Raw genomic sequence first — 222,671 nt, 5'->3', positions numbered from 1 at the left:
CTGAAAGAAAACCAATCATCTCAAGTTAGTGAATTTAGTGCTTTTCTTGATATGAGACGAGGCAAGAGTCTGGGCTTATTGAAATCAACCCTTTGATGTGCACCTTAACTATTGAGGGCCAGTATCCTATTTTTCCCCATCCTGAATCCCCTCAAGGTGGGCAGTGGCTGATGATTTGATGGCTGCAACATCCTTCCTTTACTGATACAGCAGGTAACATTCTTTGTCCACAGGATAAACACCACCTAAGTAAGAATGCTAGTTAATACCATTTGCAATGCTCTGGACTGGGGAATTTCTCAGTTCCTTCCAAGTTTAAGATCATATTATAACATCAGAGGCTCTTTCATCCACTGTTTATTGAGAACCTACTTGGTGTCTATCAAAGTGAGGGGGCCTAGAACACAGTAATGAGTGAAACAGAGGTTTCCAATCCTGTGGAATCTACAGTCTCTTGGCTGTTTATTCAGTAAGTTGCAGCCCGTTCGTTGTGAGATCAATTTGGTGAGTCTCAACTAGCACTATGTTTAAAAAAAAAGAAAAACTAGAATAGCATACTACAGCATCTACCTGGGCCCAAATCCAAGTTATTCATTTATTAACCATGTGATGTTCAGCAACATGGATTTTGAAGTGAGATTAGCCTGGATTATCCGGATGTGCCCTAGATGCGATCACAAGTGTCTTTATAAGACAGAGGCAGAGAGAGACTTGGTCACAGAAGGCCACTTACCACTGAAGCATCTCTCTAGAGACTTGAAGATGCTATGTGGCTGGATTGGAAAGTGGAGAAGGGCCATGAACCAAAGAATGCAGGGACTGTAGCTTCAGAAGCTAGAAAGGCAAGGAAACCCCATTCTAGAGTCCCTAGAGTTTACAGAGAGAATGAGTCTCTGCAGACACCTTGGTTTCAGCTCGTTTTGGACCTCTGGCTTCCAGAACTCTAGGTTTTGAATACATTCCTGCAGTTTGAAGACACTAAATTACAGTAATTTGTTAGAACAGCAACAGGAATAGACAGTAGTCTATTCATGTAGAAGCAAATACTTACCTGTACATACAAATTGTTGCCTCCCCCCGCCAAAATTTTTTTAACCCAGTTGCGCATACTGCCGAGTTCTGCATTCTCAAGCCTTACTCATATGAAAGAAATGTGAGGCAGACATGTACGGACTAAACTTAAACAACATTGGTATAAAAGGGGCTTTTTCAGGAAAGTAAATGCTTTTGCTTATGTCAGATGAACTCAGCTGACATTTTAAAAAATGTCAAAGCTGAGGTTGATATGATTTTAATGGTTAAAAACTACCTTCTTTGGGGAGTGCTGAATGTTTGTATCCCCCATACCCCCAAAAAAATCCATGTTACCCAGCCCCCTCATGTGATGGCATTTGGAGGTGGGGCCTTTGGGAGGATAATTAGGTCAAGAGGGTGGGTCCCTCATTAATGGGATTGAAAGTGTGAAAGTGTTAGTCACTCAGTCAATCAGTCCAACTGAGTCCAACTCTTTGCAACCCCATAGACTGTAGCCCGCCAGGCTCCTCTGTCCATGGAATTCTCCAGGTGAGAATACTGGAGAGGATTGCCATTCCCTTCTCCAGGGGATCTTCCCGACCTAAGGATTGAACCTAGATCTCCTGCATTGCAGGTAGATTCTTTACCGCTGAGCCACCAGAGAAGCCCATGAATGGAATTAGAGTCTTTGTAAAAGGGACTCTATAGAGATGCCTCAACCAACCCTCTGTTATGTGAAGACACAGCAGGTAGAACCAAGAAAGTGCTGGGGTTTTTTGGCTGCACCACACAGCTTGTGGGATTTTAGTTCTGTGACCAGGGATTGAACCCAGAACCTGGGCAGATGAGTGTCAAGTCCTAACCACTGGACCACCAGGAAATTTCCAAGGTACTTTGACCTTGGACTTCCCAATTCCAGAGTTGTGAGAAATTAGTTTATTGTTTAAGCCACCCAATCTGTGGTGTCAGCAGCCCAAACTAAGAAAAAATTTTAAATTCCATACAAGAGTAAGAATATCAGAATAGAGTAAAATTTCCCACTGACCTAAATCAAACACAATATGAAAATTGGTTGCTTTCAAAAACCTACACAGCTATGCATCTTGACTTCCATGGACTATCTCTCAGAGATCCTTTAGTGCTGTACATGAAAAATTTCATCACATTATTTTACTGTTTCCTAACATTATATTGTGTTGTCATTCATGTAGCCAATCTCCTACTGGTGGACACTGAGGTTGTTGCCAAACTTCCTGCTATTATCAATATTTACAATGAATAACTTGTACATAAGTCATTTTGCACATATGTACGTATATCGTAAATTCCTGGCAGTAGAATTGTGGAATCAAAAATATACACGTGGCTTGTGTGATCATAGTCCCCTGACCAGGGATTGAACCCGCCCGCTACAGTAGAAGCACAGAGTCTTAACCACCGGACCGCCAGGGAAGTCTCCATCTGTTTTTATTTTTGGTAGAAATTGCCCCCACTTTCTCCACAGAAGTTGTACCAATCTATATTCTATAGCAGTGGAGGAGAGATGCTGTTCACCTATAATTGATGTTGGCTGCCATGGTCAGTGACTAATATCTCAGAGCAATGTTTTTCTCGTGTTGTAAGTATGGGTATCATTTTACATTTATAAAAGCCAATTGTGTGTGTGTGTGTATACGTACCCTCTATTTATATCTTCTGCCCCTATTTCTATTCTATTTCTTTTCATTGTTCTTTCAGTACTGAAGAAATCAGTCCTTTGTAATATGTCTCAAATGTTTTTCTGTCTGCTGTCTTTTACATTGCTTCTGATGATTTTGTGTTGTGCAGTTTTAAAAAGGAAATTTACATAGCCAAAACTTATAGAACTTTCTCTTAGGCTCCTAGAATTTATGTTCATCTAAGAAAGATCATCTCCATTGTTGGCTTATTTTTTATAAATACCTTTTCTTCAGTTCTTCTAGCGTCTTCATGTTTTATTCATGGTTTCCAATCTTTGATCTGTTTGGGATTTATTTTGGTGAAAGATGTGAGAGATGAATACAACTTATTTTCCCCCTGTTGGGTACCCAGTTGTCCCAAAACTATTTGTTGAATAAGATACCTTTCTTTCCCACTACAGTTTGAAGTACTACTTTTATTACATGTTAAACTTCTGTATGTGTTTTGGTCCACTGATAGAATTGCTAGTTTAGTCCTATTGATCTCTTGTCCATTTCTGCACTGGTACCAATTATTTTAGCTTTATAATATAAAGATCTGAGGTTAGTTCTCTCAACTCTTCAATAAGTTAACATTTATAACTTGATGATGTTGAATTTTCCTCTCAAAGATCTAGTAAATCTTCCCTTTAGCTCCAAGTCTTCTTGTCTGCTTTCATAGGGTTGTCTTCAAGGAGCTCTTATAAATTTTTCCCCCCTGTTTTATTATTGTTGTTATTGGAAGATAGATTTTATCTATCTCATAACAGGTCACATATATATATATTACATTGATATCAAAAAACTATATTGATGTGTACATATTAACTTTTTTTTTTCTGGCTGTGCCACAGAGCATGTGAGATCTTCATTCTCTGACCAAGGATCGAACCCGTGCTCCCCGTAGTCCAAGTGTGGAGTCTTAACTACTGGACCACCAGGGAAGTCCCCATGTTAACTTTCTGTTGAATTTATCGCGTTTAGGCCATTCATACTGTTCATCTGGCCACAAGCTCTACCGCCGCCCCCCCACAACAGTTTTAAACAACTTGTCTTTTTCCTGATGGAATGTATATTGATAGCCTGGCTTAGCTTCAGAAACAAACAGAAAATAATTGGAAGGAAAATATGGGACAATATGCAATCAAGGGCTTGTCAGTTACAGTGGTGCCTTTACTACAACACAAAGCTCCCCGAGCATGCAGTTAGTGCCCAGTCACGTGCTCCCCCTCCATACGGAATGGAAGCGTTTGGTTGTCCAAGGGTCCAGGAAGAATTCAGCATGAGCCTGGTGAAGTCGGAGTGCGTGGTCCTCACAGAGATGCTGAAGCTGGGTTGGGCTGACATGTCATCGGGCAGTGCTGGGACCAGCAGGATGCAGTGGGAAATCCTGCCAAGCAGAGCACCCTCCTGTATCCACAGAGGGAAGTCACGGGAATCCCAGCAAGGGGATTCTTAGAGTGATGGAGAGGCCAAGATCGGGGCAGAAAACCCAGTTTCTGGAGCCCACACTCTCTATAGTCCCACAGGCTGATTCATTCAAACTTAGTTTTACTTCCCGTTCTTCTTCTTCCTTCCAGCAGCACCTTGGGCAGATAAGTCAACCTTTCTGTTCTTCATTTAGCTGTCTGCCGTCTGCCCGTAGATGCCAGACAGCAAAGGAACCGAAGAGACAGGCTCTGTCTTTTCCACAAAAGGGTGCTTGCCTTGGACCAATTATGGGCTCTGCATTATTGGGTGTTTTCATAGGGTCCCTCTGGGAAGGTGCCTTGCTGAGCCTGAGGAGGTGTAGAAAGAACCAGGCCTGGGGAGTTTGGATTTCAAAGATGGGTTCCTCTATATCCATTGAATAAACCAATAAATGACTTGAGCTGGTCTTTTCCAGGTGAAAAGAAGAAAACAGTATCGAGTGGATGAAACAACATATGTAAGAAATGCAGCAGATGAGAAATCCCGAGTGGTTGGAGGAGATAGGAGAGAGAGCTAAGGCCTTCAGGAGGCTAGAAACCCCATCAGGCATCAAGAGTCATTACTTTAAAACAAATTTTTTTTTTTCAATGTGGGCCATTTTTCAACTCATTATTGAATTTGTTACAATATTGCTTCTGTTTTATGTTTTTGTGTTTTTTTGGCCACAAGGCGTGTGGGATATCAGCTTCCCAACAGGGCCTGAACCTCCACGCCCTGTAGTAGAAGGCAAAGTCTTATCTATTAGGCCACCAGAGAAGTCCCAACAATCATTATTACAATTTCAATTTAGGGTAAAACGTGAAGCAACTTCTTTTTCTAAAGCTGAAACACTGAAGGGCAAGTTTGTTCTTATTATTCCCCCTCACACCTGCTTCTGGTTGACTCTGGGTTGGGGAAACTCGGGCTGGTACAAATGCTTGTTCACCAGATAAGGTGGGGCCCGGGCTATCGCCCCTGCTCTCACTTTAAATTCACAGTATTTTAAAATTTTTATTGTGGTATTAGATACAAAGCATAACATTGATCATTTTAGCCCTTGGGTGGACAATCCAGCAACATTAATTACATTCACGTTGTTATGCAACCGTCAATAGCATCTATCTCCAGGACTTGCTCAACCCTAACTGAAATTTTGTGCCCATTGAACACTAACTCCTCAGTCCTTTCTCCTCCAGCCCGTGGCAACCACCATTCTGCTTCCTTTTTCTATGAATTTGACTAGTTCAGGTAGCTCATGTACGTGGAATCATATTTGTCCTTTTGTGACTGGTTTATTTAACTTAGTATCATGGGCTCAAGGTTCATCCATGTTGTAGCTCGTGTCCGAATTTCACTCCTTTTTAAGGCTGAATAATCTTCCACTGTATGTCCATACTACATTTATCCATGCATCCACTGATGGACATGCAGGTTATTTCCACCTCAGCTGTTGTGGATAATGCTGCCACGGATGTGGGTGTACAAGTATCTGTGCGTGATGCTGCTTTCAGTTTTTACTGGAATTGCTGGATCACAGGGTAATTCTATCTTAAATTCTTTAAGGGACTCTCTTCCTAGACCCGATTTTAAAGTCCATTTCCCCCTTGGCTTGAAGGTAGGCATACTGATTTAGATAGAGTACCACTTGGAAAGAGCTACCAGTTTAGGATGAAAAGTAACCAGACAAGCTTCAGCCTTGCGGGCTTCTTCCTTGTTTCCATAACAGCCATCATCTCTGTGAACTCATTGCTCTGCAAACTAGTGTTTCTCCAAGAGTGGTCCAGGAAGCACTGGCATCAAAAATAACTTATAATACAGACTCCCCTGTGGTTCAGTGGATAGGAGTCTGCCTGCCAGTGCAGGGGTCCCTGGTTCAATCACTGGTCTAAGAAGATTCCACATGCTGTGGAGCATCTAAACCCGTGCACCACGACTCCTGAGCCTGTGTGCTGCAAATACTGAAGCCCATGTGCCTAGAGCCCGTGCTCTGCAACGAGAAGCCCCTGCAGTGAGAAGCCCTCACAGCGCAACTAGAGAGGAGCCCCCGATGGCCAAGATACCACGGTAGTGATTGTCACAACGTGCAGTTGGCCCTTGGTGTAGAATGGACTCCTTTGCTGGTCCAGGTCCACATGACCAGTCTCTCCTTTGATGGTGCTGCTTGTCCATGTTTGTGGGTTCATGTAGTCGAAGCTATGGTTTTTCTAGTAGTCATGTACAGATGTGAGAGTTGGACCATAAAGAAAAGCTGAGCACTGAAGAATTGATGCTTTTGAATTGTGATGCTAGAGAAAACTCTTGGAAGAATCCCTTGGACAGCAAGGAGATCAAGCTAGTCAATCCTAAAGGAAATCAACACTGAATGTTCATTGCAAGGACTGATGCTGAAGCTCCAGTACTTTGGTCACCTGACTCAAAGAGCTGACTCATTGGAAAAGAACTTGGTGCTGGGAAAGACTGAAGGCAGAGGAGGGGCAGGGGACGACAGAGGACGAGATGGTTGGATGGTATCACTGGCTCAATGGACATGAATTTGAGCCAACTCCAGGAGATAGTGAAGGACAGGGAAGCCTGGGATGCTGCAGTCCAGTGGGTCGCAAAGAGTTGGATACGACTTAGTGACTGAACAATTAAACTGCAAATAATACCTAGAAGGCATTGTCTTACATGAGAATTTTATTCCAAGGACCAGATTCTGTCTGGTCTCCCAGGTTTTTGTTCAAAGCTTTTAATTACAGGCTTCATCAACTGTCTGGACCTATCCAGCTCCTTCTAATTTTGCTGGGCATACACACATACTGGGAAATAAGGCTTGTTCTCCTTTAAGACACTCCTCATCACACCTTGGGAGCCACCCGCTGTGCCGTGACCCTAGGGTGGCCAGGTTTGGCAGGAAGCCCACTGGGCAGGGTGCCCTCAGAAGTGCTCTTCCATACCTCGCCACGCAGCAGCAGCCCTCCTGGGGTTTTCCTGTTGAACTCTTCTTGGCACTGGGCTTGAGTACATAGTGCTCTAGACCAAGACGAACATAGGCTCTGTTGACTTTGTAGAATTGGGTAACACTGCTTACCTCCTCCGCAGCTTAGGAAACAACCCAGATGACACAGTGCCACGCCCAGCCCTTGGAAAGCACCCCAGTGGTAACGACCGTGTCATTCCCATACATATGGGCTCTGTTCTCACCACACCCCCTGCAGCTGCATGTGTTCCAAACCCTGCTTCCTTAGAACAGGGGTTCCAGCTCACTGCTTGCCCCCAGAGCAGTGGCACTTTGGTCCTTGGGCTGGACATCTGGTTTACCTTCTAGGAGGAACTGAGTCAGAACAGTCATCTTCAAAATGGGGTGGAGAAGAGCCTCCATGAGGAAGGAAAAAAAAACAAAACTGGTAGTTTTGTTTTTCCTCATACTTAAACAAAAACAACAAATGCGGGGACTTCCCTGGCTGCCCAGGGATTAAGTTCCTATTCTTCCACTTCAGGGGCCACAGGTTTGATCCTTGGTTGGGGAGCTAAGATCCTACATACCGCATGATGTGGCCAAAAAAAAAAATCTCCATTTTCTCTTTTATAAAATACACAATCTATGTGGATACTCAGGTCAATTAATGCAACACATAGGCTTGTGGATACTGAGAGTGAGCACAAGCTTTGCTTTCGCTGGTGGGGGCTTCCCAGGTGGCACAGTGGTGAAGAATCCACTTGCCAGTGCAGGAGATGCAAGAGATGTGGGTTCGATCCCTGGGACAGGAAGATCCCTGGAGTAGGAAATGGCAACCCACTCCAGTATTCTTGCCTGGAAAATTCCATGAACAGAGGAGCCTGGAGGGCTACAGGCCATGGAGCTGCAGAGAGTCAGATATGACTGAGCGCACACACACGCATGATTAAAACTATACAGACCACTGAAGCAACATGGGATGAGTCCAGAGATTGTCATACTTAGTGAAGTCAGATAAAGACATCATATGATATTGCTTATATGTGGTATAAAAAAAAAGATACAAAGGAACTTATAAAACAGAAACAGACTCATAGACTTATGAGAACAAACTTATGGTTACAGGTAGGTGCAAGGGTGGGGGTTGGGGGGAGGTATAGTTAGGGAGTTTGGGGTTGACATATACACCCTGGTATATTTAAAATGGATAATCAACAAGGATCTACTGTGTAGCATGTGGAACTCTGCTCAATATTATGCAACAACCTAAATGGGAAAAGAATTGGAGAGAGAATAGATACATGTATAACTGAATCACTTTGCTATACACCTGAAATTAACACAACATTGTTAATAGTATGCTCCAATATAAAATAAAAAGTCAAAAAAATAAGACACAAAAGATCCCCAAAAAAAGTGAAAAAAAAAAAAAATATAGATCACCGAGGGAACACAGAGAGGATTAGTTCCTACAACTCTGAGGGGTAATTACCATTGATAATTCCACTTTGTAGTTGAGAAGACTGAGGCACAAAGTATATGGTTAGTCTAGCATGTGGGTAAAACTGAGTCCTCAAACTCATGTCCATCGAGTCAGTGATGCCATCCAACCATCTCATCTTCTGTTGTCCCCTTCTCCTTCTGCCTTCCATCTTTCCCAACATCAGGGTCTTTTCCAATGAGTTGCTTTTCACATCAGGTGGCCAAAGTATTGGAGCTTCAGCCATCACATTTACAAGACTTCTTTTTTACTGTTTTATGCTACACAGAGATGTATTATTAAATCCCTTTAAGATTTCTACTTAATAAAAAAGGATTAAATTACATATGGTATTGAGTTGTTTTAGACACTGGAGAGAAAAAAAAAGGAAAAAACAAAATTTGTAAATCTAAGTACAGATACAAGAACTATCTTTCATAGCATAATAGCTACTGGTGATATAAATAAGCTCTTAGATTTGTTGTCAATTTTGGGGGATGCTGTACCATGTGGCATGCGAGATCTTAGTTCCTCCACCAGGAATCCAAACTGGGATTCTTGCATTGGGAACACCGAGTCTTCACTGCTGGACCAACAGGGAAGTCCCTGCATGTAATTTTTAACACATATTTGTATGAATACCCATATATGTGATGGTGCTTTTCGACTCTTTTAGCACCCCACTCCAGTACTCTTGCCTGGAAAATCCCATGGACGGAGGAGCCTGGAAGGCTGCAGTCCATGGGGTTGCTAAGAGTCGGGCACGACAGAGTGACTTCACTTTCACTTTTCACTTTCATGAATTGGAGAAAGAAATGGCAACCCACTCCAGTGTTCTTGCCTGGAGAATCCCAGGGACGGGGGAGCCTGGTGGGCTGCCGTCTATGGGGTCGCACAGAGTCGGACACAACTGAAGCGACTTAGCAGCAGCAGCAGGGAACCAAGTGGTTCTGTGTTCCCCACATCCGCTCTGGGGGCCAGTGACACAAACTGCTTCTGCCCTGCTCACAGACTCATACATGGTAGGATGTTACAAGAAACGAAACCAATAGTGTTTGTCAAGTCCCCAGACACCCTTGTCTGTAAGAAAGGATGTATCTGAGAGCCCAGATCAGAGCAGTCAGCATTGTCTGACCTGGAAAGTGATGTCATGGAATGCCCTGGTGGCTGAAAAGGGAACATGAGACGGGCAGGTCTGGGAGGCAAGCCCGGAGCACAGGCAGAGAGCGTGCAGGACGGGTGCCAAGTAGACTCTAAATAGGGAAGCTGGTGTAAGACAAAGAGGCTTGAAAAGAGTGAGACGGCATGCTGCCAGCCCCAAGGAGTCTGTGCCGAGGAACCTAGGAATTATTTTCACGAACAGTGATGTCTGCAGAGGTTCAGAGTTCCCAGAGAAGACAGAGGAATAAGAAGAGTCCAGAGTGAATTTCCCGACAGTAGTTTCAGGCATTAAAGCCTCTGTGACCATGATGATTGATTTATGTCAAGTGGAAAGTGCTGGTCAGGCACATTGCAGTGTATAACTGAGGTGACAGCTGTCGGAGGGTTGAAAACGGTGTATTTCTTACCCAGCAGAAGGTGCGAACGCGTGATTTTAATGCGGCAAGAGTTAAAATACACTGAGATTGTCTTCACGCTCACACCTCTGCTGAATAGTCAAAGGTAACGGGCTATTACTATTTTCAGAAAATAATGTATTTTCATTTTAAAATGTGGTACCAAAATAAACATTTAAAGGGACACATGTATGAAAGGTTAAAAATAATATTCAACAAGTTAAAAATGTTGAGAGAGATGTACTGACACATCTGCAACAAAAAAAACCCAACTTTTCAATCTCTTCATGGTTTACTTTATATTACAAATTTTGTGCCACCATTAGATGATATATTCATTTCACTTCTTTACATACATTGAGGAAGAAACACAAAATCAGACCTAAATATATTACAAGGCATTTCAGGGAGGTGTGTTTTGTTGGCCACCAAAAAAAAAAAAAAAAAGATCTGAAATTTACTTTCAAAATTGAGATAGACTTGTTTAGAACCACTATCCTGGCTCCTTTTCCGTTTTCAGTATATCCTGGCTTTTCTCAAGGTCTCAGTAAATGGCTTACAGAAATTCTCCGGTCCAAGGTTAACATTCCAGATGTTCCAAAAAGTCATGTTCAACACATTCTTCCAGTTGTTTCAAGACCCTTGGGTTATCTGCGACAGGAAACTCCATGAGTGGAGGAGGGCCTTGGGTGTCAGTGGACAGTCGACTCTGGGTTTTAAAAGCACAGTTTAGAGTCTCAAAGAAGGGCATCAGTTGCCTAATGCTGGAAAGAGAATGCTGGTGCAGCAGAGGGAACTCGCTCTTCAAGGCGATCTCATCTGAGCTGCTGATTTCCTGCAAAAAACCAACGACGACATGCTAAGGATTAGAGAGGCCCATGCAGGCGGTGAAAGCTAAGACATGAGTCCTCTAGGAAAACTCCCTGTCCGCCCTGACGGCTGCAGTATCAACTCGAATCCCACGTTCCCACTGCCATCTTCCACCAGATTTCGCTGTGAGTCATCCCGCTGGGGCCCCTGCCACCCCTCCTGCAGGCCCTTCCTTTGAGTCACAGAGGGACTCTGCAGGCACGTCTCCTTCTACAGCAGGGGTCCCCAACCTGTGGTCTATTCAGGAACCGGGCTGCAAAGCAGAAGGTGAGTGGTTGAACAAGATGAGATTACAGAGTAGACTGGACATTAGCAACACACTTCGGGTGTCCCTGTCTCCCATGACTCCCAGCTGGGACCATTAGGTTGCAGGAAAACAAGCTCAGGGCTCCCAGTGATGCTGCATTATGGTGAGTTGAATTATTATTTCATTATCACAATGTAATGATAAAAGAAATAAAGTGCACAATAAAGGTAATGAAACCACCCTGAAACCACGCCCCCAACCCATCCCAGCTCCCTGGTCGGTGGAAAAAGTGCCTTCCACAAAACCGCCTCCTGATGCCGAGGAGGTTGGGGACCGCTGTTCTGTAGGACTGTGTCCACCCAGGAGGCTTTGCCTCTTAGCATCCAGGATGAGAAAGTGACATACATACGCTAAGACAAAGATGAAATGTATAACCCTCTCCAAGTCTGAACACTTAAGAGGCAATTTGAACACCGTTCAAAGTCATTGAAATCAAATGGCATATGAAGTACTTCACTCACCCCCTGAGCCCATCCCCCTCCACCACAGATATAAATTTTGTAAAAAGGAAAACAATTACCCCATATTTTAATTTTAGAAGTTCAAGAATCCTGACAGTGTGGGGCTTGCATTCTTGGTGATCCTCCTCTAAATCTGAGGAGAAGGCAGGGCTTTCTGTGTCCACTTCAGGAACAAATGCCCACCTGTAACTGGAGGAAGAGAATCTGAGGTCAGGCACATGGGCTCAGAGCCCACCCAGAGGTTTTCAAATAGCTTCTCTGAGATGTAATTCACGTACTACACAGTTCACTCATTTAAAGTGTACTATTCAGGACTCTCTGGTGGTTCAGTGGCTAAGAGTCCACGCTCTCAGTGTAGGGAATGTGGGTTCAATGCCCGGTCGGGGAACTAGATCCCACATGCCGCAACTTAAGAGTTCACTCGTTGCAACTAAACACTTCGCATGCTGCAACTAAGACCCAAGACAGCCCAAAATACAATAAAAAATAGATTGCACCATTCCATAGCTTTTGGTATATTCACAGAATTGTACGTCCATCACCATCCATCGTGATCAATTTTAGGGTATTTTAAAACCCCAAATAGAATTGCTGCTCCCTTTATGCTCACCCCTCAATCCACTCCAATCATCCCTCAATCTCATCCCTCAATCCACTCCTCAATCAAGGCCACCACTAAACTACTGTCTGTCTGTACAGGTCTTTTTTATTCTGGTCATTTCATATAAATTAGAATCATGGTTGTACATGATTACATTCCAACCATGTACTACATGGCTGTTTGTACCTGGCTTCTCTCAGCCTACTATCGTCAAGGCTCGCCCATGCTGTACCACATGCCGACACTTCCATCTCTTTGTGTTGTAGGCTACTGCATTGTCTGGACACACCATATGTTATTTATCTGCTTGTCAATGGATGGACATTTAGGTTTTCTCTACTTTTTGCCTATTATGATTAGTGCTGCTATGCATATTCACGTACATTGGAACTCACTTAAAGAAGAAAAAAAAAACTTTCTTTTTTAGAGCAGTTTTAGGTTCATCCAAAATTGAGCAGCAAGTATGGAGGTTTCCCATTTGCCCCCTGCCCCTTCTCTACTAGGCTGAGCCTCCCTGTCAACACTCCCTCTGGAAGGGTACATGTTACAATCGATGAACCGACACTGGCTCACCACCATCACCCCAAGTCCAGAGTTAAGCTTAGGGTTCACTCTTGGAGCTGCATCTTCCATCGGCTTGGACAAGTGTGTAATGACATGTGTCCACAGTATAGTAGACACACAATCGCACACAGTCATCTCACTGCCCTGAAAATCCTGTGCCCCGCCTCCCTCTCCACTCCTGGGACACACTCATCTGTTTACTGCCTTTACAGTTTTGTCCTTTACAGATCATCATATAGTTGAAAACATATGGTATGTAGCCGTTTCAGACTGGCTTCTTTCATTCTGTGTTTCTAACCACAAACATTTCTACACAATTCCTCTCTTTAGGGCGACAGGACAGAGAGAAGTGGCATCTGGGGCCAGGCATGAAATGAAACATACGAGCGGCCGTGTTAAGCCCACAGGAATGTGAGCCAACAGGGGCAGAGTGAACTGGAGACAGCGTGTTCCATTTAGTTAATTAAAAACAAAGAGACCAAAAAAAGAAAATACGTAAATGCAGTGAGGATCACCAGCGGGGGACTCTGTTTTATAACCACCCAATAGCAAAACCCTCTGAAACACACACACGAACAGAAACCCATCTGTAAATACTACTGTGAGCCAAATTCACCAAACCACAGATGTTGCGAGTAATCTGAAACTCGGTACTCTGAGCAGGCTCCTCGGCCACTGGTAACCCACATGCTGTACAGGAAAGAACAAGTGAAAGTGCTGACAAGTAAAGAAAGTCATCTCCTTCAAAGAGGACACGTGGTCCCCTGTGACTTACATCTGAAATAGTGGCATCTTGTCAGGTGGAAAGGAAAGTGCTGTGTCTAGGAATTTGCAAGCTGATAAATAGAGGACCAGCTCGCTCTGGGGTATCTCCCCCACCAACGGCCCGTTTCCATCAGAGGCTGCAACTTTCATTCTGTTGATTTTGTTGCTGTTTCTATAAATTGGCAAAGAAACTCTTGTTAGAAATTCATTCACATCCACTGTAGTCCTTTTGCCTATGAAATGTCCATAAGAAGGTTTTTTCCTTTTGAAAAATGGTCAGAATAGCTGTAACTACTTCAAGAAAATGGTGTTTAGGATGAGCTAACCCTACATCATAAATTGATGTCCACAGTCTGGATCTAAAAAAAAAAAAAAAAATCAAAACAAAAAAAATACAGGGATGTCCATTAACCTTCACATATGTGCACAGACTCATACACTACTTACCTCAATGATTCATTGTCCTTTTTCAGCTCTTCTTCAAGCTGTATGAATGCCTGAATCTTAAAAAAAGAAAGTGAATTCAAGTTACTATTTGAGAGAGGTTAAATCTAGCTTAATGTTTAAAACTTCTATGTCCATAAAAATTAGCAAATAAAACAAAAGGAATCAAAAATATGAAAAGACAATCTATGAAATGGGAAAAAAAAATGCAAACCAAATACGATAAGGGATAACATCCAAAATACATAAAGAACTCATACAACTCAATCACGAAAAAGCAAATAATCAAATAAAAAATGGGCAGAGGACTTGAATTGACATTTTCCCAAAGCTATAGGAATGGCCAACAGGCACATGAAAAGATGCTCAACATCACTAATCATCAAGGAAACGCAAATCAAAACCACGATGAGACATCACCTCACACCCGTTAGAACCGCTGTCACCCAACGGGCGAGATTACAGATGTCGGTGAGGATGTGGAGAAAAGGGAGCCCTCGTGCACTGCTGGTGGGATTATAAACTGGTATAGTCACTACGGAAAACAGTATAACCGCTCCTCAAAAAGTTAAAAATAGAACTACCGTATGATCCACGAAACCTACTTCTGGGACTATACTCCAAGGAAATGAAAATATTCTCAAAGAGATATGTGCACCCCCATATTCAAGGCAGCATTATTTACTAGGCTGGCCAAAAAGTTTGTTCAGGTTTTTCTGTGACGTGGGAAGAACCTGAATGAACCTTTTGGTCAACCCAATACAGTAGCCAAGACATGGAAACATTCTAAGTGTCTATCAACAAATAAATGGATTAAGAAAGTTTCATATATATATATATATGAATATATACATATATATACACACGCACATATATGTGTGTATGTACACACATGCATGCATATGTATATGTTTACACACATACACATATGTATATGCATATGTGTGTATACACACATACATGCATATGTATGTATATGAGAATACACACACACAGTAGAATGTTATTCAGCATGAAAAGGAGGAATCTTGCCATTGGCACATCTGTAGTACTTTGGAAGGACTCGGAGGGCATTACAATATGTAAAATAAGTCAGGAGAGAAAAGACAAATACTGTATAATCTCACTTATAAGGGGAACCTAAGAAACAAAACAAAGCAAAACCAAACCAAACTCATAGAAGAGATCAGAGGCAGGGGGTGGGAGGAGGGAAGATTGAATGAAGGTGGTCAAAAGGTACAAGCGTTGATTTATAAGACATATGTTATTACTAGGGATAATGCAGGATGTGAAAACTGCAATCAAAGCTGCTGTAAGTCACAGGTGAAAGTAAAGACAGTAAATCCTGAGTTGTCATCACAAGGAAGAAAATTCTTTTCTTTTGGATCTGTATGAGATGATGGGTGTTAACTGAATGTGATAAGAGTCTCATGATATATTTCAGTCAAATCATTATGTGGTGCACTTTAAACTTTTATGCCGCTGCATGACACTTATGTCTCATTAAAAGTGGGAAAAGGCCAGTTTAAAAAATAGCAAACAGGGCGCTCTATGGCGGTCCAGTGGTTAAGACTCAATGCTTTCACTGCTGGCTTCAATCTTTGGCTGGGGAAGTCAGATCCCAAAAGTCACATGGGGTGGCCAAAAAAAAAAAAAGGCAAATAATATCAAATTAATTTAAATAACTACAATTGAGAGGTCAACTATGATTAGAGGATAAAATATCACTACTTAACCAAGAGCTGACCATGCACTACCAACTTGATTGAAAATTTTACAGATCAAATTAGATATACACAAAAGGATACATTATTGCTGAAACCGCATTTTAAAAAGCTCCAATTTTACCTCAAGAATAAAGTACTTGCACTTACCAATTCAGAGACCATTATTGGCCACAGTGAAGTCAAATGTTGGGGAGATATTCTTAGCAGCAAAACTCTGAAAAAAAGAAACATCTGAGCAGCAACTGAGGATGTCTGTCCCACTCTGAGATTGTCTGTCAGGCGTTCTAAGGAAAGAAGATTTTCGAGATGTCACACAAATGAGGAGTTTGGAGCTTTTCACTAGACAAAGAGGAAAAACACAACTGCAATCGCTCTGACATTCGACAACAACTGTACGTGAGCTGGGTGTTGGGAGAATGGTACTGCCCTTCATGTTTGCCCACAGCCCTCTTCTTTGTGAGGCACAGCAGTTCCTGGCCTTTGCTAAAGAAGTGAGCCAAGGGCCTCTTATTCCCCTGCTACAGTTGAGTAGGGAGGAGGGCATCAACTTCCGGCTCAAGCCAGAAATCCACTGCATCATCAATGAGCATGTAAATGATGGTGGGTTTTTTTAATTCTCAATTTTTGGTCATGCTGTCTAGCTTGCAGGATCTTAGTTCCCTGACCCGGGGTCAAACCTGTGCCCCCTGCAGAAGCATGGAGTCCTAACCGCTGGACCTCCAGGGAAGTCCTGTAAATGTTCTTCTAAGAATATCAAGTACAAGACATCAAACTATAAGATCACATAGGTTGGTTGGCAGATGACACTGTATTTTGGGGGTGAGGAGTGACAAGTGAAGTGAGTGAATACAAGAATTATTCAGTTAAGTTTAGATTTGATGACTACAACAAAAACTTCAATTCCTGCAGGAAAAAAAAAGTTGAGTGAAACTCTCTAGCCCCTAAGTCTTCCCCATTTCTCCACTGAAATAATTGCTTATAGAATGTGATTCTTCTCATAATTTAAGGTTTCTGAGGAATATGACAAATTGCCATGGCAAACAGCTGAACTATGGTCATGCTGGTTAAGATTCACTGGAATACATTAGTAATAAACTTCTCTTAAAATCATACAATATTCTTTCTTCCTCAGTAGTTAACCTATGCTGGACAGTAAAAGCAAAAACTTTTATCTCTATCTCTTATGGTTCCAATATGAAAAGGTAGTATTTTCAGACACCTATACCACATGGGAGAACAGAAGAGCATCCCAAATGATGTAAAATGTTGATACAAGTATATACATTCTATGTTCACTGGAATCCCTATAGCCACCACTGCAAAAACTTTAAAAAGAGACACATCCCCAAACCCACTTTAAATAAATCAAAATGTAATGCTGAAAAAATGTTCAAGTAACCTCAGGAAAATAGAAAAAAGGCAAACAAAGGAATTAAAAACAAGGAACAAACAGAAAATAAATAAAAAGGCATAATATATCCTGACATGCCAGTAATTACATTAAAGATAAACTGTCTAAATCCACCAGTTAAAAGAACGAGATTGGTTGAATGGATTAAAGAAATGATGCACTTGTATGTTGCTGCCGCTGCCAAGCCGCTTCAGTCGTGTCCGACTCTAGCGACCCCATGGACTGCAGCCCACCAGGCTCCTCTGTCCATGGGATTTTCCAGGCAAAAGTACTGGAGTGGGGTGCCATTGCCTTCTCCGGAAAGAAGAAGTATGCTATCTTATACAAAACTTGTATGCTATCTTACACAAAACTCACTTCAAATATAATTATATAAGTAGGTTAAAGGTAAACAGATGGGAAAAGACACACCATGCAAACATTTTAAGAAAGCTGGAGTGGCACTATTAACACGGAATGGATTTCAGAGCAGAGCAGAGCACCAGGGTCAAAGGGGGACACTGCAGAGCGAAAGGTCAGTTCAGCAGGAAGATGTAACATCCTAAATGCCTATGTACCAAACAACAGCGGTCTAAATTACAAGAAGAAAGAACTACCAGAACTCAAAGAAGAATAACTTCTGACAACTGTAGCTGAGGTTCACCATCCCTACCCCATGACGGATAGAAGCCCTAGGGAAAAAAACAGTCAAGTAAGGATATACAAGAACCGAGCAATACCACCAGCCTGCAGGATCTAAACAACACTTGCAGAACACTCTGCTCAACACAGCAGAATTCATCTCATTAACTGCTCGTGGAACATTCACCAAGACTGCTTAATGACCCATGACAAAATCTAACTTCAACAAACTTAAATTCTACAAAGAATGTTCTCTGACCACGTGTGTGTGCTTAGTCGCGCTCAGTCGTGTCTGACTCTTTGTGACCCCATGGACTGTAGCCCACCAGATTTCTCTGTCCATGAGGATTCTCCAGGCAAGATTCTCCAGGGTTGCCATGCCCTCCTCCGGGGGGTCTTCCCAACCCAGGGATCAAACCCAGGTCTCCCGCATTGCAGGGGGATTCTTTATCGTCTGAGCCATGAGGGAAGCCCACTCTGACCATAATGGACTCAAACTGGAAATTAATTACAGAAGAACAACTGAAAACACTTGGAAACTAACAAACTTCTATTAATAAATAAGATATGGGCTGAGGAAGCATCAAAGCAAATAAAAGATATAAAGCAATGAATGAAAATTAAAAGGTTATCAGATTTTGTGGGATATAGTTAAAGTAACGAGAGGGAAATGTATAGCACTAAGTGCTTACATTATAAAAGAAGAAAGCACTCAATTCTATAAATTAAGCCTCTGTCTTATGAGACTTGGAGAAGGAAATGGCAACCCACTCCAGTATTCTTGCCTGGACAATCCCATGGATAGAGAAGCCTGGCAGGCTACAGTCCATGGGGTTGCAAGAGTTGGACATGACTTAGCGACTAAACCATCACCACCACCACCACCTTACGAGACTAGAAAAAGAACAGACTAAACCCAAAACAAGGATAAAGAAGGGCATGATAAAGAGCAGAAAGAAATGAAATTACAAACAAAACAAAAATAATACACACAAAAAATCAAACTAAAGTTTGGTAATTTGAAAAGAACAATAAAACCGATAAACTTCTAGTCCCAAAAAAGAGAAGGTAAATTACCAATATCAAGAATGAAACAAAGGTTATCTCTATAGGCATCAAAAAGGATAATGACGCTTGAAATTACTGTTTAACTGAGGATGCAAAATGGTACATCCACTCTGAAAAACAGTTTGGCAATTTCATAGAGAGTTTCTTAAGAGTTTCTTAGAGAGTTAGATGACAAAGGTCCGTCTAGTCAAAGCTATGGTTTTTCCAGTAGTCATGTTTGGATGTGAGAGTTGGACCATAAAGAAAGCTGAGCACCGAAGAATCGATGCTTTTGAACTATGGGGTTGGAGAAGACTCTTGGACTGCAAGGAGATCAAACCAGTCTATCCTAAAGGAAATCAGTCCTGAATATTCATTGGAAGGTCTGACGCTGAAGCTGAAACTCCAATACTTTGGCCACCTGATTCAAAGAACTGACTCATTGGAAAAGACCCTGATGCTGGGAAAGATTGAAGGCGGGAGAAGGGGACGACAGAGGATGAGATGGTTGGATGGCATCACCAACTTGATGGACATGAGTTTGAGTAAGCTCCAGGAGTTGGTGAGGGACAGGGAAGCCTGACGTGCTATAGTCCATGGGGTTGCAAAGAGTCAAACACGACTGAGTGACTGAACTGAACTAGAGAGTTAAACAAATTTATCACAGGACCCTGTAATCAAACCCTTGTGTAGAGAAATGATAATTTACAACCACACAAAAATGGTACATGCATGCATCATAGAGGCTTTATTTCTAATAACCCCAAACTGGAACAACACAAATGTCCTCCAGTTAAATGGATAAATGAACTGTGAAACATCCATAAAATGGAGTATTATTACTCATTAAAAAAGAGCAAACTCTTGATACACCCATGAACCTACTTGCCTCTGGATGGATCTCAGAGGCATTGTACTGAATGAAAAAGCTATTCTCAAACGGTGACATGCTGCATGATTCCATTTATACAATATTCTCAAAGTGACAAATGAAAGTCATGGAGAACAGGTGAGCGGTTTCCAAGGGTTAGGCCTGGGTAGAGGGTGTGACTCTATAAAGAAGTGAGTGGCTTGATGCTGGGAAAGATTGAAGGCAGGAGGAGAAACGGACCACAGAGGATGAGATGGTTGGATGGCATCACGACTCAGTGGACATGAGTTTGGGTAAACTCCAGGAGTTGGTGAGAGACAGGGAGGCCTGGCATGCTGCAGTTCGTGGGGTTGCAAAGAGTCAGACACGACTGAGCGACTGAACTGAAATGAGTAGCTTGAGGGCATTGCTTAGTGGTGAGGGAAGAGTTCTATGTCCTGGTTGTGGTGCTGTCCACAGAATTTGTAGGAGATTCATTCACAGAACTGGACACACACACAAACATACACAAGAATGCATTGTAGAAACTGGTGAGCTCTGAACAAGTCTCTAGTTGAGTTGCCGTAACATTCCCATGTCAATTTTCGGTCTTGATGAGGGACTGTGCTTATGTGAGACGTTACCACGGGGAAAGCTGAACAAATGGTACCCAGGAACACTAGGTACTACTGGTGCAACTTCTTGTGAGTCTTAATCTACTTCAAGAAAAAACAGATTTAAAAAAAGTGGTTTGTACACATAGGGCATATTTCGTATTGATACTTCAAATCAAAACTAAACTCATGAGATTATTCTTCAGTCAAGATGATCTATTTTAGAATCTCTAATATGCCTTTCTTAGCTGAGTGATAAACCTCACAGGCTTAAGGAGTCCTTGTGAGCAGACAGAGGAGACAGCCCTGAGCCAGAACCATGCACCACGGCCAAGGTTGCGGAATATCGTTTTAGGCTGGCCAGGTAATCTCGCCGAGCCGCTTCCTATCTGTGAAACTCACCTGCCTCAAAGGGTGCCGCCTGAAGACCACAGCCTACTGCTGGGAGCCAGAGAGCTCGGGCTTCAGTCCAGGTTTTGCCAGGTAGTGGCAATGCAACTTTACAGAGGTGCTAATCCCTCTGAGCATCGGTATCCTGATGTAAAAAATGGAGCTAACACAGGACAACGAGGCAGACTTAAAAGATGGGAGGGACTTCAGGAGACCGAGAAGGAGCCGCCCTCATCAATTAAAGGGCATGGAGTGTTGCGTCAGGGTTGCCTTTCTGATCCCTTCGTCAGGAGCCTTTGTAGGGGGTGATGACTGTCTTCCTTTAATTCTAGACAAGCAGCATTTGATCATCCTTCCCATTAAAAAATAATAATAATAATTGCTTTGAGCTCATTTATAGATTCTTTTGAGATCAATGTAAAATTTATGTCATGAGGAGCCAAGATATACAGCGTTATTTAGCTCCACACTCCACTCACAATGATCACCCTTCACTCAGGGCTGCTTGATGGTGGTGGTCAGTCAGGGGGAAAGGACCCCAGAGGGGACCCCAGAGGAGAAATACCAGGCCTTCCCTATTCCTACCTCTTCTGATCAGGCCTTGACTATCCACCATGGTGTACAATTATTTAGACCCTTCTGGATTGTCTACTCCCTTGACCTCATGGCTCCAGAGGCCACTCAGTGACCCAAGACTGTCAGAGAACACTCAGAAACCCACCACTCCAGCACCACCAGGGAGTTCCACTCTATTTTTTCAAACAGGTAGAATTAAAAAAACAAAAACAAAACCAAAAACAAACCACCCTTGAGTTATCCAAAGTGGAGGGTATTTATTTGGAGAAATTCCTCTTTCTCCAAGGGCTCCCAAACATTTCCTACTTAAAGTCAGCATGAAGGTGACCTCCATATACATATAAGAAAGTAAAAGTGAAGTTGCTCAGTCGTGTCAGACTTTGCGACCCCATGGACTGCAGCCTACCAGGCTCCTCCATCCATGGGATTTTCCAGGCAAGAGTACCGGAGTGGGTTGCCATTTCCTTCTCCAGGGGCATCTTCCCGACCCAGGGATTGAACTCAGGTCTCCCACATTGCAGGCAGACGCTTTACCCTCTGAGCCACCAGGGAAGCCCCCATATACATATATGCCATATATAAAAGTACCATATATAATGTATATACTATTCTGTGGCCCCCTACTTCCCTTCCCATTTCATGATCTCTCAGAAATTGAATGTTTACATCCTGCCGTGGTCAGACCCTCCACGCCGCTGGTTAAGGAAGGCCACTGTCTGTGTTCTTCTTGCTCTGCACACTGAACAGTGTCTCTTCAGCCCTCTGGGGCTCACCCCAGGGTTTAGGAGAGCGTCTGATGGGCGAGAAGGTGGACTGCCCGGTGCACTGGCCACCGGCTTCTGGGACAGGGGGCTTGACGCTGCCCTTTCAGGCCCCTGTCCCGGGGCCAGGTGCGTAAAGCACCGTCCCAGATGCTGCCCAGGAACCACAGGAAATGTGGTTCCTGTCGCTCTTCCTCCCTCCCAAATCCTGTAAGGATGCCACGAAATTCAGCTCTGACTCTGCTCTGAGCTGAAGGCTTTGGGGGGCTGCCGCTGTCTTCATGGGCATTCCTGGTCACCCTTTGATCTTATCAGCCTGTTAATACTTCGAGTAAGGATCTGTCCTATCTGAACATTCGCTTTCACACCTCGTAGGCATTCAGGATGTTATGGCATGAACATCTCCATGATGCGCTTGCCGTTGTGGAAGTTAAGTCAGCTGAAGTATAAAATGGTATTTTTTATTATTGCCAACGTAAAACACTATCATAATTAATACCTGGGAAAGATGTTAGTGTTTTGGCCTAAAATCATTAAGACCTTTCAATGGTTAATCAAGTAGGGACGTGGGCTGAGAACTAGTAGTACTAATATTTAGGAAAAGCATATACTTCGTGAACTGACAGATATCTATATGAAAATTTTTAGGAGGGCAGCATTAAGAGATCTATTGCATAATTCTACGTGGAACAATCTGAATGCCCTTCCACTGGTGACCGGGCACACAACTCACAGAATGGAACACTGTAGATAAACAAAAAGGAGTAACTCCGGGTAAGTACAAGAGCATGAAGCCAGGCTCAAGGGCTCTATGCTGTCTAATCACATTCACATTTATAAGAGATTCTGGAAAAAATGAAACTACGTGAGCAGAAAGCAGATTTAGCGGTTGATGGGGTCAGGGGAGGAGATGACTTCTGAGGGGCAGGAGCGAACCTTCAGGGGTGATGGAAATGTTCTGTATCTTGACTGCAGTGGTGGTTATGTGACTGTGTTTATCAAAACTCGCAGAACTGCACACCAGAAGGCTGCCTGCTACTGTACCTAAGGTGTCAGTCACTCAGCTGTTCTGACTCTGAGCGACCCCATAGACTGGAGCCCACCAGGCTCCCCCGTCCCTGGGATTCTCCAGACAAGAACACTGGAGTGGGTTGCCACTTCCTTCTCCAATGCATGAAAGTGAAAAGTGAAAGTGAAGTCGCTCAGTCGTGTCCGACTCTTAGCGACCCCGTGGACTGCAGCCCACCAGGCTCCTCCGTCCATGGGATTTTCCAGGCAAGAGTACTGGAGTGGGGTGCCGTTGCCTTCTCCGTCTGAGCCACTAGGGGAAGTCATCTTTACTGTATGTAAATTATACCTTAATAAACCTGACCCTCCCCCAAAATGACTGACATCATCATGATTCTAGTATTTATAAAACTGTTTTTACACTAGTACTCATGATATTTAACATGATCTTGAAAGATTTTTTTTTTTTACTTCATTATATCTTGTTTAGGCTATGAGTAAAACACATTTCTATTTGAGAATTCTTTCATATCTTGGAGGAGGGTGAATTAGAATGTTCATCTTAACATTTCATGAGGAGGGGAAAAAACCCTCCAAAGTCATGTGTAATATCCACATTCATTTTTTTAAAAAGGATTTTTGATGTTGAACAGTTTTTAAAGTCTTTATTGAATCTCTTGGGCTTCCCAGGTGGCTCAGTAGGTAAAGAACCTGCCTGCAATGCAGGAGACGCCGGAGATGTGGGATTAATTCCTGGGTCAGGAAGATTTCCTGGAGGAGGGCATGGCAACCCACTCCAGTATTCTTGCCTGAAGAATCCCCGTGGACAGAGGAGCCTGGTGGGCTGCAGTCCACGGGGTCACAAAGAGTCGGACATGACTGAAGCAATTGAGCATAGCACAGCACTGAATTTGTTACAGTATTGCTTCTGCTTTATGTTTCGTTTTTTTGGCCCAGAGAGAAGTGGGATCTTAGTTCCCCAACCAGGGACTGAACCCCCAACCCCTGCTCACCACTGGACCACAAGGGAAGCCCCAGTCATTCATTTTTGAGGCAGATAAGGGATAATAATAGGGTGAAGGAGAGGAAAAAAACTGCTAAGGAATAAAGGCACTCCTCCACAGTCTTGCTCACTAGCCTCCGTTAGGACTGCACCCTCCAAGTATCTGAACTGCAGGAGGGATCTAGCAGGAGACAGTGCTGAAGAAGTATGGCCAGACTTTAAAAAATGACCTAATAGACTGACAGCATTATAGTAATAGATTTTTAAAACAAAGTTCCCGATTTACCAGAGTTCTTCTACGATCGCCCCTGTGGAACGCTCATCTAACACTGGCCCATTTTGCCGGAATGTGCTGTGGGCCCCCCTGGTCTCCAGCCGTTCTGGCCACTCTGGGCCTGTCTGTTCGGGGAGGGGGCTTGGGGGGGAGGGTGGGCCTTCTTACCTTGGATTAGAGGAAGGTAAAGGTGGTACTGATCAAGTTCTCCACTGAAGACAGCAAAAGCCTGGCGCTTTAGCAGCATGGCTTTCTGCTCAAAACTGGAGAACAGTTTTAAAGAACTGCTCTGCATGCCTGGAATAAATACAGCAAATAAGTTTCACTTAGTGAGAAACCTACAATGAGAGGTAAGTGATGAGAAATTCACACAAGTGTTCATTCCTATCTTCCCTGGTGGAATATGGTCTTGATTAAAGGCATGCAGCTATTATCCAAATATTTAAAATTTATGGAAATATTTATTTCTTGAGTGATGCTTAACTATAGGGTATTTGAAGACGATATGCAGTATAGAAAAGTACTCCTAACAAATTACGGTCACTTTATCATTGCTTTCAAAAGTATTATCTCCATTATAAAAATGCAAAATGGTGGTGAAAGGCATTCTTGTCAACTGACTGGAACTAGAAAGGTTCATTCACAGAGTCCCGGCAAATCCTATGCATCACAGTACAGTTTGTGGCTGAAACTGCACCATAAAAAGTTTGAGCCACGTTCTGAAATACATGGTAAAAGCTCATTATGACCAAAAGGCATCGGTCCTTTAAAGTATGACTTATGTGCAGATTAACACAGAAAAACTTACTCATTAGATCTTTAAACATAGTTTTCTCATGAGTCAGAAGATGGTCAATAATGGACTTCCAACTGGATATTAAAAAAAAAAAAAGCAAGGTTAAATATGCAAAGGGTGACAGCCCAGTCAAAAATATCAAGGAAAAATAACATGTCCCTTTAAGATTAAAGACTGCTTTCTGAAAAGTTAGTGAAAGGGATGAATAAGGAGAAACTAAGCAGAAGCTCTTCATTTATAACCTTAATATAGGGAATAAATAACAGGGAGTAATGAATAATTCCCAGACCACCATAAAAGAAAGCATTTGTGTCAAAGTCCTTTGGCTTCTGCAAAAAAAAAAAAAAAAAAAAATGTTAGTCACTCCATTGTATCTGACTCTTTGCGACCCCATGGATCGTAGCCCATCAGGCTCCTCTGTCCATGGGATTCTCTAGGCAAGAAAACTGGAGTGGGTTGCCATTCCCTTCTCTGGGGATCTTTCCAACCCAGGGATTGAACCCGGGTCTCCTGCATTGCAGGCGGAATCCTTTACCATCTGAATCAAAGGGCTTTTGCAAGGGTTGCCCTTAAATGTGTTTGCACAGATGATGTCCATACACTTGTGTCGAGGAAGGGCAGTTGGGGCCCTGAAGACAAATATCACTAGTTTTCATCAGACTCTCCCACGGTGCAACAGGATTACAGGGTGAAAGTGAAGTGAAAGTGAAAGTCGCTCAGTCGTGTCCGACTCTTTGCGACCCCATGAACTATACAGTCCACAGAATTCTCCAGGCCAGAATCCTAGAGTGGGTAGCCTATCCCCTCTCCAGTGGATCTGCCCAACCCAGGACTCAAACTGGGGTCTCCCCCATTGCAGGCAGATTCTTTACCAACTGAGCCACCAGGGAAGCCCAGCAACACTGGAGTGGGTAGCCTGTCCGTTTTCCAATGGATCTGACCAACCCAGGGTGAAAGCTGTGGTCAGAGAAGCTGACCAGTGTCTACCCTCGACCCCTGCTGTTAATAAAGACATGTTCAGCCAAGCCACGGGCAGAGTTATGAGTGGTTCTGCTGACCTCTGAGTAGAAAGTGCAGTCAGTTCATCCTGATTCTACGCATCTCTGCTGCCCGCGCAGAGGCAGGTGGCTGCACGGTCTCAGAGACGACTCGTGGAGTGTAAGCCCAGAAGTGGGGGGAAGGACCCAGGAGGGCCACCACAGAGCCCTGACGTCTCAGTGCTGGTCCATCATCTTGTGATTACAAGACAGAGCAGCACTAGGTCAAGTACAGCTGGAACCCCTTGTTATGCTCTTTAGGAATAATAACAATTCTTCTCTTGATTATTAAAAAAAAAAAAAAAGGGCACCTGTGTCGTTTTCAGAAGACTTCAATTCCTTCCCCGGAAATACACCGTTAACCTGCGAGGGATGTCCTAAGATTTGGGATGATAATACCTAGCTCTGCTCACCATTTCAGGAATGGGAACTAATTATAGAAACCCACACACTTTGCTACTTGACGGTTCCCGGCCTGTTTTTTTAAATCAGGATGGCGTTTCTTACTGCACACAAGCCGTGTCCATCTGGAAGAAGGCCGGATCCAAGAATAACTCCAGGGCTTCTTTCTTCCAGGCCCGTTTGGTATAGGCGTAACCGCTCAGGGAACTCAGCAGCTGGGTGCCCGCCCGGAAGCTGGGGGCGTTGTAGGCACTGCAAGGGGGTGGGAAGGGCAAAGGGTCAAGGTCAGAGGCCGTGAGAGGAGCCCTGTTGGATGCGTTTCCCATTAGCCATCTTCCCACACCTGGGCAGGAGTGGGCAGGTTTGGGGGGTTACAGAGAGGCGGCGGCAGCCGTACCTGTGATTGCGTAGGTAAGGGAAAACATAGTGGAGCAAACGTGAGATCAAGGGCACCGCTTTCTCCTTCTCGTCACTTCGGTAAACCATGTCCAGGAGCGACGCCAGGACCTAGGAGAACAGGAGTTGGAACACAGGACTCTCCTAAAGGAAGTGGCAATGTGGGGCACAGACAGCCTAGCAGGGCAACCCCATGAGGCAGCCGGAGGCCCAGGCTGGCTTACTGGCTCAGCCGGGACGGTGCAGCCGGAGCCCCCAGCCTCTAAGAATGGACGCGCCCCCGTGAAGCCTCATTCCCCCAGTGGGGATGACGAGGCAGACATGTACTTACCTCTGCCAGGAGGGACAAGGCCTGCACGCTGTACACTGAGGGTGCAGAGGCGGACACCATCGCTGAGGCGGCAGCGGCAGCATCTGCTGAGAGAGGCATTTGTGTTTTAACCGTGACGGATGGGGGATGTGCCCATTTGCCCAGTGGTTAGGACGCTGCGATCTCACTGCTGGGGCTGGGGGTCACTCCCTAGTTAGGGAGCTAAGATCTCGCAGGCTGAACAGCCAAAAAAAAAACCAAACTCAAGATGGATTGGTCACCATCCATCCATTTTATGCCCCCAAAGCCTCACGTGAACGTGAGTTCACAAGTCTCCACCTTTCACTCTGATTACGTGTGCAAGTATGTGTCACATATTCTTCTCTTCTCACGTGTTCAGTTTCAGCAACTGAAAACCTTTGCTTAGCACCAGCTCACCATCTTCCTCCCTGCTTCTCTTCCCATCATCATTCTTGCAACTTCAACATCCCCTTGGGTGGTGCCTGTCACCCTGGCCTCTGAGCTGCGCAAGTCTTTTCAGCGATCTTTTTATTTTGCTCCAGCTCAGCCAGCCACTGTCACCGTCACACACGTGGCTGTGCCAGCTTCCTAAATCTCCATCTCTGGCCTCCTGTCGTGACCGTGTCTTATTTCACCTGCTCGCTTATTCCTGGAACGCTGCTATGACAGCTTCCTCCAGCCCCTGCAATTCCCCACCTTAACTAGCCATCAACCCCCCAAGTCTTCGCGTCTCTTCCTCCCCACCCATACCTGTGGTCCATCAGCCACCTTGAGAGCATCCTTCATTTTCTCCTCTCTCCCTCCTGAAGCACTCACTCAGAGGCATGCAAAGCTTGGCTAAACCCAGCGATTGCCTAGTTCCACACAGCAAAATGCTCTGGAGAAATCAAACCACTATGAACTAGATCTCACTCTATTTCATGACCATGAACCTCAAAAGACACGTGATGCTACTATATACCTTCCCCGTGAATCTCAGCGCTATGCTGGCTTCCTCACGCTCCAACCTAATCCACCTCCTCCCTCCAGAGCCACCACCGTGTGCACCTTCTCAGCTGGCAGCCTCACTTCATATCTCATTCAGAAAATGAATGTAAACAAATGGGAACTCCCTTGGTTTGGCCCCACGCATTATTAATCTAGAACGTTGATATCCGTGTTCTCTGCCTTGTCTGTTTGATAGACATGTTCCTGGCTCTTGTCAAAGAACAGTAATTCCATTTACCATGTTAACCCTGGCCCTTTGGCTGTCAAGAGCTGATGCTGGGAAAGACTGAAGGCGGGAGGAGAAGGGGACGACAGAGGATGAGATGGTTGGATGGCATCACCGACTCCATGGACATGAGTTTGAGTAAACTCCGAGAGTTAGTGATGGACCGGGAGGCCTGGTGTGCTGCGGTTCATGGGGTCTCAAAGAGTCGGACATGACCGAGCGACTGGACGGATGGCCGTGAAAAACGTCGCTTTCTAACTATCCTTTTACCTTCTGGTCTTGATTCCTACCACTCTGCTGCACTGTTCCATTACCATACAAATATGCTTCGACGAACTCCAACTGAAAAATAAGCCAAATAAACGATATTCTTTGGTCCTTAGTACTACTTCATTAGGGCTTCCCTGATGGCTCAAGTGGTACGGAATCTGCCTGCAGTGCAGGGAACGCAGGTTTGATCCCTGGGTCAGGATGATCCCTGGAGGAGGAAATGGCAACCCACTCCAGTATTCTTGCCTGGAGACTCCTGTGGACAGAGGAGCCTCTTGGAGAATTACGTTGGCAAGTGGGGAAGGCAGCATAGCACCAAGGGACATTGGAGGGGGTGGGGGCAGTTCTCTATGGGGCTTTCCTTGTAGCTCAGTTGGTAAAGAATCTGCCTGCGATGCAGGAGACCCGGGTTCGATTCCCGGGTTGGGAAGATCCCCTGGAGAAGGAAATGGCAACCCACTCCAGTATCCTTGCCTGGAGAATCCCCTGGACAGAGGAGCCTGGTGGACTATAGTCCATGGGGTCACAAAGGGTCAGACATGACTTAGCAACTAAACGACCACCACCGCTCTATAGGAGGGTTAGCGTATGGGCTGCAGTCCATAGGGTCTCAAAGAGCCGGACACCACTGAGCATGCATTCACTACTTCATTCCTGTCTCGCTGATGATTAAGCCTCAGTGGATTATTGACACCCAATGCCAGGTCCTTCTCATCTCAGTCCTTTATGCCTCCTGACCCCAGCGTGCCATGACCCCCAGCCTGGTCCAGAGAGCCTGTGTCCTTAGCTCACACTGCTTCTCAGCAGCCTTCTCACCAACCACGCATGCGCCTCCTCCCTCCTTCTGGAAACACTCTCCTTCATAGTTTCCATGACTTAAAGTTTTCTCAGTTTCTCAACCTACCCCAGTGACCTTTCCCGACTGTTTCCCAGACCATCTCAAGATTTAATATGGCCATGCACACCCAGGCTCCATTTCCCGCTCCCCAGATGTTCCTGCAAAACCCGCAGTCGCCCTTGAGTGCCTTTCGGTGACTCCCGCGTCCCAGTCCATCAGCGGGTCCCGGGGACCCCGCCCTCCCACCAGCCCACTGCATTCTAGCGCCCGTGCCTCTGATTCAGTGTCAGCTGCGCCGGAAGCACCATGAGAGCCTTCTGTCTGAACCTCTAGTTTCTGTTCTGGGTTGCTGCGGCCCATGTTGCTCCCAGCCGCCACACTGATGTTTTCTGAAATCTCAGTCTGATCCTGTCACTGCTCCAAAGGCTTGAATGGCTTCCTGCAGCAAGCGGGCAGACGGCCAAGCCCCGAGGCGAGCTCAGCCTCGAGCCCCATGGCCCTCCTCCCCCGCGCTCTCTCGGACCTCGCCTGACTGCTCGGTAGGCTCCCAGCGGGCTGGTCTTGAGGTTTCTTGGTCTCAGCCCACTCCCAGCCCAAGGGTTTGCCATCCCTGCCCCCCCACCAGGAAGCGCCTTCTTAGGTCTCTGCATGCTCGCCTTCTTATCTTTTATTTTTGGCTGTGCTGGGTCTTTGCTGCTGTGCACGGATTTTCTCTAGCTGCAGCAACTGGGGGTTCCTCTCTGTTGTGGTGGGCTTCCCTGGTGGCTCACATGATCCAACTGCCTGCCAGGGAGGAGACCTCGGTTCAATCCCTGGGTTGGGAAGATCCCCTGGAGGAGGGCATGGCAACCCACTCCAGTGTTCTTGCCTGGAGAAATCCATGGACAGAGGAGCCTGGCGGGCTACAGCCCATGCGGTCACAAAGGGTCAGACGTGACTGAGACATTAACACTTCAGGCTTCGGCCGTTGTGGTGCACAGGCTTAGTTGTCCTGAGGCAGGTGGGCTCTTAAGCTCCCTGACCAGGGATGGAATCCCTGCCCCCTGCACTGGCAGATGGACATGCAACCACTGGACCACCAAGGAAGTCCCCGCCCACCCCACTTTATCTTTCCTTTCTCCGCACAACTGTCAGTTCCTTGGGGGACATGTTCTGTAACATCTAAAGTGAACCCTGCCCCACTCCCATTAAAAAGAAAAAACAAAAATATATATATATATATATAAATTTGGAATGACTTTGCATTTCCAGAAGAACTTAAAGATACCTTTGTTAATTTACTCTGGACCATCACCTTCCATGTCACCCCCACAACAGCAGAGACCCTGTTCATTCTGTTTGCTGCTGGAGCACCAGCGTCCAGAACACAGTGCGTGGCACACACCAGACTCAAATATACACGGAAGACCCTGCATGTCTGCTGCATGCATAAAGACTCCAAGCCGAAAAAAGCACATCATTTGAAGCCTCATTCTGTTTCATGCTTGATATGGCCAGCATCCTTAGTTTGTTCAAGACTGAAATAAAAAATAGTTATGATCCAGAGACTCTCTTGATACTCTACAGTTTGCTAATTATAATTAGTTCAGTTCAGTCGCTCTGTCGTGTCCGACTCTTTGCGACCCCATGGACTGCAGCACGTCAGGCCTCCCTGTCCATCACCAACTCCCGGAGTTTACCCAAATTGCTCATTAAGAAGCCTCCGAGTCATTTCCGCTTTGAAATTCTATGTTTTTTTTTTCTTTTTATGTTGCACTATAGGGTCTTGGTTGCCCAACCAGGCACCAGACCCATGCATCCTGCATTGGGAGCACTGAGTCTTAACCACTGAACCAACGGGAAGTCCTACGATTTCTTTTCTTACATAAAAAAATCAGATAATTATTTTACTACATTACTGTCTTGAGGTTAAATCTAACGACGGCACAAAAGTCAGGCCCAGTAACATTTGACACAGTTCAGCTGAGCTGTTGGTGGCTGTTCAGTCGCTCAGTCATGTCTGACTCTCTGCAGCCCCACGGACTGCAGCACGCCAGGATTAAAGAGGCAGTTTAACCCTTACACCACAAACTACGGAAGAGTAACTGAGGGCAAAGGAGTCAAGGAGAGGCACAGACTCTCCTTCCCTGGAACCACACCTATAATCAGAGCCACAGCCTGAGAAAACATAATTGTTGGTTTACGTTAGCAAATGATAGTACACTAGCTACAGGATCTTCAATACAGAGTAAAGTGTAATTATTTTTCTTACGTAAACCACAAAGCTAGCTGTCAAATAAATACGGTGGAAGTGATGGAACAGGGCACCACGGTTTAAATGTCTGTCCAACACCATCCCTTCTCCTCCTGGGAAGAGATGCCCCTCTTGGGTGGGAGACCGTTTCTCGGGGCTCCAGGGCACGAGCCCTTCCTGCCCGCTACTGGGCCAGCTGCAGACCAGGAAGAACCAACCAGAATGCCCGCACAAGATTTGATGAACTGCATCTGAACACCTGGTTCCAACTCTGCTCTCAAAACCAGACACGGAGAGCACGTGTGGGCATTTCATGCGTGTGAGCTGGAACTCCCTGTGCTGCTGCGCTTCTGTCCTCCTGAAGTGGGTTTCTGCTACTTGCAAGAGAAAAGAGCCCAGATTTCTTGACACGCCGTCCTTTGTACATTAAAACCCACGGATTCAGTTTTGTTTCTGCTGCTATAACAACTGCTAATGATAATGATCGAGGTCACATCAAAATAGGAGGGAAAGAAAAGGTGAAAGTGAAGTGAAAGGTGCTCAGTCGTGTCCAGCTCTTTGCGACCCCATGACTATTCAGCCCAAGGAATTCTCCAGCCCGGAATACTGGAGTGGGTAGCCTTTCCCTTCTCCAGGGGATCCTCCCAACCCAGGGATCGAACCCAGGTCTCCCACATTGCAGGGGGATTCTTTACCAGCTGAGCCACCAGGGAAGCCCAAGAATACTGGAGTGGGTAGCCTATCCCTCCTCCAGCGGATCTTCCTGACCCAGGAATCGAACTGGGGTCTCCTGCATTGCAGGCGGATTCTTTGCCAGCTGAGCTCTCAGGGGAGCCCAATTTTCTTGTCTAGTGCTGAGCAATGTTGGGACTGGGCGTAGTGTCTGTGTGTTAAATAATACTGAGAACTTGCAACAGTACTTATTAATACTTGCTCCAAGATATGCCTAATCCTGAAAGAAAGACTAAACCAACTAAAGCGGCTTACTTATCAAAACAAGCAGCGTGTTCATGAAGATTCACTTATGGGCCCCTGCCTAGCACTGTGCACACCAGTGCAGAGGTATCTGATCACTAACTCCACCCAGTACCCACCTTGAAACATCTGCTACAGACAACTCGACCTAAGACCTACAGCCCCCAACCATCTTCCCCAAGTGTCCCCTGCTGAGACACCCCTCTGACTCAGCCAAGCGTCTCCCTTGCTGCAGCAGATCTAATAACCTGAGATGTGCCTGACTGATAGATTCATCTGGTGGTCTTTAGGGCACCAGCAACTGACAGTCCACACTGTGGCATTTAATTCAGACCCCTCGGGGGTTTCTGGCTGGTCAGTGGTCCTCCAAATAAACAGATGAGTCTCCTTTGAGAGTCTCCCGACCATTTGCCTAGGAAGTTATAACTAATAATAAGGCTGGGGTGTGCCTACTGTGTGTGACTGCCGTGATAAAATCTTAATGACCTGGGCAATGACCAAATACAAGGATTTCTGGAAGGCAGGCCAGAAATGAAATACATCAACTGCTTGACAATGGTGAGCTGGTTTACTAAGTTTTCTTTCCACGGCTCCATAAAACAAAGAAACAACAAAAAAAACCCCACAGGCATTCTCCCTATTCTTTACCTCATAAAGATTTCTACCACTGAGTCCATGCAAATTATCTTGGGAAGTTATCTCCCAGGACCCTCATCTAGGCTCATGGAAGGCTGAACACGGTAGCATGGGTCGCTTGGGATGCTTCCAGTGGAACTCTACTGTTCATTTTACTACAACTTATGTTTATGGTACTACAACTTATTTTGTAAGAAGCAAAGCCAGATGACTTTTAATGCAGAGAGAGACCCGCAACCTGGCAGCAGGCATTACTTTCTGAGCCATATACACCCACCGTGCAAATCTTCCTCAGCGTCGGATTCTTCTAGAGAGATCTGAGGCTGGGCCTTCACTTCCAAGTTCCTGCTCAGCCAGCTGGTTTGTTCTAAGGAAGACCCAGCAATGTTCCCAACAGCTTCCAGAATTTTTTGAGTGACTTCCTGAGAGGAACCGAGAGAAAAGAGGAAAGGAAGTTAAGAGAGTCTTAAGTGCCTAAGGTAGCACCATCCGACAGAAATATAATGCAAATCACGGCTATGAAGCATACAGGTAATGAACTCTTCGAGTAACTACCTTAAAAGAAGAAACAAGTTCACAGTGTGTAACTCGATACATCCAAAGTAGTCTCAACATATAACCGATATAAAATTATTAGTGAGATTCGGCATGCTTCTTTGGTCTAAGTCTTTTAAACCTGATGTGTGTTTTATGCTTACGGCACGTTCAGTTCAGGCAAGCCACGTTACAAGGGCTCAGCAGCCATACGTTGAGCTGTGGCTGCCCTACGGTCAGTAGGTAAAATGGATACACAGGAAGTCACGGTGGCACAACGCATTTGGCAGGTTGGATTTCTGGTTTCTTTAGGACCACGGTTCTTACTAGAAATGCACCTTCGACAAACATGGCCAGAAACAAAACTGAGTAAGTTCAAACTGACTTGAGGGTGAAGAGCATAGGAGTGCTCTCAGTACAGAATCTGGTCAAGAAGCCAGGACACAAGTGGAGACACGGAGCGGGTATTATGGGGTATCGTCAGCTAAGAGGGGCTACACGTCCCTGACACGTGAGCAGTCCTGGCTTCTGCTGTGAGTGCAGCAGGTGTATTCGGGCACGAAGCAAGAGCGGGAGGGACGGGGGCAGCACACCCGAGGGAACCGTCCACGGTGCACCCAGGCAGAGGGGCAGGCATGGACGCTGGCAGCAAGGGAGATCGTGGAAGGAGGGATGGATCTGGGGATGATCGCGCTAAGCAAAGCCAGGCAGAGAAAGACACACGTCAGATGATAACACTGACATGTGGAAGCTATGATACGACACAACGGAACCTACCTAGGAAACAGAAAGCAGACTCACAGACACACAGGACAGACTTGTGGCTGCTAAGGGGGAAGGGGAGCAGGAGGGATAGAGCAGGAGGCTGGGATCAGCAGATGCAAACTATTATATACATAGGATGGAGAGACGACGAGGCTCTACTGTAGAGCAGAGGGGAGCTGTATTCAATATCCTGTGATGAACCATAATGGAAACTAAGAGGAGAAAGAATGCACATACGTGCAAACTGAGTCACTCTGCTGTACAGCAGACGTTAACACGGCACTGCTTACGCTTCAATAAAATAAATACGAAAAAAACATCAAGACAAGGGGTTGAGCACTTAAGAGAAGCTGCCATTTCGAGGGCGGTGAGCAGATGGGGAAGTCAGGGTGCCTGGAAGCAGTAGGAAGGGGTCAGTGTCTGGAGGGCTGGGACCCTCTGGGGTGGACGCAAGGGCCCATCAAGCTCCTCCAGCCGCCTTACTGGCCACAGCCAAAGCTCGGCCTGGAGGACTGGAGGGGGCGGGGCCGCGGCAGGCCACTGGCCGCATGAGATGGAGGGCTTTCAGCTTGGCGTAGGAACTGCTGACCGCGGGCTGGGCTGCAGCACATGCGCTGGGATGGAGCTTTCCCCCTCCACCAGGGGAGCCAAAGGAGTCACTGGGCTTTACGCAGAGCTCCAGAGCTTCAGGGTCTCACAAACACCAGGGGTCACAACAGGGAGCGGCAGTATCTCCAAGGCCGTGAGATACACAGCACGGTTTAATGACCTTGACTCAAGGGAAGGAAATGCAGGGGACATATGTAAACGTGCAGCTGAATTCACCATGCTCTACAGCAGAAACTAACTCGATATGGTGAGGCAACCACACTTCAACAACAAAAATATATGAATAAAAGACACTGAAAAAGAAGTTAAGGCCTTGACTCGAAAAGCTCCTCACTCGATGATTATAAAGGTTGTAACATACTGATTTTTCTCACTCCATCCTACTTATTGGCTGGGTTTCTACTCAAAGGAGATTTTCCTTCTCTGGTGGCTGAGCTTTACTTTTGCTTTTCTGTGTTTTTGAAGTTTCCCATGAGTCTGAATTGCTTTAAAAAGAAGGGGGGGGAAGGTTCTAAGGAAGGGAATCTGTGTATAAAGACAGATTTACTGCTGCAGCCATGCTGAAGAGTGAGCCTGCACACATCGGGGTCCAGGAGGAAGCTAGCAGGCGCCTTGAAAATTGCAAGGTGGAAGGCTCAAGGCTGACATGAGAACCGTCATCTGGAGACTCTATCAAGTCCTCTGAAGAGAGTGATGCAGGGAGTCAGATGTGGGAACACGTGCAAACCTAAGATCTGGTTCTGCCCCATGTTTACTGTTTATCATCTCCAGTGAGACTGTCTGAAGGCGGGGGCAGGGGGCCATGCTCTCCTGGGAGAGGAACCATCCTACTGGACGCGCACATACAGACCTGCAGGTCTTTTTGGTCCTTCTTGCTCTCCAGGTTTGGAGTTCTTGTCACAAAGTCATTCAGCATGCTGTTGAGAGACAATCAGCTTCAGAATGAGAATGCTAGCAGAAATGAAAACATATATGTTCCTGGAGAAAAAAAAACAACGCGGTAACGTTGAGTGGCTGGGAACACGGTACCTGAGAAGCAGAAAGTAACCAGGGGGAGCCAGATTCAACTGCACGGACTCCTTCAACACACCCAACAGTGAAGGGAAGTTCTCTTGCAAGGCTGTTGCTGGGAGCCTATTAATAAAAACAAACAGACAACAACAAAAAAACATAGGAGGGAAAAAAAACATCCAGCCATGAACAGGTCTAATGAAAATGTTTTCTTATAAGCACATTTTAGGCGCAGGCGGTTAGAAGGCACAGGACGATGCCTTATCTGCCTGACCTGTTTTGTTCTTCTTAAATTAAAATACATGTGCGTTAAATTGTGGTATTTTGGCAAGAACTTGGAGGTTTGGATACCAGCCATCTGTCTATAAAGTGAAAGCCTTGAACTGGATGACGGATCTCTGGGCCTGTCTGGATCCATTTAGCATTTGGCCTCCCTAACATCACTGGAAATGCAGAGTGAGCCATCAGGAGGTCGCAGAGAATGAGGCCAGGGGTCACCCAGCAGGAGGCTGATCTTCAGTAGCTCTCAGGTCAGGCCTCATGGGCAATGAGGACTCGGGGTTGTTGCCGTGGGGTGATGCTGCACTGCACAGGGAGGCAGCTGGGGCGCAGCCAGAGGGTCCCAGGGCCGAGTGCTGGTCCCTGACTCGCGGCATCCTGAGGGTCCTGGGTGGGGCCTCCTCCCTGAAAGGAGGCGGCCTCCCTGCGGCCGCTGGACGATGTCACTCAGGCCACTGCCGCAGGCGCTTGCTGGGATTATGACACGTATGAGTGAGCACTAGGAAGCACATGGGGAAAAGTGGAAGCAGTGATGGACTTTATTTTCTTGGGCTCCAAAATCACTGAGGATGGTGACTGCAGCCATGAAATTAAAAAGATGCCTGCTTCTTGCAAGAAAAGCTATGACCAACCTAGACAATGTATTAAAAAGCTGAGACATTACTTGAACAACAAAGGTTCACAGAGTCAAAGCTATGGTTTTTCTAGTAGTCATGTATGGATGTGAGAGTTGGACCATTAAAGAGGGCTGAGCGCCGAAGGATTGATGCTTTTGAACTGTGGTGTTGGAGAAGACTCTTGAGAGTCCCTTGGACATCACACCAGTCAATCCTAAAGGAGATCAATCCTGAATATTCATTGGAAGGACTGATGCTAAAGCTGAAGCTCCAATACTTTGGTCACCTGATGTGAAGAACTGACTCATTTGAAAAGATCCTGATGCTGGGAAAGATTGAAGGCAGGAGAGAAGGGGACAACGGAGGATGAGATGGCTGGATGGCATCACCGACTCAATGGACATGAGTTTGAGTAAACTCTGGGCGATAGTGAAGGACAGGGAGGCCTGGTGTGCTGCAGTCCATGGGGTCTCAAAGAGTTGGACATGACTGAGCGACTGAACAACAGCAAAGGACCAGCTCATCTTCCCCTCCTGGAGCAAAGCAGAGCAGTGATGCTCGTGTTGGAGGGTGAATGGCTGGCCTGAACTCAATCCTGGGCCAGGGGACTCCTGGGACTAGGACCCTCCATCTACCTTCCTATAACCCTAGGGTGTCATGGGTCAGAATAACCATGGAATGTGAACTTGTTAGCCAGGGAGTTTGGTCAAATTTACTAAAGGTGAATCCCCTGAGACACGTGAGGCTATTGAGGCATCCGTGAGATAGGGCTACACCCCCTTCACTCCCGTTACTGCAGCTCTAACCTCCCCGCACAGTGGACGCATCTGGGAGCTGTAACCAGGACCTGCCGTAAGAGCCGCAGGAGGCCAGCAAAGCGTCCTCTCTCCCTGTAGAGAGCCACCTGGGGAACCACTGCAGCTGAGACCCCTGCAGATGGGTGTTCAGCTCAGTAAACCCACACAGAAACCTCAGTTCAGTTCAGTCGCTCAGTCGTGTCTCTTTGCAACCCCATGGACTGCAGCACGCCAGGCTTCCCTGTCCATCACCAACCCCCGGAGCTTGCTCAAACTCTAGTCCATCGACATGAAGCTGCCCAGCAGAAAACACGGCAAAGCACTGAGGAGAGCATCCAAAACAGTCACTTCTTTTCCTAAAAGAAGTTCTTAAAATTCCCCTCCTTTTTTTTGGTTATCAAGGTAATACAAACTGTTTCTTCTGAAGTTTACCAGGTCTCACACAAAGCTGTGCTGACGAAGTGTTCAAGATACAGCACATAGACTTGAAGATGTCAGATTAGCTCTCTACAGAAGGAAAAAGTAAGACTGTCGGGGTGTTCCAATGGCTTGAGAGGGAATTAGGACACCTCTCAGATCCCCAGGTTGGCAAGATCCCCTGGAGGAGGAAAATGGCAACCCACTCCAGTATTCTTGCCTGGAGAATCCCACGGACAGAGGTGGCTGGCGGGCTACAGTCCATGGGGTCACACAGAGTCAGACACGGCTGGGTTAGTAACACACAGATACTTTCTGAACTAAGGCTCTCCAGTAATCAAGAAACACATGGGTGGAGGCAGGGAGGGATAAATGTGGAGTTGGGATTCACACAGACACACTACTGTATACAAAACAGGTAAACAATAAGGACCTACTGTAAAGCACAGGGAACTATACGCAACATCTTATAACTTGTAATGAAAAAGCATTTGAAAAGGCATACACACACACACACAGACACACACACACACACCTATATCAAACTGAGTCACTGTGCCGTACACCTGAAACTAACACAACACTGTAAATCAACAGCACTTCAGTTAAAAGAAAAAAATGAGGACAATCCAGAGTAGTTACTTATAATCACTGCAACAGCATCTATAATTGAGAAATGCCTTTGAGGGGGCTGCGTTACCTTTGGATGAACGCATAGCAAAACTGCAACACGGGGACATCCACCAGGGGCGATTTCTGAAAATTAAAGCACAGCTAATTACTCCCAAGTGGGAGGAAATAAGGCTAAGACAAGAATTCAAATACAGAAACGAAACAGGTTCTATCTGCTAACAAAGCAAAGGTTTCCAGCTCCGGGAGTCTTCTGAATATAATAATATAAAGGATCTCAGTGAAATAAAAGCAAACGTACCCTGTGACGGCCCACATCCTTAGGTCCCTGTTCATCAGACTCCCAGTCCTTTCCCACATTTACCTACTTCCCACCCCAGACTTTTAGCAAGTATTTAAGCAATAGTTGGCATAACGACTGAACCTCCTCAGACATGAAGCTGGTGGCCTCAGGAGCCCGTGTCGAGCTACAGACAACGCCAAATGCGAATTCTTAGCTCCGGGAATTTCCCCCAGACAGCTCAGACAACTTCCCTACGTCCCAAATGGCTGGAATTACTTGGAAATAGGTTTTCAAAACACATATTTTTCCCTCTTCTATTTGTCAGTTATAGAAGTTAAGCCAATTAAACTAACCACAAAAGCAACTTTGTTATTCGAAAAGTCAAAAGCCGGTTGGCCAGATGATGTCTTTTGGATTTTTATTTTTAAGTCCAGGATTTGCAGACGCTTGTAGATCAAGTACTGAAGGAACAAAGCGGGAAAGCACCTGCACTCTGCACGAAGCTGTCTGTCGCAGGGCCAGCTCCCCCATGGCTGTAGCCGGGATATCATTCGGAGGGACTGACCAGCCGTGGGGAAGGCCAGTCTCCGGCCACCTCAACCTGCTTGGAGTTATAAATGCCAATCCAAGGTCTGTTATGTGAACATTCATGTTCAAGAGTAAAAGGCAGGACCTTCCTGCCAGCCATGCAGTGGTTAGGAACCCGCCTTCTAAGGCAAGGGACGCAGGTTCCGTCCCTGCTCAGGGAACCAAGATCCCATGTGCTGCAGGGTGCCAACGCCTCAGTGCTGCACCCAAGGTGCCTGTGTGCTGCAACGAAAGATCCCGCATGCCGCAACTGAGACCCGATGCCCACAGGAAATGAATAAATACTTTTTAGAAAAGGGTAAGAGGCAACCAGTGCTGTGCGTGCTAAGTCGCTTTGGTTGTGTCCGACTCTTTGCGACCCCGTGGACTGTAGCCCGCCTGGCTCCTCTGTCACAGGGATTTTCCAGGCAAGAATACTGGAGTGGGTTGCCGTGCCCTCCTCCAGGGGAATCTTTCCGAACCAGGGACCGAACCTGGGTCTCCTGTCTCTTGCATCGGCAGGCAGGCTCTTTACCACTAGCACCACCTGGGAAGCCCTAATGCAACAAGAGTCCTAGGCCATGAAGAGATCTGAGGGCAGATGCCATGAAGCCTCCCGTGGCCATTTTACATCTGATTCCTTAAGCCGGTTCCATGATCTGGCCTCACGGGGTTAAGCTGTAGGCTGCCTCATCTTCTTCCCCCAACTAGAATACAGGCTGACTGTGGGCGGGGGCAGTGTCACTCTTCAGGGTTCCCCACTGTGGACGCACATACTTGATGTTCAATGAACACATGGAATGAAGGAAGGCGACCAGGGCCGAGAGTGTAACTGACTGGTTAGAGGCCCCTGGAGGCCTTCCTCCCAGCGTGGACATTCCTGCAGAGGGCGACCCTGAGCCACGGGTCCTTTCAGAGGAGGCGCCCCGAGTGGAGGGGTCTCCTGCAAGGCAGGCGGAGCTGTAAACACTGCTAAAGGTATTCCTGGTCAGTCTTCTCACTCTGCGGGGAAAATGGGTGAACGCTTCTCTGATTTCAAGGTTTAGCTTTTGTTCACCATCCTTTGTGCTATGACCTTAATATCTAAGAGCAAGATTTATTTGTTATAAAATTTTGGTAAAATGTATTTGACAAAATTTACCGCGTAAAACATGTTTAAGGGTACAGGACAAGGGCATTCAGGACATTCACAGCTACTGTTGGGCAACTATGATCACCATTCATCAGCACTATTTCATCTTCACAGAGTGAAACTCAGTCCCCATTACACACCAAGCCCATTCCCTCCTCCCCCAGCTTCTAGTAACTATCTCTTTTCTATCTCTGTGGACTGGACCACTCCTGGGTACCCCATATAAGTGGAATCATGCAATACTGTCCTTTTGGACTGACTTATTCCCCTTAGCATAATGCTGTTAAGGTTCATCCATGGTATAGCATGTGTCAGAATTTCCTTCCTTTTCAAGGCTGAGTCATAATCCACTGCATGTGTATAGACCTCACTGTGCTTATCCATTCATCTGCTGACGGGTTAGTTCTACTTTTTGGCTGCTGCTGCTGCTAACTCACTTCAGTTGTGTCCGACTCTGTGAGACTCCATAGATGGCAGCCCACCAGGCTGCCCCATCCCTGGGATTCTCCAGGCAAGAACACTCGAGTGGGTTGCCATTTCCTTCTCCAATGCATGAAAGTGAAAAGTGAAAGTGAAGTCGCTCAGTCATGTCTGATTCTTAGTGACCCCATGGACTGCAGCCTACCAGGCTCCTCCGTCCATGGGATTTTCCAGGCAAGAGCACTGGAGTAGGGTGCCATTGCCTTCTCCAACTGGCTCTGGTATACAAATATCAGTTTGAATTAAAACTATTTTTTAGTGATCGCTTGGCCCACTCCATTAATTTTCATTTAGGGAATTATTCTTAAGAGTGTTTCTGACGATATCATCTGAAATTACCTGAGAGAGGACAATTATTTCAAGGTCAGAACAAACCCCTGGTTTCTATCAAATTCATTCAGAACAACATAGCTCCAACACTTTCAATGAAGAGGTCTGCTTTGGTGGAATCAAAGACCTCTCAGGTGTAAAACCATAGAGTCTGTTCTATTGCAAAACCACTGTGTGTAAATGAAAAGATGTCTGAGCAGTAGAAAAGCTCCCTCAACTGCTATGCAGAAATTGGGCAGAAAAACTATAGGAGCTTTGTGGTTCAGTCACGTCACCCTTCAAAGACCACTGACCTCCCTGCAGCCAGATGAGAGCTCTGCTTTCTCAGAATCTCCAGCATGAGTTAAGTCCTCTGGTGTGAATTTTGTACTTTGACAAAAATTATGCAAACTTTTAACTTGCCCATGGACAAAGATGCTCTCCTTGACCTAGTCTAGTCAGGCCCCTCTGCTTTTTGTATTTTTAAAATATTTGTTTGTTTGGCTGCTCCAGGTCTTAGTTCTGGCATGGGGAAGCTTTCGTTGCATCCTACGGGATCTAGTTCTGTTACTGCTGTTGTTCAGTGGCTAAGTCACGTCTAACTCTTGGTGACCCCAAGGACTACAGCACGCCAGCTTTCCCTATCTCCTGGAGTTTGCCCAGGCTCATGTTGAATTCAGCTCCCTGACTAGGGATCAAACTCGGGTGCCCTGCATTGGACAGCAGGGAGTCTTAAGCTGGAGAAGTCTCTGGGTTTGTTTTTTTTTCAGCCACACAGCACGGCTTGTGAGACCTTAGTTCCCCAACCAGGCACTGAACTGGGACCCTCAGCAGTGAAGTGGAGAGTCCTAAGCACTGGACTGCCAGGGAAGTCCTTAGCCAGGCTCCTCTGGAACTTCATCTTGACCAAGCCTCAACCTTCATCTACAAGGTTGTACCTTCGGCACAAACGATTCCATCCACACCACACGCTAAGACTTGAGCAAACACGGCTACGGTTCCCAGCAGCTCAAGGCTGTGTCCTCGGGAGATGACCTCGACCCCCTTAAAATGAGAAAGCTCGCGGCCTCAGAAGGAATCTGCTGTGTGTTCGGCCAAGTCCTGATACGTTCCTGAAGACCCCTCCTTCGAGCATTTATTAGGAAAAGCTTATGGTTACAAATCCTTCCTCTGTCCCTCTGGGATGTGAATGCCTCTTCTCCAACCCAGGAATGTCTTTCCCAAGGACCTGGTAGCCATCCCTTTAAAATATCATCAAGAAAGATGGGGCCCCTATCTCCCAGTCTCCTGGGGAGCATAGGAACCAACCTTTCACAACACGGTCTGTAACTATGGTCTAATTACACTCACCAAGCCCTTTCCCGCTTGTTTGTAGCTTTCCACTCCCCTGACTCTGCTGAAGCCCTGCTCCTTCACCCTTTCTATTCATCCTCCCCATAAAATACCTACTCACCTCTGCACAAGCTGGAACTGATCACACCTCTTCCCCCTACTGCTGGAGCTACTGAATGAAGTCGGTCTTTTCCACCTTTAACCAGCGTCTGGCTTTGCTTATCTTTGATGCTTTTTAGGCTGCAAGTTCCTGCAAGCCAAGTGCCATTTCCTCTTTCTAGATTTATTTGATTTGGTGCACAGCAGGCCCTTGATAAGAACCACTACCAGGGATTTCACTGGTGGTCCAGTAGTTGAGAATGCAAGAGACGTGGGTTCAATCCCTGGTCTGGGGAACTAAGATCCCACCTGCCTCGGAGCAACTAAGCCTGTGTGCTGAAACTGCTGAGCCCAAGTGCCACAACCAGAGGGCCCGTGTGCCTGCAACGAAAGATCCTGCAAGACGCAGCTAAGACCCAGTGCAGTCAAATAAACAAAATATGTTGCAGAAAACAGAACCACTACTGGGCAGAGTGCTCTGCGGTGGGCTGTAAGGATGGAAGTCCGTCCCCTCAGGTGGTTCGCACCTCAAGACGGGAGTCTGTGGAACACGTCTCGTGCATTGCCACAAAGTCCGGTGAGAACACCTCCCTTTTACGGCCCCTTGAATTCCCAGGTCCTCCTGCAACCTCTGTTTCCCTCCCAGATGCCATCTATACGATGTGGACTAGAAGAGTCCTGCATTCATCCGAGGGCCCCCCGGGCTCCTGACCTCATCCCCGCGGATCTGCGGCGGGTGCTTCACCACCTCCTTCACCAGGTGCAGCACTGAGTCTGTCTGCAGGGTGCTCAGCGCACAGATCAGATCCACGAGGGTCAGCTGGGACGTGCTGGCCGCCGGAACGATCTGCCGAGAAGAGGACTGTTTCTTGAGAGAGACAACAAAAATAAGCAGGACTTCCAGCAAGCACTCTGTGATACTTGCTCCCGGAGGAAGAGATGTGTTTTAATCTTTGAAACAAATATTTAAAGGAATATTAGGTAAAGGACTGTATTGGTACAAAGAAGAGTGAGGTTAAAAAAAAAAAAAAAGCTTTTAATCACAGGAATGTAATCAGTATATGTACAGATGAGGAATAAAAGGCATAGCCAGTGACAGGCAATTGCTCTGGTCTTTATGAGTTCAAGCTGAGAAAGAGTGTTGGAAACATAGTATTAACTTGAAGGAAACAGGCTGATTATCCAGAGCCAGCCCCCAGAGTAGGAGGACAGCAAGCGAAACAGGAAAACCAGGTTCACAGGAGCTGGCCAAGGAAGGAAAGTCCCCGCATGGGAGGTGGGTTTTGATGATCGACATGGGGGTGGGAGCCTGCCCTTGGAAGTACAAGGGTCCTCGCCAGGGAAGACTCCACAGGTGCTAAGCTGGGTGGCCTGGACCACCAGCCTATCCTGCCTCGTTGGGTAATGGGGTCCACACTGGGCGCCAAGCCAGTGCCCGGGGGTGGGGCAGACGCTCTGATGAGGTACCAGGCAGGAACCTACACGGACCACGGACGGAACCGAGGGTGAAGCCCGTGCTGGGTTTACAGAAACAGGAGACCAAGCTCCTGGCAGGACCTTGTGATGGACCAGTCGGTGGAGAACACTTAGGCAAAATGTAAACCAAAGTCTTGGCAGAGGAATGCGATGATTTCTTTACCATCACAAACGAGTATTATTCTCATAAATTAAAAAAAGCCAAATGTCAACTGTGACTGTGTCAGTGGAGGCTCAGCAACTGTGACAAGCATACCTCTCTGGGAGGGGGGTGGGGGGAATGTTGATGGGGGCGGGGAGGTGCATGTGTGGGGGCAGGGGACTAGGGAAACTCTCTATACCCTTCTCTCATTCTGCTGGGAACTTAAAACTGCCCTAGAAAGAGAAAGTCTTTAAAAAGATTGGTTTGGGAAAAAAAAAAAAAAAAAAAAGAAAGCTTTTAGAAGGTACTATAACCAGGGAGGGGCCCCCAGGGGTCCTCACGGGTAGAATGAGGAACCACTTCTTAGGCTGGGGGGCAGGTCCCGCAGTGGTGTTGTTCTCTGAAATGTACATGTTAGACACATTCTTGGAGGTACACTCCTAGACAGTAGATTAAAATGTTAAATGAAAAGTACGATATACCCATCGTACAGTAGGAAGAGAAGAAAACAGAGGTTGGGCGGGCTCCACTCCCTCCCCCCAGCTCGCTGTAACAGGCACAGCTAGACGATGACGTCACGAGTTTAACACAGTAGGGGGGCCCTCCGCGGTCTCCCCCGGCGGCCTCTGGGTCACCTCTAGGTCGCACGGGGCCGTCCGCGCGTGGCTTCGGTTTCGGGCTTTACCTTTGTCTTACTGTGGCGTTTCCCCTTCTTCCTGCTCCACACGGCTGCAACTGCGGCTGTCAGCTGAGCTCCAAGAGGCGCTGTCAAGGGGTTCAAGAAGTCTAAAATTTTTTGTCGTATGGTCTTAAAAAACAAAACAAAACAGAAAAACGATGAGTGAGAGCACAGTCAGGGCTCCAGTGGACTGTGCACTTCACCACTAGCACCTGTGACCTTGGGAGCTTTCGTCTTAGGGTCGTGGGCACTATGCTGGGGTCTGGGGGCGGCGGGGTGGGGGGGTTGGGGAGATGGTGGTGGTGCAGAGCACCGCCTGGAGGAGTTGGACAGGACACATGGGGGGCGGTCCAGGTGCACAAACAGCAGAGCAGAGACTCCTGGGAAGTGATGGATACCACCTTCGAGCAGATAGGAGCGGGGCAGGGCTCGGAGCAAGTCACCTGAGGCTTTGCAGACCCAGCGAGAAAGCGGGGACCCTGCAGGGAAGCCCCCAGCCGGGCTGGCCTCAACCAGCTCAGGGAGGGCTTGTAAGTACCAGGACGGATGTGCCTCAGTTTCCAGAAATATGTGCCATTTACCTAATTTTATTATGCAGCCAACAAAAACGGACCCACGCCATGGCTGAGACGTCACTCGCCACCCTCCCCTTTGCTGTGCCTGGATTTCTCTGCATTCCGGAAACCTCTGTGTTCCCTCCTTCGTGGATGCTGCGGGTCTCCCAGCCTCTAACACACACCTGGGAAGGCACATCCTCTCATCCTGGGTCTTGGCTCAGCCCCTCTGCCTCAGGAAGGCCTCCTTGACCCTTAGAGCAGGGGTCACAGGCTGGCAGAGTGCCCTGCGTTTCTTGGCAGCGCTTCTCATCATTATTTTAAAGTGGATGGTTAATGTCTGTGCCTGCCAGGAGAACAAGGACTTCCCTCTGTCTTGTCCACTCGTGGACAGGCAGGGCCAGGTACAGAGCAGCAGGCACACATGTGCCTGTGGAATGAATGGATTTACCTTGGGCTTCCCTTGCTCCTTGCAAGAAAAGCCATGACCAACCTAGACAGCATATTAAAAAGCAGAGACATTACTTTGCCAACAAAGGACCATCTAGTCAAAGCTATGGTTTTTCCAGGAGTCATATATGGATGTGAGAGTTGGACCATAAAGAAAGCTGAGCGTGGAAGAATTGATGCTTTTGAACTGTGGTGTTGGAGAAGACTCTTGAGAGTCCCTTGGACTGCAAGGAGATCCAACCAGTCCATCCTAAAGGAAATCAGTCCTGAATATTCATGGGAAGAATTGACGCTGAAGCTGAAGCTCCAATCCTTTGGCCACCTGATGAGAAGAGCCGACTCATTGGAAAAGGTCCTGATGCTGGGAAAGATTGAAGGTGGGAGGAGAAGGGGACCACAGAGGATGAGATGGTTGGATGGCATCACCGACTCAACGGACATGAGTTTGAGCAAGTTTTGGGAGTTGGTGATGGACAGGGAGGCCTGGCATGCTGCAGTCCATGGGGTCACAAAGAGTCGGAGACAACTGAGGGACTGAACTGAACGTCCCCGTCCCCACTGCCTTTGTCTAGCATCACTTTAGATACAACTGAGCCGGGGATGGGGACTTCTTCTCCCTCCTACCATGGTTTCTGCTTGAGAGAGGTCACGCGGGCCCCGGCTCAGGACCTTGGGTCCTTCAGGGAGGGCTTGGGTTAAGTGCTCAGTAAATGCTGCATTGTCGTTGTTCAATCATGTCCAACTCATCCGATCCCGTGGACTGTAGCCCGCCAGGCTCCTCTGCTATGGAATTCTCCAGGAAAGAATACTGGAGTGGGTTGCCATTCCCTTTGCCAGGGGATCTTCCGAACCCAGGGACTGAACCCATGTCTCCTGCACTGCAGGCATGTTTGTTTGTTTCTTTTTTTAACCACTGAGCCACCTGGGAAGCCCCTGGAAAGCCCCCAACAAATGTCAGCCATCACCACAATGAATTCTTCCATCAGTCCAGGGGGTAGGCACTAGTAACAGACTCATTTCACAGAGGAGGAAACGGAGGCTCAGGCTGAGTGAACCTTCTGAACCTTTTTAGAGATTAATTTTTAGGCCAAATTTAAGCAGGTTCCTGTGGCAGATTTCCCTTGAAGGTCATCCCTGGAACTGACAGAAAATTTCTGGAGGCCACCTGTGCCTCCCAGAACCTAAAAGCCCGCTGGTCTGGGAGTCAGACTGCCAGACTGACCACAGAAAGAATCACATGCTCTCTCTACACCCCTCACCTGTCACCTGGGAATAATAATAGCACCTGCCTTGCAGGTGAGGACTGAATAACGCCAGTAAATAGCGTGCTCAGATGACGCCCGGCACCCTGTTTGCAGCGGAGCAAACGACAGCACACAGAGGTTGGATGCACGTGCTCAGGTCCCGCAAAGCAGCTGGGCAGGGAGCCAAATCCAGGCGACCTGCGTCCCGGGCCCTGACCTGTGCCGCTGAACCCAGGCTGCCCGAGGCCGGCGTTAAGCCCTGAGGGCACGCGCCAGCGGTGCTCAGCGGATGGGAGACACGGCCAGACAACTGGGAGCCACGGGACATGGCGATCACACACTGAGTTACGTGCCTGGGTGCCTCCCAGGGAGAGTCAAGGGTTTAACGCAGCACGGGACCTTCTGGGGACTTCCTGGGACAGATCCCTCCCCGCTTGTCCTCTGCCGGCCTCTTGTTTGTGGAAAGCTTTCGCCTTTCAGGCCTCCCCTGAGTCACCAACGCCTGGCTCAAGAATTAATGACTGCGGGGCTTTCCTGATGGCTCAGCGGTCAGGCATCCAATGCAGGAGACACGGCTCCAAGCCCTGATCTGGGAAGATCCCATATGCAGTCAAGCAACTCATTCATTCCTTCTGCTACAACCACTGAGCCTGTGCTCCAGATCCCGGGAGCTGCACTGACTGAAGCCTGCGAGCCCAAGATTCCGTGCTCCATGACAAGAGAAGCCACCGCAACGGGAGGCCCACACACCGTGATGAAGCATAGACTTTGCTCCCCGCAACTAGAGAATGCCCTTGCTGCAACGAACACCCAGCATGGCCAAAAATAATTTTTCTAAATAGCCAACGGGAAAAAAAACTGAAAAGTACTCACAAAAGCCTTCTTCCCATGAATATAAGGCTTACTCATAAACAAACTGGAGATTTCTACTTCCAGTTTACCTATAACAGTACTTCTAACATGGGTTTCTCTGGGCACGTTCTCTTTGACTGTGTATGTATACATCCCTATGTATTTTTATTTCTGGCAGGACAATACAAGACAAAGGAAATCATAAGCCTGCAGAGGAAGCTCTCTCACTTTGGTGGTTTTAAAGTAAACGGAAGAGGATCCCTTCGTGGCTCCGAGGAGATCGACGGGTCTCTTCTGAGTCTCCTCCTTCCTGAGGACGTTCCAGAGAAGGGCCATGGTGTTAACAATTCGAGGGAGCTCTTCCAGAATAGCATTCTTGGCATTCTTCAGATTGGTAGGGTCAGTCACAGCAGCGGTCTGAAAAACAGAGAGGAACACTTGAGACCCGGCTGTGTTTCCCTTTCCACGAGGACGCTGGGGCTGGTGAGATGGAGTCTGGGTTGGAGCACTCCCCAGGGCAAGGCCTACATGTGGTCTAGAAATAAGATGCCTTCCTGAGCATTTAAACCCACGACTTCCCTTCAGAGAGAGATGTCTGTGAGTCTGAGGCTCATTTCAAACTCGTTACAAACTTTGCAAATCCCTCAAAGTACTAGCTCCGTTCTAAAATTTAATACCAGATAGGGTAGAGTGGGCTTCCCTGGTGGCTTAGGTGGTAAAGAATCTGCCTGCAATGTGGGAGACCAGGGTTTGATCCCTGGGTTGGGAAGAGGCCCTGGAGAAGGGAATGGCAACCCACTCCAGTATTCTGGCCTGGAGAATCCCATGGACAGAGGACCCTGGTGGGCTACAGTCCTTGATGTCGAAAAGTGTCAGACGTGACTGAGTTATTTTCACTTTCTAGGGCAGAGTAATCAAAACATAAAATGCCTTCAAACTCCATAAAGTCAAGTAAAAAAAAATACATGGAAAAAAGATCACATTCTATGCCACACTGGGCAAGGGCTGACGCTGTCCACAGAGTGGCCAATGAGAACAAAACCACATGGGCGTTACTTACGTACGTACATTTGCACATAAACTTGCACACAGGCTTGTGTGTGTTATTTGCACGTGTGCCACTTGGCATTAATACTGGCACACATGTCTGTATTACATACATACATTTCTTATTTGAAACAGACATAATCCCAAAGAAGACAAAACAATATATGAAAACTGCCTCAAACTTGGGGAAAAAAAGCAATTTACCTTTTTGCTTTGGTTGGGTTGTTCCAAAAGACAGAAATGACTAATGGTTGTTAGGCCTTCCAACAGAGTGAGTGGATAATCCGGGGAGATGTTTTCCCTCTTGGAGGTTATGCTTTGGTGAAGAAACGAGAAACTGGTTTTGAAAATCTTTAAGAATGAGGCCAGAAAAGTTTTTAATCCTAAACATAGAAACCACAGACATATCACCATCTTAAAACAAACTGGGGCTCTCATAATGAAATACTGCTACAAAAATGACAGGCCTCTTTTGAGCTGTTTTACATTTATCTGGTCGCTTTGGAAAAATGTTTCCAGATGTTTTAGGATTTCTGTGCAAAGGATTCACACTTTTATTTCTGTTTTGCAAAAATAATGGAGACAGATTGACTTGTCCTACAACCCAGATCTGGCCTGGGTGGTCAGATGGAATTAAAAATAAAGGAATCCACATTCAGTTCCTTGTTACCCTCTCTTGACGATTCTAGCTAGGCTTCTGACTAGGTTGAAATGACCCTCCAACTGACGAAGGCCAATAAGCCATTCGTGACAAAAAGCTGTCATTAAACCAATAGGAATATGCCTCTTCCCAGGTGGCGCTAGTGGTAAAGAACCCGCCTGCCAAGGCAAGAGACATAGGAGACGCGGGTTCCATCTCTGGGTCGGGAAGATCTCCTGGAGGAGGAAATGGTAACCCACTCCAGAATCTTTGCCTGGAGGATCCCATGGACAGAGGAACCTGGCGGGCTACAGTCCACAGGGTCTCAGGAGAGTCGGACACGACTGAAGGGACTTAGCACCCAAGCACCAGTTGCCTCAAGGCTCACTGTACCTAATGGACAGCTTCGCTGACTCGCTCTCATACTGCTTTACCAGCTCATCCAAGTTTTTGCAGATCTGGACAAGGAAGGGTGTTACAGTCCAGCCCAGGGACCTTCCGAAGTACGGCAAGGAATGCGTGACCAGGCTGACCCAGGCCGGGTGCATGCCGTAGCCATAAGCTGGCTGCAGGCCCTTGACCACGGCGGCCACCAGCAGCCCCTGCGACGTGAGCGGGTGGGGCCACACGTACTGCAGGGCCCTGATGGCCTGCTGGAAGTTCAGGGTCCGCCGCCACTCCCGGGGCAGGTCAGGCAGCTGCTCCGCCTCCTCGGGCGCCTGGCCCAGGTGGTGCTCCAGCACGATGAGCACCTGCAGCAGCTTCAGCAGCTCGATCTGCAATGGGTGCTCGCTCCAGATCTGGTCCTGGCCCAGGTTGATGACATGCTCCTCCAGCACGCCCTCCTCCCGCAGGGCTCCCGGCGCAGCCGTGGCCAGCCCATAGCGCTTCTGGCTTGTGTACATGGAGGCAGACAGCGAGAGCAGGACGAACTCCTGTACCCGGCATCTCTGCAGCAGGCCCTGGATGAACTCCACGTTCTTGCCATCGGCCACCTTGGCCACCGAGACCAGCTCCGTCATCACCCTGATCAGGACCTCCACGCTCTTGACCTGCACGTCCCGGTTGCCCAGGATGTCCCGGTGTGAGACCCTCAGGGAGCAAGGGTAATAGCTGCGGAGGAAACTGAGGCACAGGTAGGTGAGGAGCTCGATGAGCAGCGAGTGCGGGCACGCGCTGGGGGGCTGGCTCGGGAGCTTGCCGTAGAAGCTCTGGCCCCCCAGGGCCTCCTGGTGGCGGGCCAGGAGGTTGGAGATGAGGTTGAGGTGCGCTGTGGCGCTGGTGTCCACGCTGGTCCTGGACACGGCCTCGATGAACTCGCGCGGGTTGGTTTTGAGCACGGCCTCCAGCACTGAGAAGGCATAGAGCACCCGCCGCGAGTCATAGGGTTGCAGATAGAGCAGGATGTGCGCGAACAGGGCCTCCAGCCTCTCCTGCCTCTCGCGCTGCTGCTTTCGCAGCCGGGCCGCCGTCAGCGCCTGCAGCTCCGCGGCCGCCTCCTCGTCGCTGGACGGCGGCGACTCCGAGGCCTGGGTCCGGTCCGAATCCGCACGCACCAGGCACGTGGCGCTGCCTACCTGCGGGCTGGGGGCCCAGGCGGCCGCAGCCAGGGGCGCGCAGCACTGCTCGCCGCCGCTCAGCTCCTGCGGGTCGTGCGCCGGCGAGGAGACGGAGGACGTGTTCTCGCTGCTGTCCGTGGCGCCAGAGCTCGTGTCCGCCGACTCGGTGCGCTCGCTGCCGTCCTCGGCGGTGGCGCGGGCCGGCCCGTCCAGCAGGTCCTCGAGGCGCGTGGGGCGGTCATGCTCGCGGGGCTCACTGCCCGCCGGGTGCGCCTCGGGCTCCGTCTCCACCTCGGCCCAGATGGCCTCGCGGTCCACCGTGGTGAGCTGGCTCAGGGGCGCGCCGTCTTCACAGCCTCCCTCTGGCAGCTCGGGTGCGTCCCAAGCCTCCCTGAACGAGGCTTGCTTCCTGTTGAGCCAGCGGTGCCAGTCTTCTGCAAGGGACGGAATGACAGACAGCTTGAGAACAGAAGGGTTAGTTATGTCAGGCAGTTCCCCGGTGATCTTGGTCTTAAAGGGAGGCAGCAAGATCAATATTAGTAAAACGCTCCATGGGGGCGGGGAAGGGGCAAGACAAATTCTTGCCAATATCTGGATGGGTTGGGATGATCCCCTGGAGGAGGAAATGGCAACCCCCTCCAGTGTTCTTGCCTGGAGAATTTCATGGAGGGCTGAGTAGCTTTCACTTTCACATAGAGAATATAACCAATATGATATAATAACTATAAATTGAGTATGTTCAGAGGCTCAGTCATGTCTGACTCTTCAAGATCCCATGGACTGTGGCCTACCAGGCTCCTCTGTCCCTAGAATTCTCCAGGCAAGAATACTGGAGTGGGCTGCCATTTCCTTCTCCAGGGGATGTTCCCCACCCAGGGATCCATCCTGGGTCTCCCGCATTGCAGGCGGATTCTTCACCAATTGAGCCACCAGGGAAGCCCATAAATGGAGTGTAACCTTTAAAAATCATGAATCACTATGCTGTGCACGCGAAACTTGTGTAGCACTGTAGATCAACGATACTGCAATAAAAAATAAAGCATGAAAAAACAACAAAATATAGTTCCTGCATGAAACGACAACACTAGAGTCTAGGTTACATTACAGATGGAAGTCAGACAAGCAAAGTGAACAGGTCCTTTAAAACGTTCAAGAAATTGGGTAATTTAGTTATATTATCATAGAAAATATAAATATACCAAGTTTAGGGGAAGGGTGATCTATAAAAATGCCTATGGTTTTCTCCCAGGACTTTCCTTTCAAAAAAAGGTACCCTATAGAAACGTCAACAGAAGGTTTTTCAAAACTGAAAGGGTATTGCTGAAATGTGCTGTATAAAGACAAGTGAAGTCGCTCAGTTGTGTTCGACCCCATAGACTGTAGCCTACCAGGCTCCTCTGTCCACGGGACTTTCCAGGCAATAGTACTGGAGTGGATTGCCATTTTCTTCTCCAGGGGATCTTCCCAACTCAGGGCTCGAACCCAGGTCTCCCGCATTGTAGACAGACGCTTTACCGTCTGAGCCACGAGGGACGTCCAAAGACAAACAAAGCATCCGCAAAGTAAGAGGACTGAAACCTCATGGTGCAGGCCTGCAGAGGGCTACTGCTGGGTTTTCTAAAGACACATCTACATGCACTGATATGGAGCGAAGTGCAGAGTACACTGAGTATTCAAAGAAAACAGCAAGCTGCAGAATCTTGCTGTTCAGAAAAAGTCCGCGTAGGGGAGAGTATCTGTAATACGCAACTATGGTAATGTCTAGAGGATATCTGCTGAGCCATTAACTGTAAGGTGCTCTACTGGCTGGATGGCAAGGGACTTTATTTGTGCTTTTATTTCCTGATTACTCTGATTTTTAAAATAAGCACTTGTCAGTACCTCTGAGATCAGAACACAGACAACGCTTTAAAGTGCTCAGGTCTCTTTTAAAAAGGAGTGAAAAGCCAGATGTCTTCAGCACTGCCAAACATTTTTAATAGGCAGCTTTCAACAAATCTATTCCATGAACATTAAGCCAGGTTAGGAAAGAAGGAAGGATAAGATATGAGAAATATGAGCTTCCTGTTGTTCCACTTTAAACAGTATTTAAAAATGAGATTTCCGAAGGACTACCGCAGTAGTGAGGAGGGGAAGTAGAACCCTTCTGGTTGTTTTCATGGAGCGAACAGGGCAGAGAAGACACATTTTTTTCTTAACAGGCAGGTAGCATTAGACAGGAATTAGAAGACACAGCAGGAAGTGCCCTGAGACTTTTAACACCCGATGGGCTGTAGAGTTTCTTGTTAAAGCAAAGAAATGCTTCAAAATAGACCTGCCATAAATGAAGACCAAACTTTTAAGAAGGTGCTTAGTTTACAGTTCTTTGTATTTTACTTTCTTATAAGTGTGGAGTAATAAAATGCCTCCTAGTTTTTAGGCAGGGAACCTTGTAAAGAGAGGAAGCCACCTGGGAACCTTTGCTTATTTGGGTGTTGGGCTGCATTCCTCTGTAAGATAAGACTGACGAACACTGAGTATTTACAATCCACTAAACGGACATGACTGATCGACTTCACTTTCACTTTTCACTTTCATGCACTGGAGAAGGAAATGGCACCCCACTCCAGTGTTCTTGCCTGGAGAATCCCAGGGACGGGGGAGCCTGGTGGGCTGCCGTCTATGGGGTCGCACAGAGTCGGACACGACTGAAGTGACTTAGCAACTTAGCAAGCTAAACAAACTAGTCAAAGTCTGTAAAGCCATTGCTTAGAGAACTAACTGCAGGAAGTCATAAAATACACCTATTGTGGAAAGTGATGTTAGACCATAAACTGTGCTAGGTATTAATCAATGAAATTCAACGAAATCATCTGTTTCATTTCAGTCTTTCTTTTCTTTTCCCTATCTCTCTTCTATTCTTTAAAATTTAGTTAAAGATGTCTCTGAACATTCTCAGAGCCCAGAGGTCTGTTTCTTCTACCTCTCTGATTTTAGGTGAAAGCTTGAAAGAACCTTGGAGAGCAGATAGAAACCACTTACCTTGTTGACGGTTCTTGAGCAGAAGTGATTTTTATATAGCACAACTGATTAGCTTACATGCAGGTTTCGACACGCTCGATCATTCATACCTGGGGAAAACCTCTGCTCTCCCGTCCCAGGTCTGAGAAGAGCTAGCCTGGCCAGCCCAAAATGACCTTCTCACCAGACCTCAGACTTCCTTCCTAAGTGAAGAGGTGGCCTTGAAGACCTTCAGATGGATGGTCTGTTTTTCTCTTCTACTACCTTGGATGTGCTTAAAGTGCTTTCTCCAGCAAAAGAACCAAGAATCAGCTATATTTATTGGAACATGGGTTGCTAGTATTTTCCTTTTTAATATAAAAAAAAATCATATATTTTTCAGTGAAAACAACAAACCTACGACTTAGCACTTCTAAGTGCTGGTTCGTCTGATCCGGAAATTTTAGGAGGCCCCACAAAGTACCTCCCCCACCTTTCGAATCTGGCGAAACCATCCTGTCGGTCTGAGTGCCTTGACTGTGGCCCCAGGGCGGCAGGGAGGTCCCAGCTGCCCCTTCCCTCCCCCTGGGCCCAGGGTCCCCAGGACGCAGGGCCGGCCTGGCCCCCGCGTGGTGTGCTCACCCGCCGAGTTCTCCTGCGTGAGGCAGTGGATAGCGGTCCGCTGGGTCTTGGGCTGCAGCAGCAGCAGGAGCACGGGCTCCAGGATGCGGGCCGCATCGCCCAGGGAGAGAGCCCGCACCAGCCAGCCCTGGGCGGCGGCCCCGATGGCCCCATCTGAGCTGCCCAGGCTGTCCAGCACCACGAAGAGGGACCTGCCGTGAGGAGGGGGCAGGGGTGTGGATGCGTACCGTCAGGACGGTCAGGACACCCTCGGGGAGTTCCACCCGGGGAGGCTGGACTTGCAGGCCCAGGCAGGCGAGGACCACGAGGCCAACCCTGCTTCCAGCTAGGGTCGCTGTTGCTGGTTTGTTGTTGAGTTGCTAAATCAGGGGAGCTTTTAAAAATGCTGATGCCTGGGCCTCCTCACAAATGGGGCAGTAGATGCGGTACATTAGGACCAGCTGGAATCTCTCCAAGGCTGCGTGTCTGACCCCATATCTAGGGCTCCAGGAACAAGGTAAACACGAAAGTGAAGTCGCTCAGTCGTGTCCGACTCCTTGTGACCCCACAGACTGTAGCCCACCAGGCTCCTTCGTCCATGGGATTCTCCAGGTAAGAATACTGGAGCGGATTGCCATTTCCTTCTCCAGGGGATCATCCCCTCCCAGGGATCGAACCCAGGTCTCCTGCCTTGCAGGCAGACACTTTACCCTCTGAGCCACCAGGGAAGCTTACAAGAAACAAGGTAGGGGATTTTTAAAAACCAACGTAGAACAGAACATGCCTGTGATAAAATGCATGGTTTTAGGCCTGGGATTGAGGACATTGCAGCTGCACACACCCAGTGTGGCAGCCACCCCAGTTAAGATCCGTGTGTGTGCATGTATGCGTGCTCTGTTGTGTCCTACTCTTTGCAACCCCACGGATGGTAGCCTGCCAGGCCCCTCTGTCTATGGCATTTCCCAGGCAAGAATACTGGAGTGGGTTGCCTTTTCCTTCTTCAGGGGATCTTCCTGACCCAGGGATCGAACCTGCATCTCCTGCACTGACTGGCAGGTGGGTTCTTTACCACTGAGCTGCCGGGGAAGCCTGGCCAAAATTTACCCCTCCTCATCTTCCTACCAAGCCCCCGCGGGGGGCTCGTTCTGCCAGTTCCTCAGGTGACTCTGAGGCATGCAGGGCTTCCTCCCTTCATGATCAAGGCAAGAAACCCCCCACGAGGTATTCACCTGTCTGGCCTGGATTCACTGAGAGGACCCCAGGAATCTCTCTGCATCAAGAACATGTGGCGGGGGTGGGGGTGGTTTCCGTTTCATGCGTCTCCCCATTCCTAGCCTGGCACACTGACCCAGCCCCTCCCCAAAGTGTCCTTTTTCTTTAAGGGTTAAGGTATTAGAAAAAAAAAAAAAAAGTCCCCGTCACCTGTCAAAGGAGCGATTGTGAGACGTCACTCTGCTGCCCTGGATCTCTCTGGTCAGGTGCCAGATGACAGAAAATCGAAACAGAGCTTCCAACCTGGTTCCCTTGAACAGGAGAGAAAACGGGAGTGAGGCGCCTGTTTCTTTCCTAACAGAACGGCGTTCTCAGTGGTCGCGAGCCCCATTTAAATGACAGGCGAGAACTCAGCGAAAAGCAGGCAAGCAGGGTAGAGATGCCTGAGTTAAGGGGCCTGGTGTCTGGCGGGGCAGTCCGTGTTCCAGACTCCATGATGACCAGAGTCCAGGGCCACAGCTAGGCCTGCGGCTAGAGAAGAACATGGGGCAAGGCCTCCTCGTGGCCCTTAGCAGTGCCATCCCCAACCTCTTTGGCACCAGTTTCACGGAAGACAGCTTTTTTCCATGGACTGGGGTCAGGGCGGGGGATGGTTTCGGAAGGATTCCATGCTCACGACAGTTATCATGCTCTTCATTTCTCATTTAATACCACCGCTGATCCAACAGCAGGTTCCGCTCTGCAGCCCGGAGCCTGGGGACGCCCGGCTTAGCGGACAGGACCTGGCGGCAGTGCAGAGCCAGGGCTCCGGGGGTGACACATTCTCCGCAGCTGCCTGCTTCACGCAGAGCTCTGAGGGCCCTGCAAGCATCACGGGAGCCTGGGCGGATGTCCCTGGTGAGCTTTAACACAACACACGGGGTGGCCCATGCTTCTGTGGGACTTCTGGTCCTGAAATTCCCGAGGTATTAAAATGCTGCTGATGCAACACCCCTTCCCGTCAAAGAGGATGTCCACTGAGCCCCAGAATGGCTCCTGTCGGATACAGTTGAGTCTGCCTGAGAGCTTCCCTGATAGCTCAGATGGTAAAGAATCCGCGGGCAATGTGAGAGACTTGGGTTCCATCCCTGGGTTGGGAAGATCCCCTGGAGGAAGGCATGGCAACCCACTCCAGTATTCTTGCCTGGAGAATCCCACGGACAGAGGAGCCTGGCGGGCTACAGTCTGTAGGGCCGCAGAGAGTTGGACATGACTGAATGACTAACACATGCCACCACGTGACACCTGGGCCGCGGGGGCGGGGTGGGGGGTGGTAGGTGTCAGGACCGGGGTCAGACGGAGGTCGCCGGCTGGAGACTCACCTTGTCAGGGTTCAGGAGGGCGTGGCAGATGATGTCCTCACAGATGTTGGCTGTGGGGGCCAGGCAGTGCAGCCGGTAGAACAACTCCACGCACGTGATGTGATGCTCCCGGGTCTCCTTGTTCAGCTGATTCCAAAGCACACGAGCCACCCTCTGGACAGAGGGGAGACTGGGTGAACACCGCCAAGTCCTGCCCCTTTCCTCCTTTGGCAGGCCAGTCTGGCCCCCAGCTGCTGGTTCCTGCCTACCTTTGCTATGTGAGCATCCTTAATACACAAAGAACCACCACCGCCAGGCGAAAAGAACCACATCACAGTCCGCTCAGGAGCCACCGGGTGAGGGGAACAGCACAGGCGAAATGTGGGGGTCGGCCACCCAGGACACTGCAGCTCTAGCCCAGACCTCTGCTTTCAGAGGGGAGTCACCTGGCAGCAAGCACCTGTTGATGATGTAGACGTCCTCTCAATCAGCACACACCAAGGCTCGCTACGAGCTGGTGCTGGGGTGCCAGGGTTGTGCCCTCTAGGAAGTTTGGGGGCAGATCTGTGGTGGTCGCTGTCCTGGGGTAGACACCCTAGCACCCTAAAACCAGTGGTTGGCTCTAACTGGTGTTCAGCTTTAATCCCACAAACTTGCTTCTTCCCATTTCTATGCTCAATGCTGTAGCAGAGGCCGGGCTCATCTTCTGGGCCCAAACTGTATCCCAGGATCAAGTCCTTCATCTCCTCAACTCTGATCTCAGCTCTTTAAACGAATGATGTCTGCGAGTGACTTCAGCCCCTTCCCAAGTTCCCAGGGACACCAGTGGGACCAACCAGGGTGAGACTCAAAAAGAAGGCTGGTTCCCACTCCTAGGAGGGGGAGTTTCTGAAGGCATTTTTTGGGGGGGTCATGGAAAAAGATGATGTCTGACAGATTATGTTTTAGAGACCTTGTAGATCAAAGAACTTCTTTTGACTCATGTATTTTTGAGCTTCCCTGGTGGCTCAGACGGTAAGGAAATTGCCTGCAGTGCAGGAGACACGGGTTCGATCCCTGGGTTGGGAAGATGCCCTGGAGAAGGAAATGGTTACCCATGCCAGTGTCCTCACCTGGACAGAGGTGAGACTGTCATCAGTCTCAGATGACAGAGGGGAGACTCTGTCATCCCATGGACAGAGGAGCCTGGCAGGCTACAGTCCATGGGGTTGCAAAGAGTCGGACACTACTTGAGCGACTAACACATTTCTGTTTGACAAAACTCTTCTTTGCACAGATCAAATTAATCTCTGACTGGCCTGAGACCCTAACCATTATTTATTTTTTACTTAAGGAAATGTGATTTCCAATTATCAATTTACACGTAAACGTCATACATTCTGTCAACTACAAATTGACACTTGCCAAGAGCATCGCCAGCGACAGAACAACAAGGGCATTTGCCATCTGCCTCCCGGAGACTGAACCCTGTGCTGCTGCAGCTGCTGACCAGGGTGGAGGGAGTAACCCTGTGCTCCAGGGAATCTGATGATGGGACGGGTCTTTAGATAGTAAGGTATTTTCAAGAACTGACTTGAACTGATCCCCACCTTTGCATCTCTTCATAGCTCAGCTGGTAAAGAATCCGCCTGCAATGCAGGAGACCCCGGTTCAATCCCCAGGAAAAGGGATAGGCTACCTACTCCAATATTCTAGCCTGAAGAATTCCATTGACTGTATAGTCCATGGGCTCACAAAGAGTTGGACGTGACTTTCACTTTCATATCTAGAAAAGCACTAAATCCCTTCATGGTGACATCAGCTCCTCCTGACTAGCAGAAAACCTTTTGTAAAGTGAGCGCTTCATTGCACTAAACTCCTCCTTCACCGAAATCTTATACATTGACCTTCTTGGAAGGACTGATGCTGAAGCTGAAACTCTAATACTTTGGCCACCTGATGCGAAGAAATGACTCATTTGAAAAGACCCTGATGCTGGGAAAGATTGAAGGTGGGAGGAGAAGGGGACGACAGAGGATGAGATGGTTGGATGGCATCATTGACTCGATGGACATGAGTTTGAGTAAGCTCCAGGAGTTGGTGATGGACAGGAAGGCCTGGTGTGCTGCAGTCCATGGGGTAGCAAAGAGTCAGATATGACTGAGTGACTAAACTGAACTGAAGGTTTAATATAAGTTAAATATTGTTATACCTTTTACAAGTTTGTCAGCAAAGAAAGAACCTCAGGTGAGGAAACTTCTAAAAAATGTAAATGAGATATGAGCTTTTAGATAAACTTTATTAAGAAGAATTATGCTTCAGGAATGTCTGTCTAAAATAGTCTCTCCAGATCGGGGTAAGTTATACTTCTAGGGTTTGTGCTAAACAAAGTGATGAAAGTTTATTGAGTAGCGAAGTCATTTCCAAATAAAATAAAGTAGTCCCTTTACTGGCAGTCCCTAGGGCAAATTTATGTGTAAGATGCTCCATTTGGAAGGTTTAAAGATTTTTTGGAGGGTTTTTGAGACTTGACATTGATCACAAAAAAACACGCCTGCCCATTCATCATCTTTGCCTTCTCGGTCCCTATGCTCTGGACATTTTCTTCAGATCAGATCAGTCGCTCAGTCGTGTCCAACTCTTTGTGACCCCATGAATCGCAGCACGCCAGGCCTCCCTGTCTATCACCAACTCCTGGAGTTCACCCAGACTCACGTCCATCGAGTCAGTGATGCCATCCAGCCATCTCATCCTCTGTCGTCCTCTTCTCCTCTTGCCCCCAATCCCTCCCTGCATAAGAGTCTTTTCCAATGAGTCAACTCTTCGCATGAGGTGGCCAAAGTACTGGAGTTTCAGCTTCAGCATCATTCCTTCCAAAGAAATCCCAGGGCTGAATCTCCTTCAGAATGGACTGGTTGGATCTCCTTGCAGTCCAAGGGACTCTCAAGAGTCTTCTCCAACACCACAGTTCAAAAGCATCAATTCTTCGGCACTCAGCCTTCTTCACAGTCCAACTCTCACATCCATACATGACCACAGGAAAAACCATAGCCTTGACTAGACGAACCTTTGTTGGCAAAGTAATGTCTCTGCTTTTGAATATGCTATCTAAGTTGGTCATAACTTTCCTTCCAAGGAGTAAGTGTCTTTTAATTTCATGGCTGCAGTCACCATCTGCAGTGATTTTGGAGCCCAGAAAAATAGTTTGACACTGTTTCCACTGTTTCCCCATCTATTTCCCATGAAGTGATGGGACCGGATGCCATGATCTTCGTTTTCTGAATGTTGAGCTTTAAGCCAACTTTTTCACTCTCCTCTTTCACTTTCATCAAGAGGCTTTTTAGTTCCTCTTCACTTTCTGCCATAAGGGTGGTGTTATCTGCATATCTGAGGTTATTGATATTTCTCCCGGCAATCTTGATTCCAGCTTGTGCTTCTTCCAGTCCAGCGTTTCTCATGATATACTCTGCATATAAGTTAAATAAACAGGGTGACAATATACAGCCTTGATGAACTCTTTTTCCTATTTGGAACCAGTCTGTTGTTCCATGTCCAGTTCTAACTGTTGCTTCCTGACCTGCATACAAATTTCTCAAGAGGCAGATCAGGTGGTCTGGTATTCCCATCTCTTTCAGAATTTTCCACAGTTTATTGTGATCCACACAGTCAAAGGCTTTGGCATAGTCAATAAAGCAGAAATAGATGTTTTTGTGGAACTCTCTTGCTTTTTCCATGATCCAGCGGATTTGGCAATTTGATCTCTGGTTCCTCTGCCTTTTCTAAAACATTTTCTTAGTGGCTGGCAATCTGCCATTACTACTTAGAAAGGGCAGGGCACTCTTGGGACATCTGACCTTACCCTTGCTGGCACTATAGGCAGAATGAACACTGGCATGTAAGCTGTTCCACAGGAATGAGAAAAAGGCTAGAGGATCTGGGACCAGCCTGACGCCTGGAGTCTGAGAACCTGGGGTGCACCCTGGCTGAATGTATAGGTTGCTTTACCGTCTCTAGTTCCAGCATCTCAATGTGGGCAGGCTCCAGCCTTGTCTCGTTCTTGAGAACCTGGTAACATTAAGATATAACGTATACTCCAGTGCTTGGCAAGTAGCACGTGCTCAGGTACGTACTAAATCTGAATCAAAATAAAAATCAAGGCTTCAGAAAGAACTCATAAAAGCATACCCAAACAAGAGGAAAGTACTGAGTGCTTTCCTATCATTCTTATTCTATTAATAGCCTTCCAAGACTTCATGGATGAAATTCTTCTCTTTTCCTCTCTGTGCCTATGATGTAGCTATGCCAAACTCTGTGATGTATGCGGGACCAGGGAAAAAGATCTGCCCAGTCACCACGGTTCCAAGTTCTCCAGAGTCAAGATCTATACTGTGACTCAACTTTGGTAGCAAGGAAGACAGGGAGAATGAGGGGAAGAAGCTGAAGAGCAACTAAATCCAGAATCTGCCAGGACCCAACATCATGAATGGGGCTAGACTGAACATACCATGGACCCTCTCCCAGTGAAAATTATAGAAAAAGAAAACAGCCAGCCATTTAGAGTTGCTGGACAGTATCCTAGGGCATTCAAGAAATGAGGAAAAACTCCTTTTGTAGAGAATCTACGAAAATTCCAGCACAAGAAGCAAGTCTATGGCACTTCAACTACGACCCCGTCCACTTCTCAATCCAGGTTGACTTGATAGGGGGTGGCCAGGAAGATGGGACTCCTCTCCTCCCAGCTCCCCAGCTAATAATAAGGCTTTTGCATCTCCCTGGGAGGAACAGGCCGCCAGTATTTTACTCCTCTGCCCTGGCTCTTGGATGGAGGCTCTATCTAAGCATAGCAGGCTAAGAACACTCATTACTCATTAGCAGAGGAAAAGAGGCACACCCAGAAGACCAGAGGCTACCACCCCACCCAGCACCCTGCAAGGAAATCACACCAAGAGAAGCAGACAACTGACCCAGTTACAGCTCTTCCTGCACAACAGGATTCAGAGATTTTGCCTAGGGGGAGAGGTGGGCCACAAAACAGAGTTGCTCAGCTCTCTATAAGGGAGTGTAGGATAAGGTCAAGCCTAGGAGTGCTCTCAGAAATAAGAAGAGATTTTAATGGTAAGTAATTAAGAGGAGGCTGCTAGCTCCATGACAGCAACAGGCTACACCAAAGGCCAGTTCATTTACCAGAAATAAACAGGGACACATCTTATCGTATTTTATTAAAGTTGCTCAGCGACCCCATGGACTCTACAGTCCATGGAATTCTCCAGGCTAGAATACTGGAGTGGGTAGCCTTTCCCTTCTCCAGGGGATCTTCCCAACCCAGGGATTGAACCCAGGTCTCCCACATTGCTTCCCTGGTGGCTCAGACGGTAAAGTGTCTGTCTACAATGCAGGAGACCAGGGTTCAATCCCTGGGTTGGGAAGATCCCCTGGAGAAGGAAATGGCAATCCATTCTAGTAGTATTGCCTGGAAAATCCCATGGACAGAGGAGCCTGGTAGGTAGGCTACAGTTCATGGGGTCGCAAAGAGTCGGACACGACTGAGCGACTTCACTTTCACTCTCACATTGCAGGAGGATCTTTACCAGCTGAGCCACAAGGGAAGCCCAAGAACACTGGAGTGGGTATCCTGTCACTTCCCCAGTGGGTCTTCCCGACCCAGGAATTGAACCAGGGTCTCCTGCATTGCAGGCGGTTTCTTTACCAACTGAGCTAACAGGGACACAGAGAGCTAGGAAAAATCCTCCTGTGTCAAAACAAATCTCTAAGACTGGCCTCAAAAAACTACTTGAGACAGGGACTTCCCTGGGGGCCCAGTGGTTAAGAATCTGCCTTCCAATGCAGGGGATATGGATTCATCCCGGGGTAGGGAAGTAAAAAGTCCTACATGCCACAGGGCAACTAAGCCTGCAGCTGCAACAAAGATCCTGCATGCCACAACTAAGACCCAACACAGCCAGAAAAATAATATATTTATATATACACACACACACACAAATAAACATTAAAAGAAAAAACCTACCTGAGTCAAGAGTATAAATTGGATCAGGCTGTGCAGTAATTTGTGCCCCAGGGCACTGTTAAAAATCATAGAGCCATCATCCAGTGATTAGTGGAGCCTAACATCTGGGTGTGATACCAACACAGTTTAACAGAAATCAAGGAAAGTCAATGAAAATCTTATTAAAATCACCATCATCTCAAGAGTGGCTGCACATTCCTAAGGCAGCAGCCTCCAAGGAGCAGCACCAAATGCCTCACCCTGCAGGGGAAACAAACTAAAACAGTCAAGTCACTAAACAAACAACAGAGACAACAATAGCATCAGGTCACTGGTGGGAGTTGGAGGGAGGTGCCAGAATACAAAGTCACAACAATATATTGTCTAAAATGTTGAGTCTTCAATAAAGGTTACAAGACATGGCAAAGATACAAGAAAATATGACCCACGCACAGGGATTAAAGAAGCAGACAGCAGAAGCCAAGAGAGGAACCAGATTTAACAAAGACTTCAAAGGAGCCATTACACATGTGTTTGAATAACTAAAGGAAACCATGTTCAAAGAAGAAAAAAAAAAAGTATGATGACAATGCCTCATCAGATAGACGATAACAAGAAGAAGTCAGAAATTATTATAAAAAGGAAACTCTGGAGTTGAAAGTACAATAACAAATGAAAAATTCCCTAAAGGGGGCTCAACAGTTTATTTGAACTAGCAGAACAGTCAGTGAAAAAAGACTGATAAAAATCATGAAATCTGAAGTATATAGGAAAAAAATAATGAAAAATGAATAGAGCTTTAGAGAAACGTTCAGAACACCATTAAGGGCACCAGCATACACATATGTGGAGTGCCAGGCCAGGAGAAAGAAATGAGCCGGAAAAATATTTAAAGAAATAAGGGCTGAAAACTTCCCAAACTTGATGAAAAACCTCAATCTACATATCCAAGAAGCTCAATGTATTCCAAGAAGGATAAATTCAAAGAGATCCACACCCAGACACATCCTAGTGGAATGATAAAGGACAGAGAAAATCTTGAAAGCAACAAGAGAAAACTGATTTGATAATTTACAAGCAAACTCTAGTAAGGTAACAGCCAACTTTTCATCAGAAACAAGGGAAGCCAGAAGACTGGTGGATGACATATTCAAACAATTAATTCAAATGCAGGTTCACTCAAACATTTAGCTGAGCATTTGTTATGGATTATTAAACAGGTGCTGCTTTAAATATTTTATAATCAAGTGTATGTGGAAAAGATTAAAGTGGGCTTATTCTTTGATTCAATGTGTTGAAAGACACAAAAAAAAGAAACAAGATCTTATATCCCATAAATCTATCTTATATAAAAGAAAGAAAAATAAAGACATTTCTAGATAAAGAAAATCTAACAGATTTTGTTGCTAGCAGCTGTACTTTACAAGACTAACGGAAAAGTTCTTTAGGGTGAAAATAATTGACCCCAGACAGTTATCTGAATCCATACAAAAAGCAAAGAGCACCAGAAAAAGTAATTATGTAATTATAAAGAGACAGCATGAATGCATATTCCTTCTCTTTTCTTCTTACAAATAATTTTAAAAACCAGTTGTGTAAAACAATAGGTGCACACTGCACTGCTGTTCCCATCACTTGTGGAAAAGTATTTTACAACAGTACAAGCAAAGGTGGACTGGAGTAAAGAAACAGCACCAGAGGTAAACTTGAACCCACAAGTGAAGAGAGCCAGAATGGGGGACATGCAACAACAGACTGGTTCAAAATCTGGAAAGCAGTATGTCAAGGCTGTATATTGTCACCTTGCTTATTTAACTTACATGCAGAGTGTGAAGGCATCAGTCGCTAGGCTGTGTCTGCCTCTGCAATCCCATGGACTGTAGCCTGCCAGGCTCCTCTGTCCACAAAATTCTCTAGGCTAGAATACTGGAGTGTGTTGTCATACCTTCCTCCAGGGGATCTTCCCAACTGAGGGATTGAACCTGGGTTTCCTGCATTTCAGGCAGATTCTTTACCATCTGAGCCATCAGAGAAGTCCTATATGCAGAGCACATCATATAAAATGCCGGGCTGGATGAACCTTAAGCTGGAATCAAGATTGCCAAGAGAAATATCAATAACCTCAGGTATGCGGATGACACCACCCTCATGGCAGAAAGAGAAGAGGAACTAAAGAGCCTCCTGATGAAGGTGAAAGAGAGTGAAAAAGATGGCTTAAAATTCAAAAAACGAAGATCATGGCATCCAGTCCTATCACTTCATGGCAAACAGATGGGGAAACAATGGAAACAGTGACAGACTTTCTTTTCTTGGGTTTCAAAATCATTGCCAATGGTGACTGCAGCCATGAAATTAAAAGATGTTTGTTCCTTGGAAGAAAAGCTAAGACCAACCTAGACAGCATATTAAAAAGCAGAGACAGAGGTCAGTTTGCTAACAAAGGTCCATCTAGTCAAAGTTATGGTTTTTCCAGTAGTCATGTATGGATATGACAGCTGGACTATAAAGAAAACTGAGCACTGAAGAATTGATGCTTTTGAACTGTGGGGTTGGAGAAGACTCTTGAGAGTCCCTTGGACAGCAAGGAGATCCAACCAGTCAATCCTAAAGGAGACCAGTCCTGAATATTCATTGGAAGGACTGATGCTAAAGCTGAAGCTCCACTACTTTGGCCACCTGATGAGAAGAGCCGACTCATTGGAAAAGACCCTGATGCTGGCAAAGATTGAAGGTGGGAGGAAAAGGGCATGACAGAGGATGAAATGGTTGAATGGCATCACCAATTCAGTGGACACAAGTTTGAGCAAATTCTGGGAGATTATGAAGGACAGGGAAGCCTGGCATGCTGCAGTCCATGGGATCACAAAGAGTCGGACACAACTAAGCAACTGAACAACCAAACTCTACGAATATATACTTGTTTTCCTTTCCTTTACCAAGTTCTTAAAATATCATAAGATTATGCAGCCACATGTTGTTCAGTTTATAACATACCTAGATGTACTATGCATAATAACAACAGCACAAGAAAGGGAAGAGGAACAGAGCTATTCAAGAGGTGAAAAAGGGTCAGTCAGTCATGCCTGACTCTCTGCGACCCCATGGATTGTAGCCTGCCAGGAATGTTTCTGCAACTCACAGGAATTCAGAATGGAAATGAAGTCAATTCTGATAAGATGCATATGATATGGTAAGCCTTAGAGTAGTAACCACTAAAAAAAAACAACTCCAAAAATACATTGAAAAAAATCATTAAGGGGATTAAAACATTACGCTGGAAAAGAGCACTTAATGAAAAAGAAAATAAAAACGGGGAAACAGGTGGGAAAAAAAAGAAATCACATACAGAAAACAAGGAAAATGGTGTATTTCTATGAATATAGTAAAAACCACTGAATCGTGAACTTGAAATTGGTGAATTATATTTAAATAATGCTCTTAACAAAAAAAAGAACAGAACTTCCCTGGTGGTCCAGTAGCTAAGCCTCCACATTCCCAATGCAGGGGGACCCCAGGTTTGATCCGTGGTTAGGGAAGTAGATCCTATATGCTGCAACTAAGACCCGGCAGAGCCAAATAAATTTAAAAAAAAAAAAGGCGGGGGGACAGAACCAAGCTGGAGATGGCTTCAGCTACATGACTTGCTTGAGGAGGGTTCAACCCAATAGGTGAAAAGCCAGCCCACTTCAAAAGCTGTTCAGAGGATGGGCTATCAAGACCTCAAAGGAGAGTTTACTTCCAGCACTTCACATAAAGCATCGAGAATCTCTCCTCCTCAGGGTCTCCGGTATGCAGGGCACCTGGAGCCCCTCCTACCCTCAAGGGAAATGGGTTCCCCCTACAGGCCCTGGTGAGTGGTCCTGTCCCTGTCTACACTGCACGACCACTCCATCCTGGCCTGGGTCACTGCTGTGGTTGACTGGACAGCAGAAGCCGCCTGACCCAGGCGTGCTCCGCTGACTGCCCATTTAAGAGCCTTGACAGGCGAGCTCAGGACTGTGAAAAAGAGACGCCAGTGTCATTAGCTCTGACAACCAAGCTTGAGGGTCCTGAGGCTGACTGAAGGTTGAGTGACAAGCAGGTTAGGTCCTGGCTGGCAGGGAGACATGGAGAGGAAGCAGCCTTGGGCTCTGACAGCTCCCCAGGTGAGACCTGTGAGAGCCAGCGGCATTCCACTCCCAACCCTGGCCCTCCACAGGCTCCATCTTTATAATAAACCTCAGTTTGTTGTTGGTTTTTTTTCATGAGCTAGCTGGAATAGCTTTCAGCTTCTTGCAGTTGATTGAGCCCTATAATACCTTATTTTCTTACTCTGTCCCCAAGAAAGATGGACAACACCTGCTCGCCATCTTCAGCAACAATCTTTCTCACATTTGACAAATACTAAGCTTTTCTAAGAGGAAGAGATGGTTGGAGGGCATCACCGACTCAATGGACATGAATTAGAACAAGCTCTTAGCAGAGACATTGCTTTGCCAACAAAAGTCCGTCTAGTCAAGGCTACGGTTTTTCCAGTAGTCATGTATGGATGTGAGAGCTAGACTATAAAGAAAGCTGAGCACTGAAGAACTGATGCTTTTGAACTGTGGTGTTGGAGAAGACTCTTGAGAGTCCCTTGGACTGCAAGGAGATCCAGCCAGTCCATCCTAAAGGAGATCAGTCCTGAATGTTCATTGGAAGAACTGATGTTGAAGCTGAAACTCCAATACTTTGGCCACCTAACATGAAGAACTGACTCATTTGAAAAGACCCTGATGCTGGGAAAGACTGAAGGCAGGAGGAGAAGGGGATGACAGAGGATGAGATGGTGGGAGGGCACCACCGACTCAATGAACATCAACTCTGGGAGTAAACTCCAGGAGTTGGTGATGGACAGGGAGGCCTGGCGTGCTGCAGTCCATGGGGTTGCAGAGTCAGCCATGGCTGAGAAACTGAAGTTTTCCTTGAGGCTGCTGCTGCTAAGTCACTTCAGTCGTGTCCAACTCTGTGTGACCCCATAGACGGCAGCCCACCAGGCTCCCCCGTCCCTGGGATTCTCCAGGCAAGAACACTGGAGTGGGTTGCCATTTCCTTCTCCAAAGCATGAAAGTGAAAAGTGAAAGTGAAGTTGCTCAGTTGTGTCCGACTCTTGGCGACCCCATGGACTGCAGCCTACCAGGCCCCTCCATCCATGGGATTTTCCAGGCAAGAGTACTGGAGTGGGATGCCATTGCCTTCTCCATCCTTGAGGCTAAATAACCTCAAAGCCTCAAATCTCACAAAGTGGGACAAAGTTTCTCTTTCTGTGTATTTGGGTAAGTTAACAATTCTTACTTATGGAGTCCAGTCAGCCTAACGCTGAACACAAATATCACTGAACACTTGCTGTGGGGCCAGAAACTGCCAGGAGCTGGGGTTAGAGACAGACAAAGCAGGCCCAGGTCTCCAGCCACGCTCTCTGGCTGCTACCCAAGGCACCATACTCTGTCACCACTACCAAAACCTTAGGCCTTCCCAGGTGGCGCAGCAGTAGAGAATCTGCCTGTCAATGCTGGAGATGCAAGACACATGGTTTTGATCGCTGGGTTGGGAAGATCCCCTGGAGAAGGGAATGGCAACCCCCTCCAGTATTCTTGCCTGGAGAATTCCATGGACAGAGGAGCCTGGGTGGGTTACAGACCATGGGGTTGGCAAAGAGTTGGACATGACTGAGCAACTGACTGCATACACACATACACACACACACATCCACCCACCCCAACCCCAAAACCTCAGGGACAGCTTCAAAGAAAGAGTCTGGGAAGAAGGTCTCAGGGTCCCAGCTTTCCTCTTCCCGGTGGGAAATACCTGATAGAAGTCTGTTTTCTCTGCAATGACTTTCAGTATTCCTGGAGCGATGGGAGGAACCGTCACCATCTGCAGCTTGCCGAAAAATGGGTTGTGTCCGGAGCTTTTATAGCGTTTCATCTTGTCTTCGATGACGAGGGCGAGGGACTGGGAGTGGTTGATCACTTCGAGTAGGGTGGAGATGGCCACATTCTGGAGGTAGCAGTCAGTCACACAGCAGCAGATGGTCATCAGGGACTTCAGCCAAGGTGGAAAACTGGAATCGCCAGCTCCTGAAAGGAAGCCAACCAGAGGACGGAGACACACAAAAACCTCTCGAGACTGGCTCACCAGCCTGCGGACTCTAAGACCTTCAGGTCCGGGAGGCCACCTGCACAGCAGTGTGATCACCTTCTGGCAGTGACATGCTCCACTGTCCCCATTCAGGGCCGGGGGACCGATGAGACCAAAGTCATGTGCTAACAGACTGTTCAAGTTCTGCAAATGTCACTCTTGGGGCTTTGAGATGATTCAAAACACGTTTCTCTGGTTTAAAAAATTTTGTAAATGGGACTTTCCCTGTGGTCCAGTGGTTAAGGATCTGCCTACCAGGGCAGGGGACACGGGCTGGATCCCTGGTCTGGGAAGATCCCACACGCCTCGAGGCAACTAAATCTGTATGTACCCTACAACGACTGAAGCCTTCACGCCCTAGAGCCTGTGCTCTGCAACAAGAGATGCCACCGCAATGAGAAGCCTGCTCGCTGCAACTAGAGGGTAGCCCCTGCTCGCCGCAACTAGAGAGAGCCCTCTCGCGGCAATGAAGGGCCCATGCACCACAACAAAGACCCAGTACAGCCACACACACACACACACACACACACAAAGTAAACACAGTAAAATCTGAATTAAAATACTTGTAAAATTTACATATAGTAAAAGTTACATTTGTTGGTGCAGAGCTCAAAACGTGTTTTCAAAGTTCTCTTGGTGGTAGGGCACATGGCATTAGCTTTACAAGAGGCTAAAAATATACCAAAGATATCAATGCTAAATGCATTTCTTCCAAGTATACTGTCATCTGCAGCTTGGGAGTCACAAGACACAATGCATGGGACGTTTAACAAAGGTGATGATGAGAGGGGAAATCTTTGCCCTCAGCTCCTACCAACTTGATCACTCTTCTCTTATACCTTCCCCTTGATCCTTTTTTCTTTAAAGTGTTCACTGCCTACAGTGAACATGTGAACTGAAATTGCATGTGCCTGAAATTCACATGTGAACGCCCCAAGCCCCCAGGGTAACAGTATTTGGGGGGAGGGGAGTGCCTATGGGAGTGACTGGGTCTAGATGAGGTCCTGAGGGGTGGCCGACATGATGGGATTGGAGCCTTTATTAGAAGACACCAGAGAGACCCCCTACACACCCCACACACGTCCCAGGATGTGAACACATGGTGAGAAGGTGGCAGTCTGTAACGCAGGGAAGAGCTCTCACCAGACGCTAACCATGCTGGCGCCCTGATTGCGAACTTCTGGACCCAGAACTGTGAGAAAATACCTTTCTGTGGTTTAAGCGCCCCCCAGCCTATGGTATTTTGTTATGGCAGCCCAGGCTTAACATGCTGCCAGTAACAGTTTGAACTACGCCCTCATAGAAATTCTTATGTTGAGGTTTATAAACCCGCAGGGCCTCAGAATGACCCTCTTGGGAAATTGGTCGTAGATGTAATTAGTTAAAATGAGGCCCTGGTAGAGAAGAGTGGGTGGGCCTCTAATCCAATATAACGGGTGCCCTGAGTGCGTTCGTGCTCAGTTGCTTCAGTCGTGTCCGACTCTTTGCAACTCTATGGACTGCAGTCTGCCAGGCTCCTCTGTCAATGGGATTCTCCAGGCAAGAAGACTGGAGTGGCCAGCCATATGCTTCTCCAGGGGATCTTTCCAACCCAGGGATTGAACCCATGTTTCTTATTGTCTCCTGTATTGGCAGGCGGGTTCTTTACCACTAGCACCACCTGGGAAGTCCAGTGGGTACCTTACCGAAGGGAAATTTCAACACAGACACGTACACGGGAAGAATGCTATGGAAAGATGAGGGCTAGGCTCCCACAAGCCTGGGAACCACCAGAGGCTGGAGGAGAGGCCGGAACACACCCTTCTGAAGCACCTTCAGAGGGAGTACAGCCTTGCCAACACGCTGACCTCAGACTTCTGGCCTCCAGACCGTGCGACAACACATTTCTGTGGTTTAAGCCATTCAGTGGGTGGTACTTTGTTATGGGAGCCCTGGCACACTAACACATAAAGCTTTAGTAACAGGTCTCAGACTTTTTAACAGGCTGTGCTGGGCACCCGAAGGTTAAAAAATACAGACCCAGGGGTTTCCTTGGTGTTTCAGGGGTTAAGACTTTGTGCTTCCATTGCAGGGGGTGTGGGTTCAATACCTGGTCGGGGAACTAAGATCTCACATGCCCTGTAGTGAAGTGTTAGTTGCTCAGTCATGCCCGACTCTTTGAGAACCCATGGACTGTGACCCGCCAGGCTCCTCTGTCCGTGGGAATTCTCCAGGCAAGACTACTGGAGTGGATTGCCATTCCCTTCTCCAGAGGATCATCCTGACCCAAGGATCAAACCTGGGTCTTCTGCATTGGAGGCAGATTCTTTACAGTCTGAGCTACATACAGGGAAGATCCCGCATGCCAGGGGGTGCAGCCAAAAAAAAAAAAGAAGAAATTGTAAAGATACAGGTGGAGCTTCGTTAGGTTCCCGTCTGGTGAAGACAAACCCAAACTGTACACAGGAATTACGAAACAAGGAAGGAAAATGGGGGTGGGCAGACAGCGCCCTCTCAGTGGCTGTGAAGTTAACTTGTCTATAACCCTCAGGGACCCAAGGCTCCCGACCCCTCCCAGCACATTCCCGCGGTGCCCCTCACCTGGAGGCTGGAAGAGGACCTCACAGAGCTGCTCCATCTCCTCCTCGGACAGGTACACGGGGAAGGTGGCGCAGTCCAGCAGCAGGTGGCAGGCGGCCGCAAAGGCCTCCCGGACGCCCTCCCGGGAGCCCCCCAGGTCGAGGACCACCTGGTCCACGGCCCACCCCTCGTCCTTCTTGCGGCAGGGGCTGCGGGGTGGGGGTGAGGGCGGCTCCACGCTCCTGGCCTTGAAGGGGGACCCTCGGGCCATAAAGAGGTCGGAGAGCATCTGCTTGAACTGGGGCACGCCGCCCAGGTGCCGGGCCTCCCACGAGCCCTTCCCACCTTCATCCCGCGGACCCGCAGGCTCCTCCACAGACTTGGTGTTTCCCCGGGACGCCGTCAGCTGCGCCCTGAAAACGTTCTTGTGGGCAAAGTTGGCGATCAGCTCCTGGATGCAAAGGAACGTCCTCTGCATGCTCCCGCCCTTCTTCCAGATGTCGTCTTTGTCCGGGGAAACCCGGGGCACCCGCAAGTGCTCCGAGAGCTCCGGCGACGAGGCGCTCAGCCCGATGCCGCTGTCTTCCGATTTCAGCGGGGGAAAGGGCGCATCTTCATCGCCAGCGGGCATGGCATCTGTGTCGGAAATCACTTCGGTGTTTTCACCTCTGACTGGACTCTGCAAAAAAAAAAAAAAAAATGGAATCTTGTATTGTGGATCTCGTAAGACCGAGGGGTTCAAACATCAAGTGAATCAGGCTACGAATGCATCCTCCCTATTTTTCGAGACCAGTTTTCTACGCCAAGAGGATCTCCATTTGTATCACGAGAGCCCTCTTCTTACTATTTATTTAGACCCTTCAGAATCTAGAAAGGTTATTTAAAAACAGTTTCTGCCAGCAGGGACCTACTGTATAGCACAGGGAACGCTGCTCAGTGTTGCGTGGCAGCCTGGACGAGAGGGAAGGGAGCTGGGGAGAAAGGACGCAACGTGTACGTACAGCTGAGTCACTCTGCTGTGTACCTGAAACTATGACAACAGTGTTCATCCGCTCTCCTCCACCATGGGCTTCCCAGGGGGCGCTAGTAATCAAAAATCTGACTGCCAGTGCAGGAGACTCGGGTTCGATCCCTAGGTGGGGAAGATCCCCCGGAGGAGAAAACAGCACCCTCCTCCAGTATCGTTGCCTGGAGAATTCCGTGGGCAGAGGAGCCTGATGCTGCTAAGTCGCTTCAGTCATGTCTGACTCTGTGCGACCCCATAGACGGCAGCCCACCAGGCTCCCCAGTCCCTGGGATTCTCCAGGCAAGAACACTGGAGTGGGTTGCCATTTCCTTCCCCAGTGCATGAAAGTGAAAAGTGAAAGTGAAGTCGCTCAGTCCTGTCCGACTCTGTGTGACCCCATAGACTGCAGCCTACCAGGCTCCTCCGTCCATGGGATTTTCCAGGCAAGAGTACTGGAGTGGGGTGCCATCGCCTTCTCCGAGAGGAGCCTGGTGGGCCACAGTCCATGGGGTTGCAAAGAGTCAGACACGACTGAGCAACTGAGCACAATACTCCAACGTGAGATAGCCAAATTTTAAGAAAGCAAAATGAAATGAAAAAAGAAAAAGTTCCTGACATTTAAGAATATGAATAAGGAAATTGGGTTGAGCATAAAATACAGGCATAAAGGAATGAAATAAGAGGAGACAGCAAGAACAGAGTATTAACCACATACATGACTCACACGCGCACACACACGTGTACATACATTCTGTGGCTTTTTCAGAAGGATGACACTTCAATGAATCAACTTCTTATATACTGTTATTCAGGGAATACTACATTAAACTGAAAACTTTTCAGCACCTGACCCACTCTCTGGGGAAGAATGAGACAGTATCATGCAAATATTTGGAAACATTGTTATTTATATTTGTACACAACACATGCTTATACTTTATAGCTTACATCCTTTTGAGGATTTTTCCAACAGTTTTAACAGCTAGGGGGAAAAAAAAACTAGTTTTGAGAGTGAAGGAAGAACCAGTAACTAGTCTGCAAACTGAGCTTCAAGCCCCACGGGCAGCCCACCTGCCTCCCAGCACTAACCAACACGCACAGCTCTCCTTTCAGGAAAGGAATAAGGTGAAGTTACTCAGTCGTGTCCAACTCTTTGCGATCCCATGGACTGTAGCCTACCAGGCTCCTCCGTCCATGGAGTTTTCCAGGCAAGAGTACTGGAGTGGGTTGCCATTTCCTTCTCCAGGGGATCTTCCCGACCCAGGGATCAAACTCGGGTCTCCTGCACTGCAGGCAGACGCTTTACCCTCTGAGCCACCAGGGAAGCCACCCGCCTTTCAGGAAGGGTTCCCGTTTTTAGCCTGTTCCTGTCTGCCACTGGACCGAATGGATCTCAAGGGCAGAACTTTCAAATCCCTAAACAAAGCATAAAATTAAAAAATAATTCAAAGACCATGGGCCTCAAACTGCTCATGGAACCGTATTGTTATTGTCTTTTTGGAGGACAATTTGCCAGCATCTCTTCACATTAAGAAATGGGCTTGATTCCCATTTCTAGGAACTGATTCCTCAGAGACACTGGCAGCCTTGAGAGCAGGTTGCATGAAGATGTTGACAGTGGCACCGTAGCAGTAAAAAACTAGAAATAACTGGGGGAAAAGAAAAAAAACAACCTCGATAGGGGAGTAGTTGAAGAAACTGTAAAGCCACATCATAGACTCTCATGCAGAAATGAGAAACCAGCAAGATATCTCTGTCTGTACACAGATACAGATGCTCTCCAAGGAGTGTTTGGATGAAAACCAAAGCAAATCAGAGAAATAATGTCTGTTATGGGTTGAATTATGTTTCCTAAAAAAAAAATGCTGAAGCCTCCCCAACACCAGTATTTGTGACTGTGATCTTATTTGGAATTAGGGTCCTTGCAGATGATCAAGTGAAATGAGGTCATTAGGGTGGGTCCTAATCCAGTATGATGGGTGTCCTTATAAAAAGATGAAATCTGGACACACACAGATATGCACACAGGGAAGATATGGGAAGGGGGAGGCTGAGATTGGGCAGCGGGTCTACAAGTCAAGGAATGCCAGGAACGCTAGAAGACGGGGCAATGCACAGAACAGACGCTCCCTCACAGCCTACAAGGAACCACCCTGCTGACACCTTAGCCTCGGACATCTGCCCTCCAGAGCTGGGAGACGGGGACTTTCTGCTGTTCTGTCACCTTACTGCAGCCCCAGGGACTACTATCTCACTTGTAGTGAGTAAAAAATAAAAAAATAAAAAAGCGCAAAATTCCCCATATACAAACATATACATAGAAAGGTCAAGATGGTGAGCTATGTGTAAATCATTAGCTTAGTGGTGGGCTTCAGCAGAAAGACAGTAGGGCAGAGGGTGAAATGAACGGAGTTACTTCAACACGACAAGCTTCACAAAGCGTATGAGGGTCTTAGAAGCCTGCTTTGGATATTACCGACATGTCTTCTAGTCTTTATTCCTATCCAGGGGGGCCCAAGAGCCCGTTAGCCCGGAAAACCATGTCGGCTCTTCCCAACACGTACCAAGCTCCCACTCGTGGGCTCCGTGTCCAGGTAGGAAGGTGGCATTTGGAGCTTGCTGAGCACTTTGAAACAGGTCCTTAGGGCGTGCGTGAGCTCAGGTAAGCTCAGCATCTCCATCTCCTCGGCCAGAGGCTGCAGCAGGCAGCCAAGCACCTGTGGGAGGTACTGGGTTTGCACCTCCGAGTAAAGTTCCTGTGAAACACAGATGTGGGTTTAACTCGTGTGTGATCAGCAGAAAGCAGTGCCTTGGAAAACGCAAGCATTTTCTGGGCCTAAGTTTGTTCCACATTTGTTTCCAAGTCGGAAAACAAAATAGTATTTCTTCTTGATCTAAATACATTCATGGACATTTTTTCTCTCCTTTCAGGTGCCTTCCCTCTTTCTAGCAGAAAATGACTGCCACATTCATTTCTCTATTAAGGGAATTTGTTTCCTTGGAGAAAATTAGCCAAGGATGTAACTTTTAAGAAATATATTTACTTTCTGGGACTTCCCTGGGGGTCCAGTGGTTAAAACTCCATGCTTCCAAATGCAGGGGGTGAGGGTTTGATCTCTGGTCAGAGAACCAAGGTGCTGGGGCAGCAGGACCAAAATTTTCTTTTAATAAATTAAAAAAAAGAAATAACATTCCTTCTCTGGTGGCTCAACTGGTAAAGAATCTGCCTGCAATGCGGGAGACCTGGATTGCATCCCTGGGTTGGGAAGATCTCCTGGAGAAGGGAAAGGCTACCCACTCCAGCATTCTTGCATGGAGAATCCCACGCACAAAGGAGCCTGGCAGGCTACAGTCCATGTGGTCGCAAAGAGTCAGACGTGACTGAGCGACTTTCATTCTATCTATCTATATATCACGATACTCATTTCTAAATAACTGCTGTCCAAGGATGCCACCCAGCTCCTTATCTGGTCTCCGTACCTTTGGCTCAGCCCACTTACCACTGGCTGAAGTGTTATAACTCCGTATATCACAAGGGCCTAAAAGATATGAGATCACATTCAGCTACATCTTCCACGCTGAAACAAACATTAAGTGGTGTCTATGCACAACCACTTTTTCAGTAAGATGCTGGCAGGGGTGGTGGTTTAGTCACTAAGTCGTGTCTGACTCTTTGCGACCCCAGGGACTGTAGCCCACCAGGCTCTTCTGTCCATGGGGATTCTCCAGGCAAGAATACTGGAGTAGGTTGCCAGTCCCTTCTCCAGGGGATCTTCCTGACCCAGGGATCGAAGCCAGATCTCCTGCATTGCAGGTAGATTCTTTACCAACTGAGCTACACAAGGGAAGCCTGTCGGTAAGATGAGGTTTAGAAAAAGACCAATACCACTAATAAGAATCCAGATGACAGCCAGCATAGAGCCACCTCTGGAGAGCAAAGGACCTACCAGGGGGATCACGTCCAGAAGGAACATGAGGAGGGTGCAGAGCTCTGAGACTGTCGGGGGAGGGCCGATGCTTCTCCCAACAGAGGGACTCCGCTTCACGGGTCTGCGTGAACCACAGGAAAGAAAAACTACTCTCTTGTAATACTATCAAGCAATTCCTATGATTTCCAATAAAGTAATTTATTCTATTTCAACCACAGTGAAAGACAGCTTCTGTAGTTCTAATAATTCAGCCTTGATGCCCAAAACGATCTAACACAGAGAAGCGTCAGTAAGTCTTGAATCCAATTATCTCCGAAACAGGTTGACTCTGACCTGAACTTTATCATAGCAGCTGAGGGTGGTCCATGCCCCCATGGGATTCCATACCTGGCTGATCTCAAAGTGTCAACAGCAACAATTCCAGGTCCCCAGCCCCAAACCAAAGGCATGTTCCCAGGGAAGGAGCCTGGCTCCAGAACGCAGTACAGCTGCTCGACTTGCTGTGGGAGCAACCGGAGATAGCTCCCCCTCCTGCTCCCACCCCACATCATCCCCATGAGCTTAGAATCCCTCAGCTCCCAGAGAGAACTGCTACTCCACTGGGGAACTCTACTGGTAGCTGCTTATCTTATTCTCAAACTCAACACTTCCTTTTCAATAAGTAGGCAACTGGATACCTAAGTTAAAAAGTCAATATACTGGTTCTCAAAACAGTAATTTTGGATTTATCCTGCTATCACAGTACAGTTCGACCTGAGTTAACTTTCTTCACTGTAAATGATCGCTTAGGTATCTCAGTGTTTATCTGGGTAAGAAATGGAAGAACTGCATTCACTACATCGAGGAGATTCTGCTCCTAGGTGCCTATTCTAAAGAGACCCCCCACGTCTGCATATAAAGAGACAGGATCAGTGCGGTCACCAGGGTACTATCAGCAGCGATGAAAAGACTGAAACTGGTTTATTCACACGCTGGCTGACTGTACCCAAGGTGAACGGACTAGGGGTGTATGTTACCATACAGATAAATCTCCAGAGGTCTTTGACCTGCACCTCCCAACCAAACACACATGGGTGAAAAGTTATATGCAATTTGATACCATTGATGTAAAACTTGAAGAGGCAAAACAGACTGTATTATTTCTGGATAGTTGTTTTTATACTGGATACTTTTTTTATATTTGTTATAAAAGCATAGACATCACTGGGACAGACATGCACTTCAGGACAGTGATTAAAGCTGGGATGAAAGAAGGGAAGCCGCTGGGAAGGTAAGGGGTTAGCTCTGGGTGGTAACGTTTTATTCCTTAAAAAAAAAAAATGTGAAAACCGAAGGTCAAATACTGTCCACAATTTTTAGCAATGGGTTCATGTGTGTCTGACATTATTTCCCATCTTTTCCTGTACCTGAAATGTTTCACAGTTAATTCTCTTTTTTAAAGAAAGTGTTCCTTGTAACTCTGAAATGGAACTAAGCTGACTAAAACACACTCCGGTCTCAGTATAACATGGCCTTACTGTCACCTGTGGATCCAATTGCAAGTAATTTATTCATCACAGATTGGAGCGCCTGCTGGGTCTGGCACCAGAGGCGGCAGAGGACACGGCAGGAACAGCTGGGATGTCAGGCAGGCAGGCCTGGTTCCAGTCTCAGCTACTGCTGATCTGCTGTGCTATATCACACGGGATCCATCGCATCTCTGCTCTCTGGCTCTCTTACATGATGGATGTGCCTGCTTTTCCTGGGGGTATGTGGAGGGGACGGCCTGAGACAAACTTTAGTAAGTTACACTTTGATTACAGCTGCAGGTACCGAAGGTGGAGTGACAACACAGAATGTTCCAAAGGAGGTGACGGGAGTTAAGTTTTATAGCATGAATCACAGGACACAATTGGATATGAGAGATTACACCCATCCTCCTTTACAGAAAATCTGAGAAAGGGCCCCGCGGGGAAGCTTGCAGTCCCCCCACTGCCCCCCAGTTTGGAGTCGGTGCAATCCACCAGATTGAAAGTGACGGGAAAGCTGATTACAGCAGCTCAGAACACAAACGCTTTCATCTGAACCCGTTATACACTGATTCCAGTACGAATTTAAGATGACTGATGATTTGAAAAACACTCTCTCTCCAGTCCCTGGGCCACAAAACCAAGCTTGTTGAGTAGATCAGGCCTCTAACGGCACAGTGGAAAGAAACCTGATTAAATTGACACCAACCAGAAAATGCATGGGTTTGTTACTAAAGTTTGACTTTAATTAGGAAGCATCAGCATTGTGTGAACCCTCTCAATGGCAGCGTTCTTAATTCTATTATGAGTTTAAGTGAATCCAATCATATACTCAGCAGAGATCATCCCAGTGTCAGCATTTGAGTATAACCTGACCACAATGAGCAGCTATGAAAAACCATGACAGCCTCAATTCCTTCCCACATGTTTATAAAGCCTGAACTGGAGACTTACCTGAAACAGTCCTCGAAACACCTTGTCATGTAATCCCAGAGGAAGTCTGAGCTCAGGGACGTGATCAGCAAATTCACGGTCTTAACAATCTCAGAGGCATTTCTGTTTTCTTTTATTGCACTGTAAAGGAAGAAGAATACTTATAAATATATCTATAAAAAATCCTGTATTACGGGAATACCATGTCTGAAAAACACAAATTCATTGTATCATTCATTCACCTGGGGTGCAGTGTGTGAATAAACCCGTTTCAATCTTTTATGACTTATTTCCGGAGAGGCTGACAAACTTCGTCATAGATAAAATATTACTGCTCTTATACACGGAAGAGCAAGCACGTGCCATCCTAAATAGTATGTATATTGATACATTCCCTCAGAAGTAAGCTTAAAAGCTACTGAAAAAAGAATGTGATATGGAAAACCAACTTAAGTCCAACTGTTGGTAATTACATATTCTACTGGTAAAATAACATAGTACAGCCATTTAGGAGAGAAATTTGGCTAACATTTAAATGCACATCTACAACTCAGGGAATTTATTCTAGGGACTTACGCTATAGAAATCCTTGTACAAACACACAAAGATGTACACATAAGGGAATTATGAGAACATCATTATAAAATATTGAAAGAGTAGAGACCACCCAAAAGTCATTAAGAGATTGATCGATTAGTCAGGATTTCTTAAGTGACAGCTCCTTACTAAGGACTCTAAAGCAACCATTATCCTCCATAGGAGAAGACTGTAGAGCCAGTCATAACTTGCATTAAAAAAAAATACACAGGCAACTGAACAGCTACTGTAACTTCAGCTTAAAAATAAAAGATAGGCACCTATATACTTATGCATTGAAAGTCTGGAATGTTTTATGTTTTTCTCAGAAGGGCAGTGGGATTATGGATAGTATCTTTTTTTTCTCGATACTTTCAGATATTGGTACATTCTACCATGAACATGTATTACTTTCATATTCAGGAAAACAGTAAACTACTCTCATTCTGTGAGGAAAAAAACAAACACGAAAGACTCTTGGTATACTTACAGTTAATAACCAGAAAAATCCAGTAGATTTCAATTTTCAATACTTGTGTGTGTGTGTGCATTCAGTCGTGTCCGACTCTTTGCGACCCCATGGACTGTAGCCCGCCAGGTTCCTCTATCCCTGGGATTGTCCAGGCAAGAATACTGGAGTGGGTCATCATGCCCTCCTCCAGGGGACCTTCCCCACTCAGGGACTGAACCTGCATCTCCTGCGTTGGCAGGCAGGTTCTTTACCACTAAGCCACCTGGGAAGTCCTAAATTTTCAGTAGACCAATGCCAAGTCAGGGAAAAAGGAAATTACATTAAGAATAAAGGAAAAAGGAAGAGGTAGGAGACAGGGGTTCAATTCCTGGGTCAGGAAGATCCCTTGGAGAAGGGCTCGACCACCAACTCCAGTATTCTTGCCTGAAGAATCCCAGGGACAGAGGAGCCTGGTGGGCTGCAGTCCATAGAGGTGCATAGAGTCGGACATGGCTGAAGCAACTTAGCACGCACCCTACCTTGAAAACAACAAAAACAGAACAAGACACAGGGCTGATGGATAACTACACACTGTGCAAGTTATTGACTTGCCTGCCGTCTCCCAAACCCCACTTGCTGTGCCTTCGGGTCCTAGAGTATGAGCCCCTGGGGCCCCCCTTGCCCTCTGACTTGTCTCCTGAAGACTCACACCCACCGGCCCCACTTCCTGATCCCACCTCCTGCCTGCCCTCCTCCCGGTAATTCACACTTATACACTAGACCCAGCTGCCTTTGTTGAGCAACTTTTCACACTCTGCCAAAAACACAGTCTGTACGTCCCAGGCTGGGGCAGAGACAAGATCAAACTCCTTGTAACCTTCTCAGCATTCAACAGGGAAAAGTTGATTCAGGCTGACTGATTTAAGAGCAGAAGTTATCTTAAGGAGTGGCTTGTATGCAGCATTAGGGAGGGAGGAAGAGAGAATTTGAAAGCCACACCCCTACCTTATTACCGAACTTCCGCTCTGAGTGTAGCTAAGTTTAAGATCGGAGCCAAGAGCATCTCTGCAGTAAGAATAAAACGCCCGGATGACTTCGAGAAACAAATTCTCAACAACCTGAGGCCCTGCAATTAAAAAGAAAATGGCCAAACAAATGAATGAATGAGTAAATAAGAAATAAAATATCAATATTTTTTTAAAATTCATTTTTAAACCAACAAAAGACAAGTGTGTAAAACATATCATGAATAACTCCATATACATAAATAATGTGTATAGTCTTAAATGTATAGAAACTTAACTTTGGTTGTGAAAATCACAACTTTAGTTGGGGGAATAACATCCATGAAGACAGTCATCATTTTTGTTGTTGTTCAGTCACTCAGTCATGTCCGACTCTTTGCGACCCCATGGACTACAGCACACCAGGCTACCCTGTCCTTCACTATCTTCCGGAGTTTACTCAAACTCATGTCCACTGAGTCACTGATGCCAAACAACCATCTCATCCTCTATCGTCCCCTTCTCCTCCTGCTCTCAATCTTTCTCAGCATCGGGGTCTTTTCCAATGAGTAACCGCTTTGCATCAGGTGGCCAAAGTATTGGAGCTTCAGTATCAGATCTTCCAATGAATATTCAGGGTTGATTTCCCTTAAGATTGACTGGTTTGATCTTGCTGTTCAAGAGAACATTTTTGTATGGCTTACTATGTGCTGGCCACTATTCTGAGCATTCTGTAACTATTAACTTATTTAATCTTTACAACAGCCAAAGAACCAGATATGTAATGAAGTATGCTATCCTGATTATGGATGAGGCAACTGAGGCTGAGTAACTAGCCCAGGTGGATTCTCCCAGGTGGAGGCAAGGGATGAATATTAAGAGCACAGAAACTGCCCAGCCAGAGACAGTCCCTCTACATAAACCCCAACAGAGTAGGGCAATTTCCTATTCTGAGTACTTTTAATGATGAGCTAGAATGACACAAAAGAAATAATCACCAACCCAGAAAAGCTTAAGATGGCACAAGAGAACTGGACCCTGCCAGGCAGGCAGGTGGGAAGCGACTGGATATTTCTGCTCCTCGAGCACCAACCAGCAGGCCTCATAGAAGGGCATGGCTTCCCACCCTTGTAACCAGAGGAATGGACACAGCATGAGGCAGAGAAAACACAAGCTCTGTCAACAAAGAATAAGCAAATAATCTGATCTCTTACGCTTCCAAAGGCAAAGGCCCCCTTTTCACAACAAGCCCCAGGTTGTATTTTATCTACAGCGTAAAACTGTGTGTGTGTGCTCAGTCTTGGTGGGTCTTTGTGACCCCCTGGCCTGCCAGGTTCCTCTGATCATGGAATTTTACAGGCACAGATACTGGAGTGGGTTGCCATTTCCTACTCCAGAGGATCTTCCCAACCCAAATGGTTTTTACTAGTGAAGGAAAGTGGTTGACATTCAAGGAGAAATGAGGAATTGGCTAAAGCCTGGTAGCCAAAGCACATATAAGACTGACTGTCTTATGCCTTCCAGTCTACAGTATCTATCCGCGCCTTTGGCCTTCATGTGTGCCTTTCATTGGGAAACTAAAGTATCAGAGAGACAAATTCGACTTCTACTATAACCTGGAGCCCAAGTTAGTTCAACACTCACTTGACCCAGGTCAAGGCCTTGACATAAAACACTCATCCCCAAGGCCGGAGCCTGGAGACACACAAGCCTTGTGCTTTGAATTTGATCAGGAGCAACCAGAGCTGCACCTGTCATGCACCCAAGTTCATCTGTGTTACAGGAGTTAACATCTTGGGGATGGGCCATCCGAGGGTCATCAAGGAGCAACATTCGACAAACAGAGCTCAGGTTCTGCAGTCAGACAGACTCCAGAGTTTCAGTCCCAGCTCCTGGGTGGGCCCTGGAAAATGACTCAGACTTGCTCCACCCTAGTCTCCATCTGCAGAATATGTGTAGTCAGAAAAGCTACTCAGGGTTTTTGGAGGTATGACGTATGCATGGATGTATATTAATGATATGTGTGTTAGTCGCTCAGTCATGTCCAACTCTTTGAGTTGGTCTGTAGCCTGTCAGGCTCCTCTGTCCATGGAATTCTTCAGGCAAGAACACTGGAGTGGGTAGCCATTCCCTTCTCCAGGGGATTTTCCAGACTTAGGGGTCAAACCTGGGTCTTCCGCACTGCAGGCAGATTCTTTACTGTCTAGCCACCAGGGATGTATGGATGTGAGAGCTGGACCATAAAGAAGGTTGAATGCTGAAGAATTGATGCTTTTGAACTGTGGTATTGGAAAAGACTCTTGAGAGTCCCTTGGACTGCAAGGAGATCCAACCAGTCCATCCTAAAGGAGATCAACCCTGGATATTCATTGGAAGGACTGATGTTGAAGCTCTCTAATACTTCAGCCACCTGATGCAAAGAGCCAACTCACTGGAAAAGACCCTGGTGCAGGGAAAGATTGAAGGCAGGGGGAGAAGGGGTCGACAGAGGATGAGATGGCTGGATGGCATCACTGACTTGGTGGACATGAGTTTGAGCAAGCTCCGGGAGATAGTGAAGGACAGGGAAGCCTGGCGTGCTGCAGTTCATGGGGTCACAAAGAGACACGACTGAGTGACTGAACAAATATTAATGATGCACAAAATGATTGCCCCTCAAATGTCACTGTTATTATTAACAACAAGTAGGACACATTAGGACCGCAGTCTCCCTTCTAACGTGACCAGAAGCCTACGTTTCCCTTTATTTGCCTAGAGGTTAGCGCCTCCCCGGCTGCATAGATGCCTCACGCCTGTCTCTGAAAGCATCAAGGAAAGGTCCCCGTCCTGACGCCTGATGGAGAGGAACTTCGCTAACACTCTCCACTGCTGTTCTCTGCAAATAGCGCCCGAGCAGCAGGTCACCCTGAGTAGACGGCTAGACAGCCATCTAGACTGAATCCAGGGGAGAAGAAGGGCTTTTCTGGCCGGTGACGCTGTTCAAGGCGTGAGGTGCTGATTTCTCAGGGTGAATGGACACTGGAGAAGTTTATCTTTTTTAAAGCAAGGGAAAGAGAAGGCCACTTTCCTCTTCGACACCCAGAGAACCACAGTGCGTAAAGGGGGAGCCTTCCCGACCCAGAGTCTAGTTTAACCTGAGGCCTGAGACAGCTGGGATCCAGGCGGGGCGTTTACAACCAGCCTCCTATTTACATTTCTTGAGGAAAGGAGGCAGGTGGGCTGGAGGCTGGATATTTACCATCAGCCTCCTGTTTGCATTTCAAAAAAGGAATAACAACAGAAATAGGGTAAAGAGCCAGGCTTCCTTCCTGTTTTAAGATACAGCCGTGGGCAGGGACGGGAGGTGGTGGGGGGAGGGGGGGCTGACGCTGCACAGGCACAGGAAGCCTCCTTGGGGGGTCAAAAGAGGAGGGGAACCATCCCATAATAGGTAATGCAAAGCAGCCCTCCTGTTGGCCTTTGGGCTGGAATCCATCTTGGGAAAAAGTTGCACACGCATGTTGGGGAGGGTCCTCGGGCTCGTCGGGTGTGGGAAAAGAAATCAGGTAACTGGCCAAAGGCAAAGACCTGGAGGAACTGCCCTATACAGATGATTTAACCGTCTCTCTGCTGGTCTCCTCACTAGATGGGACACCCACACCCTTTCTCTGCCTTACCAATGGACCTGCCGTGTGCATGCTGTCGTGCCCGATTCTTTACGACCCTCTGGACTGGGGCCCACCAGGCTCCTCTGTCCATGGGATTTCCAGGCAAGAATACTGGAGTGGATTGCCATTTCCTTCTCCAGAGGATCTTCTGGACCCAGGGATCGAACCTCGGTCTCCTGCATCTCCGGCACTGCAGGCGGATTCTTTACCACTGAGCCATTGGGGAGGCCCTATTTCTGCCTTCCTTCCATCTTAACAAACTATTTCTCTGTGTGCTCTCCTACTTGTTGTTCTGAGTCTCTAATAATAAACTTTGAACCTGTTTTTATAGCTTTTGCCTCTTAGACAAATGTATTTTTCAGTGGGGGCAAGGGCCAGTGGAATTTTGCTTCTCGCCTCTAGCCCTTGCTGGACTAGTGGCCAGGATTCCTGGCTTTCATCCAGGACCAGATCAGATCAGATCAGTCGCTCAGTCGTGTCCAACTCTTTGCGACCCCATGAATCGCAGCACACCAGGCCTCCCTGTCCACCACCAACTCCTGGAGTTCACTCAGACTCACGTCCATTGAGTCAGTGATGCCATCCAGCCATCTCATCCTCTGTCGTCCCCTTCTCCTCTTGCCCCCAATCCCTCCCAGCATCAGGGTCTTTTCCAATGAGTCAACTCTTCACATGAGGTGGGCAAAGTACTGAAGTTTCAGCTTCAGCATCATTCCTTCCAAAGAAATCCCAGGGCTGATCTCCTTCAGAATGGACTGGTTGGATCTCCTTGCAGTCCAAGGGACTCTCAAGAGTCTTCTCCAATACCACAGTTCAAGAGCATCAATTCTTTGGCGCTCAGCCTCCTTCACAGTCCAACTCTCACATCCATACATGACCACAGGAAAAACCATAGCCTTGACTAGACAAACCTTCGTTGGCAAAGTAATGTCTCTGCTTTTGAATATGCTATCTAGGTTGGTCATAACTTTCCTTCCAAGGAGTCAGCGTCTTTTAATTTCATGGCTGCAGTCACCATCTGTACCAGGTTCAATTCCTGGGCAGGGGGGTCTAAGATCTTGCTTCAAGTTACCACTCACTGCTGTCTCTCCAAAATCAGACCCTCCTTCATGTGACAGAGGAAAACACTGAGGCCTACACAGCAGAGGGAGCTTGTCTGTACTCCCAAGGCAAAAAGACGGAGGAGGGTCCCCTGTTTTCTTGAGAATACAACCAAAGCCATTTAACTGAAGACACGTTCTCATAAAGTCAGTACTTACGTGCCCTGCAGGCATGTGTGCCAATGAGCATAACAGCTCAAATGTATTTTCCTAAAATAAAAATTCAAGTAATTGTGCAAAAATTTAAGAAGAAACTGCCTGCAAAGGTGAGAGATCTGTGTTCGATCCCTGGGTTGGGAAGATTTCCTGGAGAAGGATATGGCAACCCACTCCAGTATTCTCGCCTGCAGAATCCCATGGACAAAGGAGCCTGGTTGGGCTACAGTCCTACTGAACGTGGGATCGCAGAGAGTCGGACACGACCAAAGCGACTTAGCAGCAGCAGCAGTTAGTGAAAACTGAAGCACAGAGCATGACTGAAGTCCCTCAAGATTCTGAAATTCCAAAGAGCAAACTGTATTCTAAACGATGCGGTGGCTTCCCTTGTAGCTCAGTTGGCAAAGAATCCACCGGCAATGCAGGAGACTTGCTGGCAATGCAGGAGACCTGGGTTTGATACGTGGGTCAGGAAGATCCCCTGGAGAAGGCAATGGCAACCCACTCCACTGTTCTTGCCTGGAAAATCCCATGGATGGAGGGGCCTGGCGGGCTGCAGTCCACGGGGTCGCCAGAGTCGGACCGAGTTGGCAACTAAACCACTACCAAACAGTGGGGTGACTGCACCTCTCCGATATTTAACTCCCTCTCAGCAGGGGATCGGCCTTCGGCACGTGTCGGTAGAGCACGTCTAGTGTTACCTATTTCCGGCTTGTCGAGCAGACTGACGAGGATGCGGAAAGGCTTCAGGTACCCGTGGTGGCGCTCCTCTACGTCGGTGTCAGGGAACTTCTGGTGCAGGATCTCAGCCAGACCCTGTTGTTTTTTTTTAAAAAAGCCACACATTAGGGTATTATATACAGTATAGTGTTGATGGCTTATGGTGAACGGTGTTGGATTTGGAATCTCCAAAGGAGAGGGTTTTGCTTTGGGACCAGAGACTTGGCTTCAGTCACTCAGAGCAAAAGTTTTATTACAGTGAAAAGTGGACAGAGAAACACTTCTGACATCAGAAGGCGGTGGAGTTCGGTTGGGGCTTTATATACTTTTTCAGTTGCTTACTAACAGTAGAAAGGTCTTACCAGACCCACTCCCACAACATCTTTCTTAAGAAAACAGGATGAGTCAGAAGGTTCTTAAGGAGAAGAAACATGTACTTGAGCAAGATACATTGTTGCTATATAATTATTAGCATAGAGTTTAAGCAAAGGAGAAAAGGAAAGATATTCCCATTTGAATGCAGAGTTCCAAAGGACAGCAAGGAGAGATAAGAAGGCCTTCCTCAGTGATCAATGCAAAGAAATAGAGGAAAACAAGAGAATGGGAAAGACTAGAGATCTCTTCAAGAAAATTAGAGACACCAAGGGAACAAACATTTCATGCAAAGATGGGCTTGATAAAGGACAGAAATGATATGGACCTAACAGAAGCAGAAGATATTAAGAAGAGGTGGCAAGAATACACAGAAGAACTGTATAAAAAAGGTCTTCATGACCCAGATAATCATGATGGTGTGATCACTCACTTAAAGCCAGACATCCTGGAATGTGAAGTCAAGTGGGCTTTAGAAAACATCACTATGAACAAAGCTAGTGGAGGTGATGGAATTCCAGTTGAGCTATTTCAAATTCTGAAAGATGATGCTGTGAAAGTGCTGCACTCAATATGCCAGCAAATCTGGAAAACTCAGCAGTGGCCCACAGGACTGGAAAAGGTCACTTTTCACTGCAATCCCAAAGAAAGGCAATGCCAAAGAATGCTCAAACTACTGCACAATTGTACTCATCTCACACGCTAGTAAAGTAATGCTCAAAATTCTCCAAGCCAGGCTTTAGCAATACGTGAACCATGAACTTCCAGATGTTCAAGCTGGTTTTAGAAAAGGCAGAGGAACCAGAGATCAAATTGCCAACATCCGCTGGATCATGGAAAAAGCAAGAGAGTTCCAGAAAAACATCTATTTCTGCTTTATTGACTATGCCAAAGCCTTTGACTGTGTGGATCACAATAAACTGTGGAAAATTCTGAAAGAGATGGGAATACCAGACCACCTGATCTGCCTCTTGAGAAATTTGTATGCAGGTCAGGAAGCAACAGTTAGAACTGGACATGGAACAACAGACTGGTTCCAAAAAGGAAAAGGAGTACGTCAAGGCTGTATATTGTCACCCTACTTATTTAACTTCTATGCAGAGTACATCATGAGAAATGCTGGACTGGAAGAAGCACAAGCTGGAAGCAAGATTGCCGGGAGAAATATCAATAACCTCATATATGCAGATGACACCACCCTTATGGTAGAAAATGAAGAGGAACTAAGCCTCTTGATGAAAGTGAAAGAGGAGAGTGAAAAAGTTGGCTTAAAGCTCAACATTCAGAAAACGAAGATCATGGCATCTGGTCCCATCACTTCATGGGAAATAGATGGGGAAACAGTGGAAACAGTGTCAGACTTTATTTTTCTGGGCTCCAAAATCACTGCAGATGGTGATTGCAGCCATGAAATTAAAAGACACTTACTCCTTGGAAGGAAAGTTATGATCAACCTACATAGCATATTGAAAAGCAGAGACATTACTTTGCCAACAAAGGTTCGTCTAGTCAAAGCTATGATTTTTCCAGTGGTCATGTATGGATGTGAGAGTTGGACTGTGAAGAAAGCTGAGCGCCGAAGAATTGATGTTTTTGAACTACGGTGTTGGAGAAGACTTGAGAGTCCCTTGGACTGCAAGGAGATCCAACCAGTCCATCCTAAAGGAGATCAGTCCTGGGTGTTCATTGGAAGGACTGATGCTGAAGCTGAAACTCCAATACTTTGGTCACCTGATGCGAAGAGTTGACTCATTGGAAAAGACTCTGATGCTGGGAGGGATTGGGGGCAGGAGGAGAAGGGGACAACAGAGGATGAGATGGCTGGATGGCATCACCGACTCAATGGACATGAGTTTGGGTAAACTCCAGGAGTTGGTGATGGACAGGGAGGCCTGGAGTGCTGCAATTCATGGGGTTGCAATGAGTTGGACAGGACTGAGCCACTGAATTGAACTGATAGAGTTTAAGGAAAAACAGACCCTTGAGCAAGATGAGTTGTTTTGTTGTGTAATCATTAGCTCTGGGTTTAAAGAAAGTTAGTCTTAGAAGAGATAGATTGTTGTCATAACAACTCAGAGTTCAAGGGGAAAAAAAAATGTCTTATGTGACTAAGATGAAGGAAGGTAGAAAAAAAAAGGTTTGTCCCTCAAGGTCCTGGACTCCTTATCAACCTACTTAAGAATCAGCTGTCTCTCAAAAGAGACACAGATGTAAACAACAGACTTTTGGACTCTGTGGGAGAAGGTGAGAGTAGGATGATTTGAGAATAGCATTGAAACATGTATATTACCATATGTGAAACAGATCACCAGTCCAGGTTTGATGCATGAGACAGGGTGCTCAGGGCTGGTGCATTGGGATGACCCAGAGGGATGGAGTGGATAGGGAGGTGGGAGGGGGGTTTAGGATGGGGGACACATGTACACCCGTGGCTGATTCATGTCAATGTATGGTAAAAACCACCACAATATTATAAAGTACTTAGCCTCCAATTAAAAAAGAAAAAGAATCAGCTGTCTCAGAGTGACATCACGGATTGTTCTAGTTGTTAAACATTCTGGGATAGAAGTAAAAGCAGTCACACGGCATGAGATGAGAACCTGTGGCCTTCCACACCATGGGTCTTGCATCCTTGGATTCAGTCGTCCACAGATTGCAAATATTTGGGGGGAAAAAATTCCAGAAAGTTCCCAAAGGCAAAACTTGAGCTTTCCATGCACTGGCAACTACTTATATAGCATATACACTGTGTTCTGCAACATATTTACACAGCATTTATGTCACAAACGGAGAAGGCAATGGCACCCCACTCCAGTACTTTTGCCTAGAAAATCCCATGGACGGAGGAGCCTGGTAGGCTGCAGTCCATGGGGTCACTAGAGTCGGACACGACTAAGCGACTTCACTTTCACTTTTCACTTTCATGCATTGGAGAAGGAAATGGCAACCCACTCCAGTGTTCTTGCCTGGAGAATCCCAGGGACAGGGAAGCCTGGTGGGCTGCCATCTATGGGGTCGAACAGAGTCGGACACGACTGAAGTGACTCAGCAGTAGCAGTATGTCACAAATCATCTAGAGGTGGTATCACAAGTAGAGATGAATTAAGGTACGAGAGAGGATGAGCATATGTTACATGCAAACACCAGGCTGTGTTATATACAAGGGACTTAAGCATCTGTGGATTTTGGTATCCACAGGGTGGGGGTGCGGCAAGGGCTGGAACCACTCCCTGTGGATTCCAGGAGATGACCACACATGGATTTTTCCCACCTGCGTATGAAGGAATGGGCCCCATGTCTACTTCAAGGTCCCACAAGGAACCTCACTGAAAAACCACAATTAGGAAGGTCCTGATTGGGATCCCCTTTCCAGAAATGCTCCTTTACCTCAACTAAAAGATCCTTGGAGTATTTCTCAAAAAAATACATGGACTGGTCTTCATAAACATTTGAGACTTCAGATTCAGGCACGATGGTATTTCCTTTAATATCTGAACCTGTAAAAGAACAAGAAGCATGAGATGTAAAGAAATTTACACGTTCAGAGTACATCTTATCGTGCAAAGGTCTTATGCTCTGGTATTTCAAAAAATAGAATGCTTCCAACAGAAAATAAAAATCAGATTCAGCAAAAGCAAGTCCTGTCTTTCTGACAGTGGTGTGCCAGGGATCAGACAGGCAGAACTCCATCCCAACAGGCCTCAGTTGAGTTTACCCCAAGAATTCATCCTGACTGTCTTTGACAAGTATGATTATGAGAATCAAACAGAATGACTATCATTTGTGAAAACCAGTGCTTACTTGTACAGCAGTATGAGAAATCAAGGTATTCTCATCTGTACGCCCTCATTTTGAGCTGTGGCTAAGTCTCTAAGGTCCTTAGGGCAAGGCACAGCATCTTTCTAAGCAGAGAGTCTGGACTCCTGGGGTCATGGCTTATACAAGTAGAAGCTGTTACTGAGCTTGGGTCCCTGGTCCTCCCTACAGACAAGGTGCTGAGCCCCCCTGGGAGGGAGCTGTGCATTTGACAAAATCATCCTTTTAACAAAAAAATGTTTAAAGAGCCTGTAAATATCCCTCTGGAGATCCTTTGTAAGCTTCCATGCTATGACTTCTGAAAGTTTTATAACTAGGGGAAGAAAGGGTTAAGAGGACTTTCTGACATTGATATGCCAGGTGGCACAGTGGTAAAGAATCCACCTGCCAAGCAGGAGACGTGGGTTTGATCCCTGGGTTGGGAAGATGCCCTGGAGAAGGAAATGGCAACCCACTCTGGTATTCAACCCACTCCAGAATCCCATGGACAGAGGAGGCTAGCGGGCTACAGTCCATGGGGTTGCAAAGAGTCAGATGCTACTGAGCGACTGGGTACCACGAGGGTTAAAAAGAAAAAAGGCTGAGAAGCAGAGGATTTTCAGGCCAGTGAAAGCCCTCTAGGTGACACTCTAATGGGAGACGTGTATTGTTATAGACCTTTGTCTAAACCCACAGAACGCACAGCACTGAGTGGGAATAAACGGGGAGGAGGGGGCGGGGCTGTGGTGACGACAACGTGTCGGTGTAGGTCCCTCAACTGTGATAAAAGTGCCGCTCTGCTGGGGGATGCTGGTTAGGGGGAGGCCGCGTGCATTTTGGGGAGGAGGCCTAGATGGGACCTCTCCATACCTTCCTCTTAGTTTTGCTGTGACCCTAAAACTGCTCTAAAAAAATAAATCCTTAAAAGAGAAGCTCTGGAGTCGTTTCACAATCACCCTGTTCACCATCTTCTCTTAGGGACATGAACTTGGGAATCTGCAACATTCAGAAAGTGCTACCTTTTAGGCCCTGTGATCTCCTGAACTTGTCCCCATGAAGCCTTTCAACTGACAGTCAAGGGCTCTTTTCCTGCAGGTGCAGAGTCTGTCCACAAAAGTGCGCAGAAACATGAATCAGGGTTCTCGTGCGCTCCCAAAGCCACCCAAAGAAAGTCAAAGTGTGAGTCGCTCAGTCCTGTCTGACTCTTTGCGGCCCCATGGACTGTAGCCCTCCAGGCTCCTCTGTCCAGGGGATTCTCCAGGCAAGAAGCCTGGAGTGGGCAGCCATTCCCTTCTCCAGGGGAATCTTCCTGACCCAGGGATCAAATCTGAGTCATCTGCATTGCAGAAAGATTCCTTACCATCTGAGCCATCAGATGGTAAGTCATCCAAATACCTCCCCAAATGCATCAAAGCCACAGATGTTCCCATCCAGACAAAACCTTCCTTGACCATATTCCCATGTTTCTGGGTTTTCTCACACACACCCTTCTCCCATGAAACTTCTCCACAGCAACAAGCTTCTACCTGAAGAAGGCCTAGCCACCGTTATTTTGTGGTCTTTCAAGTTTCTTAAAATTGAATTCAGTTAACATTTTACAAATCTCATTGCTCAGTTGCTTGGTCGTATCCAACTCTTTGCGACCCTATGGATGACTGTAGCCTGCCAGGCTCCTCTGTCCATGGGATTTCCCAGGCAAGAACACTGCAGTGGGTTGCCATTTCTTTCTCCAGAAAATCCCGTCACTTCCCTGTATTTTATGTACTGACTGCAAAATAACCAAAGCTGCGGGCTAGACAGCGGAACTCTGCTGACCAGTTGACAGTTTGGTCTGCGTGCTGTCTTACCACACTGATGACATTCAGAAATGCATCACCAAGATTAGAACTTATTCCCCAAATCAGCACCTTCCCTCTGGCTCTCTAGCCCCTACATACCAAGTAACCACGCGTAAAGCCTTCTGTTCAGAGACATATCCCGTCTCAGGAGGGTCTGAGTGGCAGCTGAGAGGATGTGCACGATGTCGGATCTGAGCAGGGGGATGGCTCTCTCGTTGGAATCCTAGGAGGAGGACGGAGGAAACTTTACTGCAAGGTGATGACACGGTAAATTGCTGGCCTTCTGACACGTGGACCCTCTTTAGCAGCCTACAAAGCTTTACCTTAAAGAGGGGGTTCTCAGAAGGGGTGGATTCTTAACACGCTGCCCAGGGGAGAAGCTACTCGATTCTGCTATGGAAACACCACCCGCACAGAAATGAGCTGAACGTGTTTCAGTGGTCGCTGAGCGCCTGCCCTCCCCTCCTGACAAGACGGCTCAGGTCTCTCCCGCCTACCCCACGGCCTCAGGGAAGACCAGCACTGCCCCTGGAAGAACACAGACTGCTCACCAGACAGGCATAAAATGGGAAGAAGAACAGGACAATCTCCAGGTTATTTCTTTGCACCAGCACGTTTGAGTCCAACAGGCACGCACATAAGGACTTTATCTGCAAGGGACAAAACGCCGTGAACATTTCATGCCCAAGACACTGAGCATCATTTGCAGCCATTCTTTTTAATCGTAAAAATGAAAACAACTTTTCCTGGTCATCTTGAAACCACTGTGTTAACGTCACGTGAAACAGAACAAAACGGTGTAAATATGGGAAACTTGGTTCTAGCTCCAGACGCTAGGGGGAGCTCTGTGTCATGGGAAAGACGGCACTGTTTGATTTCAGAAGCGGAGAGGCTTGGACCGGATGGCCAGGCTCTAAGACCTCACAGATCCTACAATCCCAGAAAGAAACGTTTTTAGCTTCCAACAGGGACCTTTGACTATATTAAAACTCCAATGACATCCAGCCAAACGGACTCCAAACCAATTCAATGAGGATTTTGAGGGCCCTTTCTGAGTACAGATAGATGTTGTACAGCCGCAGCATAGAAAACCAGCCATAAGAAGAGTTTTAACAAAAAGCTGTGAGATGGGAAGAGGAGAGGGCAAGATCTTTCCACCGGGGGCAACAGCGAAGCTTTGTGGGGAAGCTGAGCTTGAAAGACAGGCCGGACAGATGCTGAGATGGGAGAGAAGAGATGGGCAGTGAGCACAGGATGAGGGAGGGACCAACTTGAGCAAAGACAGCATCACAGATGTGCCAGGCCAGGAGGGGCAGCAGCTCTGGGAGCGCAGACGGCCGGGAGGGGAGAGTCAGGCCTCTGGGCGACCGGGAGCAGACCGTCAGGACACTCCTGAGGATGGACTTTATCTGCTGGCAGCAGGTAATTTTTCAAAGACAGAAAAGATCTAAGCAAAGCTATGCCTCAGCAAAGTGAAGTCTTGCAGCAACCAAAAAAGCACTGGATGCGAGAGGGAAGAGGTGGGGAGAAATCAGTTAGAAAATTACATGGTGGTCCCAGAACAAGACCGAAGGAGCCGAAGCAGGGAGGTGAAAACGGAGGAAGAGACAAAGCGGTGCTGACGGGGCAGAGAAGGAGGGAGTGTGTCTGTGAGGGTCTCCTCTGTCCTAAGCATCGGACGATGTCCCTTCATCACTCTTTTCCTCGGAGAGCCCCACAGGGAGATCTATTACTTCCAGGGTGCAAAGAGGAATGGATTCAGAGCGGTAAGGAATCGCTGCCCACTTTCTTAACGATGAAATCAGCTTTGAACGTTTTCAGTTTGAAGCGAGGTCCACCACTAGGTGGCGGTAGACTGCAAGCCATTAAACAAGTGTTAAGTTGGGGAGAGTTGGTTTGACGCCCCGCCCCAGCCCCGTGCCGCAATCTCCGCCCCCGCCCCGCCCCCACCGGCCGCCCCCTGCCAGGCCCGGGGCACCCACCGTGAGCTGGTAGTCAGTCCCCAGCATGTACTTCTGCTCCCGGCCGGGCGCGCCCCGGTTGATGTGGCCCACCACGAAGAGCGAGGCGGGCAGGCGGATGGACGGGCTGGCCAGGACACTCCCCCAGAGGGCGGCGTAGAAGACCTCTCTGCCGACCACCAGGGACAGCCTCAGGAGCAGCGCGTCCGTCCTAGGACGGGAGAGCACAGCGTCAGGGCGCTAACCAGGGAAACGCCACCTTCCTCATTCTGAGCCGCCGCCGTGCGCCCCTTCAGTGTCTGTCTGCCTGCCAGCTGTCACTGAAAACTGAATTTGCTAGGACAAACGTGTCACCAAGAGGGGCCGCGTCTTGGCCGAGGGGCAGCGTCTGACCGGTCGTGTCCCCCTTGGGGCACAGAGATCGGTCTCCACCTCTGGCCTCACCACAGATGTCACCGTGCTTGTGGGAGGCGGGCCCACTCCCCCAAGGAGATAAGCAGACCTGTCTCCCTGTATAAAAGCATGAGGAGTCATTAACGTGTGGAAAAAAACACAACAAAAGCTGACACGACTGATTAAAGACCTAAGTAATGATAAAGACTTCCATAGTGGCTCAGATGGTGAAGAATCTGGCTGCAATGCAGGAGACTTGTGTTCAATCCCTGGGTGGGGAAGATCCCCTGGAGAAGGAAATGGCAACCCACTCCATATTCTTGCCTGGAGAATCCCATGGACACAGGAGCCTGGCAGGCTCCAGTCCATGGGGTCACAGAGAGTCAGACACGACTTAGCGACTATCACTCACTCACTCAGTGATAAAGACGTCCCTGACCTGAGCACGGCCACTACGTGCCCAGGGACACTGGACTTCAGAAATACTGGGGACGGTTGTTGCCTGGGCCTCCCACACCATGGCACATTCTAGAAGGTCTGGGGCCATTTTCCTGACACTCTGCCTCCAGCATCTCCACACCCCAGCTCCCACTGCGGGAAGCCCTCCTGTGGACCACCTGCCTGGATTCAGGTCTTATCTTTACCCGGGATGCCGTGACACCGCATCGGCACTTGGACGGACCTCCTCAGAGAGAAGCAGCATTGAGGGGTGTAAGCTTGTTTTTCCACCAACACGGACCGAGGTGGGCCCCTCTCCGCTTGGGGAGCGCCTGTGGCTAGCGGGGCCCTTTCCCTCCAACTGTGAAAACACAGCTTCTGGGCCCAGTGACGGCACTTATCAGTACAGTGGAGGCAGCTCCCCCGTAGGGATTTCACTTGAGGAGGAGGTCTGACTCGAAATCTAAAATGATTCCATCTTTCATAGGCTTCCTATTTGCATCCCGGGGGGGGAAAAAAAAGGACAAGCCCAGTATAAAGCAGTGGCGTTCTGGAATCAGCAATCCTCTATCTACTTCTTGGCAGTGGAGCCTGGGACAAATGAAAGCCCTGTGCATGTCATCTCAGCCGTGGCAGAGAAAAGGGGTGAAAATAACGCAAGTTGTGTCTTGAGCAGACACTCATCACGGGTCTGTTCTGCTAGCTGACCCTCCCCAGTTCCCAGATGAGCATCTGACACGTGGCTGGGCCTCCAGAAAACTGTCAGATGAATGCCACTCTCTCCACTTCACTGTGACCCACGCTGTGTGCAGCTTGCTCTTGTTGTTCCACAGCTAAGTCACGTCCGACTCTTTGTGACCCCACTAACCGCAACACACCAGGCCTCCCTGTCCCTCACCGTCTCCCGGAGTTTGCCCAAGTTCAGCTTGCTCAGTGTATATTTAGACATTTTGTACAAGAAAAGTCTACTACCTTTCAACACCAAAAATTAATTCTGTTTTCCTTAACCCTAGCGCTTTTCAACTCATAAAATATCCGTAGCGAATGACACAGAGAAAAAAAAACAAAATGAAGAAGCATCAGTAACAGCCAAATACTTAGAAGGACACAGAATGGTTTAGTGGCTAAAGGTATTGATCAGCCTTCTATCAGGGCTGAGCCAACAAATAGAGCTTCTCTCTGCCCAGCTCTGAAAACCACCAAAAGCCCTAGTTTGGGGTAGAAGCAGCATTCAGCAGCTGCAGTTGCGGTAAGCTGGGTAGATGGGTCCCTGTGGACACAGTGGACACACAGGATGGTCCTGAGCTAGGAAGAGATTCCCACAGCAGCAGATTAATCCAGGAAGCCCCCGGAGAGCTCGTCTCTCCAGGGTCCCTATCACACAAGACCAACGCCAAGCTAAAACCCATCACAAACGCTACAGCATGGACACTGCCGTCTCCTGCCCCTTGCTTACAAAAGCGTATCTCCAAAGCACATTTCAGGGAACACTGGCCACGGTAGAGGGGGTTCCACCATCCGAGAGCCTGGGGAATGCCACTTATGCTATCCCTTCTTCAACATTCAGAGAACACTGCCCAGTTTTCTTTATTAAAGAAACGGGCTTCCCTTGTGGCTCAGCTGGTAAAGAACCCACCTGCAATGCAAGAGACCTGGGTTCAAACTCTGGGTTGGGAAGATCCCCTGGAGAAGGAAAGGCTACCCACTCCAGTATTCTGGCCTGGAGAATTCCATGGACTGTACAGTCTCTGGGCTCACCAAGAGTCAGACAAGACTGAAAGACTTTCACATTAAAGAAGCAGTTTAATATAAAAATAAAAATTTTACCTTAAAAATGAATGGATATTAAAAATTTAAATGATGTTACAGGTCAGAAAAACAAGCAGTTATGAAAAGACTCTGCCATGGAGGGGGGTTTCCTAGGTGGTGCTAGTGGTAAAGAATCTGCCTGCCAATGCAGGAGAGGCAGATTTGATTCCTGGGTCAGGAAGATCCCCTGGAGAAGGGAATGACAACCCACTCCAGTATTCTTGCCTGGAGAATCTCATGGACAGGAGCATAGAGGGCTATAGTCCATGGTGTCATAAAAGTGTTAGACATGACTGAGCAACTAAACAACAAAACTTCTATGGAGAGCAAAGTAAAGAGCAAGATAACTGGGGTTAAAAGCTCAAGTCAAAGTCACTCAGATAGTGAGGGACAGGAAGGCCTGGTGTGCTGCAGTCCGCGGGGTTGGAGTTGCAAAAAGTTGGACGCAACTTAGTGAATGAACAACAAGGGGGAGAAAACTCTAGGACCAGCAGGGCTTCCTCAGCGTGGTGCTGGCCTTGGCCAGAAGAGAGGCCAATGAAGATTTGCCCACTGCCATTTAAATCAGGGTTTCTCACCCTGTACCATGTGGATCCTGGGGCTGGGCCCTCCTTTGCAGTGGGGGCAATCGTGTGCATCTTGGGATGTTCAGGCACACCCCTCACCTCTACCCACTAGATGCCAGTAGCACTCGCCCCACCCCGGTGTAACACCCAAAAAATGTACTCAGGTACTGCCAAGGGTCCCCTGGGGGCTGGAGCCACCCTAGGCTGAGAACCACTGAGTTCAAGGGTCATGTCTGGGGAGCCAGGTTTTGCCTGCTTTCCGCCCACTGAAAACTTCCCACCTCTCTTCCATCTCCTCGGAGCAGGGGTTTAGCATCCACCCCCAACCACAAATCCTGTCTTCCTCGTATAGCAACTCACAGCAAGCCACGTGGGCACTTCCTGTGCACTTTACAAGGGGGATCCTGGGCGGGAGTGGTTTGCGGACATCAAAGGGTTATTAGAAAGCCAGGGTGAATAATGAGACCGAACGCCGGCCAAAATCTCCATTGCCTTATGGTTCACTGACAAGCAGAGACCAGGAACTGTCCCCGCCTCCACGAAACCCATGACTCAGCAGCCCCAATGCGCTCACTCACTCACCCCTCAGTATTTTCCACCGGCTCAGACATCGTGACTGGCCCACCCCCAGACCCCCTGCCGAGTATCTGCTGGGGGTGGGGGGTTGAGGGGGTGTCTGACTCAATTCCTGAGCAGGTTAGGAAGGAACCCTCTCAAACCGACCTGGATACATTCAGTCACCTGATCGCTGTGCCCATACGCCTGCGCTCAGAGACCATACAACCCTGCCCCAGCCTTCACCTCGGAAGGCTGGTCGCTCGTACCCCCGAGCGCCGAAGACGCCGGATCGGGCTTTGTGTCACAGCCACATGTACCCTGTGACTCACAGAGCTTTACTCAGCTCGCGGTTGAACATTGAGAAATCATAATATTAGGAGAAAACACTCGTGTTCATTGGCTGGAGCAACCGTTTAAATGAACATTCATTGATCAGCCGGGAGAATATATGACAACACCCTGACTGCTGACAGGTTTCTGGTGTGATTCATTCTTACAGGTTAAAAAAAATTGCCTTACACTGTGGGAGCTGAAGTGCTCATCTTTAGATGAGGGGGGCACGGGGGGAAGCATTTACAGTAAACATCTGTAAAACAGGAATGGACCAGAACTTCTAGAAAGAGCCTGGGGCTAGGAGTCAAGAGCAGAGTCGGGTAAAAGTTGGCTTGTTAACCCCGTGTGACCCTGACTCTTCCTGAACCCACAGGCCCACCTGGCTTCTCAGGGCATGGAGCTAGGTTTAAGATAGCAACGAGACAGACCCTGTCTCCAAGGGAAGTGGATGCTAGTGACTCAGCACGTCACAGAGGTGGATTCCCCACGGGGAGGTGGAGGGCCACCACCCGCTCTGAGTGGAAGCCTCAAACAGCCCAAGTGCGCATCAAACGCCAGGATGGATGCGTGTGACTTTAACGCACCCTTGGGTCACCAGCCACCATCCTGCAAACATTCTGATTATTTGGTTTCCTTCAGGGGCATACTCTGAGTGGGCCCTGGATGGATTCCATGCTTCCACTCCACGCCCCCTGCCACTCCCTGCCACAGTTGACACCATAAGGCAAAGGTGGCACGGCTTGGGTCTCTGGTGTGGGGAAGATTCGAGCAGGGCTTTGGGTCATCACATGGAAACTTGTGCAAGTGTGCAGGTTTCTAGACCGCCGGCCAGCTGCACGTGGGCTCTAGAAATGGGTCCTGTGAACAGAGGCTCATCACCGTGACATCACTCAGAACAGTTCACACCCTGGAAGTTGAGTTTTCATACTATGATTCTCCAGAAATGATTCTCTGTGTATATGCCATGGTCCAAATGGATAAATCCTCTCTCCCATTCCTAGTGAAAGTGAAAGAGACTCAGTCATGTTTGACTCTTTGTGACTCCATGGATTATACAGTCCATGGAATTCTCCAGACCAGAATACTGGAGTGGGTAGCTGTTCCCTTCTCCAGGGGATCTTCCTAACCTAGGGATCGAACCCAGGTCTCCCACATTATTGGCTGATTCTTTACCATCCTAAGCAGTGACCAAAGCCACCACAATACTGTAATTAGCCTCCAATTAAAATAAATAAATAAAAGCAAACGAATACCATTGCATGAACTTCGGTGCCTGTGAGCTTGCCAAGTTTCTCCAAGTTGCTTGCAACTCATCAAGCCGAGCCCTACCCAGCAACGAAACACAGGCTTGCCTTTTTTATTTGGAAGCAGCCTAGTAAACAATGGGCTTCCCTGGTGGCTCAAACAGTAAAGAATCTGTCTGCAATGCTGGAGACCTGGGTTCGATCTCTGGGTCGGGCAGATCCCCTGGAGGAGGGCATAGCAAACCCCTCCAGTATTCTTGGCCTGGAGAATCCCCATGGACAGAGGAGCCAGCCAGGCTCCAGTCTGTAAGTTCCTGAAGAGTTGCACGTGACTGAGCGATGAATGCTTTCACGTTCACGAGTATATAGAAGGAGGGAGACCCTCAGAACCTGACACATAAGAGGCAGAACCCCATCCCCGCTGCCCACAGACCAAGAGACTCTGGGGAGCTTTCTCACCTCCCGACCCTCACCTGGAAACGTGGTAAAATTCAAAGGGGCACGCGGTACTTCGTCAGGCAGAGACACCACAGAAAGGTGAACGTCAGCCTGACGTTCTGCACCTACCCTGCTTCTGAGGTCTTCTCCGCACGTCTCCCCCCGTTTCTCACAAAGCAGAATAAACCACAAGCGGGCACCCCCCACCCCGGGGCGGGCGGCCATGGGCTCTGGCTGACACCCACCTGTCATAGATCTCCGAGCCCTCCTCCAGGCCGGGCAGCAGGCCGACGACAAAGGCCTGGAGGCTCGGGAGCAGCAGCTTTTGCAGCGGGAGGAAGTACTTCTCGTACAGGCCGAGCAGCACGGGTCTCACCGACATGGCCGCGTGTGCCAGAAGCGGGAACAGCCCGCAGCTTTGGGGACAGAGAAAAAAGGGAGAGGAGGGAAAATGAGAGGCCTGGTCAGAAGCTCCAAGGGATCAGCCAGCAGCAGGGGTTTTGAGAGCGGCCACGAGCCAGCCGTCTATGCTGGTCACGGAGGTGCCCAGCTGTCACGGGACAGTCACCACCCAGTGCGGGCAGGGGGCAGGCCACAGGCAGTGTGCACACAGTACGTTTCAGCTTAAGGAGAAAAGTCAGGGAGGACCGACTCCGGAGGGCGGGCCCCGGGGGATCCTCCTGATGGACGGCTTCATGGCGAACGGACACATCCCTTTGTATTTCGCCTTGTTCATCCTTTTCTTGGAGGAGGAAATGGCAGCCCACTCCGGTATTCTTGCCTGGAGAATCCCGTGGACAGCGGAGCCTGGTAGGCTTCTGTCCATGGGGTTGCACAGAGTCAGACACGACTGACGTGACTTAGCAGCAGCACCAGCATACTTTTCTGAGCTGGCAAACTGAAATGTGGATTCCTTGGGGAATAGAAGAGGGACGTGGTGGGTGAAGCTAGCATTACCTGTACAGGAACAAATCCTTGGCCAGCCATTTGGTCCCCACAATCTTAAAGATGATCTCATAGGTTTCTAGGGCTTTTAAGTGCACGCCACTGGGCAAGGCGGGATGCAGGCACTGGGCTAATCTCTTGCTGATGACGAGTCGTCTGGGCAACAGGGAGTACCTCAGGTTACTCTGCAGAGCCTGGAAAACAAGAGGAGACGCACGTGAGGAAGAAGGCAGGGACACGGACAGAGGGGTATGCATCACCCATCTGGAGGCCGGGAAGACCCCAGCAGGCCACAGCATGAGTGTAAGAGGCAGGATGTGAGCAGACAGGAAGACACAGGGACGGCTTGGGAGGGCTCAGGGTCCAGGGTCGCGAGCCAGCGTTGGGGTGACAGGGCTGGGGAAGCCCCCAGCATTGCAGGAGTGGAGGCAGGGTGTGGTTTCAAGAGTGAGGGTGATCCTGCGTCCCTTCAACAGAGAAGGAAATCACAACCCACGCCAGTGTTCTTGCCTAGAAAATCCCACGGACAGAGGAGGCTGGTGGGCTTCAGTCCATAGGGTCGCAAAGAGTCGGACACAACTGACCACACCGTACATGTGTTCCCTTCAAAGGGCCTCTGTCTCCATCAGGCCAGCTTCCTGTGAAGCCGCGTGCTTCTGTCCGGGGAAGCCTCCAGTCTACACCTGCGACGGAGCAGAACACAGACCTCCCCGTCCCCGAGAAGAGCCTTGTGTGTGAGCCGCGGAAGGCCTGTGTTTCCCATCAACCTCTCAGCTGTGCTTCACGGCCGTGTGTTCTGAGTGCAGTTTGTGGGGGTCGGTGGGGGGCACCCAGCAGAGATGGGGAGCCGTGTGCTTCTAGGCCAGGATTCCCGGTGTCTTTGCCAGGAAGTTCCACAGGAGAAGTCAGATCCCTGCTGGTGTGGAATGACAGTCCCCCCACCACCCTGCCCCGAGTGGGCCTCCTCCAGCAGGACAAGGGCCTGTGTGCGTGCTAAGTCGCTCAGTGTCCAAATCTTTGCGGCTCCACAGATTGTAGCCCACAAGGCTCCTCTGTCCGTGGGATTCTCCAGGCAAGAATACTGGAGCGGGATGCCACGCCTTCCTCCAGGGGATCTTCCCGACCCAGGGCTCAAACTCCTGTCTCTTGCAGCTCCTGCATTGGCAGGCAAGTTCTTTACCACTAGCGCCGCCTGGGAAGCCAGGACTGTGGGCCTGGTCTCTGTTAGGGCATTCCTGGGCGTTCGCTGCGCCTAAGAAATACGGTGGGTGGACTTCCTCCTAACAGGGCGCCTCCCTCCTGGGGCCAGGTCCATGCTGTTCTTCACAGCATCGAGTAGCCACTTCGAGAGCGCTGGGTGGGTCCTCGTGACTCATGTGGATTGTACACCAAATGTCTGTCCTTCCCGTGGAACAATCCACATGACTCACACAAATATTTACTGAAAGCTGACAGGGTGAAGTCCATGCTTCTCACAAAGCCGCTCAAGAAGGCCTCAAAGGCAGACTCCTGCCCGATTCGCCAGACCCACATCTCAATGCTTTGGCTTCAAACTTTCTAACAACACAGGTCCACCGGAGGTCCCTGACTGCCCCCCGCTGCCCCCCCACCAGCTCTGCCTGAATGTTCTCCTCACTGGACTCAGCTCAGCACCTACTCAGGGAGGCAGGAGCGTCCCCCGCCCAGGGCAGGGTGCCCGTGCAGCTGTGCTCCGTCGGGTTCCACGTGTCACTGACTGACAGCGTGGAGCTAAGCACCATCCTCTCCCGGGCTGAGCTGTGTGAGCCATATGGGGCTGGATCTGCCTTCTTCCTCTGCTGTTCTTGAAACCTCTCTGCACAGTGACCCCTCCCAAGGCAGACAGCTCACAGGAACATCACCTGATGTGTGTCAGAGCTGTGTGGTCTCAGGCCCGTGACAGCTTACTTTCTAGAAGCAAGGAAAATGATTTCACCTCTAAAACACACACTGAGGCTACGCAGGAAGTCAAGGGAAAAGAAGGAAAATGACATTTTCCACCAGAAGCACAGAGTAAACTGAACTCTCAAAATCAATAAAACTATCTCTAAAGGGAAAAAAAAAAAAAACCACACCTCGAGATCATCAAGAATATTATTTGTAAGAGTTGGATGACTTAAAAGAAAGGGAAAGCCAACCAGTGCCTTTTAATGTGCTCGTGTCCAAAAAAAAATTGAGGCAGTGACCTGGCAAAATGCATTGTGATAGCAGGTGAGAGCTGAGTTATTGAGGCAGAGAGAAAACGACCATGGGAAACACACAGGAAAGAGCTCATCTGATGACTTTCGAACACACAGAAAAGCAGGTGGAATCGGAACGCACAACCCAGGTTCAACAGGTGTGAGCGGGCTGATCCCGACGACAAGGCTTTTAGGAAACCATGTCTGTGACCCACTCACTGGCTAGCCTCTCGATACCTGGGTCCTGGGCTTTCTCCGTGATCCCAGAGGAGAACCAGCTCTGGCCTCGCCTGTTAACATCCGTCAGGTAGAGCTCCTGCTGTTTAAGTCAAAATCTCACTTCTGCTCAGCACAGTCTCAGGACTTCTGCTACTTGAGGTGCAGAAGATGGGCTGCTGCTCCCAAGGGGATCCCCTGGGACCCATAAGTGTTTATCTACCCCCCGCCATGCCCTGGGGCTGTACATCAGCAGGATCTCATTTCTCCACCCTTCTGAACACTGGTGTGGGCCAGTGAGCTGAGTGGCATCATGTGTCACTCCCGGTACAGGCTTTAGAAGCCAACTTCAAGGCCCAATGGGTTTTCTTTCCCTGCTTCTAAGATCATGGAGACCCTGCCACGAACTGCAGCCCCTCCCAGACTGGGCCCCTGAGAAATTACAGACAGCAGGAACCACCCGCTGACCCACAGAAGCAGAGCTCAACCATGCTGTGAAAACCACTGAGCTATTTGTTTTGGGGAACTGTTCGTTACCATGGCATAACCTCCCCTCTCCTGACTGATACAAATCTTCCCAGGTAAATGGAATTACAAGGAAGCACAGCCATTCATTCCAAATGAACAAGGCTGGTTGCTATTGCTCTTAAAATTGTTACTCCGGTTAATTTTGTTAAAGAAACATAACTGAGAACTGCGACCTTACCAGAACTTCTATGTGGAATGGATCATTCACTGTACTCTGCCCACGCAAATCCAAGCAAACACATCACACCCGAGTCAGGGAGTCAGGGCCTCTGAGTGACAGGTACGCAGAGATGAAGGAAGCTGTTTGATTTGAAGACCAGCAAGAACAAAGGGGACAACAGAGGACGAGATGGCTGGATGGCATCTTCGCCTCAACAGATATGAGTTTGAGCAAACTCCGGGAGATGGTGAGGGACAAGGAAGCCTGCATGCCACAATCCATGGGGTCGCAGAGAGTCAGAAATAAATGAGCAACTGAGCAACAAAGGACAAAGGACAGAATCGGAGAGTACTTAGAAAAACGAGAAGGTGTTCATCCTTTCTGATTAAAAAGAACACAAATCAAAACTTCTGGGGATCCATTTTGAAGAGACTGGGGAGCGGGGGGCTCGTCTGGTTAAGGGGCCCTGAACCAGGGAGCGGCGGAGTTTGAGAAGCCAGCAGCTCGGGGCTCGGCGGCAGCGGCCTCCTCGGCCGAAGTTGGGGGGGGTGGGGCGCCAAGCGCGCGGGGTGGGGGGGGTCCTGGTCTTTGGCTCCTCGACTCGGTCCTGTTTCGACAGCGAACATGTCTCGGCCTGTCAGAAATAGGAAGGTCGTTGATTATTCACAATTTCAGGAATCCGATGATGCTGATGAAGATTATGGAAGAGATTCAGGCCCTCCAGCTAAGAAAATTCGATCATCTCCCCGAGAAGCTAAAAATAAGAGGCGATCTGGAAAGAATTCACAGGAAGATAGTGAGGACTCAGAAGAAAAAGATGTGAAGACTAAGAAGGATGATTCTCATTCAGCAGAGGACAGTGAAGATGAAAAAGAAGATCATAAAAACGTGCGCCAGCAACGGCAGGCAGCCTCTAAAGCAGCCTCTAAACAGAGGGAGATGCTCATGGAAGATGTGGGCAGTGAGGAGGAGCAAGAAGAGGAGGACGAGGCGCCATTCCAGGAGAAAGATTCCGGCAGTGATGAGGATTTCCTAGTAGAAGACGATGATGATAGTGACTATGGCAGTTCAAAAAAGAAAAACAAAAAGATGGTTAAGAAGTCGAAGCCTGAGAGAAAAGAAAAGAAAATGCCGAAGCCCAGGCTAAAGGCCACAGTGACGCCAAGTCCTGTGAAAGGCAAGGGGAAAGTGGGTCGCCCCACAGCTTCAAAGGCATCAAAGGAAAAGACTCCTTCTCCCAAAGAAGAAGATGAGGAACCAGAAAGCCCTCTGGAAAAGAAAACGTCTTCAAGCCCTCCGCCTGAGAAATCTGGGGATGAAGGGTCTGAAGATGAAGCCCAGTCTGGGGAAGATTAAAAGTGATGATGGTCTGGGGAGAGATTTTATTTAAAAAACAAAAAAAAAAAAAAAAAGAGAAAAAAAGAAAAAAAAGAGGGAAAAAAAAGAAAAGCTACTTAAGATAGAATATGGTTTTGGCTATGGCTTGACTCATGGGCTTTCAATGCTTTTTTCCCCTTTTGTTGAAAATAACATTTTCTTCTTTTCTTCTTCTTTTTCTTCTTTTTTTTTTTTTAAAGAAAAGCATTGTATGTTTAATTTACCTTTTTTGTCTATTGGTCTCTTCGTCATGACCCCCTCTTCCCCCTCCTCCCCCTTTCCCAATGAAAGCCATGTTAAATTAATCACTGGATTGACTGCTTCATCTTTTTTATTTTTAATGGAGGGTATGCCACAGTTGTAAAGCAATAAGATTTGAGGTAAACACTATGAAAATTTTGCTTTTTGCTAAATGGTAGCAAGTTGAACAGAAATCAAAAAATGTAGAAGGTTTTAGTTAAAAGTTATTGCTTCTTTCTCTACCTGAATTTAAAAAAAAAAAAAACAGTTGTCATCTAATACAAGTTTATATTCTGTATACAAAAATACGGATGTCTAAAAAATCCAGATGTTAAACTTCACTGATGGGGCAGGTAGGAGATAAAGATGAGTTCTGAACTGCTACTAAAGGCATTAATGTTTTTTACTGTGGGGCAGGGCAGGGAACTGAGGTTACCTGACCCTGTTTGGGGATATAGGTTTGCTTGGTTTTAGTTTCATCACCTGTTATCTCTAGGAGACTCGGAGCCAGTGATCCTTTTATTCAGCTATAGTCTTTAAAGAACGTAAAAGCAAGGGCCGCCAAAACTTATATCTTTCTTGATTTCCTATCTCATTCTCTAATGGTTCATGTTTTTAAATATATATATGTATCCTGTTTCTTGGATAAAAAATTTTACCAAGGATCAAAAGAAGAAACCCTAGAATTAAAATGGGGCGATCTATATATCACAGTGAATTTCTTCTCAAACTGACAATGTTTAGGTTTTAAGCAAAATAAAGTGCCAGTTAATGTGAAACTCAAAAAAAAAAACAAAAAAAAAACTTCTGGGAAGTGCTATTCTTTTCACCCATCCATCAGGTTGGCAAGTTAGATGAAAGCACACAGGTTCAGGAGCAGAGACGCCCAGAGATCATGAACTGGGTTCATCAAGCCCACAGTCGGGATTTGGCCAGACAGTATTTGCAAGCTTGCTCCTTGGAGCAGCTATGATATAGATTGCCCTCTGTACCACTCTCATCACGACTAATGGGGCTAAAATAGTGCCTCAGTCATAGTGATTTTGTTAACACACTTCTCACAGAAGCTGGCATTTAATAAGTGCTTCAAAACTGAAGTTACACAAACAATGAGACAAAGGTTATTATAATGCCTGGTTTAAGTACGTAAGCTTAGGAGTCAGAGTCTGGAATTCCAGTTCCATCCTCTGTTAGATGAACCCCTTAACTTTCCTGGGCTGGACAGGAAGAAAGGGGCCTCACAAAGTTGCAAGCATCATGACATATCACACACAGGGTCTACCATGAGTAAGCAATCAACAAGCATCTCCTCTTATTATAATGACAGTTCAGTTCAGTCTTATCCGACTCCTTGAGACCCCATGGACTGCAGCACGCCAGGCCTCCTGGTCCATCACCAACTCCCGGAGTTTACTCACACTCACGTCCATTGACTTGGTGATGCCATCCAACCATCTCATCCTCTATCGTCCCCTTCTCCTTCTGCCTTCAATCTTTCCCAGCATCAGGGTCTTTTCATATGAGTCAGTTCTTCACATCAGTATTACAGTTTCAGCTTCAGCATCAGTCCTTCCAATGAATATTCAGGACTGGTTTCCTTTAGGATTGACTGGTTGGATCTCCCTGCAGTCCAGGGGACTCTTCAAGAGTCTCCTCCAACACCATAGTTCAAAAGCATCAATTCTTCAGCGCTCAGCTTTCTTTATAGTCCAACTCTCACATCCATACATGACTACTGGAAAAACCATAGCTTTGACTAGATGGACCTTTGTCAGCAAAGTAATGTCTCTGCTTTTTAATAAGCTGTCTAGGTTGGTCATAACTTTTCTTCCAAGGAGCAAGCATCTTTTAAGCTGATGGTTGCAGTCACCATCTGCACTGATTTTGGAGCCCAAAAAATAAAGTCAGCCACTGTTTCCACTGTTTCCCAATCTATTTGCCATGAAGTGATGGGACCAGATGCCATGATCTTAGTTTTCTGAATGTTGAGTTTTAAGCCAGCTTTTTCACTCTCCTCTTTCACTTTCATCAAGAGGCTCTTTCTGCCATAAGGGTGGTGTCATATGCATATCTGAGGTTATTGATATTTCTCCAGGCAATCCTGATTCCAGCTTGTGCTTCATCCAGTCCAGCATTTCTCATGATGTACTCTGCATAAAAGTTAAACAAGCAGGGTGACAATACACAGCCTTGATGTATCCTTTCCCAATCTGAAAGCAGTCTGTTGTTCCATGTCCAGTTCTAACTGGTTCTTTTTGACCTGCATACAGATTTCTCAGGACACAGGTCAGGTGATCTAGTATCAAAAGCTCTCCTGCTTATAAAAAACTCTCTTGCTTTTTCAATGATCTAATGGATGTTGGCAATTTGATCTCTGGTTCCTCTGCCTTTCCTAAAGCCACCTTGAACATCTGGAAGTTGACACTTCACGTACTGTTGAAGCCTGGCTTGGAGAATTTTGAGCATTACTTTACTAGTGTGTGAGATGAGTACAATTGTGCGGTAGTTTGAGCATTCTTTGGCATTGCCTTTCTTTGGGATTGCAGTGAAAACTGACCTTTTCCAGTCCTGTGGCCACTGCTGCGTTTTCCAAATTTGCTGGCATATTGAGTGCAGCACTTTCACAGCATCATCTTTCAGGATTTGAAATAGCTCAACTGGAATTCCATCACCTCCACTAGCTTTGTTCATAGTGATGCTTCCTAAGGCCCACTTGACTTCACGTTCCAGGAAGTTTGACTCTAGGTGAGTGATCACACCATCATGGTTATCTGGGTCGTGAAGATCTTTATTGTACAGTTCTTCTGTGTATTCTTGCCACCTCTTCTTAATATCTTCTGCTTCTGTTAGGTCCATACCATTTCTGTCCTTTATTGTGCCCATCTTTGCATGAAATGTTCCATTTGTATCTCTAATTTTCTTGAAGAGATCTCTAGTCTTTCCCATTCTATTGTTTTCCTCTATTTCTTTGCATTGATCACTGAGGAAGGCTTTCTTATCTCTCCTTGCTATTCTTTGAAACTCTGCATTCAAATAGGTATATCTTTGCTTTTCTCCTTTGCCTTTCACTTTTCTTCTTTTCATAGTTATTTGTAAGGTCTCTTCAGACAACCATTTTGCCTTTTTGCATTTCTTTTTCTTGGGGATGGTCTTGATCACTGCCTCCTGTACAATGTCATGAACCTCTGTCCACAGTTCTTCAGGCACTCTACTAGATCTAATCCCTTGAATCTATTTCTCACTTCCACTGTATAGTCGTAAGGGATTTGATTTAGGTCATACCTGAATGGTCTAGTGGTTTTTCCTACTTTCTTCAATTTAAGTCTGAATTTGGCAATAAGGAGTTCATGATCTGAGCCATAGTCAGCTAGTATTAAAAATGGAGACAAAATGCACTGCATTTTAAAAGAACTGACTCAAATCCAATCACTTACAAATAATGTCCTTTATTGTCACAAAAGCAAATAAGGACACTAGTTAAATGTCTTAAGAAGAACGTTTGAGGAATTGTTGTTCAGTTACTCAGTCATGTCTGACTCTTTGTGAACCCATGGACTGCAGCAAACCAGGCTTTCCTGTTCTCCACTATCTCCTGGAATTTGCTCAAACTCATGTCTGTTGAGTCAATGACGCCATCCAACCATCTCATCCTCTGTCGCCCCCTTCTCCTCCTTCCCTCAATGTTTCCCAGCATCAGGGTCTTTTTCAATGAGTAGGGTATTCCCATCAGGTGGCCAAAGTATTAGAGCTTCAACATCAGTCCTTCCAATGAATATTCAGTGTTGATTTCCTTTAGGATTGACTGATTTGATTTGCTGTCCAAGGGACTCTCAAGAGTCTTCTCCATCACCCCAGTTTGAAAGCATCAATTCTTCAGCACTCAGCGCTCTTTATGGTTCAATTCTCACATCTGTACATGACTACTGGAAAAATCACCTTCCCAGGTGGCTCAGTGGTAAAGAGTCTGCCTGCCATGCAGGAAACCCAGTTTCGATCCCTGGGTTGGGAAGATCCCCTGGAGAAGGGAATGGCTACCCACTCCAGTATTCTTGCCTGGAGAATTCCATGGACAGAGGAGCCTGGCGGGCTATAGTCCATGGAGTCACATAGGCACACACACCAGTGGCTAAGACTCTGCATTCCCAATGCAGGGGTCCTACGTTCAATCCTTGGATAGGGAGCTAGATCCTAGATGTTGCAACTAAAGATCCCAAACGCTGCAATGAAGACAGAAGAGCCCATGTGACGCCACTAAGACCTAGTGCAGCCAAATACATACGTACCTAATATATTAAAAATACAGATACCTATAGTCTCTACCTTCATGAGACTGTCCCGCTGTCTCACTGAGGACTAATGCGTGGAGAGAACCAGCTCCATGTTTTTAAGGCAAACTTAGGACAGGAGTTATCTAAAGATGTATTCCTCGCTCTGGCTATTACATATTCCAAGCACCGAGGGCTGGTTCAGCCCTCCTGGCTTTCTTCACCCAGACACCCTGGATCCAGGCGCATCTCTGCTTGCGGGCTGCTAACCCCGGCACCGGTGCTGCCACCCTGGGGCATGAGCTAAGCATCTGGCCAGCATGGCCGGCCCACTAAGATACTTCTCAGTGGCAAGTCGGGGCTGGGGGTAGGCATTCTGCTGCAGCTCCTCCGGAAGGAGACTGGTGGGCTCCTGACGCCCTCAGCTTCTGCTGCTCTTGAAGGAGACCTTCTCCCCGGAGCAACTCTGTCCTAGGAGGTTTCAAAACAGTGCCGTGCACTTCTGCTGGGAATATAAGATGGGTCAGCTGCTGTGCTCCTCACAGTATTAAACACTTGATTTGTTTACCAAATTATTAATTCCATTTGATCCAGCAACTCCATTTTGGGGCACACACCCAGAAGAACTGAAAGCAGGGACTCAGACAGTTATGTGCACACCACGTTTACTGCATTACAATTCACAATAGCCCAAAGGTGGAAACCACCCAAGAGCCCATCAATGGATGAATAGATGAACAAAGGTGGTTTGTATGTACAATGGAATATTATTCAGCCTTAAAAAGGAAGGAAATCCTGACATGTGCTACAGCATGGATGAACCTTGAAGGCACAGCATGAAATAAGCCAGACACAAAAACACAAAGATATTAGCTGATCCCACTTACATGAGGTTTCTAGTGTAGTCAAGTGATAGACACAGAAAGTAATTGGTGGTAAGCAGGGGCCAGGGAGACGGGGGAATGGAGGTGAGTTTAATGGACAGGGCATTTCCAGCTCAGGAAGAGGCAAAAGTTCTGGGATGAATGGTGGTGATGGCCACACAGCAGTGAAGGACACTGCATGTCACTGGACTGCATACTCAGAAAGAGTTAAAATGGTAAATTTTACTCTATGTATATTTCACCACCAAAAACCAAGAAGGAAATGAATGCTGTGTTCACCCAGCTGCTCTTGCCAGACCGGTCTTGAGCTGCAAGGACCATGAACTCCTGAGTGACGTCCATGCCTTGGATTAAACTGAACACTCTTTCCTGACCAAAGAGCAAAGGGCCTCTTTTTTAACAGTCCTGAAGGGACCCAGGGACTTGGTCCAGCCCCTCGAGAGTGAGAGTTTCTTACCCTTTAATTAGCAAAATAGCTCCCCCTCACCCCAGAACCGAGTCCCACCAGCTAGAGCTTGAAAACACCTGATTCCCTCCTCCTGCCCCTTGAGCTGCTTAAGAGCTGCCAAGACTGAACCCGGTTCAGGTCAAGGAGGCCCACCCTGACTCTGCCTTGCTCTTTCCAGCCTCCATCCAGGCATTTCACTTTGGCAAGACACTTCTCCAGTGAGCTAAGCTCATGGAACATTTCCAGGGAAGCTTCATTGTTTGGGTTGTGTTCTTTAGGAAAACAGAAACCCAAAGTGACTGGCCAGTAAGCTTAATACACACACACACACACACACACACACACGCGCGCGCGCACACACACACACACACGAACACTGAGTAAACAATGTATACTTAGAGTGACATGCTCTTCTACAGCTGTAGAATAAATATCTCAGGGAAATAGATGAATTGGGAAGGAAAACATGGCCATGTTTTCAAAATTGCTTTTTAACATGCTAACCAAAAAGGAAAAATATGATTAGACAGGAAATTAAACTTCCTTATTTGTTTCACCCAGGCACTGTATTGTTTTACAGTATTCCTTGAGCTATAATTAAGATATAATTACAATAGTTTTAACCTCATTGTATTCATAGGCTCAGCAGACTGATCTTAGAACAAAATAATAAACTACAAAATATAAGTTGTAAAGGAAAGGTCTGAACCGCATCTGAGCTCCATTAACAGAGACCAGGAAGTCTCACTTCACTCCACCCAAGGCAATGTCTATGTTTCCCTTTTGTTTCTCTGACATTATCCAGTCTGACACTCTGATATTCTCCAGGACTCCCAGCGTGATTAAAACAGCTCTACGTAAGAAACATGATTAAAAATTCCAAAGGGGCAAGTCGTGGACTTGAAAAGTAACTCAATATACTTGGAAATGGTTAAGATGATAAATTTTATGTTATGTGCATTTTAATCACAATTTTAAAAAATGTTAGGGTAATTTAACAACATGGGTGAGGGGAGAGTTAAATTACATTTTAAAAATGCTCTAGCCTTTAAAATAAAAATTTTAAATGTTTCCTTTAAAAATTTCTAGAAGAAAACATGTCCACACTGCTATATATAAAACAGATAACTAACAAGGACCTACTGTATAGCACGGGGAACTCTGCTCAATACTCTAATGAGCTATATGGGAAAAGGATCTAAAAGAGAGTGGATCCACGTATGTGTGTAACTGATTCACTTTGCAGTTCAGTGGATACTAACACGATGTTGAAAAGCAACTATCCTCTAATACGTCTGTGTTAGTTGCTTAGTTGCGTCCGACTCTTTGTGACCCCATGGACTGCAGCCCACCAGGCTCCTCCGTCCATGGGACTCTCCAGGCAAGAACACTGGAGTGGGTTGCCACTTTCTTCTCCATACTCTAATATGAATTAATCTGAAAATAAACAAACAGAACTTCCCAAAGGAGACAGCCCAGACCTGCCCTCCCAGTGCTAGTGCTGACCTCGGAACGCCTGACGCTTGTCTATAAAGGGATGCTGAGGAAGCCAATTTAAAACCCGGCTCTTGTCAAGCAGATGGTGAGGCCTGCATGTTTCCCTTCTGGAAGTCCATCACCTTTATAAGGATGTTTGTTTCACGCCACAAAAATGAAGCTGCAGGGTGAGTCACACTGGCCAGGCAGCACAGGCTTGAACACTCACTAAATACTTGCCAGGTTACAGCAACAGCCCTCCAGATGGAATGAAAGCAGGACAGCCCTGAGTAGGGACGAACCGCCAGGACTTCCCGTGTTAAAGCAGGCCTCGGCGGAGAGCATCCGGCCTGCCCTCAGATGGCAGCGACCTGGCCACCGCACCAGCTTGGGAGGGGGCAGGAGACAGGTGGGGAACCTGGCATGTCACCACGGCCTCCGAGAGCCGGGGCGGGGGGCCAGGATCCCAGGTAGCCAGCGAGGCCAGCTTCAGTCTTCATGGGCAGCGGGGGAGTGACACGGGTCCAACTCCATACAGGACAAGCTTCCTGCTGACAGAGGTCCTTGACTCGCGTGTCGCTGTACTGCTTTCTGATCAACGCTGAGAGCAAGCCTGCAGAGCTGCACCCTTAGGGAGTCAGTTCTCATCCACGCTGCATGGTCCAAGCAATAAAGCTGCCCGCAGAGCCTGGGATGCGGAAGTTCACTCAGCTGCCTGCATCCGTTAGAGACCCAATAGGACACTTTTTTTTTTCTTTTAAAATTGTCTTAAAGATTATTTCTTTTGCATCTGGTTTACCTTATTGCTGGAGCTTGCATTCATTGGTACTTTCTGAACAAATAGCACGCTGGTGGCACAGGAAGAACGGACTGAAGGCTGAGCCTCTTCACACCTGGAGAGACCTTACGGTGCCCAGAGAGGGGCATGATCCAACTGTGTGTGCCAAGAACCGTCAGATCAAGCCCTGGGCCTGGGCTCCGCTCCGCGAGTCTCAGAAGCTCGTTTCTATCAGCTTGTGCAGCGGCTCGGCCGCGGAGGGAGGACCAGGCGGGCCTCACACACAGGAAAGACCAGGAAGCCAAGGGCAGGGCCGACACGACGGGGAACCCGGGCTCCGATGGGGGCACCAGGCGGGAGCTCTCGGGCCCTCCTCTCCAGCCGTCCAGCCTGTCCCGGGCTGCCTCCCGTCATCTCACATTATTCACAGAAAACGCACCATCACCTGCCCTCACACTGGTTCCGCGGACCAGACTCCAAAGGGAGCCGAGGCCTCCGGGGCGTTGAGTCCACTCCCGCCCCCCAGGGCATCAGGATCTCATGCGTGTGCACGCACACGGCACACAGCACTGGGGGGCCACCCAGGCTCCTGGCTGACGGGACTCGGGAGTCTGACACTAGGCCAGAAAACTCTTCTTGAAACATCCCAACGAACGCTTCGCTGCCTCACGGAGGGGCAGGCTACGACACATGGGCTCACACGCGGCTCTTTGCTTCCTCTCCTCTGAATTTACAACGGGGGGGCTACAAGAGCCACTGCACTCATCACTACACCTCCTTTCCCTGTCCCCCCACCCCCCCCGTTTAGGAACTTCAGGGGCTACTGTGATGCTTTCCAGAGCTTTCCCGGTTTCCAGACTTGATTCTTTGCTGATTGCGAGACAGGTCCTGGGCCCTCCCTCATGTCCACATGCCAACCACCCCCCCAGCCCCATTCTGTGGACTTGGATGGGCCGCTGGGGCTGAAACACCATGTGCAGAACAGCCCGGGCTTCATTCGATGTCTTTATCAGTACCAGGAGTGGAAAATTTTGGAGGATTCTAGGTTTGAAAAATAATGGGTGAGAAGCATACAACAGGGGGTTAAAGGGAATCACCACACTGTAGGGGGGGCAGCTAGTGACGGAAAATCATGAAGGTCAAGGCACCTGAGCTCTACAGTAAACCACATGAAAGGCAAATGAACACGAGGGGCAAACACACCCTTCCGAGTGCTGTCCAAACCCTGAGACATACACGACGCAGAGACGGCTGAAATAATTAACCGCCATGCATACGCGCATTCAGTAATAAATGCAAGCCTACCATTTAGACACACAGATGGTGAAACGTCTGGAAACATCTTGTTTTTCTGCTCTTTAAATGTATTTTAACCCACATGCAAGTGACAGGTCTAACAGACAAACCAAAAGCCTAATAACCAACTTGTCAAAAGTTTAAGAGCCGGGAGGAAAGAAAGAAAGATGTGGCAGGTAAGAGTCTCGTTATAAATTCCAAAGAGGCTTCAGACACAGACGCTTTACTGGTAGAACTCAATGTTCTTCAAACTTCACAACACCAGGGAGAACAGAACTGGGGTGCTCAAGTGAGACTCAGTGTTGGGACTGAAGTCCCAGGGGCGCCTCCCGACCACCCCCCACCCGCTGGAGAAGAATGGGACGCGCCCTCCCCGGTGCTTGGGCTGCCCTGGCCTACAAGGGCCTCATGCGCCGGGAGGCACCAGGGGCGGGTGGCCAGCAGGGGCAGCCACAGCGCCGGGGACGGTAGTTCAGCCTCAGGTCAGGGCTGAAACTCTCCACCACGCACCGGCTGGCTGGAAGCCCACCCAGCCGGGCTCATCCTGGGGTGTGCTCCTGCGTGGAAGCAGGCGACGCTGAACAAGGCCACTGGGGGTGGGTGGTGGGGCTGCCAGTGGCAAGCCCAGCAGTGGTGGCCGAGGCCCGAGGGCCTGGCTCACTCTCTCCAGGTTGGCTCAAGCCCGATGCTGTCTCCTTCCTCCAAACCCAGCATCTACAAAGCTGCCGGGGACACTCGGGACCGAGAGGCAGAGCGTGCGGCGGGCATAGGGCAGGTCCTGGAGGAACACAGTCTCCTCGGAGATGTGAGGGGGTCTGTACGCAGGATGAAGTCCGTGCGGGCACGGAGATAAAATCCTCGCCAATTACTCGGTAAAGACTGATTCAGGCCAGAACCAACCCAACGCCAGCGGCGGGGGAAAAGGTCACCACAGGACACTCTGCATCCATGAAGGACACACACACACGCACACACACAGAGGACACTTTGCATCCATGAAGGACACACACACACACACACACACACAGGACACTGCATCCACGAAGGACACACACACAGGACACTCTGCATCCATGAAGGACACACACACGTGTGCACACACACACACACACAGGACACTCTGCATCCATGAAGGACACACACACACCCTACTGTCAAGAAGCAACACACACACACACACACACACACACACAGTTATGCCATAAAGACTGATTCTGGCCAGAACCATGCCAAGGCCAGTGGCGGGGAAAAGACCACCACAGGACACTGCATCCATCAAGGACACACACACACACAGGACACTCTGCATCTATGAAGGACACACACACACCCCTACTGTCAAGAAGCGAGTGTGCCTGCATCAGCCCACAGAGGAAACAGGCTCCCATGGGTTATGGATGGTCCAAGGTTGCAGATCAGATAGGGAGCTTTCGGAATGTAAGGAGTAGGGTATCTGACTCTCCCCATCTCAGGGAAGAGATGCGGGTCTACCTTGCTGATGTAGGAATCACAGAAGGTTAACAACTCTGGGCCGAGAAACCCTGGTCAGATGCTTTTGCATTTGGTCAATGCAAGAGCTCAGTGACATCCTAAAGGGACCCAAATGCTTTCGTGCTTATATACTCCCAACAGTAAACTGACTTCTCTTCAGTTTTCCCGCCATAACCTCAGAGGTCCGCCGCATATCAGGCATTAAATTGTCACATGACTACAGAGAAAAGCAAGGAAAAAAAAAAAAAAAAGGTCTCTTCCTTTCTTGTCTGTCTGTATTAGAGGAAATCCTCTCCCAAAACTGCCCGGCCACATCTCACAGTCAGAGAAGGTCACATACCCGTGTCTGAATTAATCCCTGCCAAGTGCCAAGGATAATGGAACTACTAGGATTAAGTCCTCTGACAATAATACCCCACTGGTGCCGGAAGGCGGGGGCTACCATCCTGTAGCACATCACCACCTGATCCTTAGACGTGCCTTGATGAGGTTCTCTCATCAAGAGTCTCCTAGGGTTGTCTCAACGAGGAGGAAGGGGAGTGGCCGGGTGGGTGACCAGCACGTTGGCCCCAAGCTGCAAAGTGCAGGGCCTGCCCCTGAGCCCCAGGGCTCCGCTCCTAAGCTCCGTGTTCCGTCCTTCACCCCACAACGTCAGACTCAGCACACCTTAGCACAACATGTTCATTTCTGAGGCGTATCTCAGGTGCTGGGAGGATGTGACTTAAGCCAAACAATAAGCACCAAAAGCACGTGGAGTAAAACAGAAGGCAGAACTGTGTTCCTTGGATGAAAGCAATCAATACCTTACAAACTGATCAGGTAATGAAATGAACATATTAATACATTTCTTGCCATATGGAAATAAGAAGTTCTTAAGGTTAGTGAATAAGGAACAAACCGGCCCTTGATGAGGCAAGCAATACAATGGACCTGCCCAGCTGAGGTACTCCCTTTAACGCTGGTGCACCCTGGGGCGTGGGGTGGGGAGGTGGGCAGGGGCAGGGACTGCCCACCTGAATCAAGTCCCCTTCTGTGGTAAGGGGTATAAGCTGGGCCAGGGACGCTGCACCAGCTGAGCACTTTTCTCCCTTGAAGATATGAGTGGAAGTAGCATGTGCCATGGGGTCACAGAAGGCCAGACGTGACTGAGCCCACACAGTGCAGCTTGTGCCATTAAAGTCCGAGCACACACCTAGATGCTCCTCCCACTTCCAGTGGGACAGAATGTCAGCAAATGTTGGAAGCCACGTGTTAAGGACAGCAGGGTCCCTGGCTTGAGCCTGTGGAATGATCATGTGAACGTCAGTCGCCCAATCTGGACCCACCATTGCAGAACTGATTCATGAGCAAGAAACTTTAGTTGTAGGATGGCACTGAAGTTTTCAACTTCCTTGCGACAGCAGTTCACGGTACTGTTACTGAAGCACTGACAGTATCATCAGTGTTCAACCCAGACCCAGAAGACGCTGACAAAAAACACAAACAGGACTGGTTGATGGCATGATGGTATATACACCTGTCTATCTGAAGAACGCAATACGATTGGCTGAAAAAAACTAAGAAATAAATTCACCAAGTTGGCTAGTTTCCAAATTCTGCAAATTGATAGTTTCCGATGTGGCAACAGTCATTAAAACAGACAGTGTAAAATAATCCCACTGAAAATAGCAAAAAAAATAAAAAAATACATGTATAAAATATCTAATATATTTAAGATACAGTAAGGATTTATGTAAGAAACACAATCCAATGCTTAGGAACCTAAGTGAATGCTTTTCAGTCACTGAAGAAACCACCACATTTTCAGACTGGAGGAAGCCCGATTGTATGAAGATGCCACTTCCCCTGAAATATACAATAAATGATACCTAATACCAACAGCCCCTGTAAGAGTTTCTTTAAACTTTGTAAATGATTCTGAAGTTCACCTGGAAGAAAACCACCTGGGAAAGGTAGAAAAATTCTGGAATCGAAGAGTGGTTATGAGGCTAGGGTGGAAAACATGGTCCTGCCAGATAAAGGCATAAAGCACAGGAGCTGGAAGGTGTGGCCCTGGCACCATGCAGACAATTAGTGGAACACAATAAAGTCCACATGGACTCGTGTGTCCAAAGGTTTAACTCTACGTTCACTGACACAGCAGCTCCACCACGGGAGACGCACCTTACACAGCCACAGGAAGAAAGACACCTGTTAGAACCTGCTTTAGAACTACAAAAAACCGGAAGTGAACTAGTCTAACAATAAAGGGTTTCAAGATCTTGTCCATCCCTATACAGTGCCCCCTCACTCCCTTTTTTCCTTACACACACACACAGGAGACACAGCTATACGTGAACTGTTCAACCCGCCTTTTTTGTCCCTCTACTTTATCTTGAGTATTTTTCACGTTAGTAACTACAAGTCCACCTCAGGTGAACGCTGCTGGTCATCACACTGTTGCATCATCCCCTACTGAGGGCGGTCATTCCCAATGATTCACTATTACATATATCGAAACGATGTCGAGTCTTAGAGTTCTCTTTGTGTTGTATTTTTATTAGGTTAAAACAAATATACAGTGATCACACACTAACCATCTGATCATTAATCACTTGGGAAATGCAAAAGATAAAGGGAGATATGACCACACTCCTACCGATAAGCCAAAAACAAAAAGACTGCCATATCCTGTGCTCTTATATTGGGAGAATTAATATTGTTAAAATGGCCATCCTACCCAAAGCAACCTACAGATTTCATGCAATTGCTATTAAGATATCCATGACATTTTTTTTTCATAGAACTAGAACAAATAATCCTAAAATTCACATGGAACCATAAAAGACCCTGAATTGCCAAAGCAATAGGGGAAAAAGAACAAAGCTAGAGGTTATCAGCCCCTCAAGACCTCAGGTTATACTACAAAGCTATCGTAATCAAAACAGTATGGTACTGGCACAAAAACAGACACAAAGGTCGCATAGATCATAGACACATAGATCAATGGAACAGACTAGCGAGCCTAGACGTAAATCCTATGCCTGTATGGTTAATTAATCTAAAAATATAGAGGAGGCAAGAGCATACAATGGAAAAAAGTCTCTTCAACAACTGATGCTGGGAAAATGAGACAGGCACATGTAAAACAATGAGATTAGAAGATCACCTCACACCATATAAAAATAAACTAAAAGGGGGTTAAAGACCAAAATGGAATAAATTTAAGACCGGAAACCATAAAACTCCTATGAAAGAACATAGGCAGAACTCTAGGACATAAACCATAGCAATATTTTTTTCTGGATCTAAGGAAATAAAAACAAAAACAAACAAATGGGACCTAATTAAAAGATTTTGCAAAGCAAAGGAAACCATGGACAAAACAAAAAGAAAACCTATGGAATAGGAGAAAATATTTGGAAATGATAGATTGACAAGGTGTTAATATTCAAAATATACAAAGAACTCAAGACAACTCAATATCAAAAAGAAAAAAAAAAAACCTCAATCAGAAATGGGCAGAAGACCTCAACCGACGTTTTTCCAAAGAGCACATACAGGCAGCTAACAGGCACATGGAAAAATGTTCAACATCACCAATTATTAAAGAAATGCAATCAAAAGAACAATGATAGCCCCTCACAACTGTCAGAATGGCTATCATCAGTCGGATATCAATTGTTGCAGATGATGTGAATAAAAGGGAACACTCATGCACTGTTGGTGGGAAAGTAAACTGGTGCAGACACTACGGAAAACAGTATGGAGGTCCCTAAATTAAAACTAAAAGTAGAATGACCATATGATCCAGTCATGTCTACTCCTGAATAGTCAGAAAAAATAAAAGCGTTAATTTAAAAAGATACAGGCACCCCACTGTTCGCAGCAGCACTGTCTACAGCAGCCAAGACACAGAAGCAGCCTGACTGCCTATCAACAGATGAATGGATAAGGAAGGTGTGGCGTGTGTGTGTGTGCTCACATGTGCACACACACAATGCAATATTTACTCAACCATAAAAGAGAATGAAATTCTGCATCTGCAGCCATGTGGATGGACTGAGAGAATATCATGCTTAGTGAAATAAATCAGAGACATCATATAATACAAATATTTTATGATATCGCTTATATGTGGAATCTAAAAAATAATACAATGAATGTATATGCAAAACAGAAAGTGAAAGTCACTCAGTTGTGTCCAACTCTTTGCAAGCCCATGGACTATACAGTCCATGGAATTGTCCAGGCCAGAATACTGGACTGGGTAGCCTTTCCCTTCTCTGGGGGATCTTCCCAACCCAGGGACTGAACCCAGGTCTCCCACTTTGTGGGCGGATTCTTTACCAGCTGAGCCACCAGGGAAGCCCCAAACAGAAACAGACTCACAGATATAGACAACAAATCATTGAAGGGATTAGGGAAGGTGTGAGGGACAAAGTAGGGGTATTAGATTAAGAGATACAAACTATTATGCATAAAATAGATAAGCAACAAGGATATATTATATAATATAGCACAGGGAATTATAGCTATTATTGTATAACTTTTAATACAGTATAACCTGCAAAAATACTGAATCTCTATCCTGTACACCTGAAACTAATACTATAAATCAACTATACTTCAATTTAAAAAAGAAAGACTGCCCATACCAAGTGTTGGTAAGAATATGGAAGAACTGGAGTTATTATAACTGCCGGTGGTGTGTAAAACGATATAGCCACTTTGGAAAACAATTTGGCAGTTTTTTAAAATATTTACCTGCCTACTGGAAGCAACCCAGTGTCCATTAATAGGCAAATGACCAAATAAATAGTGTATATCCATAAAACTGTACTCAGCAGTAAAAAGGAATAAACTATCAATACGCAGGCCTTGGATGACTCTCAGGAGTTTTGCTGAGTAAAAGCAGACAGACTGTGGAGTGGGGGGGAGGCAAGGCGAGGGTGAAAAAGAACATATGCTGTATGAGTCTGTTTATATAAAATTTTAGAAAACGCAAACTAGTTGAATTGTAAAGGAAAGCAGCCCAGCAGTTATCTAGGGATGGGGAGAGGGGATGGAGAAGGGACCACAGAAGGCTGTGGGGAAACTTCCAGGGATGGATGCATGCTCGTTATCTTATGTGGGGAAGGTTCCGTGTGCACACGCTCAGTCCTGCCCCACTCTTTGCGGCCCCACAGACTGTAGCCCGCCAGGCTCCTCTGTCCATGAAATTTTCCAAGCAAGAAGACTGGAGCGGGTTGCCATTTCCTCCTCAGGGGATCTTCCTGACCCAGGGATTGAACCTGGGTCTCCTGCACTGCAGGCAGATTCTTTACTGTCTGAAACACCAGAGAAGCCCTCGTACTGAACTGAAGATCAGAACTCATCAATTAAGCACTTCATAAACGTATAGCTTATTGTACAACAAAGCTATTTTTTTTTTTAAAAAGACCATTAAAAAAGATAAATAAATGGGAATGCTTGTATTTGGCTCAAACACAAGCTTGAGTGCTGGTGTTCATGTTCCATGGGTCATCCTTTTCGAAAAATAGCCCAGCTTAACTCATTTCCTTCTGTATTAGTTTGCCATAACAAAATGCCACAGTCTGGGGGGCTTCAACAACGGAAGTTTCTCACTGTTCTGGAGGCTGGGGGTCCAAGATCAAGGTGCCAGCTGATTCGGTTCTCCTTCAGGTTTGCAGAGGTGTCTTCTCACTGGATCCTCGTGTGGAGGGAAGAGAGCTTGCTCTTCTGGGAAGGCCACGGTCCTACTGGATTGGGGCCCCACCCTCATGACCTCACTGAACTTTACTTATCTCCTGAAAATGCCAACTCCAGGTACAGCCACACTGGGGGTTGTGTTGACATGAATTTGGTGGCGGGAGTCAGGGTCGGGGGTGGGGGAGACACAATTCAGTCCTGGTTTCTTAGCTTTCGTGACAGTATTTAGAACATGTAAGTGAATCACAGGCCCCTTCCCTTGTCCATACATTCCATTCTGCTAGATGAGCCTTTTCTTTTTTTCAGATGAGCTTTCATCATTAGCTTACTGGAAGAATAATTCACCTGCCCAAATCTGGACTATTTCCATCCCTTCAGTATATCTAAAAAGAAGACTAGCGAGAAAAAGAAAAAAAAATCCTTTGCTCAGATTTTTGTAAAAGAGAGTACCTCAGCTATAAATTATTGCAAGTGCATCAGACTCCTTTCAGCAAAGAGAAACACTCCTTTCAGAAGGACTATGTTGTTGGCCTTATGGTGTCTGAGCGGCTCACAGCGAGGCCACGCTTTCGACCCCGAGCAGCAACATTCCTGCCAGTTCTCAGCTCCCCCGGGATACCCTGGGGTGGGAAGGAGTCAGTGATGCCACCTGGGCCCCAGGACCTCCCCCACCAGTGAAAAATGACAGAGCAATGGCATCATCTTCATGACCAGGGACGGGAGCTCTATCAGCTGTGTCTCCTAAACCCCAGCGCTGAGACCATGAGAACACTGCCAGAAGCAAACGGGCCCTCTGCTCACCACTCTCCTGCAGAGGATCCACTCTGTCAACAAGCGAAGCGTCAATAATTGCCAACATCATCAAATGCGGTCTCTCCTCAGGAGGCATTTGGGCTCAGTCTTTCCAGTATGACCTGGATACCCCACTTACCTGACCCCGTCCACCCTCAAGGTCACCCCTCCGGACAACAGCACAGGTTGCTGGAAGATGACTAAAACAAACACCCAAAACCGAGACGCCATTTCTCTACAAGATGGGGTCCCAAAGGTGAGTTCACATGATGGAACCAGGCATCACAGGGCTGAGGGGGGGGCTCCTGGCCCTACTTCCAGCTCACGTGCTAAGCAGAGTCTGGTGCAGTAGGGATCACGGGCAGCAATGCCAACTGTGTCTCAGTGGAGAGAGGACAGGTTGGGGAGGAGGACTGGGAGGGCCCTCTCGGGGGGGACACATTGGGAAGCCCAACCTGGAGGGCTGACCTTCCCTAAAAGACACCCTACAAACAGTGCCCACTAACTGGCTGGTGCAGAGCTGGTGAGGTGCTATTGGGTGGGCACAGGTTATCAGGCCCATCAGTGGTCTGAAAGTGTGTTCCCCAGTATGATGGTCTTAGGAGTGGCCTTTGGGAGGTGATGAGGTCATGAGGGTGGGGCCTTTGGGAGGTGATGAGGTCATGAGGGTGGGGCCTTTGGGAGGTGATGAGGTCATGAGGGTGGAGCCCTTGTGAGTGGGATTAGTGCCCTTTTATTACGAAAGAGGCCCTGCAGGGCTCGCTGCCCCCTACCATGTGACGACAGAACCAAAGACGGCTGACTGTGAACCAGGAAGAGGGCACTGGCCAGACACTGAGTCTGCCTGCACCATGACCTTGACTCCAGCCTCCAGAACAGTGAGAAATAAAATGTGTGTTGTTGATTAGCCCCCGGGCTGTGGGATGGTTACAGCAGTGTCCTGAATGGACAAAGGCGGTCAGGAAGGCTGAGAGACCCAGAAGTTCTGGGCATATCTTGGATCACCACACACACAGGAGAACTGCAGGTCTTCACGGTACTTCAGGGCAGGAGAAGAGATGAAATAAAGAACACTACCCTTCCATGAGGCATATGACGAAAGCCATCTGAGCTTCCATGAGAAGCTTTCATGGAAGCTTTTTTAAAATGTTGATCTGTGGAGAGACGATCTGTATTTCACTATTACACCCTGTTACATGCTGAACCGTGTTCCTAAAAATCATGTATTGAAGCCCTGACCCCTGGTACCTCAGAATGCAGATGTGCTGGAGACGGGGCCCTTAAAGGGGTGACCAGGGTAAAATGAAGTCATGTAGGTGGTGTCCAATGTGACTGGTGGCCTTATAAGAAGAGATTAGGACACATAAACCACAGGGAGGAGGACATAGTGAGAAGCAGCCAGCTGAGTCAAGGAGAGATGCCTCAGAGGAAGCCAAATCTGCTGACACCCTGATCCTGGACATCTGCCTCCAGACCTGCAAGATGCTTCACCTGAACTAATACTGTTTAATAGAGAAGTAATTCATCAGGGTGCAGGTAAATATCAGGATCCAGGTGACCTCATCAAGTTTTCAGGTAGAAGAGGTCTTGGAGCTCATCTATAAAGAGTCAGAACGGTTCACCTGGCCTCTGAGTTCCAGCCACCTTCCTCTCATCACGACAAAGAGGCTCTGCTTTAAAAAGCAGGTACTTGTCATTAAGCAGTAAGACTTTAGAAGCTGAAACATGGAACACCCAAGACCTACATCCCTTGCTATTCATGCCACCCACTTTCAGGCCATTTTGTGAAACAGTAGGATATTGCATAAAAGCAGCCAAAAGACGGTGGCTCATTTAGGAGCATTACAACATTTTTTTTTTTTTTGGTAAAAGGTCTTAGTTTATTCTCTCTTTCATGAAAAATCTGCACAATCACCACAGATACAGTCACTGCAGAATCTCTATTCCTTCTGTTGTCCAATCTCCAGCTCACTTTTTCTTGCCAGCACCAACGTTGGCCTTTGCAGTCCCCCTGACTTTCTTCATTCTGTTCTTGCGTTCCTTTCACTGTTTTCTTGAGGTATTTTTCTTCTCATATAGGCCATGTCTCGCAAGCCTGTGTTTGGGCTCATTCTTCTTTGCGTAATCCAAGGAATTGTAAATCATGCCGAAGCCAGTTGTCTTGCCACTGCCAAAATAAGTTCTGAATCCAAATACAAAGACGACATCTGGTGTGGTCTTGTACATTTTGGCCAGTTTTTCCCAAATTTCTGTTTTAGGTACTGTTGCCTTTCCAGGGTGAAGAACATCGATGACCATTTGTTTCCGCTGAAGCAGTTGGTTGGTCATGAACTTCCTAGTCTGGATAGTTACCGCGTTGTTCATGATGGCGGCTGATCGTCCAGCGGCCAGGGAGGAAAACAGGACTTTTTTTTTTTTTAAAGAAGTTTTACCGCAAAGGTTTTTTCAATGTACAGAGTTTAAATAAACTAACCTTCATTTCCATAATTAAATTTACAATCCAGGCTTGGTATGGTGATTGGGTTCCTAAGGGTTCAAAATGAACTTGATTAAAATTCACCTTAAAATGATCAGTGAAAGGTGACAGCTTGAAGTCTCAGACAAACTATGAAGCAAAAATTACTCTATTCAGGTTGATATACATAACAACTACAAAAGATAAACTTTTCCCTAACAGAAAAAAATTTAAAAAATGGTACTGAAAGCTTAGCAAGTTTTAGAAATGATACACTTAGAACCTGTCTGTAGTCTGACAAACAAGAGACCTCTTGGGGCTCGGTTTTCTCTTGTCAAGAGTTGAGCCAGAGGCACTTCTGCTGTGAGACGGTGGTTTATATTTTAGAACCTGCGATCATCTGCTTTCATTAGAACACAACCTGACCTAACTTTGCAACCTAAAGACCACGATACTGCTTCTTCTTGCATCATAAAGATTTTTTTTTAATTAACTCCTCACTAATTTACTCACTGAATTTCTGTATCCATGCAAGAGTCCATGCAAGAAATTTGACCGTCACTAAAGCCCTAAGAAAATTCTTTATTCACATCAACTCCTACTCCTTGAATGCAGTAGTTGTGGGTCTCCCAGAAGTGAGTGATTGCTAAGCTGCAGGAGGCTTGTTCCCTCCAGCCCCTTCCCAAACCCTCTGTGTCCAGTAACTCCAATCCACCCAGTGCTGAAGCTGCCCCCTCCCTCCTGCAGGCTCCCATGATCAGGCTCCCTCCCCGCACATCAGCCAGAGGCATTCCTCTCTGGGGAAAAGGCAGTGATGGGTCACCCTGCTCAAAGCCTTCCTGGGAGCTCAGTGGCACCCCTCACTGCAGGATAAAGCCCCGAGACCTGCCCGGGAAGGAGGGCTCCCTCTCCTCCTCATCTCCTATCACCTCTCCTTATCCAGCCATGCCTGTCCCCTCCTGGACCTTGGACTCAGGCCCGAGCCCCAGATGGCATCCCTGCCAGCCAGCGCGACACTTCCGGGCCTCTGCTCAAAATTCAAATGTCACGTTATCAAAGAGCCGTCTCTGTCTGAGCGAGTGCCCTGTCCTCCCTCCTTGCTACCCACTCTCACGGTTGATTTCTCTTCTTAGCATTCAGCACCTGACGTCACGTGTTTATTTGCTGTTTTGTCTGCTGCCAGCAAAGCCTTATGTTCCATGGGAGCAGGAATCAGGTGTTCAACGTCAGGTCCTTAGCACCTAAGTGTTCAGTATATACCTTGGTTCTACTGCTCTATCAGTTTGCCGGAGGGCTTCTGTAACAAAGCGCCAGCCACAGGGAGGCTACGGCCACGGAACTGGGAGGCCAGGAGGCTGAGATCAAGGAGCCGGGCTGAGATCAAGATGTCGGCAAGCGTCAGCAGGGCTGGTTCCCTCCAAGGCTGTGAGCGGGAAACCGCTCTAGGCTGCGCCACGGCTTCCAGCAATCTCAGCATTCCTTGGCTTCTATCCGCATCAGCCTGGTCTCTGCCTTCACCCTCGCAGGGCGCCTTCCCTCTCGGCATCTCTGTGTCTGCGTCCAACTTGTCCCCTCTTACAAGGATATAGCTATCATGTTGGATAAGGACTTCGTTTTAACCTGGCTGTCTCTGTAAAGACTGGATCTCCAAATAAGGCCACACTCTGAAATACAGGGGGTGAGGACATGTCAATTTCCAAGGACACAATTCAACCCGTAAAAGCCACTTCGCTGCCACCGGACATGGCGTGAGTTAGGTAATTTCACCAGCAAAAGGGGGCTGATCATCAGGTCTCCCTCATCTGGCTAACAAAGAAAGCAGAGGGGCATCCCTGTCTTCTCTGTGAGCCACAGACTCAGACGTGAGAGGAGCCAAGGAGGCTTGGGGGCTGGGCCGCCCTCTACCACCTGCCGGCTCTGATCAGGCACAGGCTGTTTAGTCTGGGTCCAGCCTCAGGCCATGCTGTGCGCCTGGACGAGGATGCACGCCAGGCCCCTGGCCCATAGTGGGCTCTCTCCAGATGTCCACTGTCATCGGCAGGGCTGCAGGGGGGACAGACAGCGTCACCCTCATCTCCCCAACACTGAGCAAGTTCGTGCAGCGGGCAGCTCACCCTCATCACCCCATCATGGCAACAGAGAACAGGAAGCAGGAGTGAAGAGGACCTGAGAGTGGGGTTACACGGAATTGGGGGGACAACTTTTAACAACAAGCTGTCTTTTCAAACTCGCATCCTCACGGCCCACGGAGGTCACACAGGGACATCTGATGGATGCTCAAATGCACGCTTTCCAGTGGGAACCCGTGGTCTCCCCGCCTGACCCGAGGGGCTGGCTGCTCCCCAGTCTCTCTATCACAGCCTTTCAGCTCCTCGAGCCCCCAACCCGGGAGAACCTGCAAGTCATACTCGACTCTTCTTTTTCCCTCGCCTTTCCCATTTGCTCTAAGAACAAAGCCTCTTGGCCATACCTCCAAAGTATATTCAGAATCCAAGCCCTTCCCCATGGGCCTCCTAACTGGTCTCCCTGTTTCTGCCTGACCCCACCCAGTAGAGCAGCTGGAGATGGTTCCAGGACCTAAGAGGGAAGACAGGCCATGCCCACTGCTGGGCAGCCTCCCCAACTCAGGGGCCACCCTCAGATGCCAGCTCCAAAGGACTGGCAAGATGAGATGCCCTCCCTACCCCTCTCCTCTGCAGCCTCCTTTCCTATCCTCTCCCCATCCCTGCTCGGTGACAACCTCCCCAGCCTCGGACACACTAGAGCCTCTGTGCTTGATCCAATGGCACCATCTCATCTATGCTCACCATGCACTGCCTTCCTTACCATTCCCACCACACTCATCACCCACCAACAAGGTGTATCTTTCATTCCCCATCCAGCTTCCCCACCCCCACCAGAATGAGGGCAGGGTCTTGTCAGTTTGGCTCTCTGCTGCACCCTGGCGCCTGCTGTCACTTTCTAGGCACTCAGACGGCCACTGAAAGAAGGAATGGCTAACACGTCCAAAGCTCCTTAAAGAAAGACGCAACTGTACTCAATATCCTGCATTTAAAAGGCAGGTTACAATGATTCAACATTTTTGAAAGCTTTTCTGGCACACTGAAACAAAGCCTGGTTCATAGGATAACTCACTGCTCAAGAACTGCATTTTTCAAGTTCATAATTTTACCTACCTCAAAATAAACATGTTCTGAGCTTGCCTGGTGGCCCAGTGGTAAAGAATCTGCCTGCTTATGCCGGACACATGGGTTTGTCGATCCCTGCTCCAGGAAGATCTCACATGTCTTGGAGCCACTAAGCCCGTGCACCACAACTATTGAGCCTGTGTTCTAGAACCCAGGAACTGCAACTACTGACGCCTGCGTGCCCTAGAGCCTGTGCTCTGCAACAAGAGAAGCCACCACTACAAGAAGCCTGCACAATGCAACTAGAGAAGAGCTCCTGTTCACTGCAACCAAAGAAAAGCCCGTGCAGCAAGGAAGACGCAGCACAGCCAAAAGTAAATAAATATATATGTGTGTGTGTGTGTTCCTAAATAAATGGAAAAATACTCTGTGTTCATGGATTAGAAGACAATATTGTGCACATGGCAATACTTCCCAAAGCGATCTACAGAGTCCGTGTAATCCCTATCAAAATCCCACTTGGCTTTTTTGCAGAAATTGACATGCTGATCCTAAAATTCATACAGAATGTCAAGGAATCCCGAACAACCCTGAAAAAGAACAACCAAGTTCAAGGACTCTTACTTCCCCATTTCAAAACTTACTACAAAACTACAATAAACAAAGTGGCATAAGGAAAAACATATAGATCAATGGAAAAAGAGGAAAGTCAAGAATTAAACATCTCTCTATAGATAACTGATTTTCAACAAGGATTCCAACGCCCTTCAAAAGAACAGTCTCGTCAACAGATGGCTTTCCACATGTAAAACAACTAGATTTCCACGTGAGAAGGAATGAAGTTGGAGCCTCCTCAAGCCATGTAAAAAAATTAACTTGGTCAGCATGGCTATCATCAAAGAGTATAAACAATAAATGCCGGAAAGGGTGTGGAGAAAAGGGAATCCTCGTACGCTCTTGGTGGGAATGTAAATTGGTGCAGCCACTACGGAGAACACTATAGAGGTTCCTTAAAAAACTAAAAACAAACTACCATATGATCCAGCAATCGCATTCCTGGGCATATATCCAGAGACAAACATAATTTGAAAAGAAACATGCACCCCAACGTTCATTGCAGCACTATTTACAACAGCCAAGACATGGAAGCAACTTAAATGTCCATCAACAGATGAATGGATAGAGATAATGTGGTACAAGTATACAGTGGAGTAGTACCCAGCTGTGAAAAAGAATGAACTGATGCCATCTGCAGCAACATGGATGGACCTGGAGCTTATACTAACTGAAGTACATAAAAGACAAGTATCACATAATATCGCTTACAAGTGGAATCTAAAAAATAATACAAATGAACTCATTTACAAAACAGAAACAGATTCCCAGATTTCACAAACAAAGATATGGTTACTAAAGGGCAAAGGTAGGGGGAAAGATAAATTAGGGTTAGATAATTAGGGAAAGAAATTAGGATTTGGGGATTAACAGATACATGCTACTATCTAGATACTAAATAGATGATGAACAAGGACCTACTATACGGCACAGGAAACTCTACTCAATAATCTGTAATAACCTACATGGGGAAAGAATCTGAAAAAGAATGGAATACGTAGATGTATAATGGACACACTTTGCTGTACACCTGAAACAAATATTGTAAATCGACTGTACTCTGATATAAAATACAAAATTAGATTTAAAGAAAAAAAATATTTCCAGAACATTAGAATGCTTGCACATGCCCAAACCTACACTCCTTCCATCTGAAACATTTAATGTCTCTGCTTATATACCATAATATGGTCAATGTGTTTATCATATACTTTTTAACTGCATTTATCATGTATTTATTTCATATCATGTATTTGTTTATCATATTGTTTGCATTTCCCATAGATTGCTTAATTTTTAATGTCTGAATTGCATATGTGCTATGAGGTAATTTTATTCTTACTACAAACTCAATATTCATCTATGAAAAACAACAACAAAAAACACAAATTAACTCAAAATGAATCAAAGATCTAATTGCAAAAACAAAAACTAAAAACTCTTAGAAGAAGAAAACACAGGGGTAAATCTTCTTGATCGTGGAATTGGCAATGGTTTCTCAGATATGCACCAAGAGCATAATCAACAAAAGAAAAAACAAATGAGACTTCATCAAAAATTTTAAAATGATGTGCATCAAAAGACACGATCAAAAACTGAAATGACAGCCTAAAGAATGGGAAAAAAAACAATCTGCAAATCATAAATCCTGTAAGGGACCAGAATCCAGGATATAAAAGAAACTGTTACAAATCACAACAAAAAGACAAGTAGCATAGTTAAAAAAATAAACAAAATACTTGAATAGAAATTTCTCCAAGAAAGATATACAAATGGCCAACAAGCAAGTGAAAAGATACTCAAAATTTTAGTCATTAGGGGAATGCAAATCAAAACCCTAAGGTATGTAAGATACACCGCTTCACACCCACTGGAACGGCTATTCTCAAAAAAGAAAACCACCCTGAAAACTGAGAAGGAGATGAAATTGGAGCCCTAATACGTAGCTGGTGGGCATGTGAAATGGGGTAGCTACTGCGGAAAACATCTCGATGGTTCCTCAATAACTTCAATATAGAGTAACCACGTGACTAATCCCACTCCTAGGTATACTCCTGAAAGAAACAAAGAGAGGTGTTCAAACAAAAACTTGTACACAAATATTCATACGGGACTACTCAGAAGAGCCAACTGAAGAATGGTTAAACAAAATGTGGTCTGTTCATACCCCGGAACATTATTCAGCCATAAATCAATGAAGTACTGATACAGGCTACAACATGGATGAACCTTGGAAACACAATAAGTGAAAGAAGCCCGACACAAAAGTGCCACATTATCGTATGATTCCTTTTATATGAAATATCCACAGATACAGAAAGTAGATTAGTGACTACCAGGGCCTGGGTAAAGACAGAAATGGGGAGGGTTTCCCTTGGGGTGGTGAAAATGTCTGGGAAGTAGACAGTGGTGACGGTCATACATCATGAATGCACTAAAAGCCATGTATTTTAAGATGGTTGATCGGGGCTTGGTGGCTCAGTGGTAAAGAATCCACTGCCAAGGCAGGAGATACAGGTTCGATCCCTGGTCTGGGAAGATCCCACACGCCACAGAGCAATTTAAAGCCTGTGCGCGGCAACTCCTGAGGCTGTGCTCTAGAGCCCGGGAGCCACAACTACTGAAACCCTTGGGTCCTAGACCCCATGTTCTGCAACAAGAGAAGCCATCACCATGAGGGCCTGTGCAACTACAGAGTATCCCCTGCTCGCCGTGACTAGAGAAAAGCCCACCCGCAACAAACACCCAACACAAACAACAAAAATAAAAAAATAAAATGGTAAAAAAAAAAAAAGTAAATTTTACGTTGCATGAATTTTAACTCAACAGAAAAGCAGTAAGCACATCCCCCTCTCCCCAAAAGTATGGTATTATTAGATTCCAGGAGAGTCAAGTACTAAAATAGTAAAATACGTAGAAGAACTGGACCATGTCCAAGTCCCACTCCAGGGCATCTCGCTTTCCCCTAAAAAAGCAGCTTACCTCTGTGCAACACAGTGAATATTACCTTCAGCCAGAAAAGTCCTAAGTCAGAGCTCTGCCACCAAAGCATTCTCAAGCTTTTATTTGCTGTTTTATTATACGTCTCCATCCCAGCCCTGGGGGTTCAGACAATAAAGAATCTGCCTGTGATACAGAAGATGAGGGTTCAATCTCTGTGTTAGAAAGATTCCCTAAAGAAGGGATTGGCAACCACTCCAGTATTCAAGGGGAATTCCATGGACAGAGGAGCCTGGTGGGCTACATTTCATGGCGTCACAAAAAGTCAGACACAACTGAGTGACTTACACTACCACTTTCCTCCCAGCCAGCACCAGCCACGAGGTTCACATGTTGTAAATACACTTTGCAGAGACTACGCAGCTTCCTGGGCACTATCTGCAATAACCGCCCATCTCCTCTCTGCCATCTGTGGGTGCTGAGAGCTGCTTTCGGGCGGTTGGTGCTGGACAGCTGCCCAGGTGCCGCCCCTGTGGTCAGTCTGCCCACCTTCTCTCTCCCCCTGGCTCCCTGAAGCAGTAAGTGGACAAATTCTCTCCAGCGAGGTTTGTTTGAGACCCCCTGGTGTGTGTGACCTGGGGAGTGGGGACCCCCCCAGACTCGGCTAGCCACCTCCCAGCACCCATACGTCACTCAGGCTCCAAAGTCAGGTGTCACACCCAGGAGCCCAGGTAACCGGCAATAGAACCGGGCACAGCCTCTCGGAGCCCAGGTTATCGTCTTCCCTAAAGGTCACAGTAATCACCCTCCTTCTGGGCAGGACGGAAATAAACAAAGGTCCCCATCCATGGCACACGAGCTCAAGCCCACAAGTGATCGGTTTTGGTCTCCTTAGACCCAACCCACTTTCCCTTGTCCAAACACACACACACACAATTTCTGGGCAGATTTCCATAACTGCTTCATCCTTTATTCTCCTAGGAGTTACCAGTTAGCAGTAAAATGGTGGAAAAGATTAGAGAAGGAAAAAAAAAAAAAGCCATAAAAATCCTGAGCAGTACAGGAAGGACAATTCATCTTTGAATAAATGGATCATTTATAAATTTATCTTGTTTAGAACTAAATATTGAACTCTAAAAAAAAAGTTCAGCTGTTCTGTGGACTCTATCCACACTATACTGTGTGCTCAGAAAGAAAGGGCTGGAAGAGGAGGTTCATACGCTGATAGGTTAATAGCAGGTGTAACTCGGGTGACAAATTAGCGGCGGTTCTTCTTATCTGATGGCTGTAATCTGCATGCAGTGTAATATTAAAAAGACAAGTCCTTGAAACAATAAAAGGACAGCTGTGTGCCCGCCCCCTGCCCCCACACTGCAAACACTCCCAGCCCCACATACCTTGTTGAGCTTGCCCAAGGAAGATATGAGATCCGCCCATTCACTCGAGGACTCGAAATTTCTTAATGCCTTTTCTATCACGGAAGAGTAGTTTCTGTATCTGTAATCATTCAACAGCTCCTGCTCCTCTGGATCCATCTTTCATTCTCGCAGCAGAAAAGGTATCTAAGAGGGAATCAGAGGACAAACAGATGCGGCAGCTCTTCGAGGATGTAGTGTCCCCAGCCCACTGCCCCGGAGGCCACGTGGCTGCAAACACTCTTGTACCCAGATGGGCTGGGCGATCCAACTCAAATATTTAGCAAGGCCGCTGAGCCAGGCACTAGGGGACATAAAAGATAAATGGTTCTGGCGCCTCCTGGACTCTGAGGGAGACAAATGGATGAAGCTGAAAGAAGGAACACGCTAGGGTTCCACTTAATGGACAAAGTGAACTCTAGGAGCGAAACTCACCAAGTAGCTAACTGCGTGTTGTTGCCAACTGCTAATTCTGAATGCACGTGGTTCCTGCCAGCATGGGGCATCTACTAGCCCTAAGGATAAGCAGATCTGTGTCCTAACTGAACAGTTGGTTTAGCACCCAATCCTTTACAGATAGACTCCAAGAGAGGACTGTAAGTATTCTACAAGAAAATCAGGTGGGGGAAAAAAAAGTTAAAAAGCCCAAGGATCTAAGCGTGACGTGTCTGATGGCAGTGGTGTCCGAAATCCACCACATGACCGTTCATTTGCGTGTGGGTGTGCTCAGTCATTGTCTGACTCCCCATGGACTGTAGCCCACCAGGCTCCCTTGTCTGTGGGATTTTCCAGGCAAGAATACTGGAGCAGGGTCTTGGTGCAGGGGATCTTCCCCAATCCAGGGATCAAACCCACATCTCCCACATCGCAGGTGCATTCTTTACTACTGCACCACCTGGGAAGCCTTGACTGTTTATTTTCTAAGTAGTGGTTACCTGCCTGGCCCCCGACAGGGTGCTGCCCCCACGGCGCTATGTCTCCAGGCGAGGAGTCTGGATGGAGGCGTGTTACACCAGGGCCCCGGTGGTTGCCCTTTTCTTCTGGCCCTTGTATATTCTTTTTCTCCCCGTGGCTAGATGCATTCATTATACATGAGCCACTGCAAAGCCTGAGGCAGCGGTGGTAGAGTGGACTCCTCTGGCCTTTTGCCTTCCACCTTTCCCCTATTTTATGCCTCAAAACAAAGGTTTGATGTTGGAGCTGAAGCCTCACCTTGCAACCCAGGGGAAAGAGCCATCTTTAGGGCATGACTTCCATGCATTAAGTGGAAGGAAAGCATCACACCAACCTTGGACACTCTGCCCCTGGACTTACTGCTTTCTGCATGTTAAGAGTTGAGTTTAAGCTGTTAAATCAAGTGTTCTGTTACTCACAGCTAAACATGATCCTGACTTATGAGCCTACGTGGTATCTCAATAGCTCACGCTCTAAAAGGAGAGAGAAGCATGGAGTAATGGTGACGTGAGTAAATTCCCCCGAGGTAGCGTCAGTTTGCTAACCAAACTGCGTGTCATCAATCAGATAAAAAGGCAAATATTACTTCACAGAAGAAACTGAGCTGCAGGGACAACGTGATCTTTAAGACTCAATTTTTCGTTTCATAGCTATGGGGAAGTTTTAAGACCCTCCAGATCTTATCCTCTTCGCTTTCTGATTGCTCCGGGCCCCCTGTGATAAGGCCAACACAACTGACTTTCAAATCATCAACGCCAGTGGACTCGGCTTCCTCATTCCCCTCCCAGGAGGACGGTGTGGCAGGCCACTTCCTCCTCCTGCAGACAGCCTCCCACCAGCACACACTCCTCTGGGCCGTCCGCCCTGTGCTGGCTCCCACCCACCTCTCTGCAGACCCACCCTCATCTACACGCCTGCCAGATGCTGGCATTCCCGGGCAACATGCTTGGGCCCCTCCCACCCTCTCTGTCTCCCCTCAATGATCTATTCCTTTAAGTAATTAATACCAGCTTCATGTTCATGACTCACAGGTTTATAGCCCTCCAAACCTTCCCCTCGAAGACCCAAATTCATGCCAATGCTTCCTTGACTTCTCTACACATCTGAAACTTAGCGTGTCCGAAACCAGACTCTCGAGTGTCCATCAACAACATGAGGTCTAGCCATATGATGGCACGCTCCTCAGTGATAAGAACAAAGGGCTGAACATGTTACATGTGGATGCACCTGGAAGATACAAGCTTAGTGGAAGAAGCCGGTCATAAAAGGCCACATATTGTATGACTCCATTTATATGAAATGCCCAGAAGAGGCCAGTCTGTAGAGATGGCAAGTGGATGCATCAGTGGTTGTTTAGGGTGGGGAGTAGGAACAGGGAGTAACTGCAAATGGGCACAAGGGATCTTTTTTATTGGGGGTGGAGGGGGGGCCGGATGGGTAATGGAAATGTGCTAAAAACTGGATTATGGCCATGGCTGCATATCTCCGTAAGTTTACTAAAAATCATTGAATGATATACTGAAATGAAATAATTTTATGGTCTGTAAATTATAACTCAACAACACTGTTTTTAAAAAACCCTCCACTCCTTTTTTCTTTTCCAGCAAATTTACTATAGAATATTGACTATAGCTCCCCGTGCTATACAGTAGGACCTTGCTGTTTATCCATTCTATATACAATAGTTCGCATCTGCTAACCCCAAACTCCCAATCCCTCCCTCCCCCTCCTCCCCTCTCCCTCGGCAACCACAAATCTGTTCTCTGTTTGTCTGTTTCCGTTTTATAGATAAGTTCATTCGTGTCACATTTTAGATTCCATACAGAAGTGATATCATACAATATTTGTCCTTCCCTGTCTTTCTAACTTACTTCACTTAGTATGATAATCTCCAGTTGCATCCATGTTGCTGCGAATGGTATTATTCCCTTTGTTTTTTATGGCTGAGCAGTATTCTACTGTGTATATACACCTTATCTTCCTTATCCATTCATCGGTCAGTGGGCACTTAAGTTGCTTGTGCAATAAAACCCTCCACTCTTGGAGGGGATATGTGTACACTTTCGACTGACTCAATCGTTGTACAGCAGAAACCAACACAACACTGCAAAGCAATTACCCTCCAATTAAAAATAAACTTAAAAAAAGCCCTCCACTCTTAGAGGGGTATATGTACACTTTCGACTGACTCAATCGTTGTACAGCAGAAACCAACACAACACTGTAAAGCAATTATCCTCCAATTAAACTTAAATAAACTTAAACTTAAAAAACAAATAAACTTTAAAAAAAAAAGCCCTCCACTCTGGATTCTACCTGCACAGCACATTCCCTCTCCAGTCTTCCTTTCTTCAGAAAGCGGCCCCTCCACCTATGAGACCTCTGACGTTGTCCTGAACTCTTCCTTCTTTTTACCAGCCACACTGAGCCCAAGTCCTGTTAGCTCATTTTCCAAAACACCCATGGATTCTCCACTGAGTGAGTCATCTTTCTCCTGCAAGCTTGAAGAAACCTAAGGCTTCTCCTTCAGACTCTTGTCTCTCTGCTCCTGTGCGTACTTTCACACACAGCGCTCCAAGTCCTCTTAAAACATAAAACACTTCCCCACCATGTTTAAACTCTTCCCAGTGGGCTTCTCTGGTGGCTCAGAGGGTAAAGTGGCTGCCTGCAATGCAGGAGACACGGGTTCGATCCCTGGGTCAGGAAGATCCTCTGGAGAAGGAAATGGCAACCCACTCCAGTACTCTTGCCTAGAAAATCCCATGGACGGAGGAGCCTGGTAGGTTACAGATCATGGGGTTGCAAACAGTCGAGCAATTTCACTTCATTGAGTCTATATATAGTAAGCTCTCACTCCCTTCATGCCCAGCCCACTTCTGGACCTGCAAGGCTCTACCTGCCTCTCTCCTTGCAGCACTCTGCTTGTCCTAATTCATCCTTTCACAGGGCTTTTGCACATGCTGGACCTCCCTGCAAAAATACACTGCACTACGCATAGGTACATAATAGGACTGTTGGCTCATTCCTGGAAAAGCCTGTCTCTTTTTCTGAAAAAATGTTTCATAGTCTTTGAAAAGAATAAGGATGGTAATGAGAGTTGTAGTTTGTTTTGCTGAGTAAAGACATAAGAATTTAGTACATCACAATGGTCTAAGTGTTTTTTTTTAATTCCAGGAGATTTATAAGTCTGATATCCCATATTTCTGAACCACTGTAATACTCCATGCAGTCTGTTCACTCTATTAGGTGTCAAAGCACAGGGGAAAGAAACAAGAACAAGGCAGGGTTCGACTCTCACAGTTCAGAGCCTAATACAAGAGGAAATGCCTAAACATGTAATTTCAATTTAACGTGGCATGGAACTTCCCTGGCGGTCCAGTAATTAAGACTCCTTGATGCCAATGCAGGCGGCATGGGTTCCATCCCTAGATGGGGAACAAAGAGCCCACATGCCTCAAAGTACTGCCAAAAAACTGAAAATACAATAAAAACTAAAGGATACATTTAAAAAAATTAATGTGCACACAGAGTGATGGAGGGTGGGCTGATGTATCAGAGTGATGCTGGCAAGAAGGGCAGAGGGAGCCCAACGAACAGCAGAGAAGTCCTCAAAGTCCACAGGTGTGGGCGCTTGCTAGAAGGAAGAGAGCCTTGTCAGTGACAGCATGCGTGTTTAGGAGGTGGGACAGCCAAGGGGCACCACTGCTCATGGGAAGCAAGGTGTGAGCCCAGTAAAAGCGGGTAACTGGAACAGTTCAATGTTATGGTTGGTTGTAAGAAGAAAGCCTCCTTGATGTCACTAACAGCACAGGTGAGAAGTTTGGAAACAGTCAAGCAAGCTCTTTTATTTCAAAATATGGGGCACCTGCTGCTATGCTTGTAAGCAAGACTCCTGGGTGGGCTTGGTAAACCCATCATTTCTGCATGTATTTCTCTCATGCCACACACAAGAGTCCTAATAGATGGGTATCATCAACTTCCAGATGAGGATGCTGGGATTGAGGCCTTCCAAAAAAGGTGCCAGGGTCCCAAGGCAAGCAACTGGCAGAATCAGGATTCCAGTTCAGGCCAGCCAGATGCCACAGAGCCTTGACCACATTACGCCACAGGTAAAACTCAAGAGTACAACCTTTATAGAGCTCTCCTGATAATGATTTTGCAATCTCCTCCGGATACCTTTTCTGTGAGAGACTCAATAACTCAGTAAGACTGAGTATGACAGCCTAGTAACAATTACACTCAAAGGAGCAGTCCTATAAACAAGGACATGGGGCCAGATGAATCCGCCGGAAAAAAATGGAAAACTCTCAGCTGGGAATCTCTCACCTTAACCACGCTTAATTTCTTAGAAAAGCAAGCTGAAGTGAAAAATCAAACACCTAGATCCAAAAGAAGTTAGTTTTAGAAATGTTGACATGAAAGACCTGTTTCTGAGATGAAAACATAAAAGTGAAAAAAATGTCAAAAAGTCACACCTCTCATGAGAGAGACCCATTTATCGATAAATAATGATCCTCTGCCACAGCACAGAAAAAACACTCATCTGCAAGCCGTTTAATCGACTCTAGGCCACACATGATTTTGAATGGGGTCTTTCAGAGTGGTAATTAGATTGTAGTGGAAAAACATGAGGCGTACAATGGGAGCCAGCTTTGGCGGGGAAAAGGCGCCTCCACTTTCTTACCAAAAAAAAAAATCCTACCAGGGTTCTCCCGAGGGTAGGGCAGCTGTCCCAGATCAGGGGAAACACCTGAGGGTAACAGCCTCCATAAGCAGGGCACAGAGATGCTTTAAGGACCATTCAGGGCGTCAGCAGCCGGCGGCGAGACTGCAAGACGACGCAGGCGGGCCGAGCGCGCACTGCGGCTCAGATTCCCTTCTCCAGAGGGCAGTCTGGAAGGCTTGGGGTGGTGGCGGGGGGTGGTCTTTCTTCCACCGGGAAAACCTTCATCTCACAAAAGATTTCAATTCCTAGCCCAGCTTCCCGAGTAGGAATGGGAACCAAAACAAAGCCGCGCGCGGCTCCAGCATCCGCCGGCGGGCTGGCGGGCCGTGACCCACCTGACCTCCACCTGCCGGACTAGAAGGCCGCGCGCGCGGGCCGGACCTGACTGCCTTCGCCGCCGGGAGCCGGGGGAGACCTGGGAGTGGGGGTTGGCGGCCCCTGGGGGTAGGGTCGGAGGGTCCCGGGCCGGCGCCCCCACGCTCACTGGCGGGGGCTCGTTAGGGCCGCCCCCGCGCTGCTGCAGTGCGCGCTCGGCCGAGCCACCTGCATGCAGCCCAGGCGCGCCCTCGAGGCACCGCCCAAACCCCTGGGCACCGGGCGAGGACGCCCCCGCCGCTCGCGGGTCCGCGGGAAGAGACGCCGCCCGGCTCCCTCGGCTTCCATCTGGCAGACGAGCGCGCGGGCCCCACTTACCAGCGGCGGCGGCTTCTTCCGCGGCGGGCGCGCCCACGAGAGAGGCGCGGAGGAACCGGCCTGGACGCCACGGGTCGAGCGGGTCCGCCGGTACCGGGGAGGAAACGCCGCGCCCGAACCCCAGCTGCAGCGGCTCCGGGATACTGGGGCCGGCCGAGAGGCGGGTCTTTGGCGGCGCCTGGGGAGGGCGTGGTTTGTGAGGGCGTGGTCTATGGGGGCGTGTCTAGGGGGCGGGTCCTCGACGCCTAGGGGTGGGGCTACGGGCGGAGATCCTCTGAGGACGGGACGGGGCCAGCGTCGGGAGGTGGGGCCCTCGAGGAGTGTGGGCGGGGCCAAGGGAAGAGCCCTCGGCGCGTGAGGGCAGGGCCGAAGGCGTGTCCTCGACGCTAGGGGCGGGGTTGCAGGGCGGTCCCTGGACTCGGGGCGGGGCCAGAAGGCGGTCCCGGTGGGTGGGGCGGGCTCAGGGAGGAGGGTCCTCTGCGCGCGGGGGCGGGGCCTGAGCCCGGGCCTGGCAAGCGCCGCGCTTCCACCCGGTTTTCCCCAGCGTCAGGGAATCAGCCCGGGCCAGGTGGAGTTTGGAGTGACAGGCAAGGAGAAACTGTTGCACCCGAGACCGGTGGGGGTCCGTGGCACCTGGCCATTGGGACCACACCCCAGAGCCTCGGGGAGGAAGCGGAGCAAATCCTTCCATACATGCTCGGGCCGCAGGAGGTTTGGGGGACCCTGGCTAAGGTGCCCCACCCCAGCCCACAGGCTTCACTTTTCCCATCCTTGGCATCAGAGGAGGTGAGGGAGATAATTCCTACAATTAGCTTCTTTACGTAGCTCTGGCTCAGGAAGGAGACCTCACATCAAGCCTAAAGTGCATTAATATTTTCAGATTTCAGAACCCCTAACCGCTTTCGGGGGCCTTCGGGACCCACACAGTCCAGACCTACCCGGCCTGGCCTGACAGCCTCAGGGCAAGAGGCGCCTGATGACCGGGCTCAGGCAGAGTTCACCTGAGCACCTAATGACACCAGCTTGGGGCTCCCAGCCAACCAGAGCAGTGCCACCTGTTGATTGAGGTTGTGGTTTTTGCAGAATCAAATCTAATCTGGGGCTCATAAATACTAGGCCATCCGTGAAAGAGTCTGAGGGGATGGGAGTGGGGGGTCTATGAACACGCTGTAATTGGGTAGAACATGTTGTGTTTATCTGTGTTTCTGGAGAAAAGGTATAGAATTTGTATCACATTCCCAGGGGCTCTATCTCCTCACCCAAAATACCAATAATATTTTAATAGTTTGAGATGCTGGACCTCTGGCCCAGCCAGGCTTATGGTTCTGATCTTCCATCTCCATTCCATCCATACCAAGTGTCCCAGATGTAAGCCCTCTAATAGTCAGTTCTAGAAATGGTCTTAAAGTGAAAATAGAAGAAAACTAAAGGATTGAGCATTTGGCAAGACAAAGAATGAATGAAAATTGATTTCCTAATGAAGATGTGATAAACTCCATTTTTACAGAAACAAAGTTGACAAACATATGAATTTCTTTTCTTTTTTCCTTTTTTTTTTTTTTAGGATCCTCAAATCCTACCACTTTCCACGTTACGTTGAACTAACAGAGATAAGGTGGCTTCCCCAGTGGCTCAGTGGTAAAGAATCCGCCTGCAGTGCAGGTGACATGGGTTCAATCCATAGGAAGATCTCCTGGAGAAAGAAATGGCAACCCACTCCGGTATTCTTGCCTGGGAAATCTCATGGACAGAAGGAGCCTGGCTGACCCTAGTCCATGGGCTCGAAAAAGAGTTGGACCAAACTTGGCGACTAAACAATAGCAATAAAGATAGAAGAATTGCTTGTATCCACTGTTAAGAATAATCAGTCTGTCAGTGCCAAGACCACCTTGTACAATTTTGTTTTAATGCATTTATATAAAATAATACATGTGTCTTGTAGTTCAGTCACCTAGCACTGAAGAATGCCAGGGGTGTGGAAACTTAATTTAAATGAACGGTAACAAATCAGGATAGTATAAACCCTTAAAAGAAGAACTCCATTTATAATCAGGTTGGATGGTAAATGTACAGCATTAAGATTTGAACCTTTCTTCTTTTAAGGATCTGTTTACCTGGTTCCAGTTGTCTTGTCACCCTTGATCTACTACTGAGCTATGTTCATCTGTTTCAGTTCAGTTCAGTTCAGTCTCTCAGTCGTATCTGATTCTTTTCGGAATCGCAGCACGAATCTCAGCACGCCAGGCCTCCCTATCCATCACCAACTCCCGGAGTTCACTCAGACTCACGTCCATCGAGTCGGTGATGCCATCCAGCCATTTTATCCTCTGTCATCCCCTTTTCCTCCTGCCCCCAATCCCTCCCAGCATCAGAGTCTTTTCCAATGAGTTAACTCTTTGCATGAGATGGCCAAAGTCCTGGAGTTTCAGCTTTAGCATCATTCCTTCCAAAGAAATCCCAGGGCTGATCTCCTTTAGAATGGACTGGTTGGATCTCCTTGCAGTCCAAGGGACTGTCAAGAGTCTTCTCCAACACTGCAGTTCAAAAGCATGAATTCTTCGGTGCTCAGCTTTCTTCACAGTCCAACTCTCACATCCATACATGACTACTACAAAAACCATAGCCTTGACTAGATGGACCTTTGTTGGCAAAGTAATGTCTCTGCTTTTCAATATGCTATCTAGGTTGGTCATAACTTTTCTTCCAAGGAGTAAGCGTCTTTTAATTTCATGGCTGCAGTCACCATCTGCAGTGATTTTGAAGCCCCCCAAAATAAAGTCTGACACTGTTTCCCCATCTATTTGCCATGAAGTGATGGGACCAGATGCCATGTTGAGTTCATCTGTTTAAGATATGTAAATAGCCTAGGTACCTTGCATAATAATACTTTAATTAGGGCACTTCAGATTCAATTTAAATCAGAACTGTAAGCCTTTTGACAATAAAAAACGCTCTATAAATCAGAGGAAATGACATTTTCTGGCTCAGGCTTAGCGTTTAGTGTTAGTCGCTCAGTCGTATCTTACTCTTTTCGACCCTGTGGACTGTAGCCTGCCAGGCTCCTCTATCCATGGGATTCTCCCGGTAAGAATACTGGAGTGGGTAGCCATTCCCTTCTCCAGGGGATCTGCCTGACCGCAGGCTCAGGCTGGTCCCCCCTATTAGGGAGATCGGCCAGGGAAACACATTCTGAGTCTCCAGGAGCAGATACTGGTGACTCCCTAAGCCAGTCTCTTCTCCACCCACCTGGGTAGGAGTCTTGCATAGTTCTGTAGTTGATGCTGTGCCCACGTTGTGTTGACTTGCAGGAACAAGTAAACCTTTGTCGGGATCATCATTATCACCTGTTTCATCTCCGCTGCGTCACTGTTCGGGCTCTTGACCTGTCACAGTCCTGTCGCAGTTCAGTAGGTGAGGGTAAAGGTGATGCTGTGTTTGGGTTCCCCACACAGGTGTCAACCTGGAAAACTGAAAACGTGTGACAACCTGAAAAGTGTGTCACAGAGCAGCCGATGTGGATGGGATCTCTGGCTCCATTTGGTGCCTAAAAACACATTGTATGAGATAGTTCATTTAAAATATGCCACTTCAGGGAATTCCCTAGTGGTCCTGTGGTTAGTTTGCCACAGGGGAACAGATTGCTCTTTAGTTGGAGAACTAAGATCCTGCAGCATGCCCAAATAAATAAAAAATATAATATGCCACTTTGTTTTCCTGCCTTTTATTTCTATTCTATGCATTTCTTTTTTCCCCCCCTTTTTTAAGAAAAAAAGCTTTTTATTTTGTATTTGTTGGGGGGGGTCTTCCCTGGTGACTCAGCAGTAAAGAATCCACTTACAATGTAGGAGACACAGGTTCAGTCCCTGGATCAGGAAGATCCCCTGGAGGAGGGCATGGCAACCCACTCCAGTATTCTTGCTTAGAGGATCCCATGGACAGAGGAGCCTGGTGGGCTACAGTCCCTGGGGTGGCAAAGAGTCAGACATGACTGAAGCAACTCAGCACTCATGCAGGCACATAGCCTATTAACAATGCTGGGATAGTTCCAGGTGAACAGCGAAGGGACTCAGCCATACATTCACATGTATCCATTCTCCCCTAAACTCTCCTCCCATCCAGGCTGCCACATAACATTGAGAAAATTTCCCTGTGCTATACAGCAGGCCCTTGTTAGTTATCCATTTTAAATACAGCTGTCCATCCCAAACTTCCTAACTATCCCTTCCCGCTATCCTCCCGCTCAGCAACCACAATCTCATTCTGAAGTCTGTGAGTGTGTTTCTGTTTTGTAAGTAAGTTCATTCATATCATTTCTTTTTAGATTCCACATATAAGGGACGTCATACAGTATTTCTCCTTCTCTGTCTGACTTAGTTCACTCAGTATGACAATCTCTAGGTCCATCCATTTTGCTAAAAATATGCCAATTTAAAACCATATTTCATTTGTCTAGTTCATGGAAAAGTTCACATAGAGGCTGGATTGGGGATCTAATAATCATATAGCTTACAAATCCTTTAGATTTGATGTATCATTTCCTCTAATTTTTACACCAAAGGAATTGCCTGTGATCTTTAGACTCATAGTAGTGAAGTTTGATGTACCAAGTGCTAGGCATCAAGGAATTTTGTGGTCAAACAGTCCTGGATACAATTCTGACTTTTGGCTCTTGCGATCTTGGAAAGTTAATCAGCCTCTCCAAACCTTTATTTATTTGAAAAATGACATTAAGAGCTACCTCAGGGACTTCCCTGGTGGTCGAGTGGTTAAGACTCTCCAATCCCAATGCAGGGTGCCTGGGTTCCATCGCTGGTCAGGGATCTAGATCCCACATGCCACGGCTAAGAGTCAAATGCCACAGCAAAGATCGAGGATCCTGTGTACTTCAACTAAGACCTGGTGCAGCCCAATAAATAAAATATTTAAAAAGAAAATCTACCTCAAAGGACTGTGGTGAGAATTATATGAAACAATGTTGGGAAAGCATTAAGCATGACTTATGGCCTAGCATCAGAGAAGGCAATGGCGCCCCACTCCAGTACTCTTGCCCAGAAAATCCCATGGACAGAGGAGCCTGGTAGGCTGCAGTCCATGGGGTCACGAAGACTCGGACATGACTGAACAACTTCACTTTCACTTTTCACTTTCATGCATTGGAGAAGGAAATGGCACCCCATGGGGGAGCCTGGTGGGCTGCCGTCTCTGGGGTCGCACAGAGTCGGACATGACTGAAGCGACTTAGCAGCAGCAGCAGCAGCAGCATGGCCTAGCATGCCATGGGTTCTCAATTCATGATTTTTTCCCCTTTCTGATTCCAAGCCTAAATATTGTTCTTTTTCCTTTACAGCATACTATGAAACGTTTTCATGCACTACTATTCGTTAGATTCCTTTTGGTTGTAAGCAACAATAAGCCACTTCAAACTATCTTAAGGAAAAGGGCAGCTTCTTTTAAGGGTACAAGAGTTTCTTAGGGCATCTCTTAGAATCCAGAATATCAGGGATGATCTGAAGCTGGGGAATGGATGCCCCTGTGAGGAGAGGGGACTTTTTTAGGGGGAGGGGCAGTCTGTAGCTGCTTTTTAAAGTTTATTTGTGCTGGGTCTTCGTTGTAGCATGCGGGCTCCAGAGCACACGTGCTCAGTATCCCCATGGGATTTTAGTTCCCCAACCAGAGGTTGAACCCACGTCCCCTGCTTGAAAAGCAGATTCTTAACCACTGGACCACAAGGGAAGTTCCTGTAGCTGCTTAATTTTATTTTTTTTAACTGAAGTATTGTTTTTTAATAGAAGGATAATTGCTTTACAATATTATGTTGGTTTCTGCCTTACAGCATGAATCAGCTGTAAGTATACATATGTTCCCTCCCTCTTGGTGGCGCTAGAATCTGTCTGCCAATGCGGGATATGCAAGAAACTGAGTTTGATCCCCGGGCGGGGAGGAGCCCCTGGGGGAGGAAAAGGCAATCCACTCCAGTATTCTTGCTTGGAGAATCCGTGGACAGAGGAGCCTGGAGAGCTACAGTTCATGGGGGTCCCAAAGAGTCGAACATGACTGAGCACGCACACAGCCTCCCTCTGGAACCCCTCTCCCACCCCTCACCGCATCCCATCCATGTCGGTTGCGCGGGTTGGGCTCCCTGTGTTACGCAGCAGCCTCCCAGCAGCCGGTTATTTCACACGTGGTAGTGCACGTGTTTCAGCGGTACTCTCTCTGTCCGACCTCTCCTTCGCACCCTGTGTCCACAAGTCTGCTCCCTGAAGCTGCTTTCCTTCGCTGCGTCCTTCTCTGACTGTGCCTGGCTCCCCAGGCTCCTCAGGCCACAGGAGGTGGGGCGCGGTCACTCACAGGAGCAGCTGCGCTCACTCCCTGATCCAGCCCAGCTGGTCAGGCTCTTCAGAGGAAGGGCCTGCAACTGGCGCAGTAAACAGAGGCTGGCGGGACAGTCACCTTGCAGCTGCTGCAGCTACTCACATGGGAACAAACAGGGCAAATGGGGCCAGGAGAGATTTCTCAGGAAGAGGCTGCTGGGAAGATGGTTCAGGAAGAGCCCCCTCTGACCTTTCCATGAGAATGAGGAATGCCACTTTGATCAGCAGCTTACAATTAGGGGTCTTCTGAGTGGGCTACATGCTGATCCAAAAAATAGCAAGTCAGGACATGCCAGAGATAAAAAAAAAAAAAAAAAAGGAGAAGAAAGGGATTGGCCTGTTTAGGCGTGCTTTTCCTGTCTAACCCCATCAGGCAGAGCCTAAAAGTGCTCCATGGTTCCTGTGCTTCTGCCCATCATTGGCAGGAGTCTGGAGGCTGGCTGCAGAAAGGCCAGAGTAGGAAAGGTATTCAGGAAACTTATTGAAAGCCATTAGAATGTTTTTAGAACCAGGCAAGCTGTCATTAAAATGTCTTAGGAGCTATGGTCTGAGACGAATATTTAATCATGCAGTGTAGGGAAGGTTAGAGGAAGTGATTCAGACTTCCCTCTACACAAAGTGGATGGAAAAGTGACGTGAGGGTTGTGAGAAGCCAGGCTGCCATTGCAAGTCATAGAATCGAGAATCATAAATACCTTGCCCCCTGTCATGGACCAGAAAGACCAGTGTCACCTGGTTAGTCCTGGTCCTCCGCGTACACGAAAGCTTGAACATTTCCATGCTTCACGATTTCCCCAAATGGAAAGCAGGGTCTCGCCTTACGTCTGCAGTGCTATTGTCAGGAACTGAGACATGATCCTCGTGGTCATAAGCAAGGAGAACGTTGCTGTTTCTTACTGTGCACAGTCCATCACAAACTTGAGGTAAATCTGTGGTTACTTTCCTTTGTATTTTGTCCATCCTGTACATGTTGGGTTTTTCTTGTTTGGCTAGCCATTCTTTCTAAAGTCTTGACTCTCTGGCAGGCTTTCATTTTTTAAAAATATTAACTTATTTTTGGCTGCATTGGGTCTTAGTTGAGACACTAAGGATCTTCGTTGTGGCGCTTGGGCTTAGTCGCCCCACGGCACGTGGGATCTTAGTTCCCTGACCAGGGATCGAACCTGCGTCCCCTGCATTACAAGGCAGATTCTTAACCACTGAACCACCAGGGAAGTCATGAAAAGTGACTTCTGAGTGGGCTACATGCTGATCCAAAAAATACCAAGTCGGGACATGGCCAGAGACCAAAAAAAAAAAAAAGAAGAAGAAACAGATTGGGCTACTTTGCAAAGTCACTACTTTCTTTGCAAGTATATTTCTTGTCTTTTGTAACATCCTTTAGTCACCAAGGCTTTTTTTTTTTTTTAATCTACAGGGTATAACCAGAACTGAGGAGGCTGGTTGCAAAACCAATTCTGTTTGAAAGTGGTGGAGTTGCCTGTTGTCAGAGATGATGATAGAGGCTCAGGGAGGCCTCTGAAGCATCACCCTGGGCTGGAGCTCACAGGGGAGCGGAACAGGTTAAGGAGACAGTATCCGCATCTGTCAGAGCAAAGAAATGGCCTGGACAAAGTTGCTCAGGATGAATGAGATGAGGGGAGTGGCACATATCCTGGGAAGAACAGAGAATGCAAAATCTGGATGGGAAACCCGCTGTGGAGGAAACCAGAACCCAACAAGTAAGGACATCCCTCCCAAGTCCTTCAAGCCGTACTTCATATGTGTTGGAACGAGTTTCAGTGTACTCAAATACAGGAAACCAGAATGAGTTATAAAGCTGTGTGGCAGAACTAAGGAAACAGGATGCATTTATAGAAACAGCCAGGGAGGGACTTTCGTGGTGGTCCGGTGGTTAAGACTCTGCGCTTCCCATGCAGGAGGTCCGGGTTTGATCTGCGGTCGGAGAAACTAGATCCCACATGCTGCAGCTAAGACCTGGTGCAGCCAAATAAATTAAAAAGAAAAAAAAAAGAGCCTGATAAAAAAGAAAGAAATAGGAAGGGACAGCTGAACACGGATGGGACCCGCTCTGCAGCCCTGGGGCCACTCGGGAGACTTGTGGTTCTCTCAGTGCCATCCCCACACCCGCAGCCCCTGGGAACTTGTTAGAAATGCACGCCCTTGGGCCCCGATGCTGGGCAGTGCTTTATCACACCCTCGGGGTGGCTCTGCTGCCCTCTAATATTTGGTGACTACTGGGCTAGGTTGTACGTCAAGGCTGTATATTGTCACGCTGCTTATTTAACTTATATGCAGAGTACATCATGAGAAATGCTGGGCTGGATGAAGCACAAGCTGGAATCAAGATTGCCAGGAGAAATATCAATAACCTCAGATATGCAGATGACACCACCCTTATGGCAGAAAGTGAAGAACTAAAGAGCCTCTTGATGAAAGTGAAAGAGGAGAGTGAAAAAGTTGGCTTAAAGGTCAACATTCAGAAAACTAAGATCCTGGCATCTGGTCCCATGACTTCATGACAAATAGATGGGGAAACCATGGAAACAGTGGCAGACTTTTATTTTTCTGGGCTCCAAAATCACTGCAGATGGTAACTGCAGCCATGAAATTAAAAGACACTTGCTCCTTGGAGGAAAAGCTATGACCAACCTAGACAGCATATTAAAAAGCAGAGACATTACTTTGCCAACAAAGGTCCATCTAGTCAAGGCTATGGTTTTTGTAGTAGTCATGTATGGATGTGAGATTTGAACTATAAAGAAAGCTGAGCGCCGAAGAATTGATGCTTTTGAACTGTGGTGTTGGAGAAGACTCTTGAGAGTCCCTTGGATTGCAAAGAGATTCAACCAGTCAATTCTCAAGGAAATCAGTCCTGGATATTTCATTTTAAGGACTGATGCTGAAGTGAAATTCCAATACTTTGGCCACCTGATGCAAAGAACTGACACAATTGAAAAGACCCTGATGCTGGGAAAGATTGAAGGCAGGAGGAGAAGAGGACGACAGAGGATGAGATGGTTGGATGCCATTACCGACTCAACAGACATGAGTTTGAACAAGGTCAGGAGTTGGTGATGGACAAGGAAGCCTGGTGTGCTGCAGTCCATGGGGTCGCAAAGAGTCAGATGTGACTGAGCAACTGAACTGAACTGGACTGGACTGGACTAGGTTTGTCTCCCGCTCAGGGCTAGAGTTTGGGCAGAACAAAATTGCTCAGCTCCCTTCCAGAACCAGACGCTTTCTCACGAGGAGACTGTCATCGAGGCTCCCCAAGGACAGAAACAGAATCAAACTACCATGCCACAACTCCTTCACTCACTCCCCAGACATTTATTAAGCCTCGAGGGCCGCAGCAGACATTCACCAGTTTTGGACAACTTTGTCCCGAACTAGCTGACCATGGGGCTCGGTGGCATCTGGCGGCAGCAGGGCCAGGTAGACGGGAGTCTCAGCCCCCTCCTCCACTGTCCTGGAGGCACAAGCGCCCCCCAAGTCCGTCTTCACCCACCCGGGGCAGCATGCGTTCAGCAGAATCCTGTCGGCTTTCCTCTTCTCCTCCAGGCGCCGGGCCAGGATTCTCGATAAGACTGTGACCCCCAGTTTGGACACCCCATAAGCCGAGTTGGGCCAGCCCTCCCTCTCATGCACCTCGTTTTTCGTATCCTCCACAAACTTCTTCATGAGGTCCACCAGGTCCTCCTCTGTGAGTGTCTCGCACCGGAACTTCTCTTGCAGATCTTCGCTGCAGTTTTCAAGGGCTTGGGAGCCCTGTGAACTACTGACGTTCACCACTCTGCCTGAAACAGGATAACGAAACATACAGAAGCGTGTCACAAATATACCATCGCTGGTTGATTGCTGACAAACATGTGGTTCAGTCACGGGGCAGGTTTAATTTCTGATTTAAGAAATGATTCTAGCAGTCATTACAAAAAGCTCCAAAAGGCATTTGAAAAAGATGCAAGAAGGCACCTGTGGATTTTAACTTTTTGCGCTTTGTTCTCCCAAAAAGAACATAATGAGAACATAATTCCATTCATAACATGTGCTAAAGAGCAGTGATTTTCCATTAGGTGAACAGGAGGCAGGTCTACAGTAGGATCACCAGGCAGTTTGGTAAAACACACCCCCTACATACACACACACAATTCCAGATGTTTATGAACTTGCTTTCCTGGAGACAGCGCCCTGACCTTTAGATTATTTCCTAGGGCCAAGGGGCCACCTCGGCATACCTGAGTGCCAAAGTCAGAATCAAGCCATCCCTTGCCGATGACCCTTGTCTGTCCTTAATGATGGATACTCTCACATGCGGAAGGGGTTGCGTCTCCAACCCGGATTTGATTTTCATCGCTATTTTTTTAGCTCATAGTTAACAAATAATTAAATATAGTTTAATGAGTTCATCTTCATATTAGCAATGATTCACAGCTACTAAACAGACAGTTCTGTCCATAACATAAAATAGGCCAAAAACTAGAAAGCAATCTGAAGCATTGGTGGAAATCCCCAAACCAGTAAATGTGTGACTTTACACATTTTGTCCAACATCAAGAAACACCAGATTTGGGGAGTTCTTTTCTCCCATGTTATCCTGGATCCATGTTCACTGCATCCAACAGAATAACTGGATTTTATTTCATTTTGTAAGCGGCATTCGCCAGAGGTGCACATTTGTGGGGTGGGATGTGAGCTTGCTGGGGTGTCCTTGCGGGCCCAGCCCCATATGGAGACGCCCTCACTCTGGCCTTGTGCCTGAGCATCCCGTGTCATCCCCAGAACCTAAGACTCTTCAGTGTTTTCTTTTCTTTTCCTTCATTCCTTCCTTCCTTTTCTCTCTCTCTTGTAATACCTATTTCTTTCCAAACTTTTAACTTTGAAAAACTTTGTAGCCTACACAGAATTTGCAAGAATAGTTAGTAGACATCCATATAACCTGTAGGCTTCCCTGGTGGCTCAGATGGTAAAGCGTCTGCCTACAATGCAGGAGACCTGGGTTCAATCCCTGGGTTGGGAAGATCCCCTGGAGAAGGAAATGGCAACCCACTCCAGCACTCTTGCCTGGAAAATCCCATAGATGGCGGAGCCTGGTAGGCTACAGTCCATGTGGTCGCAAAAAGTCGGACACGACTGAGCGACTTCACTTCCACTTCCATATAACCTGCATCTGAGTTGACTAACTGTTAAGCATTTTGCCACATTCTCTTTCACTCTTTCTCTTAATTGTAGACAGGTAGCATAAAGTAGGGCTTCCCTGGTGTCTCAGATGGTAAAGCATCTACCTGCAATGAGGAAGACCCAGGTTCGATCCCTGGGTCGGGAAGATCCCCTGGAGAAGGAAATGGCAACCCACTCCAGTACTCTTGCCTGGAAAATTCCATGGATGGAGGAGTGTGGTAGGCTACAGTCCATGGGGTTGCAAAGAGTTGGACACGACTTAGCGACTTCACTTCACCCTGCATAAAGTGAAAGTCAGTCATTCATGTCTGACTCTTTGTGACTTCATGGACTATAGAGTCCATGGAATTCTCCAGACCAGAATACTGGAGTGGGTAGCCTTTCTTTCCCTTCTCCAGAGGTAGCGTAAGGCTTCACCTTAAACACTTTAGTATCCATAAGTAAGGACGCTCCCTTCCATAACCACAAAGGTGGTCACACTCAAGCTATTTATCAGGGTACAACAGTATTATCTAAAGTATAGTCCATATTCAAGTCTCCCAGATTGTCTCAATAATCTTCCTTGACAAGTTTTTTTTTTTTTCATCCAGGGTCCAATGTGGAATCACCGATTGCGTTTAGTTGTCCTTTTTAGTCTGTTTTAGTCTAGAGCAGTTGACAGTGAGCTTGAAGCCTCTAAGCCATTGTTTTATAGTATTTCCCCCAGTTTGGATTGGCAAGATTCTTTTTTTATTTTAATGATTATATTTGTCTCAATATTTTGATCAGGAATTCTGCTTTGCTGAAGTTACATTCTTCATTACTTGCTAAGCAGCTTTGTTCTCAAATGCTTGGCTGCTACAAGGAATTAAATTCAAACAGGAAAGCAGGAAAGAAAAGAAAAAAAATTACAGGAGCTACTCTGTGCCTTTGGCGGAAATAAGCTTCTAAGAGGGAGAGGCATCTTTTTTGATCTCAAGGCACACCTCTGGGAGAGGGGCCAAGGGGTGACAGTGGCAGCAGTTAAGTTGGTCCAATCAGCCCTGAGAAGGGCTGAGACACACCCTCATCACCACCACCCTTTGCTGAGGGTCAGGTGGACCCACCTGTCTGCAAACAACGCTATAGCATCCTGGAAAGAGTGGGCATATAGCTCCCCCTAGTGGCTCAACATATTAAAAAGCAGAGACATGCCAACAATGTCTTGAGAGTCCCTTGGACTGCAAGGAGATCCAACCGGTCCATCCTGAAGGAAATTTAAAAGTAATAACAAGTTCTGAATATCTATTGGAAGGACTGATGCTGAAGCTGAAACTCCAGTACTTTGGCCACATGATGCGAAGAACTGACTCATTTGAAAAGACCTTGCTGCTGGGAAAGACTAAAGGCTGGGAGGAGAAGGGGACCACAGAGGATGAGATGGTTGGATGGCATCACCGACTCAACGGACATGAGTTTGAGCAAGCTTTGGGAGTTGGTGATGGACAGGGAAGCCTGGCGTGCTGCAGTCCACGGGGTCGCAAAGAGTTGGACACGACTGAGCGACTGAGCTGTACTGAAGTGGCTCTACAGTTGCTTAACCTATTCACTCAATCTGCAACCAACAAGCGAGCTGGGTAACTTTCTTTAAAGCAATATTATATATGCGTTAGTATACTGTATTGGTGTTTTTCTTTCTGGCTTACTTCCTAAAAAAAGAGTGGCTTTTAAATCACTTTTGAATGGGGAGAAAGTGATTCCCTATAAACCAAGGGGCTATGATGTTCAGTGTTTTGCCCTCCAGGTAAACAGGAGGTTTGTCAAAAAGTCACAATTATTCTCAATGTGTTACAAACTGAAGATTCCTGCTTTGGTAATTACTGTTACAGAAAACTGGTTGAAGACTGTGATTGACCAGCTTTGGGTTGATCCCTGGGCCCCACCCTCCATGAAGCTTCCTTTTATCTTTCAAAATGGCTTGTTCACAGTCGTTTCACATACTGTGATCCTTCCTTCACTAGAACTAATTATCCTGATGTGATTGAAATCAGGAAATGGGGATACTGTTTCCAGTTCTATTACTACCTGACTGTATTTACTTTTCTGGGCCTCAATATCCTTTTCTATAAACTGAAGGTGTAGGAACATAAATGTTCGCCAGTACCTTCCGGCTTTCAAATTCTATGATTCTGAAGTCTGTAGGGAGAGGACTTCCTGATACTTGGTAAAAGACACAACTGCCATGAAGTACTACACAGCTATAAAAAAGATTAAGAAAGCTTTCTGTCCTGACCTGGAATGAGTCCCAGATACAGTAAGTGAAGAAAGCCAGGTGGCAAACATAATGTCTTTTTTTTTTTTTTTTTAAAAAGGGAGAGCAAAAATTTATATACATTTATTTTTGCTTAGAAAATAAATAAATGCTTGCATTTATTTAATTTTGTTTTTGGCCATGCCCCACGGCTGTGGGATCTTGGTTCCCCACCAGAGATTGAATCCTGGCCCTTGGCAGTGAGAGCAGTCTTAGCCACTGGACCACCAGGGAATTCCCTAGATTTGCCTTTAAAAACTTCATCCCCAGGCTTTCCCTGCTGGCTCAGTGACATAGAATCCGCCTGCCAATGCAGGAGACACCGGTTCGATCCCTGGTCCAGGCAGATCCCACATGCCTTGGAACAACGAAGCCCATTGCCACAAATACTGAGCTGTGCTCCAGAGCCCAGGAATAACAACCACTGAAGCTCTTGCCCTAGAACCCACGTTCCACAACAAGAGACATCAGTGCAAGGAGAAGACTGCACACCACAACGAAATCCTCTCCTCAGTGTGACTCCAGAAGACCCCGAGCAACAGCCAGCACAGCCAGAAATCAACCAACCAATCAATCAAATTATAAAAACTCCATCCCCCTGGCCCTGGGCACTCACCAACTCCATGCCTCTGGCCCCAAAGCTTCCTTCAACCGGCACTTGCAACTCTTACCTGTGAGCTTTCTACGATCCCATCCCACTAAAGAAACCAGTAAAGAGAATTACCTGTGGAAACTGGGGATGGGCAGGCAGGTGGATCTCTTACCATGCATCTTTTTAGATTTAAATATCTGCACCTGAGATCATCTTTATTCAAAACGTTCAGTTAAGGAAAGCACATTTCCAAGAAAAAAAACTACAGAGCTCTTCTTTTCCTAAGAATCATGATTGATTTCTTGGAAAGAAAGTCCTCGGGGAAGCCAGCCTCTGTCCCCATCTTGCAGCACAATTGTAATTTACACAGTTAGTGTTCTTTGTCAGTGACAGTCTCCCCGACTGGACTCTGTGCTCCATGAACAGGACTGTCTGTGCCCACAACGCTCACCACTGTAACCCAGGCACCAGAGTAATGTTCAAGCTGGTTCTAGAAAAGGCAGAGGAACCAGAGATCAAATTGCCAACATCCGCTGGATCATGGAAAAAGCAAGAGAGTTCCACAAAAACATCTATTTCTGCTTTATTGACTATGCCAAAGCCTTTGACTGTGTGGATCACAATAAACTGTGGAAAATTCTGAAAGGGATGGGAATACCAGAACACCTGATCTGCCTCTTGAGAAATTTGTATGCAGGTCAGGAAGCAACAGTTACAACTGGACATTGAACAACAGACTGGTTCCAAATATGAAAAGGAGTACGTGAAGGCTGTATATTGTCACCCTGTTTATTTAACTTATATGCAGAGTACATCATGAGAAACGCTGGACTGGAAGAAGCACAAGCTGGAATCAAGATTGCCGGGAGAAATATCAATAACCTCAGATATGCAGATGACACCACCCTTATGGCAGAAAGTGAAGAGGAACTCAAAAGCCTCTTGATGAAAGTGAAAGTGGAGAGTGAAAAAGTTGGCTTAAAGCTCAACATTCAGAAAACGAAGATCATGGCATCCGGTCCCATCACTTCATGGGACATAGATGGGGAAAGAGTGGAAACAGTGTCAGACTTTATTTTTTGGGGCTCCAAAATCACTACAGATGGTGACTGCAGCCATGAAATTAAAAGACGCTTACTCCTTGGAAGGAAAGTTATGACCTAGATAGCATATTCAAAAGCAGAGACATTACTTTGCCAACAAAGGTTCATCTAGTCAAGGCTATGTTTTTTCCTGTGGTCATGTATGGATGTGAGAGTTGGACTGTGAAGAAGGCTGAGTGCCCAAGAATTGATGCTTTTGAACTGTGGTGTTGGAGAAGACTCTTGAGAGTCCCTTGGACTGCAAGGAGATCCAACCAGTCCATTCTGAAGGAGATCAGCCCTGGGATTTCTTTGGAAAGAAGGATGCTAAAGCTGAAAGTCCAGTACTTTGGCCACCTCATGCGAAGAGTTGACTCATTGGAAAAGACTCTGATGCTGGGAGGGATTGGGGGCAGGAGGAGAAGGGGACGACAGAGGATGAGATGGCTGGATGGCATCACTGACTCAATGGACGTGAGTCTGAGCGAATTCTGGGAGTTGGTGATGGACAGGCAGGCCTGGCGTGCTGGGATTCATGGGGTCGCAAAGAGTCGGACACGACTGAGCGACTGATCTGATCTGATCCGATGGTAGGTGCTCAATACATGCTTGTGGAAACAGTAATAAATGTGATTTAGTGAATATGTGAAGGTGTGGGTAAGATATTTCCTAATAAAGAAAAGTTTCCTCTGGATGTTCTGAATCAGCTTGGCAAAGGTTGGTACAAGAAGAAAAGAATACAGACAAATTCATAATCATGCAAGAAGAGACCCTTTCCCCAGGCCCCAGGTGAGCTGGGTGAGGACGGTCACCTTGGGGAGTTGAGAAGGACTCACTGAGGTTGCTCAAAGGCAAGATGCCTTATGGGACTTGCAACACCTTCTCCTTCTAGGGTTGAGTTAATGACTTGGGACCCAAGATTGCTATGGATCATACATATCTTTTATTGTTGTTGTTTTGCAGGAGGTGGGAGTTGAGCCTTTAATAAACGGTGATGGGACAACTGGGTAGCCATTTGCAAAATGGTACATTTAGATCCCCTCTCCTTCCTTCAGTTCAGTTGCTCAGTCATGTCCGACTCTCTGTGACCCCATGGACTGCAGGACGCCAGGCTTCCCTGTCCATCACCAACTCCCAGAACTTACTCAAACTCAAGTCCGTTGCGTCAGTGATGCCATCCAACCATCTCATCCTCTGTCGTCCCCTTCTCCTCAATGAATCGGGTATCTAAACATACACATATCTAGACACGGCTAAGGGAATTCATGCCTACCAACACACAAGTTAGGGAGGAAAAGTGAAGTAATTCTTCCACAAATTTGGTATGGGATGAGACGGTTGGATAGCACCACCGATTCAATGGGCATGAACTTGGGCAAACTCCGGGAGATGGTGAGGGACATGGAAACCTGGCTGTCTGCAGTCCATGGAGTCTCAAAGAGTCGGACACAACTTGGCAACTGAACAGCAAAGTACCTGTCTTTCAATAAGGCTGAAATGTTCAGATGAGAAGCCAGGTACTGTGAGAAGATAACACAGCTTTCTATTTTTTTCCCCTACGGAGAAATAGCCCGCCTGGAAGACTCCTGGGGGACGGGTCCCTGCGGCTCACTCCTTGCTAAGGGAGACAACCTGACAGTCAGCAAAGCTGAACTCACCATGAGGTTTGACTATAGGCAGTAATTCGGTGCAGACGTTTCTCGTGGCAAAGAAGTTTGTCTTCAGCGTCATCTCAGCTTGAATGTCAAAGGGTGTTGGATCATCAGCTTTTCAAAAAGAGAAGGAAACAAAGTCACACATTTCCCCCCTGAAATTCTCAAGACAAAGTGGATCTTACCTCTGATTAAAAGCAAAGCAAGGTAACTTTAAAACAATTTCAAGGACTCCCCTGGTGGCTCAGTGGTAAGGAATCTGCCTGCCAATGCAGGGGACATGTATTCCATCCCTGATCTGGGAAGATCCCACGTGCTGCAGAACAGCTAAGCCCGTGGGCCACAACCATTGAGCCTGTGCTCTAGGGCCCTGGAGCCGCAACTACTGAGCCCCTGTGCCACAACTACCGAAGCCCGAGCACCCTAGAGCTCTTGCTCTGCGACAAGAGAAACCACTGCAATGAGAAGCCTGCATACAACTAGAGAGCCGTCCCGACTTGCCACAGCTAGAGAAAAGCCGGCACAACAACGGAGATCCAGCCCAGCCAAAGATGTTTAAATAAATTAAAAGCAGGAGGCTGATGGTTCTCAGACGTCCAGGCTCTATCTGAAGCATCCGCAGGGCCTGTTAGAACACAGCTTTCTGGGACCTGCCCCCAGAGTTTGGGATTAAGGAGTTCCGGGTTGGGGCTTCATAATTTGCATTTCTAATTCAGTTCCCAGGTGACGCTCCAACTACCGGTTTGTGAGCTACACTTGGAGCAGCAGTGGTCAAACCTATCTTGAAAGGGCATAGGAGGAGGCACCTGGCGATTCTGCTAAAATGCAGATTACAGTTCAGCAGGTGTCGGTCTGAGGCTGGCAATTCTGCGATTCCCGCAGTTCCCAGGGTTGCAGGTACTGCTGGTCGAGGGTCCAAACGCTGAGGGGCGAGGGTTGCCAGATGAGGTCAGTATGCCCCCCATGTGTTGTCCACCCATCCCTCAGCTGTGGGCTCCGAGGGGGTGTCCGCCAACTCTCCGCCTGAGCGCGCAGAAAGCCCGGCAGACTGAGTTGCCCCAACGGGTGGGTGCCCCGGGCGGTCCAACGCCCAAGGCCGAGGGAAATGAAGACAGGCTTCACAATGCTTCGTTTTCCTCCGCTCGGCCTCTTAGATTTCTCTTTCCCATTAGGTTGTAAGTGAGGCCGGCCTTTTATTTCTACCCGCAGCACAAGGCAGATCAATAACTTTCTTATTCGAGTCATGGAGCAAGTAATCTCCATCTCCCTGCCCCTCTCCAAAGAAAGATGCTACTTAAAACCACCCTTAAAAAAGAAAAACCCAGAACAAACCCTCTATGTTTGATAACAAGCGGAGCTTCCCTGGGGGTGGGAACCACACTCGCTTCCTTTTTGCCAGAGCCTATCAAAGCCCTGCGTTAAAGAGACCCAAGTCCACTAGCGTACATTTGCGCGCTAATCCGTGTCTCCGAGACTCACTTCCTGTCCCGAGCAGATGCCTCCTGGTGTCTATGAATGCGCCCTTTGAGGGAAAGCGAAAGCCCAAAGAGAGCTTGGAGACCCTTCGCAGAGCAAATGTTTCTGGCATTAGAAAGCTGATGAGCTTAGCAGGGCGTGGTCCCCTCCCCGGAGACCGACTCTCTTGCAAAACTCAGCAGCTGATTGTTCTGGGAGGGTCCCGGGTGGAGCACTGTGGCGCACAGGCCCGCACAGGCCGGCGGGCAGGCGGGGCACGCTGTGCCCGGCACCGCGGCTGCTCTCGAGCGAAACGAACCGCTCCCCGACTCCGTGGGAAGCGAGAACCAGCGGTGGGAGGCGAGAGCTGAGCGCATCCCGAGGGGCGGGCGCTGCCTTTCAGATCACTCCAGTGGACGGGGGTGGGGGGGTGGGGGTGCGGGGGGCGCGTGCAATTCGTCTCGGGGCGCCCTCGGAGAGCCGGAGACCTCCCACCAATCCCTTCACCTACTCTTGAAGGCTATGCCCGCGTTGTTGACCAGCACGTTGAGCCCCCCGTACTCCTTGCGCAGGAAGTCACGCAGGGCGCGGATGCTCTGCAGGTCGTCGATGTCCAGCTGGTGGAAACGGGGGCTCAGGCCCTCCGCCTGCAGCTGCTGCACGGCTGCCCGACCCCGCGCCTTGTCCCGCGCCGTGAGCACCACGTCCCCCGGGAACTCCCGGCACAGGTCGCGCGCGATGGCAAAGCCGATCCCCTTGTTGGCCCCGGTGACCAGCGCCACGCGGGTGTAGGACGACATGGCCGGTGTGGAGGGAGCGCGGGGCCCTTGGGTGGAGAGCGATCCGGGCCGTGGGCCACCGGCGGCGCGCGCTGCGGAGGCCGGTCCACAGTCTGAGAAGCCAGGAAGAACTGGGTTCTAGGCTCCAGCGCTGTGACTTGTAGATAAAGAGGCTCCGGTCCTCGATCCCTCCCCTCCTAGGAGGGGCGGTCTGTTCCTGAATGTTTTGTAACGCCCCATTCCCGGGTCTGCCCCTCCCCGCGAAGCGCCCACTGTTGATCCCGCCTCTGAGCCACAACTGAGCCAAGCAGTGGTCTACGGGGGTGGAGAGGGGCTTCCCCTAAAGCATAAACCAGACAGTGGTGAGTCGAAAGGGTCTGAAGATTTACTGCAGTTTGAATGAAGAAACTAGTGCAGGAGAAACCCCAAAGAAGAAAAACAAGTGTTGACAATTTTCTTGGGCATGCGCCTGTCATCCTCTGCGAAATGAGGATGCTTGCTTTTTTCTTGAATACAGTGAAATGATTTCGACATGGTACCTGCTTCTCAGGACCTCGATCCCGTTCCTTGCTTCAGAGAAACTCAAAAGAGGGAATGAGAGAAAAAAAGGTCCCAAGAACATATTTCCAGGTGTGGGCCGGGTACCCAGCTCTGTGGGATCCCAATGCGCCCCAACGTGGGCAAGAGTGTTTATGAAACTCCCATTGTGTGTCAAGCGTCTTGCCGGAATGTTTTTATTCATCTTGCATAACTCCTGTGGGTGCGAAGTGTCTCCCCTGGAGAAGGAAATGGCAACCCACTCCAATATTCTTGCTAGGAAATCCCGCGGACAAAGGAGCCCCGCGGGCTACAGTCCCGTGGACTCTCAAAGAGTCAGACAAGGCTTAGCAACTAAACAAGTAGAATATACATTTGTGTGTATATATATGTTAATGGGAGAAGGCAATGGCACCCCACTCCAGTACTGTTGCCCGGAAAATCCCATGGATGGAGGAGCCTGGTGGGCTGCAGTCCATGGGGTCGCTAAGAGTCAGACGCGACTGAGCGACTTCACTTTCACTTTCCACCTTCATGCATTGGAGAAGGAAATGGCAACCCACTCCAGTGTTCTTGCCTGGAGAATCCCAGGGACAGGGACGGAGAGGCCTGGTAGGCTGCAGTCCATGGGGTCGCACAGAGTCGGACAGGACTGAAGTGACTTAGCAGCAGCAGCATATATATAATTTCTCCCAGTGAAATCTCTGTGCCCACAAAATTTAACTGAAAATGAATCCCTAAAGATGTGTCACAGTGTGGACAAGCAATTAGAACTCCTCAGCCCACTCTTTTTAGTGTGATCCGAGTGCGTTTGATTGGTGACTTTCAGGTTTATGGAGAGCAGTGATTTCATGACTGAGCTTTTCCCAAGCACAGCTTGGCTGAGCTACCCAAGCCTGTCGCCTTGACAGCACTTTCTTCGTCAAATCAACAAGTGAGGTCAGGAAGGTGGGCACCTGCCGTGGCTCAGCAATTATTTTCTTTTTTCCCCTAAAGATTATTTGGATCTCTCTTTTCAAAAGGTAGGGCTACTCAGGTTTTCTACTTCTTCTTGAGAGCTTAATTCATGTTTTCCAAAACATTTGTATATTTTATCTAGGTTATTGATTCTGTCATGAAGTCATTCATAATATGCCTTTATTAATCTTGTAATATCCATAGCAATGCCACTTCTCTCACTCCTGATATTGGCAATTTCTGTCTTTCATTTTTTTTTTTTTTTCCTGATCTATCTGGTTAGAACTATTCATTTACTTAAGGAAGAAGCTTTTGATTTCATTGATATTTTTCTCTATTTTTTCTGGTTATATTTCTTTTCTAATGTCTATTTCTTCTCTTCTCATTTGGAGTTTTATTGGCTCATTTTCCTAGTTGGTTTGTGTTGTGCTTCTTTCTGTTTATTTTGTTTTTTGAGTTTTAACTATGGAAGCTGAGATCATGGATTTGAAATCTTTCTTCTTTTATAATATAGACATTAAGGGTTATTAATTTCCCTTTTAATACTGTTAGTGCCATCCCATAAACACAGATACATTGTGCTTTCACTTTCAACCAGTTTAAAATAATTCTAGAATTCCCTGGCAGTCCAGTGGTTAGGACTCTATGCTTTCACTACCAAGGGCCCAGGTTCAATCCCTGGTTGGGGAACCAAGATTCCATAAACTATGCAGTGCAGCCAAAAAAATAAAAACAAAATAGGTAACTTCTAATTTACTTTTTGATATATTCTTTGATCAAGGGTATTTAGAAGCATTTTTTTTAGCTTCCAACTACTTGGGGATTTTCCAGATAACTTGCTGTTACTGATTTCTTAATTCTGTTGGAGAACATGTTTTGTATGACTTGAATTCTTTTAAAGGAGTTTTTTTTAAGCTAGGAGAGAGAGAGAAAAGCATTTTTATGCAATAGGAATTATCTCAAAAAGAGGTAAAAATAGGTGACGGAGACAAAGCGAATAATTCAAGAACAAACTGTGTGGGAAGGTGAGTGCAGATGGGTCCTAGGCCTCAGACGGGGGCTTGGCCTTGGAATCAGGACACCTCCTGTGACAGGGAAGGCCGTGTGTGTGGGTCTAGTTGTAGGATGTTGGGTGGCTCTCCTGGGGGCACTATTTTCCCTTTGAAGGATGAACGATTTGAGGTCGTTAACAAGAAAAATTCTTTCAGGAGACTTGAGGAAAGTGTAGCCATCTTGCAGAACAGGAAAAAGTAAATTTATTAGGGAATTAGGCAGCGTTGGTGAGCAGAGTTGGGGGCCCATTTGAGACCTGCAGTCATAAATGTCAAGACAGCCCAACCAGCCCCTTCCAATTTCCTCCCAGCATCATCCACCCACTAGTGCTGCTGCAAAGTTGGAGAGTGGTGTTTTGTCAGGCTCACATAACACAGGGAGAGATGTTTGCAAGGCAAGGAGCATAGTGTAGGGCTATGGCCTCCGAGGACAGAGGAGAGGAAATCAGAGGTTTGGAGACTCATAGTAAGTGAAAAACAGTAGGGCTGACGAAACAGAGGCCTCTGAGGACAGGACCTCCCTGGAGGCAAGCTTGTAGACTGGAGCCAAGTTGGGTCCTGGGGGTCAGCGTGGGATGCTTTGAGATCAAGATCTCAGGGGTTGTACAGATGAACCAGGTGAAGAGGGCAGGGGGACTTGTGTTGGTGTTTAGAAGTCAAGGAACTGAGAAGCCAGATACTGGATGGAACCGTCACATGTCTACTGAGCTCCTCAGAGAGAAGTGTGGAGGGAAGAAAATACTCAATAATGTGCTGGCCTCAAGGTCTGTGCCTTTGGCTGTTTCTGTCCTAAGACTTTTTTTTTTTTTTAAAGAAACAAGAGTTCCCACATCTTCATTTCGCACTAGGCCTCAAATTATGTAGCAGGTCAAGGAAAGGGGGTCTGGGGTGGTTTGGGGAGAGTTTGTTGCTCATAGTAGGGGGCTTCCCAGGTGGCACAGTGGTAAGGAAGCTGCCTGCCAGTGCAGGAGATGTAAGATGAGGGGGTTCTATCCCTGGGTCAGGAAGATCCCATGGAATAAGAAATGGCATGCCACTCCTGTATTCAGCCTGGAAAATTCCATGGAGAGAGGAGCCTGGTGGGCTACAGTCCATGGAGTCACAAAGAGTCAGACACTTCTGAGCACGCATACACACATACACACACGTTACTTACAGCAGTCATTTCCAATTTTTCATGTTAGAATTCCCTGGGGATATTATTTAAAAAAAAAAATCTCATGTCTGGCTCTTTTCCCATTGTGATTTAATTGTGCTTGGGTGTAACCCAAGCACTGGGAGTTTCAAAAGCTGATTCCAATGTGTAGCAAACTTTAGGAATCACTGGGTTACATAATAAGGAGTTTTAGTTGGTTAAAAGTGACACAATCTTCGAAAAAGAGCTGAAAATTTTGAGAAAAAAGAGGAGACAGGGTTTGGAAATGGCACAGGTGATTGTCCCCTCCCCCTTCCTAGACATCAGGTCCTAATCACAGAACCTGTGGATGTCCCTTTGTATGGAAAAAGGGACTTTGCAAATGTGATTACATTGAGGATCTTGAGATGAGATGATATCCCTGAAACTTCTTGGTGGGCCCAATATAATCCCAAATCTCTTTATGAGAGGTAAGCAGGAAGGTCAGAGGCACAATGAGATGTGAGATAAAAGCCAAGAGAGGCATGGAGGAAGACTGAGACTGATTCGATGATGCTTGCACTGCGGACACGACTGTAGTGACTTAGCAGCAGCAGCAGCATTGCTGACTTTGAAGATGGTGAAGACCCAGGGACGCAGGTCCAGAACTTGGAAAAAGCAAGGAGATGGGTTCTCCTCTAGAGCCTTCAGATAGAACACAGCTCTGTTGACATGTTGATTTTTAGGGCTACCAACCTCCAAAATTGTAAGTTGATTAGTTTGTGTTGCTTTAAAACATTAAATGTGTGGTCATTTGTTATAGCAGCAATCAGAAAATATACACTTAAAATGGACGATTCTTCCCTTATCTTCTGGATGGAGTGAAAACACCCTTCACTTACACCTAGTGAAGGATTTGACTTGTGAACAAATCTTAAGAAAAAGCCTGGTTTGAAAAAAAAAAAACTTGGATACCTTCCTAAGGGTGGAGGAGAAATGAATTAAAGGGAAAAAGCTGCAGGACACCCTCTGACTCATGACCTGGTTGGCGGATCTGAGCAAAAGTGATGCGTAGGCTATTGTGCCAGATCCAAATTCCCACCATCTAAACCACCCTGCACACCTGGTCAGAAGTTATAGGTTCTGGGGTTTTTTTTTTTATGTATAATTGTGATTCCATTTAAACTGATTTTGCTCTTGCTTGGTGGGTTCTTCTGTATTTCCTAAATCATTAGGGTTCAAGCCAAAGTGGCATGATACGCCAGCAGCGTGATGTGCTCAGGGTTCTTGTCCCTCGCAAGGTGTGTCGTCACCTGGGCACTGACTGTCTGCAGCATTCATTCATCCGCATCCGCCAGTGAATATGCGAGCACCTGTTAGGTCCCAGACATGTGAACTGGAGTCAACAGGCAGGGGGAGCCTGCATGGAGCTGCTCCTGGTTCAGCTCCTTAGTGGCTCCTTGGGGTAGGCTCTCTATGTCTTCATGCCTCAGTTTGCTTGTTTGTAAAATGGGAATAATTATCGTGCTTTCCTCTTATAACTGTGGTGAGGATGACATGAGTTAATACTACAAAAGTACTTAGAGCAGTCGTGGCAAGTGGGGACACTGAATGTCTGCTGTTATTATATTCTCTACCAGGGGAGACAGATGGTCATCTTACACCATTATTGAGGTCCTTCTGTATGACAAGATTGGAGCCAGACAGTCATGTCTCAACCAACGTTTCTTTACGGGAGGCAGATGATCTCATAGGCAGAGATGGAGACAGGAAACCCAGTCTCTCATCCTTCCTTAGAGGAAGTGCTATTGACCCTGTAATGCTCAGAGTATCTGGCTTGCTGAAAGCCAACCCTGGGCAGGAACGGGGCCCCTTTTCTTTTTAGAAGCAAGAATGAGTTGCTACTTCAAGCAACCTGTACTGCAGGTCCTGCAATACAGCGTGGTGGACCATAGGCAGCCCTTAGATGTGGCCATAGTTGCACGCCATTAAGCCCCCAAACCTGTTACCAGGTTAGGTGACCCTGAGACCCTTAATAGTCGCTCCCCATTGGTTGGCTGCCACAGTGGGCCCCTCCCCCAAGTGAGCAACCGTCAGTGGGCAACAGTTAGTGGGCCTACTCAGCCGTTGGTGCCCCCACAGTGGACCCCCTCCCCCAACAAGCAACGGCCAATGGGTGACCGTTAGTGGGCCTGCTCAGCCATTGGTTGGCTGCCACGGTGGGCCCCTCCCCCAAGTGAGCAACCGTCAATGGGTGACCGTTAGTGGGCCTGCTCAGCCTTTGGTTGGCTGCCACAGTGGGCCCCGCCCCCAAGTGAGCAACTGTCAATGGGTGACCGTTAGTGGGCCTGCTCAGCCTTTGGTTGGCTGCCACAGTGGGCCCCGCCCCCAAGTGAGCAACCGTCAATGGGTGACCGTTAGTGGGCCTGCTCAGCCATTGGTTGGCTGCCACGGTGGGCCCCTCCCCCAAGTGAGCAACCGTCAATGGGTGACCGTTAGTGGGCCTGCTCAGCCTTTGGTTGGCTGCCACAGTGGGCCACTCGCTCCAAGCAAGCAACCGTCAAGAAAGCACCTGTTGCGTGCCTTCAGCCAACAGTCTGTGGTTTTCCCAGCGGCGGTCCTCAGGTGGAGAGTGAGGTAAGAGGGGAATCCCGGTCTTCTCTCCAGGACCCACCAGCTCACCTGGCCAGTGGGTGAGCTGGGGGGCCCAGGGAACAGGCTAGGGGCTGTTTCCTGCAGGGTTCCAGGGCCCTCGCCAAGGCCACTCTCTGGCCGGGCCCAGACCTTGAGTGGTTCATAAACCTCTTCCTCATTGCCCCCTTGTGATGTAATGGCAGCAGCAGGGCTCATAGGATGCAGTTTGCGGGGCTTGGCCTGAGGAGCCTGAGGGCCAGTTGGGTCCTGGGCGCTTGGCTCCCTCAGAGATGATGGCTGAGCAGGGTTGGGAACCTGGCCCTGAGGGAGCTGCCCACGGAGCTCTGCCTCCTTTTAGCCAGGACCGGGACTTCAGAGGGTGACGGTTGTGTGGTGGGACCTGGTCCTTTCTTGTCAGGACAGAGGCAGGTCTGGGCTTTCTCCCCGGGGCTCTCCAGGCCCCCCACGGGGCCAGTGGGGACAGCCTTAGGGCTGTGTCCTACAGAGCTCACTGGCTGGGCACAGACCTTGAAGAAGCAGAGAACCTCTCCCCCATCTCCACATCTGTGACCTCATGGGGGGCTGTCTCCGCGGGTCACAGTCATGGAGACCTCACAACTGGAGTAAATGCCATGGCCAAGAAGGTGACAGCTTCAAACAGTTTCAGTCTCGCCATTCAGTTTCAAAACCTGTGACAGTTTAGCTCAGTGTCTACCCCAGGAGGCCAGAGGTCAGGGTTAAGTTGCAAGGACTTTGCACATCATTACTTCAGGTCCACCTCTGTGGTTGGGGCTGTTCTCTAGGAAGGGCAGTTGTGAGCAGGAAACCAACCTGACTGGTATTTGCTGCAACATGTGTTTGTTCCTATTGATCTTGTACAATTGATTCTCTCCAGTTTCAGTGAACAGCTGGGGGCACCTGTCCCTTCCGTGATGACAGCTGTACAGGGCCTGGGGACCCATTCTGAGGGCACTGCCATCTGAGATCTGCCTCCTAGCTGGGCCTGGGCACTGGTAGGAAGACCCAGACTGGGTGCTGGGCCAGGGACCCCCTCCTTTTAGCCAGGCCTATACCCAGGAGGGCAAAGGTTGAGCCTTGAGGCCTTGCCCCTTCTTGTCAGGACAGAGAATGACATTTGTTTTGGTGGAGGTTTACAGCTACATTGTGACCTGACCCTTACCTGACCTCAAGGACAAAGATCCAAGAAGTTTGCAATCAGGCCCCTCCCTCAACTTTCCTATAAAAGGCCTTTGCTGAAACCTTTCAGAAGTTCAGAGATATTAGGATGTGAGGCACCCATCTCCTTGCATGGCCCTGCAGTTATCCTTTCTTGGCTCCAGACTCTGATGTTTTGGTGCTGTTTTGTGTCACTGTGTGTTGGGCACGCACACTTGGGCTGGATAACGCAGGCAATGCTCCTGGACTTCACTGCAACCTCACCCTCCTCTCCCCTGTGCTAGGTGTCTGAGTGCTGAGCCATCCCAGGTCCCTGCAGGGCTTGACCAGCAGGGAGAAGGCAAGCAAGCAGGTATGGGACGCCTATTCTTTATGGCGGTGAGGAACACAGAGCATAAAATATACCATCTTCACTATTTAAAAGTCCAGTACAGCAGTGTTAACTATATGCCGATTACTGTGGAACAGATTACTGTGGAGCAGATTCTAACACTTTTTCAAGGTGCGTAACTGGAAGAAATCTATACCCCTTAGCCAACAACTTCCTATTTCCCTTCTTTCCAGACTCTGGTAACAACATTCTACTTGGTTTTTATGAATCTGACCACTTTAGATACTTCACAAAGTGGAATCTAAGTATTTCTTTGTATGACTGGCTTATTTCATTTAACTTAATGCCCTCAAGGATCACCCAGGTTTTAGTGTATGATAGGATTTCCTTTTTAAGGCTGAGTAATATTCCACAGTATGTAGAGACCACACTTTCTTTATCTGTTTAACTGTCAATGGATACTTAGGTTGATTCCAGCTCTTGGTTTTTGTGAATAACCCTGCAATGAACATGGATGTGCTCATTATATTTCATTCTTGAAGTAGAATACTTGCTAGGATCTAGAATCATCTGGTCCAAACCAGTTTTTTGCACATGAGGAAATTAAGGCCTCTGAATGTTCTCACTGCTTGTATCTCCCTGAACTGGAAGCAAGTCTTCAGATGACCAGTTTAATGATTTCCCCACTACATTACTGTCTTGACTGGTACCAATGTCAGAGCCACCGGCAGGTCCATTCCTCTCATATTCCTATTAAACCATTTTGGAGGGTCATGATTTTTTCCCAGCTGTATTGAGATATAATGGAGATATAGTGTAAGTTTAAGGTTTCCTGCAAGATTTGATATATGTATATTGAAAATGATCACCACACTAAATATGGTTACCAGCTTATCACTTTATATAGCTACAAAATTTTTCTATTGATGAGAACTTTTAAGATGTACTCTCCTAGCAACTTTCAGATGAATAGCACAATGTTGACTGTGGTCATCAATGCTATACATTCCATGACTTACTTATCTTTTAACTGGAGCTTTGTACCTTTTTGACCCTCCTCACCTTTCCCCCCAACCATCGGGCAACCTCCGGTCTCTATTCTGAGTCTGTATTTTTAGATCCCACATGTGAGATCCTATAGTATTTTTCTTTCTCCTTGTGATTTATTTCACTTAGCCTAACTCCCTCAAGTTCATCCATGTTGTCACAAATCACAGGATTTCCTTCTTTTTTTGTGGCTGAATGGTCTTCCACAATATATGCACCACATCTTTATCCGTTCATCTATTAGTGGACACTTAGGTTGTTTCCATGCCTTTGCTATTATACACAGTGCTGCTATGAACATGGGAGTGCACATATCTATTTGAGATTGTGTTTTCATTTCCTTTGGATGAATACCAAGAAGTAGAATTGCTGAATCATATGGTAGAGCTATTTTTAATTTAAAGGAAACTTTATACTTTTTTCCATAGTTGTACCAATAGGGTATGAGTTCCCTCTTCTCCACAGCCTCTCTGGCTTTTGTTATCTCTTGTCTTTTTGATAACAGTCATCCTAACAGGTGAGAGGCAATATTTCACGATTTTGAGTTGTAGTTTCCTGGTAATTCATGTTGTTGAGCACCTCCCATGAACCTGTTGGTTATTTGTATGTCTTAACAACAACAACAACAAAAAAAGGGTCCATTCAGGTCTTTTAACCATTTAAACCTTGAATTGTTTTTTGCTATTGAGTTGTATGAATTCTTTATATATTTTTGGATATTAATCCCTTATAAGCTACATGATTTCCAAATTTTTTTTTTCTATTTAGTAGGTTTTCCTTTTACTTTGTTGATGGTTTATTTTGCTGTGCAAAAGCTTTTCAGTTTGAAACAAGTCCACTTGTTTTTTTCTTTTTTTGGTTGTTGTTGCTTTGTGATTTTGGTTTCAAATCCAACAAAATCATTGTCAAGACCCATTTTAAGGAGGTTTTTCCTGTGTTTTGTCCTAGCAGTTTTATGGTTACTAGTCTAACATTTAAGTCTTTAATTCATTTGAGTTAATGTTTGAGTGGTAGAAGATAAGAGTGTAGTTTCATTTCTTTAAACATGTGATAATCAATTTTCCCAGCACCATATATTGAAGAGACTGTTTTCTCTGGTGCAGATTCCTGTCAAGTATTAGTCAAATGCATGTGCATGGTGAGAGGGCTGTTCTTGAGTCACCACCGTGGTGCCTGTCCCTTTGGTGCCCTGGCATTCGTTTCTGGCCTCTGTGTTCACAGTGAACCAGGGAGAAGGGTGATGTTTATTGTAAACATCGTTAATTTGGAGCAACACCATCTCCCCGGGGAGGTGTGTGAGCCAGTCCTGTGTGGTGTTGGAAAGGCTGAGCTCTAGGCCTTTCTCCAAAAGAAATCAGTGTGCCAATGCCTGGCTGGAGAAGCATTTAGGGGAGGCTGGGGATCTTTAGTACCATCAGGCTGGTGAAGTACCAGAGCTGAGAAATGTGGGTCTCAGGCCCTTAGTCCTGTTCTTGGGGTGCATGTCACTGCTGGTTCTAGATCAGTATTGCCGAGGAAATACTGGAAAATATTGGAAATACTGGAAAACCAGCCAATTTTGTGCATTTCTAGTGAGTATGTAATTTAGTGTTACTTTCTTGGAGAGGAATTAGACCCTGTCTATGGAAATTTAAAATACGCATCTCTTCCTGAAAGGGAAATTGTTGGTGAAATTTGTCCTACAGAGAACCTCCTGGGGACATGAAATGACTGCCAAACAAGGATGTTCTTGAAAAGCAGCTCCCAGTCAAGTTCTTGGAAAGGTCACAGGCTATCCAGAAAGTTGGTTAAAGTTTAAATTATTTAAGGGATACATTTTAACTTGCTTACCATTATTGAAAAGTGTAACTTGAACACTATGTGTGTTTCTCTATAAACCTGATGAAGTATAGTGGCTACTGGGTCCACGTTTGGTGGTAGACAGTGCCCTCTGGTGGTCTTGTGGCTACACTTCATGGCAAGTGTATCTGTTCCCTGTGGTCTCATAATGAAGCACCACCAACTGCCAGGCTTTAAACAACAGGAATTGATTTTATCACATTTATGGAGGCCAGAAGACCTGTCTCAAGGTGTTGTCAGGGCCCTAGTCCCTCCCAAAGCTGTAGTAAAGAATCCTTTCTGTTCTCTTCCAGCTTCTGGTAGTTGGCAGCGCTCCTTAGAATTCCTTGGCTTGTGGCCTGATCTCTCTCATTCCTGTCCCCATCCTCACATGGCCTTCTTTCCCACGTATCTCTGTGTGTCCTGTCCTCTTCTTCTGAGGACTCCACTCATTGGATTTAGGACATGCCCTAACCCAGTCTGACCTCACTGGAACTAATTTCATCTGTAAAGACACTGGTTCCAAATAGAGTCGCATTCTGAAGTGGAGGGCAGACATGAGTTTTGTGCAGCCACCAGCCAACCTACTACAGTATCTTTAACCTTTCTGTGGATTCATTTCAATTAGTTTAATCAATGACTTAGTTCTGATCAACCCTTATCACAAATAAGGATTCTTGCCTACAATTTTAACATTTAGTTTTGCTGTAATTTGCTTTTATAGTCATACTTTTTTCTATCATAGAAAGTGTATGTAATATCTTTTCTGTTATTTATTATCTGATACTAAATGTCTCAAACTAGAGCTTTATTGGTTTGTTAAAACTTTTTTTCCTTCCCTCCCTTCTTGGCTTTTAAAAAAATGATAGCTAATCTTTAATGGAGTTCCTGCTCTCAGCATTTAACAATGCAGCTGATTGTTTTATAACAGGAGGTTTGCTGTATTGTAGAGCTATGCTTGGGGACCCCTTTTGAAAGATGACTTGAAAGCATCTTGGGAGCCACACTGATGTGCGTTCACAGCTGTCTCACTGCTTTCTGCTCCTCTCTGTTTTAGTTGATGATGGGTATTCCCAGTTACCAGAGGTCTACAGAAGAGAAGATTCTTTAGCAATCATTTTCCAGAGACTTTATATTCCTTGAGAAAGAATCTTTGTGCTGCTGTCAAAAGATATATTTATCTTCTGCTATTTAGCATCTCATCTTTGAATCTTCCCTTTAAAAAACCCCCAGCTTTATTAAGTGGTAATTCACATACTGAACAATGCACCCATATAAAGCATACAGTTCAATGGTTTTAATGTGTTCAAGGAATTGTGCAACCATCACCACAGGTTTGTAACAGCTTCATGAACCCCCCAATATCCCATACCCATTAGGAATTACATCCTTTCCCCCAAGCCCTAGGCAACCACTGACCTATTTTCTGTCTGTAGTTGTGCTTATGTGGAACATTTCATATGAATGGAATAATAAGATATGTGCTCTTTTGTGAGTAACTTCTTCCACTTAACATTATGTTTCAAGGTTTATTTGTATTGTAGTATCTTATCGGGTTTTGAACTTTACATTTAGCAAGTGTGATTTTTGATGGGATTTTATAATGAATTTTTTGTTCATAGAAATGTTTATTCCTAAAGGCATTGAGCATAATAAAATTGATGCAATAGGCATTATAGACTATGACTTTAGAAGTCAGTTTTTAAAAATTATAAACAATTATAAAAATTGTCAAACTTTCAGAATTTTAACCAAGTAAAACATTTCAACATTCTATTTTTTCATATGTTTAATTTAAAAATTTGTTTTACAGCGCTAAGAAATGATTGATGTGAACTATGTTTTGAAATATCCAATTTGTGAAGCTGTGAAAATCTTCAATACCTCAAGTAATTTATTTTTGTTGTTATTTAGTCACTAAGTCATGTCCAACTCTTTTGCAACCCCATGGACTGTAGCCTGCCAGTGTCCTCTGTTCATAAGATTTCCCAGGCAAGAATGCTGGAGTGGGTTGCCATTTTATTCTCCAGGGGATCTTCCCAACTCGGGGATCGAACCCAGGTCTCTTGCTTGGCAGGTGGATTCTTTAATACTAAGCCACCTGTGAAGCTTATCTAAACAGATGTCTTCAGATACAGATCCCCGTAGCCAATTTCGTTTTTAAAATTAAAGTTGTGTATTAGTAACTTTTTGCTCTGTAACAAATTACTCAAACCTAGTGATTAAATCAAGAAACATTTGTTTTCCCATAGTTTCCATAGTTGAGGAATTTGGTAATGGCTTAGCTGGGTAGTTCTGGCTCAAGGCTCATGAGGTTGCAGTCAAGATGCCAGCTGGGGTGCATCTTCTAAAGGCCCGACCTCAGCTGGAGGATCCCTTCCAAGGTTGTTGGCTCATATGGTTCTTAGTTGGAGGCTTCACTTCTTAGCCAAGTAGACCTTTCTGTAGGCTCCTTGGGCATCCTCAAGATGTAACTGCTGGCTTCCTCCAGAGTGACTGATCCAGGGGACAGTGAGAAAGACAGAAGCTTAAGTATCTTTTGTTGTTGTTGTTCAGCTGCTCAGTTGTGTCCAACTCTTTGCAACCCCATGGACTACAGCTCACCAGGCTTCCTTGGTCCTTCACCATCTCCCGGAGTTTGCACACACTCGTCCATTTTGTTGGTCATGCCATCCAACCATCTCATCCTCTGCTGCCCCCAACTCCTGCCTTCATTCTTTCCCAGCATCAGGGTCTTATCCAGTGAGTCAGTTCTTCACATTAGGTGGCCAGAGTTTTGGAGCTTCAGCTTCAGCCTTAGTCCTTCCAATGAATATTCAAGTTTAATTTCCTTTAGGATTGACTGGTTTGATCTTCTTGCTGTCCAAGGGACTCTCAAGAGTCTTCTCCAGCACCACTGTTCAAAAGCATCAGTTCTTTGGTGCCCAACCTTCTTTATGGTCCAAATCTCACATCCATACATGACTACTGAAAAAACCATAGCTTTGACTATACAAACCTTTGTTGGCAAAGTTATGTCTCTGCTTTTTAATATGCTGCCTAGATTTGTCATAGCTTTTCTTCCAAGGAGCAATCATCTTTTAATTTTGTGGCTGTAGTCACTGTCCGTAGGGATTTTGGAGCCCAAGAAAATAAAATCTGTCACTGTTTCCATTGTTTTTCCCCCATTTATTTGCTATGAAGTAAGGTCTTTTATGACCTAGTTTCATAAATTACATACATTTACTTTCCATGGCTATTGGTCACACAGATTAGATCTGGTCCTGTGTGGGAGGAGACTACAAAGAGTATGAATAGGGGTCAGGGATCATGGAACAGGCTTGGCTCAGTACTACTGGGGGAAAGTTGTCTGACTCCCCAGACTGACAGTCCCAAAATAATTTGAGTCAATCATTAGTTAAAGATTAGGTGAACTCTGCTCCCCCTGCACCTTTTTAAATTTTTGAACACTAAACCTGAAGAATTTTTTTTTTTCTCCTGCGTGGCATGTGGAACTTCCTCAACAAGGGATTGAACCCATGCCCTCCACATGGGAGGCCTGGAGTCCTCACTGCTGGACCACCAGGGAAGCACTGAAAATACATTCTCTATCTATTTGTTGATGACAGACGGGAGTCATAGTGGAGAAATCACAGTTCACGCAACCAAAATGGGGTTGGGCAACCACTGAGCATCTGGGCTCAAACATATCACTGCAACACTGAGAAATGAAACTTTCTGAACAGCATCAAATCACAGATACATCTGCTAGCTGCAGTTTTGTCTCAAGGTTTCCCCTTGCATTTTTGTAACCATTTCAGACCCAAACCAATCCTTGATTAACAAGCACCTTTATTTTTTTTTTCCCCAGCTCCAATCATAATTCTTAATGAATGACTTATGTAACTGCAGCCTTACAATTTTTGCCTTTATAAGCACACAAGTCAAGTACTTCTTGAGTCTATATCTCCTGGCTGCAGTCCTAACAAATCCCAAATTAATGCCTCTTCCTTTCAATCAGATCTTTGTTTTGGAGATTTTGGTTTACTTTGCATGTATACATATATTTTAAAAGTTTGTGCATTTAAGGCAAAAAACTCAACTTTTGAAAACGAGTTTAGCAACTGTATACTAGCAATCACTAGTCAGTCTTATAATTTGAATCCTGAAGAATTATACAGTTACAGGGTAATATCTACACATGCTTTAAGAATGACTGCATCATTATTTTGAAATAAAATTATACTGACTAGTATGGAAGAAGCTGTATAGAAGTTCTATACTGTCAGCAAAAACAAGACTAGGAGCTGACTGTGGCTCAGATCATGAACTCCTTATTGCCAAATTTAGACTTAAATTGAAGAAAGTAGGGAAAACCACTAAGACCATTCAGGTATGACCTAAATCAAATCCCTTAATGATTATACAGTAGAAGTGACAAATAGATTCAAGGGATTAGATCTGATAGACAGAGTGCCTGAAGAACTATGGATCGAGTTTTGTGCCATTGTACAGAAGGTAGTGATCAAGACCATCCCCAAGAAAAAGAAATGCAAAAAGGCAAAATGGTTGTCTGAGGAGGCCTTACAAATAGCTGAGAAAAGAAGAGAATCGAAAGGCAAAGGCGAAAAGGAACGATATACCCATCTGAATGCAGAGTTCCAAAGAATAGCAAGAAGAAATAAGAAAGCCTTCCTCCGTGATCAACACAAAGAAATAGAGGAAAACAATAGAATGGGAAAGACTAGAGATCTCTTCAAGAAAATTAGAGATACCAAGGGAACATTTCATGCAAAGATGGGCTCAATAAAGGACAGAAATGGTATGGACCTAACAGAAGCAGAAGATATTAAGAAGAGGTGGCAAGAATACACAGAAGAACTGTACAAAAAAGATCTTTATGACCCAGATAGTTGTGATGGTGTGATCACTCACCTAGAGCCAGACATCCTGGAATGCGAAGTCAAGTGGGCCTCAGGGAAACAATGGAAACAGTGACAGACTTTAGTTTTTGCGGCTCCAAAATCACTGCAGATGGTGACTGCAGCCATTAAATGAAAAGACGCTTGTTCCTTGGAAGAAAAGCTATGACCAACTTAGACAACATATTGAAAAGCAGAGACATTACTTTGCTGACGAATGTCCATCAAGTCAAAACTGTGGTTTTTCCAGTAGTCATGTATGGATGTGAGAGTTGGACTATAAAGAAATCTGAGTTCTGAAGAATTGATGCTTTTGAATTGTGGTGTTGGAGGAGACTCTTGACAGTCCCTTGGACTGCAAGGAAATCCAACCAGTCCATCCAAAAGGAGATCAGTCCTGGGTTTTCATTGGAAGGAAGGACTGATGTTGAAGCTAAAGCTCCAATACTTTGGTCACCTAATGGGAAGAACAGACTCATTGAAAACAACCCTGATTCTGGGAAAGATTGAAGGCAGGAGGAGAAGGGGACGGCAGAGGGGATAAGATGGTTGGATGGTATCACCGGCTCTATGGACATGAGTTTGAGCAAGCTCCAGGAGTTAGTGATGGACAGAGAGGCCTGGTGTACTGCAGTCCATGGGGTCACAAAGAGTCAGACACGACCAAGCAACTGAACTGAACTGAAAAAGAAATATGTGGAATTCTCCAGGCAAGAATACTGAAATGGTTTGTCATTTTTTTCTCCAGGGGATCTTCCTGACCCAGGGATAGAACCTGGGTCTCCTGTGTTATAGGCAGATTCCTTACCATCTGAGTCACCAGGGAATGTCTCAAAAAGAATACAGCAGCTCTAAAGGTAGTAAAAGAGAAGAGACTTCAATATATATTAAACGAGAAAAGTAATTCTGGCAATGAAAAGCTGGAAGAAGGACTCAGTTCTTGTCTCCTCTGAAGAAGGAATTCAGCAAAGAGACCAAGATTGTGAAAAAGATAAAAGTGTTTGTTACAAGAAAAATACATGTAGAAAAAACAAAATCCATGTGAAAGAGCACACAGACAAACTTAGAATGAGTTGTGTCGCATAGGGGTGGCTTAGGTTGCTTACTTTAGGGCAGATCAGATCAGATCAGATCAGTGGCTCAGTCGTGTCCGACTCTTTGCGACCCCATGAATCCCAGCACGCCAGGCCTCCCTGTCCATCACCAACTCCCGGAGTTCACCCAGACTCACGTCCATTGAGTCAGTGATGCCATCCAGCCATCTCATCCTCTGTCATCCCCTTCTCCTCTTGCCCCCAATCCCTCCCAGCATCAGAGTCTTTTCCAATGAGTCAACTCTTCGCATGAGGTGGCCAAAAAGTACTGGAGTTTCAGCTTTAGCATTGTTCCTTCCAAAGAAATCTCAGGGCTGATCTCCTTCAGAATGGACTGGTTGGATCTCCTTGCAGTCCAAGGGACTCTCAAGAGTCTTCTCCAACACCACAGTTCAAAAGCATCAATTCTTGGGCGCTCAGCCTTCTTCACAGTCCAACTCTCACATCCATACACGACCACAGGAAAAACCATAGCCTTGACTAGACGGACCTTTGTTGGCAAAATAATGTCTCTGCTTTTGAATATGCTATCTAGGTTGGTCATAACTTTCCTTCCAAGGAGTAAGCGTCTTTTAATTTCATGGCTGCAGTCACCATCTGCAGTGATTTTGGAGCCCAGAAAAATAAAGTCTGACACTGTTTCCACTGTTTCCCCATCTATTTCCCATGAAGTGATGGGACCGGATGCCATGATCTTAGTTTTCTGAATGTTGAGCTTTAAGCCAACTTTTTCACTCTCCACTTTCACTTTCATCAAGAGGCTTTTGAGTTCCTCTTCACTTTCTGCCATAAGGGTGGTGTCATCTGCATATCTGAGGTTATTGATAATTCACCCGGCAATCTTGATTCCAGCTTGTGTTTCTTCCAGTCCAGCGTTTCTCATGATGTATTCTGCATATAAGTTAAATAAGCAGGGTTACAATATATAGCCTTGACGTATTCCTTTTCCTATTTGGAACCAGTCTGTTGTTCCATGTCCAGTTCTAACTGTTGCTTCCTGACCTGCATACAAATTTCTCAAGAGGCATATCAGGTGGTCTGGTATTCCCATCTCTTTCAGAATTTTCCACAGTTTATTGTGATCCACACAGTCAAAGGCTTTGGCATAGTCAATAAAGCAGAAATAGATGTTTTTCCGGAACTCTCTTGCTTTTTTGATGATCCAGCGGATGTTGGCAATTTGGTCTCCAGTTCCTCTGCCTTTTCTAAAACCAGCTTGAACATCTGGAAGTTCATGGTTCACATATTGCTGAAGCCTGGCTTGGAGAATTTTGAGCATTACTTTACTAGCGTGTGAGATGAGTGCAATTGTGCAGTAGTTTGAGCATTCTTTGGCATTGCCTTTCTTTGGGATTGGAATGAAAACTGACCTTTTCCAGTCCTGTGGCCACTGCTGAGTTTTCCAGATTTGCTGGCATATTGAGTGCAGCACTTTCACAGCATCATCTTTCAGGATTTGAAATAGCTCAACTGGAATTCCATCACCTCCACTAGCTTTGTTCGTAGTGATGCTTTCTAAGGCCCACTTGACTTCACATTCCAGGATGTCTGGCTCTAGGTCAGTGATGACACCATGATGATTATCTGGGTCGTGAAGACCATTTTTGTACAGTTCTTCTGTGTATTCTTGCCACCTCTTCTTAATATCTTCTGCTTCTGTTAGGTCCATACCATTTCTGTCCTTTATCGAGCCCATCTTTGCATGAAATGTTCCTTTGGTATCTCTGATTTTCTTCTCGAGATCTCTAGTCTTTCCCATTCTGTTGTTTTCCTCTATTTCTTTGCATTGATCGCTGAAGAAGGCTTTCTTGTCTCTTCTTGCTATTCTTTGGAACTCTGCATTCAGATGTTTATATCTTTCCTTTTCTCCTTTGCTTTTCGCTTCTCTTCTTTTCACAGCTCTTTGTAAGGCCTCCCCAGACAGCCATTTTGCTTTTTTGCATTTCTTTTCCATGGGGATGGTCTTGACCCCTGTCTCCTGTACAATGTCACGAACCTCATTCCATAGTTCATCAGGCACTCTATCTATCAGATCTAGGCCTTTAAATCTATTTCTCACTTCCACTGTATAATCATAAGGGATTTGATTTAGGTCATACCTGAATGGTCTAGTGGTTTTCCCTACTTTCTTCAATTTAAGTCTGATTTTGGCAATAAGGAGTTCATGGTCTGAGCCACAGTCAGCTCCTGGTCTTGTTTTTGTTGACTGTATAGAGCTTCTCCATCTTTGGCTGCAAAGAATATAATCAATCTGATTTCGGTGTTGACCATCTGGTGATGTCCATGTATAGAGTCTTCTCTTGTGTTGGAAGAGGGTGTTTGTTATGACCAGTGCATTTTCTTGGCAAAACTCTATTAGTCTTTGCTGTGCTTCATTCCATATTCCAAGGCCAAATTTGCCTGTTACTCCAGGTGTTTCTTGACTTCCTACTTTTGCATTCCAGTCCCCTATAATGAAAAGGACATCTTTTTTGGGTGTTAGTTCTAAAAGGTCTTGTAGGTCTTCATAGAACCATTTAACTTCAGCTTCTTCAGCGTTACTGGTTGGGGCATAGGCTTGGATTATTGTGATATTGAATGGTTTGCCTTGGAAATGAACAGAGATCATTCTGTCATTTTTGAGATTGCATCCAAGTACTGCATTTCAGACTCTTCTGTTGACCATGATGGCTACTCCATTTCTTCTGAGGGATTCCTGCCCGCAGTAGTAGATGTAATGGTCATCTGAGTTAAATTCACCAATTCCAGTCCATTTGAGTTCGCTGATTCCTAGAATGTCGACATTCACTCTTGCCATCTCTTGTTTGACCACTTCCAATTTGCCTTGATTCATGGACCTGACATTCTAGGTTCCAGAGAAGGCAATGGCACCCTACTCCAGTACTCTTGCCTGGAAAGTCCCATGGATGGAGGAGCCTGGTGGGCTGCAGTCCATGGGGTCGCGAAGAGTCGGACATGACTGAGCGACTTTACTTTCACTTTTCACTTTCATGCATTGGAGAAGGAAATGGCAACCCACTCCAGTGTTCTTGCCTGGAGAATCCCAGGGACGGGGGAGCCTGGTAGGCTACCGTCTATGGGGTCACACAGAGTTGAACACGACTGAAGTGACTTAGCGTAGCATATACAATATTGCTCTTTACAGCATCGGACCTTGCTTCTATCACCAATCACATCCACAGCTGGGTATTCTTTTTGCTTTGGCTCCATCCCTTCATTCTTTCTGGAGTTATTTCTCCACTGATCTCCAGTAGCATATTGGGCACCTACTGACCTGGGAAGTTTCTCTTTCAGTATCCTATCATTTTGCCTTTTCATACTGTTCATGGGGTTCTGAAGGCAAGAATACTAAAGTGGTTTGCCATTCCCTTCTCCAGTGGACCACATTCTGTCAGATCTCTCCACCATGACCCGCCCGTCTTGGGTTGCCCCACAGGCATGGCTTAGTTTCATTGAGTTAGACAAGGCTGTGGTCCTAGTGTGATTAGATTGACTAGTTTTCTGTGAGTATGGTTTCAGTGTGTTTGCCCTCTGATGCCCTCTTGCAACACCTACCGTCTTACTTGGGTTTCTCTTACCTTGGGCATGGGGTATCTCTTCATGGCTGCTCCAGCAAAGCGCAGCCACTGCTCCTTACCTTGGATGAGGGGTATCTCCTCACCACCGCCTTTCCTGACCTTCAACGTGGGATAGCTCCTCTAGGCCCTCCTGCGCCCACGCAGTTTTCCAGATTTTTTTCCGGTCAATCATTCCCTATTTGGTCCTGATGTGGGTGCACATCTCTCAGCCAAGATGGATTCCAGCTGGTGTCTTTTCCTCCTTTTGTCCTTCCCCTAGACTGAGGGCCTTCTCTGCGCATGTGTCTGACCAGAAAACCCACAGGAAAGCACCCAGTCAGGGCTCAGTGCTCCTGCTGGCATGCATCTCACAGCATCAGCAGGAGACCAACTGCAGCTGCTCAGTCCAGGGCCTGTACATCTCTTACCTCAAAAGCATAGTATCATATAGAGTGTATGTTAGTTTCTGTTGCTGCTGCAGAAGTTTATTGCAAACTTAGTGGCTTAATACAAAACAAATTTATTATCTTACAGTTCTGATGCAAGTCTGAGTTCAGTCACTCAGTTGTGTCCAACTCTTTGTTACCACATGAACCACAGCACGCCAGGTCTCCCTGTCTATCACCAACTCCCGGAGTTTACCCAAACTCATGTCCATTGAGTCACTGATGCCATCTGATTATTTCATCCTCTTTCGTCCCCTTCTCCTCCTGCCCTCAATCTTTCCCAGTATCAGGGTCTTTTCAAATGAGTCAGCTCTTCGCAGCAGGTGGCCAAAGTATTGGAGTTTCAGCTTCAGCATCAGTCCTTCCAATGAACACCCAGGACTGGTCTCCTTTAGGATGGACTGGTTGGATCTCATTGCAGTCCAAGGGACTGTCAAGAGTCTTCTCCAAAACCACAGTTCAAAAGCATCAATTCTTCGGTGCTCAGCTTGCTTTATAGTCCAACTCTCACATCCATCCATACATGACTACTGGAAAAACCATAGCCTTGACCAGACAGACCTTTGTTGACAAAGTAATGTCTCTGCTTTTTAATATGCTGTCTAGGTTGGTCATAACTTTCCTTCCATGAGGTAAGTGTCTTAATTTCATGGCTGCAATCACCATCTGCAGTGATTTTGGAGCCCAGAAAAATAAAGTCTGACACTGTTTCCACTGTTTCCCCATCTATTTGCCATGAAGAGATGGGACTTGATGCCATGATCTTAGTTTTCTGAATGTTGAGCTTTAAGTCAATTTTTTCACTCTCCTCTTTCACTTTCATCAAAAGGCTCTTTAGTTCTTCTTCACTTTCTGCCATAAGCGTGGTGTCATCTGGATATCTGAGGTTATTGATATTTCTCCCGGCAATCTTGATTCCAGCTTGTGTTTCTTCCAGCCCAGCATTTCTCATGATGTACTCTGCATATAAGTTAAATAATCAGGGTGACAACATACAGCCTTGACATCCTCCTTTCCCAATTTGGAACCAGTCTGTTGTTCCATGTCCAGTTCTAACTGTTGCTTCCTGACCTGCATACAGGTTTCTCAAGAGGCAGGTCAGGTGATCTGGTATTCCCATCTCTTTCAGAATTTTCCACAGTTTATTGTGATCCACACAGTCAAAGGCTTTGGCATAGTCAATAAAGCAGAAATAGATCTTTTTCTGGAACTCTCTTGCTTTTTCGATGATCTAGCGGATGTTGGCAATTTGATCTCTGGTTCCTCTGCCTTTTCTAAAACCAGCTTGAACATCTGGAAATTCACTGTTCATGTATTGCTGAAGCCTGGCTTGGAGAATTTTGAGCATTTTGAACATTTTAACATCCAGGATGTCTGGCTCTAGGTGAGTGATCACACCATCGTGATTATCTGGGTTGTGAAGTTCTTTTTTGCACAGTTCTTCTGTGTATTCTTGCTACCTCTTCTTAATATCTTCTGCTTCTGTTAGGTCCATACCATTTCTGTCCTTTATTGTGCCCATCTTTGCATGAACGGCAACCCACTCCAGTATTCATGCCTGGAAAATCCCATGGACCCAGGAGCCTGGTGGGCTACAATCCATGGGGTTGCAAAGAGTCGGACATGACTGAGAGACTTCTCTGTGTGTGTGTGTTGCATGAAATGTTCCCTTGGTATCTCTAATTTTCTTGAAGAGATCTCTAGTCTTTCCCATTCTATGGTTTTCCTTGATTTTTTTGCATTGATTGCTGAGGAAGAGTTTCTTATCTCTCCTTGCTATTCTTTGGAACTCTGCATTCAGATGCTTACATCTTTCCTTTTCTCCTTTGCTTTTCACTTCTCTTTTCTCAGCTATTTGTAAGGCCTCCTCAGACAGCCATTTTGCCTTTTTGCATTTATTTTTCTTGGGGATGGTCTTGATCCAAGTCAAGATGCAAGTCTTGATTGGGCTAAAATCCAAGTGTCAGCCAGGCTACATTCCATTTTGGAGGGTTTAAGAAGAAATTTTTTATTTTTATTTTTTGCCTTTTTCCAGCTTCTAGGGGCGGACTGCATTCCTTGGCTTCCTGCATCTTCAACGCAAGCAACATTGCATCTCTGACTATCCTTCCATAGTCACGTTTTCTTCTGACTACAGCCTAAGAAGGTTCTCATCTTTAAGGATTAATATGATGACACTGGCCTACCCGAATAATTCAGGATAATCTCCCCATCTTAAAATGCTTATTAACATTAATGACATCTGCAGAATCGTTTTTTGTCATGTAATATAACCTGTTCTTAGGTTCTGGGCATTAGGGAGTGGGCCTCTTGGGGAGGAGGTGTTATACTACTGTATTACTCTACCATTTTGTGTAAAAAATGTTGAAACATACTGTGTCTGAAAGGGCACATAACAAACTGGTGTGTTTGGGGAGAACTGGATAGCCGGGGGATAGGAAGGCTGACATTTCACTGTATATATACCGTTCTGATCATTTTGATTTTTAATCAATGTGCTTGTATTTATTTAAAATAAGTGAAAATTTTAAGGCTCTTAAGCTGTGTGGTGGTTCATCAGTGTTGTATTGTTTGTCTGTGTGTCTTTAATTTGTTGGTCAGTTGCCCAGTCGTGTTTGACTCTTTGAGACCCCATGTACTGCAGCACACCAGGTCTCCCTGATCTCTCACCATCTCCTGGAGTTTTCCCATGTTCATGTTCATTGCATTGGTGATGCCATCCAGCCATCTCATCCTCTGACTCCCTTCCCCTTCTGCTCTCAATCTTTCTCAGCATCAGGGACTTTTACAATGCATCAGTTCAGTTCAGTTCTCTTACTAAAAACAAACATACTTTCAACCAGAGGGTCACTAGGTGGTGCCCTTTCAGTCTTTCTGATAAGTCCTAGCACATGGTTTTCACCTTGCCTGCTGTTTACTCTTGTGGGAACTTAGTTCCTCCAAGAGGGATGGAACCCCCAGGCCCCTGCAATGGACCACAAGTGTTAAACTGTGGATCACCAAAACATGAATAATGGTAGGCATCAGCACGCAGACCCCTTGCATTTAGTTTCATAAATTTCTTTACCATCCTATTACATTTGAAGCCTGTTTCCTCCTCTGTAAAATAGGGGTTATAATAGTGCCAGCTCATAGAAGTGATATTAGGAAGACCAAACAAGAATCTGCATAGACATGTCTAAAAAGACACACCTAGTAAGCGCTGGGTAAATGTTAACTATTGAGATTAACATCCACTTCCCTGGTTAGGCTGTTTTCCCACTAACTCTCCTATTTGTGTCCTAGTTTTCTAGCCTTTCAGTTCAATTCAGTCGCTCAGTTGTGTCTGACTCTTTGCGAGCCCATGGACTGCAGCACACAAGGCCTCTCCCTGTCTGTCACCATCTTCTCGGAGTTTACTCAAACTTGTGTCCATTGAGTCAGTGATGCTATCCAACCATGTCATTCTCTGTCATCCCCTTCTCCTCCTGCCTTCAATCTTTTCCAGCATCAGGGTCTTTTCCAATGAGTCAGTTCTTTGCATCAGGTGGCCAAAGTATTGGAGTTTCAGCTTCAGCACCAGTCCTTCCAATGAATATTCAGGGTTGATTTCCTTTAGGATGGATTGGTTGGATCTCCTTGCAGTCCAAGGGACTCTCAAGAGTCTTCTCCAACACCACAATTCAAAAGCATCAATTCTTCGGCGCTCAGCTTTCTTTACAGTCCAACTCTCACATCCATGCATGACTACTGGAAAAACCATAGCTTTGACTAGATGGACATTTGTCAGCAAAGTAATGTCTCTGTTTTTGAATATGCTGTCTAGGTTTGTCATCCTGGAGGATGGCATGGCAACCCACTCCAGTATTCTTGCCTGGAGAATCCCTGTGGACAGAAGGGCCTGGTGGGCCCATGGGGTTGCAAAGAATTGGACACGACTGAGCGACTAAGCGCAGGTTTGTCATAGCTTTTCTTCCAAGGAGCAGGCGTCTTTTAATTTCATGGCTGCAGTCACCATCTACAGTGATTTTCGAGCCCAAGGAAATAACGTCTGTCACTGTTTCTATTGTTTCCCCATCTGTTTGCCATGAAGTGATGGGGCCGGATGCCATGATCTTAGTTTTCTGAATGTTGAGTTTTAAGCCAGCTTTTTCACTCCCCTCTTTCCCTTTCATCAAGAGGCTTTTCAGTTCCTCTTTGCTTTCTGCCATAAATGTGGTGTCATCTGCATATCTGAGGTTGTTGATCTTTCTCCCAGCAGTCTTGATTCTAGTTTGTGCTTCATCCAGCCCAGCATGTCACATGATGGACTCTGCATAGAAGTTAAGTAAGCAGGGTAACAGTATACAGCCTTGATGTACTGCTTTCCCAATTTGGAACCAGTCTGTTGTTCCATGTCCAGTTCTACCTGTTGCTTCTTGACCTGCATACAGATTCTCAGGAGACAGGTCAGATGGTCTGGTATTTCCATCTCTTGAAGAATTTCCCAAAGTTTGTTGTGATCCATACAATCAAAGGCTTCAGTGTAGTCAGTGAAGCAGAAGTAGATGTTTTTCTCTGGAATTCTTCTGCTTTTTCTGTGATCCAACAGATGTTGGCAATTTGATCTCTGGTTCCTCTGCCTTTTCTAAAACCAGCTTGAACATCTGGAAGTTCACTGTTCATGTATTGCTGAAGCCTGGCTTGGAGAATTTTGAGCATTACTTTACTAGCGTGTGAGATGAGTGCAATTGTGCAGTAGAACATTGAACATAGAACATTGAACTTTCTTTGGCATTGCCTTTCTTTGGAATGAAAACTGTCTGTTATAGGTTTTTCATTTGTGATAATCATGGGGTTCATATATGTTGTCCTATAACTACATCCTACTCATTTTAAGCTGGCAGTCATTTAAGTTCAAATTTTTACTTCCCTTCCCCACATTTTTTTTTTTTGATGTCATATTTTACATCTTCATGCTTATCCCTTAATATGTGTAGTATTTATAATTCCTTTTACAATTTTTTGTTTTCTCATCTTCACACTAGCTTATTTCAGTGGTTGATCCCCAGTGTTTACTATGTATTTGCTTTTTCTGGTGGTATTTTCTCTTTCCTAAATATTCTTACTTCCATCCCACTTAGGGAAGTCCCTTTAACATTTCTTAAAGAGTGGTACTCTTGATGAACTTCCTTAGTTTTTGCTTATCTGAGAAGTTCTTTATCTCTCCTACTCTAAATGATAATCTTGCTGAGTGTCCTAGGTTGCAGATTTTTCCACTTTTAGCACTTGGAAGATATCATGCTACTCCCTTATGACCTGCAGAGTTTCTACTGAGAAATCAGCTGATAGCCCTACGGAGGTTCTCTTGTATATGACTCTTTTTATTCTCTTGCTGACTTTAGAAATTCTTATCTTTACTACTGCTATCATAATTCTGATATGTTTTGGTATGGGGTTGTTTGTCTTATATGGAACCTTCTATACTTCCTGTACTTGGATATCTGTTTCCTTCCTCAGATTCAAGATATTTTAAAAAATAACTTTGTCAAAAACCGTTGCCATCCCCTTCTCTGTCTCTTGTCCTTCTGCGATCCTTATAATGTGAATGTTTGTATTCTTAATGTTACCCCCAAAACCCCTTAAGCTGTTTTCATTTTTTAAAATTTGTGTTTCTTTCTTCTTCTTTCTCTTTTGACTGTACTTTGAGGCAAGCAGGATCAAACCCATGCCCTCTGCAGTGGATGTGTGGAATCCTAACCATCGGACTGCTAGGGAATTCCCTAAAATTTGTGTCTCTTTTTACTGTTGTGATTGGGTGATTTCCATTATCTATCTTCCAGATAAGTTATATTTTCTTCTGTATCACATAGTCTTCTAATCATTCCTTTACTGTATTTTTATTTCATTTCTGATTGGGTCTTTTTATATGCCAAACTCGAGTCTCCTGCATTGCAGGCAGATGCTTTACTGTCTGAGCCACTAGGGAAGCCCTTATTTTCTACTCGCATGTGACATCTTTTCAGCAGATCTTTTCTTTCCCTAATTCAGTTAACATTTTTATAACCAATGCCTTGAACTCTGTATCTGGAAAATTGTTTGTTTATGCTTCATTATTTTTTTCTAGGATTTCTCTTGCTGTTTCAGTTGAGAGTATTTCTTCTGCCTTTTTCATGTTGGCTAACTTTCTCTGTCAATCAGGTTATACAGTTATGTACTATAGTCTTGAAGTAATGTTCTTATGTGGGAGTATCCCTGTGTGGGCTGTGTGTGCCCAATGCCTTAAATGGGAGGGCTGGAATTAGGTGAACGTAAGTCACATTTTTAGAGTATGCTGGCATCTCTCACCTTGGTATTGAGTGTGGCTGGAGATAAAAAGTCTAGAGGTACAGCTGGAGTGAGGTGGACTTTCCACTCTGCTCAGTGACCATCACTGCTCTACTGGGAGCAAGTTCTGATCCCAAGTTCCTGCGACAGAAGCCTTGAGGGTCTGGCCCAAGCTGGCTCTTTTCCCTTTGAGTGTATGTATTCCCTTCTCCCCACACCAGAATCCTGGCCCAGAGGGACGAAGCGCTGAAGCCCACGGCCTGTGCAGTCCTCGTGTTGTGTGGACTGCAGACAGAGGCCCCTCGCTGTCTTCAGTGTGCTGCCTGTGCAGGTGCCTGCGATTGTTTCCTTCAGTCTGCTCAGACTCAGCCTTGGGTGTAAGTTCACTCCGTCCCTCACGGGTAATCCCTGACACTAGACTTTCTGCCTGACCCCCTGCACTTTCATGGAGCCACAGAGCAGGGCAGTTGGGACCCACAGAGATTCTTGTATAGTGAGTGACTGCCATCGGAGTTCTGGGATGCTTTGGTGTGCTGCTTGAATAAGGGCCAACAATGGCTACTGGCACCTCACCCAGGCTCTGCCCTGGAACTGGGTCACCTGTGTCCCACCGTAGGTTCTTTTCCCTGGTTATGATTGCTCCAGACCCCATCTGCTACCTCCTTCTTTCCCTGCAAGGAAAGGCCAAATGTACCAGAAGGCTTCTAATGATCAGTTACTGCTTCCAGCCCGTTCCTGATGCTGCTCTGTGAGCCAAGTCTGGACATAGCCCTCTTTTGATACCATCTCTGAGAAACACAATGGTTTACAAGGCAAAGAGGTTCGCTTCCTTCAAGGAAAACTGCTATTGAAGGGTCGGGGTGGAGGGTGGGATGGTGGTTAGGGGTTCCTGGTAGATGAGCAAAAACCATTTTCTTGCATGGAAAGGAAAAAAAAAAAAGAACCCTGAACAGATAAAAAGGAAGTAGTAATTGTTATCTGCTGGGACCATTATCCACGGCAGAATGGCAATGGTTGCTATTTCCTGAGATGGAATGAAATTACTTAGATTAATTGCTTCTGAAGACATAGCTCTCATTGCTCACTTAAAAGACTCGTGACAGAGTTAGAAAAAGGTGATCCTATGGTTAGACTTTCAGAATGGGCAGGGTTCCTAACTGTGTGGCATTTCCAGTATGCTTCCAGGCGGGACATTTGTTTATGAAGCTTCTATTGAGTGCAAAGTCATTAAACAGAACTTATGATTTAATGGTTACCTCATCCTTGCTGCTGCTGCTGCTGCTAAGTCGCTTCAGTCGTGTCTGACTCTGTGTGACCCCAGATACGGCAGCCCATCAGGCTCCCCCGTCCCTGGGATTCTCCAGGCAAGAACACTGGAGAGGGTTGCCATTTCCTTCTCCTATGCATGACAGTGAAAAATGAAACTGAAGTCTGTCAGTCATGTCTGACTCTTAGCGACCCCATGGACTGCAGCCTACCAGGCTCCTCCGTCCATGGGATTTTCCAGGCAAGAGTACTGGAGTGGGGTGCCATGGCCTTCTCCGACCTCATCCTTAGGATTGCTAAATGTGCCTTTGTTCTGGTGTTGTCCTGTATCATAGTTATGAAGTGGTGTATATAGTTAGGTATTATTTTACAGAATTAAGAAAGAAAAGATCTTTGTGATATTCCAGTGTATACTTCAAAACTAGCTAATAAGATGCTGTGATGTTGATGTAGGCATTGATAGTCCTCTGGTGTATGTTTAGAAGAACATAATCATAGGGGGCAAAGTAACAGCTTAGTTGAGGGGTAACAATTGTAAAGTAGACCTTACTCTTCATATAAGGGTTCCATACTTGCTTTCAGGGGCTGTCACTTTCCACTTCCCTGGGGTTGGAAATCTTACATGGCAAGTGACAAATAAATGTGAAAGTATAGGCATCTATACAGCATGGAGTGCTTTGTGAGGGGAAGGTGTGTGGTGAGCAATTCCTGGAGCCTTGGGGGAGCTGGGTGTGGTTCTGAGCAGCACAAAGCTTCTCGTCACCGCCCCAGGTGCAGCTGAGCCCCTCTTACAGGGACTCATGATATAGGACACTTGGCGCTTCTAACTTCTTTTCAGCACTATCACTTATATCCAGAAAATTAATCTGTACATCTATCCTATTACCCCCATTTTACAGTTGAAGGACACATTTGGCTCAAGGTCGTGCAGGAAGGTGGTAGAGCCTGGACTCTACCAGGTGTTTGTCTTGTAAAATTTCTAACAGAAAAGTTGAGAGAATAGCTGGCAGGCCCAATCTGGCCATGGTTGTTGACTTATATATTGTCTCTGGCTACTTTCATGGTATAAGAGTGGAGCTGAGCAGTTCCCACAGAGACCATTTCAACCTGAAAAGCTGAAAATATTTCCTACTGGTCCTGTCTATAAAGGTTGTACACCCGAGTTTTACTCTCTTTTCTCTTGACCTACCTTTTGATATATTACATGTAATATATTACACCAGGGAAGATGGGGATTTCCCTGGTGGTCCAGTGGCTAAGACTCCAGACTCCCAAGGCAGTGGGGCCCAGGTTCGATCCTTGATTAGGGAACTAGATCCCACATGCCCCGACCAAAGAGTACATGTGCCACAGCTAAAGATCTCGCACGTGGCAAAGAAGATCCCACGTGTTGCAACTAAGACCAGGTGCCACCAAATGAATAAATATTAAAAAAAAACCAAACTTCTGAACTGGTTCAGCATATAAACAGTCTGCACAAATGGACATTTATAAAGAACTATTTATTCATTTATTGATTTCTCTTTATTATTTATCACCCATTCCACTTTTCCTCCCCTGAGATCACAGAAGACACCACAGAAGGCTTCACAAAATTAGCAGCCATTTTCCAGTGAGAACTTGAAAGGGATACTTTGATTCTTTTTTCTTTCTTTTGTCTGTGTAGGGAGATTTGTGACAGTGTAATTGTCTGTTTGGTGAATCTGGGATAGCGATATAAATGGACCCATGGGTGAGCTGTGAGTGAGCTCACCATTGCACAATTTTTTCTCGGAAACAAACTCTCCATGACGGCCCTTAGCATCTGAGGGCAGAAGGGCCAAGTACACGGGAGTCTCTGTTCCTTCTTCTGAGCTTTTGAGGGCTTTGAGTCTTGCCATGTCGGTTCTCACCCACCCTGGGCAGCAGGCATTCAGGAGGATTTTGTCCCCTCCTCTCTGCTCACTCAGTTTCCTGGCTTGGATTCTGGACAGGGCTGTGATGCCGATTTTCACCACTCCATATATATTATTATCTGGCCGTCCCTCCTTCCTGTGCACCCCGTTCTTTGTGTCTTCCACAAATTTGTTCATGAGCCCCACCAGCTCCTCCTCTGTGATGGTCTCACTCCTCAGTTTCTGCTGCAGTTTTTGATGTGCAGGTTTTAAAAGCTGCAAAGCTCACTCTGCTTGACACATTCACCACTCTGCCTAAAACACAATACAGATCATTGCCTAGAAGGGTGAGCACAAACATGATGAGTACCCAATTTGCTGGGGTGTTGGACCTCAAACTTCCATTTGATGGCCAATTACCAGTTTCTTTGAGATTAGTTAAGACTGCTTATACAATAGAAGTGCATGAAACAGCCTGTTGGCCTGTCAGAGCCATGATGTCTAGGATGATAACAGAAAGAAATGCTCCACTGGGGAGGTCAGTGTCCAGATTTACTGGTGCCTGGAGGGTCTGAGTACAGCAGTGACATCGTCTCTTAGCTCCCTTATCCCAGATGCCTGTAAGGTGAAGCTACATGCTGTCAAGACCACTCCTGCTTGAAACTTGACAAGGTCAAGCAGAAGCCTTGGGAACATCTATGGGATATGGACATAGGACGTGGTGATGAACTGAACCTGTTGAACATGGCCAGGTGCGGGCTGTGCAGGGCCTTTTCAAGCAGAGCTGACCAGGCTGGGGGCCAGCAGTGGTGGGATAGCATGGGATGGGGGGGTCTGTCACAGTCAGAAAAGCCAAGTACTGTGTTCCCAGCCGGAGAAGGCAATGGCACCCCACTCCAGTACTCTTGCCAGGAAAACCCCATGGATGGAGGAGCCTGGTAGGCTGCAGTCCATGGGGTCGCTAAGTCGGACACGACTGAGCAACTTCACTTTCACTTTTCACTTCCATGCATTAGAGAAGGAAATGGCAACCCACTCCAGTGTTCTTGCCTGGAGAATCCCAGGGACGGGGGAGCCTGGTGGGCTGCCATCTATGGGGTCACACAGAGTCGGACACGACTGAAGTGACTTAGCAGCAGCAGCAGTGTTCCCAGGTCCAGTGCTGTGAGTACTTGAGAAAGAGGCCCTGCCCCTTTCCCTCCCTCCTAGGAGGGGCCAGATGTTCCAGAAGGTTCCTAATGACCACTCCTGACTGCACCCCTTCCTGGTGCAGCATCCTGAGCCAAACCAGGACACAGCCCTCTTTTGATTCACCTCTGAGATACACTGTGGCTTGCAGGGTGGAGTGGTGAGTGTCCTCCAAACAAGACTGCTTGGTGAATGGTCATTAGGGGACTAGGGATTCCTGGCAGAGGAATAAAAATCATTAGAGGTGCTGCATGCATGCACATGTAGGTCTCCAAAAAGAGGAAGGAGTACAGTTACTATCTTTTGCTGGGTCCATTAAACCCACAGAATTGGAATGGTTGCTTCTTCCTAAGATGCAATGAAATTACTTAGGGTAACTGCCTTGAACTGTGGTGTTGGAGAAGACTCTTGAGAGTTCCTTGGACAACAAGGAGATCCAACCAATCAATCCTAAAGGAAAACAATCCTGAATATTCATTGGAAGGACTGATGCTGAAGCTGAAGCTCCAATACTTTGGCCACCTGATGTGAAGAACTGACTCACTGAAAAAGACCCTGATGCTGGGAAAGACTGAAGGCAAGAGGAGAAGGGGGTGACAGAGGGTGAGATGGTTGGACGGCATTGCTGACTCAATGGACATGAGTCTGAGCAAGCTCCAGGAGATGGTGGACAGGGAAGCCTGGCGTGCTGCAGTCCATGGGGTCGCAAAGAGTTGGACACAAGTGAGCAACTGAAAAACAACAACTACTACTTCTGAGGACATAGCTCTGCTTGCTCTCTTGATAGAAACTCAGCTTGTTAAAGAGTTTGGTCCTGTGATTAGACTTTCAGTGTGGGCAGGCTACCTGACTGTGAAATTTAATGTGTCCCATAAAGAAGGGTTGTTTATGAAACTTTTACTGTGTTCAGGGCCATTGACAGGAACGTTGTATTTAAAAGTTACATATCCCTAGGTTTGTTGAAAATGTGTATGTTTTGATTTGTCTTAGGTCATAGTTAACAACTGGTTTATCATGTGGGCTTTGTTTTTCTGGAACTAAGGGTGCATGATCATTGCGATTCCACTATCCATTTCCAAACTAGCAGGTGTGATGCTGACTGTTGATCTAAACATGGGTGATCCTCTGCTGTCATATGGTGTGGGTGTGGGGGGAGGAGGAAAATAACAGACTAGTTGAAGGCCTACAGTTGTGAAGTCAACCTGACTCTTCAGGGAAGGGCCCTGCCTTTGTCTTCAGGAGCTGTTGCTTTACCAGGGCTGACAATCAGAGGTGGACAGTGACAGCTAACCGTGACAGTAGGGGCATCTGTACCACATGGAGCTTCTGTGAAGAGGCGATGTGGTGACAGTCTTTGGGGCCCTGGGGAGCCGGATATGGTGTTGGGAAGTGTCAGGGGATGTTCAGCTTTAAGGGATCCAATATGTTATTCTCTTCTTTTGTGTGCGGTTTCTCAAGGACTCTATTCCTTATCAGTTCCTGGAAAACAGGAATGAGCGGAGCTGCACGAAGTTCTCAGGACTGAGATCATGAGAAAAGGCACCTGCTTGGATTCCTTTCAGTGACTCCCTTCAGTGACTCCCTTCAGTGACCTTTTACTTAAAGGTAGTCTATTCAGTTATGCCCCTCTTACTCAGGATGTGGAATGCTTTCTGGCCCTTTTAAGATTGTTATTTGCTTGGCTTTGTTTTTGCTCTATTTTGTTACTGCCTAAAGCTGCCTTGTATGAAGATATATTAACGTGCATTTCTGCAAATAAAGCACCCTTGTTTCACTTGAGACTTGGATCCCCTGCGTCCCTCTTCTCGTCGACTCCAGTCCCTAGGTCCCGGTCTACAAAGACTGTGACAGGGAAGCAGGAAGCTGCCCTGGGTGCAGCTGGGCCCCTCTTTCAGGGACTCATGATAAAGGATACTTGGCACTTCGGATGTATTTTCAGCACTGTCACCCATATCCAGACAGTTAACCTTTACAGTACCACAACCCTATGACAGTTCTCATTTTACAATTGAGGGGATACAGCACATGTGGGATTTTGGTCAAGGTCACACAGGAAAGTTGCAGAGCCAGGCTTTTTTGGTTCAAGATGTTTATCTTGAAAGATTTTAAGTAGAAAGTTTAAAGCATAATAGTGGATACCCATGTGTCCTCCCAACTAGGTTCAACTGTTATGAATATGTTACTCTAGTTATGTGTTCCACTTCTGTGTGTATTTTGCAGAACCATGCTAATGTTGTAGACTTCCTGACACCTCATCCCACAAAAATGACACATTCACCCTGGAGAGATTTGACAGTGATCTCTCATACCCACTCATTCCCACCCATTCTCAGTTTTCCCCATTGTCTCAGATTCTTGTAGGATGTTATCTTTCATACCAGCACCCCCTCACATTTCACATTTACATTGTTTTTTTTCCCAATGAGTTTGGTGTTTACAGGCACCAGAGCAGATGTTTTCCCTCACGGTATGGTCCATGTTATATTAGAGGCTGGTCAGCTAAAGCTGGCAGACCCAACATGGCCATGCTTATATATTGTCTCTGGCCACTTTCTTGGTAAAAGAGAGCCGGTGAACAGTTCTCACAGAGACCACTTGAACCTGAAAACTAAAAGTATTTCCCACCTGGCCCTATTGATGATAATTCTTTCCCCAAGTACTCTCACTTTCCTTGACCTACATTTTGGTCTATTAGACTTCTGAGCTGGATCTGCATATAATCAGTTGGAACAAACAGACATTTATAAAGAACCATGTATTCATCTATTGATGTTTATTCATTATTTGTCATCCATTCTTCTTTTATTCCCTGGGATCACAAAAGAAATCACAAAAGATCTCACAGAATAGTAGCCATTTCAAAGTGGCTTTGAAATTTACATAGAGGTAGGCATGTTTGGTTTTTTTCATGGGGAGATATTTTGAACACTGTGTTTTCTTAGTCTAATCAGGACAGGTAACCAAGTGGGGCCTATGGGTAGAACTCAGGCAAGAATTGCCATTTTGCAACTTTTTTCTCATGGACAAACTGTCCATGAGGCCCCTCGGCATCTGAGGGCAGAAGGGCCAAGTACATGGGGGTCTCTATTCCTTCTTCTAAGCTTTTGGGGGCTTTGGATCCCCCCATGTCGGTTCTCACCCACCCTGGGCAGCAGGCATTCAGGAGGATCTTGTCTGCTCCTCTCTGCTCACTCAGTTTCCTGGCTTGGATTCTGGACAGGGCCGTGATGCCGATTTTCACCACTCCATATATATTATTATCTGGCCAGCCCTCCTTCCTGTGCACCCCGTTCTTTGTGTCTTCCACAAACTTGTTCATGAGCCCCACCAGCTCCTCCTCTGTGATGGTCTCACTTCTCAATTTCTGCTGCAGTTCAGGGCTGCAGCTTTCAAGAGCTTTGAAGCCCCATCCGCTAGACATGTTCACCACTCTGCCTAAAATGCAACACAAACCATTACTTGGGAAGGTATGTATGAGAATAATGAACACCCAATTTGCTGAGATGTTGGACTTGATTCCCACTGGAGAGCCAGTTATCAATTTCCTATGGGATGTAGGGGGTCTGGGAATTAGAGGCAGGTGGGCCTAGATCTTGTCAGAAACACTGCAGTTTGGGCTCAGTCAGACTCACCTTGGGGTTTCATTAGAGGCAGGAGTTCTGTGCATATATCCCGGGTCCCAAAAAAATTTGTTTTCATGGTCATTTCTGCCTTAATTGGAGTTGGCGTGGGATCACTAGCTTTTAGGGCAAAAAACAAAACAGGATAGATAAATATAAGCCATACGGTAAAAATGCTTACTTGATACAGTATTTTTTCCTGTGAAGTGTTTTAGTCTAAGAGGTGGGTGGAGTTAGTGAACAGTATTGTGCCAGTGGGAATTTTGCGGTTTGATGTGTGCTCAGTCACTTAGTCTTGTCTGATTCTTTGCAACCCCATGAACTACAGCACTCCAGGCTCCTCTGCCCATGGGATTTTCCAGGCAAGAATACTGGAGTGGGTTGCCATTTCCTTCTCCAGGGAAGAAATCGGTTACAGTTTGATAATGCCGTGTATTTGTGTACGATGGCATCATCAGGGGAGGCTGAATGAAGACAGCTCACACAATCTCTCACTGTACCACTCTTTACAACTTTCTATTGGTTTCAAAGCAAGCTAAAGATTTACCCAACTGGTCCAAAGTTCAATGAAATCAAGACTGCAAAAATCCTAGGCATTGTCCTTAACACTGATATCAAAGCTATTGCAAGGCCTTGCTGGAAAAACTTGTGATCTCGGAGGACTTGCTCTCCCTGTGACCTCCAGCCTAAGGCGGAGGTTCAGGCAGTAGCCCCGCCCCGCCCCATCTGGCTCCCCTCACAGTAGCTGTAACCCCCCAGCTCCCACTCACTTACACTGGAAGATGATGGCCGCGTTGTTGACCAGCACGTTGAGGCCCCCGTACTCCTTGCGCAGGAAGTCGCGCACGGCGCGGATGCTCTGCAGGTCAGTGATGTCCAGCTGGTGGAAACGGGGGCTCAGGCCCTCAGCCTGCAGCTGCTGCACGGCCGCCCGACCCTGCGCCTCATCCCGCGCCGTGAGCACCACGTCCCCCGGGAACCGCCGACACAGGTCGCGCACGATGGCAAAACCGAGGCCCTTGTTGGCCCCGGTGACCAGCGCTACGCGGGTGGAGGACGACATGGCCGGTGGGCAGGGCCCTTTGGATTAGAGCTGACAAGGCTGGAGACCGACGGGGTGGCGCAGCGTGGGACGTGGAGACCCGCCGCACTCCAGAAGGCAAAGAACTGTGTCCTGGGATCCAGTGCAGTGACTGCTTGAGAAGGAGGAGGCCCTGCCTTCTACCCGCTTAAGGAGGGATCAAACATTCCCTGAGGTTACTAAACACCACTTCTGGCTCCACCTCTTTCCGCGTGTACAGTATTCTCAGTCAAGGCAGGGCACAGCCCTGTTTTTTTCTTTAAAGTTTTTCTTCTATGTTGGAGCATAGGGCTTCCCTGGTGGCTCAAACGGTAGAGAATCTGCCTGCAGTGCTGGAGACCCTGGTTTGATCCCTGGCTTCGGAAGATCCCCTGGAGAGGGGAGTGGCTACCCATCCAGTGTGCTTGCCTGTGGAATCCCATGGACAGAGAAGCCTCCTGTGCTACCATCCACAAGGTGGCAAAAACTCTTCACAGAATTAGCAGCCACCTCCCAGTGACAACCTGATGGGATACTTTGATTCTTTTTCCTTTCTTTTGTCTGTGTAGGGATATTTGCAGCAGTGTAAGTGTCTGATTGGTAAACCTGGGATAGGAACATAATCAGACCCATGGGTACAGCTGTCAGTGAGCGCACACACAACTTTTCTCTCGAAAACAAACTGACTGGAGCCCCTCAGCATCCGAAGGCAAAAGAGCCAAGGAGTCTCTGCTCCTTCTTTTGGGGCTCTTAAGGCTTTGTGTCCGCCCCAACCCTTGTTGGTTCTCACCCATCCTGGGCAGCAGGCATTCAGGAGGATCTTGTCCCCTTCTCTCTGCTCACTCAGTTTCCTGGCGTGGATTCTGGACAGGACTGTGACTCCGATTTTCAACACTCCATATGCGGTATCGGGCCAGCCCTCCTTCCTGTGCACCCCGTTCTTTGTGTCTTCCACAAACTTGTTCATGAGCCCCACCAGCTCCTCCTCCGTGATGGTCTCACTTTGAAACTTCTGCTGCAGTTCAGGGCTGCATTTCTTTAGAGAGTTGACACTGACAAAGCTGGATACATTCACCACTCTGCCTAAAATAGAGCACAAATCAGTACATAGAAAGGCGAGCACGAGAAGGATGATACCCAATTGGGGACAGGACTGACCTCTTGAAAGAGGACATTAGGGAAGGAAGGGAATGTATTTTGGGAGGGGGTTCCTCAATGAGTTTTATCTTTTTTATTATTATAAGTAACAACATGTTACTTCTAATGTTTTTAAAAATTAAGCTACATCTAATTATTTTAGAAATTACCAGAATGAACTATTTCACTCAAACTCAATAAAGAAGTCATGACCAGAGGAAGAAGTCTGTGAACCTATTACCCAGCATGACTTGTGAAAAGTATTTTCAAAACTGAACTATTTAAAATCTCTGGAAATGGTCCTGAGTGTGTGCAGCAAATGAAGAAACATTTTTTTCCAGACTATCTCCAAAAACTCAGGTGAGAACAGAAAGAATCTATTTCAACCATGACTGCTCCTTCCTTTCCTCCTTTCTGACCGTAGCAATGGAAACTTCACTCTGGGATGGTGCATCTGAGACGCAGGACTCCCTCCCTGCCAAGGGGCTGTGGCATCTTCCCACCATGCGGATGACATCACATTTCTCATCCTGTTCCTCAGCTACCTGCTGCAGAGGTTCAGTTCCTGGTAAGTGTACCTAGGAGGTTAGGACTTCCTTCTCCAACCCAGCCCTCACTTGTGGGACCAAGGCTCTACCTTGGGCTGGGCATCCTGAGAATGCTGGAGCCTGGACTACCCTTGTTTGTGAGGCAGAAGTAGCATGCAAAGGGAAGTAACATGCTGGGAAGACCAGGGGCTACAGCGCCCTCTCCCAGCTCCTAACACAGGAGTGTCATTGAAAGAAAAGTGAGAGGGTAACAGGTAGGAGGGTAAGGATAAAGGAAAGAAATGGTATGGACCTAACAAAAGCAGAAGATATTAAGAAGAGATGGCAAGAACACACAGAAGAACTGTACAAAAAAGATCTTCACAACTCAGATAATCACGATGGTGTGATCACTCACCTAAAGCCAGACATTCTGGAATGTGAGGTCAAGTGGGCCTTAAGAATAATCACTAGCAACAAAGCTAGTGGAGGTGACGGCATTCCAGTTGAGCTATTTCAAATCCTAATAGATGATGCTGTGAAAGTGCTGCACTCAATATGCCAGCAAATTTGGAAAACTCAGCCGTGGCCACATGACTGGAAAAAGGTCAGTTTTCACTGCAGTCCCAAAGAAAGGCAATGCCAAATGTTCAAACTACCACACAATTGCACTCATCTCACATGCTAGCAAAGTAATGCTCAAAAATCTCCAAGCCAGGCTTCAACAGTATGTGAACCCTGAACCTCCAGATGTTCCAGCTGGTTTTAGAAAAGGCAGAGGAACCAGAGATCAAATTGCCAACATCTGCTGGATCATCAAAAAAGCAAGAGAATTCCAGAAAAATATCTATCTCTGCTTTATTGATTATGCCAAAGCCTTTGACTGTGTGGATCACAACAAACTGGAAAATTCTGAAAGAGATGGGAATACCAGACCCCCTGAACTGCCCCTTGAGAAATCTGTATGCAGGTCAGGAAGCAACAGTTAGAACTGGGCATGGAACAACAGACTGGTTCCAATTGGGAAAAGAGTATGTCAAGGCTCTATATTGTTACCCTTTGTATTTAATTTCTATGCAGAGTACATCATGAGAAATCCTGGGCTGGATGAAGCACAAGCTGGAATCAAGGACGTTGGGAGAAATATCAATAACCTTAGATATGCAGATGATACCATCATTATGGCAGAAAGTGAAGATGAAAGAGCCTCTTGATGAAAGTGAAAGAGGAGAGTGAAAAAGTTGGCTTAAAGCTCAACATTAAGAAAATTAAGATCACGGCATCCGGTCCCATCACTTCATGGCAAATAGATGGAGAAACAGTGGAAACAGTGGAAACAGTGGTGGTTTAGTCGCTAAGTCGTGTCAGACTCTTGGGATCCCATGGACTGTAGCCTGCAGGTTCCTCATGGGATTCTCCAGGCAAGAATACTGGAGTGGGTTGCCATTTTCTTCTCCAGGGCATCTTCCCCACTCAGGAATTGAACCTGAATCTCCTGTACTACAGGCAGATGATTTACCTAGTGAGCTATGAGGGAAGTCCCACTGCAGAAACAGTGGCACACTTTATTTTCTTGGGTTCCAAAATCACTGCAGATGGTGACTGCAGCCATGAAATTAAAAGACGCTTACTCCTTGGAAGAAAAGTTATGACCAACCTAGACAGAATATTAAAAAGCAGAGACATTACTTTGCCAACAAATGTCCTTCTACTCAAGGCTATGGTTTTTCCGGTAGTCATGTATGGATGTGAGAGTTCGACTGTAAAGAAAGCTGAGTGCAGAATTGATGCTTTTGAACTGTGGTGTTGGAGAAGACTCTTGAGAGTCCCTTGCACTGCAAGGAGATCCAACCAGTCCATCCTAAAGGAGATCAGTCCTGAATTTTCATTGGTAGGACTGATGCTAAAGCTGAAATTCTAATACTTTGGCCACCCGAAGCGAAAAACTGACTCACTGAAAAAGACCCTGATGCTGGGAAAGATTGAAGGGAGGAGGAGAAGGGATGACGGAGGATGAGATGGTTAGATGGCATCACCAACTCAATGGACATGAGTTTGAGCAAGCTCCGGGAGTTGGTGATGGACAGGGAGGCCTGGTGTGCTGCAGTTCTTGGGGTCAGAGAGTCGGACACGACCGAGTGACTGAACTGAGGTGGGATTGTGGTCCCTTCCTGGTATTTCTTTTGGCCTGAGGTGACCCAGACCTTAGGTTTACAGGCTGTGTCATCAATGGTGACTGCCAAGAGGGTTTATGCCAAAGGGGACCTTCCCAGACTGGTCCCCCATCCCAGTGGTGAACCCCTGCCAAGCCGTGCCTCCACAGGAGACCCTACAACACCAGCAGGTATTTTGGTTCACTCTCCTGCTCTTTTCCTCCGAGTCTTGGTTCAGGCAAGGTTTTGTTGAGCCCTCCAAGACTGGAATCTCTGTTTCCCCCAGTCCTGTGAAAGTCTTGTAATCAAATCCTTTGGTCTTCAAGGGCAGATTCTCAGGGGGTTCCCAGGCCCTTTGTTGGATCTCCAGGCTGGGAAACCTGATATGGGATTCAGAACCTTCACGACAGTGGGAGAATTTCTTTGGTATTATCGTTCTCCAGTTTGTTGCCTACCTGATGAGTATGGGACTTGATTTTATCATAATTGTTCCCCTCCGACCATTTTGCTATGGCTTCTGCTTTGTCTCTGGACACGGGGTATCCTTTTTTTGGTAGGTTCCAGCACTCCAGAACTCTTGCCTGGAGAATCCCAGGGATGGAGGAGCCTGGTGAGCTGCAGTCCATGGGGTCGCAAAAAGTCAGACAGGACTGAGCGACTTCACTTTCACTTTTCACTTTCACGCATTGGAGAAGGAAATGGCAAGCCACTCCAGTGTTCTTGCCTGGAGAATCCCAGGGACGGGGGAGCCTGGTGGGCTGCTGTCTCTGGGGTCACACAGAGTCGGACACGACTGAAGCGACTTGGCAGCAGCAGCAGCATCCTTCTGGGCTTCCCTGCTGCCTCAGCTGGTAAAGAATCTGCCTGCAATGTGGGAGACCTGGGTTCGATCCCTGGGTTGGGAAGATCCCCTGGAAAAGGGAAAGGCTACCCACTCCAGTATTCTGGCCAGGAGAATTCCATGGACTATAATTCCATGGACTCTATAGTCCATGGGGTGGCAAAGAGTCAGACACGACTGAATGGCTTTCACTTCACTTCACTTTAGCATCCGCCTGTCGTTGGTTGTTCAACAGCTAGTTGTGATTTTGGTTCACAGTTAAGGATTCTTGCTTACATATATAGCGTTTGGTTTTCTTTTTCTATCATTTGCTCTTACATGTTTTCTGTCATCATAGAAATTATATATGATAACTTTATGTTTTTTGTTATGTGATATTAGTAAGTGTCTCTAAAGAAACTTGATTGGATTGTTAGCTTTCTTTCCTTTCCCTCCCTTCCTGGCTTTAAAAAAAATGGTAGATAATCTTTATTGAGTTCCTGCTCTCAGCATTTAATGTGTGTATGCTGAGTTGTGTAGTTGTGTCCAACTCTTTGAGACACTTTGGACTTCCCCTCTGTCCATGGGTTTCTCCAGGTAAGAATACTGAAGTAGGCTGCCATGCCCTCCTCCAGGGGGTCTTCCTGGCCCAGAGATCAAACCCATGTCTCATGTGTCTCCTGCATTGCAGGTGGATTCTTGACCAGCATTTAATACTGCAGCTCAACTTATTATGACAGGAGGCTTTCTAATGGAGCCAAACTTGAGGGACCCCTTTTGGAAGCAGACTTGAAAGCATCTTGGTAGCCACACTAATGTTCTTTCACAGCTTTCTCGCTGTTCTCCACTGATGGGTACTCCCAGTTATCAGTGGTCTATCAAAGAGAAGATTGTTTGAGCAGTTTCCAGAGACGTTATATTCCTTGGGGAAGAATCTTTGTGCTGCTGTCAAAAGATGTATTTGTCCCCTGCTTTTTAGCAACTGTTATTCTTTGAACCTGTCCTTTATTATGAGGTAATACTGAATAATACACCCATTTAAAGCATACATTTCAATGGTTTTGATATGTTCACGTAATTGTGCAACCATCACCACAGGTTTAGGACAGTTTCATGGCCCCACCTGTGCCCCGCTCCCCGAAGATATCCCATACCTATTGGTGGTTGCATCCTTTCCCCCAGCCCTAGGCAACCCCTGATCTAATTTCTGTCTGTTGTTATGCCTATATGGAACACTTCACATGGATGGAGTCATAAGTTATGTGCTCTTTGTGACTAAATGATTTCTTTCACATTGTGTTTTAAGGTTTACTTGTTTTGTAGCATCTCATTGGCTTTTGAACTTCACATTTAGCAAGTCTGATTTTTGGTGGTATTTTATATTGAACAGGTATTAATTGAACATAATGAAATTGATAGAATATTGGCTTTAGAAGTCACTTTTAAAGATTATAAGTAATTATAATTATTGTCAAAATTTCAGAATTTTAACTAGGTAAAACATTTCAGTGTTTGGAATTTTTACTTAGTAAAACATTTCAGTGTTCTATTTTGCTCATCAATACTTAATATAAAAATTTTGTTTTAAAGTGCTAAGAAATGGTTGGTATAAAATATATACTCATGAGAGTCCCTTGAACTGCCAGGAGATCCAACCAGTCCATTCTAAAGGAGATCAGTCCTGGGTGTTCATTGGAAGGACTAATGTTGAAACTGAAACTGCAATACTTTGGCCACCTAATGCGAAGAGCTGACTCATTTGAAAAGACCCTGAGGCTGGGCAAGATTGAGGGCAGGAGGAGAAGGGGACGACAGATGATGAGATGGTTGGATGGCATCACTGACTCAATGGACATGGGTTTGGGTGAACCCCGGGAGTTGGTGATGGACAGGGAGGCCTGGTGTGCTGCAGTTCATGGGGTTGCAAAGAGTTGGACACGACTGAGTTACTGAACTGAACTGAAAAAATATGTAATCTGTAATACCAAATTTGTGACGCTATAAAAGTCTTCAATACCTTAAGTAAATTATATCTAAACAAAATTTTACAGATATAGATTCCCCATTGACAATTTTAATTTTAAAATTAAAGCTGTGTATTGGTAACTTTTCATTCTATTACAAAGTAATGAAACTTAGTGATTAAATTGGAGAAGGCAATGGCACCGCACTCCAGTGCTCTTGCCTGGAAAATCCCGGGGACGGAGGAGCCTGGTAGGCTGCAGTCCATGGGGTCGCTAAGAGTCAGACACGACTGAGTGACTTCACTTTCAGTTTTCACTTTCATGCATTGGAGAAGGAAATGGCAACCCGCTCCAGTGTTCTTGCCTGGAGAATCCTAGGGATGGTGGAGCCTGATGGGTTGCCGTCTGTGGGGTCACACAGAGTTGGACACGACTGAAGCGACTTAGCAGCAGCAGCAGTGATTAAATCAAGAAACATTTGTTTTCCCAGTTTCCATAGATGAGGAATTTGGTATTGGCTTAGCTGGGCAGTTCTGGCTCAAGGCTTGTGAGGTTGTAATCAAGATGTCAGTTGGAGTGTATCTTCTAAAGGCCCGACCTCAGCTGGAGGATCCCTTCCAAGTTTATTGGCTCATGTGGCTCTTGGTTGGAGGCTTCACTTCTTAGCCAAGTGGACCTTTCTGTAGGCTCTTTGGGCATCTTCAAGATGTTGCTGCTGGCTTCCTCCAGAGTGACTGATCCAGGGAACAGTGATAAAGACAGAAGGCAAAAAGGGTCTTTTATGACCTAGTTTCATAAATTACATACCACTACTCTGCCATGGCTGTTGGTCACACAGGCCAATTCTGGTCTAATGTGGGAGGGGACTGCAAAGGGTTTGAATAGGCGGTGGGGCTCAAGGGACCATCTTGGCTGGCTACTGTGAGTTGGAAAGTCGTCTGACTCTCCAGACTGACAGTCCCAACATAATATGACGTCAATCATCAGGTAAGGATTAGGTCAACTCTGGTCTTATATGTATTTTTAATATTTGCATGTGTGAACTTAAAGAATATGGCACGGACCATATGAAAATACAGTTTTTGGGTGTGTGCCATGTGGAACGTCATCAACTGGGGATGGAACTCATGTTCCCTTCATTGACAGCTTGAAGTCTTAAGCACTGGACCACCAGGGAAGACCTGACAATACGTTTTATATCTGTGTGTGGATGACAGATTTGAGTCCTGGTGGAATAATCATAGTTCACACAAACATAATGGGGTTGGGCAGCCATTGAGGATCTGGGCTCTGACATGTCCCTGTATCACTAAGAACTGAATCTTTCTGAACTGTATCAAATCCAGGGGAACACCTGCTACCCTCAACCTCGTTTTCTCAGATTCCCACTTGCACCTTTGTAAACATTGCGGAACTCAACCAATCCTTGTTTAATGAAAAAAACAAAAAACAAAACCCTTAGTTTTTTGCCAGCTCCAATCATAATTCTTGGCAAACAACTTCTGTAACTGTGACCTTACTTTTTTTTTTTTTGCCTTTATATGCTTCCTTCTATTTTGTAGTCTGAGTGAGTGAAGTCGTTCAGTCGTGTCCGACTCTTTGTGACCCCGTGGACTGTAGCTCCCCAGGCTTCTCCATCCATGGGATTCTCCAGGCAAAAATACTGGAGTGGGTTGCCATTTCCTCCTCCAGGGGATCTTCCCGACCCAGGGATCGGAACCCAGGTCTCCCGCATTGCAGACAGACGCTTTACCATCTGAACTGAAGGGTTTAGAGGCCGTCAAATGGACATGACCTATAAAGGCAATTTTGATGGTTTTACATAGAAATGACCTCTAATGGAAGAGAACACAAATGGGAACTATTTGAGATACATTTCTATGTAAAATGTAGTTTGCACATAATTCAGCATTTAAAGGAGCACTCTGCAACCGAGACCAAGTATCAATCATCTCTTGAGGTTTTCTACTATGTACCAACATCAAATCTGCATAGGCACAAATGAGCCAGAGCCGGGAGCCAGGCAGCGGCCGAGGCGGCAAGTGCTGGCGCTGAGCCGAGGCTGGGGCCGAGCCGAGCCGAGGCGGAGCCACCCCGCCGCCGACGCCGCCGGGCTGCCCTCTAGCGGGCGCACTCATAGAACAAGAGCGGCGGTGGTCGCCGGGCTGAGCCGCACGGAGCGGCCCCGACGTGGATGCAGCCGCGATCTCCCGCCCCCGCCCCGCCGAGCAGGAGCTGCTCCCGGACAAGATATGAGAAATGAGTGTTGGACGTCGAAGAATAAAGTTGTTGGGAATCCTGATGATGGTAAATGTCTGCATTTATTTGATCGTGGAAGTCTGCAAAAGCAATAGCCAAGAAAAAAAATGGAAAGGGGGAAGTAATAATACCTAAAGAAAGGTTCTGGAAGATATCTGACCCTCCTCGGGCATGTTGGAACAAGGAACAAGAACGCTGAACAGGAGGTTCAATCCCATTTTGAACACGTTAGCCAACGAGACAGAAGCATACGGATTCTCCAATATAAGCCATCTGAATTACCGTGAACCTGACCTGAGGGTTATGTCAGTGATTTCAGGGTTCGACAATTTGCCAGACAGATTCATAGTCTAGTGGCACACAATTAAAGTACTTCTTGAATCTATGTCTCCTGGATGCAGTCCTAACAAACCCCAAATATTAATCAATCTTTCCTTATTTCAGGTTTTGCTTCTGAGATTTTGGTTTACAATGTACAGTGTATGTGTGTTTATGAAAGTGAAAGTCAGTCGTATCCGACTCTTTGCCACCCCATGGACTATATAGTCGATGGAATTCTCCAGGCCAGAATACTGGAGTGGGTAGCTTTTCCCTTCTGCAGGGGATCTGCCCGGCCCAGGAATCGAACTGGGGTCTCTGCATTGCAAGCAGATTTTTTACCAACTGAGCTATGTTTTAAAAGTTTGTGCATTTAAGGCAAAAATTCAACTTTTGAAAAAAAAATTAGAAATTGTATACTAGCAGTCACTGCTGCTGCTGCTAAGTCACTTCAGTCGTGTCCGACTCTGTGCCACCCCATAGATGGCAGCCCACCAGGGCTCCCCCGTCCCTGGGATTCTTCAGGCAAGAACACTGGAGTGGGTTGCCATTTCCTTCTCCAATGCATGAAAGTGACAAGTGAAAGTGAAGTCGCTCAGTCGTGTCTGACTCTTCGCGACCCCATGGACTGCAGCTTACTAGGCTCCTCCGTCCATGGGATTTCCCAGGCAAGAGTACTGGAGTGGGGTGCCATTGCCTTCTCCAGAGCAGTCACTAGTCAGTCTTAAAAATTGAATCCTGAAGGAGAATTGTAATTAGTCGAGTAACATCTTCACATACTTGAGGAAAGACTGCATCATTATTTTGAAGAAAAAAACAAAAAGCCATGCTGCCTAGTTTGGAAGTCACCAAGCACTTGACAGGTAAACAGTCTAAACTGTGATGTGCTGTAACTCTTAAAATGTCAAGACTGGACTTCCTTTGTGGTCCAGTGGTTGAGAATCTGCCTGCCAATGGAGGGGACATGGGTTTGATCCCTGGTGTGGGAAGATCCCACATGCTGAGGGACGACTAAGTCCATGCACCACAACTACTGAGCCTGTGCTCAGGAGCCTGTGCTCAGGAGCCTGTGCTCTGCAACAAGAGAAGCCACCGCCGTGAGAAACCTGAGCTCCGCAGCGAGAGACAGCCTGTGCAGCAAGGAACACACAGCACAACTGAAAATGATAAATTATCTCACTAACTTCCATTCTCAGTACATATTACAGGGATGATGTTCTGGTTGTGGTGGGTTAAATAAAATATGTGAACAGTAATTTCACCACTTACTTTTCACTTTAAAGCACTTCATGTACATGGCTGAAATATCAGAGAGGAAACGCTTCCACAACCAGAAGAGGCAGAAAATGCTTTCCAAGAGTTCACTGAATCCTGAAGCATGGAATTATGCTACAGGAATGAACAAACTTATTTCCCATTGGCAGAAACGTATTGATTGTAGCGGTTCCTATTTTGATGAATAAAGATGTGTTTGAACCTGTCAACTAAAAAAGATGCCCAATGTGAGAGTTGCGAGTTAAGTTTTATTTGGGGCAAAACGAGGACTGCAGCCCAGGCGACAGCGTGTCAGGTAGCATGCCAGGATCTGCCAGCAGAGGTCACGCACAACGGCAAGGCTGATGCCCTTGTTGGCTCTGGTGACCAGCGCCATGGGGGTACTGGACATAGACATGGCAGGGTGCACGGGACCCTTTCCAGTTAGTAGAGCTTACCAGGCTGGGGGCCACCCGTAGTGGGGCAGAGTGGGATGTGGAGGCCCATCACAGGCAGAAAAGCCAAGGACTGTGTTCCCGGGTCCAGTGTTGTGACTTGAGAAGGAGAACCCGCCCCTTTCCCTCCCTCCGAGGAGGGGCCAGATGTTCCAGAAGGTTCCTAATGACCACTCCTGACTGCACCCCTTCCTGGTGCAGCATCCTGAGCCAAACCAGGACACAGCCCTCTCTTGATTCCCCTCTGAGATACACTGTGGTTTGCAGGGTGGAGTGGTGAACGTCCTCCAAACAAAACTGCTTGGTGAATGGTCATTAGGGGACTAGGGATTCCTGGCAGAGGAATAAAAATCATTAGAGGTGCTGCATGCATGCACATGTAGGTCTCCAAAAAGAGGAAGGAGTAGTTACTATCTTTTGCTGGGTCCTTCAAACCCGCAGAATTGGAATGGTTGCTTCTTCCTAAGATGCAATAAAATTACTTAGGGTAACTGCTTTGAATTGCGGTGTTGGAGAAGACTCTTGAGAGTCCCTTGGATAACAAGGAGGTTAAATCCATTTAGGTCCATTCAAAAGAAAATCAACCCTGAATATTCATTGGAGGGACTGATGCGGAAGCTGTAGCTCCAATACTTTGGTCACCTGATGCAAAGAGCTGACTCATTGGAACAGACTCTGATGCTGGGAAAGACTGAAGGCAAGAGAAGGGGGCGACAGAAGATGAAATGTTGGATGGCATCACCGACTCAATGGACACGAGTCTGAGCAAGCTCCAGGAGGTGGTGGAGGACAGGAAGCCTGGCGTGCTGCAGTCCATGGGGTCGCAAAGAGTTGGACATGACTGAGTGACTGAGCAACAATACAACTACTTCTAAGGACACAGCTCTGCCTGCTCTCTTGATAGAAACTCAGCTTTTGACAATAGGTCCTGTGATTAGACTTTCTGTGTGGGCAGGCTATCTGACTCTGGAATTCAGTGTGTCCCATATTGAGGGGTTGTTTATGAACCTCTAACTGTGCAGGGTCATAATTGGAATGTTGCATTTAAAAGTTACATATCCCTAGGTTTGTTGAAAGTGCATACATTTTGATTTGTCTTAGGTCACAGTTAACAACTGGTTTATCACATGGGCTTTATTTTTCTGGAACTAAGGGTGCATGATCATTGTGATTCCACTGTCCATTTCCAAACTAGCAGGTGTGATGCTGACTGTTGGTCTAGACATTGATGATCCTCTGCTGTCATATGGTGTGGGGTGTGGGGGAGGAAAATAACAGACTAGTTGAAGGCCTACAGTTGTGAAGTCAACCTGACTCTTCAGGAAGGGCCCTGCCTTTGCCTTCAGGGGCTGTCCCTTTTTACTTCCCCAGGGCTGACAATGAGAGGTGGACAGTGTCAGGTAACCATGACAGAAGGGGCATCTGTGCAACACGGAGCTTCTGTGAAGAGGCGATGTGGCAGACTGTCTTTGGGGCCTTGGGGACCCAGACGTAGTTCTGGGCAGCAGGAAGCTTCTCATCAAGGCCCTGGGTGCAGCTGCGCCCCTCTTACAGGGACTCATGACATAGGACACTTGGCACCTCCAATGTATTTTCAGCACTATCACCGATATCTGGACAATTTACAGCAATCCTATGACTGTTCTCTTCATTCTACAATTTAGGGGATAGAGTAGATGCGGGATTTTGCTCAAGGTTGCACAGGAAAGGGCAGAGCCAGGCTGTTTCAGTTCAAAGATTTTAAACAGAAAACTTAAAGCATAGTAAGGTGGTCACCCAGGTGTCCTCCCATCTAGGTTCAACTGTTATGAATATGTTACTCTAGTTATGTGTTCCACTTCTGTGTGTATTTTGCAGAACCATGCTAATGTTGCAGACCTCCTGACACCTCATCCCACAAAAATGACACATTCACCCTGAAGAGGTTTGACAGAGATCTCTAATACCCACCCATTCTCAGTTTTCCCCATTGTCTCAGATTCTTGTAGGATGTTATCTTTCATACCAGCACCCCCTCACATTTCACATCTACATTGCTTTTTTTCCCAATGAGTTTGGTGTTTACAGGCACCAGAGCAGATGTTTTCCCTCACGGTGTGGTCCATGTTATACTAGAGGCTGGTCAGCTAAAGCTGGCAGACCCAACATGGCCATGCTTGTTGGTTTATATATTGTCTCTGGCTACTTTCTTGGTAAAAGAGAGGAGGTGAACAGTTCTCACAGAGACCACTTGAACCTGAAAACTAAAAGTATTTCCCATCTGGCCCTATTGATGATAATTCTTTCCCCAAGTAGTACTCTCACTTTCCTTGACCTACATTTTGGTCTGTTAGACTTCTGAGCTGGTTCTGCATATAATCAGTTGGAACAAACAGACATTTATAAAGAACCATGTATTCATCTATTGATGTTTATTCATTATTTGTCATCCATTCTTCTTTTATTCCCTGGGATCACATAAGAAATCACAAAAGATCTCACAGAATAGTAGCCATTTCAAAGTGGCTTTGAAATTTACATAGAGGTAGGCACACTTGATTTTTTTCATGGGGAGATATTTTGAACACTGTATTTTCTTAGTCTTATCAGGACAGGTAACCAAGTGGGGCCTATGGGTAGAACTCAGGCATGCATTGCCATTTTGCAACTTTTTTCTCATGGATAAACTGTCCATGAGGCCCCTCGGCATCCGAGGGCAGAAGGGCCAAGTACACGGGGGTCTCTATTCCTTCTTCTGGGCTTTTGGGGGCTTTGGATCCCCCCATGTCGGTTCTCACCCACCCTGGGCAGCAGGCATTCAGGAGGATCTTGTTTCCTCATCTCTGCTCACTCAGTTTCCTGGCTTGGATTCTGGACAGGGCCATGATGCCAATTTTTGCCACTCCATATATATTACTATCCGGCCAGCCCTCCTTCCTTGCACCCCGTTCTTTGTGTCTTCCACAAACTTGTTCATGAGCCCCACCAGCTCCTCCTCTGTGATGGTCTCACTTCTCAATTTCTGCTGCAGTTCAGGGCTGCAGCTTTCAAGAGCTTTGAAGGCCCATCCGCTAGACATGTTCACCACTCTGCCTAAAATGCAACACAAACCATTACTTGGGAAGGTATGTATGAGAATAATGAACACCCAATTTGCTGAGATGTTGGACTCGATTACCACTGGAGAGCCAGGTACCAGTTTCCTACAAGATGAATTTAGACTGCATCTGTGAGTGAAGCATCCACCTGCAATGCGGAAGACCTGGATTTGATCCCTGGGTTGGGAAGATCCCCTGGAGAAGGGAACGGCCACCCACTCCAGTATTCTGGTCTGGAGAATTTCATGGACTGTATAGTCCATGGGGTTGCAAAGAGTCGGACACAGCTGAGTGACTTTCACTTCACTTCACTATGAGTGAAGGGCATTAGACAATCTTGTAACCTGCCCTAACCATGATCCTAGGGTAACTAAAGAGAAAGACATGGTATAATGGGGAGGGCAGTCCCCAGATTTCCATAAGAAAATGAAAATGGTATATCAAGGAAAGAGCTCCAAAGGTTGGAGGACTCCTTGCTGCACTCAGGAGCAGACAGCATCTTTTTCTCAAAGGCCTCCTCTGGAACCAGCTGAGGACCTTAGGTCACTTGGGCAGGGCTCTATGCCAGGCCTCTGTTGACCAGCAAAGGGCTGATGGGTTTGTGGATGGCAGTTCCAAGTTGACCAGAGAGCATCAGGTTGAAGGACAGTGAAATTAACTCAGTTCACAGGGCTGAACTGATGCTTGTTTCTTTGGGTTCGGGTTTATATCAGCTCGGGAGTGGTGAATCAAGTCCTGGCTGTATGATGACAGAGGCAGGCAGCAGAAACTAGACTATTTAAGGGATGGCCACATGAGCATGATACTCTGGGAGTCAAATGGGAAGTTAGGAGGAATTAAAAGTACAACTACTTAAGACTCATTAGAAGAACCACTTCCAAAATTGGAAGGCAATTGGAACCACTGAGTGTTTTCAGGTGTGCTCATTTGAAGGGCTTCCTGGCCCTATGAAAGTGAAAGTTGCTCAGTCGTGTCTGACTCTTTGCAACCCCATGGACTATACAGTTCATGGAATTCTCCAGGCCAGAATACTGGAGTGGGTAGCCTTCCCCTTCTCCAGGGGATCTTTCCAGCCTAGGGATCCAACCCAGGTCTCCTGCATTGCAGGCAGATCTTTACCAGCTGAGTCACAAGGGAAGCCCAAGAATACTGGAGTGGGTAGCCTATCCCTTCTCCAGTGGCTCTTTCCAACCCAGGAATCGAACTGGAGCCTGGCCCCATGAGATGAGTGCAAATGGGGGTGCTGCAGGAATGGAGAGACGGGATCCTTGTTCATCCATGCCTCTCCCATTCCTGCTGTATCTGACAGCATGAGAGAAGAAGTCTTTGCATGGTATGAGTCATATTCTTTGAGCCAAAGGATTGGCACAGAGCAGGTGAGTTGCAGGTAGTAGCCCTGGGAAGGTAGAAAATGTCCTGATGAGGTGGGATGCTGTCTGTGGGCGCGGCTCCATGTACCCAGTAGTAGATCCTTGTGCCCAAGTTGTATTATGGTACTGGAGCAGAAGACACTGCATGATTTGGACTGATGAGGTATATTCCTCAGGCCAGGGAACACACTTTCATGCTCAGAGTAGAGGTTTGATACAGAACTGGGACAGGAAATGAAACTCTGGTTGTCTCAAACATTGGCTTACAGAAATTTGTGAGCTTATGCCCACAACCAGCATGATGGGAGCCTTGGAAGAAGCCCCCGGATAGATTCCTCTCTCCTCTGGGGAAGAAGGGGTGTGGAGGATGCCAGGGTGACTCTACAATCTTTTCCCTACTTAATTTCAACCTTCGTTTTTCTGGCTATACTATAGTTCTGGGACCCATCTGCAATTTATGATCTGGAAGTCAGGGGATAACTGATATGCAAGAAAGTTAAGTATAAATTTAACTTTTTTGGTTAGAATTCCGAAAGGCCCGATGAAATAGACTGTGTCTTCACCTATCTGGCCAATTTGCAGGAACAGCAACCGCAGCTGTATTGTCTAGTCAGCAGCTGAGAGAGGCCACCAGTCTGGGCCTGTGTAACCCGACCTGTGTGATGGGGGTGGACTAAGGGGAGGCACTTGTTAGGCGAGTATTGCTGAGGGCAGTCAGCATGAGCAGTGACGGAACTTAACATCCCTCTGAAGGATGAGAAAGTATGGGTAAAAGTCACGGCTGCCTATAGCAACCTTCAGCTAAATGAAAGCACTCTTTTGGTCTCTGGGGAACCAGCTGCTGACAGATGAGCTTCTAGAATTTAGAATTTCCTGGGTTTGTTACTTGCCTAACGAAATAGAAAAATCTATTCTGAATGCAATTAGACCATTTTTTGGGGTGGGCGAGGTCTTCTCCCCTTCTCTTACCTTAGAAATAGAAGAAGAAATGTGGAGGACAGGCATTTTCCACTGTCACTGATATTCTTAAGCCCATTGTGGGTGAGATAATATCTGATGACAAATAAAAGATTTGTATGTGTCCTTTTAGCTCTCTGAAAAGCTGTAATTCCGGGAGTACAATTTGAATAAGAGGGACATTCTCAATATATTCAAATAAAGCAAAGGATTCTTATTTTAGTATGATGCAATGCACTAAGGCTTCTGTGCAGAGCTGCTGCTGCTGCTGCTGCTAAGTCGCTTCAGTCATGTCCGACTCTGTGCCACCCCATAGACGGCAGCCCACCAGGCTCCCCCGTCACTGGGATTCTCCAGGCAAGAACACTGGAGTGGGTTGCCATTTCCTTCTCCAACGCATGAAAGTGAAAAGTGAAAGTGAAGGCGCTCAGTCGTGTCCGACTCTTAGCGACCCCATGAGCTGCAGCCCACCAGGCTCCTCTGTCCATGGGATTTTCCAGGCAAGCGTACTGGAGTGGGTTGCCATTGCCTTCTCCCTGTGCAAAGCTAGAAGCTCCCAAAGGAAAGCAGTTTCAAAGCAACTAGCACAGATTGGGAAGGGCATGTTGACCCTAAGGGTTGTAGCAGAAGGATCACATATTCTTGTTATTCAGAACCATAGATAGGGTGCTGTGCCCACCCGTGTTTAGTAATCAATTGTAACATATGTCATTCTGATTTTGTTACTACTAATAAACACTGTTATAGTGATAACTCCAAAAAAAAAAAAAAGTTGATGAAATGTGGAGAGTGGGGGGAAGTGAATTGAGGATGTTTAAATGGGTTATGCAATAAGAGACATCAATATTATGCTGAGAGCAGGAGGTGATAGCCCCTTTTAGCTCACTTATCCCAGATGCCTGACAGAGTGAAGCTCCCTGCAGTCAAGGTCACTCCTGCTTTAGGACCTGCCAGAGTCAAGCATGGATGTAAGAGTTGGAGTATAAAGAAAGCTGAACACCGAAGAATTGATGCTCTTAAACTGTGGTGTTGGAGAAGACTCTTGAGAATCCCTTGGACTGCAAGGAGATCCAACCAGTTCATCCTAAAGGAGATCAGTCCTGAATATTCATCGGTAGGACTGATGTTGAAGCTGAAACCCCAATACTTTGGCCACTTGATGCGACGAACCGACTCATTTGAAAAGACCCTGATGCCGGGAAAGATTGAGGGCAGGAGGAGAAGGGGACGTCAGAGGATGAGATGGTTGGATGGCATCACCGACTCAATGGACGTGAGTGTGAGTAAACTCTGGGAGTTGGTGATGGACAGGGAGGCCTGGCGTGCTGCAGTCCATGGGGTGGCAGAGTGGGACACGACTGAGAGACTAAACTGAACAGGTAGAAAGGCCGGAAGTCCCCAAGTGCAAGTGGCAGACATTTTTTTTTCCTTCTCTACAGAAAATTAAAAGAGGCATATTTTAATTCTGTGCTGAGGACACCTGGTTCTGCCTTGAGGTAACCAACGTGTTTTTCTTATGGAAATGTTTTTCTTAAGCTGTATTAATAAAACTATGTATTTGCTTTGGAATTTACCTTTCTTCAAATGGTGCCGCCTGTTGCTGGTTTGGGGGGGAGCAGGGGGTCGGGGATGACGCACCTCCTGCCATGCTATCTCAAAAGTGCATACTGTGGGGTAGGGGCCTGGTGAAACTCCCGCAGCCTTGAGGCGTCTCTCTTATCTGATTAATAGTTTGCTAAGAGACAAAACACCTTGTGAAAAACTAGCAAGAGAGCACTCTTTCTGTCCCCTTCTGCGTCTATGTCAAAAGCTTGCACTATCTCTATTATACTTTAATAAGACTTTGCTACATAAGAAGCTCCAGGTGTCAAGCCTCCTCTCTGACCTGAATTGAAATCCTCTCCTGGGGAGGTCAGGAATCCAGGCATAACATGGGGCTCGCAGCAGCAACCTTTCAGAAGGGTCACCATCCCTGCCTCCACCTTCAGACCTGTGGCTTAGAGATTTAGCACAAGAAAGGGGAAAAGGTAGAACATAAAAACCAAGAGGTCCAAAGTTCCTCCAAAAGGATGGGGTTTCTTTGAACCAGAGTGTAGAGGCTTCTCAGGTGGCTCTAGTGGTAAAGAACAGGCCTGCCAAAGCAGGAGACATTGGAGTCTTGCGTTGGATCCATGAGTGGGGAAGGTCCCCTGGAGGAGGGCACGGCAACCCACTTTAGTATTCTAGCCTGGAGCATCCTGTGGATGGTGGTTAACAAAAAAGACCTAAATGCAGGGACACATTGCTTTCATGAGTTGACAGACTCAGGTAAAATGTCAGTTGTTCTCATATTGCTGTATGATTTAATGCAATTTCAATCAAAATCTTAGTAAGTTTTTTTTTTGTACATACAGACTAACATTCGAAAATTTATGTGCAATTGTAAAAGAACTAATATAGCCAAAATATTTTTGGAAAAGAGAAATACGCAAGAATTATTATGATGCTAGAATAATCTTGACGTGGTACACAATCAAGAGAGAGGCACACCTCTGTAAAATATCAATTGCCCATAATTTTGTGGTCAATTTTATTTTAAAAAGTCTTTTTAACAAATGGAGTTGAAAAAATTGGACATTAGGACATCTATCTTAGATAAATGAAATTTTATTGTTACATGAAAACCCATGCACAGATGTTTATAGCAGCTCTGTTAATAATTTCCAAAAGTTAGAAGTAACTTAGGTGTTGAACATAGTCCTGTTACAGCCTGGCTAATGGCTGAGAGCTCAGAATTCAAAAAAAGCGGGGACCACAATGATATGAGAAGGGGACGACAGAGGATGAGATGGTTGGATGGCATCACGGACTCAATGGACATGAGTTTGAGCAGACTCCGGGAGCTGGTGAAGGACAGAGAAGCCTGGCGTGCTGCAGTCCATGGGGTCACAAAGAGTCAGACAGGACTGAGTGACTGAACAACAACAGTTTTTGATATCAAAAACTGGGTCTATTCATGAGGAAAGGGAGGAGAAGATTAGGAAGAGGGGTGGGAGGGTGATGAAACCTAAACCATTACTTTTATTTCTGAACACTTAATGATATCATTTTTATATTCACTGAAAATGTACATAAATGGCTTCATACTCTTAACTGTACTACTGTACTTTCTGTCCAAGGCCCATTTTCTTCCTTCTTTGAGTAAAAAACAAAAAGTGAAAACTGTGCTAAAAAGCAATTAGGAAGAGACTGGCAGCTTTGACTAAATCGTTTGCCTCAGTAAGTTTGCTAGAGAAAGTTAAGGATAAGAGCCCTTTTTGGTTCAGAACAGGCCCCAAAAAGTACCCTTCAAATGACCTGAATTAACTTGGATCAAGGTCAATCTGTGGACCAATTTATGCTGTGCATGTGTGTGTTAAGGGGCTTCAGTAATGTCCAACTCTGTGTGACCCTATGGACTATAGCCTGCCAGGCTCCTTTGTCCATGGGATTCTCCGGGCAAGAATATTGGAGTGGGTTGCCATTTCCTTCTCCAGGGGATCTTCCCCACCCAGGAATCGAACCCAGATCTCCCCCATTGCAGGCAGACACAGGCAGAGGCTTTAACCTCTGAGCCACCAGGAAGCCCAGGAACCCACCTGGCCCCTACTTCAATGTAAACATTACAGTAGTTTAACCCAAAGGAATATGAATTTGTTTTGTCCAGAACACTGAGCACACTGAAAGGCAGTTATCGGATTACAGAGATCTCTACTAGCCATGCTAAGGGCTTGGACTTCACTTCAGGATTTTTGGGAGGGGCAGTGAGCTTGCTCAGAAAGCAAGAGACTCAGGAAGGGCAGGGGTTCCCTTAGAAGGGTTTACAGTTGTCTAGAAATGACAGCTGAAGGCCTGTGTGTAAAGCTGGGATGGAGGAGAAGGCTGGAAAGAAACTCAATCAGACAACTCTTCAGTTCAGTTCAGTCGCTCAGTCGTGTCCAACTCTTTGTGACCCCGTGAATCTCAGCACGCCAGGCCTCCCTGTCCATCACCAACTCCCGGAGTTCACTGAGACTCATGTCCATCGAGTCAGTGATGCCATCCAGCCATCTCATCCTCTGTCGTCCCATTCTCCTCCTGCCCCCAATCCTTCCCAGCATCAGAGTCTTTTCCAATGAGTCAACTCTTTGCTTGAGGTGGCCAAAGTACTGGACTTTCAGCTTTAGCATCATTCCTTCCAAAGAAATCCCAGGGCTGATCTCCTTCAGAATGGATTGGTTGGATCTCCTTGCAGTCCAAGAAACTCTCAAGAGGCTTCTCCAACACCACAGTTCAAAAGCATCAATTGTTCGGTGCTCAGCCTTCTTCACAGTCCAACTCTCACATCCATACATGACCACAGGAAAAACCATAGCCTTGACCAGATGGACCTTTGTTGGCAAAGGGTCTCTGCTTTTGAATATGCTATCTAGGTTGGTCATAACTTTCCTTCCAAGGAGTAAGCATCTTTTAATTTCATGGCTGCAGCCACCATCTGCAGTGATTTTGGAGCCCCCCAAAAATAAAGTCTGACACTGTTTGCACTGTTTCCCCATCTATTTCCCAGGAAGTGATGGGACCAGATGCCATGATCTTAGTTTTCTGAATGTTGAGCTTTAAGCCAACTTTTTCACTCTCCTCTTACACTTTCATCAAGAGGCTCTTTAGTTCCTCTTCATTTTCTGCCATAAGGGTGGTGTCATCTGCATATCTGAGGTTATTGATATTTCTCCCAGCAATCTTGATTCCAGCTTGTGTTTCTTCCATCCAGTGTTTCTCATGATGTACTCTGCATATAGGTTAAATAAGCAGGGTGACAATATACAGCCTTGACGTACTCCTTTAGGACCTGTTAAATGACAACAAGTGGGCAGGCAAGGTGACCTCCGGGTGCCTGGTGGGTGAATGAGGTTATCAGTGACCAAGATGACTCAGGGAAAGGATGAGTCTTAGGAAATATGTGTTTTCGATGGGGCAATTCAGGGGAGGAAGGGGGAAATCTGGAGAGGACAGAGAAGTAAGAAGACAGAATGTGTGCCTGGATCTGGGGATTTTCTAGGCGGTGGGCAGACTGTGGTGGGGGTGGGGGTGTGCTGATGCACTGGTGGTGCAGCCCCACTAGGCTGCGCAAGAGGCGGGCAGGGGGCAGGGGAGGTCGGGGAAGGACTCCTGAGGGAACTCCCCCTGTGCTGGGCACAGAGCAGCTCAAGGGCCTCTTGAGATGGAAACCTCTGAGCTAAGATGGGAAAGAGAAGAAAGAGCCAGATGTGCAAATAGCAGGTGGACAGACAGCACCAAGGACCTGGGCAGTGTGTGGAGGGACCTCAGGGTGCGGGACACCCGGCTGGGTGGAGACACGGTGGAGGCCAGTGAGGGCGGGCAGGAGCGGCAGGGGGCCTGTAGATGAGGCCAGAGCCAGGTGGGCCCAGATCTTGCCAGAAGCACTGCAGTCTGGGCTCCAATCAGACTCACCTTGGGGCTTTATCAGAGGCAGGAGCTCTGTGCACACAACTCTGGTGCCAAAGAAGTTTGTTTTCAGAGTCACCTCTGCTTGAATGTGAAATGGTGTGGTGTCAGCAACCTTCAGGAGAAAAGGAAAGTGGCGTGAATAAATAGTACTCATGTGGTGGTATTCCATAAGAAGATACAAACAATAGTAAAATTGGTAGTATTATGCCAGCGTGAAGTTCCCAGTTTGAGAATGCCTTATAGTTTTGTAATAAGATGGCACCACTGGGGGAGGCTGCACCATGGGTGAAGATATGGGACCTCTGGATCATTTTGCAATCTTGTGGTTTATGTAAGATTGTATTAAAATATAACCCAGCTGCCCAAAGTTCAATCAGAAAGAGGCTGCGGAACTACCAGGAAAAGGGGCCCAGGATTCTGAGCCAAAGAAACACAAAGTTCCCTCTGGCTAGAGCGCATATTCCCAGATCCTTACCTTTGAAGGCGATGCCCTTGTGGGCCCTGGTGACCAGTGTCATGCGGGTGTTGGATGACATAGCTGAGGGCAGGGGCGCTCCAGGCGCTTGGGTGGAGTGCGGAACTGACCCAAAGTCACCGGCGGCACACACTGTGGAGGCCGGTCCACGGGCAGAGAAGCCAGCAAGAACTGGCTTCTAGGCTCCGGCACTGTGATTTGCAGAGAAAGAGGCTCCGGTCCCCAGTTTTCCCTTCGTAGGAGGGGCAGTCTGCTTCTGAAGGTTGAGAAACACCACATCCCGAGCGTACCCCTCCCCGTGTTGTGCCCACTGTAGTTGATGCCACCTCTGAGCCATATATGAGCCAAGCGGTGGTCTTCGGGGATGGAGAGGGGGTTTCCCCAGAGCAAAACCAGACGGTGGTGAGTCGAAATGGTCTGAAGATTTACTGCAGTTTGAATGAAGAAACTAGTGCAGGAGAAACCCCAAAGGAGAAAAGCAAGTGCTGACAATTTTGTTGGGCATGCGCCTGTCATCCTCCGCAAAATGAGGATGCTTGCTTTTTTCTTGAATACAGTGAAATGATTTTGACATAGTACCTGCTTCTCAGGACCTAGATTCACTTCCTTGCTTCAGAGAAACTCAAGAGAGGGATTGAGAGAGCAAAGGTCCCAAGAGCAGGTTTCCAGGTGTGGGCCGGGTACCCAGCTGTGTGGGATCCCAGTGCGCCCCAACGTGGGCGAGAGTGTTTATGAAACTCTCTTTGTGTGCCAAGCCTCTTGCCTCAATGTTTTTAATTTATCTTGCATAACTCCTGTTGGTGCTAAGTGTGTAATTTTAGGTTTGTCCAAGGAGGATACATGTATGTTCTTTTTTGCTCTCAGTGAAATCTGTGCTCACAAAGGTCAACTGAAAAAGAACCAGTCTCCAAAGTGTGTATGGGGTGGACAAACAGAACTCTCCCACCCACCTTCTTTAGTGCAATTTCAGTGCGTTTAATCCAAGTGTGTTTGATTAATGACTTTCAGATTTATGCAGAGCTGCGATCTCACCATGACTCAGCCTTTCCCAAGCACAGCTTGGCTGAGCTGCCAAGGATGGAGGCAAAGGTTCAGAAGATGCAAGGAATGTTTACTAAAGACTTAGAAGAATTACAGAACAGACAAGCAGAGATGAATTAATACACTAGAAGGAATAAGTAGCAGAATAACAGAGGCAGAAAAATGAATAAATGACCTACAGGATAGATTGGTGGAAATCCCACTGCCTCAGAACAGAAGATAGAGGAAAGAATGAAAAGAAATGAAGACAGCCTAAGAGACCTCTGAGACAACAGTAAACACATCAACATTCGCATTATAGGGGTCCCAGAAGGAGAAGAGAGAGAGAAAGGACCTGAGAAAATATTTGCAGAGCTAATAACTGAAAACTTCCTGAACAAGAGAAAGCAAATAGTCAACCAAACCTAGGAAGCACAGTGTCCCAGGAAGGAGGAGACCTTGAGACGCATAGTAATCAAACCAACAAAAATTAAAGAGAGAGATAAAATATTAAAGCAGCAAGAGAAAAATGACAAAAACCATACAAGGGACTCCCATCAGGCTATCAACTGATTTCTTAATAGAAACTCTACAAGCCAGAAGAGAATGGCATGATATATTTAAAGTGATGAAAGGGAAAGAACTTACAACCAAGAATATTCTACTCAGCAAGACCCTCCTTCACATTTGATGGAGAAATCAAAAGCTTTCCAGACAAGCAAAAGTTAAGAGAATTCAGCACCACCAAACCAGCTTTACAACAAATGCTAAAGGAACTTCTCTAGCCAGGAAACAAGAGAAGGATAAGACCTACCTACTGAAAATAAACCCAAAACAATTAAGAAAATGGTAATAGGAACACCCCAAAAAGATGTCCTTTTCATCATAGGAGACTGGAATGCAAAAGTAGGAGTCAAGAGATACCTGGATTAACAGGCAAATTAGCCCTTGGAATATAAAACAAAGCAGGTCAAAGGCTAAAAGAGTTTTGCCAAGTGAATGCACTGGCTGTAGCAAACACCCTCTTCTAACAACAGAGAAGACTCTACACATGGACGTCACCAGATGGTCAATACCAAAATCAGATTGATTGTGCTCTTTGCAGCCAGAGATGGAGAAGCTCTATAGAGTCAGCAAAAACAAGACCGGGAGCTGACTGTGGCTCAGATCATGAACTCCTTATTGCCAAATTCAGACTTAAATTGAAGAAAGTAGGGAAAACCACTAGACCATTCAGGTATGACCTAAATCAAATGCCTTAATGATTATACAGTGAAAGTGACAAATAGATTCAAGGGATTAGATCTGATAGACAGAGGGCCTGAAGAACTATAGATGGAGGTTCATGACATTGTACAGGAGGCAGTGATCAAAACCATCCCCAAGAAAAAGAAATCCAAAAAGGCAAAATGGTTGTCTAAGGAGGTCTTAACAAATAGCTGAGAAAAGAAGAGAAGCAAAAGATAAAGGAGAAAAGGAAAGATATAAGCATCTGAATGCAGAGTTCTAAAGAATAGCAAGGAGAGATAAGGAAGCCTTTCTCAGTGATCAACCCAAAGAAATAGAGGAAAACAATAGAATGGGGAAGACTAGAGATCTCTTCAAGAAAACTAGAGATACCAAGGGAACATTTCATGCAAAGATGGGCTCAATAAAGGACAGAAATGGTAGGGACCTAACAGAAGCAGAAGATATTAAGAAGAGGTGGCAAGAATACACAGAAGAACTATGCAAAAAAATCTGCATGACCCAGATAACCACGATAGTGTGCTCACTCACCTTGAGCCAGACATCCTGGAATGTGAAGTCAAGTGGGCCTTAGGAAGCATCACTACGAACAAAGCTAGTGGAGGTGATGGAATTCCAGTTGAGCTATTTCAAATCCTGAAAGATGATGCTGTGAAAGTGCTGCACTCAATATGCCAGCAATACTGGAAAACTCAGCAGTGGCCACAGGACTGGAAAAGGTCAGTTTTCATTCCAATCCCAAAGAAAGGCAATGCCAAAGAATGTTCAAACTACCGCACAATTGCACTCATCTCACATGCTAGCAAAGTAACGCTCAAAATTCTCCAAGCCAGGCTTCAACCGTATGTGAACCATAAACTTCCAGATGTTCAAGGTGGATTTAGAAAAGGCAGAGGAGCCAGAGATCAAACTGCCAACATCCACTGGATGATCGAAAAAGCTAGAGAATTCTAGAAAAACATCTACTTCTGCTTTATTGACTACACCAAAGCCTTTGTCTGTATGGATTACAACAAACTGTGGAAAATTCTGAAAGAGATGAGAATTCCAGACCACCTGACCCACCTCCTGAGAAATCTGTATGCGGGTCAAGCAGCAACTGTTAAAACTGATCATGGACAACAGACTGACTCCAAATTGGGAAAGAAGTACATCAGGGCTGTATATTGTCACCTTGCTTATTTAACTTATATGCAGAGTACATCAAGCGAAATGCCGGACTGGATGAAGCACAAGCTGGAATCAAGATTGCTGGGAGAAACATCAAGAACCTCAGATATGCAGATGACACCACCCATACGGCAGAAAGCAAAGAGGAACTAAAGAGCCTCTTATTGAAAGTGAAAGGGGAGAGTGAAAAAAGTTGGCTTAAAGCTCAACATTCAGAAAACAAAGATCATAATATCGGGGCCCATCACTTCATGGCAAATAGATG

General features: G+C 46.8%; 5 protein-coding genes, 3 long non-coding RNA genes and 1 other non-coding gene across 18 annotated transcripts; 4 read left to right on the top strand and 5 right to left on the bottom strand.

Moving 5' to 3' along the window:
- Positions 1-10,404: 10,404 nt before the first annotated feature.
- DOP1B (DOP1 leucine zipper like protein B) lies at positions 10,405-141,538 on the bottom strand. Of its 7 annotated transcripts, none has more exons than XM_044948200.2 (37): positions 141,399-141,538; positions 135,008-135,172; positions 102,645-102,826; positions 101,933-102,103; positions 95,930-96,119; positions 94,499-94,597; positions 94,047-94,170; positions 91,702-91,811; positions 87,924-88,038; positions 82,321-82,441; positions 80,310-80,429; positions 77,866-77,968; positions 76,483-76,674; positions 72,934-73,591; positions 70,021-70,292; positions 58,233-58,385; positions 57,082-57,182; positions 55,681-55,871; positions 50,894-52,493; positions 50,065-50,176; positions 49,042-49,230; positions 45,720-45,842; positions 44,129-44,284; positions 39,285-39,340; positions 36,493-36,597; positions 36,314-36,380; positions 33,833-33,977; positions 27,391-27,476; positions 27,061-27,170; positions 26,769-26,915; positions 25,237-25,298; positions 24,597-24,725; positions 16,021-16,157; positions 14,150-14,205; positions 13,713-13,874; positions 11,832-11,961; positions 10,405-10,969 (listed from the first exon to the last, which is right to left on the bottom strand). In XM_044948200.2, the coding sequence occupies exons 2-37, from the start codon at positions 135,143-135,145 to the stop codon at positions 10,715-10,717; spliced, it is 6,867 nt and encodes a 2,288-aa protein (XP_044804135.2). In that variant the 5' UTR covers positions 135,146-135,172; positions 141,399-141,538; the 3' UTR covers positions 10,405-10,714. The 7 variants fall into 7 exon arrangements, 5 of the variants coding, with proteins under 5 accessions (XP_044804135.2, XP_044804137.2, XP_044804142.2 ...); XM_044948202.2 differs by having other exon boundaries at positions 27,391-27,473; XM_044948207.2 differs by having other exon boundaries at positions 44,129-44,263.
- TRNAR-GCG lies at positions 29,232-29,304 on the top strand. Its single transcript has one exon. It is a non-coding gene; the product is annotated as a tRNA-Arg (tRNA).
- On the top strand, positions 106,191-107,416 carry LOC123335164 (nuclear ubiquitous casein and cyclin-dependent kinase substrate 1). The gene has a single exon (XM_044948218.2). It carries the CDS (start codon positions 106,359-106,361, stop codon positions 107,088-107,090), a length of 732 nt encoding a protein of 243 aa, XP_044804153.1. The 5' UTR covers positions 106,191-106,358; the 3' UTR covers positions 107,091-107,416.
- LOC112577605 (40S ribosomal protein S24-like) lies at positions 126,338-135,148 on the bottom strand. The gene is made up of 2 exons (XM_045166718.1): positions 135,008-135,148; positions 126,338-126,998 (listed from the first exon to the last, which is right to left on the bottom strand). The coding sequence occupies exon 2, from the start codon at positions 126,834-126,836 to the stop codon at positions 126,516-126,518; it is 321 nt and encodes a 106-aa protein (XP_045022653.1). The 5' UTR covers positions 126,837-126,998; positions 135,008-135,148; the 3' UTR covers positions 126,338-126,515.
- A 9,544-nt stretch (positions 141,539-151,082) lies between the features above and the next one.
- On the bottom strand, positions 151,083-160,965 carry CBR3 (carbonyl reductase 3). Of its 3 annotated transcripts, none has more exons than XM_006071977.4 (3): positions 160,512-160,965; positions 158,552-158,659; positions 151,083-151,569 (listed from the first exon to the last, which is right to left on the bottom strand). In XM_006071977.4, the coding sequence occupies exons 1-3, from the start codon at positions 160,798-160,800 to the stop codon at positions 151,133-151,135; spliced, it is 834 nt and encodes a 277-aa protein (XP_006072039.1). In that variant the 5' UTR covers positions 160,801-160,965; the 3' UTR covers positions 151,083-151,132. The 3 variants fall into 3 exon arrangements, with proteins under 3 accessions (XP_006072039.1, XP_044804114.1, XP_044804119.1); XM_044948179.2 differs by lacking the exon at positions 160,512-160,965 and adding an exon at positions 159,992-160,332; XM_044948184.1 differs by lacking the exon at positions 160,512-160,965 and adding an exon at positions 159,023-159,205.
- On the top strand, positions 159,354-183,679 carry LOC123335162. Its single transcript, XR_006641438.1, has 3 exons — positions 159,354-159,493; positions 173,259-173,334; positions 183,479-183,679. It is a non-coding gene; the product is annotated as an uncharacterized LOC123335162 (long non-coding RNA).
- Positions 183,680-194,822: 11,143 nt separating this feature from the next.
- Positions 194,823-196,889, bottom strand: LOC102389721 (carbonyl reductase [NADPH] 1-like). The gene is made up of 3 exons (XM_025293505.3): positions 196,451-196,889; positions 195,689-195,796; positions 194,823-195,491 (listed from the first exon to the last, which is right to left on the bottom strand). Exons 1-3 carry the CDS (start codon positions 196,737-196,739, stop codon positions 195,028-195,030), a joined length of 861 nt encoding a protein of 286 aa, XP_025149290.3. The 5' UTR covers positions 196,740-196,889; the 3' UTR covers positions 194,823-195,027.
- A 564-nt stretch (positions 196,890-197,453) lies between these two features.
- Positions 197,454-207,406, top strand: LOC123466180. The gene is made up of 2 exons (XR_006641436.1): positions 197,454-198,441; positions 207,198-207,406. It is a non-coding gene; the product is annotated as an uncharacterized LOC123466180 (long non-coding RNA).
- Positions 197,700-220,774, bottom strand: LOC102394105. 2 transcript variants are annotated; one of them, XR_006641437.1, is made up of 3 exons: positions 218,969-220,774; positions 218,497-218,605; positions 197,700-197,819 (listed from the first exon to the last, which is right to left on the bottom strand). It is a non-coding gene; the product is annotated as an uncharacterized LOC102394105 (long non-coding RNA). The 2 variants fall into 2 exon arrangements; XR_006553537.1 differs by lacking the exon at positions 197,700-197,819 and adding an exon at positions 217,812-217,873.
- Between the last annotated feature and the right edge of the window lie 1,897 nt (positions 220,775-222,671).

The sequence above is a fragment of the Bubalus bubalis genome, chromosome 1, assembly GCF_019923935.1.
Source record: "Bubalus bubalis isolate 160015118507 breed Murrah chromosome 1, NDDB_SH_1, whole genome shotgun sequence".
Lineage (NCBI taxonomy): Eukaryota > Metazoa > Chordata > Mammalia > Artiodactyla > Bovidae > Bubalus > Bubalus bubalis.
Note: the sequence above shows the minus strand (reverse complement) of the source record. Positions and strands in the feature narration are given on the sequence as shown.

Coding starts and splice junctions, on each gene's coding strand:
- LOC112577605 (XM_045166718.1), bottom strand. CDS start 126,836: ATGAACAACGCGGTAACTATCCAGACTAGGAAGTTCATGACCAACCAA.
- LOC102389721 (XM_025293505.3), bottom strand. CDS start 196,739: ATGTCGTCCTCCACCCGCGTAGCGCTGGTCACCGGGGCCAACAAGGGC. Junction 195,797..196,450: donor CGCGGCCATCATCTTCCAGT/GTAAGTGAGTGG, acceptor TTGCCCTAAAAG/CTAGTGATCCCACGCCAACT. Junction 195,492..195,688: donor GCCTCTAATGAAACCCCAAG/GTGAGTCTGACT, acceptor GTTGCATTTTAG/GCAGAGTGGTGAACATGTCT.
- LOC123335164 (XM_044948218.2), top strand. CDS start 106,359: ATGTCTCGGCCTGTCAGAAATAGGAAGGTCGTTGATTATTCACAATTT.
- DOP1B (XM_044948200.2), bottom strand. CDS start 135,145: ATGGATCCAGAGGAGCAGGAGCTGTTGAATGATTACAGATACAGAAAC. Junction 80,430..82,320: donor AGCGGAAGTTCGGTAATAAG/GTAGGGGTGTGG, acceptor CTTCCTTTACAG/TGCAATAAAAGAAAACAGAA. Junction 13,875..14,149: donor AAGGACAATGAATCATTGAG/GTAAGTAGTGTA, acceptor GCCAATTTATAG/AAACAGCAACAAAATCAACA.
- CBR3 (XM_006071977.4), bottom strand. CDS start 160,800: ATGTCGTCCTACACCCGCGTGGCGCTGGTCACCGGGGCCAACAAGGGG. Junction 158,660..160,511: donor CGCGGGCATAGCCTTCAAGA/GTAGGTGAAGGG, acceptor CTTTTTGAAAAG/CTGATGATCCAACACCCTTT. Junction 151,570..158,551: donor GCCTATAGTCAAACCTCATG/GTGAGTTCAGCT, acceptor ATCCTGTTTCAG/GCAGAGTGGTGAACGTCAGT.